The 217,340-nt window shown below is 39.6% G+C and overlaps 6 protein-coding genes and 1 non-coding gene across 15 annotated transcripts; 5 read left to right on the top strand and 2 right to left on the bottom strand.

Moving 5' to 3' along the window:
- Positions 1-10,426: 10,426 nt before the first annotated feature.
- B3GALNT2 (beta-1,3-N-acetylgalactosaminyltransferase 2) lies at positions 10,427-37,335 on the top strand. The gene is made up of 12 exons (XM_039568146.1): positions 10,427-10,600; positions 21,369-21,516; positions 22,787-22,887; positions 23,958-24,151; positions 25,163-25,258; positions 29,690-29,800; positions 30,549-30,627; positions 31,819-32,002; positions 33,701-33,826; positions 35,917-36,076; positions 36,491-36,547; positions 36,911-37,335. The coding sequence occupies exons 1-12, from the start codon at positions 10,507-10,509 to the stop codon at positions 37,043-37,045; spliced, it is 1,485 nt and encodes a 494-aa protein (XP_039424080.1). The 5' UTR covers positions 10,427-10,506; the 3' UTR covers positions 37,046-37,335.
- Positions 37,336-37,991: 656 nt separating this feature from the next.
- On the bottom strand, positions 37,992-89,804 carry TBCE (tubulin folding cofactor E). Of its 3 annotated transcripts, none has more exons than XM_039568145.1 (17): positions 89,754-89,804; positions 64,523-64,656; positions 61,667-61,751; positions 52,845-53,033; positions 51,704-51,792; positions 50,921-51,020; positions 49,057-49,159; positions 44,385-44,461; positions 44,042-44,137; positions 43,359-43,423; positions 43,210-43,274; positions 42,584-42,736; positions 41,693-41,846; positions 41,142-41,210; positions 40,043-40,102; positions 38,613-38,704; positions 37,992-38,365 (listed from the first exon to the last, which is right to left on the bottom strand). In XM_039568145.1, the coding sequence occupies exons 2-17, from the start codon at positions 64,620-64,622 to the stop codon at positions 38,273-38,275; spliced, it is 1,590 nt and encodes a 529-aa protein (XP_039424079.1). In that variant the 5' UTR covers positions 64,623-64,656; positions 89,754-89,804; the 3' UTR covers positions 37,992-38,272. The 3 variants fall into 3 exon arrangements, with proteins under 3 accessions (XP_039424079.1, XP_039424078.1, XP_010389827.1); XM_039568144.1 differs by lacking the exon at positions 89,754-89,804 and adding an exon at positions 64,886-64,921; XM_010391525.3 differs by lacking the exons at positions 61,667-61,751; positions 64,523-64,656; positions 89,754-89,804 and adding an exon at positions 57,753-57,849.
- On the bottom strand, positions 67,732-89,836 carry GGPS1 (geranylgeranyl diphosphate synthase 1). Of its 4 annotated transcripts, none has more exons than XM_039568147.1 (4): positions 89,754-89,836; positions 85,173-85,265; positions 77,748-77,818; positions 67,732-74,067 (listed from the first exon to the last, which is right to left on the bottom strand). In XM_039568147.1, exons 2-4 carry the CDS (start codon positions 85,237-85,239, stop codon positions 73,306-73,308), a joined length of 900 nt encoding a protein of 299 aa, XP_039424081.1. In that variant the 5' UTR covers positions 85,240-85,265; positions 89,754-89,836; the 3' UTR covers positions 67,732-73,305. The 4 variants fall into 4 exon arrangements, with proteins under 4 accessions (XP_039424081.1, XP_010389828.1, XP_019136813.1 ...); XM_010391526.4 differs by lacking the exon at positions 89,754-89,836 and adding an exon at positions 89,067-89,467; XM_019281268.3 differs by lacking the exon at positions 89,754-89,836 and adding an exon at positions 89,195-89,467.
- A 490-nt stretch (positions 89,837-90,326) lies between these two features.
- On the top strand, positions 90,327-179,659 carry ARID4B (AT-rich interaction domain 4B). 4 transcript variants are annotated; one of them, XM_039568143.1, is made up of 24 exons: positions 90,327-90,518; positions 91,653-91,714; positions 120,714-120,824; positions 125,541-125,606; positions 126,207-126,297; positions 130,399-130,478; positions 132,787-132,878; positions 135,346-135,484; positions 139,113-139,192; positions 140,492-140,565; positions 141,402-141,547; positions 145,928-146,000; positions 147,027-147,121; positions 148,227-148,324; positions 148,530-148,797; positions 149,802-149,974; positions 160,376-160,624; positions 166,983-167,067; positions 167,826-168,018; positions 169,401-170,606; positions 172,466-172,576; positions 174,870-175,085; positions 176,750-176,896; positions 177,877-179,659. In XM_039568143.1, exons 2-24 carry the CDS (start codon positions 91,709-91,711, stop codon positions 178,005-178,007), a joined length of 3,930 nt encoding a protein of 1,309 aa, XP_039424077.1. In that variant the 5' UTR covers positions 90,327-90,518; positions 91,653-91,708; the 3' UTR covers positions 178,008-179,659. The 4 variants fall into 4 exon arrangements, with proteins under 4 accessions (XP_039424077.1, XP_039424074.1, XP_039424076.1 ...); XM_039568140.1 differs by lacking the exon at positions 160,376-160,624; XM_039568142.1 differs by lacking the exons at positions 90,327-90,518; positions 160,376-160,624 and adding an exon at positions 91,071-91,098.
- Positions 179,660-180,153: 494 nt separating this feature from the next.
- RBM34 (RNA binding motif protein 34) lies at positions 180,154-188,427 on the top strand. Its single transcript, XM_039568582.1, has 11 exons — positions 180,154-180,159; positions 181,790-182,158; positions 182,364-182,509; positions 183,529-183,748; positions 184,329-184,388; positions 184,949-184,992; positions 185,458-185,541; positions 185,761-185,824; positions 185,957-185,999; positions 187,228-187,346; positions 188,061-188,427. Exons 1-11 carry the CDS (start codon positions 180,154-180,156, stop codon positions 188,367-188,369), a joined length of 1,464 nt encoding a protein of 487 aa, XP_039424516.1. The 3' UTR covers positions 188,370-188,427.
- Positions 188,428-189,287: 860 nt separating this feature from the next.
- Positions 189,288-197,681, top strand: TOMM20 (translocase of outer mitochondrial membrane 20). Its single transcript, XM_039568311.1, has 5 exons — positions 189,288-189,498; positions 194,728-194,774; positions 195,467-195,548; positions 195,832-195,974; positions 197,089-197,681. Exons 1-5 carry the CDS (start codon positions 189,375-189,377, stop codon positions 197,131-197,133), a joined length of 441 nt encoding a protein of 146 aa, XP_039424245.1. The 5' UTR covers positions 189,288-189,374; the 3' UTR covers positions 197,134-197,681.
- On the top strand, positions 190,407-190,541 carry LOC120411825. The gene has a single exon (XR_005604376.1). It is a non-coding gene; the product is annotated as a small nucleolar RNA SNORA14 (small nucleolar RNA).
- Positions 197,682-217,340: the final 19,659 nt, after the last annotated feature.

Here is a 217,340-nt window from a genome sequence, read left to right as displayed (position 1 = left end):
ATAAGACTGCCTTACTCAAGAAGTAAAATTAAGCTCATACAAGGCACCTGATGGGAGCAACTGTTACTTTACAGACTTTTATTATTATTATTCTCCTTAAAAAAAATAATGAATGCTGCTTTCCAATCTGGTGCATTAGGACAGTTCTCTCACTGCAGTACCTCATATATACAATGTATCAGTCAGCCCCATAAGGCAGGAGACAATTTTGTTGGAGAACTGCCCGAGTATTAGCTGAGACTCTGAACAGCCACCGATAATAGATCAAGCTTCCTCCCTTCCTGCGCACAAACTTGTATTCCATAAACATCTTAAATACCTGCAAGGCAAAGAACTAGCTGAGGAATTGAGGGCCTTGGGGTATACTTAAATTCTGAATTTAGATGCTAAAAAGGGCTGCTTGGTGAACAAAGCTATGTGCATTTTCCCCGAAGTGCATGTACCTTCTCCAGCTTATTTTTAGCAATTTCCATTGATGTCTGCTGTACTGTTTTGTGCAGTGGAAATACAAGATATCTGCATTGTACAGGTTTTGTTTTCTTTGCCATTCAACTTGGATAATGTGCTTCACTCGACGGCGTTCAGCTACCAGCCTGGTCACACGAGACAGGGGGCTTTGGACTGTGCTTCTGCTGCTGGCAGAACTCACCTCATGTCTCACATGCAGTATGATTGTAAAAAAACCCTACATAACAATATTCCTTTTAACCAATGGGCTTTTGGGAGGTCTTTCATTCAAAGATTCAGTTTTTTAACTGAGCAGCTGAAGACATCAGTATCTTAGTAGGCACAGAGCTGCTTGATACGCTGAAAAACATTCAAGTGTCTTGAACGTCTTATTTTTGTTAGGGACATTCTTGGTTCCTATTTTAAAGTTTTCAGCTTAAGAATCCCATTCCTAACTTTTAAGAAGAATATTTCTTAATGCATGGTGTGTTTTTATTTTTGGGGTAGAAAAATAGGGTTTAGCTAACTGAGTAACTATTTTATTGACAGTGAAATAAAAAAGGCTTTCTGAAAATATTTATTTTAAAAGAGCAACAAAATGCTTAATAAGGTTCTTTAGGGAATTCTTCCTACAGTGTGCATGATTTGGTAACTGCTCCGATCACCATGGCAACATTTTCATTTGTCCTTCCACATGTATGGTTTTAACTGGAACAGCATGGGAGGAGAATATAGGGCATACAGCCTTATTCTCTAAGGCTTTGCAATAACTTGCATTTGCAGCTCATCATTAACATTCCCATCTAAAATAACAAAATTGCCATAGCTTATTACAGTATTGCAAACAGCTTGCTTTCTGTTTCCAATTAGGGTTAGTGTCTGACATACTGAGATTGAAACATTTCACAGTGCTTTTGAACATCTCTGGTTACAAGAGCTGCATTTACAAAAATCCAGAATTATTTTTCACAAGAGGAGAATGTCATTCTTTTGATCTTCAGGTTTTTCTCCAAAATTTTTCTTCAAGGAGTCATGAGTGTGTTGGAGTTATGTTTTAAATAGCTGGTTCCCATGTTTGTGGTTTCTTTCATCAATTCACAACTTTCATTAGGTTAAAAAAAAAAGAAAATGTATCTATTAAGATGATTTCATGCTTCTAATTTAAAAAAAAAATACATGGAATAACATAAAGTGCATATTTATGTTAGCAGATGTCTATAATGTGTTTGAAGAGGTTAAACTCTAGAAGCATAATTCTTTACTGGAAAACAGAACAGCTTTCTCTAATATCCTTGGGCCTTATTTACCAGTTCGTTGAATGAAGATATACTGTTGGCAAATTACTAATTTGAAGGGGAAGACGTTGAGTTGCACTAGGAAGATCAGCACTTCAAATAAAATTGTAACAGCTTTGAATTGCATTCAAATATATTACTTAAGAACACCATCAAAAAACTGACTCTCTGAAAGAGAATGGCATCATCTGGTTTGCTTTTTTTTAATGCCAACTTGATCCACAAATCAACATTTAAAAGAATATCTTTTCCTCCAATCCCCACAAACCATAAAATGTCTTTGTCATTATTATATTCTGTGCTGCTTTGACCTTTGAGGCGGTTTGGATAATCTGCTATTGATACTTGAGTTTCATGCTTAAGCACCTTGCCTCAGCTCTACACAAAAGTATCTGAATGATCTTGTACATTTTTCTAAATAATGAATACATATGATATCATGAAGTATACAATGATATAAAAAAATAAAAAGGTCTCCAACATGTGGATTTATCTAACAGAAAGGTTTCCTGCAGGCTGAAGCAATGAGTTTATATTTTCATCAAACGGTCTGATTTGATTCCTGCTAACTTCAATAAAAATAAGACCAGGCCTGCTGCCATCCTAACATTATACTCCTCTCTTTCTCTCTGTGTTTCATTTCATATGCCATTAAGCTCATTTATTTGTAGTTCAGGCCCAGAAAGTAATGGGTGCTCTCTCTTAACTGTGTGAGTTGGGGCTGCCATCTCACAGAGTGAGAACTTCAGAACAGAATTGGATTCCAGGAGTTTTTGACATGTTATGAGTAAGCCTTTCTTCATATCCCAACTCTTGCTGCTCTGATGAAATGAGAGTTCCCAGTGGTGGATTGGTGGTAAATTGTAACATCTCAGCACATGTGGGGCTGCTGTTTCACCTCCTTGAGATTAATCTCCTTGGTTTACTTTGAATTTAAGATGCTACCATTTCAATACTAAAAAACTACTTTCCTCCTCTCTATTATATACTAAATTCCCCTTCTTTGCTTCCTATACCATGTATTAAATTAGTAGCAGGGTGCTTGGCTGGTGCTGACAGGTAAATTTTTTAAGCTAGCCTCTATGAAATTATGGTCAAAGGAGAAAAAAAATATGGAGAGAAGTTTAAGCTTCTGTTTAAACAAAAGCTTATGTTTAAACACCATAGCTTAAAATAAATACAGGCTTTGCTGTCAGTGACACTAAGGTAAACACCGACTCGTAAGGACATTGTAACCAGGCATTTTTGCAGTGACTTACAACAGGATCAGCTCTAGCAGAAGGAAAGACCACATTGGGAACAACAGTCTGTAAAGGTACATATTAAAGCCTAAACTTCAACAAGGCGGTCATTTACCCAGTTGGATTTCTGATATCAAAGGAGTAACAAATTACGTACTTTGGGAGGACCTGATTATGTAGTTTTTCCTATATCTTCATTATATAGGGATAAAAATCTCTATACATAGTTTTCCTAGAAAATGCCATAATTATGGCTGTCTGTTGGGTCTGCATCAGAATATGGATTTGTTTCTTCAAGGAGACTAAAGAAGACTTGGGGGAGGAGTGGTTCCTAGGAAATACAGGCTTCTTTTACTGAAAACTAATACTTAAAGTCGTTAAACTGACTTAAATAGTAATGTGTGAAAAATAGCGTGCAAATTTATCAGAATAGGTGTTACATAAAATTTTACCGGCACCTGCATATTGAATTTCTAGGTAAATATTGTCCATTTGCATCTAATTGAATTCAGTTTCACAGCACTATTAAATTAAGTACGGCCACAAATACCAGAACTGGTATGGGAACAACTTTTCTGTCTGTTAGAGGAAGATGTATGTCTGAGTTTGTCAAGTACGCTTACACCACTCACGCTTGTGAACAAACAAAATGAGCAGCTTTACCCTAAAATTGGGTCTTTTCTTTACCAAATTCCTATTACAAGTAGAAACTGCACAGGCTCGTCTATTACTGCCACCTATTGATAAAGTGATAAACAGGCGACTGAGACGAGAAAGTACCAACACCAACTAAGTAATGACCGAAAGAGGGATCCTAAATTAATACACAAACTGTCCAAAACAGAGAGCCAGCACTCCTGTTTTTGTGAGCTGCATTGTGTAAGGTTTCACCTGGCACTGTGGCACTGCTGCACTGCTGGGGTGCAGTTAAACTCCATGCTTCAGTTCCAGACTGCTCAAATTAAGAAGACACAAAAGACAAATACATCACTTGGTTAAATAGGTAAGTTGTCTAGCTAAAAACATCTTCAAAAGTTGTGGAAATCGTTGAGTGTATCAGTTGGAGCTCATTTTCCAGTTTAACTCAGATATCTGTTCCTCAGTGCTGCTGAGACTCCCCTTGTGCCCTTTGCTCCCTGGAGCAGGTGAGGTGGCTGCTAACAGCAGTAAGGCTCAGCTCTAGGCCAGAGTGAGCCCCCAGCCCAGAGAGCATCCAACAGCTCTCACTGACTGCTGCTCTGTTCCTTCACACTCAAACTTCACTCCTGCCTACTGGGTTTTTTATTTCGGGGGTGGGGGGTGTTCTCCAATTACTGGAGTCTGGGCCAAATACTTCCTCATATGCCACAGCATAGTAATACAGTCAGACAGAGCTTAGGCCACTGCTCATGCTTACAATGGCATTTTATGGGAAATACACTAGACATGCCATAAGGATGTGTTTCAAAAGACCACCCATTCCACAAAATGTATTTGTTGTGTAGCTTCTCACTGCACCTCTTGTGTCTTTGAGCTTTAAGTGACACCCTTGAGCCCTTCATTCTCTCTATGGCACACTCTAAAGACATGCACAAATTTTAAGCAAAAAGAAGGAGTAAGCCATACTTTATAGGAAAGAATCATTGTGACTTTTAAAAAAACCTTTCAAGTAGTGACTTTATTTACAGTATAACAACGTATCTCTGGCAAGTGTGGCTCACATGACTTTTTATCCTTTACTTTCTTGTTGCAAAAACTGTTCACTAGCATGAATTCTTGTCTGAGAGGCTTTCCCCTGGAAAGCACACCAGCTTTTATCCTACTCATCGGAATACAATACACATAAATAGATTTCCAATATATATATCTGCAGTGCTGATATGAACATGTCAGTCATATCCTTTAAAGATCAAGTGACAAAACTTCAGGTGCTAAGATTCTCAAGAAAAAATTCCTCTACAGAAACTTTGAGGAAAAAAAAAATGTTACAGATAGCAGCCTCTCTGGTGTCTTCTTTCTCAGACTTCACATGCTCTCTTTGTTCTGAGAGTTTGTTTCACACTTGGGAAAATTACTACAGAAAGCAACTATGAAACAGAAATTAGAAGGCCATAAAAGTGATTACATTTCTTTACAGTTCTGTCCATACCAGCTAAACAAATACTTGCAATGGGGGTGTGAATACATTTGAGGATACTTAAATAGAATCTGAATAAATGAAAAAAAATACATTAAAAGATCATCAAAGAGGTTAAGTTAAGCACTTGTTTAAGGAATGTCAGAGGTAAGTTTGTTTATGCATATTCCATTTGCTTCTCTCATTTGTATGTACTACTATCCCAGATGACCAATGCAGGAATTCCCACTAGGCACAGCATAGGCAGTGCTCAGTTAATGAGCAGTTAGTCAGTACTATTTTGGTGTTGTTATTCACTGTCTAGCCCCAGGCCTGATTTACTCACAAATTCTGCTTTCCATGTAGAACTGTTCCCTGATGAGCTTCTCTGTGGTGCTCATCACGGATTGCTTCACAAATCATCTCCACAGTATCCTGGAGGAATATGAGGGTGGAACTATTTGCATCTTACAGTGGGAAGCTGAGGCAGAGCCTGGACAGATTCTGAGTACCTGCTGCTCCAGAGTTAGCTCTTTCAACATCTCACACAATGTTCCCATTTGCTCAGCCTTCAGCTCTGAGTCCTCAGCTCTACAAACTGAAATGCCTTTTGCAAGTCAAACACACAGAAACTAAGGGAACAAAAGCAACGTGAAAGATTTAGCTTTGTGATTTTCCTGGTCTTGTCAGTTCTCCCAAGCAGCAAAGACCCTTAGCCTTGTAACCCCTATTTTGTGGTCTCACCTCATTGATCTTGCATCTGCAACAAATGAAGCAGCCACCTGGTGCTTCCTCCAGCAGAGCACATCCATCCTAGGGCAAGGTAAACAACATGTGGGGAAAATAGCACCAGGTCATGTAAATTATTTTAAATGAAATATAGCCTGAATATTATCTATCCAGTGATAGATAACAATGAAATGATAAAAAATACGAGGCCTATTCGCTTTGCAATTCCCCAACATCTTACCTCTTTACCAGGCATGTGATTAAAAAGCGTATTTGCTGTTGTAGGTCTCAGCAGAACTTTTACAAACCTTATTCTCTTCTGTACATGCATCTTGAAGTCTTTGTGCCACTTGTTAAAAATAACTGTATTCTAGCTGCACATGAAATAGCTAACCCCACCAGCTGGCTGCTGCCTGATTATTGGATATTTGATGTTCCACATCTCTGCAAGACATTCCCGTTTGCTCTCTGAGATGTGCTTGTCAAGGTTTAGCTGCTTGCCATACGGGCAGTTCTGAGTCCATTTCTATTTTTGATTGTCATGAAGATGTCAAGAACTCAACTAAGACTGTAAAATTTATTATTGCTATATTGGTAAGTTTGGACAACTGTGACCTAATTCAGCAAAACTTAAAGCTACTCCTCCAAACAGACAAGAAGATGCAAAAACTTAATTTAAAAAATGAAAGAGTCAGCAAAATAACAGACAACTTTAAACAAAGCTTCCTTAACTGGAAGTTAATTTGGAAAATGTTAAGTGGAAATATTAAGAAGATTATACTGTGTCCTACTGAAAGGCATTTAAAGAATAATGCAGTCATCAGACACAGTCAATATGGGTTCTCAAAAGGAAAGTTCTGTTTAACTAATTTGATATCCTTCTATGGTAGGGTCACTGCCTAGTGGATAAAGGGAAGAAAGCGGATACAGTTCTTCTGGATTTTAGCGAGGCTTTTGATACTGTCCCTCACAGCACCTTTGTGGACAAGTTGTCCAACCATGGGATGAGCAGGTTCATGATGCGTTGGCTGAAGAACTGGCTGAAGGGCAGGCAGAGCTCAAAGGGCTGTAGTGAGAGGGGTCACATCTGGCTAGTGACCAGGGAAGCTTGTCAGGGCTCAGGTCTAGAGCCAGTTCTGTTCAGTAGATTTATCAACAATCTGGATGCAGAAGCTGAGCACACCATTAACAGATCTGCTGGGAGGTGCTATTGACTCTGTAGGGGGCTTTACAGAGGGATCTAGATAGATTGGAACACTAGGTAGTGATTAAAGGGACAAAATTTAACAAGTGAAATGTCAGATCCTGCACTTAGGATGGGGTAACACTAGATACTCCAAAAGGAGTCTGGGAACTCCTCTGCATCTGCACTTCATTGGATCAGAAAGCCAAAAGAGGAAGCAGTAAGACATTTCTTCTGTTTGGGAAGATAAGCAAAATCTATTTATTGTAAAACCCTAAGAAAGGTAAGGAAAGGATTGATAAATTCTCAATAGGACAGTGAATTTGTTTAGATGGAAATGGAAATGGAAAGTAATGGAACACTGGAAAAAGAATAAAACAACATCATTGGGATGCAAATTTACAACCCTTTAAACTAATAAAGCCCTTCATACCCTGATCTGTAATCTCTTTAAATATTTTTTCTTTAAAAAACTAAGGCACAAAGGTTTTGTGAAATGTTATATATCAGTGTTACTGCTATGTGAGGAGAAAGTTAAGCCCCAAACCCCTAAAATGGAGTCTCTCCAGACCTTCCTCTGCTTTCACATGGAGCACGCAGAGATCAATAAAACACAACTCCCTGGGGATGAACTCCACCAAAATATACACAGCTCCACACTGATTCTTGCTCTTCTCATCTGCTGCTGCTGTCCTAAAAATATCCTGCTGCTCACTCGGGGCAATAATTAAGGCAAACAAACATTAAAAAACCTGAATACTATGGACCAGCTAGCTTTGGTAGATAACTACAGCTCTGGTATCCATCATGTCTTCTCTCTGTCAGACAGGAGATGCTTATCCAGGGGGACTATGAAAATTTAACAGAAACATCTTAAGTTTGCAAGCAGCCTGGGGAATAAAATTTCTGTCTCTTCTGTCTCCAGCTCTTGTGGCCAACATGTTGTACCTGGACTATAATTTGTGTGCCAGAGGTACCCTCTAAGTCTGTACTGTCAGAAGAGTAAATCTGCTCAGAAAGAGCATAATGAAAATGGTGTATTTTTTATAGAATTGTTCTAACCCGAATCAAAACATAACCTAACTAAAAATCTTTTGTTTTTCAGAAAAGTAATTTAACATTATCTAGAAGCTATATTCCAGATCCATTTTTCTTTTCATAGTATATATATTCATGATTCTTAAATCTTGGAAAAGATCTAATTTTTATATGGGCACTTTTTAAAAAGCATACTTAAAACTAGGTACCTTGAAACCATGTTTAGACACTCCAATATCAGCTTGCTTCCCCAAAATACCAGATCTCATAAAAGCCCTCAAGAACTGAAACTTCTTTACTTACGGGAACTTCTGGAAATTGGGTTAATGGTTGGGTCTGATCACCTTATGATTTACATAAAGGTACACACTGTCAGTATCATACAGATGGCGATGAAGTTGGGAGGCTTCGGTAAAATCTTCGGCTTTAAAAATCTCATAGGGCAACAGAAAAATGGGTTAGGAAAGGCCAATCCTCTACAACTACACTGTGTTTGCAATCATTTCCTACATGACTGACTAAAACGCATACGTATCATCCTTTTGACCTGGATGTCCTGTTTGTATAATGTGGAGAAACAGATTTCTCCTGGTTTGTAGGCAATACAGTTATTTATCCTTGAAAATGGTAGGTAATTCCATAGGAAAAATGAGATATGAAAGGATTGGGCGCTCTGTTTTGCCTGCAAAGAAATAATCACTCCCAGGTATTGTTTATAAGATCAATCCCCATTGGATCACCTGGCATGGGGGGAGAACCTAACATATTGGGTACAAGGAATGTAGGCAAATATAGATAAATATTAGTATTTGGACCAGTTTTTATTTCTGCAGCTGAACTTGCTGAAAAGCAAGGCAAATGTAAATAGTGATTAATAATAGCATTTTTTGTGTAAAAGCTCTCCCAAGTACTACTATTTGCTGACATATTTAATATGCAATTCATACTGCATATTAAATATGTTTTAAGTATGCAGCAAACTAAAACTGATGTATTTCCAACACATTTTCCTTCTGCTTTTAAACCTAGTATATAAAGGTTAAAATCACTGGTTTGCCTTCTAGTATCTCACTCCACTTGATGAAAAATTAATCTTAACTAAGCAGTTTGAAAGGACTGCAGGCATTTTCCAAACACTTTTCATGACTTGAGTATTTAAAAAAAACCTAAATTTAGTCTTCTTTTTGTAAAAAATAATTTCTTTCAATTCTACTTCATACAGGTCAGGTTCTGTTAGTAATTTAATGTGTTTCTAATAGACTAGCACCAGCAGTCATTCATTTAGGCCTTATGGCTATTACACATAATCTTATTGTTAACGAGAGGCAAAAGGCAGAAACTGATGTACAAAAAGTTCCACCTGAACTTGAGGAAGAAATTATTTACTGTGCAAGCACACTGGAACAGCTTTTCTGGAGAGGTTGTGGAGTCTCCCTCACTGAAGATGTTCAAGCACCATCTGGCCTCAGTCCTGTGCCATGCAGTCTAGGATGACCCTGCTTGAGCAGCGAGCTTGGACCAGATGACCCCTGTGATCCCTTCCAACCTGACCCATTCTGTGAATCTCTGGTTCTCAGAAGCCTTTGCTTATTTAGCAACACCACTTTTTCAGGTAGATTTATCCTGGGGCAGAGGAAACAAATTTCTCCTTGTTACCTGTGTGCAGGAGACTAGAGACAAGTAAATTCTCAAGGTGCTGATAATATTATGCTCTCCTTCATCTGATGGTATTTAAACCCGTCTAGCCAGGACAGAGCTCTGCAGACGGCGGGTCAGTCCGTAGCTACCCAGCTTCTCGCAGTGGTGGCTGAAGGTGAAGCAGGGCTCGGATTAGTGACATTTCATAACGAATTTAAAGATTCTTGGCCGTGATCCAGCCGCAGTTAAGGACAATTTGATTGCCTAGCACCCCCCGGAATTTCAGGCAAAGAACATGTTATTTGCTGGAATAAAATACTCCACAAACAGTTTGCGAGCGCCGTAGCAGGTCTTTGCCAAGGCGAAGCGCTCTCTCCTCTTTACTGGACTAGCAAAGGATTGTTCTGGAAAGCTATTTTGTTCCTAACGCAACGACTTTCGAGAGGGGCATTCAGCGGATTATCGAATAACGATTACCCAGGGAAGGTTTCCCCGCAGCCGGGGGCAGCCGAGCGCTCTCGGCGAGGCGCAGCCCGTGAGGCGGACGCGCCGCCGCCGCCGGTCCCTCTTCCGCGCCCCGCGCCGCGTGAGACGCGCGGAGCCGCCGCGCTCCCTCGGCGCCCCGCGGCATTGTGGGGGCTGTAGGCGGCCGCCGCCGCCGCCCGCGCCGCCGCCGCCCGCCCGGGCCGGGGCGGGACTGCAGCTCCCGGCGGCCGCGGGGCAACCGAGCCCGGCCCGGCCGAGCGGGGAGGAGCCGCGGGCGGCCGAGCCGGGCCGTCGCCCCGGCGCCGCTGGGAGAGGCCGGCGCGGAGGGGAAGGGGCCGGCGGCTGCGGCGGCCAATGCGAAACTGGCTGGTGCTGCTGTGCCCCTGTGTGGTCGGGGTCGCGCTGCACGTCTGGCTGCTGCTGAGCTGCCCCGGGAGCCACCCGGCAGGTAGGAGAGGGGCGGGCGCCGGGGGATGCGCGGGGTGTCCGGGCGGGCTGGGCTCCTCCACCCTCTTTCCCCAGGCGAGGAGAGGTCGGGGCTGGCGGGGCAGGGCGCTGGTGGGGCCGAGGTAAGGGCGGCGGGAGGCGAGGGGGGATGCTGTGCCCGGGCAGCGGGAGCAGCGGCCGGAGTGCCCGCGGGGTTCATGGGGAGGGAGCGAGCGTCTCGTACCGTGGAGCGGCGGAGAGCAGCGCAGGCTGCGCCGCCCGGACAGGAGGCACCGAGCGCGGTCGCGGTGCGGGGCTGCCGCGGGTGCAGAGCAGCAGCTCCCGCTTCCCAGCGCCTCCTGCGCCACGCGTGCCCTCCCGCTCCCACCGAGGCACGTGGGGAAGGAATTCCCGCCGATCTCGCTCGTGTCGCGTCATTCCCGGTCCTAGGAATAGCTCTTCGCGCTGCACTGTGTTTGCCTCAGCGGTCTTTAAAACCCCTGTGCTTCAAGAAGCTATTCATAGGACCGGGTATGATCCAACACTAGTGAAATCCGACCCCTGAGGGCTTACCTTGTGCTCCTTATAAAATGAGGTGTAGTTTTCAGGCCACAAATCTTCCTGCCTGGAGGAAACGGGCTTTTGTTGGAACAGAAATTTTTGTCAGCTGCCCACAGGTGCTGTTTGACAATATTAAAAAACACTGTACGTGAACACGTAATGGTGTTTTTTTTGACTTGGGATGTGCTTAGAAGTGTTTAGTTACCCAGTAGCCTGTTCACTAATGGAGCCGCACTCTGCAACTGGTGCCTGTTCCCTGTGCAGGGTGTGCACAACTGTGAGAAAACAGGAGTGCTGATTTCCTGTGGCAATTAATAATGCAAATATGCAAGAAGCAGGGTCAGTGCATTTGCATAGTCTGTAGGCTGCAGAGTTGTATGGGTGGCTCTGTGTATTCTGGCTCTTGCATATCAAATCAGCAGTGGTCACACTTGAATGATAAAAGTATGGGAATTCTAATTGTTGAACTTCTAGCCTGATGTTCGTTTGAATTGCCTGGTTGGTTTTGTTCATCTTTCATGGGGCTGCTTCAGAGCATTAATTTGGAGTTAGAAGTGGCAATGTGAAATCTCGTGATGACCTTTCACACATAAATGTGTTTTCCCCTAACAAACGTTTCTAAAGAAAATCCGGCAGTTTCTCAGTTGGTGTTGGTGTGAATGAGTGGTTTAGGTCACTTAAATAATCACTGTTAAAGATATTAGCAAAAGTAGGAGTAACACAAATTTGTAGAAGAGCAACTTAACAAACTTGGGTGTCAAGGTCTCCCTGTTGTTTACTACAAGGATGAAACATCCTAAGGAAACTCCAGTTAGAATTCATTTAGAATGATTTACACAGAGACCAAAGACTCAAAGGTGTAAGGGTTGACTCTGGTTGAGTCACAAGGTTCAGGGCAGATCCCCTTGCTTTCCAAGCTCCTAATGGAGCTTAGGTGTAGCTAAGTTCAGTCTTGATCTCCAACTTGATCAATGGTTTATATCTAAATGATTTAGCAGCAGTTAATCAATGACTAATTTAACATTTACAAAGTGTTTTTCCTTTCCTGTTAGTGAGTACAGTGGGTGAGAAATGATAGGAAATCCAGGTATGTGTTTCCTCCAGTACCTTAAAGTATCCATAAGCTGCTGTTAACTCCTTTTTAGAATGGGGCATTTGCAAATGTTCTATTTTTCTTAAGATTGATGGAGGAATCACCACAGTACCCCCTGTCCACCAAGTGCTCAAAAACTTTAATTCTCTACTTGGTCCCTGACGTTTTTCAGGTGCTATCTCAACTTCTGCTTTGTATAGTGCTTGCTGCGCTGCTGCCACCACTTGCCCCACCTTTTCAAGGGAATTTCCTCTAATTAGAATATCACCTATAGATCTGTACAGTTTCACATTCTGAGGGAGTGAGACTGTCTGTGAAAGTTCAGCAAACATGGGATGAGCAATTGTGGGTGAATGTTTATACCCCTGTGGATGTCTGTTATAGGTATATTGTGAACCTTCCCAAGTAAAAGGAAGTTTCTTTTTATCCTCCTCCAAGGGGACCGACCATAAAGGACACATCTGTCACACCTGGCACTGCTGCCCACAGTGTGTGGCTCCTTGTAGCTGTTGAAATTGCAATATCGTGTACTGCAGCTCTTAGTGGGGCCATGTTGGCATTTAAGAGCTGATAATCAATTGCTAGATGCCACCTCCCATCCAGTTTTCAGACTGACCAAGTGGGTGAATTGTACAGTGGGTTCTGGAAATAATGTGCTGTTTTTCTAACTCTGCTGTTACCCCAGAATTTCCATTTCATGCCACAGCAGGAATCGGGCATTGCTGTACATTGGTAATCTTTGGATCAGGAGTGCCAGGACTGCACGAAGTACATGCACTGTACCCCAGGTTTAGGGGCAAGATTTGAACCAAAGGACCACACACTGCTGACCATCAGGCACCAGGCTTGGGTATTCAAAATATCCAAACCCAAAGTAGTTCCGTCATGATCTTTCGCTGCAAAGCAAGTAGACAACATTCACTTCTCGCCCAGAGCCTTAAATTAACTTTTGTGGTCTGGCTAATAACATTTGCTCCATTCACTGCAGTGGTTTTAACTCTGTGCTGTCCAAGTTGTACACCCAGCTTCTCAGCATCCTGTTGCATTAATATTGAAATTTGTGCTCCTGTATCTGTGTGGAATTTTATCAGTTGTTGAGGGCCAACAGGAATGAGAATGTATTTTGCTTTAGTGATGGGTCTGGGCTCATATTCAGAGGAATCTGAGGGAAACAAAGAATCAGTTTTCCTCAGTTTGCTGTCATCAGGATCATCCCGTATGTTCCCATCCCATTCTTCAGGGGATACAATTAATCTCCTAATCTGTACAATGTCAGGAGGATGGAGAGCCCACATAAACATAAATCTGATGTTTTCCTCCAACTTTTTTTTCTTGTTTTCTTCCTTTAACTGATTTTGCAGCTGCTCTGTTTTCAAAGACAGTATTAATTCAGTTGCCTTTAGGAGTTTTACTTCTTCCCTTAGTTATTGTACCCTTTTATTGTTATTCTTGCCATCTTGATAAGCAGCTTCTAACCAGCTACCTAGCATTTTGCAAATAATTCCTTTTCCATCCTTTATCTGGCCCCAGCCACCTTTAGCTGTCCTTTCGCAGCTGTACAATCATGCCAGTTAACACAGCCCCATTCTTCTGAGAATTTGGAGCTTGGACTTATTCCATGCTTTCCTAAATAATCTGTGCTTCTATTTGCCATCCAGTCAAATATGCCAATTTGTCACATACGAGTGGTTTAGGTTGCTTAAAGATTCACCGTCAAAGGTAGTAGCAAAAACAGGTGTCACCTGGATTTAACCTGAGCTCACAACTAAGCACCGTGCAGCCAACTCACTTGGCTTCGTTATTTACCATATTATTTACCTTGGCTTCATTAAATCACTAACACAAGATTGGAATAGACATGCCCAGCCATCAATTCTGCTTACTATTTCTTTAAAACAACTCTTGATCTCTGTTGCAAAATGGCAGGTGGGCAGCCTACATTATTTAGTGAAGGTTTGAGGTGGCTTTGTGTCTGTTTGCTTGGATTTTCCTGGCAGTCATAGGAAGAGGCTGTTCCAGAAGCTTGTTGTCCTGATTAAAAATATGTTCTCATTTCTAGCCTAAGCTTACTTGCAACTAGTTTATGCCCTTTAATTCTTAAGCTTTTCAGTCAAAAGGGTCTTTCTCCTCCTTCAGGTACACCTTCAGCATGTAACCACAGACGTCAAAGGTGTCTGTTTTAAACCTTTGCTTTCTTAAGTTGAGCACTTCAGGTACTTCTAACTTCTAGAGGAAAATAGGCTTTCTATTTCTGGAAAACAGTTAGTTTTTGTTATCTATTGGTCAGATGGCTTTAAATGTAAACAGTGTTCCAGTCTTCACTTATTCCATCTGCTTTTCTTCCTGTATTGGAAGTACCTTCTGTAATAAGTCTTCCTTTTAACTACCCCTTGTGAAAGGCCTGTAGTGTGCCTGCATTCTTGGCCCTCAGTTGTGCAGTATTCAGACTTTCTCTATGTTCATGATCACATTTACCTCGGTGTCACAGAAGATAGAGTACACTTCTTGTAGGCAGTACTCAGTAATTGGAAAAAAATAAATATGCTCAATCCTGAGACCAGAGGCCTTTGTTTTACTGTCCTGACTTTGGTGGCTTCCTGCTTTGTTTTTGTTCATCAGTTAATGAGACTATAATTCACACTTCTGAACAAGATTTGTGCAAGAACATGCTTATAGGTTTAATTGAAATCCTTGTCTAACTGGTTACAAACAAGTGCTATCCAAAGGAAGTTTGTGAGTAGGAAGCTTTAGTTACTTTTTTGTAAAAGTCTTAGATAAATGCTAATTATAAAATGACCTCAGAAACTTGAGAAGGAACAGACAGACCTGCTTTTAGCACTCCAGGTGGATTCATTGCTAATTGTGTGTTTTAATTGATGGCACAAATCTTATTGAGTAGGAAGTTACTCACTGTAGGGCTTCATCTACAGTGCCTAATCAGAAAGCCCCACACATTCTGTGTAATCTTCTGCTGCTTGGCTGATGCTAATGCCCTTTAAGTCGTTATTCCTGTTACATTTCTGGGGGTGTGTGGCAGCTAAAAATTGGCCCTTTTGGTTTTGCTAGAGTCAATCTTCTACTAGTGAACAATTATGCAACAGATTAAAACCCACCATTTTCTAGAGTCGGCTTGTATGCCATCTGTTGTCCTGTGGCTCAGCATGTACTTCTTCAGGCGCTGGCCTAGTGGAACCAAAATATGGGAACAACCTACGAGGTGCTCTGTAATGAGAAGTTTTGCTAAAACATGGGACTTGCTTAAGAAAGGATGTTGTCTGAAATCTGGTAGTCCTATCTGTCAGGGAGTAGCACGCTTGGTCCCAAAGTTATTTCATCTTTTCTAGACATGCAAAGACTTACAGACTGGTGGCCTTGGGCATAGAAACTCAGCAGGTCAGGTTTGGCATTGGCAGTAGATGTGCAGTTCTGCCTAAAATGCTTTGTCTCCCACCCTTCATCTGTAAGATCTTATTATAACATTGTTTTTCATGCATGGGCCACCCCCAACATAAAACAATCCCCTAACCTTTGATGGCCACAAAATAGTTGACAAAGAATACACAAATAAGCTGATGGTACTTTCCAAAGGAATTGGGATTTTTTAGGGTTTTCAGTTATTCTGTGGACTGATGTCTGAGACATTGCAAACTACTAATGAGTGGCACTGGAATTGCATTTTTGTATTTTGGCACTGGAGCAGAGGGCAAAGAGGACCAGTTCTTCCAGAGTTGGCTGAATTAAGGTTTTCAACAGTTATCCTCTAAATTGCCTACTGGATAGAACAGCCAGAAGAGATCAAGTAGCCTTCCCTGGGGTCAGGCTTTTGTCCCATGGCAGCAGGGATTGGTAGCCAACTTTCAACAGATAAAGGTGCTATGCTCTGCTTCCCCTGCCCTGCCACATCCCCACCCCTTCCCTCCACAAAATAAAAAAAGAAAAGGAGGCATCAGTTTCAGTGTTGGGAAAAGGCTTTGCTTTTGTTTCTTCTGACTTTGCTTCTGATGCTTTGGCCATTGTTCCCAGTTTTGTCTAGAAATGTGCAAGTATTACATAATTAAGGTGTTTAGGGTAACATCACCCCACCACTACTACTACTGCCATTTGCCAATTCAGAAGGACCCTGCTGTTCTATTTCTTTTGGGGCATGCTGTTGATGTAAAACAAACAGAAACCTCTGCTTGCGGAGGTTTTGTTCTTTGAATTTGTAAACCTTTTCTAAAAGCTTGTCTGCCTCACAGAGTCCTGTTCTCCTGCAGAAACCAAGGGTGTGCATCTTCTAGCTCTGGTGTAAAGTAGGTGCTGCAGGGAGGTCATGTAGCTCTGCTTGCAGCAAAACATGTAATGCAGGTGAGCTGTAGCAGATTACTTTGGGTGAAGTAGATTAAAGGGGGAAAGAGCTGCTTTTGGTCTTTGGTTTGTTCTTTTTCTGTGTGTGTCAGCATTCTGGGAATACAAATCTTTATATTCAGTTAATTCCTTCCTTTGTGTTTGTTTGGATCTTTCACAAAGCGGCAGAGAAGAAAAAAGTATTAAACCCCAGGAAAATCACAGGAACAGGCAGAGATAAAAACCTAGAATGTGTGGGATTTTTTATTTTGGAGCAGTGTTGTTTCTTTTTAGTCTTATGAAGTGGACTAGTTGAGAATATTCTAAATAACTTCTGTTTGGCCTACTTAGTTCCATTCATTTATTTATTCAGAAAAAAAAAAAAAAGAGAGAAAAGCTGCATTGGTAGCAGACGATACAAAGCCCAGCCTTCTGTGGAGCTCACTTATTTTAGCAGTTTTCCCGTGGAGGTGCTCTGGTGCCTGATATTACAAGTAAGCATACACTGCTGTGTTTCTCAGTGCAGACACTAATGATGAGTCTTTTCTTTGTCCACTCCAGTTGCATGAAATCAGCTTTTAATCACTTTGTGGACTGCATATTATGCCAAATTTCACTGAAAATGGCTGGCAAATTTAGTAGTTGATTGGAGACTCATCAACAGAGATATGTGCAGCAAGACTGTGTTTGTTGACAGAATCAAGCTAAATGATCTCTCTTTTCATCTCCTTATGATGAAGCAAATATAATTAACTGCCTAATTTGACATTTTATTGAGAAGCAATCTCATGGGAAGAAGAGATGCATGTTCATCTTTGTAGTTTGGGATTTTGAAAAACTTCAAGACCTGTTGACTGCTGCTGAGGTGGTTAAAATCTGAGTAGGGTCAGCAGACTGCCTGTCAGCAGTGACCTCTTTCCATGGCCAGCTCAGCCGGAGGCACACCTCTGCATCTTTAGCCATCTGTTCCAAAGGCACAGCTTTGCACTCTACATATGCACTTGTTTATTTTTTCCTGTATCTCTCCCAAACTTTGATCTGTTGGTAGTTCTCAGTCAAGCTTGACAGACAGGTGGAGGCCCCAAAGACAAGCGCTTTCACCAAGTTTCATGAAAATTGGTGAACTGAGAATCCTGTGAAAGCTTCCTGAAGCTCATACTGAGGTGAAGACCTGTACCAGTAAAAGTAGATGTATGGTCAGATATCAGAGAATTGTGTGGAAGCCTGTCCTTACAAATACCACAGCCCAAGGAAGCTTCAGTAAGAGCTTATCTTAAACAATGTGGCACAAGGTTCTGGCAGACTGGACTTAGTAGACTTAGAGCTGGCAGAAGTACTCCTTACAGCTGCTCTATGGAATTAAATGGATCTCAGCAGCTGAGGGAGGGCTGCTTGCTTTCATGTTTTTGTAGTTTTTGCTGTGGATTAACAGGTAGGGTTTGTGTATTGTCTCAGGTTCTCCTGACAAGTCTTGGGCTAAGTAATGCAACCGAGGTGCAGCTTTGAGTCAGTAAGAATTCAAAAGCAAGGCAGGTAGTGGTAGTGTGACCTTTGGACTGGAAGCCTTCCTCTCCTTCTCCTTCCTCTCCTTCTCCAAAACCTTTAGTCCGTAACACTTTTCAGGTTTATCATGGAATGTGATATGTAGCTTTTTTCTTTTTTTTCACCCCCTTCACAAACGACAAGATTTACAGTTTTTTCTTGTCTTTGAAATCAGAAAATTTAAAGACTTAATTATCTTGCACAAGCAGTTCCAGGTAAGAGTGAGCGATATGATATGATATGATCTGATATAATATGATATTACATGGTGTATATTTTTCAAGCCTATTACCAACACTTAAAATTTTCACCTAAAAGTGCACAAAAATAGAATGTCAGATAAATAGCTTTGGTCCTCAGTGGCAAGTATCGATTGCTTGTCTAAATTGTCACTATTGGCTTTGAGGTCAGCAATGTTTTCTCTTAAATTAGGCTGCATCAGAGAGTATTTATGCACATATCAGAATTATGCACATAAGAATTATCTTTATAAATTAATAGTAGCCTTAGTATTTTTTCCCTGTACCTCTCACTTTATCTCCCTTTTTTTTTTAATAGTGCGAGTTCAGAGAGACACATATGAATCTATTTTCCTGAAATTTTAGCATTATTCCTACTTTTCCAATGGAAGTAGAATTCTTTACTAGCAAGCAAAAAAAAATGTTTTTGTCAAAGTCAGCTTTCTTTTTTTTTCATTTTCAGTGGTTTTAAAAGTAAAATGACATAACTCTTGGGACAGAGAAGACAATCTTCTGAATATAGAACACTGTCATGGTGTTCTAAAAGCAATAGGATATTAATTCTGAAGCATCTGTTACATTAACATTGTTCCCATGTGGATGGTTCATAAGGAAAAGCTTCACTCATTTTAAAATATAAACTAATTAAAAGTATGTATATTTGATTTGAGTATCTTATTTTTAGTTGGGTTTTTTTAAATTAATTCAAGCTAACTTATGCTATTCTGAGTCGAGTCGCCCCATAGATTTGTGCCCTTAATTTTATTTTTCTTTAATTTTGAGTGAATGAAATGGTTCTGCTTCTAATTAAAAGTGATATTTTAAAAAAGAAGTCTGTGTAAGCAGTACCTCATCTGCGGTCTACAAGCATATTAGACCTATGAAGTTTATACTGAAAGGCTTGGAGTTATGGCCGAAGAATAAACTAAAGATGGAAGAAGAACAAGGGAAAAAAAGGGAAGTGGAAGAAGGAATTATGTAACTACACAGGAATTTGCTATAGTGTTGTAGTCTTATAAACATATGTCTGTCTCATGTATCTCTGGTGTCTTGGAGAGCTGGTGATTCTTGGCTATGTAATGACCTATGAGGGCATATATATCTGGATAAATGGTGTTTACCAGCGTAAAGGAAAACGAAATTGGTATTTCGATTGAACAGTGTGTTTGACTTACAAGTTTCTTCACATGTTATATAGGGCACTGGGTTTGCTGCTCTGTAGCAAACAAATCATATTCCTAAACCTCACCACCAATTCAGTTGTGGTTGTTGTAAGAGTGCAACAGTTGATTTCAGTGGAAAAATGAGGAATGGAACTATTGGCTCATTGCTTGGGGTTTTAAGTCGTTGTGAGCCTAAACTGATAGAAACTTCTCTTAGTAGATTAATGTTCAGTTTAAGTCATTGATAATCTTGTAGCTGTTTTCAGTACAGATTTATTTAAATAATGGTGGAACGTAACCTTCTTATAGAAAATCAGTGTTTGCATGCTTAGAACTAAAATATTTAGTGGGAAATAGACTGGGAAAGGTTTTCTTGTGGGAACATCTCTCTGTAGTTTTTCTGCTCTTGCCTTGTTCTGAGAATCAATTCCAATTTTATTTGGCTTTGGGAGTCAGGGGTATTTTCAGTAGCCCTAAAGAACAGCAACAACAAAAAAGTTCTGAAATCTTGATGTTGATCAGCACGGAACAGAGGCAGGCCAAGGCCTCTCCCCTGCATGCTGAACACTGACAGTGGGATATAAGGCTGGATGGATGTCTGGTGGGATTTGGCACAGCAGTTTTTGTGGCAGATGCTGTGAGGTCCTAGGTTAGTGAGCAGTGTAAAAGAACCATCTATTCAGCTTCAAAGTGGAGAAAGGGGATGCTGGTATGGAAGGTAGAGTCTGGATAATAATTCAGCTTTTCTTGTGGGAGTTCACAATACAGACTTGGCAGTGTTTTTGGTCTCTTAATTAGATTCTAAAAAATCTTGTCTATGCTATATGCAGTAGTTTAAAGTGCACTCACACTTAATTTGTTTTCTTTATCTTCAGCCCAATGAAAAAACCAGTGAGATAAAAAGGAAGCAATCCTTTGCTAAAACTAAATGTAAATCTGTCTTAATTCTAGGATGTCTGATAGATTAAACTAAGCAAATTCACTTTAGCTACTTGCCTGACTGTTTACAGGCTCTAAATCAGAGCTTCTCAGGTCTCTTATCTGGTCATAATCCTGCTTGAAATCAAATCCAGGTTTCATGATCTCTAAATTAAAACAGCACAAGCTAAATCCTGGATTACAAGTATTGGCAATGGCATCCAGCTTTGAATAAAGCCGGAGCATTCCCCTGTGTAGAGATGTAACACCCTGTGTGAAGGCAGAGTAGTGTTCAAAACCACTTCAAAACTTTCTAACTTCAAAAGGTTAGAAACAATAGGCCTTCAGATCCCATGCTGGAATGGTGGGGCAGAAAGGTGGTCCAGCAGCTTTAGAAAGAAGGGGGAAAACGGGTATGTTAGTGAAGGTTTTGGCATATTGAAAATGTTTCTCTGATCCCAAACCAAGAATGCAAACGTAAGTCTGCTGCTTGCTTTTAGTGTTTTATTCTCTTGCTTTTGAGATGTCCTTTAATCACAGAATTCCAGAATGGTTTGGGTTGAAGGGACCTTAAAGATCACCTAATTCCAACTCTCCTGCCATGGGCAGGGACAACTCCCACCAGACCAGGTTTCTCAAAGCCCCATCCTATCTGACCTTGAACACTTCCTGGGTCGAGTCAGCCACAACTTCTCTGGGCAACCTTTGCCAGTGTTTCACCACCCTCTGAGTAAAGAATTTCTTCCCAACATCCAATCTCAATCTTCCCTATTTTAGTTTAAAACCTTTTCCCCTTGTCCTATCACTATCTGCATTGTAAAAAGTTGCTTCCCCTCCTTTTTGTAAGCCCCCTTTAAGTACTGGAAGGCTGGAATTTTAATTAATGCTGCAACTCAGGCTTGTGGTAATAAGTGCATAAAGTAAATATTTGTCACTTTCTACTTTTAGGTCCACTGTCCTTCTTTCCTCAGTGGAAGCTGAAACATTATGATGTTATTGTAGGAGTTTTGTCAGCTCGACACAATCATGAACTACGCAGTGTTATAAGGAACACTTGGTTCAAGCACCTGAAACAACATCCTGCCCTGAACCAACGGTAACCTCTGCTGCTCTGTAATTTGGGCCTGGGGGCAGGGGGTGAGGACTGTAATGCTGAAATATCTTGATTTAATAATTTTTCTTTTAAAGTATTTCCTAGTTTATTTTTTTCTTTGTTTTTGATCATCTTGTACTCTGATAGATTTTTTTAAGTCTGTTTAACAGTATATAAGAATACTTCTTGGGCTGTAACTACCTTTTATACACTGCTGTTTGCTTTTGCAATTACTTGCCACTGTTCATTAGTGACATATAAGCCTTTCTCTTTTTTGTGTTGCAATGTATGGTAAGCAACTTGAAATGCTCTCTAATCCAGGATACTTGAAAACAGGCAGGATTGCATTTGGTAAGAGAACCGTGAAAACTCTTGCAACAGCTTCAACTGTAAAGTTCAGGTTTATTTCCCGCTGAACCAGGTGCACCAAACTGCTGCAGTGTGGGTGGCCCTTCCTCATTGCTTGCATTGTCTGTGTACAGACAGGTCTGTTTTTGCTGAGAAGCTCTGCTGCAGTTCATCCCTGGAAACGCTGCCATCCTCACACCTTGGTACCTGCCTTGCACTGAAAGCATTTTGCTGTTCACAGATTTGGTGTCAGCATGCAGCCTAGAGTGCAGCATAGCCACTTCAGTCATCTACAGTTGTGACCTTTCATAGCTTATATGGAGTTCTGGGAGGACATTTAGCTGCTAGGTGAAAAGATAGGTTAAGGTGGATCCCTGCTCCTTGTAATACTGGATGTCTCCCAGCTATGGAATAACCATGATTGGAGCTGCAGAGGAACCTCTTGTTTTGCTACAACCCAAAGTTGAAATATTTAATTGTAACAGATAGCCTGGAGTCCTTGTTCCTCCTTTGATGCTATGTGTCTTTTTTTCTTACTATTTTGTCATTGACATTTGAATGCATAGTATTTAAACAATCTTGAATTAAGTAACAAACCCAGGCCAGGAAAGGCAGGTCTTTGGGATCCTTCAGTGTTGCCATAGGTCTTTTTTCTGTTTAGTATGCTGGCTGTCTTGTATCTCATTTCTAGCTGCCAATCTTCCTTCGACCTCATAATGAGATGGAAAATGTTAATGTGGCTTTGGAATTGAGCTCCTATGAGGGGATTCACATGGTTGCTCTGCATACAGACTGTCATTGCTTATTTTTAAGGGGTTCAAAATCTTAACCCTGTGAAAGACAGGCCATGATGATAAAATTAAGTTTATTGAAGAGGGAGGGAGGAGGGAAGAGAACTGGTGTTAATAAAACCAAATTATTTTAGTGTCCTTGTGAAGTTTATAATAGGTGCGCATGGTTGTGCTGTGCCAGTGAAGGACAGAGAAGACCCCTACTCCTGCAAACTTCTGAACATCAGTAACCCAGGTATAGAAGTCAACTTTTAAAAATTCTAGTCATCTTTTCTGAAAGTAGTTTGGGGAGTTTAATTGAGACAGCCAGTCTTGAAAACAAATGCCTCCTAGAACTTGTTGGATAACGTTCCTGTAAGTACCATGTGCAGGCAAGGAAGGGAGAGATATTTGGGCATGTGAAGAGGAGGCCATTGGCTTCTAATGGATTTGCATTTTCCTTGTGTCAGACAGTCTCTCCCATATAACATACATTTTTACTTGATCTGTGTGTTAAATGAAATTGGAGAGAGAGAATGACCTGGCATAGGTCATTGGCAAATGTGAAGAAAGTGGCAAGGTGACAGAGTCTTGTCAGGTGGACTTCTCTGGTGACAAAGTGAATTCTCTAAGCAAGTCTGGCTGATAGGTTTTTCAGATTCTGCTTTAGAGAGAAAACAATTAAGAAATGTTAAGTGGGTGAAAAAATTAAGTGCCATACAAAAATTCCTAACTAAAATGGTAAATTTTTCCTGTCACCTTTTGGTTTTTATTTCATTTTTGTTCTTTAATGCGAGTTAACTAAGGACTGCTGGGCACCTGAGCCATGATTCAACACAAAATGTAACTTCTGTTCCTTTCTTTCTGAATGGCAACATCCCCTGTTCCCAAGTATAAATGGTACCTCAGGGTTTAGGTAGGCGATAACTCCAAAATGCAGGCAGCTGAATTAAGTGGAGCTGTATGCCATTTTGGTACATGAATAATTATTTTATTATGCTAATATACAGGTATTCATGCAGTCAAATAGCATTTTTGTCTTCCTGCTGTGGATTTATTGTGTTTCTAGTCTTTTCCCTGTGGATATGTAGGCATTGAGTTGCAATTGCTATTAGCCTGCAGATTGCTGTATCATTGAAATTTTTCCTGCTGCAGTCTGCAGCCCATTGTATTTTCTTTTACTCCAGTGTTTGATTATCCTTGTGCTCTTGTGAGCCATCCTAATTAACCAGAATGCTTTGCATGTATGCAGTGTGTTTTGTGTGTATCCAGTTCAGGAACTATGAACTTTTCTCACCTTACCTCTGTCCTTTCCTTTTCATACAGTTTTGAATCAGGAAATTGAAGCATTCAGTCTCCCTGAGGACATACCTTCTGTGCTGTCTGAAGACAGAATCGTCAGTGTGAACTTCCGTGTACTTTACCCCATTGTCATTACCAGTCTTGGGGTATTTTATGAGGCCGATGGGGTGGGATTCCAGAGGAACATCACTGTAAAACTGTACCAGGCAGAACATGAGGTAGAGTATTGTAGTTATCTTTTGAAAGCATGTTGTCTCGTTTTTGTGGATTAAGTTCTTACAGAAAGTTACATGCTGTGTTGGTGAGTTAGAAGAGAAGTATTTAACTGACAAGCATAAGAATTACATTTTTCTTCTGTTGCATTTTAAATTGTCGTATATGTACACACACACACGCATCCTGGATGAGGAAAAGATGAAATTTACAAAGTGCTATGAGTTAATCTAGATGCTGTTACGAAAGAGCACTTACATCTAATTCCAATGCACAATTTTTTGTTCGTATTTGAGGTTCTGAATATTGATAGGAAGGAAAAATATAAGGAATAAAGAATAAACTGTCGAATATATTTAAAACGTGTACAGAAACATACATTTGGTGTCTTCAAGCAGAGATGCAGGACAGCTGTAATTTTTTCTTGTCTGTCTTCTGCCAAGACATTTTAAGGTTTCTAGAGACTGGTATTATTTACTGGTAATAATCAGACTTCACTGATAATTTCTCCAGTCCCAAGCTGTTATGGGTTTGATAGAATAGCTTTGTGCTTTGGAGGGAAAAAAAATTTTGAGCATGATTGTTGCATTTGATATATTGCATTTATCTCAACCAATAACTTGATAGGCCAATTTCAAAACTTCTGCCTATGCTATAGTTGAAAGAATTGTATATATGACTTTCATGATGAACTTCCAAAGAGTCTGGTTTACAATAGCCATAATAAAAATAAAGTTATACTGTAATCAAGTTTATGTTTTCTAAATGGTAGAATTCCTACATGTTCAATGTCTAATAATTTTATCTGCATTAACTTTTTACTTCCAGTGAAGGAGAAAAATTAGTATCATAAGAGAGCTTGGAAACTGTTTTCTAAAGATTGGAATTTGGCAATGCAGCATCTTTTTGTAATTTGTTATTATCTAAGAGCCCTTTGATGGCATATGTAGTACAGTAGCACCTCTAATGTGTGTTTTGGTTTTTTTAATTTTGATTTTTTTCTCTGTTGTTCTCAGGAAGCAATCTTCAGTGCTCGCTTTAGTCCACCAAGCTGTGGAGTGCAGGTGAACAGATTGTGGTACAAGCCAGTAGAGCAGTTTATTTTGCCAGAGGTATGTGCAGCGTCAGAACTGCCAGCAGTTCTTTTAAGTCATCTGGACAGACTGACTGATAAAACTGGCCTTTGCTTGAGGCAGAAAAGGGCAAGTGAAAACCTCTAGAATGTTAGTTCACAGAATGGGTAGGTAGTTGCAGGGCTGTGCTGAAATCCACTATTTATTTCAAAGCATCTTATTATCATGAGTAGTTATAAAGCAAAAGCCTGGAAAATACAAATTGATAAAAAATTACATTGTCAAATAGTAGCAACTGCAGAAAACCTTTCTGTTTCTGATTGAAAACTGTACCTGCTTCCTTTCTGTGGGAGAGTTTACCAGTAAATGGGATGCTTCTTTCTCCCTTTTCTGCTTTATCAGACATTATCAGCAAGATAGGGAGGGGAGGATGGCACAGGTTTCTAGGGAACAGCTGGAAAAGAGGTATCTACATCTGATGTCTTGGACATAACATCAAGATATCGTATATTACATTTGCAATGACAGTGTTATTTGGTTTTGATATAGGGATGTCAAACCTACTTGTGACTGCCTAGGAGGGAACGCAAAAAGATTAAACACAAAAAGAACAGAATATCATAGGAAAATACCCTGATGTTGTTACAGTGAAGGTTTAATGAATACAGTCTGACTCAGAAGGAGAATCCTAGTTAGCAGACCCTCCCAGGTACAAGGAATTGTTCTCAGTGGAGCAGTGATCTCTCACTAGATATATCAGCTACCATTTTAGACAGTTTCCCTTCATTTAAATATTTTCCTGGACTCTTGCTGCTATTTCTGTAAGTTGTCTTTAGGTCTGGGTTGTTTTATTATTCAAGAAATTGTGTTATGAAAGAATGAAGCAAGAGAAGACTGAAGAGGGAAGAGAGGACAATTTGGGCCAGTTTATTCCCTGATTTATTCCCCTGGCTCTATAATAATGAATGCATTTGGAAACCTGTTCATTTTAAGGGGAATCTGCAGCTGGCTGATTGGTTTATCATCTTAGACAGTGTTTACTGAATACTGTACAAGTTGGTATGCTGGCAGGAGACCTTCCAGGTGAGCAGACCACTTGCAGTATTTTGTGCATATGTTTTGACAATCTAATTTCATACTAAAATGATTAGGGGTTTATTTTACATTTTTTAAAAGAGTATTGGTTACCCAGTAATTTGGTCGTCTATCATGTGAGCCTTTTCCCTGTAAGACTTTGTTTCGAGATGCTAAAATTCTAGGCAGTTGTAATTTTGCTATAAATGGTTGCAGTTTTCCTGAGAGGCAGATGGGGAGTGTTTCCTTGAGAGAGAGGATATTAGTATTCATATATTTCTTTGTGTGGGCTTCCTTAATCTGATATGTGTCATGTGTCGAATGCTTACAGGGTAACACGATGTTTCTAATGTAGATTAATAGGGCTTATGCACAGCATGTAATTTCCTGTGATGCTCAGGATGCTGAAGCATACACGATGATTCAGAAGAGATGGCAATGCCCACGTGTTCCTGTCTACTTGTCTGAGAGCACTAAATTTAGTGAACTATTAAATTGTCATAGGATGGTTTCTGAGACAGCATCTATTCTCTGTCTTTCCACCTTGAAGAAGTAATGGATTGTACAGACTGCTGAAGAGCTTCATTCGTCTTCCAGCTGAAGTGCTGCTCTTTCTGCTTGTCTTGGGGAAAGGAAAGGAAATGCAGCGTTAGAATAAGCATCTGGCAGGCCAGATTGTGAGAGACAGAATCGATCATTCAGCTTTGGAACGACTGAAGGCTCTGAACAGCAGAAACGCTAGCAGATAACAAAAAAACACAAGGGGCCCTTACAGACAAGTCTTAGCAATGCACTTATTTTGTCAAAAAGCCATGGGCCCCTTGCATGGAGATGGGACTCTACTGCACGTACTCTGTATTACTAATGGGGAGTAGTTAGAGGAACAAAAAGCACAGCACTGTTGAACATTAGGGAAGGAGTTTGGCAGGGCTGCATTATGTCAGTACACCTGTTCGGTATTCACTGTAAATGCCACTGCACTCTGGCAGCAACAAGGCTGGAATTTAAATGGGGAAAAACAGATGATGTAGTCTCAGGTGTGCCACTAATGTTCTTGCTTTAAGCATTTTCAGACCTCAGCTTTCATTAAGTGACTTGGAGTAAGAATAGCTGAAGGCTAAAGTCATTAGAAAATTTGCTTACAAGTCTTTCAACCTGGAAAATAATGATAGTTTGCAGTTTTAGGACACCTTACACTGAGGTTCACTGGTAATAACTGATTAAGACTCTTGGTACGTTTAAAGTCAGTAATAGTGGTGAGAATTTTAATGTTTCTGCTTGCTGAGGCATGAAAGGACTTTCTTGCTCCTAAAGGACTCTTCTACTCACTAAACAACTTACCAAAGGTTGTGTCTGTAAACAGGGCACTGAAGTGTGATTAGAGCCCAGTCCCTACAGCAAAAACATTGGAATGGGAGATGACAGTCACTGTAAACAGAGAAATTGAGCCACTAAAAAAAGTCTTAATAATGGCCCATTTGTTTTGATAACTGAGAAATAATTAAACAAACAACAGAAAGCTGAGTATGAGTCAGCAGTGCCCTGGCAGCCAGGAGGGCCAGCCATGATGCTGCATCAGGCTCAGCATCGCCAGCCAGGCAAGGGAGGGGATTGTCCCGCTCTGCTCTGCACTGGGACGGCCTCACCTCGAGTGCTGGGGACAGTTTTGGGTGCCACAATAAAAGAAAGACATTAAACTGTTAGAAGGAATCCCAAGGAGGGCACTGAAGATGGTGAAGGCCCTTGAGGGGAAGCCGTATGAGGAGCAGCTGAGGTCACTTGTTCTGTTCAGCCTGGAGGAGACTGAGGGGAGGCCTCATTGCAGTTACAGCTTCCTCCTGAGGGGAAGGGCAGGCACTGATCTCTTCTCTCTGGTGACCAGTGACAGGACCCGAGGGAATGGCCTGAAGCTGTGTCAGGGGAGGTTTAGGTTGGATATCAGGAAAAGGTTCTTCACCCAAAGGGTGGTTGGGCACTGGAACAGGCTTCCCAGGGAAGTGGTCACAGCACCAAGCCAAGAGCTCAAGAAGAATTTGGACAATGCTCTCAGGCACATGGTGGGATTTGGGAATGGTGCTGTGCAGTGCCAGGGGTTGGACAGGATGATCCTAATGGGCCCCTTCTAATACAGCTTATTCTATGATTCTGTGAAACAAGGGGAAGGTATTGAGCATGGGAGTCAGGCTTGAATAAACACTGGCTAGCTCCATTATTAGATTATAAAGCTGGTGTTTTAAATAATAGATGAGAGACTTCTGAAATACACACACAGCTGTCATTAAATACTGAGACTGCTGCAGATGTTCAGAACTACTTCTAGAGGAAAGCAAAAATTAAGCTGAACTCTAATCTAGACTTTATAGTGTTTCAGTAACTGGAGAATTTTTGGAGAAGGTTTCTAGTGTACAAGGAAGCTAAAATGGGGAAGAGATGAGAGGTTGGTATAAGTGAACAGACTTCCTACAGCAACAGGGATGCATCTACAAACAAGTTGTTTTTCTGTTCCAACGCCCACGCTAACAACCAGTGTGTTTCCTATGAAACTGGGAGAGACAAAATGGAATGTGCTTATCTAGGAGTCAGGATTATAACAACCCTACTCTGTCATAAGGGAGAAACTGCTTTAAAAATTTTTAAAAATAAAATTCTACCAATATGCTTACCTGTACAACTGTTCCTTTGCATGTTCTCAGGGGTCTTCAGTTTAAAGTTGAGACGAAGTACTTTTAAATGCAGGAATTTACACACACACACACACACACACACACACATATATGTAAAACATGGAGTGGCATAGCCTAATTGAACAGTTAAACCAGAAAATTTTAAAATTATTCACTTGTCTTTTTCTTCCTTATCAGCCAAGATGTGAGGTCAGAATTCTGTGACTCCTACAGTAGCTTGTGACACCTTTACTGGGATAAAGGTGGCCATATTTTCCTTTGAGTTTTGCTGGTGTCAGGATTGACTCTCTGATCTCTCTTTGGCAGATAACTATAAAAGCTGAGCTTGTTTTCAAATCTGTTTTAACGTATTCTCTTTGTAGTGCAGGATTTTTTATTTGGTTTTTTAAAATTCACTTCAGGTCACCTTTAAATGATATTTTGATGATTTCAGAAAGCCAAAGCCTTTTATACTAGGCTTCTGTTAAAAGTTTAATATATTCATGATTAGTCTTAAAAGCGTCATTATGTGTTACTGAGTTTCACAGATGTGTTTCTTTTATGTGTAACTTATTTTTATTGAAGTGTAAGTAAAACATTTATGTTGTGCACTCAAGCTAAATCTTGTGTGAAGTTGACTATTTTAAAATAATTTTTAAAAGCCCAAACTGTTTGACTTTCATTATTTGAAGTCTTTGTATACCTGCATAACAGTGTTTTGCTCTCTTACCAGAGTTTTGAAGGTACCATTGTGTGGGAGAGCCAGGATCTTCAGGGCCTGGTTTCAAGAAACCTTCATAAAGTGATGGTGAATGATGGAGGAGGTGTTTTCAGAGTCATTACAGTGAGTCCCCTCACCTTCCTTTCCACCATGTTTCTGTTTTTCCTATAAATGTTGAGAATTTAGCATTTTACTTTCCTCTGTTTCTCTCTGTAAATCATGAATTCAGTTGGGCTTTTCCTTTTGTCTCAGAAGAGAAGTTTTGCTTTGCCTTCTAGCAAAAAAATTATGCTTGTAAGTGGTATTTTATTTTGAGGGGAGTAAAGCTCTCCTTGTTTTTGTCAGATGTGAAGCCAAATGAGGGTCAAAAATCCTGTGCTAAAATCCCAACTGATGGGATTAAGTCTGGTTATTTGCTTTTTTGGTAATGTGTCTCTTTTCATGTCAAATTGTTGCTTGCCTAAACATACTGTGTTGTCATAATTTAGCCAGAATAAGTTTACATTTTGCTGTCAACTTTGAAACTAGTTTTCTGAAAGTTTCAGTGGTACTGCTAGTTTTGGGTGAAACTTAAAAAAATACCACAAAGCGGTAGTTAAAAACCTTAGTTTTAGTGTTTCATGGCACATTGTGTGGTTCTTGGGGTGGTCCTGTGCAGGACCAGGAGTTGGACTTCAGTAATTGTGGTGGGTCCCTTCCAACTCAGGATGTTCTATGATGCTTTGATTATGCAGGTGCCTAAACCAGCAGAGCTTTAAATTAATTTCATTGTTAATTGCTAGAAAACTTCACACCTTAAAATCATAGGGAAAACACATCAGTAATGAGAGATGAATTAATCTGTTACTTCCTATTAATCTGTTCCTAACAGGCAGGGGAAGGGTCACTGCCACATGAACTCACAGAAGGTGTGGAGGGAATAGCAGGTGGTTTTATCTACACTATTCAAGGTAAGTCCACAAAACATAGCATGACATTTGATGTTATGGCAAAACAGGTAATTTAAATTATATTTCTGAGTATAATTTGTGCTGTCTCCATGAACTTACTCATCCTAGGTTTTCTTTTAGTAGAAGCAATTTCTTCCTGGCTTTTCTATGCCTAAAGTCAATGTCCTGATGTGGTTTCTTTTGCTTGCTGTTTGTGAGCCACTCCAGTTGACTTGCCTCCCTTAGTCTTTTTATCTAGACTCTCCTCTTGGTTTTTTTGTTACCCAAAATCAAGTTTTAAAGAGTCATACAATGAAATCTTTCCCTGATATTTTTCATTTTTTCCAGTTCTGCTGCAGTTAGAGGTACTATATCACCATGTTTATTATGGACAGTTTCCATCCCTCTTGTTGCTCTTTTACACCTATTTCAGCAGAATGTTGAGAGATTTTATAGGACCCCTTTCCAGTTTCTAAGATTTTGGTGCTGGAGTTGATGTGTTCTTACTGGTCCATTATAGCCAACATAAGCAGTGACTTTGAGTGTTATTCCTGTGTTTTTGTAGTTAGGCCTGGTAGATATAATTGGGCAGTCCTGTTGTCTTGTCATTTGTGTAGGAGCCTGAATTGAGGTGTGTGCTAAAGCCCTTCCATCTTGTTTGTCAAACTCTTCTTCAGTACCACAAACTACCTCCTTATCTGCAATATATTTTTTGCTTTTACCTGCAGTTATATGATGTGGCTCAGCAGGGACCATCTGTGCTACATCAAAGCAATGCCTATTTGATTATATTTAACATAGGATTGTTTGTTTGTTTCTGTGTTTACTTTTTTATGCTAGATGCATATGCTTAGAAGTAATTGACAGTAGGCTTTTTACTCTACAGATAAGAGTAATAGTGAAGTCCCAGACTGCTCTTTATATTAAGGAGCCTTAAAAAGTTGAATTCTTTTATTACTGAAAAGGAAGAGAATACTTTTTTACTTTAAACTTTTAGTGTCAGACCTTATACAAAAATATATTTCTTTGTTGTTCTGCAACTTTTACCATTTTGTAGAAATTCTAAAATTAATTGCAGGATTTTCATAACCCCATTAATTCAAATTAATTCTTCAGATTCATTTGGTCAATGTGCCCTGTATGATCCAAGAGAAATGTCAAATAATATGTAGATATGCATCTTTGTTTAATAATGGGTGCTGCTTCTTTCAGAAGGTGATGCTCTTTTAAAAAGCCTCCATACTCGCCCAGAAAGGTTTACAAGTCACATAAAAAACCTTGAAAAAGAAGATGCTTTATTGAAGGAAGAAAGCAGTACCTATGATGACATTGTTTTTGTAGATGTGATTGACACTTACAGAAATGTTCCCTCCAAACTGCTGAACTTCTACCGATGGTAAGGTGAAAGTATTTTCTTATTTTCTCACAGGAATGGTGCTGTTTGTAGTGCAAGATGATCCAGGAGATTATGTTATTTGATAGGTTCCACGAAATACTTGCCTTATGTGATTTACTTCATTTAGTTGTATTTCTCTCTCACAATTTTGGGTGCATGTAGTGAGTCAAATAGGAGTGCCTATAGTGTTTTGAATGTTGACCCTTGCTGCCTCAAATCAGCATGAGCTGGCAAGACAGGCTTCTGCTCTGAGTCTAGGTGTGAAAATTTTCATTCCTCCTTGTAATTTCATTTCATTTGTCTCTAACTGAAAACTAGCAGTTTTAGTATTTTAAAGGATGGCTTTTGGCCAGTTTGTATACTTACTCAGTGTTTCAGTTTGTGGCCATTGCCTCTTGTCCTGTCAGTGGACACCAGTGAAAAGAGCCTGGCTCCATCTCTTTACACTGTTCCCTTCAGGTGTCATTGATGAGCTCCCCCTGAGCCTTCTCATCTTCAGGCTGACCAGTCCCAGCTCTCTCACCTTTCCTCATTGGAGAGATGCTCCAGTCCCATAATCATCTTGATGGCCCTTTGCTGGACTCCCCACCCCGTATGGCCGTGTTCCTCTTGTACTGAGGAGTCTAAGACTGCACACTGTAGTCTAGATGGGGCCACACCAGTGCTGAGTGGAGGCGAAGGACGGGAAGCTTGTGTACAGGGGGGACAGAAGGTTGAAAGGAAGAATTTTCTTAGTGTAATGCACTGTCTGTGGTGAATCTAGTAAGTTACTACCCCTAATTTGCAATGATTTCCATTACTCTGAGACAACTGTTTCAGTTAATTGATGCTGCTGTGGAGTAAGAAATATAACTGACAGTTGTAATTTAACCAAAATTCAGTTTAGTTGCTTGCAAGATTATGCACTTACTTCACAAATTTCATGGCTATGAATGTAACTGAAAAACTGAACCATGCTTTCAGTTCGAAAAGGAGGTTTTCATGTCAAGACATAGATCTTTGTGATCATTTCTTACAGATTAGCAATTTTTCAAGATTTAGTAATAAAAGGCTTTAAAAAATGCCTTTCTTGTTATGAGAAGTTACCCTTAAAAACGTTCATAACCAACTCAGTGATGATCCCTAGAATCTTAAGCTTTTTTGGTTATTTTATGCATGTCACATTCAACTATTTCAGACAGGTAAAGATAACATTTTTCATATTTGAAGGCTGCATTTACAGAGAAAGAGTAAGTACAGAGTTGTTTCCACAAATGTTTTTTACCACCTACAACCTTCTCATTGCCCTTGAACTGACTGTCTCATCCTGAAAGTAGGCTACTGACGTGGAGCCAGTGGCTTTTAACAACTGTGCTGCCATCAGCATCAGGGATTCATATCCTTCTGAGGTGAATATTGCTTAAGATGGTTTCATTAGTAAATCCACAATCTGTCCTGGAGAACAAAACTTCAAATTTGTTTTCTTCCACTCATATACAAGTCCATGTTGTTAACATCATCATAGGATACTGCATCTCCTTTCTGAAAGACAAGCAGTCAGCCTTTGTTGATAGAGAAAACATTTAAAAGTCAAGGGTAGGAAAGACATTCCTTCCCTCTTGCTTCTCCCCCTGCATCCCAAAAACCCCTTGCAGAGCCTGCTGTCTATAGTTGGTGGTGTGCAGCTCAGCATCTCATCACTTTTCTTTCTGGCTACAGGACAGTTGAATCAACGAGTTTTGACTTGTTGCTGAAGACGGATGATGACTGCTACATTGATTTGGAAGCTGTTTTTAACAGGATAATGCAGAAAAAATTGGACAGGCCAAACATTTGGTGGGGAAAGTAAGTTGTTTTTTTAAGTTGTCTTTAAGAGATAGATACCATTTCTTTAGTGAATGGTTTAGTGATTTAAGTCTGTTTTCATGTGGGTTCCCCTCCCATGCCTAGGGAAGCCAGTTGTAAAAAGCAGGACTTCTGGATGACTTAGAACTTTGAATCTCAGAATACAGAAATCAGTCCTTTACAGTAACTTTCCAAAGTATGCCCTTACAACGAGTTAAACTTGCTGAATATCTTGTGTGGTTTTAAAATGTGTTATAGACATCTTTGTCGTGGTACTTAAGTAAATAAGAATTTTCCAGCAATCCAATGAAGTTTAAAGGAAAGTACATACTACAGAACTATAAATACTACTTTTTGTGATGTCACTATGATTTTTCTGGTGGGCTTGAGGAAGTGGGGTAAACAGGAGAAACAAAATTTCTGTTATGGTCTGCACTTTATTTTAACATCTGTGAATTTCAGGCTGCCCATTTCTGCTGCTGTTTGAAATGGTAGGTGTGATTAACGAATTTTCGAGTGAACTTTCCCAGCCTGTATTACACTTGTGAATAACCAGGGGGATCAAATAGCCCATATCTTCCCTTCCATCCATGGAATGCATCACAGCTCTGGTATGACATCCAATATAGCAGACACTCTATGCTACTATAGCATTCACTATAGCATAAGGGCACAATGTGCCTTCCTGTTGCCATCTGCTTATTGAAGAAAAACAGGCCTTTGCTGCTTTGCTTCACAAATCTGGTCCTGTCTGTTGCTTACTCATAACGTGATTTAATAAAGTGTGTGGTCAAGTGTGTGAAATAGTTGGTTATCTTGTGATTATCTCAAAGATCTGTAGGAGTGACATCTTTGATTGTAAATTCTCTAACAGTCACAGTCTTCAGGTCGGGCAAGTGTGACATGTAGGGAACAAAATGCTAAAATAACCATGGAAGTATAAAGTGATTATCAAAGCAGATGCTTCTCAGTCTGGAGGGGGTTGAACCCTTCATGCTGTGATTCAATGGAGTGGAAGATACCAAGTCTAAAGTGAATTCAGGTATCAGATGAGACTTTTATTTACTTGGTGCTTTAACATGTCAGCTTCAGCTGAGAATGTGCAGAATCTGATAACATATCTGCCACTCAGCTGTAATTCCTCCCTTTCAGGGCTGTTGTCTGAGGTGACAATTCTTAGTAGCTCACTGAAGCTTTCAGCTGCTTGTGCTCATGACTGAAAGCTGCAATGCTGAATCTCTTTGTAAATCGGGGAGACCCTGCTGCATTGGCACAGTTATGTCTCTTAGCTCTCTGTGAGTGCATGAAGTGTTTGTGAGGCCAGGGGGGTGCAAGAGCAGCTTGTTCCCAAACAGGAAAAGCAGGATGCTTCTCACTGCCTCACTCGGCAGGGTCCATAGTGCCGCATGGTGCAGCAGCGAGCTCGGCCACGCTGGGAGCGTGTGGAGAGACTGTGCGGACAGAGACTGCTTCCTGCAGCCCTCTAGTAGTGAATAAAGCCTCCCTTAGAGAACACTACTGCCAGGAAGGGCTTTTTGTAATTCAGTGATGGCAGCCTTTGAACATCTCCTTTGTTGAGCTTCATTCGGAAAACAGCTGAGAGAAGGTACATATTGCTTCCTGATTGTTAAGCAGCCACTACTTTTAACAGGAAAATGGGTTGCATGACATTGCTGTCTGCATCCCTGCTGGAGGCACTGACATTGTGTCATGTTGATTAACCAAAGGGGTTAATTAGCAGGATACAGATGTGCCTATTACAAAATAGGTAAGGATGCATGTGCTTACTTGGTTCAAAACCCAGCAGCAAGATGCACATGCTGAAGACCTGACTGTCAATGTTGCTTTTGTTTCTATTCTGAGAACTTTCTCTTATTATCCAACATTGAGGCCAAACAACAGTTACAATTTTAGCTTTGTGTTCAATTAGATGTGTGCCCTAGAGAAATAAGACTAGGAACTATAATTAGGATCACCTACTTGTTCCTCTCAATCTTATTTTGTTATCAACGTTGCTTCAGTTGTTAGCAGTGTTCATAGGTTCCACAGAGGACTCTCTATAAACATCTCATGTCTAACACGGTCTTCAGTTTCAGACTAAATTGGGCAGTTGATCGAACTGGGAAATGGCAAGAACTGGAGTATCCAAGTCCTGCATATCCAGCCTTTGCTTGTGGGTCTGGCTATGTCATCTCCAAAGACATTGTGCAGTGGCTAGCAAGCAACTCTGAAAGATTAAAAACGTACCAGGTAAGAAAGATTAGTTCAGTTTTTTTTTTTTTAAACTGGTCTGGGGAACAGCATGTACTGGCTGAGTCAGAAAGAACATTGCTCAGGTGTTAGTGTTGGGTTCTCCTGGCTAATGCAGGCTTTTGCCATGTTTTTGGTTGCTATGCTTAGTGTCTGTTCTAGGTTAAAGCACAGATGTTTCGGACTGAGAATCTCTGGAGCTGTAATCTTGTTTTTTGTCCTCTGTTTTTTAAGAACTGTGTATTATCATGGAAAAGCTGTGAGGATTATTTTAACACCTCTGCAGTAGTCTGGTGTAGGTTTTTGTAGTTACCGTTCTTTACTGCTGGTAGATGAGGCAACTTATTCCAGGTCATAGTCACGCTTTACGCTTTCTTGGTGCTAATATCTGCATTTTTTATTTTAATGTGTCAGGGTGAAGATGTGAGCATGGGCATCTGGATGGCAGCTGTAGGACCCAAGCGATATCAAGTAAGTCTGAAGGAATTATCTGATCTTACAGAAAGAGGAACATGCCTGCTGTTCCACATAGCATAAAATAGGAGAAATGTTCTTTTCTTTAAAAAGAAATTGAAATAACCATTGAATTAAAATCCAGAGGAAAAAATCTTTTAAAGATGTATTTAAAAGAAAAACCACAAATCTGCCACAAACCACCTGCAGACCCCATCCCTCCCCCCAAGTTCTCTGAATAGGTCTAGGAGATCAGTTGGGGACCTTTGTGTGCAATATTTATTGCTAGAAACAATAAACACCTGATTCTTGGAAGTGAAGATTGTTGGAGACTAAATTCTTTCTAAGAAAAGCTATTGAAATGGTTCTCTCTCTTAACAGGATGGTCTCTGGTTGTGTGAGAAGACATGTGAGAGTGGCATGCTATCTTCCCCCCAGTACTCTCCCCAGGAACTGGGAGAGCTCTGGAGATTAAAGGAACTATGTGGAGATCCATGTAGATGTGAGGAAAGATGATGGACTTGCCTTGGAAAACAGGGTAGTGTATAATGATCATGGAAAAGTGTACATTTGGATTAATTTCTGGAACAATAAGAAATATTAAGATACCTTTTAATGTTGGGTTTCAACTAAAGTATAACAATATTTGCACATCCCTTTTGATAATTACAAGTGGACTGATACTATTCATTTTCTATAGTATAGATGGTGATCTGACAAAAACCAAAATGTTCAAGATAAAAAAATCCTTTTTATATAAAGTCAAAGACCTACTTGTAATTAATAAATGCACATAAGAATGCCAACTAGCCTGTCTTTTGTAAATTAAAGCACTACTGCTTTGACTCAGTATAGGGCCATAGCAGGCTCCTGGGGAGAGTTGTGCTCAGCACCAGGCCAGCTGGTAAGTCTTGCTGCAGCAGGTTCTGTGCTGTCGCCCTCATCTGTGCAGGGACAGGGACAGCAATGGGGGTTAGGATTTGTGATTAGTTTGTTTACGCCACTGTCATTTTAGATAAAAACAAATTCAAAGTTTGCTTATACCAAATCTTCAAGTACTGCAAACTTGGCCTGAGTAGGAGGGATTTCTGAGAGCTCACTGTGTTACTAGATATGAATCTGAGGTTACACAAGTGAAAGTAAAATAAGATTGAGGAACAGCATGCTAAAGATTGTAAAATAAATGGCAATGCCTTGCAGTGTGCTGAGAATTTATTCATACTGTGGTATGTTAACACTGTAGGGTGGAAGAGAGGTCTGTCAGATTTTGACCTTCATCATCTAAGGCTGTGTAGATACTTGTAAAATTCCTGCTGGGTTTTGTTCACTTGAAAGTCATTGGATGTAGGTGAAAGCAAAGAGCAAGTGGCCTCTCAGCACAGCAGTAATCTTGTCTGGTAAGCAAAGAGATCACAACCCTGTACTCGGTTCAGTAAAACAAATGCTCACCGTTGCCGGGGAAGGCAGTATAAAATCTTGGCAAAAGGGTTGCCTTGAGCTTTATTTAATTGAAGCATTTAAGCACTATTTGGTATCTCTCCAGTAAGACAAACGAGCAGATGTTTTCATGGAGGCTGACGATCAAGTTCAGGAGCTGAAAGTACAATTGTACAGCCCTCTGGTGCCACATGTGAAACTCATATTCACCTGTATGTGTGTTCAGGCACAGGCTGTCCGTGTGTCTGTCTCTCTTCTGCAGTTCCTGTGTCAGCTTTTCCTTCAGTCCAGCAAGAGAGTCCCTTCTTACCACCGTACTAACACACAGTCTCCACTTTCTATTGAGTAAAACTGCAAAGGCTTTAAGTCATTGTCTAGTTCAACTTCTTTTCCTTCCAACTAGAATAAGAAAGAAAAAAAAAAAATCTAATTAGACTTAAACTGAAATCCCTTCATGTAAACCAAATATCAGGCAGTTGCAGTCAGGGAGAATCTGTCATATTACAGGAATGAAATAAGGTCCTGCATTACAGCATGAAGACAGCCTTCTTCAAGTGAAATGAATTTCTTTACAGTATTTTAGAACATGCTGTTGACCTTTAGCAGCATGAAATATTTTGTTGTTGACTACCCATTTTTAACTCACTTTAGAACTTTCATAGGACAGTTTCAGTTCTGAACCAGGAATTTTAAGTAGGCGATACAGGAGTCCTTTGACCTTCTGAATAGTCATAGACTCTGTAGAGGGAAGAGAGAGAAAAGTTATTAGAAAAATGCTGCTGCCACTGACCTGTAGCAAAGCACCAGTGTTTCACTTTACTTGATTACAGCAACAGTGAAATGCTGTATTGCTGCTTCAGTTCTAACACTGCAATAATGTCTTTGGTACCTGAAACCATATCTGCTACCATCAAATGGAAAATGGTTTAATCTGTGGTGGATAGGGCAGGATGTGCTACTACGGTTTAAGCGCTTTGATCCCATATACCAAATTAAAGTGTTACGGCTTCATAATTCACCTTTTTGGAGTTTGTATTTCTACATGCTAAACTAAGTGACCTTTGGGACACACACCAGCCAGGTTCTGACTGCTTGCATCTGGCAACTGTTCCTTGCAGTTTTCATTACCAGGAATTGGCTTTCCCGGCACAAGTAAGCAAATGGCACTGTGGAACTAGTGACATTCTTAGGAATGGTATTGAGTTATTAGTCCCAAACACATTGTCAGCAGAGCTGTTTATATTATTAAGTCAGTTACAGGAAGGGGTATTTTTTGTAATGGAGCTTGAATGAGTAGATGTAGTTTGTTCCAGAGGCGATACCTGTGTTTGCAATAGATAAATTCAGTATTTTGGTTGAACTTTCACTTCTTTTGAAGCTTTATCTAAAGGCACAGCAATAGTGAGTTATTCCTGTAACACCACACATTGTACGTAGACAAATATTTTTCTATCAGACATTTTTGTAAAAGCTGTATCTATCTGATTTTATGCAACTTGTGATAATAAATGTGATTTTTATTTTAGAATAAAGCTTGAGTATGTCTTTTCTCTCAGACTTAATTCTGACACATCTTTCCAAAACATCAGCTTAAGTTAGAATGGTCTTGTTCATTCTAGTCTCATTACAGGCACTAAAACTGCAAAAGACAAATTCGATAGAGGTCAGAATTAGATTTCTAACTTCATGTATTAGATACTAGACCTCAATATCTAGATTTACACACTATGCAGTTGCCTCTTAAGACTTCACATTCTGGTTACTTGGTTAACACATCCACTAGATTTCATCCCCATTAATTGGCCTTTAATTGCCTCAGCCCCATTAATCATGAAACCAGCAGCAGAGGTCATAAGACAAGCATCAGCTTTCAGTCCTCAAGCTGGACTGAAAGTAAGTATGAAGGCCAGAAAAATAATGACTTTTTCAAACAATTTCTGCCTTTGTCATTTCTTTATATGACAGAGGAAAAGCTTTCAGGAGCTGGCAAAGCCAGAGGCAGCTGCCATTCTTTAATATAGTTATTTGAAAAGGAGCTATGAAACAACTGCTTGAACATAAGCCAAGACTTCTTACCTGGTAGCTTTTTCTCCACTGGCTTCTGTTCGGGTTTCTCAGGACACTTAATTGTCAAAGCTTAAGGAAGAAGGGTGAGGCATTAGTGAAAGAACAATAAGCCCTGTTCTGGCAGAGGCACAGTGTTTCTAGTCTGCTTTTATTACAAGTTGTTTCCCTTAGCTCAGCCTGATCTCTCAAAAATTAGGATGTAGCCCACATCTGAGCAGTTAAGATAGCATTTAGTCATTACCAGAAAAATTAATTAATTTTTAAAAAATTAAAATAACCAAGTTTTTATTAATCTCTGGTAACTTACGGTAGAAGTTACTCCCTAATGCTTAAAGATAGTATTTTTTGATCAAAAGGAGTATTACCTCAAAATGCTTAATTTCTGTTTCATTTTTAAAAAACAACCTGCAGAAGAATGGATATTGCTTATTCAGTTTAAAACAGGCTCTTGGTCCTCTCAAAAGCACCATATAAAGACTTTTTGAGGACATTATTAGCCTAATTATTTTACAGAGATTAGAAGACTTATCTTTAAAATAAGGTCTGTATTATGTCTAGCCAACAAGATTCCTTGTTCTGTTTAGTCTTCCACCTAAATGCATTAGAATGTAATGCTTTAAAATACTATTTCGCCCATGGAGTAAAAAATTTCAGTTCTTCTATCAACTGGGAAACATGAATTTGCAAGTCCAGGATGTAACCTGGATTAAATATGTAGAAGGCCCCAAATATCAAAGCTACCCATATTTTTCTTGTCTGTCCTAAAGAAGTTATAAAAAAGATAATATCAGAAGACAGTTCAGCTGTTGAGATTAAAACCTGAGATGTCTTCTGTAAAAAAGCCATTCACACTGTCAGAATGGAGTATCAATTACCTTTGTTCTCCATTAAATCTCAATTGAGAAAATCATTTGGTTTGGGTTGAGGGGGGAAATGAGAGAGAGTACACAGAATCAGGGTTCCAGTCAAACTCACTGATACAGTTCAGAAAAGAATTACAAGCTGGAACTTTTGAATGTTTTGTTCTCCATATACACCCAGGAGACACTAAACTCATAAAATATTCTAAATGCAGAAGAAACAATTTTGACCATTTCTGTCCTCTTACTCAGGAGCTGATTTTTCAGAGTCAAAGGCTGCTGTCCCTTCAGTTCTCCTTCTTCAGGTGCTCCATATTCTGTTGGAAGAGAAGTTCAAAGACTAAAACTCAAGACCTAAGAGCACTGTGGTGTAGGACCAGGCAGGAGTTCCCTTGGCACAGACATGGTAGGTCCTGCACCACGCAGTGCCGCAGACACGAGCCTTGTTCAGCTGCTACAGCATTCAGGACATGGGGGTGCTGCTTAACATTCCCACTGCTGAGGGAGCTACTGCCTGCCCAGCAGTACTGGTAGGGCAGATGCTCACAGGTGCTGGGATCTCCGAGGCAGGGAGCCTGAGTTCCTGAGGCAGCAGTGCCCCAAAGGGTGCAGTACTGTGCAGCTACCCCACAGGAGCAAAAGCCCACTGGCACACAGGTCTACCAATGGATGGGCTTTCCTAAGGCTGTAGCAGCACATGGAAAAATGACCAAAGGGAAGAGAAATTGAAAACAGAACAAACCTGTGCTGCCACAATGCCAGAAGTGAGGAAATGCTATGGTAATGTGCTTGTACTTACTAAGACAAAGTGCTGGGTATCTGGGATGGGCAGCAAGAAATTCTTCACTTGGTTTGTTTTTCTCTGGGTTCCAATGCCCACCAGCTTCTAACCAGTCCTTTCCAAATATTTTGCGATAATCAAGCTCTGCTCCTCTTCTTTCAGCAGGAAGGATCTGTACTGACACAGGAACGGCACAGAATATAATTATGTAACTTCCCAGAGAACAAAATCTAATCAATGACACTGACTCCTTGGTCTTATTTGGTGTTCAGTATGTTTTAATGCTACCAAGAATCTTAAAAACCATGTCTCCAAATGCTGACTGATCCATATATTCAGTACATTTTAGAGCCATTAAGAGTCTTACAGCCCCTATATCTGTGTACTTGCTGAGCCATAAATGAATACCTAAGCGAAGATTTTGCTGTATATGATGATGCAAGGATGATTTTTGTAGCAATGGATCAGATGCTGCTTCTGCTCTTCTTTATGATAAACATTTGCTGAAAGTTTGATTTGGTTTGGGTAATGATATTTTCCTATTGCAGAAGGCAAATGCTGGTATTGCTGTCACTGAAACTGATCAGACCATGCTGCTTTTTCTATGTTTTCTTTTTTTTAAGAGTATGGTTTTTGTTAACAGTCCTGCAACTTAAACACACCTCAGGCAATGAGAAAAAACCACCATTGACCCATCTTGTCCAAGTCCCCACTGAGTTAGCAATGCTCACAAAGTCGGCTCAGTCTTGTAGCCCTACTGACTGCCCCACTGACAAAGGGATGGACTAGTTGGCACTTTACTTTTCCTGCATCCAAATAATCAGTAATCTTAAAAGAAACTGAAAACAATTCCTCAGGCAGTGATTTAATGCTTGCCAGACTCATGCAATTTGTTGAAATATCACATACCTCACAGTTGTTCAAAACCTCCAACTGACTTATCTTGGCAATAATGAGCTGTATCAGGGTCTCTGGGTTCTTCTCTGTGTCCGTGAAGGGGTTATTGTTACACTGCAGTGCCCGCAAACTTGGCAGTTTATCAAGCTCATTGATAGATGACCACTGAAATGGAAGGGAAGAGTCTTTTGAGGAAATATAAAACATAACTTCATTTCAGAACAATACCTGGTAACACTGACTTTTCCTGTACAACAAATATGACTGGAAAAATTCTTTTGATCATCAGAACCAAGTACTTGGATCCTGTTCATTTAGCTAAGAACTCCATTACATTTAATTAAAACCCAAACCAAAACAAGGAATTAGTCAGAATTTTAGACCATTAGAATTCTGTGAGAGGGATTATGAAGCAGCAGGGAATATGACTAGCTGCCATAACATAAATGTGTTTAACTGACACATTAAGAAATGTTTTTACATTTTTAAATTATGTCTCTGTGTTAATCAAAGTGTTCAATAGTTATCTCAGATCTTACACATACTATCAAAGAAAGTTTAAAAAAGCAAACTTCAAGTTACTCTTAAACAAAGATACATTTATTTACAAAATGTGAAACCATCACAATCTAACCTACCTGTGATATTTTATTGTCATTTATTGCAAGGCGTTTTAGCGAAGGAAACATTTTAGTCTTGCATCCTAGGAAAAGAGTAACAAGCAAACAGTGAAAACTTCAAATAAACAGAATTTTAAAACTATAAATAAATTACTTCTTTTACATACCAAATCCAGCATCAGGAAAGTGTATAGAAGATATCCCAGTGTTTCTAAGTATTAGCTGTTCTAATCTGAAATTTAATAGATACAATGATCACTGTATGTAGCACAGGAAGTTTTTTACAAAGAAATACAACCTAATTTTTTTTTCTTTTCTTAATAAAGATCTGCAACTTTTGATGTGGTGCAGCATCACTGACAAATGAAAAGCAGCCTCACAGACAGTACCCAGACTTCAGCAGTGCTCAGGGAATAAAATTTTCAGTGAGTAGGTGCAACAATTTCAAGCTTTCAGAATGACTCCTGGATTTAAAATGTGTGATTTTCCAAATGATTTTTTTAAAATAGCTTGTGGTTATTGAAAATCATGGCGGCTATTTTAGTGCACAGTGGAAGATGATAATTCTGCAAATTAGCAAAATGTGGTAAATCACATTAATTTCATAAGTGTATAATGAAAATCTAGTAACACACAGCTTAAGAATGTGTTATTGTACAACTGAAGTAAGACTATATTAAAATAGCTCAACTAAATAATGCAGTTACTCTCCTCAAGAGGGCAAAATGCCTCTGCTTCAAGATCTCATTAATCTTTCATGCAACATCAATACTATCATATTTCAGCCAACAAGGACTATGGAGATGAATATCAAGGACAAAGGATTTCCAGCAAATTTGTTTACAGCTACCTGGGGAGCTGTGCTATTAGATGCAGCTGATTTCCATCCAGTAACTGGTTGTCTGAAAGGTCTAACAACTTCAGGGTCTGCAGGACAGTATCAGGCCTGATACATTGGGAAAAAAACCAAACACGGAATATTTAAAGTTATTGGCCAATGAAAACACTATTTTCCTAAGTATATAATTGCATGCACACAATTGTGCACATTTATAAATGTTCTGAAGTACATCACATGAAGTTTGCATCAATTACTGTTGTGGTGATGTAAATGTCACAGGACTGTCACTTTATGCACTAAGTAATTTCATGGTACATCAGTGGCTAACAACTGACTGACTTACGTCACTCACCTTTCCAAAACTGTAATATTATTAGAAGAAAGGTACAACTCTTCAAGTACTGGCCATCCTTGAGCACAAAGAAGAACCTAAGAGCAAAACTTTATTTAATATAACAAAAGATGGGAAAAAATATTTCAGAAATTGTACTTCATGCAAATTTGCTCTGAACGTGTTCAGAACAAGCTGTAGCTCCCAAAACCAGAGGAACAATTATTAAAGATTTCCTAGTCTTCCCTTTCTTCCAGATGGCTCTCCTGTGCCTGGATCTACCAGCCCAGATGACATCAAAGGGGTTCTGCAGTCACAGGACTTACTGTCCCAGGCTTGAGGCCACCCTCGCAGCTGAGACTGTGTGACCTGGAAACTGAGTTAATTTATTCAATGAGTTGGAGGGACCAGGTTTTCCCTATGATGAGGTGAGGATATGGCTGTACAAACTCTATATATGTGCAGAAGTTCCAGAACCAGCTAACACACACATCTCATCAGGTCTGACAGATTATGTTTTAATATCTTAATTTATCAGAGCTTGAAGCCTTCTCTGTCATAGGACTGTGCCAGCCCATAAATCCACTAAAGGCCAAGAATTGCATTAATTCAACATATCCTGAAGTTTTCAAGTTCTCTGAAGAAAATAAATTAATTCAAATGGGGCTACAAATTGAACAAAGATACTTTTGTTTTAGATCTTATGCCCTGAAATTGCATAAATTATTTTACTTTACACAGGTTTTTTTCTTTGCCAGTATTTACAGGAGGTAACAAAACTTTAAAAAATAAACACTTATTACAAAACGATATAAAATACTGGCATAAAATAGTTCTGTATGCAATTGTGAAAGGGTCAAAAATTGTGCAGTTCTAGCACATGGAGTTTCATAAGCACTGGAACTGATTGCCTTTTCTACAAATTTGTGCCTGTGAGTGGCAAATTATTCTTTTCACTGAGTCTTTTTTCTGGTGTGTGTTCTCCAGAGTCAAGTGTGAGCTCATCCTGCTACGCCTTCTCTGGTTGGGAAACTTACAGGGGCTCTTTTATCCATCTACATTCCTGTTTTAAGGGAATTAGTAGATAATAAATTATTTTTGAGCCCCCAACTCTTTCCAAAATGTGATTGTAACTGACCAGGGGATTCAAAGTTTTTGAGATGCAAGAACACAGACAGACAGATACACAGCACAGTCACCTAAAGCTTGTTTTTACAGGAGGTTACAAAGGCCACAAGAAGTGGAGTTCAGAGATCTGGACAGTCCAATTCAATTGCTTTTGTGCATAGCTGACCCCTTCTCCTATAAACATCCCCTCACCTGGGCACCATTCTCCCCGTTACAGCTGCACGAATCCATCCAGCTGCACTCTACACAACTGACTCATAACAGACACCATGCCAAGGGTAAACACTGAGATCTCCTCAAGAGGCAGCCTATGAATTGGAGCTCAACTGCTTCACACCCAAAAATATGAAACATCAACCTGCTGCCAGATCTGTAACACACAAAGACTTACAAACTCAGATACAACAACTCTTCCTGTTCCAAACCCAGAGCAGGAGACACCAATATTTCATCTCTTTAATCTGATAGTATTTCCCCATGTCAACAAGACAGACCAAAATTAATTATCCACTGGTGATGAAGAAGCATGACAAGAAACCTGCAGAGTCAAGAGAAATGAGGTGCATGTTCAGTAACAGAGATTCCCCCACAATAGCCCTGCATTGGGATGGATGGATGGATGGATGGATGGATGGAATAGAAAAACTGCACAAAACTGAAGTATCTGAAGACTTTTCAATAGGCTGACCAAATGACAAAAAATTTGCCAAATGATAGGTCACAGCACAAATTCTAAGAAACTCAAATTGCTAAATTTTCGGCTACTGCTTAAAACAGCTTCCACAGAAACAAAAGTTCACAGATCTGACACTGAATCAGCTCTCAGGAAAGACTGGGGCCTCATTGTGGATAGCTGATGGGGAGGTAACAAATAGCCAGAGGAGTAGCCACTGATACACAAAAACAGAAGAATGGAAATGCAAGAGCTATTGCGAAGAAATAAAGATGAGAACAAGAAACAATTGTCACCATGTAAGTCCATTATGTTCCTATATTTTTAGTCTGTTTATCCCAGGAAGCAAAGAATATACTTGGGAAAGGCACAAAGAAGCTAAACAAGAATTAAAGCCATGAAACAGAGGGATAGCAGTTCTCAGTTACTTTCATATAAAACATTGGGACTTACAAAATGAAATTATCAGGCAGCAATATCAGAACCCAAAAAAGGTTAAATTGATGTTAAACAATATGTGTAGCAAAATTTTCAAATGGGTTCTTAATACAGTTAGATAAATCACGAAACAAAAAATCCAGAAATATTAATTAAATAGAGGTATATACTCATGAACTCACAAAGCCACACAATTCCAGATTACTTTCTAAGAAGCTCTTACCATGTGCTTACCCTTTGCCTAGAATTTTTCCCAACTACCTGCTGCTACTTGCTAGTGTCAGAAGCATGATCCTGAACTTCTGTTCTAACCCAGATTTTTCTTTTACCCTGTATAATAGTAGATTATATTATAAATATAAAATCTTAGTTTGAAAACAGAATGACAAATATAACATTATGATTTAAATGCTGAATAAGAAAAAAGTGTTTGGAGCCATAAATATGAATTCATTACACTCAAATGCATTAATTAAATTTCTAAGCCAATGGCTGCTGACTTTAAATTATTTTACAGGACATTTTTCCCCCTTGAAAGTTATATATTAGGTTTTGAACAATCAATCAACAATTATAGAGTAATAAGCTCTTTTACCTATATACTAATATTCTCAGAAGTATTTAGATATGTACAAATAATATACCAATGAAAGAATTCTTTTTGAAAACTGATGCTCAAGGCATGTGAATGTGGAGCTTTGTATTATCGCATAACAGTTAAGCATGTCCCTCTCCTGTGAAAAATACTTCAAAAAAGAGGAACAAATTTTTAAAAATCCAAGTATAACTATCCCAGTGCCATATATTCTTACAAATAACAGCAAGTAATTTTGAAATGCTGTTCACCATTAGATTGTTTTAATTTTAATTAAAACATTCCTAAGAATTTTGCTTATATTCCCATTGACAATCAGTGTATTTCTCACTTGCTTGGATTATATTCATTATTATTTTCTATTTAAAAGTTGACTTTTCAAGTAACTCCCCTCAGTGTTTTTCAAGTGGTTTGTTCCCAGAGTACTAACATCAGGTACATCCCTTTATTTTTCCCCTTTTGTTTGGCTGCCTCGGAACACCACTTTCCAGCACAGGCTTATGTCTCCCAACTTACAGGGAATGAATTGGAACAAATTTATAAAACAGATTTTGGGACCAAAGAGGTCTTTATGGCCAATGATGAATCATCAGCTAAAGGAGAGTTTCAAAAACAAATGCAAAAGCTGCATCATTTTAAATTGCTCTGACTAAGCTGGGGCTTTCTCACTGCAATTTAGTTACCCCTGGAGAACTCTAATCTGCCTGCAGCCATGGCTCCAAACAGCCTTTCTGTCACCCCTTGGAGGGATGGAGGACAGGTGCTGGCAGGTGCCAACATTTTAAACACCACAATGCACAGATTTACTCTGATGAGCACTAGATGACATTTAAAGTGTTTGTAGCCACTGAATTCTTCCATTCCCTTCACCATTCATATTGCTGCTACTATGGAAGGATTATCAACTGTCCTGCCATAAATCCCACAGGCAGTTTTAAGAGCACAGTGAATGGACACTGAACAAAAACACAGCAGTGACCTTCCTCTACCCCTCCTGTAAGACAAGAGATAAAGAAGATTCTTTCTACCCAAGCCCCAGTTTTGTTAAGTGCTCTTTTACTGGATGGCAGCTGGCAGCCAAAATCTGAAAAGTCATGCGATTTTACAATGCAGTACTATAAAATCTGACCCTTAGAAATCCAAATAATAGTCTGGAGTTTAGAAGCCATTATAAGTAACGTGACACTGCTGAGATGCACTTCCTAAACCCCATCTCTGAAACAAGGCCCACTGCTAAATATAGTTGCCAACAGGACTGCATTGCTAATAAGACGTCATAGCAGGGGAAAGTCATTTAAATGTGTGCATGTTTCAGTGCCTGAAACAAGTCAGAACTTTGCTTTTCCTCTGCTCTGTGCTGCCAGTAACCAGGCATCATGTAGTTCAAGAACCATCAATATGGTCAAAGATACTAATCCAGTCTCCTGCTGACGCAAAGTGATGCCAAAACAAGAATTTCTCATCGTAAGGAAGTATTTTCTTTCCATTTGCATTTGTTCTATTGCATACATAAAAGTACAGGTAAACCTTCAACAGCTACAAGGAACCAAAAAGTGTTCACTTAGACAAATTTGGGGACACAAAGCTATATTATACTCCAACTGCTTTATTTTGATTTAGCAATTTACAGATGTAGATGAAGTAAAATGTTTCTTATTAGACTCCCATGCCAATATTACTTCCTTTATTATGTAGGACGTACATTAGTTAATATGCTACTAATAGTTACCCCACAGCACCTTTTCAAAGGATGATTTGATTTCAGAAGAACAATATAGTGCACAAATGTTTATTGTGCTTTCCTTGCCTCAGAAACCTCATGATATTAAATTTTTTTGAAAATCAGGAAAGGTTATTACCTCTGTCCATGTTATTCCAGTTTGATTAAGTGCCAGAATCTTCAAGTTTGAAAATCCACTGGATATAAAAGTTGATGTAGATGGAAATCTCATTTTGTTTTCACTGTGTAAAAAGAATAATTATTCGCATGATGAATAATCACATTTATTTAAGTCATTAGTTTGGAATTACATATTAAAGAAAAAAAAATTACACTCCCCCAAAATTAAAATCACTGCCAAGATGTCACATATTTTAAAATATAATAAAAAATATATTCAAACATACTCTTTCCTAATTTACTTTCCTGCTTCAGGAATGTATATTTATTTGAGAATGCATATTTATTAACCTGTGGCTTCTTTCTCTTTCACTAAATTTTGAACATTAAAAGAATGATTTTCATTAATATTAAATGAAACAAAGCCACAGCTTGGGCTTAAACTCTTTAGTGCTGACTGAAAATGAAGAGCCTATATGACTATCCAGACCTCAGTAAAACAAAGGTATGTAAAATCCACTCTCAGTAGTTAAGTATCACTACAAAGAAAAAATGATAAAGATTCTCAAATCTGCAATCTTCAAATCAGTTTTCATTATTCACCCCAAAAGAGAAGTTTTTATTTCTTTCCTAAGGCATAATCTACCTGCATATTCTCATAAAAATCTGTCAATGTAGTTTATAGTTACATAATTATGGGTAAAATTTCCACATAGAGAGCTGGTGGATGGTTAACCACTTTTATTCTTCTTCCAACATTCCATGCACAAAAAGAAAATCAGTAACAGATTTACCTTATTTATTTTTTAAAGCAAACAGAAGGTCAAACCAACAAAAAACTGATTCAGACTATGTCAGTTTGTAGTTAGAAGCATCAGATTCCAGAATCAATCTCATTTTGTTTTCCATTTTTTTCACTAATAACTTCTGAAACCCCTTCAGTCTAGAGTGCACTTCTTAACAATGAAAAACTGAAAAAATTATTCTGGGTGAATTAAAATAAATCCTCTGTATTCTCATGCACGCTGATAACAATAAATCATTATATGCTCTAGGCAAAGATAGATTTACAAATAGCACCCAGGTTGCAAACAGCTGTTCAGTGCTAAATATTGAAGAAAATGGAACACCTTCAACTGTTTTAAAAATATATTTTTGTCACATTAACAATAAGAATAAATAAAAACCCTGGTGATTTAGGCTGCTACCTAATCCATTGTGATATTTCACACAGAAAATTACTGTGGCATGTGCCAGTTACAGTGGATAGGTGTCTCCTAGAAATGTTCTTTATTTTGAAACTATTTTGTGAATTTTCTTGTTTCGATAGAATTGCTGCTTTATTTAACAACATCCTCCTTCTTTTTCCAATGTCATCATTGTACAAGAGATTTTCCCAAGATCTATCACCATGATCTTATCAGTTTCTTACCAGCATCATTTTAGGACAGAAATAGACTAGGTTTTGGGATAATTATGGTTTGGTTAAAACATTATGGATAATTAAGTTTAGTGTCAAGACACAGTTGGTTAAACAAAAGGGGGCTCCTAAGTACAGACCTGCCTGAGCAGCCAGAATGTATCAACAAAAGTAAAACACAGAGTTTTAAAACTTGGAAGAAAATGTTCTCCAGAAGTTAGTTTTACACAGAAGCTGAACTCCTAGGGTTCTATTCTTTTCCTGAATACAGATGTCAGAAAAATATAGCCCACACAGGAATTTATGAAGAACAAGATTTAAAAACCAAAAGAAGTGTTTAAAAACTTAACTCCCATTAGAATGAGTCTTCTTGTATCCAGTTACATTTAGAAAGCCAAACCCTGATCCTCTTGGGTTTTGCCCCTACCCCAAAGGAAGAGAAACCCAATATGAATATTTATACCTGACATTAAGTGTTTCCAGATTTTGAACTCGAGAAGCAATAGCTACTACTGTCTCCCAAGATGATATCAGATTTTTTGATAGGTTTATATGCCTCATGTCTGAAATTTCTTGTTAAGAAGAAGAAACTTATCTCAAAATTGAATTTCTTTTTTTCAGAATTAGAATTAGGGTTTGATTTTGAATCAAAAAGAAATAGATTATACTAAGGGATGTTACTGCTCAGTTACAGCAAATTTTATTTTGATTTGTGATATGGAAATGGCTTATAGTTTTATAAAAGGGCTTAACTATACAAATCCTCAAATGGATTAATTTCTATACTGACAGGAACTCAGTCCTTGTAAGTCCTTATAAATTAACGAATAATAACTGCTTTGTAGTCTTGTAACACTGCCACTACATGCAGTGTACTAAACACATTATTTGTTACATATTGGAAACCTCTGGTGTCTACAGAATGTATCAGTTCTATTTCTACAGGGTTGTCTATTCTAGAGAATTTTTAAAAAACCCACTGCTGGAGTCTTCTGAAACTGCAGTCACAGTAGCAACCTATGACTATACTTCTATTTTTATCCACAATTTGTATTTCCTCTCAAAACCTGTGGGCGCCTGGCTTTTTAACTTCTTAACATTGCATTAAACTTCTAAATATAAACTTCACTTTTAATTTTTTTTTTTTTAATAAAAGGATACAAGTATCATTCATTGAAGTGAACACTTGGAATGCTAAAGTATGTACTTTATTTGTGGTATCATGTAATATGGCAAAAAAGGATACTGGCACACGTTCTGCTGATTTCCTCTTCCTGACCAGCATGGCTCACTGCACACTCACGCACCGAGATATCCACCAGTTTGTTCAGTTGTCTACACAAGAAAGAACATTTTGTTAAGTAATCTTCAAACAGAAATAAGAATGTTACATAAATGCCTGGTTGTTACAACTACATAACATCCTTTTCATGTGTATCTCTCCTTTGGAATTAGCAATGTGCAGATTACTACACTGCAGTGTTATTCGCACTCGAAAACAGACACATCTCTATTTTTTGCCTTTACATCACTAGTACAAAGTCTGGTTGAACTACAGTTCCTACACCCCCCAAAAAAACCCTCATCCAACTGAAATAAAGAGTGATAAAACAGATTAAATATAGCTTTATTGGAATTTAATTAGAGGTTCCAAGTTAAAAAGGTTTCTTGCAACACTTTTTGCAAGAGGTTCAGAGTTATTTGGGCATTCTTTGTATCACTTATCAAAAGTATTTTTGAGTGCTTAGTATGTTCTGGGAGATAAGGAGAATAGTTGTGGAATATCAGCTCAGAAGGAGACTGCCACCTACTGAACTAATACATCCCTACTGCCGGAGGCCATTAGAACTGCAATTTATTACACATCATTAAGTTAGTTCCTTTCTTACCCTTCCAGGTACATGAACATGACATGAACTGATTGAAAAACTTCTTCACTAGCAGTACAGTGGCTTTGTGCTTTTCTGCTCTTGGTTACAAAGTCATTAGTGATATGAGTAAAAAAAGATTAAAAAAACCTGTACGCTATTAAGAAAACATAAAAATACCCCTATTTAAAAAAGACCATGCATGTGTATGATGACTGCCAATACCATGATAATTTGTCTCTCATTTCTCACTGGATATCATCACCTGCTACTTTATGAAACCAGAATGAGGATTGTGAGCACTCAAACATGACATAATCCCAGTTCCTATTTGTAAAACATGTGAATTACAAAGCCACGATCGGAAGATTTCCTGTCTCTTCCACCATAGTGCAGTCTGGCTTGCTTTTAGACACGTAACAATTTTATATGCACAGCAGTCAAATCCTTACAGTTGAAATACTACCTGACTAATCAATCACTAATAATGTATCTTAGATTTTCATATATTACACTTGCCTTTGCTGTTCTGCAACAGAATCCATGCCAACAAATTCCACAGTCTTTGTTCCAAATACTACTGTATTCCCTGTCCCATACTGAACATCTTGCTTATCATTCAATCCATACCGATCCTTTACTGCAGTAAGAAAATCTACTCCAAAATTTGCCTTGTTTGGCCGGATGAATGATCCTCCTTTAGGATGCCTAGAACAGAGCAGCCAGGAAAAGTTGAAATATGAAACATTATCATAACAATGACTAATTAAGTACTACCTTAAAAAAAAATACTGAGAACCAAAGCAGTGAGGCAATTCTACAGGCTAATTGTAAACATCGCTGCTCCCAGCAAGCCAAGTAAGACTTTCAAAGTATCTTTGATAGTACTTGATACAAGTTCACATTGTGAGATACCATGACAACTGGAGCACTAGCTCTCCAAAATGTACTTACACATCAAAATTACAGTGTCAGTGCCATTATTAAAAATAACTGCTCTGTTACTTCCAAACTCATTACGAACTCAGGTTCTCCAGAAAAAGAAGGTTCTACCTACGGATAGACACAAAGTAACCTAAATCATACAATAAATGTGCCTGGAGTCTTACCAAAGCCTAAGGAATACTCAGAATAGTGATTGCTACATTGTATTTATCTTGCATAATTCACTTGCAATTCTAAGAGAAAGCAACCTTGTCCTTCAATTCACACAATTGGCACAACATACAAATTGTAGCACTCAGAACGCTTACACAAACTCAAACTTTCAAAAATCCTGATACCAACTTAGTAACAATTTTGAATATTCAACAGAAATATCCCACTAATAATGTATGTTCAACACAGTCCTATGAAGTTTCTTGTTTTTTCTTGAGCACTGAAAACACTTTGTTCCTTGACAGTTTCTTGCCATGCAATTGCTTTGACATTTTCTATCAAAGTTAGTGAGGAAACACAGTATCCAGGGTGAACTAGCAGAGAAAAGTTACAGGAATGGTATCACCAAGCAGATCAGGATCTGATAGGAGCATCAGCCAGAAAACAGCAGGAAGAAAGTTGGAAGCTATGATTACCTGTGTGCCATCAAGCTGAGAAGATGACAGGCTTTGGTAGGAAAGAACCCAAGAGGAAGATACCACTTACGTAAATAAAACTTCTCAAAACAGCATGTAAGCATCACGTAGCTAATTAGCAAACCATAATATAAACCACCAATGCTACAAAGTTCAAAATTCTCATAGAAAAAGCCAGTAACAAAGGCCCTGAATCCTATGGACCTATTACAAGTAGATGGAATAGCTTGGGCACCATACATTTGCATTTTTGCTAAAAAATCAGTGCTGGAAATTTCCTGTGCCAATTTCATTCATTAATGTTTCTACTCTCATATCCTAAAGAAGGACCTAAGTAGAAACTAGATACTATTTACTTTCAAAATATTTTCAGTCTAGTTTTGTAGTGACTAAGTTTAGAGTGCAATGATTGCAAAGAAGCAGAACAGTAAACTCTTAAAGAATGTCAACCTGGTATGTACTTTTCATGTTTGATAAGCATTTTCAATATATTTTTAATCCAGTCTTTTCTCCCATTCCTTTGAAATTCTTCATAGCTTGCACTTGATTGATTTAAATATTGAACTTCCTCAAACATAAAATTGATGTGATTCTTTCTTAATACCTCTTCTTAAAACAGTAGATTGCCTTTTTATGACCTGAACTAGAACATCTCTTGCCTGCAAATGTATCGCTTCTGCATTTAATTAAGTCAAACAGCTTCACATCTGGCAGATAGTACAGGATTCTACTTGGGGCTCTGGAAAAAAATCCTTGTTCTCCTGTCTATCTGTAATTCACACTAGGTCCCGCTGTAAGTTTATTCTAACAACTGTCCAATTTCCTATCACCTCGATTCTCCCCATTTTGTCATCACCATGCCCCTGCACTCAATAGTTCTGCTGTCCTCAACCCTCTGGCCAGAGCTAATCTAGAACCTCACATCTGCATCCCTCCTGTCATACCATTTAGAGCTGGCATAGCCAAGACCTTTGAGCCTCTCCATCACCATATCCATTCCTAAGCCCATTTCTGTCCTCTCAGGTCAGCACTTCTACTGGCATCTCCTTCCTCATTTTCTGTGCAGGAAACAGTTCTTTCCTTACGAAAAAAAAAAGCAGACGAACTACCTTGCCCCTTGTCATTTAAAGCTACAGGAAAATGTTAGTGTATTTATCTCTCAAGACCCTTCTCTTTTTGTCTTGATCACAAGATCATAGGTTTTCTCTCTCCTGTTGCTATCATTTCCCATTACTCTGCATGCTAATATGAGTTATCTAATGTATATTTAAATCAATTCCACAGCCTAAACTTCTTTTTCGGTTCCAGTCTATTTATTTGATCTACTTTTTCAGGAACTGCCACAAAGGACAGGAAAGGAAAGTGCAATAGGAACCTACTTTCAGGCAAAATTATTGTGTATTCAAGGAGAGAGGTCACTGTAACTCATTTTCCCTAAAACATGCTGCCTGTATTAAATTTCCTACTAGGGCATATGAACTGTACAAGCTGTATGTACATAGCAAACAAATCATGTACAGCACCTGGACTAATGCAAAAACACACCTATTAGCCACCAGTCTCCATAAATGGGAACGAAACAGATAAATCCTAATCCAAAGAGTCATCCAGCATGCATATCATGAGATGGAAGAACCTATGGATTACTAATCAACCTGACTTAAGCTGAACACCCAGAAGTCTGAGAATAAGGATTTTGTTCTCATGTATGGAAATTGTCTTGCAGCAGAACAAAACACTGTGTGGAAATAAAGTGGTAAAAGCAGAAAATGTGGAATATGTCCAAGTGGGGCTCTGGCAAGCGGCTGGCTCTAGTTAATACTGACATTTCCTACTGACTTTTAGAATAGAGAGGTTGACCCCAATCTCAAAAGTCACCTTGTAGGACACTTCCTATTCATGATTCAGTAGCCTGAAGCATACAACCCATCTGCTGGCATGCCCAGGGCACTTCAAGGACATTCATTAAAATTTAGATTAGCCGTCAGCTTCCACTGATTAAGGAGGAAATTTGGCATCATTCTTTGCTGATGTAAAACAAAGTCATGGCAGTGCTCATCATTACAGGTACACATATGCTAGGGAAATATCACACACACACTTCTCTGAAAGTACTGAAGAATAATGTAGGAGTACACAAATCACAACAGTTACACACTTGAGCTGTCTGACTGCAGAAGCTTCTGAGCCACAGAGAGAGAGGTCAGCTTTATCAGCCTTGGCAGCAAACATGGATCAAAGGGCTTCTTTGCCCAGTACCGTCTGTTTGCAATGATCACTCCAGGCAATTATCATCATGACTGGAGTAAATGCACTACAAGGCTCATAAGGTGTCATAAAATGGAGCTGTTTGAACCCATGCACGTCTTTTCTACAGAGGCCCTGAACAGATCTCTTCCTTCTAGGGGAAAGCGTTCAACAGACAAAACTTCCATTAGAAGAATCTACACACTGCAGTAAAGAAAATCCTTCAAGTTTTAGAACAGGCCATGGCACCAAATAATGCTTATAAATGACACCTAGCACTAACCTGCCATGGTGTATCAAATTCCTGACTGAACAGAAGAAGCTTTGCAAACACAAGCAAGTACATCAAGTTCTTGAAAGTTTACCTTAGCTAAACAGACATGAAACTTGACTCTGAGCTTCCACAAAACAAGGAAAGAAAGACATCTGAGGTTTTAGATGCTATCTTAAGGTACTGCTGGTGCACAGCACATGTTAGAGCAGTGGTTAGGGACAACCTTTTGTTTCAACACAGTTCTATTGGCAGCAAAGAGCATGAGTTTCTGATGGACAAAACTTCTTAACTGAAACCCTCTCAGGAATCTTAAGAATGCATTCTGCCTTTGCAAAATGGAAATCACTTTTTTTTCATGGACACTAAAATGATATTGACATTTCTCCTGTATTTGAAGAGTTTGTGCTGTAGGTAGATATTCCCAGAGGTAAATCTGTCATCCCTGAAGAAAAAATAGCCTAATCTAATATAAACAAATCTCTCATGGAGCAGATCATCTTGAATGTCATCATGCATCCCTGACAACCAAGGGATCAGGCCCAGCCAGCATGATTTTATGAAAGGCAGCTCCTGCTTGACCAACCTGACCTACTCCTGTGACCAGAGGGCCTGCTTAATGGATGAAGAAAGAGCTGTGGATGTTGTCTACCTAGATTTTAGTAAAGCTTAAACTCTGTTTCCCAGAGCACTCTCCTGAAAAAGTGGCTTCCTGTGATGTGTGTGGATGGGTGTACTCTTTGCTGAGTAGAGGACTGGCTGGATGGCTGTGCCCAGAGAGTGGTGGTGAATGGAGTCACATCCAGCTGGCGGCTCATAACCAGTGGAGTTCCCCAAGGCTCAGTGTTGGGACCAGTTCTGTTTAACATCTTCATCAATGACCTGGACAAGGGCATCCAGTGCACCCTCAGCAAGTTCATAGATGACACTGAGCAGGGTGGGAGTGTTGACCTGCTGGAAGGAAGGAAGGTTCTGCAGAGGGATCTGGACAGATCCCTGTCCAGCTGGATTGATGGGCCAAGACCAATTGAATGAAGTTCAACAAGGCAAAGTGCTGCATCCTGCACTGGGGTCACAACATCCCCATGCAGAACTAGGGCAGTGATTGTCCCCCTTGTGCTCAGCACAATGAGGCCACACTTTAAATGTTGTGTTCAGTTCTGGGCTCCTCATTACAGCAAGGACACTGATGTGCTGGAGCAAGTCCAGAGAAGAGCAGTGAAACAGGTGAAGGGTCTGGAGCACAAGTACTATGAGGAATGACTGAGGTAGCTGAGGATGTTTAGCTTGGAGAAAAGGAGGCTCAGGCAGGATTTTTTCACTTTCTACACCAACCTGAAAGAAGCTATATCCAGGTGGAGGTTGGTCTCTTCTCCCAGGTAACATGTGACAGGATGAGACGAAATGGCCTCAAGTTGCACCAGGGGAGGTTTAGAAAGATATTAGGAAAATTTTCTTCACAGAAGAGGTTGTAAAGCATTGGAACAGACTGCCCAGGAAAGTGGTGGAGTCATCATCCCTGGAAGTGTTCAAAAAACATGTGGTCATAGCACTTGAGGACATGGTTTAATGGTGAACATGGTGGTGGTGCTAAGTTGATGGACTTAATGATCTTAAAGGTCTTTCCCAAGCTAAACAGTTCTATGATTCTTTTGGGCAGGAAAATAAAATTCCGAAACAGTAACATACAATTGGTCACAACTGCTGTCTATACACAAATTATAAAACTCAATGAAGAGGAAAAAACTGGTGCCATGGATGATTCAGCATTTCAGGACTACACAAATACACGGAAGTCCAAGTTCCCATCAGAAGAAAACAACACAAAGGGGGAAAAAAACACCACAAAGATCTGGGCAGCAACTGCAATTCTGGCAGGCGGAAAACATCACAGAAACAAGCTTTACTATACTTTCTTCCATTTCTCTGGCCTGCTGTGAAACTCAAACTTGTGAAAAGGGATTAAATTTCAATATGGTCAATACTTCACAAGATCTATTGAAATATCAGGATTCCTCTGGAAAGTGATCTGGGAAGAACAAAATATTCTCTAGCAGAGAAAGAACTATAACTAAAAGTACCCTAAATGTGTGATTAAATGTGTGTAATTGCTGTGATAACAGCAGAATGTTATGCCTATCTTGTGATATAAGCAGGGAAGTATGCCCGCTTACTGCTGGAGGATCCACACATCTTTCCCAGCAAAACAGCAGGGATAAAACCAGCTGCTAAAATAGCAGTGCCTATGTAAATGCTCTGAGTGACTGGAATACCCAAAACTGACTGAACAGGAGGGCTAATGAGGAAGATGACCCTTCTGCCAGATTAATAGGGGCAGGGGGGGACACTCCACTTGACAGGAAGCATAAAAGAAGCCTGAACAGAACAGAACAGTTATAGAACATCTGTAACTGTGGGGAGAAAGAAGAGGTACACCAGAGCAGCAGTCAAAACCTGGCTTGATGCTGTCAAAAGTTACCCCAGCAGCAGCACATCTCTGCCTACACCACACAGAGCTGCCTCATGGTCAGATGCCGAGGTGAGCCTGGGCCCAGCAAGGACGACATCGTGAGGAGCAACACGTGCCCCACATCTCAGCGTGCTCGTGTGGCCTCGGAGGTGCTCTCTACCAGCAGGTGCATTAACAAATTGCAGGAAGCAGTGCAAGGATGCAGCAGCTGGAGCACCCATGCATCCTTCAGGAATTGTGTGGGGCTAAGGCACTGGCATTCCCAGGGGAGGAGGGGTGTGCTTGTAACCCGCATTTCCCAGGGGAGGACCTGCATACAATTGTGTGAATGGGCCTGTGGGACAAGAACCTATTGGAAAGCATATTCATGTTTCAAAAGGTGTATACAAATTTTAACACTGTTTTAAGGCTTGATTACTCCTCATTTCTCTTGAAGGACTGTAGAGTATAATTTAATTACATTACATACTAGTGACAGCAAAAATAGTAGCTTCCTCAGTTATTAAGAAACAAGATCCTATTACCACGGAAAAAAAGCCCCACAAAAATACCACTAGATTGTGCATTGCCATTTCTAGCTGATACAGGGTTGATGAACATGGCTCATGGTGTCAGCGTAATTTGAAGTATGGCTGTTTTGTTCCTTGGTATTCATATTCTTAAGAAGTTCAATTATCACCACACAATATATGACCCAGATAAACTTACTGCCATGAAACATAAAAGTTTAGGTCATGTTTTCAAAAAACTTACTATAGAGATCACACAGAGCTGTAAGCAGACCTACTGTTCCAAGTAAGGACTAGAAAGAAGATTCTCTGGTAATGAGAATCTCAAAATCAGCTTTATTTTGCTCTTACGATCTTATTTTCAAATGTCACTCTGAAGGATGCATTTTTTAAAGCAGTTAGTTTCCAAATTGCCTTAAAAATAATTCTAAAACGTTCTTTCATTGCATTTGTTTACAGTACAACCTACTTGATCAGCAGCTTCTGCTTATCAGAATTCAAGGAGGGAGCAAAGTAGGCAAAGGATACTCATAATAAGGCGTAAGGTGAAAAGTATATATATATTTTTTTAAAATGTGTATATACATCTACAAAGAAACATTACTCCCTCCTAATCAGTAGTAGTAAAGAGGTGATGTTTTAAGTTGTGGGAGGGTTTTGTTTTTTAGCATTCTTTTTTGCTAAAATAAGGTAACTATTTTTACTTAAGTTTGCCTACATCTTCACAGTCAGTACAAGAACTACAAATGGGCCTGAGCACAGGAATTTATGTCTGTGTGTCATGGTGGACTGCTAGAACTGTGTATTCTCTTAGACTCCAGAAGGACCTTTTCTGATTGGAAAAAAGCAGAGTACAAAGAACGGGTATTGTAAGAATGACATGTTTAAAGACCAAAACACTTACATTTGTTATGGGTATTGAGCTTCACTCAAAACATTGATTTTTATATCAATAATTGAGATTACTATCTGAGATCTCATCTTCTGGAAGCACACTAGTGGCTGCTAAAAACCCAAGAGTCTATACACATGTATGTAAATATCATATACGTACAAATGTAAAGCAGTCAAGTTTCTGAAAAACATTATGAAGTGTTCAGTTGCTTTTTCTGTCCAGAGAGATTTGGAATGGTCAGCCAATTACTTCTATCTTTTTCTCCTACAGCAGAACATAGCTAGCTTCAACTTGGAAACTGTTTCAATTACATTCAAAGCATTTAGGAAGCAACTTCCACTAATATATTAATTTAAGAGACATGGTTGCTCTAAAACCATCATTTCCAATTATTTAGCTGAAACGAAAAATCCAACAATGTTGAATTTTTTTTCTTGTATTAAGTGAGTTTAGCCTCCTCAAGCCTTGTTCTATTATTATTAGATACAAGGGAAAAAATATCCAGTCCCCACAGGGGAGCGTTTTCTTCTTTACTTATTTTTCTAAAGAATAGATTTTGTTCTCTCCTCCTTCACCACATCAATGCTCAGGAACTTACTGAGCTAGCAGTCTGCAGTAATTAAGAGTTGTTGATGACTTTCTTCTATTAATTCATCCAGTTACTATTTAACTTACAAACTTTTAGCTGTTGCATGTCTCCTGGCATAGAAATCAACAACTTGCTGCAGTTAATATCCACCCTGGAGTCCTGTATTCTGCAGTTTCAAACTTGTTAAGTGCTCAAATCTTTACACTTAGAAGTAATGCATGCATATACTTAAAAACCTCACACAGCTGCACCATGTTTTGCATGTACTAAATGCAGTGAACATATTCAACGATTCCTTAGTGATACAAATATAACCCAAATCATTAACAGGAAATTGGTATTTTCCCTTAACAAGATACATGCAAGCCATCTTAAATTCAAATCTAAACTGTATTTGAGACAGTTAAATACGGACCAATATTTCAGTTCAGAATTACCTAATGAAGATCAGTAGAAACTATTGATTTCCTAACTAAAGGGTCTAAAACCTACTAACCGTAATATTACTAACATCCAAAAGTCTCATTTTATAACATACCTCTGAAAACATGACTTGCATTTTCTAAGTATTTACTATATTCCAGTACCTGTAACTGGATTGATATCAATGCAAGAGCCTCTACAGATTAGCTAGTCAGAGTACTCAGAATTCTTTTTAAAATCAGAAATCTTTTTAATACTGGCCAACTGATAACAGAAGGGTTTGCCCTAAAAATCGCCAAAGGGCCTTTTCCCATGACCATTCCATCACCACGCATGACATGCCAATGCTGTGAATCAACTCACCTGCACTTAAAATACTGTGTTCCTTCATAGCTGCCATCATGCTTTCCCCTCTGAGGATCATCCCATTCCACGCCCAGCCAAATTCCTGGAAAAAAATGGTAGATACGTTTTCAAATTTAGGGCATTATATCCATAGAAATCACGGCTGGAAAGAACCTCTGCAGTTCACCTAGCCTAATCTTCTCTCTCAAAGCAGGAGATTATCACCAGCACTAAGACCAGTCAGTCAGGTAATCTGTTACCTAGCCAGACCTTGAAAATTTCCAAGGAGTGAAAGATTCCAAGACATCTGGCGAGCATATTCCAGTGCTGCATCACTTCTGTAATGGAAAAGATTTTCCTGCTGTGGCTGTTGTCCTTTATTACATAATCTAGTACTAGTAAGAAGAGCTAGGCTCTGCCATCATTGTAACCACCTGTCAAACAGCTGCAGGAAGCCATTGGATGTCACTTTTTTTTCTCTTCACCACATTAACCAAGCCCAGATCCCTCAATGTCTTCACAACACATGTATGGTCTGGGCCCTTAATCACTCTGGCAGTCCTCCAAGACTCCTCAAGAGAGGAGCAGATCTTTGAGATCCTCTCAAGTTCATCGGCATCCCTCTTGAACTGAAATGGTCCCATGCCAGATACATTACTCCAAGTGTAACCTTGTTAAGACCCCCTGCCCCCAGAGAGGGATAACAACTTCCTTTAACTTGCCGGCCATGTTCATCACTTCACTCTAAAGTAACCTAGTGCAACATGTATCTTTCCTTGTTACACAAGATCACTGCTGGCTCATATTCATAACAGTATCCAACTTAATTCCCAAGTCCTTTACAACAGACTCTGAGTTACTAGTACTTCCTGGCCTATACTAGATGTGGAAATTTATCCTTCTTGAATCTTTTGGATTCAAACCTAAAGTTCAGAAAGCTTGATCTGGATTGCAATTCTAACTTGTATCACAGCAGCCATTTGAGGGTGAACACTGTTCCTCACTCAAGTCACTGGCAAATATGTGAAACAATACAGACCCCAGCATTTACTTTTGTAGTACTCACTCGTTACCTGATATCAACTAATTACATTTCTACTTGACAACTTTCAACTCACTTAACAGTCCATTCACCTATCTTGTATTTCTTCAGCTTCCAAATAAGATTCTTTATGGAGACACTATTAAAAGACTTATTAAAGTCAAGGAATATTACATCCTTTTTTCTCCCTTTATCCACATTCACAGTCATATCATCATAAAAAGTAATTACACTTGTGAAGCACAATTTGTTCTTATTTACAAGTACCAAATACTCCCAACTACTATTGTCCTTCACAGGCTTGGAAATGGATTCCAAGGAAACATGCTACAGATCTTTCCAGAAACTGAAGTGAGGCTAATGAGTCTACAGTTCCTGGTTATCCTTCTTGCCTCTTCTAGAACTGTGTGCAGGGCTAGTCTTCTTCCAAGCACCAGCAAGCTTTCCATAAGTTTGAATATCTATAGTGGGTTGACCCTGGCTAGATATCAGGTGCCTACCCAAAGCCACTCTGTCACTCCCCTCCTCAACTGGAGAGGGGAGAAAAAATATAACAAAAGTTGAGGTTAGGACAGGTAGAGATGACTCACTAATTACTGTCATGGGCAAAACAGATTTGACATGGGGAAAGTAATTGAATTTATTACCAATCAAAACCAAAGCAGAATAAAAAGAAGTAAAACAAATCTTAAAAATACCCCCACCCAAGCTCTCACTCCTTCCTGGGCTCTACCTCCTCCCCACCAGTGGTGCAGGGAGATGGAGAATGGGGATTACAGTCAGTTCATCACACCTTACTTCTGCTGCTTCCTCCTCAAAGAGAGGAGTCCTTCCTGTGCTCCAGCGTGGGGTTTCTCCCATAGAAGACAGTCCTCCATAGACTTGTCCAACATAAATCCTCCCTATGGGCTACAGTATACTTCCTTTGGAACTGCTCCAGTGTGGAACCCTTTTTTCATGGGGTATAGTCCTTCAGGAAAAGGCTGCTCCAGCATGAGTTCCCCACAGGGTCACAAGACCTATCAGGGGCCTGCTCTGGTGTGGGCTTCCCCTAGAGTCACCACTTCCTTTCAGGCATCTACCTGTGTGACTCCTCCATGGGCTGCAGGTGGATCTCTGCACCCCTATTGATCCCCATGGGCTGCCAGGAAACAGCCTGTCTCAATAGGTCTGCAGGGGAATCTCCTCTCTGGAGTGTGGAGCTCTTTCCCCTCCTTCTTTATTGATGTTGGTGTCTGCAGGGCTGTTCCTCTCACATATTCTCACTCAGCTCTTCTCTGGCCACAGTTACTTCTGTATAATGAGTCTCTATTCCTTCCCCTTCTTAAAGATGGTTTCACTGAGGTGTAATTACCATTGCTGATGGGCTCAGCCTTGGCCAGCAGCAGGTCTGTCCTGGAGCCTGTTGGCATTGGCTCTGTTGGACACAGAGAAAGCTTCTGCCATCTTCTCACAGATGCCACCACTGTAGCCCTTGCTGCTATCAGAACCTTGTCACGCAAACCCAGTATAGTATGTTATCGAAGGAGTACTTGGTCTGGTGATCTGCTGCTGCTGCCTCTTACCTTCCCTGACTATGCCAGCAGAGAGATCAAGGAAAAGACTGTAAAGTACTTCTTACACTCCTTTTGACAACTCTGACTTCTTAAAAAAACCCCAAAACCCACATAGATTAGAAATTGACATATTAACACAAGAACAATGAGGAAAAATCAAATTGTAAATTGCCTCGCTCTATTTGGCAATATTTGGGTTATTTAATTAAGAAGAACATGAGTAGAACCTCGAGAACAACCATAAAATGTGAAGATTATTACTTTTGTGGCGCTTACCTGCTGTACGAGACACGCTGCCCACATAGCGCACAGTCCCATAGTCGGTGCCACAGGAGACCCGCCGACCCAGCGCATCGGGAGGCACCCCAGCAGCCATCCCGGGATAGCTGGAGTCCGTGCTGCTCCCAGACCTGCAGGGACAGGAGAAAGGCCCTTAACACACGCGCAAGCCGCTGCTCTCACAACGCCCCTACCTTGAGCTGCTCTTTTGCCGCCCGGCTACACGCCGGGCTCCCTCCCAGCACTACCCCCTGCCGCTGGCACACCCCGCCCCGCTGCCTGCTCCCGGAGCAGCCTCCTCTGGCGCTGCTCTCAGCCCCAGCCCCCACACGCGCGGGCCGCGGGGCGCAGCTCACGCACCGGCGGGGCCGCGCCGCCGCCCCACTTCCGCCCTGCCCCGCCCGGCACCCGCCGCCCGCCCCGCCGGCGCTCCCGGCGCCCTCCTATTGGCCGCGAGCCCCGGGGCCGCCCTGCCCTGGCTTGCTATTGGCCCACCCCCGCCTTCTACCGTACTCAGGTCACCGCCTTCGGGGGCAAACCGACCCGGGGCGTCGCCGCCGTAGAGCTTTCTGGGTAGTGCAGTTCGTCGAGGGTAGCCAGCCGCGTGGGCTTGCCGGCCCTGGACTACAGCTCCCAGAATGCCGCGGGGTGAGAGGCAGGCGCTCTAATAGGGCGAGCCGGGCCCGCGGGGCGGTGCCAGGAAGGGAGGCAGCGGCCCCTCGCCCGCATGCCGGGGTGTCCCGCCCGTCCCTGGGAATTGCGGCTTTCTCTGAGTAGGCGCAGACTTGCGGTGGGATGTGAGGACGGAGCAAAGATGCCCGGGGAAGCGCTGCCCTGCTGTAAAGCAGCGCGCGGTGGGCAAAGCCCTGCGGCACCGGTGAACCGACACGGAGCAAGAGATGGTTCCGAGTCCGTAACTCAAGGCTGGGGCGCTCTCTGGGAGCAGCGGCTGAGGAGAACGTGGGCGACTCGCTGAGCAGTAGAGCTCCCCGGAGCATCCCCAGGCCAGAGGAACTCCCACGCAGTTGTATTCCCCTGTACGCTGCTACACTTGTTGCTGCATTTATTTCGACATTCAGTATTTGGAAAAAATATCGTCAAGACCTGTAATGATTAGCGAACACATCTTAAAAAAAAAAAAAAAAAAGTTAAAATCGATGTGTCCACTGTGCGTAGATTAGCAGCAAAAACTGAAAGACCTGACTGTATTCTAGTACCAGTTGGTGAAGAACATAAATTTAGTAAGAGCTCTTCAGTTTGATAGAGATAGGCATGGCAAGATCTAATAGCTGCGGTTATAAGAATCAAAGTATCCTAATTGTTGTTTTTCACATATGTTAATATCTTGTGTTTCATAGTTCAATGGCCCATAACAGCTTAATGCAAATAATATCATCTGAAAATTGGCACCACAAAGACTGGAACAATCATCAAGTAAATAATTAAGCAGCTCTTGCAGTCCTATGCCTCCATTACATTAAATCTGTCTGTTCTTTTGGCAGGCAGGATATTAGTACTCTTTACTCTGAGTCTGTAATACTGACTACATAAATCAGGTGTGGGTATTTGGTAACACTAGCACATTCCAATCAAAATAATCTGGATAATGTGTATATTCTTTAGTATGCTGAGAGCTTGCATCTTCAAGTAACAGGCTTCAAGGGTATGCTGTACTGTCTTGCATAAAGCAGCTGCTCCCAAAGGGACAATCCAGCGAAGATCTCTGTGCCTTTATCACATAGTCCTCCTTTGCCATAGGGTTATGATCCAGTTTTAAGGTTCTTAGAAATGCCTCTGCCCGAATTAAGGTGCAAACAAGACCATATGCCAGTAACAATAGTAAAGGTTTTATTTGATGGTAAATATGAGAGAGAGAGAGAAAGAAAGGAAGAAAGAAGTAGAAGATAGGCGGGGGGGGGGGACATAAAGAGTGACAGGGACAGAATAAGGAAAATATCACCACTCCGTGGCTCCCAGCGATGTTCGTTGATCCTCTCCAGCTGGTCTCTCGGTGGTGAAGGTCCCCCCAGAAGGCACAGAGTCCCATGGGTGTACATGCTCAGGCTGGGTGGGCACGTCCGGGCGTGTCCCCTTGACTCTGGGTCTGTTGCACCACGTGCGGCCCTGTGGGGCCAAGCCTCTCACGTGAAAGTCCCTTGGATGTGCCCTGTGAGGTTGGGGGTTCCACAGCTGGGCCAGTTTGTGTAACTAGAGGATGGGTGTTTATTGCCTCTCACCAGAGGCTGCACCATGCACCCAAAACCTCTTCCTCCCCCTCGGTTGGGGGGAGTCTGTGTAAACCTGGCTTCTGTGAGCTGTGCTCTTCCCCCCACCCCAAACTCACCCGGGGATAGTTGCAGCTGGTGGCTTTGGCCTTTTGTGGATGCAAACCTTTCCCTCAGCGTGAGATGACTGACCAATGCATTTCCCTCTATCTAATCAACAGTTTGACTTTCAGTTCAAAGTCCCACTCTTCAGGGAGGCTTCTTCAGTTGCAGCTTCTTTATCAAGAGCAAAACTTCATATCAATGTTTGAGGCATGAACTATTTTCAGTCTCTGACACATAGGTAATGTTATTTCAGGCCAACTAATAGCATTGGGGGAAAAAATAGATACCCTAGTCCTTCTTCCACATCTTTGGTGGTGGTGCCGTCTCATCTGCGTTCCTAAGCCCACTCATCTCCCACAGAGGGCACTCTTGGAACGATCTGTTCCAGTTTCAAACCATGCTGAAGCTACATGGATAGTGGTACAAGTGACAGCAGTTAAGTCCTCTTGCTCTCCTTTTCTGACTCCTCCACTGTTCCCAAGGTCAAAGCTGAGAGCCTGCTCCACTTTGTGTACTGCCTGACAGGAAAAGTGCTGAAAACAAGAAAATACTTTCTGTGATCTTTCTGATCCCAGCTGCCCATCTTATCCCTAGTTTGATGTGTAATCCATCCATTCTCAAAACCTACACGCATGTTGTCAGATTTATGTGTTTAGTATTTCTAAAATAAGGAGAATAGCATAACTTACTGTTTATTCTTTCTATTTCTTTGCACTTCTTGTTTCAGTGTTGTAATCAGCAAATAGCCATAGCTCATGCTCTGTACTAGACAAGGAACAGGACAGTCCCAATGCCAATTTAACCAGACCAATTTAACATTTTCACCTCATTACCTCAAATTACCACTTCAGCATTTTATAAGCACTTATGTAAAAATGGATTTAGCTTCTGAATTTATTGAACATTCATGCTGGTTAGTGTACAAGATAAGAGATTAGGTTTATAGCACAGTTTTTACATTTCTGTGAATAGCAATGACAATTCCTCTGTCTAGCTTTTACTCTGACCTGTACATTCCATCCCACCCCCAAAAGAAAGCAGTTATCTACAGGTTCTTCAGCCAAAACCACAGAAAAACTGTTGCAGTTAGTTCCATGCTTCATATACTTACTCTGCAATTATAGGAAATTTTACTTTTAAAGAACTTTGTTTTGTTTTTTTTTCTTGCAAACCTTTTTTCCCCCCCTCCAATCTGTTCACACAGGCTTGGGTGTCAGCCTGGTTTTAAAAACTTCAGTCAGTGAAAGGTTATGCCTCCCTCAGCCAACAGAAGTTCTCTGCAGAGTAATACAAATTGCAAGAGGACAGTTTTTATGCATTTCAAAATACATAAACAAAATGTATGCTTTTGCCATTTTACATACTTCAGTAATTACTGAGTGATTAAGTAACTCACATTATATGCTCTAGAAATAGCAACTGCAACATTATGAAGAGAGTGAAAATGACCCACTGTGCTCAAGAGATGATGCAGCTGCTTAACTGTCAGCATGTAATTCATATACCAATGAGTAGAACATTTTCCTAGAGTTCAAAAGCAGAAAATTATCTATGATTTCCCTTCACCTCAGAGTTAGCCTTCTACACAAATTCATGTCAGGTTTTTTGCAGTGCTTTCCCTGGAAGTGTCACCTTAGGCCTTCTTGGTGTATCTCCCATGATTCTCTATGCTGTACTAAACAGAGATGATCAGTAAATACCTTTTCAGTAGGTTAATTGAGAACTTGCTTGTTCCATAGGGTATACAGGTGAGGAACACTATCAGGGTTAATGTGGTTTAACCTGCATCTTTATTAGAAGTTCTGCAGATTATATGCTTGAAGTGAGTTAATGAATCATGGATTATTCTTAGCCACAACTCACAAGGTGCCTCTGAAGTAATTTTAAAATAACTGCTGCAGAAGAGGTTGAACACAGATGCTCAGCTATGAAAAAGTTATTCAGGAAGGATATTAATGTGAGGTAGCAATCAACTCAAACAGGAACATGGCAGATTATGTTTCCCTGTCTTCAAGAACAGAAAAATTGTTAAGAGAAAGAAAAATACAGTGATGAAACAATGTACTCTGATTTTTCTGTACCTTTAATCAAAATCTTTAGATGATATATGCAAGTTACATAAATAATTATCAGAATAAAAATTTTTTAACTTAAGTATCTCTCACAGTCTATTTGGAAAGCAAGAAGGGAAGCTCAGAGAAACTAAACACACACTTAAGCCTTTCCTTACAAAGTCAAGTAAATTCTGTAAAACAAGGTGAAATTACATGAGGCAGCCTCAGAAAGCAAAAATGGGTTTTCTTATTCTCTCAAATCCTTTCCCTGGCCTTTGTCCACCAGCTAGCTCTGACATTCATCAGGCTCTTGCTGAGTGGGATAATTCATTAACCTGGACAAAAATTAACTTCTCTCCCTCAGGGCTAGTGAGTTAAGTTCATTCATAAAAAGACCTAGCAGGCATTACCACTAAAGCAAAATGGTCCTGAAAGCAAACAGGTAGGGTAAGGAAAGTAGCTCAAGCTACATGAGACAAAAGTAATTTATGGTAATATAAAATGCTACAGGCTTTAGCTTCCTGGAAAAGAACTTTCAGGCATTTTGAGATTGCAGAAAATCTTGGATTACTCTTGGATTACTTTAGTGAAGGCAGCCGATGAGCCAAGATTCAACATTTCAAAAGTAGACCAAGACTATTTTGTTTGTCCAGGATCAAAACCAACTTTGATGGTATTATGTGTGCTTGGTATTAACAGCAGAATAGAAATATAGCTGAAAGAAGAATTACAGTGGAAGTACTGAGCAAATAATACAAAGAACATAGTAAATACCAAACCTGAAATGTAAAATGATTAAGACAAGACAAAGAAGAGCAACAGATGGCCATATGGCTCTTGCACATGAATAAAAGCCTGGCCCAATTCAGTGACAAAGGTGTATTTAAGTTCAAACCAGTTTTACATGAGAAATGCAAACCCCCTCACAAACCCCATGTTTTTATACCTTGTTAGCATTTTAACAACAACCAAGGAAAATAGTCATTAATATAGGAAATTTCCATAGCACATGCAGCCAGATTAGCAAAATTAACAAAAAAGCAGAAGCATAAAGAAATGACAACAGTTTCTTTCCCATTAACATTTTTCGTTTGTTTCTATCAACAACTGGCTGATACATACAAAGTTGCTCTGAGTGGGTACCTGAACAGCCTGAGTTCAAAAGGAGAAACCTCTGTCCTAAGCAAGGTCTTGAAATGATGCAATTTTCTTCATAATTGATGGGGTAAACATCAGCCTTTGAAAAATCATAGACATATGTCCCATCCAATGGCTGGGTACTCTAAGACAGGTGACAACATTCATTTACATCCAAGCAAGCACACAATCAGAAAACAGACTGAGGTAGGGGGGAATGCTCCAGACTGATGAGTATTTGCATTTCTCTTAATGTGAACTGCAAGAACAAAACCCCCAAGAAATACATGAAAAACCTGATCAAAGCAGAACTTGTTTGGAACGGTAGGAAGATAACGGGAACAATTCTGGCTCAAAGGGACTGACATTGAAACCAGTACCCCCTTTGTTTCCCTGTGGGCATCTCTCCTTGCACCTCGGATTTCCATTTACAACAGTGCATATCTTAGGAAGAGCAGGAAAAATCCCCACTCCCTGTGTTGTGGGAGACATAGCAACAGAGAGGGGCACTTACACAGCTAACTAATTCTGTAGTCAAAAGAATTCCCATGCTGCTTTAAAGAAGCATTTTTCTAAACACAGCTTAACCTCAGGAGCCTGTACCAGTGATAACATTAGAGAATAATGATGAGACTGCACAGACTCATCTTATGGCACCAAACATAAAATCTGCCTTGACTAACAGACATTGTTACTACTGACATTTAGTACTCTGAGATGCTCTACCAGCTTAACAGATGAAGGGGAAATATCCCAGCCTCTTCCAACTCCTGAATACATCAAGAAAAGCTCTCACATTCCTGGTTATCTTAACCAAAGTGAAGAGCAACAATGCTCAAGTTCTGAGTCTTTTCAGATATACCTTCAGGGTATGCTTTGAATACTGCCATCAAACGCCTTGAAGGCAGAAGAGCAAGACAGAGCTGCATGGTCTCTTGTAACCTGGAAAAAGAAAGCTGGACCAACTTGTCCCTTCTTACCCATTTGTGGTTTAAATGGCCTGCAACTTGAAAACATCCATGTACCTACTCCTAACATGCTACAAGATATAGAATTAGCATAAATACTGGGGTGAATTGCCAGAACGAAGCAAAGGAGGGATGACATAGCAGAAATCTCAGATGGTAGAAAAGCTTTATAGAAAAAGTAAGGAAAGCTACCTCATTATGAAAGTTTGATTACACAAAATCGTTTACATCCAGCAACAGAACAGAACAGAAATGAAATGGCACTAAGTGCACTTTGCATTGTGTTGCAGTTACAATATCCTAACAGGCACAAGGATACATTTCACAGTAAGACTAGGAGATTCTCCTGACAACAATAATCTTTTCAGTGCTTTCCCCTATTCAACACTAACTGCAACAGTGCTTAGAAACTCCCAAGACATGGCACAAAATAAATGTAATTTGCTGCAGACAGTATTTTCACATAACACATTAAAATTTTACAGGCTTACTGAGCACTGCAAGTTATGCAAAAGGAATTACAATTCTCTTTCATTAACATTAAAGACACCTTTCACCAACTTTAAACTATTCAGTCCTGGCAACCAGGTCCATTCAGTGAAAAGCCTATTATTCTGTGCCTAATCAGACAAAAGTTTCTCCTCAGCATGCAAATAAAAGGGGTAGGCTACCATCCATAATTACATAATATTTCTGACCAAAAGCAGTCATCCTCAATTTTGTCATGTTTGATCACTTTCAGAAGGATATTAAAGCTGTCCAGGGAAGACATTATAGCAACCTTCTTCAGTTAGTTTTCTCAATGGGTTATCATAGCTCTCCCTGTTTTCCAGGTACAGTAAATGAACACCTGCATAAAACTATCCTTTTGCCATCAGAAGCCCAGTACCTCTGTCCATTTCAGAGTATGCTTGAGCTAACACCACAGCTAACGGCACCAGTCCTACTTTTGATCCAAACCATTACCTTGCTACCCCAAAGCAAAGCTTAATATACCTGTGAATACTAAGGGAACTGAACGTGAATAAAGCCAGCCCAGCCAAGAAAAAAACCAAGCATCTCTGCTTACATTGTATTAACCTTTTTCTTTCTATATATTTATTTATATATATTTATACTTATATATATGAGCAGAGAACTTTGTTACTTATCCCCACTCCTAAAACTTGCTCTCAGTCCCAGTTCTATTTTGGTATGTCTACAATTTTAAAGCTCTATTTAAGCAATTAACAAAAGTGAAGTGGTATTGTAGCTTGTAAAACAAGATACTGTACTTTGTTTTAACAGAAAAAAAGACAGCTCTTGTCTCTTTGGAGAGATCTAGAACATGCCTCCAGACAGCAATTCAGAACAGGAATGAAGTATGAATTATGAATAAAGTCTTGGAGAAGCCCCTCAATTATAAGCAGAGATAAAAGAGACCTGCACCAATCATGGTGTCCTAAAGTTACCTGGTATGAATCATTTTCCATTTCTAACAGCAGCTCATTATGGTGCTAGCTACAGTTACATATATGAGCTCTAATGCATAGATTTAAGTTTCTGGCTACAGAATGACAATTTCAAAATCTAAAACCAGGTTAGCAAAATTACTCACTGCAGAGCTGGAATCAGCAGCAAATCTACACTTTGCTGATGTGATGAAATCTTTTTTCTAAGGTACTTCAAAATCTTTATGAAGTCACAATTTCTTATTTGCATATGAAATAATATCTTTTATAACTCACTTTCCCCTGGAAATACCCACAGAAACTGAATAGGATATTCACCCTAGGACATAGTAAACTGATCCACCTGATCTTCTCAAGTTAAACTTAGAAATATCACACAACAATTTTACGTGCATTGTGGTTGCAAGTATCTTCTTTTGTTTTTTAACACACATTTTGGTTTACAAGAGCATCGTTTAAAATGCACAATAAACACATGTCAACCTGATTTAATTTAACACAGAATTTCAACCAGAATCCTATCATAGCCTGGTTAGGGGCCTGAGAGTTTTAGGTATGAAATAATCCCTGTGATTGTGTAAAGACTATTACATTTAGATTCAAAACTTGTTTTAGTTCTAGTACATCTGCTTTAACAAAACCAACTGTAAGCAGTTACAGTTAAGACTTCAGAGATAATAGGGTGTATATTTCAAAACTCAGTGACAAGTTATTTTTAACAGTAATTTTTGTAACATAGCTACAAGACAAAGTTTTACATGAGACTGATTATCACACCTCTCCATCTGGTTATTTTCCAATTTTAAAAACAGTTTTAATCCACACCCAGACGTTAATTTTTTAATTTGCAGTTTCTTTGAACATTTTGCTCAGCTGTTGAACTAGTGCTACAAGCTCAGGGTTTCCCCCAAGAGATTCAATTTGTTTATAGGCTTCAGATTCAAGCTCTTTCAATGTATTCCGAGTGTACTCAAAGGAACCAACATTTTCAAGGTAATGTACACAGTATTTTTTTATATCTATGTTCTCTGTCCTCTGACGTAAAATGTTTTGCACCTGAGTACTTTCAGGTCTTGACCAAATTGCATGAATGGTTGGGAATGAGAACTTGCCCTCAGTTAAGTCTTCACAAAAACTCTTGTTCTCACTATATTCTTTGGAGTGCAAGTTGGCATAGTCATCTCTTATTTGGAAGAAGAGACCAAGTGTGTTAAGCAGAGGCTTTAAGTCTTTTTTATAATTTGAGAACAGCTGCATGAGGCCTACAGCTAATCCAAAGAGACCACCTGTCTTTTGCAGTACCATAGCTTTATACTCAGCCTCCGTAGGACAGGTGTAAGTATCCCTCCAGTAAATATCCAAGCCTTGACCTTTATGGAGTTCCAGAAGTTGACGGGTAAAAACTTTAACAGCATCTGGATGATCAAGGGTTAAAACCTTCTCTAAGCCAAGAAAATAAACATAATTAGCACAGTTGATTACAGATGGAATTCCATAGATACTGTGTGCCACTGGAAAGCCCCGCCGTAGCTTTGAGTTATCTTCGATATCATCCACAAGCAGGCTTGCATTGTGCAACATCTCTGTCACTTCAATGATAACCTATCACAAGAAGAGAACATTGTTAAGTCTCTTACTGTAATTTAACCATCAGTTTTGCAAGACTATATTTTAAATGGATAATGTTTTAAAGAACTATATTCTCTATCACTGAGGTTCCTCTTTAGACAACTTGCTTTTCACTGCTAGTACAGATTTATGATTCTCTTCATCATCCAGTTTGCTGTAAGTCCTAGATCATAGAGTCTTTTGTGTAATGTTTTCAGATTCACAGTTAACTTACTTCCTGAAGTGCTTCCACTTGCATGATCCTCTTGACTGTTGCTACAGTTCTAAAACATGCCATTATCTAGGAGTCATGCAGTAACTGTTACTAGAAACATGACTAGGGGAAAATAAAATAAACACAGTGTTTTGAAATGTTCAGATTTACAAATCTGAAATCTCCCAAAGTCAGTTCTTGAGAGTGTCAGGTATTATCCATTATCACATTTCTCTTGTGAACCTGGTTTTGATAAGTGGAGAGAGAGTTCATCTTTCTTTTCCCACACTTTGTGCAGTTATATTCAGTACTGAGCTCTTAAAGGACAGACTATTCCCTCTGAAACATCATTTGGAAAATTCTTGGCAGAAACACAACAGCTAAAATTTCTTTTGGGAAGCTTTCTACACACTGCTTCTTACTAGGTAGACCAATATCACACACCACCTGAGGTGTGCAATAAACCCTTCACAATGCCAGGCTTGTAGCTGACTACATTTGAATAGAATGAAACTTTAATAACTCAACAAAGAATGAAGAGTCTTAACACCATACATTGCTTTTATTCCACAGCTGCCATGCAAGCAACAGGTATATTCAGCACCTGCTTAAATGGAAAGAAATTTAGGCACGTAAACTGCACGTTGTATAAACTCACTGTAAAACATATCTGATTAAGATATGATTTCAAAGCTAATGAACCAATTACATTTGTTAGCTACAAACATTGCGTTCAGTCAACATTCATCAAAACAACTATTAAAAAATACTAAGACCACCACAAAATGGCAGCAAATATCTAGTATGGTCCTATTTGGTGGGTGCTGTAGGACAAAACAAGGACTTTGCTGTAAGCATTTTCTTGAGCACCAAGCCACCTGGTGTTCACCGAATATTGTTCCAAAGATTAAAACTCAAACCCCAGCAATTTAATCCCTTTTCCAAGATACAAGTGCAAGAACAACCTACTTAAGCACTCATGAAATCAAAGGATAGAGTACTTACTGAAGACAACTTTACACACCTATTTGTTTGAATAATCTTTTGGTCCATTATCTCATTCTCAGTACTATCAGGAAAGTTTCCCTCTGTTGTGTGAATTCACTGGATAAGCGTATTCTAGTGTTTCTCTTGCTAACCTATTTCATATCACTGTCAGTTTCATGACCTCTTGCAACTTCCATATGTTTAAGATTTAAAGGAAACAGTGTTTCATGACTCTGTGTTTCTATCAAATTATCTGGTAAACTTAAGACAGTGTGAAAAATGCTTCAAAGGCGAAAGAGAGGAGTGAAACAGTTCAGATATCAGAAAAAGCTTATTTTAGAAGACATCAGGAAGTAGCCTGAGAAAATTAAAAGACTGGTCTCCATTATGAAAGCTGAAGACCCAGTAGAGAATGCTATGTTTTCTGACAACCTAAATCTATCTAATCAGTACCTGCTGGACTATCACTCCAACACACAGACTTCTTCTACCTCCTTATCTGCAATAGCTTTAAAATTTGCTTGACTCTCGCTAGGCCATTTCAGTGCCTTCTCAGAAGAAAGATCACCTGACAAACACAGTGTCCTCTAATTCACCAAGCTGAAGTGTCTCAGTGCAGCACCAAATGGGAACTAGAAATTCTGTAAGTGTTGAGGGGAAGAGATCACTTGGCTGGGGCAAAAGGTGCAACAGTGCCAGTTAATAGTAAAATAAACTATCAAGGAACAGTAGCCTCAATTGTATAATCTAAATAAACTACACAAATAATCTAAGGTAAGAAAAAAGTCCCAGAATGAGTGCCAGCATTCAGATTTTTAATAAAAAAAATACAAATAGCTGGAAATTAATCGGGCTGCTAGACACAGGGGTTATCTTAAGATTATGAGATGTCAAAAAGATGACCAGAGGTGGTCCTCCAGACTTCAACCATCTCTAGTTATTAAAATTAGTATAAGAATGAACAAAAGCTGTAATAATTGGGTCACGAAGACTAAAAGATGACAGGGTCTTGTTTTTCCTCCAATTACAAACAACTTGAGTAGTAAAGGAGACATTAAAGCATTGGTTTTCCTCATAAAGATAAAACAAGTGGTCCAAGTTTTCAATAGCAGTTACATCATCATCAGTTTAAAGTGACAGAACTGATAACTTCTGCTCAGACAGAGGCACTGCAGCTTTAGCTTACTATAGCACTAAGCAAAAATGGACCACATTGTCATGGGTGCTCAGCAAAAGGGCAGGAGGCAACAGTCAGATTGCAACATAAAAAAATCCTAGGTGAATAGAATGGAAGGGCTTGTTATAATGAAAGGGGTTCAGCATGAGAAGACAGGCCCTGGAAAGCTGCAGAAACCCCATCATCAGATTTTTAAAACTCAACAAAGCTCCCAGAAGCCTAAAGCAGCTACAGAGCAAGCCCTGCTTTAAGCACAGGGTTGTCCTAGATAACTTCCAGAGGCTTCTTCCAATCTGAATTCTGATCTGTGATATTAGACTAAACCCATACATAAAATACACAGATTGCTATATTATATGTTTTATTTGGATATTTGTCTGAGCACAAAGCATAAGGTGTCTAGCTGAAAGACAGAAAAAATTTTGCTAGAAAGTTACACAGACAGGCCGAAAAACAGAAGAGTTCCTAGATTATGAAATGCAGCCTCTTAAACCACTTTGCTACTTGAGAGCTATGAAGTGTCACTCTTAAGCCACCCTAAAAATGACTCCTTCACAAACTCTAAAGATACTTCTGTGAACAATTAATGAAGTCAGCAAAGGACCAGCTGGTTGTCAGAAGCCACAACCAATTGTATTAATTCCTTGCATTGTCTTGGACAGAAAATGTTTTGCACATTCTGTATGCAGTTTAGCAAAACTGCAGTCTAACCTAAAACAGAGGATAATTTTTCATTTGGCAAGCCACAGTGTTTAAATACACAGCCCTGCATCTTGCACACTTCGTCCAAGAGAAAAGGGAACGTGAACTCCTAGGTAATGCTTCTCATCAGAAAGGACTGTAGACTATATGATACACCTGTCTCAGTTTTACGTTTGTAAAGTTGATTTAATTGCCGTCCCTGATATTCTAGTATTAAAATCTTAAAGCTTTTATTTTCAAACACTGTATTTGTGAAGTCTACAAGTTAGTTAACTGTCTAGCTTCTTTTGTAATAACTCAGTGTTAATAACTGAGTTATGTTAAGTGGGTAACAATGATAGCTGCTTATCTACAACTTCAAAGGTTGAACACACTTGGAAAGGAATAACTATTCTAGTAAGACATAGAAGTAATTGCTTTAGTGTTGCATCACAGTAAAAGCTTTGCACTGAAGTTGTTCTCCTGAAAGTTTACTTTACATTCAGAAATTAGTGCATTTAAGATTTCTGATAATTTATGCTATGTAAGAGAATCATCTGTTACGAGTAGTCTTGGAAGAAAGATAACAACCTTTTAAAAAGAATTAGTCAGTACCTGTATTTTATCTTCCGGAACATTCAGCCAGTGATTAAAGGCCTGTGACAGTTTGGTTCTCACTTGCTTACCTACAATAAAAATATTATAGGCATTTATAAAAAAAATGAAGTTCATTATTAGGGACAACAGTTTGTCTTAACAACTATAGCTGATTTGAGAGCTGATTAAAAAAACTGATCAGTGTGATGACACAAAAGTGGAAAATGTATCAGTGCATGGCTTGTTCCATCATCGAATAAACATCAATTAGCAGCAGTTTCAGTTTTAAACACTTCACAGGAATATGCAAAGCACATATTTACAGGTTACTATATTTAGTTTTCACAATTTAATTAGTAAGGGATCCTGAGCATGTTGGTAGCCTGTACAGATCAGCTAGTTTGCAAGGCATGTTAACTTTAAGAATAAAAAGTTTCAATTATGATTCATTATTAGTTGAAAGTATGGGTATTTATTGAATATCTATTTCTCTCAATTTTTAGGTCTTTCTCCTGTAGTATTATTCTTCACTTGCTACTTTGTAAAACACGAAAGTGACACTTCATATACTTACTAAATAACATTTTACAAAAATCTAAACAGAACATTCTGAACAGCATAGAACCTTCCAAGAATTCAGATGTTTATCTTATACCTGAGAAATCTACCTACAAATAGAATTTGGTCTGCTTTGGTAAAAACTACTTTGTTGGAGCCAGGCAGTCACTCTGTTTCAAAGGAAAGAAAGACAACATCAAATGACCCAGTTTAGTGTTAAAACAAGTCGTTCTATTCAATCCAGATACTTTCTACATGACAGAGTGAATTTCAATACACGTTAACCTTATGCCTATACATTACTGATGCCTGCTTTCTTCAGTAATATGCTAGTTTTTATGTACAAATTATCTATTCAGCATCTAGTCATGTTCAACATGAAAGAAAGTCATCCCCTATCCACACTGAGACAATTCTGCTCTGAACTTTGAGAAGCTCAGTTATGTGTATCTTGGAATAACCACAAGACAGGTTTGCAAAAACAGCTCTGCATATACAGCTCACAAACAAGCATTTGGAAAAAGCTTTAAATAAACTTCAAAGCAGTGCAACATAGACACCCATGGAACCCATATTACTTGACTCAAGTAATTACTGAGACATAATTGAGATATTCTGCAATACTAGTTCTCATATTGATAATTCCATCTTGCCCATAGCACCAAAGAAATGTCAACATTTGAATCTCTCCCTAAGGCTTCTCTATGACTGTGCAACCAGCATATACAGAACAAAATAATAAAAATGGGTAAATTCACTTGCAGTGATAGACCCTGGAGGAACTGGACTGAGAATTTTTCCCCTTCTAGTTAAGTCACCACCGGGTAAGCAATAGCTTTGTGGGCTGGGCTCTCTAGCAAGGGTGATAACCTTCCTCCCTGGATCAGAGGTCTGCAATTTTTGTCTCAGTTCTCAATGATTTCCACTGCTTCCTGTCACCACCATCTTTTGGTTTTCACTAGACAAGATTAACAAAATGGTCCTCTTTTTCCCCCCAGCAGCTCTGTCCTCTGCTTCTGCCACATGTGAACAGGCATTCTTACCTGGACATACACTGTCATTGGCTTATTTTCTCCATTTTTGCTGTCTGTGTTGAGTTTTAAACACTAATAGTTTTCTGCAGAAGGGAAGGATTGTTCTGTCTCTCCTTGAGAATCACTGTTACAAACAACTGCCAAACTGTACGGCTTACCAGTTAAGGATTAACAAGTATTTCACTACATTCATAAATAAAACCAGTCAGAGATAATACCACATTAAGGAACTGTACCTTATCTGTAGCTGTTTATTCTCTTCTAAGTTACTTGGATACAGACAGCACCTACTTTCTGCCTTTATAATAGGCAGCTAATTCTGTTTTTCTGAATGTGTTTCCTAGAAAATACACTTAAAGAATGCTGGGTGTTCACGAAGAACCATTATTTCATCACGAGGAACTAGACTACTAGAACGCACTCTAAGTGGATTAGTAACATGCACAAAGGATTAAGCCACTTCAGTTCCTTAGTACAGACAGCATTTGAATTGTTAGACTTGTCTACCCTGACTAGCAAGGCTTCCTAGACACTGACTATTCATGGAAAAACACTACCTGTAGAGTGAAGCATTTATCTTTCCTTTTATAGGTGCAGATTTGCTCGTCTTCTAAAGGAACATTATTGCTACATAAATGCTATTTTATCTGATTCTGAAGTCAATCTTATCTGGTCTATGCGATAGTACAGCAATTTTCCGTATGCACAATTTATGCCTGCAGCATAAATGCTGTGATGGCAAAAGACCAAACCCTTCTAATACCGGTCTCTAAAGCCTAGATGCAGAAAGACTCCATTCCTTGCCACACCCCTCCTCTTCCCAAACTAGACAAGAAAACAATACAGGGACACCAGGACAAAATTAAAACGAGCACTGACAGAATTATCCAGTTTCTTCACTATCATATTTCACCGCTGTGTTAAGTATTCTAAGCAGGCTATTGTAAAATTAAAGAATAGAGGTCTAACATCCAAAATTAGAAGCTCTACCTACAGTATAGAGCTATAATAATAGACATTACTGCACCAAGCTTTTATCAAAGCTCTGTTAAATGCATTCTGTTTTATCTGCCTAAGATCCCAAATTCTTACCCAAATCAAACAGCAACTATGAAAAGCTTTTCTCCTTAGTAGTGCTAGGTGGAAAAGGTGAGAAAAATAGTCAGAAATTCCTTCTAGAGCTAAGAATGTTAAAGCTTTATCCTTAAAACAAATATCAAGTTAGATTAAAGATGTTGTACTGAGGACATTCCCTCCATTCCCTCCCTGCTTCTCACCTAAAGAAATAAAAAAGGAAAAAAATCAGCCAACTTACTCTTTATTTACATGCTTGTTCTTGTGACAGGGCACAGACCCAAAAACTATGGACCCCCATTCTGGACAGGCTCCTGGTTAGTATTGCTTCACTCTTGCTGCATTAAAATAACCACAAATTATGCCCTTAAGGCAGCACCCTGCTTACAGAGAGGGTACATGAAAGGGCTAGAACAGCATGGGAAAGAGCAGAGGGATTATTAACCTAGACCCCATTAGAGCTAACTCAACTCATTAGCCCAGCAGAGAACTCAACTTTTTGCTAGGTTAGCTTTCTGTCAGCTTTATGTACTGAGTCAGCTTATGCAGTGGATCTGCCACAATCAGTACAGGGCGAGCAGCAGATGCTGAGGACTAGGGGAAGGGGCACTGCTCTTTGGAGGAAGAAAGCTCCTGTATTACCTCAGCTGTATTGTACACTTGCACGTTTAGCTGCATCCTCTGATGGATTAAAACTAAATGGATAAAGTCCCCAAGCGGACCTCTCCAAGCAGCTACAAGAACACTACAAACAGCATAAGTGAACTGCAGGAAGACAAGCAGAGAGCAGGCACATACACTTTTAACCTGGCAGCCACTTGTGACTGATTAAGGTCACTGGTATAATTCTCCAGCATAACTCCTCTGTTCAAAATAGGGTTAAGTAGTTCAGGGTTGTGATCCTGATTTTTGCTTTGTTCCTTCTCACAATCCTGAATGCCACTATCACATGGTCACTGCAACTAAAGTTGCTTCCAGTCTTAATGTCCTAACCAACTCTTCCTTTTTTTAAGGTGGCAGTCCAGCATAATGCCTTCCTTCATCAGGTTCTTGATCACCTGTGTTAGCAAGAGGTCATCAATTCACTCCTGAAACCTCCTGGACTGCCTGTGTCCTGCTGTGATGCTTCTTCTACAACACTGTGAGGTAACTGAAGTTTCTCATAAGAATCAGGGCCTGTAAATATGAAGTATCTTGCAGTTGTCTGAAGGTCTCATCTGCTTCTTCCTGCTTAGGGGGGTCTGTAGCAAACACCCACTACAGTGTCACCTCTATTGATCTGCCCTGAAATCTTAGCCCATAAGCTCTCAACAGGCTCATCTGACTGAAGGTAGAACTCCATGCAATTCAGCTGCTCTTTCACATAAAATGCAACTCCTTCACCAGACCGATCAAGTTCAACAACCCAGCAGAAAAAGCTGAACAACAAAGCCAGTCTTGATTGTTTAGCTTGCTGAACAAGCCCAGGAAAGACTGCAGCCAAGACCAGAAGGACAAGAATGAGAAGATGCACAGTCACAAATGGGATCAGAATCTACCCCTTTCAATAGCAAGCTGTTAACCATATCAGTTCTATGACAACTGAAATTCCATGTACTCCTTAGTGCTGCAAAATCAGCTACTGCTGTTAACTCAGACTCTCAAAAATACAAGATTCACCATGCGTGTGAATCAGGCCATTTTTGAGACAAACCACAACAGAACCTATAAAAGTCAATCCTGCACTTTATGAGACTAAATAACAGAATACTAGATTAAGCAGAACATTGATAAATGTTCCACTACAATGAGACTTAACAAGAAAAGTTATTGTTTCAGAATCTGTGCTCTTCTCCCAAGCAATAATTTCTGCTCAAGAAGGAATAAATGTTAATTACCATACCAAACATTAATTACCATACTACCAGTTAAAATAGCATCACACTGAAAATACCTTAAGCCTACTAGCTTCCCAATCCCAGTGCTGTTGGAAGTTGAAGAAATACACAAGCTTACTTTAGGTATCACCCCAAAACCGTTACCATTAAAAGTCTTATTTCAGCAAAGGGAAGCAGAGTAATCAATTTCCTGTACTGAGCAATTAATCCTTAGCAGTTACAAAAATTTGTGTTCTTACGCTATTGACAACATTAGCAGGTACCTTCCCTCCCCTGCTACCAACCCTAATACTGTTACATATCAAAGTTTGCTTACATTAAAAGGGATTGTGTATCTAAATTCATTCAACCATAGGTTACTAAATTGCTTGGAGAGTTTAACTAGTCTTACAAGAATCGGAATTGGACTGCTGTAGGGCCATAGTGTACAGATTTGACACTCAGCCAAGCTTTCTGCAAAGCTCCTCAGAGCTCAAACTGATCCAACAGAGAAACAGCTCCATGTCCCGACCCTTGCGCCTGCTCACTTACAAGACAAGAGATTACCCAGGCAAGTTTTTAACAGGTTAGGTGATTGATACCACCTATAATTTGATCAGCAAGCTGAGAACTGGCACAAGTTAAGCAGCAGGAGAACAGTGTCAGAAGCATAGAGGATGGAATGAAACTGCCTCTTTCAGCAAGAGCCTGTTGGATCAGCTCAGACATCTCATTTGGGCTCCAATCTAGGTAGGAACATATCTGGCCATTTTTTCCACCCTTACCAAGCACTGACTGATTCATACTGACTCCAAGATTCACATATGTAACTGGCTCCTATTGATCTGTACTTGGCATAGGTGACCTTAGGCAAAGCCAGTGTTTCAAACACAGTAAACACGGTTTATTTATGATTGTGAACCCTCACTGCTTCACCTGTTACTCAGTACAAGCTTCCCACAAGTACACCACTTTCACCTGCCTAGTCTAAGAGAAGCTTTCCCTTTTGAATCATACCCTCACTGCTCTCTATGCAGTAGTGGTGGTATCTTATTTTTCACCTTCCCCAAAACATACACAAAATTAACAGTAAGTCAACATGGTAAAGTGGACTTCCAGAGTTATACTTTAGCAGGACAGGATATAAAACACCCATAGTGCCAGTGAGTGTAGGGTTATATAAGCCACCAGTATAGAGTTATTAGGGTTCAACTCACAAAGTAAAGGAATTTAGCCACAGGAATCAAGGTGGGAAGGTTAAATGTATATCCTAGATGTGTCATTTAAAGTGAAAGGTAACTAAAGAGCTATTGGTCAAGCACTTTTGCCTATAGAAGATTTTTTGGGCACTTTTTGCCTGTTGTATATTTTCTACTAGGAAGCTAAGCTTTTCTTCCTGGTACCTACAATAGCTTTAAAAATAATTAGCAGCTAAAGATGCAGAGGTGTTACAACATGCCCTGGTTAATGAGATAATCTAATCAAACAAAGAGTACACTTAAAGATGGTGTTCAAGGAATGTAAATTTCTTCAGGATCAGGGCTTAGAAAGCTCTCTAGTACCACAGACTCATTCTCAAGGTAGTTCTCTAGAAAGATCACCACCCACTTCAACATAGCAAAAGGAATACACATAAGGAAATGGGAAATAAGCCTTCTGGCATTAAAAAAGCTGATAACTGCCAAATTCTTTCCTTTTCTTAGTTTTCAACTCAGTGCTAATTGCCAAGTCAAATGAAATCACTAATGTTGGCAAGAAAATCCTGGATATTTGTAGAGGTTAATAATGAAATTCATTATACAAAGGTATAATGAATTAGGACTCAGAGGACCCACCCTGCTGATATACAGGATTTGTTGCAGATGTGCAAAAGCCACTTAGTACTCTGCCTGTGATTGATAATGCTACTTGTCTAGGCAGAAGGTCTTCTACCCTGGTCAGATATAATTTTGACCAGAAATATTTCCTTAATATTTACCCAAATTTTTTATCTTCCTAAACTCCTTCAGCGTGCCGCATAAGCTGGACAGAAGGCAACCAAGCCATTACACAATAGTCCCAATGACAAAGTTGTTCTGCCACTATTTTTACAAAGTTAGTCACTTTGACATCCTGTATGGTCTTTCTTACACTTTAGGTGTAAAAGCCACAGCAACCCGATTATTTAGTTAAAGAGGCTTCCAAGGGGCATATCCATACAGTAGTTTGCTTCCAAACTGCTTCTTGAATTCTACTGTACTATTCAAGACTGAAAACATCACGGGAACGTATTGCTGGTGACCTGATACTACACAGACTGGCTGAATCTCTGGCAAGTAAAGCAAGCTACGAATCATGGACATCTGAAATTGGCCATAAGAGCACCTATCTCTGTACATGCTGAGGAAGATAAATTCCAGGAGAAACAGGCTAATAAAAACTCAAAAAAAAAACCCCAAACAAAACCAAACAAATATACAACCCAACAAAAAAACCCCAAAGAGCACCTAAGCAAACAAGAAAACCTCAATCAACCCTCCCCCCTGCCCCCCAACAAAACCCACAACCCACTGAGTTCAGTACAGCAAGCAACTAAAGAACAAAACATTGTCAGCCCTGGGTTTAAAATCAGGATCAAGTCTTCAGTACTTGCCCTTATCAGTTTTTAAAAGCCACTAGTCAGCTACTCCAGAGAACAGAGTAACTGCAATATTACTTACACTACAGACACAAGAGCTATTGTACAAGATTGTACCAATTTCACCAAAAAAAGGTGGGTCTAATAAGAGGAAGAAAAGAACAAGTACTGAAAAGTGTTACTTTTTATTACTCTCATATCCACAAATCAAGAATGGAAAAATTTCTTGGCTTATACTTCCCAAGACAAAAGTTGCTATAAAACCAATTTTGATATTTAAAAAACACAGTACAAAGAAACTTGCCTGGTAGTTGAAGCAAATATTGGTATGGCTCTAGGATTCTTTTAGATGTTTCATCCATCCCATCCATTTCTTTATTTCCTAAGATGGAGTACACTGTTAAAGAAAGTGTTGTTAACACTATTTAGATTAAAAAATAGGGAAGTACACAATAGAGGCATACAACTTAAAAGGCAGCTGACTTACAGGTTAGGTGCAAATATTTCAATTTTGCACATGACACCTTCAGCATATAAAAGGTTTCCAGATGTCATTTACCAAGGAAACACATATAATACACACTAAATACAGTTTTCTTTTTATTCATGAAGTTTAAGCCAACTCCTAGACTTTGTTCACTTTTTTGCATGCGTTAGATTGCTTAGGTGATGAAGTATTTAAACTTTACCATTAACAACAATGAAGCTCCACTGCAAGTCTTTAAAGACACTCATACAGAACCCCACATACAAACTCATACAGATACACATACAAAACCTCACATGACTAATCTGATTAGATCTCCCTAAATGCTTTCCCCATACATTAGACATTCCAATGTCTAAGAAATGTCTAAGAGCAGAAAATACACCTCAGACCAAGGCAACCTAAAGAAGTAGAATACTAGCTCCAGTCTTTTGATATAATTCCTCAATCTTTTGTTATAAGTCAAAATATAAATATACCATTTTTCTACCACTGTTCAAGCATACAGACAGCTCTATACACTTTCCCCTACACCATAAATGTAACAGACTCTTAAAATTAATCTTTTAGGATCCAGGGCCTCCAGAGCTTGACAATTTTCTATTGATTAGCTTCACTTCACATACTTTTGGTCATCTCTATCTGCATTTTTTTTCCATACGGTTTTCTGTAATAGATTTTCTGTCCTTTCACCTCTAGCCTTCCTTGCTGCACTGCAGATGCAGCAACTTAAAACAATTCTTCTCATGTGGTTTTAAGACAGGACCTGCAGCAGTAGCATGAAGTCTCATGCTACTTCAGCATCGTTTCTCAGATACTTTGCTAGTATCCTGCAAAAGATTTCCTTTTTTCCTCCTGGAGCAAATGAATAGTTAGGTAAATTAATGTCCCGATTTTGGCTAGACTAGAGCTAATTTTCTTCCTTGTAGCTGGTACAGTGCTGTGTTTTGGACTCGGTGTGAGAACACTGTTGATAACACACTAATGTTTCGGCTTTTGCTAAGTGGTGCTCATCGTAAGTGAAGGACTTTTCAGTTTCCCATTCTCTGCCAGGGAGCAGGTGCACAAGAATCTAGGAGAGTATAGCTCGATCAGCTCCTGTCTGTTCCCCTTCCCACCCTCCACACCCATAAGCATTTGTAGCAGTCTGTACTTGGGGAGCTGATCTGTGTTAATAACTATTTTCCAAGCTTAGGTTTAGATAAATTCCTTGCTTCACGCTGTGTGCTCATCAAATGTATTGGCACTTTAGGGGCAAGAAAGGCTATTTAACCAAATATAGTTGTCAAAAAAATGCTCCTAAGACTGCATCTTTTGGGAAGGCTTTGCATAGTTTCTTGGCAGTGATGCTGCGATAAGCAGTACAGCCTTTCCATCGTATCCATGGTGTGCCAGCACAGCTAGCAGTCAGGCCACACACTAATCAAAATCAGATTTGACACCCTTGACTCCTTATTCTGTTGCCAGCTTGTTGTTGTAACTGAAGTGCTTTCAACCAGCACTGCCACTGAGAGTCAGCTGTCAAACTGTACCCTTACATATAAAGAGTAAGTCTCAAAGGACTTCAGCAAGGAGGCAAAATCAAAGATTTTCAGAGTCCACCCCCAGATGTTCTAAGCAGAAAGAACCTGGTAGAGATAGATATAAGGATATACTATCAACCTAACAACTCCCCTGTGACTATTTGTCAAAAAGCCACACAGATGGTGATAGAATTGAAAGTGCATAGCTATCCAGCTAGGCTGAGAAGAGATGCTAGGATTGGAAGTGCTTTCCTGTAAAAGTTCTTGCTTAGAAGTAAATGTTAAAGTTCTTCTTCTTCCCTCAGGGAATTAAGTGTCTTGCTCATCTGTAGGGCAGTAAGACCATATTCAGAATCCCCAACTAACTTGAAATTCATTAGTATTGTACAGCATCAATCTAAGTATTTGCCTCTTTCTGTACAAAACTAATAGGAGTTAACCTGAAATACTGCTTATCAGCAGAAAATTAGTCAGGTACTTCTGCCACAAGTACAGAGATTCTTACTTTTTTTTCTTTCAATAAAAGTGAGGCAAAAAAGCTCTCATGAATAAAGGTAACTCATCTTAAATCACTATAATTAAAATTTTCTATACTACTATTCTACCATTAAATGAAATTTTAGGTAAATCTCCACCAAGGAAAAAAAAAGTCTCTTTATTCATCAGACAGCTACATATTTAACATACCCAGTGGAACATAAACAGCGAGCAGAACATCCCCCAAACTTATACATAGAAAAGGACGCTTGATAAAGAAACATGTAAATGAAATTCATTACAAAAGCCTCTAAGCAAAAATACCATGATACCAGATGTGTAATATTACTGCTCTTTTCACAAAATTATCACATACGGGGCCTTGGGAAATGGTTGTTATTAAGAATTTCCTGCCGAGGTGACTGACCGATTTGTTACAGAAGTTACACTGTTGCACTGAGAAAGACTTCTCTGATTTAGACACAGTATCTCAACTCACCATCTCCTAATAAAAAGTAAAAGCCAGCAGTTAAACAATATATGAAAGGGAACACAAAGCCTGTTGTTAGTGAAAGTGCAAGAATTGATTACATCTACACTTATGCATAGGATTGAAGCACCTAAGGCCATTTTACCTTTTAAACCAGCACACAAACTTTTTGCATTTCAATTCATATGCGTGACAAAGTTAATTTTCCAGTTATTTCTCAGTATCTTCACATAAGCATAAAGAACAGCCACACACAACAGAAAGCCCACAGAGCTACCTTTTGGACTGCATCAAACCTTATCTCTAATGACCTCTTGGAAGACACACATTACACTAGGATAAGATGGTGATATGGGCTTCCATAATGTGCAACTACTCTAAAGCTATACTTGAAGCTGTGATCTGTGTCTACGACCTTTCTAGAGAGGATGAAAGCAATATTAATTCTAGGTCGAATGTCAAGAAAAAGTTTCCCTTTGGAACTTTGCAAAACAGTTTCTCACCCTATCCTGTTCCATCCCACTCTGCAGAACCTTCTTCCCCTCCTCCCAAATAGGGGAATGTAATAGTCTGAAAGAGTCCAGGCTAAATATACAGACAGTATTTTAAAAAGTATCATCATCTCAGGGGTCCAGTCATAGTGCAATTACAGAGAAAATAAAAGACAACTACCGTAGAAGCAGAGAGCTGTAGTATAAAATGAACCATTCAGAAAGTTCTCAAATCAGCTCCATCATAGAACTTAGTGCACTGAGACACCGGCTTCCTTGTAACCGGGGGCGGGAGAGGGAAGAAGCCCCAAATAGGGGGAGCAGGTAGGAGTGAGAAGGTCAGTTTCAAAAGGAATACACAGAAAACGCAGTGAATATGTATTGTTTCAAACAAAGACCACCAGAGGTCTTAATCCAAACATAACTGGGACACTAGTCCGCACTCCCTTTCTAATTAGGAGAGTCGCGTTTATAACCCCTCCTAGGCTGACACCGAACAACACCTCACATTCAACCTGTGGGCGGGCAGCTTTCCACAGGTGGAAGGACAGTCACAGTCCACACATTTCCCCCAAAGATACAGCTAAGTAAAAAATAGCTTTCCATAGCCGCCACTCCAACAGTAACGCCAGAACGCCACGAGCATACTGCTCCTGGGATCGTGGTTCCATTTTAATGGGATTTCCAGGTAAAATTGAGCACGAACGCTGCAGAAGCCAGAGAACAATACCTGGGCCGCCAAAGTCCCCGCCCGCAGACGGGGAGGGTCTCTGAGCTGCGGGCTGACCCGAAGACAGAAGATGAGTCGGCAAAATCCGCGACGGCAGCTGAGCGCTGCGTTACGCGGTCAAAACTCACATTTCACAGAGAGCACGAAATTGCTGCCGCTCTGTCTGCAGCTGCCGAATTCCCGCCGCAGCCAGACCAAGGGAAATAAGGTTCATTTTTTTCGGAGTTCAACACGACAGGCGCAGCCTCTTCAGCTGCCTCCAGAACTCCAGGACGAGCGGGCCCAGCTCTTCAGCGCCATTTTAGGAGATCGAGAGCCGAGGACGCATCGCTCCCCCCGCCCGCTGTCCACCCCCATTTTCTGATCGGCGCTGTCGGGCTCGGCCGCCAGGGAGGGCCGGGAAGCGCCGCCCGCCGCCAGCCCAGCGCAGCCCCGGCCCCGGAGCACTCCGTCAGTCACTCCGCCCGCCCCGGCGACCGCCGGCACCGCCCAGCACTACCGGCGGCCCCCTTTCACCCGGCCCCTTCCCGGGCAGCCTACAAGCCCCTCCTGGAGCGGGGCGGGGCGGCCCCAGGACCCGCTTCCCCACAGAACCGGCCCCTCCGAGCGCGGCGCCCCCTCTCTTCCCCACCTGGACGCCAGCGCCCCACACCAGCCACAGCCAGCTAACGGGGCAGGCGACCTCACCTCGTCCTCGTCGTCGTCGACCTCGTCGCCGCCGCCTCCTCCTCCGCCAGCAGCCGGAGCCGCGCCCCGAGCAGCCGCCGCTCCGAGACTGGCGGCGGCAGAGCCCAGAGCGGGAGCGCCGCCCCCCTCCTTCCTTCCGCCCCGCCGGGCGCCACCTTCCCCTCCTGAGGGGAAAATGCGCCACCGAGCGCCCCGCCGCGCACGCGTAAGCCCCGCCTCCTCGGCTCATTAGCATTCGCCTGAGGGCCCCGCCCCCCCTCGCGCGCGGTGCGCCCTGGGAGTTGTTGTCCGCTGAGCCGCGCTGCCCTGCCTGCCGGAAATGCTGCGAGCAGCGAGCAAGAACAGCGTTCCCCATGAGCACCCTCGGCGCCGAGCCTCAGTTTCCATAGAAGTCGAGAAGAATGATGTCAGTATTTCCGACGCGAAGGCCAATGGGACCGCGGGATGGGCGGGCCCTGCGGACCGCGGCCCAATGGGGGAGGTGGAGAAGGGGGCGTGGTTCTGCCCGTTCGCCCGTCAGTCAGTCATCGGTGCGGGAGGGGGAGGGGGACCGAGCCGAGCAGTCACCGCCGCCGCCGCCGGGGCCGCGCAGGACGGATCGGCCCCTCCGCGCGCCGTGCGGGGCCGCCGCCAGCGGAGCCGCTGCAGGAGCGTCGAGCGGGACCGGGGGTGCCCGGAGCTGAGAGGAGCCTTCGCCCAGTTCCCTTCCGTGCCCCCCGCCTCGGGCCGGGGGAGCAGCGGGCGGGCGGTCGCCGCGGAACAAAGGTGAGGGCGCAGAGCCGGAGAAGAAGCCCCCGTGCCCCGCCAGCGGCGGGCGGGGAGGCGGCGAGGGGCCCCGTGGGGGCGCGGGGCCGGGCGTGTGGCGGCGAGGGAGGGAGGGGGGCGCTTGTTTTTCTCCTGGTAGCGAGACTGCGGCGGGACTCGCCGATCCTCCTTCTTCCCCCCCCCACCCCAAACACCCAGTGGCGGGCCGGGGGGAGGGATTGGCGGCTTCTCCTCCAGCCCCTCTGCCGGGAGGGAAGGAGCCCCCTCCTCCACACTCACATAGACACACGCTCCGTGTCCCCGCCGAGCAGGTCGGGCCCCTTTCTCCCCGCCCCCCTCCCTTCCTCCCTCCCCGTCCCCGCTCCCTTCTTTTCTTCTTCTTCCTTTTCTTCCCCCCCTCCGCCGCCTCCTGCCTGCCCTCCCTTCCTCCCCCCTCCCGGACCCGCTGCGCCGAGCCGGGGAGTTGCGGCTGTTGCTGCCGAAACTCCTGCGGCGGAGTCAGCGCTTTCCTTTATTTAGGGGGGGAGACGGAGGGAGGAGGAGCCGCCGCGATCCGGAGCCGCAGCCCCTACAAAAGCGTGTGTGTGTGTGTGTCGGGGGTGGGGGGGACTGCTCCCGACACCCCGCTCCCCCGCTGCGCACACGGGCACTCTTTCTCGTACAATGGAGGAAGAGCCTCCCTCCCTCTCTCTCTCTTTCCTTCTCTCCGCTCTCCCTCTCCGCGCGGTAAAGCGAGAAGGGGGGTGTTCTCTGCGCTGGGACCCCCGCGGGTGCCCTCCCGCCGCTCGGTGCCCGGGGAGGGGGCGCAGCGCCCCGGGGAGGTGGCCGGGGCGCCTCCCCCCTCCCGCGGCAGCCGGGGGTGGGTTGTTGTTGTGGCAAGTTTCTCCTCCTCTGACAGAAATGGCGTCAATGGCAGCGAGTGTAGGGGAAGCCGCGGCGTGTGGGAGCCGGGGGGAGGAAACAGCGGCCGAGGAAAGAGGGAAGGGGGTTAGCCGCGGGAAAAGGGGGGATCCGGGAAAGGAAAGGGGGAGTGTCGGGAGGAGCCCAGCGCCCCCACCCGATCCTTGGCTCCCCTCCCCCCCCCCCGGTGCGAGCGGCTGGTGCGGTGCCTTAGCGCTTTGTTTTAAATTCCAGGTCCAGCCTCGGCCGCTCAGCCACGATCGAGGCTTTTACCGCAGCCTGAGCTCATCATGAAGGTAAAACACTCGCTCGTGTGCCTGGGAGGGGAAAGGAGGGAGGGTTGCATGGAGAAATGCTGTCCTATCTGTCAGTCCATCTGTCCCGACCCCGGTGCGAGGCTCGGTGCTGGTGCGGATCCAGACTGCGGGCTGCTTCGCCCCCATTGCCGTGTTTCGGTGCCTTGGCTCGTTTGCTGATCGTGGGGCGGGCTTTGCTCCACCGCGTTATGCTGGGGGAAGCTATAAGTTCCCCGAGCAGGGGTTGTTCTCCTTCAGAAACATTGTTTGTAGGAGAATAAGGACATGGCTGCCTGGGCTGAGCTTGCTTCATGGAGAAGCAGGGCACAGTCACCCTGCTCGAGAAAGTAACGTTGTGGGGAAAATGCTCTACAACATTGTTTACTTGAATAGAGGGCAGATTTACTTACTTTCTATTCTTTAATAGGAGTTTTGTTGAATGAATAATCTTGTTATGATCGGGGAGGGTGCACGTAAGGGATTCTCTGCAGTGAAATGATTGCTGTAAGGTGCGGAAAGATTCTCAAACAGGTTCTAATTTTCCTCTCGGTGCTGTGTAGTATTCATCTACCTCACTGTGATGCATTTTTCTTTTTCTAGACTATTTATGTTTGGTATATTATGCAAGCTTTATAGAAAAAGAGATCGTATTGGTGGAATAGAATGATTTCTTCTGTGTGTGGTAAAGAACTGTGTATCTAAAAGTAGTTTTTAACAACTGGGTTTGTTAGGGTTTTTTTTACCATTTTGCTGATATGTTTCGCGCAAACTGCCATTTATGTTACCATGACCCCCATGTAATTCAGCTCCCGGTCCTGCTGGGCAGCAGTAAATCTCATTTCAAAATGCTGTAAATCTTACAAAAAACAATTGTTACAAACCTGTGATACATCAGTTCTTTGGTATTTATTAATAAAAAAGAGCAGTTTGTATGTGGGTTCTTCCGCTATCATGGTTGTGCCTACTGTCTGTGAATGAGTGTTATATAAAATATGTACCCAGTAGTATATTCACTGCTGGAAATGGTAAATGAAATAGACTCTTTTAATTCCTAGATTGATCTGAATTTCTGAGCAGCAAAGTCTTTCTGTGTAGCTGTTAAAGATTGAGCATGTTTTTTTTTACTTTGGTGACTCTATGGCAGTATTTTTTTAAAAATCATGTTTTAATTGCCCTCCCTATGATTTTTCTTTAACAAGGGCTAAGATCTAAAATCCTGCACATGTCTGTCTTATTAAAAGTAAACGATTTATGAATTTACAACAACAGGCTGTTGAAGTATGATAGGGAGCTTTCCAAATGTGGCTCATTGCCTGGTGGGGATACAGGAGATGGAAGCAAGGTAAATAGGAGGCGGTATAGGAAGCTTTTTTCCCCAGAAGGAAAAAGCACTTATTTAAATGACAGTTAAATTTACATATGTTTCTAATAGTCTTTTTCCATGTAAACAAATCTTACAGTTACCATAGAGATTAGGTTCAGATACTGTGGTTTTAGAGCCATATTAATATGTAGATAGACAGTTGGGAGCATGAGGAGGTCAGATCACAAGTAGAACACAAAGTCTTCTGTGAAATAGTGATATAGATCCACTTCAGGCAGAATTGAATGTATAACAGATGATTAAATTTAGAGTAACAAACAGAAAACCCTGTTAATAGAGCCGTATTTTTTTTTAAAACCCTCACAGCTTACTTATTCTTTGATAAAGTTTGTGATACTATTGCATGCTTATTTTTAAAGTCGGGATAAAGTCTGTCAGAGTGTTCAGGTGTTAAATTCAAGTCTGTAATTTTTGCAATTTCTGTGTGTGTGTAGTGTTAAACTTACATATGCTTGAGATAACTCCCAGTACCTTTATTTACTGTGCCCGGTAGAGTTAAGGGAGGTTAATCTGTAAGTTATTACTTTGAAGCTTTAGTTTTTACAGGGGAACTTTTAACAGAATTGTGGTTCCAAAGAAATTTCTAAGATTCAACAACCTAACCGAGATTATAGGAGTAATACAGTGCATCAGTCCTTCTGGCTGGCTTAAATTTGTAATTTATTAGTTAAACTTACAGGGATACAAGCTTGTCCAGTAAGAAGCAGTAGGGGAGAATGCTTAAGAGAATTATTAGCTTTCTGTTTGTATCTCTTCAAGGTAACATTGACTACACTAGATCAAGATACTGTTTAAATATGACTGTATATTTTTGTGCATTTATTTTGTAAATTATCCAAAGAGTGTGCCTCAAGGACACTTCAGCATATAGAGGATTTAATGCTTTAAGACCTAGTCTTGCTTTGAGTCTGCTGACTGCAGACTTCCTTCTGACTGCATGATTGAGGCCTGTGTTTTGATTTATGCTTTGGTCATTCTTTCAAGTGCAGAGGGTTGTGGATTCTGGTGCACAGAGCCTTAGAACTGGATTCCATGTCAGTATCTTTGTCTCTTTCTATGAACTTGAACAACTCATTTATCTTAACTGACTCCCTCATCTGTGTAGTATGGATAAAATGTTGAGCTTTGTAAAATGCAGTGAGGTATATTTAGCAACAGCACCAACGATTGTATTGATACAAAACTGTAAGTCACTCATACTCTTTCATTTTGCAGCCCTTTGACACAAGAGAGGTATGCCGCCTGCTAGGAGATTACCAAAGCTGTTGGTATAATTGTTCTCCTTGTAATAACCCAGCTTAATCCAAGGAAATAAAGTCCCTCGTATAAACCAGTAACTTTAGCCTATTAAGTACTCCTCCTCTGGACTGCAAAGACCACTTAAAAACAGACTTGAAATATGTCTTACAAGAAGTGTTCAAGTCTTAACATAATTATACTTGTTATTGTGATGTTCTACTAAATCAGGTTTTTTCCTGCGTTGATTGACCTCTGATAGTTCATACAGTTGTGTAGATAATGGCTAGGATTGCTTGCATGTTGTGAAGTTTTTTTGTTTAGTTTAGTCTTTTGACCCTTTGTATAACGTCTTTTTGTATTAAGTATGCATCAGAAGAATGTAGAATCTGTTTGATGATTTACAAACTAATTGCATGCCATCAAATCCTTACTAAGTAAGTAGCAATATATATAAAAGTATTCTTATTGCGTGCTTTTTTTTTTTTGCTCCAAAATCAGGAAATAAACTCCATGAAAGCAAAGTGTCTGCTTTTAAAGAGAGAAATAAACACAGGCTTGGTTTCACCGATGATTGGTACTAAGAACTGCTGCAAATGCTTGTGAGATTTTTAATATGTATCATGGCATTTGCTTGATATATAAATATGTGAATGAAGGTAATATACCCACTCTAGTTAAAAAGTTCACTGCTAAGTGGAGATCAAAATAGTAGATGTCCCAGAAGCTAGAGAAATGCTCTATGAATTAAGAGATCTGAAATGCTTGTTCAAAAGTTTTGATACTATTTGCATGTTAATGTTTTTCATTCTGTAAAGTACAAAATATTTAATGGTTGTTGATAGTTCCGTTTGGTAATCCTAGATGTTCCTGAGTGCTTACTCAGAGTTGCCACACTAACAAGTTAAGAAAGCCATGCATACAGTTTATGGTAGATTTTTTTGGTTTGGTTTGGTTTTAATTCATCCTGAATTCACATTTTTGTTTCAGTAGTCTGTCCTAGTGACCTCTCCAACTACCCACAGAGATCACTGGTGCACACTGATGCTGTAGCTGCTTTCCCTTAATGTGTGCCAGACCATTGCTCATATTCTTTGCCAGTATGGCAGAGGACAAAAGGAAAATATCTAGTAAACTTCTCAGTCACTAATTTCCAACTTTGAGCACAAGTCAGTTGAAAGTCTCATTGGTCTTATGCAGGCTGGAAACCAGTCATGGAATGTAGTGACCTTTCACTTTCTGGTTAACTATTTGAATTACAGCAGAGATGGAGATTTCTAAAGGAAAGGTACCATTAGAATAGTTTTTGTGAAGGAGGCAGGAGAACAGGTAAGTCTTAAGAGGTGGTTTTCCCCTATAACTTGTTTTTGCATTGTGAAAAAAGATTTTCTTAAATGCTTTCCTGATGTTCCAGTTTGAACAAGTGATCAGAGGGAATTATTGACTTCCTCATGCTTGCATAATTATGTAGAAAGGAAAGCAAACACCACTTGCACCAAGCAATTACAAGTCATGTTGGAGTAATCTATGTTATTTTGAAATTGTTTATTTGTACTTTTTACATGCTAATCTTTGTATATTTTACAGTGGCTAAACAGCATGGAAGTCTTAAACTCAAATCTGCATGGGTAGTATGTGGCTGTTGAATAGTTGTATTGATAAGGACTCAAAGTTAGTTAGACCACATAGTGGAAAAAAAGGCTGTCTTAGACTGAAAAGACTGAAGTTGTAATAAACTATGAGCATTAGTACAGTTAAGTTGTCTGTATTATTATCTTCGAAGTTGGTGAAGGATTTTTGGATCAATGCTCTCACGGCAGCATAACTATTGTATCAGCATACTGTCTAAGAGAAATGTTAGTAGGCAGAATAATGAATGTGCATATCTTCACTGGAGCACTTTGAGATGGTTATTCAGTTCACTTTGTAATCCAAAACAAGTATTGTATACATGTAGAGCAGAAGCATGCTGTGTTACACATTGCATGCCTATTTTCAAAGAAATTCTGCATTGTAGTTGAAAAGCCCTTTGAAACAAAGTGCAATGGTTTTGAGATACTAAGCTTTACAATCACTATCACATACTTAATCGGAATGCTTTGCTGATTGTGTAAACTGAAAAAATAAGTGCTCACTTTGAAAAAGGTGGAAATGATACTGTTGTCACAAACTGGTTTCAAAGTTTTTGTTTAAATCCTACAGATATGCACATTTTCCTTAGAAACATATGCTTTTGTAATAGGCTGGGCAATAAAAGGGAGTTTGAGGTGTCCTCATTTGAAAAAGGTAACAAATTTTACAGAAAAACCTAGAGCTTAACTTTACTTGGCACCCTAATGTGATACATAGCCATCCAAATGCTCGATTATCTATCAGTTCATACTTATTTGAAAGCAGTTAAGCCACTTTCTGTTCACTACGTATTGTGAAATGCAACAGTTAGATTCTCTGCATTTCTACTTAATAGGCCCTTCAGTTGTTTTTACTGAAACGTACAAAGCTGAAAAACATGGATCTTGAACTGTTTCTGCCATAAATGTGATTCAGGTCACAGTTGAGAAATGTTGGGAAGTCAGGTATTGTGGTGCTTGCTTTTTAATTGATGTGCTTTGGTAAAAAATATTACTTTTTGCCTTTTCCACTTAGCACTTAGTGTTGTCCAGTTACTGTGCTTGCTATCACTCAGTGGGTATTTGCATGGAATGGATTTTTAAAGACTTCTAGAAGACTTCAAAAGGCCTCCAGGGAACTAAGGAAAATTGTTTAGCCCCATGCATAAACTAAATGTTAGTGATTTAATATGTGTTAGAATAATTATTTTAAAAGGTTTTGATGGAAAGTCATAAATCTGGGTAGTTGGGTTTTTTGTTCTTTTTTTCTGTTAACATGGGGTGACCAGATGAGGGGATATTTCAGGGAATTCAAGTAAGGAAAAGACAGCAAGCCGCTTTGATATTCAATACTTGACAAGACATCTATTTTCCTTCTGAAGATTAGTTTTAACCAGGGGAGAAATTCAATAAAAAGAGGACTATTGGGGTTTTTTTGTGTTTTTTTTTGTTTTGTTTTGTTTTTTGTTTGTTGGTTTTTTGTTTTTTTTTTTTTTTTTTTTTTGCTTGCCAGACTATAAAGCAGTCATGACCTGTTTAGCAAGAAGTGTTTGTAAGCAAGCTCTGGAAAGCCAGTTGTGAGAATGTCAGAGCAGGGTGGTGGAGGGTGTTGCTGAGTTACCTGAAGAAAACTAGGACTGCGATGAGCTGGCTGCTTTATGTGCGACCACTGTGTGACGGTGACTTCCTGAGTGAGTGTATATTTATTAATTGAATGTGGAGTACTATTTTGGGGGTTCCTGAACCTGTCTTCACTATGAAGAAGATTGTGCTGAACTATGAAAAGGCATTTTCCTTACTGTGAGCAAAAGCAGTAGTCCTTTCCAGTTAACATGGAGTTACTTGCTCCCGCTGCTGTTGTCTTTTAGCCTGTATTTGCTCTAGAGTGAAGATGGTGGTCAGTACACCAAAGAAAATATTTTTCAGCATCCAGAACTCCCAGATTAAGCAGTCTTTGATTGTGACTTACGAAGATCACCTTAAGGAGTAACTATTTAAAGACAGCATTCATCAGTTGTCATTTTAACTAAGTGTGAATGCAAACATCCATAGAGCTTTGTTGCAGAGCAGATCACCCAGGTTGGACTAGTGTGAATAACACTGTTCTTGGACAGACGAGTTTGCTGTTCTTACTGTTTAATCTGTTGGTTTGTCCCCCAACAACCTGTAGCAAAGGATTTTGTTTCATAAGTAGTTTGTCAAATTAGGCTTGTATGGTCATGGAAGAATGCAGCCTTGTCTCCTTCTTCCACTCCTGGCTGTTTATTCTTGTTGTCTTCTGTGCTAGCAGTCGATTTGTGTGGTGCCAGAGTACACGGAACTAAGCTGAAATTAAGAGCAATCAGATACATATACTCTTCACTTGCAGACTGTCCCTGTCCTGTCTGATCCCTGGCAGAGGAAGAAAGGACACAAAAGCAGAAGTGCAGCAAGACTGATTACGATTGGTTTAAGCTGCATGTGAACACACATTCTTCCCCATCTCTCTGCCAAATTAACAGTTTACAGTCATTAGGCTAAACATTTTGTAAACTCTCTACAGGTGAAATTGCCATAGAGGGTTTTTTGTGCTTGCTTGCTACCTAGAACACCAGACTTCTTTATAGGTTTGAAGTCCATGTTTTCTAGAAGATGTTGAGTGAAAAGATGTAATTGAATTGATGCTGTGTCTTGAAGGGAATGAATAAAGTTTCGTTTTAAATATGATAAACATTGTTTTAAGAAATGGAGAGGTCTTAAAGAAGAGATGGTATCAGATGAAAAACCCCATTTCTTAAGGAGGCCAATATAAGTTTTGCTTTCCCTTCTCCTTCAAGTTCTTATTCAGTATTTGGAAAGAATACCATTAATAACAATTACATCTCTACTTAAATTAGAGAAACAGTTAGTAGTATAATTTTCTGCAGAAAAATATTTCTAAATATTAGATTTCTATCCTATAACAATCTCTATATACCTAGATTATTTACATTAATAATACGTTCTGACAATCGGTATTTTTACCAATGGGGGGAAGATGTAAGCAATTGGGCTACCTTTATTCCAAACTAGAACAATAGGAAATTATAATTTTGGGAGAAATTACATCACTCTTTGATAAGGAAATTGAAGGGTATGTGTTAAGAAGACCCATATATTTATGGGTAGACAAGTGGAGACTTGGTGACAGTTGGGTGTTAATGCCAGTTGGAGATCGTAGAGTGAGGTGTGTGACATTTTCTGCTTATTACCACAAACTTAACACAGACATTTGGATGATACATTATCTTCCTTTCCAAGAACCAGAGTTCTCGCTGAGCTTTTATCTGTGATCCTTTCTCTTTTCCCTCTTAAGTGTCCTTCTAACTTAGTATTCCTCATCGTTTAGACAATCCTTCTAAATGGGATTTGGGAAATGGGATTTGACTTCAGCAAAATTCAGATCCAAGTGTATCTGATGCAAGGTTTCAGCTAGTAATAAATAATGTAGTAGGGAGTTATTTGTTTTTTCACATTCTCTTCTGATCTGAAAAAAAAATGTTTCAGTTTGTGGCAGGGCAACTTGACCCACTGTGATAATTTTTTTCCTTCCTATTTTCAGCTATCCTCTCAACAGCAGATTACAAGTGCTAAATCTCGTTTGTACATTTAAAATGGTCCACTTTGTGTTTTCTTAAAAATAAATGTGGAATACATTCTTCTAAGATTACAAAGAATACTTTAAATTAATTTAAAATGGCAGAAGAGACTTTCCAATATCCTGTATGGGTATTTAAGTGAAAGAGTGTTAACTTAATCTTTTTGTTAATGCCGTCACACTTAGGTTGGTGTAACTTCTTTTTCTGGGAAAAATAATAAGGGATTGAGAGTTTTTTTAAAATGAGTACATGTTATACCAATATTGCAGAATTCAGGAATTTGTAATGGAATATGTGTTTTTCACTTTTTAACTTACTTTACTGCTTATTGAAAGATAGATGTTGCTGTAATATTAAATGAATGTTACTTCAAATTAGATCACTAAACTTAGAAATAAAATATATATACTTCTTAATCTTTGTGCTCCCATAAATACAAATGCAGTTTTGAAAACCTAGCAATAATTTTATAAATTTCCACTTCAGTTTCTTTAGAAGGTTGTCCTGCTAGATGGGCATCAAGGGAGATAGTGAAATACTTAAGCATAAGTAAGACTGCAATACTGTTTGGAAATTAGAGTTTGATATGTACCAATACCTTGCTGACTGGAACAGAGACAAAAATGGAGACAATAATTCAACTTTGAGTAATTTCCATTTTGTAAATGCAGATTCATTCTGAGGTGCTCTTCCAGAACTTTACAATGACAATCCACATACCTTTACACATAGAACATGATTTGGGTAACCATGTGGTGTCTTTGTCTTTTTGCAGAATTTCATGCCTATTTTCCTGCAATGTTGGACAATTTAAAATACATTAAATCTTTGATTCATTCCTTTACTCACAGATTACTAGTGCAGTTTTTACATTTCTAAAAATCAAGTAGTACAAAAGATTGCGTTACCTGGTGACATACAGTATTGGCTACATGGGTTGAAACCTGCAAAGTCACTCTTCAAATATATTCTGATATTCTTGATCCATTTTAGAATTGGACTGCCAAGGCTCCTGCCAAGCGTGTTCCCTGGAATAATTTAATATGGAGTTCCAGAAAGTATGTATATTAGATGCCTACACTAGATGTCTACACTAATTCAGTTTTTCTTTGCTAGTAGTTCTTAGGCTGTTGAGCTAATATTCTGACATCATTTACTTTGCAAGCCAAAATGTCGGATTGATAAGGTAAAAACATTTCATTTTATTAAAAAAAAATCTTCTGTTTCATACATTGTACATAATACAAAGTATGTATTTATGTGTACACTTGCCAGTGTAGGTTGATTTAGGTTTTTAAATGCAAGTAAAATGAATGAGCTGCTTTTGTAACATTCTATATAGGAAGACATTCTCTTTAGGTGACAGCATAATAATAATAATAATAGTAATAATAATAACAATAATAGTAATATATATGAGAGAGATAGGTGTATGTCCTGCTATGACAAGACTTTTTCATTGGTGTTGTGTGTGGCATTGGTAGCATCTAGATAGCAACTCAAGTGGTAGTAGGTCAACTTTAAATTAGTGGAATGTTTTTATTTGTGTCTCCAGTAGCACTGGTTTCAGTTCAGTAAAATTATACTTACTCTTTTGCATTAAAATAGAGAACAGTCTTCCTTTTTGTCACTGGAGTAACTTGCTATGCAACAGCACTTATTTGAACATTTGAAATGGTTAACAAAATCCTAATTATGGTCTGACAATAAATATTAAACGGCATTTATTATGTGGAATAAAAATGATGATACTTAAGCTGGCCTCATCAGGTTTCTCTAATTATGTATATTGTATTTACTTAGTTGGAGTTTTGAGGAAACAAATCAGCTTTTAAGATCTTCACAGAAATATATATATATATATATATATATATATAAAAATATATATATATATAAATATATATATAAACAAACAAAAAAACCCCAAAAGGAAATGGTAAACTTCAGGTACTTGATTCCAGACAAATCAAGGTACAGTTCCAGAACTTTGCTATCTTACTGCTGTAGTTGGATATCCTTACTATGTTTGCTCAGAATTCAACTTGGGAGAAAACCCACTGCAATACTTGAATGCAATGTGCAGATGGGACTTGTGTTTACAAGAAAACTCCTTAGTCTTAAAGGAACTGCACCATCTTTCCTTTTTTTTCTGGCAGTTTCTCTTTTGTGTCCACTAAAACAACATTCCAGCCAAGTAGTATGTGGGCACACATCAGTTGCTTAGTAAGGCCAGTGTGAATGCTTTAACTGGCTATTCCTCTTCTAGCAGGGTGATGCACAGTATTTCTGTGAAAGTAATTATTGCATTGGGCTAATTAGTCATACAGTAGTACTGGAAGATTAGGTTTATCCTTTAAGCCATGTATTTCAGAATTTCTCTTCAATTATCTTCTTAGGCTTCGGGAAAAAACATTGATCATAAACGTACAATTAATTAGAATTTCATTGGCATATGAAGTTGATACTGTAACCTGGTGATTTGATGGAGACACTGATACTTTATTGATAGGCATTGTGAGAATCCTGCATTGTGTCTTGGGACCAAAGACCTCTTGAGGTGCCTCTTGTTCAACTCTTGAGAACAGAACAAGGTTTCATGTGTAAAGTCATAGCAGAGTTGTTGACATACAAAAAACTTAAGGTAGACTTTTTCACTTCAGTAATCCTAAATGTTACATTTTGAAAAGAGGCTAAAAAAAATGAAGGTTTTAGTATAAGAGGCTTAAATACTTTAAAGGAAAAACCTAGGCTTTACATAATAGCTTCAGCGCACTTGAAAGCGGTGAACAAACTCTTACACTACCTATGCAACTTCAAAAATTTTATTCTCTGTTCTTTAATATGTTGAAGAGTTTTGTGGAATCTGAGCAAGGATCTTTCTTTAAATAGTCTCTCCCTGGAAATGGCTGCCATTAGTCACAGGCTAAGCCAGCTGAAGATGTTTTGGAAACAGGTGCAGCAATGCGTAGCCAAAGAAACTGAAGTATTCTGGGTGGATAAATTGGATAAAAGGTATGAAACAAGTAGTTTAGGTTCTTTAATTCCTTAAATTCTGAAAGGTAACCTGGCTGATTACTAACTGTTTATATATTGTTCTTATTCCCTATATTGCTACAGTGGCACTTACACTTTCTGTGTAGCATGCATCTAAAATATGTCTTCATAATTATGCAGCACTTGACAAATCTCCTCCAAACTTGTCTTCAGCTGGGTATTTCTGTTTTCTTAATATCTGTTTTATTTTTAATGCTTGCGTGCTTGGTTTGCCCTGGGTATTTTCTGATGGAAAAGTAGAACTTATTTGAACAGGAAAATCTTGCATCACTGTTCTGAATAGTTGCCACATTGACTGCGTTTTGCCTGTTTCCCCCCCCAAACCTCCTTTCACAAACTTAGATACTGAGCTCTTACATATAGGTAGAGAACAGCTCTGCAAGATGAATGCTGTTGTGGAGAGGAATAAGAAAGAGAAATTATTAATTTTCTTTTAATACCCTTGCTACTGACCATGCAAGAGTATTTGGCCAGTAGTATTCTCAAAAAATGAATTGAGATGGGAGAGAAGTTTGCATGTGTGCTTATGTTTTTTAAATTTCTGTAAGTTAGGAATTGTGTTCCTACAAGTTAGGACACTTGTAAAACTAGCTCACAGAAGAATATTATTAAAGAAACACTGTACTTTTTATGATGGAAAAAGATTAAAAAATAAAAACTGTGGACTTTAAATTTTAGTCCTCCCTTTTTATTTAACCCATGTGCAATTGTACTGAGTTACATACTTAACTCCAGAAGAGGCATTTATTTCTATTATTCTGGGTAAAGCCGGATATACAAATAAGTTGTTGGGTTTTTCAGCTTGGAGAGTGAGGGAAGGATTTACAATTTACTTAATAGTTTGAGGAACTGTCCATTTGAAAGAAGAGTGTATTGTGAAAAATAATGTTTATATTTTTCTGGAAGAGGATTACATTAGTGAAAATCAAGTTTATTCAATAGTGGAAGTAGTCTGCTTGTGTGCATGATTATAATTTACTGCAATTTTCCTAGGTAAATTGTTTGTGGTACTAATTTCTTTGCTGCCCTACCTAGCTAACCAGTGTCCAGCTTAGTTAAGACATCTGTATTCTGCAAGGATGTGTGTATTTTACCTGACAGCAGTGGCCCAATAGGTGATGGTAAGAAACATGAGGTTTAACAGAAAATAATGTGGGTTTTCTTTTTCTTTCAGACCCAGATAATAGGTTATGTGATTATAATTGGTTATATAGCTAAAATCTTAACCAATCTACTGTCTGCTCTTCTTGACTGGAAACTATCTTACATTTTACATTACATTACATTACAGCTATCTTACATTTTACTGTAGTGGTAGACCAAACTTTATTTGAATTGGTTTTTGTGCTGCTTGGATGCTTTTACACAGTGCAAGTGTGTGTATAGTAATGCTAATACTTCACTTCTCTTTACCCTTATTTGTGTCTTGTCTCCAAAAGCTGCCTTCTCATTGTCTTTAATGTAGTGCTGTGGGTTCTGTAGCCTGTTTCTAAGGAGATTTGAAGATACAATTAAGCAATCTTGTTGTTAATAGGCCTGTTATTATTCAGGTACCTATAGCTCCTTTAGAATATGAGGGGGAAATCAGAACATTGGAAAACTTTGGCTAATGCAACTCTTCTTATGTAATTGTATTTATTTGCATGTATATAGTCACCTTTTTCTTTTCATATGCAGTAGTTGTGGTTACTTTAAATTTTTTTTTTTTTTGTGGTTACTTTTAAAATTTTTTCCCCTTTTCCTTTTTTTTTTTCTATTGGAAGAGGAAGCTGAAGAATTTTTTTTACTACTTTGAAAGGTATAATATCTTTCTGTAGAGATAGATCTCCATATTTCCATAAAAGATAGTATGGAGATAGATATTGGTATTGCAGTATGATTTACTGGCAGTTCAAAGATTGTAGGACTGTACTCCAGGTGTTAGAAAATACAGCCTCTGCATGGACTCTGGCTGAAGTATTATTGATACCTTGCATGCATATAGTTATTGCATGCTATTTGTATCTTAGCTAATGTAATGTAAAATAATTTCTTACTAGGAAGAAGAATGTTCTTCACAGGAAGCTTGGAGAGAAAAATGAATGTTTGATAAGTGTAAAAGAGGCAAAAAACCATAGGAAAGGATTATCATCAGGACACTGAAAAATATATCTAGAATGTATCATACCAAAGACATTGCAAAGAGACCAGGATAGACATACCTGTAAACGATAATACTTGTAATTTTTACTTCCAAAAATTTATGTGGCAAAGGTAATAGTGGTCAAGTTTACACTTAACTCATACACATACACATGACCATATGGGTATGTATTTTAATATCTAGAAATTACCTATAGTTCTTTAAAAGGTTCAATTTGTTGGCTAGCTTGTCTTTGAATTTCATTACAATTATATTGTTAGAAGTTTCAAATGCATAATTGTGGCATAGGGAATTCCAGGAAAGCCAAATATAAGCGCTTACTATTTTTGAGCCAAACCATTGCACTCCTGGTGTATTAGTTGTTTTATCCAATTGAGATGTGTTTTGTTAGCTCTTTGTGTAATGTTTCCCTTGGAGACTCAAGAATAGCATAGCAGGTTACTGGTGAGGAATAAATGGCTAGTTTAGACCAGGAATGAAGATCTTTCAAAATGTTCCAAAGAAGGATTCGCTTAACGCTAAAACCTAAGGAAAAGTGTAGGGATTAGTGTGTATCTAGTTGAAGTCAAATATTGTCAAAACCCAAAACAAGTGAGAAGTATTTTTAGTTCCGCCAGTTTGCAGAATGAGGGTCTTAAAAGTTATTGCTGGCACTGACCTAGAAAGGAAGACAGACTGTTGGTCTGTGCATGCTAAATCTCCTGAAGCCAGTGGAGAAATTTGAGGATAGTTTTTCAGAACAAGTCACTGGAAAGCAGAGCATAGCCTGGTTTGCCTGTTCTAAAGTGCATCCTCAGGTTCTGTTACTTGTGTTTATATCTTAGTGAATATGAGCCCTGCACTTTGTCTGAGATGAAAACAACCTGTTTGGAAAAGCCAGGAGAAAAGCAAAAGGCAAGTTGGTAGAGAGAACAGGAGTTTTTTCTGTAGGTAAGGTATCTTTGTGCTACATGCTAATAATTTAGTATAGTCTGAAATGGAGACTTTGATGACTGTATCTCCACCAAGTCTGAATTTATCAGAAGGAACTAGATGCCACAGGTATAATTGAATGAAATGATCTTTGCAGTGATACTGAACCTTCCTTCAGCTGATGTTTTTAATCGCAATGTCAGGCTCTGTGAAGGGGAAGAAAGTCTGCATATTCATATTAGTGCATCTGAATGCGTGTGCTGTGTCAAACAGTGCTAATGGGATCCCTGGGTTAAATCCATGCAAGACCATGAGACCATTGAAAGAATATTTTCTCATATTTTGATCTCTTTGCCTGTGTGGTGTAAGCCAAAACAGGTTTTCTGGATTCAAGTACGCTTTAGTGTCTGTTACTGCTGTTAAATTCAGTGGAGTTGCCCTGTGTGAAGCAGTGACTTGTGAGCAATCTCGCTTGTCCAGCTATATGGTTTGGGTTAATTTTCTTGTTCTACTGTAGAGCTCTGCTCCTTGACAGACTTTTAAAGACTGCCTCAGGACTGGATCATCTTCTTGGTACAAGTTATCTGTAGTCCAGTCACAATAAATATTGCATTTTTCAGGAAAGTCAAATCGAGCAGTGTTTTTTGACAAGACTGATCCAATTTATAAATTGAATTAAGTAAAGTGTCTATTTTGTGGTAAATTCTGAAAATTTTGAAATTAAACTTGAACTTAGTTCTCAGTTTACAATTGGACTTCTTATTTTACAAAACCAGATTAATTTATAAATGTTTTGTTCTGTGATCTAGTGATAATGGTACTTCGCTAGTTCTCTATAAAGATCAAAACTTAGTCTAGTCCTAGAGAATGCTCAGTTAAATCACTAATACCTGCTTTGTTTTCAAATAATGTGTGCTGGATATGAAACTTAACATTAACTGGTTTTTTGAGTGCTATCCAAGTAGATTAGACTTTGAATACTAACTTGTGTTTGACCTTGCATATACTCCAGTGCTGAAGTGCTTTCAGCCAGTTTAAAGCCACTTCAGGGTTTTAGTGGAGATGTTTGACTGAAAGCTGTTTGTTTGACATCCAGATCATTTGAAGAAGAGACAGTTAGCTTGACTCTCAAGTTTTTAAAGAAAAAAAGAAGTAGCATGGTAAATATCATCTTTCTCATCCAGCTAAGGGCCTCATACATTCAATTTTTAGAATTTGGGAAAAAAAGAAATTAAAGAGCTAGAGTGTGCAATGAAAAGGTAGATATAGAAAATGCTATCAAACACCCAGAGGAAATGGTGGGAAAAGAAGAGGATTATTTTCTAAGTCTTGAAATTTCTGTGTTTCTTTTGCAAGAACCTTACAAGTTCTAAATTATTGTGGAGTACTACTTCATCTTGTAGTTTGAGGCAGGCTGCCAGTTTGCCCATTGACTTATCCTCTTCTACTTTGTTAACTCTGCTGTGGGATCTTACAGTAAAATGATACAACGTACTAAAGTGAAAGAATAGTAATTTAGCAAAAGTAACAGAAACAAGTGAATTGGTGAGTTGAAGCACTTTAGCCCTTAATCAAAGGTGTATCAGAACAGATGCAAAAGGAAGGATGGACAAGGAGAGACATCATTCATGTGGATTTGAGTTTGGAGGGCCAAGGCTTTCCCCTTTTACACTTGGGTGTTGTTAAATTAACTCACAAAAGAAATATGAGAGAACACACCATCTGTTTTAACTGCTGGTGGTGAGCATCTAGCAGTACACACCTCCCCCCCACCTTCCCCAGTTTCAGGAATTAAGAACTACTGTAGGCAGTAGATAGTGTCTGTCACCAACTTTGATTGTTTAAGGTGGACAGAGATTTTAGAATATTTATCGTAGCATTCCTGGCTTTCTTAGAGGAGTAAATAGGTTTAACCCTTTTTACTAGACTGATTTTCTAACTTTGCATAATGATCAAAACTCCATCCTGCTATTATTCAAAGGAACCAGGAAAAAACTAAATAAATGAGTGTGACTTGCAATTAGAACAGTTTTATTTGATTAGATTTCTACCATAAAGAAGCTATATGCTCTTGCACTAGTTAGGTTTTAAAACACTTACATTTTTAGAAGTTTTCTGTCAGTTCTGTAGCATTCAGGCTGTTGTGATGTTTTGCTTCTTGCCACTTCTCAGCACACAGTTCTACACCAAATGGTCATACTTTGATTCTTATACAGGTAGTTGTGTGTTTTGTCTTCAAATACAGCAGAGGCTGTGTTAGTGATTTCTTACTTAAAATAAGATTTGTTTTTCTTTTAGTAGTTCCCATTTTTCTTCTTCCCCTCCTGAATTTAACTAAAGGGCCTATTCCATCTGTTCCTTTGCAGAGGTAAAGCATTATGACTATTGCTATTTCAGAAATCTAATAAGCAACTGTATTAAATACAAGCTATGTTACCAGATTTTTTGTAAGCACTAAGAAAAATGCATTATGAAATTCTAATCCATTATAATGGGATGTCTTCAAGGCTAAAAACCCCACAGCTATAATAGCCACAAGATTGCAGGATATCAAAGCAATGAATATAAGTACAAGGCAGCCAGCTTTGGCCTACATAATTTGTTGAGAGGAAGTGGGGACTGACTGCAACAGTTGAGCTTTTAAAACTAAAGAAGTGAACAGATTGTTGCTGAGTGGAGTTGTGTACAGAGTATTTTTAAAATTAGTATTATGGTAAGTAAATTGAGCTCTAACCAGAGATGAAACCATGTGCATACTTCCTGTCTGTCTGAGACATCGCACAAGTGCCTGGGGGTGGCAAAATGAGTTTTGACATACATCAGCACAAATCAGAAGTGGTAAAGCTGGTATTTCTTTGAATGAGTGATTTTTCTGATTACTTTGATAGGCTGTTTTGTGCATGGGGCAATTCACAGAATCTTGAAAAGCACAGGTAATTGTTTAGAAGACTTGATGTTCTATAGCTGCCTTTTATCAAAATATTTTGTTTTAACTGTGGGAGTTCCTTGTTGATTCAGCATTTGAGTGTGAATACCTATAGCCATATTAGGCTTAGTTTGAACTGCTACCTCAAAAGCTGCTTGATCATCCTTTTAATGTGTATTTAGTAAGACTGTTGATTTAAAGCCTCAAAGTGACGGAGTATTTTAATCGATCTTATGATCTCTTCAAGCAACTAGTTACACAGCATATTAACATCCTTTTTTAAAAACCTAAAAACTGTTCATCCTGAAGCTGTGGGATTTTTAATGCCCTAGACTATAAGATGAAAGGTCCCTGCAATATTGCTTTTTTCCTTTGCAATGAAAGAGCACTTGTGCCTGGCAATATAGGCCAAATCTAGTGAAGGACTGTAGGTAATCTGTGGGTGTTTGTGATACTTCTCAGTGTGAGTGATGGCACTGTGGAAGTCTCCTTTGTATTATAAATGTGCCCATGTGGCACTGGGTGCTCTGTCCTCTGGGCAGAAAGAATTTGGTAAGAGTGCTTTATAAAGCAGGGTAGATTCTGTTGGATGGTTAGCTCAGAACCTATCTGCAAGCACTTATGACTTGTTCAGGCATCTCATTTCCTTTAAGATGCTTTGTGTAATGGATTTGCAGTAGTCCAGATCCTCTGGAGGAGTGAGGCCGGTGCTTTATTCAATGAGCCAAGACTCCCAGCACATTGAGTCGAGAACTTTGCTGCCTTCTCATCTAAGGTTTTAGTGTCTGGGGCTGAAGGCAGCCAGCAGGCTGAGCTGGGGAGCCATCAGCAGTCAACACTTGCCAGAGTTTCATGGTGTGGTACGTGTCACATTAGTAGTTCGCTGCCTTTGAAAATGGAACATGCTGCATGCTATCCCCACCTCCTGAGGGGGCAGTTCTTGGAAAAATAGCCAAAAAATAAATGGAACATGAGGCAATGTCATACTTCTGCCAAAAAGGCAAATGCCGTACTGGAATGTTAAAGTATTACTTGAAAATTGTGTGAAATTATATTTGCTTCTCTTGCAATTAACTAGGCCATACCTGTGTCTGATTTTAGGCACCAACTAGAAGAAATATGTGAGGTAATTAAATCTCCAGAGGGACAGTTAAAAATACAGGGCCTATAGGTAAATATATATATCTATATAAAAAATTTTTACCTATAGATAAAATTTACACCATAAGTTGTTTTTTTTTTTCTTTTAGAGATGAGATTACTCTAAGGAGATGCATCTCTTGAAAGCTGCAAAGCAGAAGTACACTTGTCTCCATTTGCAGTATTGACAAAACAAGAAATAACAGTAGCAAGGAGTATTTAGATGAGATGTTATAGAAAAGCCTGTAAGCACTGCAGAGAGTGTGGGATATTCAGTCCTAAATGTAAGAATAGATATTACAGACACCTGTTATTAATAATACAGCTAAAATGATCCTGCTGAGAGGAACAACCTTGATAACCTTTTATATGTAATTGAGTTTTTGTTTGTTTTTCACAGGAATCTCATCCATTGTAATTTAATATTTGATAAAGTGGTTAGATTAAGTTATTTTGGTCTCTTTGTAGGTATTTTCTAAACTAATGTTCATAGTTCTTTCTCAGTATCTTGTCCCTGGCCAGCAGTTCTACACTGAATTACTATGCAGCAATAGAGGGAACATGGCAGATTTAAAATCCTCTCTCATCTAAAATTTTTTGTGTTCCTGTATGACATTAGACATTTTATAGTACCATGCTTTTGGTACAGTCTTGTGTACAGTTGGCTCTCTGCTACAAACTAATTTTGTCTCCAGAACCACAGTGTACTTGTTCTGAGTTCCTGAATGCTTGGATTTGTGCATAGTCTTCATGTGCAGATCGGTTGTGCTTAACTTAGGAAATAATGTGTCTTTAGGAAGGATTTATTCTCAATAAGAAAACTTCTGGTTTTTCACTTCATTTTGTATTTGCATTTTTTGTTTTGCATTGTTTGACAGTTGTATGTAGGTTTGACATTACTTTTGGTACTCCCCCATCATTCTCCTAGCTAGCAACCGTGGCAAAAACTAAATCCAGAGGCTACACAAGATTTTTTTACCAGACTAATGATGTGATTTAAAGTGTTATTCTGTTATGATTTTAATGTGGTATTCTAAAAAGTACTTTATAATAAATTACAGATTAGCTACAGTCATGATTTCATACAAATATACAAAATAACATCTTAAATGCTTAGACTTTTGGCATATAATTTTATCAGTATATATTTAAACACTGTCAGACTAATAAAATCATAGCTGTATTTAGTGAATTGACTTGGGTTAGTGTTTGAGAAATCTCATTCTGCTGGGGGATTTTGAATTGTATGTCATTCCTTCAGCTTTCCCGTTTTGTTCTAACCTAAGAACAAAAATAACTCCTCCCCTCTTTTCCTTCCTCATAGTCAGTTTAGAAAGTGTTGTACAAAGAATGGAAGTAAACCAAGGCAAGAAATTTTATTTTATATCTGCAGAAAAAGGGGAGTCATGGTTCATGGTTGGATTTTTTGGGTGTTGGTTTTGAGTATTGGTGGTCTTTTTTTGGTTTTTCAATTAAGCATTAATTTGCTTCTAAAGTTTTACACAATAGAAAATAGTATTCAAAATCGATGATAATGCAATCTTAATATGCCACAATTTCAGTGAAAAAAACCCCAACGTTCTTAGATAATTACCTGATTTTAATGTTTGCTGTTCCTGCTCTTGCTATCAGTTTTACTATCTAAAAATTATGTATTTCTGTCAACTACAGTACTAGTGGTACCAGCTAGAATACAGACAAGTCATTTCACATACAGAGATTTTCCTGTTCTGTATACTGTTATACTGAATTTATTGTGCAACTAACTTCTTGAAAAGAAAACAATCAGTAAGTTGCCCTTGACTAGAAATAGAAAAAATGCCAAAGAATTATCAAACTATTTCAAAAATAGGTTGTTTTTTTTTTTCTCTTGAGATTTCACTGACTGTTGATTTTTCAGATTTAATATAGTCTTAGTCTCTTCATCATTTTGCTCAGGAACAGCCTGGACTGGTTTCTTTGATTAAACTATCAAATGATCTTTGTTCCAATCAATTTGGAATGCAAGCGTATCATGATTATATCATTCTTTTCAGTGCTTTAAAATACCCCAAGTTTTTCATAGCAGCATCTCTAGACAGAACTGTGGCACATTTTTTAAAATGAGGCAAGTTTTCCAGACCTAATAATTTAAATACTGCATCTAAGCAATATCTGAAGCTTTTAGTTGGAAAAAGGGTGTTTGTCAATGTAAAAATTGAACTTAACTTAGTTAAAGTGCTAAACAGGTATCAAGAACATACTTTTTGCTTATTTTACCCTCTAATAACAAACACTTTACTGATTGCTTCCTTTTTTTTGACTTACAGTTCTTCAAACTAGAATGAATTTTGGTTCTTGCACAAAACACAGAAAATGTGAAAGAAGTCTTTAAAATATTTGTGATTACAAGTCTTCATTGAGAAGCTCCTTATTTCGAATTATTGTTAATATTTTATCTGTATCTATGTAGAAACAATGTTCAGACTTGAAATGTACAAAAAAGTCTGGCCAAAATTAATGAAGTTGGACCATTTTACAGTACTAGGCTATTAATGTTAAATAGTTTGAATATTTAGCTAAACCTTACAGGAAAAAAAAATGCAATCTGGTAGCTATGGCAATAATAGACTTCAAGAAAGATTTTATATTTAGGGGGATAAACAGCAGGAGTAGGCATTCAAAATATCTTCATGTAGTCTTTCAGCAATACAGAACAAGAGACCTACAGAAGGAATTGTAAAGAATTGTCATTATTCTTAGAGAGCTTGATCAGCAGTTCTGGAGTGTTTTTTTTTAAAATAAAACATTTTGTAGAGTGATATGCTATATTGATAGAAAGAATACAGATTTCCATTCTTAGGTCTGAAAGTACTATAGAGAAACATCAAATGCCTACTTGCCTTTGAGTAAGGTGTGCATTACCCCTATTCTGCAGACTTGAAAGTTGGTACAAGCCTGCTGGGCCACATCGTGGCGCAGCAAGTCTGTGACCAAATTAGGAACAGAATCAGAATTCAGTGGGTTTTATTTAGTATGGTAGGGGAAAAAATACCTTAATGCTGTTAGTTTTTAAAGCATAGTCACTTTTCTGGATTTGCTATTTTGAAGAGGAAATGAGGTAATTACAGTTTAGATGTTTAGAAATTACACTATGCAGTAAATTTCTGGATGGAGAATTGAGTTGCTCTTCGGCAGTGATTAGGAGAGACTAACTTTTAAAATCTTTGAATTATTATGTCTCATTTTCTTAGTGGAGTTAAAATATTTTTATAATTTTATTCATCAACTTACAGTTCCAAGAAAAAAAAAAAGGAATTAGTTTCATAAAAATTCAACTTTACTTGGATAAGTAAAAATAATGAAAATCCATTCTGCATTTAATACAGATATAATGAATAAAAGAAGTGTTACTTGTGATTACTGAATTGAATTTCTTGTTTTGGGTCTCTTGGTTCTTCATGATCTTAGAACCTGTAAATCCTTTTCACAGCTCACTTTTATTTGGAAAGGAAAATCAGCTTTTGAACCCTTTCAAGTCTTTAAGAACTTTAAATAAGCTTGGCACTGGAGTGATCTAATTTGAAATAAAGAAAATATCTGCTTTGCAACTGTAGAGAAGGCTAAAGCTGTCAGAAGTTGGTTTAACGCTTCCAGACATCAGTGCACTAAGCTCTGGTAACTTCCACCTTGGTCGAGGGGATAGACAACAATGACATTTTGCCACAGTTACGTGCTGTAGAATGTTTGGTTACAAGATTGGTGAGGTGTTACTTGAAACTTCCTGTAGATTTTAAATTGAAACTGGAAATAGGTTTCATTACAAGAAGCTCCCCTCCCCCCCTTTATAACTTGTAAATGTTTGGTTTGGTCAGGATGTTTCCTACCATAATTTTGATTTGTGGGCAAATACTGATAAAATTGAACCATTTTCCTTCATAAATTTCAAAATTAATAGTTCTGCCTTTCTATGAAATGTACAACAGTAACAAAACCAAAATATCAAGTCAAAATCTGATTTTTCAGCCAGAAGAAAATTTGCTCAAAGAACATCCTTATTCTTGGGCTTTCATGTAATAGCCTTTTCATGTGGAAGATATCACTGCCTTTTATTCTATTTTGTAGTTTGCAAGTTTCAGAAAAATTTCTCCTGTTTCCTGTTGTGGTGTTTTCATTTCTGGGAGGTGGATGATGGGCCAATGGATTTACTTTTAAAAAACAAATTTTTTATTTTCAGGGCTTCAGTCTTTGTTTCAGATGCTTCATTTGCCTTTGAGGAGTTGCGTGCCTTGGTGATATGGTTTGTAGAAAGGTTTTAGAAGTTTCTTAGCTTTGTCACTCTGAAAATACATGAGGAATGTATTTGAAATCAATGATAAAGATCTTATCTGCAAATTTGAGTATAATAAAGTGTTATAATAATAGTTTTTCCTGAAGATGTCTGTTCTTACTATGAAGTTGAACATCTTCTGAATTACAGCAGGTTGAGCTGTAAGCAAAATCTTGCACTCTTAATTACACTGTGATTTTGCCTATTAAAAGATTGATTCTGCAGTGTGTAGGCGGATCTCTGCTATTGGGTGGAACTTACTGCAGTTTGGAAGTATTTAAGGTAATAATCTATAAGTCAAATGCATTAGAATTTGGGGAGAAAATTTTTAAAGGGTTTGTGTCTTTTTCACCTGTGTTCATGAAAATGTTTTTTCAGAACTTGTCTAGGAGGTGTTGGATTTAAAAAAAAACCCAAAACCAACTGGTTTTGAAAATTAAAGTTTTTTTAAGACTTCATTGCCCCAAAAGTTTCTGAAAGCCTATTGAATGACTTTTGAGGCTGTTAACTCTGCAGGATGGAAATGGAATTTAAGATACCAGCTATGTGAAATTTTTGCCCTTCATTAGAAGACTTTAAGATTTGGCTTGGTTTTGGATTGAAGTAGTGGGGTATTATTGGTGTGTTTTCCCACTAAATTGTGGGACTGGGATGACTGTAGATGGAATAGTCAAGTATGGGTGTAATGGTTCCACTTGAAAACTGTGTTTCAGTCTTAAATTATGGATGATAGGCAAACAGTGAGAAAACACTTCCCTTGGAAAAATAACTTCAAAATACCATTGGCAGTAGGAAAAAAGTTTTGCCACTGCTCCTCGTGCTTACTTATGGATAAAAAAAGGAATCAGATTTTGAGCCTTATAATGATTCTTTTTGAAACTCAGTAATAATTTGGATGCCATGCGGGATCGGGGGAGAATCTTGAATCTTGAACAAGCTTTTCCTGAACCTTGGTTATTGAAATACAAATTTTAAAAATTTCAGAACTAGTCCCTTCTTTTCACTAGTTGTGGGAGAGTTTGAGTGGTTTTTGCTTGCTGAAAATATATCACTAGTTTCTTGACTCAGGAATATTGTAGAGTATATAAATGCTGAATTTTGAATGTTTAATGCAAACTGAAATCTTGGCTCTTCAAACTTCATATACATGAAAGACTGAGGGAAGATTTTTCTCTTTGTGTATTACTCCAAAAGCAGTCCTGCAGGCTTTTAGCAGACAGTAACCATGTCTGCTATGTTTCTAGATTGAATACTTAATCTTGTTTTCATGTGGTTTACTTGGAACATCCTGTGCATGGTGCAGAAGAATACAGATTAGGAGATAGAAAATAATACATTCACACATACCATATTAGATGTGATTATGGGTAAAGCACAATGTAAAGCAATTTTATCAGCTGCTGTATGGCATGACAGACTTTACAAAGGAATTTGAATATAGTAATGCAGCACAGTTGAAAGAAGAGATGTGAGGATGATTTCATCCCACGTAGATGGAAAAATATATGTGTGTAAAAAAAAAAAAAGCTGGAAAACCAACTTCTTTAACAGCTTTAAAATGCATGTAAAAGCGTGATGCTACCATTTTAGATTGCAATGTTAAAATGTGTATTCCACAGTACTCTGGAGAGGTCTCTGTGTGTTTCTCCTTCATACACGGAAGACCAAAACTATTAATACTGATGTAAATATCCAAATTCAGAAGACGTGCAGGTTGTTTTATGATGTGGGCATCTAGCCATTTATCAATCCCTCCAGGTATAATCAGCTCGAAGGCTGGAGCAGAACCCTTCCAGCAGCCTGCTTTTCCTGCCAAAGAAAATTCTGCCATTGAATTGGTGGAAATTGCTGACTGGTCACCTAGAGACTGCTTCTTATTTAAGTGGTAAACCAGCTTTTCAGCTGTGGCAGCCTGTGCTGCAACTCCTGTGCACGCACAGCAGTTGTGAATTGAGATAGCAGAGAAACTATTCATCCTACTCCCATTAATAAAACAAAATTAAGTGCTAGTAGTAGCATGGCGGTTGTCCATTAGTTTGGATTTCCAAATGGAAAGTGCAAAACTGCAGGAAGTGCTTTTCTTTTTATCCCTTCTTGCTCACCCAAGACAGCACCGGCACTTTTTTTTATAGTAATTTGGCCGATGATTATGGCTATTCAACGCCAGGCGCGTTCCAGCGGCGTTCCGGAGGAGCTGCACTGCAGGGGCGCGGGCGGCGCTCGCACGTTTTCCCGGCCGCATCCCGGGAGCTGGTGCTGCCGGTGCTCCGTGCCCGACTCCAGCAGCGGCAGGCTCCCGGGAAGCCTGCGTGCAGATTTGCCCGGCAATCGCCTTAAGGGGACAAATTTAGTTTACGGCAATCCGCGCTTAATCTGCCGAAGCCCTGGGCGCCTTCGGGGAGAGAGCGCGGGCGGGCGGCTGCGCTCGGGGCTGGCTCGGGCAGCCAGAAACTTCTGGCAGCTTCCCTGCTCCGGCCCCTCCCCTTAAAGCGGCAGGTCCCCGGAGAATCGCTGGGGCTCGGCTGGCCACCCCAGCGAGCGGAACGAGTCACCCAGGCGCCGTCTTCCTCCGGCGCCCTTGCCGAAGCCGGAGCGTGGGCCCGGCTGTCCGCAGCTCCTCGGGGCGCTGCTCGAACCGCTCTGGTAGCGCTCAGCACCCCCCTGCAGCGAATGCTGGGGAAGGGAAGAGCTCATCCCGAGCTCTTCCCAAAACAGCCCCTCCGTAGCCCCCGCCTGGCTGCGGCCGCAGGCTCCCGCGGGCTACAGCCGTCCCCTGGTATCCGTGTACGGACGGATGTCCGTCCCCCGGTGTCACCCAGCAGAGCCGGCCCCCCTTCGGTAGCCTGGCCTCGATCATCCATGCGGACAAAACAGTGATGCCCCTTGGAACCGCCCACTTGGTGAGGGGTTTCCATGAAGATCTTCAATGTCAGTGTTCTGGCAATAGTGAAAGAACCAAACGAACACGCCGACATATTACCATCAGCTTCACTTTTCTCCTTCCAGTGTGAGCTCAGAGATTTTCGAAAGACTACATATAGAGACATAGAAACATTGACAGGATATCCTGGGGTGTGTATTGAAGCTGCTCTGAATGAAAGAAGTTCATGATCTCATTATAAATGAATGATGGCATGTGCTAGGCATACTTTTCAGTGTTGCTGTTGACAAAAGTTTACTGATGGTTTTATGATATGCTACTGAAAAGATTATTCTTATCTTTAAATTATAAAGTGCAGGTGATGTTCACATATAAAATGTAAATGCCAATTCACGTTATCTTTTAAAATACAATGAAGGCTGAGACACCAACATATGAGGCTAGTACAGTTTTGTTTTAAGAGGCCTTCAATAGTTTTAAGAGGCCTTCAATAATTTTAGGAAGCCCAGAACTTTTTGTATTACAGGGTAGTCCCCCTTCCCTTTAAAGATCACTGCAATGATTCTTGTTAAGATATTTTCAGTATGCTTGCTTGCATTTTAGCATACTGTTTTTGGAGTTTTTTTCCTAGTAACCTGCTCTGAGAAGCCTAAAAAAAGAATAAAAACAAATCCTGATAAAACATGTCAAAATGAAATAGGCAAAGATACATGCAGTCTGAGTATAAGAACATCTAATAAATGACGTAAGCACGAAGCAGGGAAGGGATAACAGAAAGATAAAAATAGCTGTATACTAATTTTTAATCTCTCTAATGCTGGTGAAATTGAATAAAACCTGCTTGAGAACAGGTGACTCAGAGTTGGTAAAAATGACAAAGTCATGGTAAGAATTATGTGAAATTAATGCCAGACTTGGATCATTACTGTTTATTTTTCTAGTTTGCATTCTCTATGATGCATCACATTTTGCTTATTATTTTAACTTGCCACTTTCAGCTGTTACTCTGTCAGAATGAGGTAAGTATCTTGGAAATTTCAGTTAAGGGATTTGGTGGGGGAAAGCCCATGTAATTTGTCTTTCAATGGAATAATAAAATTGCAGGAAAAAAATCCAGTATATATCCAGAAGATTTCAGATACTGTTTTAAAGTATATAATGATTTAAAGTGGTAATTAAAGAAATTAATTTCATCATTTTTCTCTCAAAAGCCACTCCAATACTGTATTTCTAGTAGACGTACCTACATTGGTAATCAAATGGTCCATATGTTTGCTATTCTTTGAAATTCTTTGCAGTTGTAAATATTAACTAATTCCAGTGAAAGGAATAAGAGTAATTTCAAAGGATTTAGGCTAGAGATTGAAATTAACTTGTATGTTAGTAACAGAAGTTCTTACAGATGTAATTTTTGAATGAATATTCTTTCTGCAAGAGGTTGTTAAGAATAAGAGTAGTGATAAAGTAATCACAGTACTGGTAACTGTGATCTTTATAAGAATTTAAAGTCCTGCTTAAAGTTTGGTTGCTGACTTGCCTGTTCCTCTGCCAGAAATTTTCAACCAAATACAAGAGCTTCAGATTATCTTGGTTCTCAAAATTTTTATTTTTTTCTTTTTAGTTAGTGTCAGTAGCAGTGAAGAAAAATTGTTTAATGTTTTTCTGTGAATTCACCTTGATAATATGGATTGGTCTTTGTGATAATTCTTTTGGCTGTATAGGGAGCTATAGACTGACACTGACACAACTAGCTTCTTAAGTTTTGTTTACGGGAGAATTGTAGCTGTGTGCATCTGTGTGGACCCATCTGGGATCTGTCACTCTTGTTAAAGTAATCTCAGTATTCCACACTTGCTTTTACTTTAGAAGATGAACTGGCATGAAATGCTATCACCAATCTAGTGGTAAATGAGTTTCTTTATGTTCACTAAAGAGTGCAGTGGAGCCGGTGGGATGTTCCCCTTTTAGAGCTTACTGTCTTTGCAAGAGAATACATTGCTGCTTTCCTCTGCTCAGATTCATGTTGTGTGAAACAGCCACTTCTTGGTTCACTTCAGTGAGAGTACTGACCAAAACCAAATTTATCACCATCTGAGTCCCTCTCTCAGCGTCCATCCAAGTGCAGCAAGAGAAAAGCATTGCAGCCTGCCTCAGAGGCTAGTACTTGTTGGACAAGCTAGGAGAGAATGAATTTCAGAATCCCAACACTCTTAACAGATTCCTTGCTAATCTCAGCGGAGTTTTATTGCTGTTGAACCCGGATTAGGAAAGGATAGGTGTTCATGGATATACTACCACCAGTGTAGTATATCCTACTACTCTGCATGCAGTCACGTATCACACATGCAGGGAGAGAAGAGAGCAAGGGGCTCATTAGCACATTCATGCCTCTGATGATCTTAGAAAGTGCAGATTGATAATGATTTTATAGTACTCAGAAATATATTCTATAAGAGGGCGAGACTGGAACAGAGTAAATGTAAAAAACATCATTAATAAGGAGTTAACCCTGTAGCATCTTATGTTTCTCAATTTCAACTTTTGTAAAACTTAAATTTCTGAGAAATTGTGCATTGAAGCATTTAAGTATGCCTTTACTATACTTCCATGCCTTTACTTCTGATGTATTGGAGCTGGAAGCAGCTAGTGGGAATTAATCTGATGCTGAGTGCAAGCACCTCAGTCTCAAGTGGTATCAGTCTCTGATGCCTGTGAAGATTTAGCTCTATATTTTTCCCACTGAGAACCTGGATGTGCCAGAGATGCCTTTTGTAAGCTGTGTTTGACTCTGTAGGGGCACAGAAACATGATGTAGCTTCGACAAGGGCTTAAATCTCTTTGCTCTGCTCTTGTCTGGGTCTCCATGGAGGCTTGCAGCTCTTGAAAACAAACCTTGCTCCTCTTGCATGTCACCCTCTGCTTTCCTTCTTCTGACTCAGAGTCTATGAAGTGATACTGAGGTGGTTCAGTTATCTGGAATCTCCTTGCCCAGATTACGTTAGGAGAGGTTGTGTGAGAGAAAATGAACTTCCTTTGAAGGAACTGTGCCTTCATGAGCTCACTCAGTATACTGATTTGACCTATGTTCTCCTCCTGCTCCCAAACCCTCTTATTTCCCACCTCTTCTATTTCTTGTTTCCCTGTTTGGGTAAACACCTGTTCTGTGTTTCATGTCACAGAACCTCGTCTTTTGTCTGGACCCTTCACCTTCATTGTGTGTTTAGACTCTGTCAGTCTCCTACTGTACCTTGCCCGTGGGCTGCTCTCCCGATGAGTGTCACCTTTATCGTTTATTTTATTCAAAAGTGAAAAAGCAAAATCTCTTCAGAGTTGTTCTATTTACTAACAAAAAATGAACCTTAATTATTTGAGGGAAATAAACATCAGTGTCTTCATGCGACTTGTCAGGTCTTGACGCAATTAAAGGAGAGGGTAGAATGCTTGGTTGGTCTTTACCATTGCAACAGAATTGATCCCCTGCTGTGTCTTCAAATGGTGCAGAGGCTGGAAGCCTATGTGGTGCTTGTTGTAGATAACTGTGGTATCAGTTTATTATGTTTATGATCTTATATCACGAGATACATGTATATTATGAGATTGTAATTATGTTCATTGTATTAGCTTAGTGTTGTGTTCTGTGTTTCTACTGCTGTGATACACATATGCTGTCAATTTCAGTTTCATTGGGCTGTTTGTAATGCTTTGTCCACAAAAACTGCTGGGACTATGGTAGCTGTGTTGCCAGTGGTCAGTAATTAAAAAGCAATTGTTTTCCTTTCTGTTCTAGGCAATTGATGAGCCTCCCTATCTCACAGTGGGCACTGATGTCAGTGCGAAGTATAGAGGAGCCTTCTGCGAAGCCAAGATCAAGACAGCAAAAAGGCTTGTCAAAGTCAAGGTATGTGGTTTTCCTGCAAACACTTCTTTTGAGGGGGGGTAAAAAAGTGATTAATGTTCACAATGGCACAATGTGAAACTTCTTAGTCTCAGGACAGCTAAGAGGCTGTCCTGTCTTTGGAGGCTGGCAGTACAGTCTTTGAAATAACAGTAAGCTTATTATTGTTGGGATGGGAGGGATTCCCCCACTCCCACACAAAGAAATATGTTCTGTTTCTGTCATTACTTTGTCATCTGTGTGTTTTTGACCTTCGATGCCATAGGCTGACCTTAAAGTAATTGATTAAAATGTGACAAATGTAGGCTTACATATGGGAGAATATTACCAGAAAATAGCTAAGACTACTCAAAGTAGGCTTAATATGGTTGCTTTTACTTGAGGAGCACAGGTCACTGCCATTTAGCAGTGGCAACTAGATAATGCTTCAGGAATAAGCTGAAGCCCTTCTGCCTTCTGAAAAACACTCGGCATATTGAGGCCTACAGAATAGCAAGCAGGGGATCTCACCTAAGCTTTATGATAACTGGTTAATGACTGAATCAATATAAGCCACATGCAGTACAAATAAAAATTCTGAAAAGGGATTGCAAGAGATAGATTTTAACATTCCTTGAAAATTTAAAGAATCATTTCTAGAAATAAAGAGAGCAATACACTGCAAAATGGCCATATATTTCTCTGGGGATAATGTGTCCCTAAACACTTCTGATTTGGAAGGAGATACTATTTTTCTGCTTTGCCTCTTAACCTCGTACAGAAATATTACAGAGCAAGGATCAAAACCACCTAGAAAATACAAATTAGATTGTTGCTCTGCAAGAGTTATGGTGGCAGAATATTTTTCTTATATCTACTGTAAATTTAAGTGAAAAATGTGTGAAATGTGAGTGGTGATAACCTGTTACAGAAGACTTTTGTATGCTGTAAACTATTTTGCTTTATTTGACTCTGCCCTCATGCTGTGGTTTATTTTTGCCTATAGTGTGTCTGAGGGAGAGAGCAAACACTCTCCATAAACCCTGATGGGAAGGACTATTGTCACTTATTTGATAATAATGTTAAATACAACAAGAAGATTTTAGTCTGAAATCTGATGGAAGGGCAAATTAGTGGTCTTTTCATTTCATTAGTCAAAACTCTTAATAGCATCAGCTGGTCTATGCTTTACAATACCATTGGGTTTAATGGTTAACTATTGCTACTTAAGCTGTTAAGCATCAGTATTTAACTACAGGGATTGTGTTGTGCCTAGATCACTGAAATCTTAACATATTTCAGTTTTTTGGGGGACTTCCAGTCCACCTCCTTAGATGGCCACTTGCTATTTATTGTTCAGTGCTAAGTATTTTCTTACGGGTTTATAAGTTGAAGTTTGGTCACTGCAAGGTTTGCAGAAAGATCTTGACATGAAATGGAGTTTTTCTGTAAATTGTTTATGGATATTTTGTACAAAGTCCTCTGGATTCAGGTGTGTGTGGGGGATGTGTGTTCACTGTTACTGTCTCACTTAAGGCAGTTCAGGCACAGTTCTGTTGTTGCTTTGTAGAGTAATGTGATTTGTGGTTGAGATTTTTGTAAGTGCTGTAACAATATCTGTTTACATTGTTTTTTCTCCACTAGGAATGTGTATTCTTTAAACAACAGTGGCCCTCTGATTTTCTGTGAAAATCTGTTTAGCTCTTTCTGGCACATGCATACTTCCCCCAGTATTAGCTCTAACAAAGATTCTCATTATCAGGTGTGCTTTGTCTGGAATTTTGGTCATTTATCTTCTGCATTTTTTTTTTCACTTGCTGAATGGGTTTCTTTTGGCCCCAGTATATATTTTATGCCTTAGTCTTCTAGAACTAGTAGAGGAGAAGGAAAGTAACTTAACTTCATACTGTCAATTTTAGCGTAAAGCATTCATTTAAGTTTTATAGCTAGATGTTCTGCTGAGAAAGTAGGATGCTAACAAAATTCTTTCAATATGGAGTATTGTAATCTTCTGACAAGTAAAATACATTTAATTGTGTCTCCTTTTACCTACTTGCTTCTTCTTTTGAATTCTGCTTCCTAGAATATTTTGAGGAGATACCTTCCCGATAACTTTCTCATCACCAGCATAATTTAATAACTTAATTCAATTTAATGGAGATGCTGTGTACTTATAATTGCAGTGTCAGTAGGTACTGTATTTCATGATTCAGTTTTTGGCAAATTCTGTACATGGTATGGAATTCTACAGTAACAAATAACAGCATTGCACACTTGGTCGTGGAAAGCATTAAAACTTCAGATTTGCCTGGAATTTTCAAAAGTGTTGAAGGCAGTACAGATTTGACTCAAGGGCAAGACTTTGGGTGTTACAAGAGTGTTAGTCTGCTTTATCAGATCTGTTACAGCTTTTTTAAGAGAGTTATTTAAGCCAGTTTATTTTGGCAGTGTCTCCTAAAACAATTAGCAGCGTCATCTACCACCACTTGCATTTGGGCACTCTGCATGGAGGTTTCAGAAGAAACTGTTTTCTGTGTAGGTCTTTATTAAACAGAAATAAGAAAAGCTTCTGCTGTAAAAGGACTTACTAGGACTGTCTTTTCAGGATGGTGAAGAAAAAAGAAATTCCAGCTGAGACTAACCAAGTTGATGGTGTGCTGCATGTCTTAATCTTTTGCCTGAGACAGGAAGGTTCCACACTGTTAAATACTTTGGGAATTAAAACCCACAACTAGTAAATACTGACATCACTTTTCTCAGCTTCAAGAAAGGCCAGCAGTGTCACACTGAGTTTGGAGTTTGAATATTTCTGTTAATAACCAGTATTTTTTGAGCACATATGAGTATCTCAAGAAGCAAAAACTGTTGGTATCAAAACTCTCCCCCCGCAAAGAGTCAAAGCCCCAAGATCTGTTTAAAAAGACAAACCATTCTGGAATACACAGTAGCAATTTGCTTTGTTTACCTTTCATCAGAGTACATTGTGGCTGCCTCATGGTTCTGGATAGAGTTCCTTTTTGCTGCAAAATACATTTAAGATAACTACAGAAAGTAAATAAAACAGATGTCTCTAAATCAGAATTGATATACTGAGTATTTGATACGAGCCACTAGTGACCCTAGGTTTCAGATTATTTTGCACCTTAACTGAACTTTGGCTTTCTAGATAAATTCCCCCAAAGAGAGAATTAAATACCTGTATCTGTCAGGATGAAGTTCAGAAGAGTAGTCTTTGCTCGGCTAGTTCCTAGCCTGAATCCTTTGTCTGCCTCTTGGTTACACAGTATGCTTTTGTCTGTGTGGTGGACAGAAAGTACTTGCCCTCGGTAGGTGCAGGTCTAAAAAAGAACTTACTCTCACAACTGTATGTGTTGCTGTAGTTCTCACAGAAGGTAAACAAGATGACTGTTTCATTACGTAGCACCTGGAAGGCAGTGTAGCATTTTAGTACATTTGTTTTCTAATCAGTCAAGATAGATTGTCCTTAGTCCTGGTTGTTGGTGCTGTTCTTGGCAAAACTCCTTAAAATCTCCTCTCTGAGAAGGCTATTGTAGGAGAGTTGGTGTTAGAGAACACTGTGGTTCTGAAGGAAGTTTTGCTGTTGCTGTGTGCTACAGTGAAGCTCTCAACAGCAGTGAGAACGTGTTCTTGGGCACACTTGTAAAACAAGTCCTGAGATTTGATGTGGGATTGCTGTAGTTGAGAGTTACTGTTACACAGCTGGATCTCATGTTACATTCTTACTTATGTCAAATACTCAGTAAAACATTATATACTTACATAAAAAGAGTGTGTTTTGGTGAACATCAGAACATCATTTGTGTGTGTTAATAAATGTACATAGGTACATAAAATGTAATGACAGGATTTTCTCAGTTTCCTATAATTTAAAAACCAGAGTGAAAATAAAACTTCAGATGTAATTGATAGGAGGATCCTATGACTTTCAGTGTAACCAAGTTAATTGTGAATGAAATGAAAGGTGAACATCTATAGCATCTGGTACAGATAGCTTAATCATACATTTGAATTTCCAGACCAATTTTTTTTCTGAGGACACAGTGTGTAGATTAAAGACAACAGCCTTTGTATCTTTATGGGAATGACAGAGGGAAATACCTTGGAAATATTTACAGGATTTACTTACTCCAGTTTTGAAGGATTGAAGTTAGCTGTTTTTACATTTCCTTCCAATTAACTCTGTGTGTAGGCTAGACTGACATTAACTGAAAGCCTGTTTGAGTTGCTCATTTTGTTTAGTCGACAGCAGTGTCCTGTATTTGTGTGAGTCTTTCAACCATGAGGGGAAAAATGCACTTTTATCAGCAAAAGATAAAGGTGCTAAAACCGTTTGATTTCAAAGCATTGAAATATCAGTGTTTCTTTAAAGTTGTACTCAGACATCTTGAAACTTTCTCCTTTCTTGCTGTGGTGTTAGAGAAGTTCAAATCATTTAAGAGAACTGCAGAGATAATTTTGAGCCATTAGACAATTTTGTTATAGTCATCCGTCATTTCCTTTAGAGATAATGATTCTATTGTGATGGATGAAAAATATTTTAGAAGTTTTGATAACTAGCCCCTCATGTTTCCAAAATATATGAATAAAACAGCTTTCAGCAAGTGGAATGGTTATGGTGACTAATTGTAAAATGAGAGTAAGAGAAGGGCTATTGATGTTTGCATGTGCTTATGCTGCTCAATTGTATCAAGTGATTGTCAGTTGAATTATATTTTTTAGGTAACCTTTAGGCATGATTCTTCAACAGTGGAAGTCCAAGATGACCACATAAAGGGTCCCTTAAAGGTAATAAATCTGGTTTATATCTTGCTAATGCTTTGAAAAACTTTTTTTTTTTTGCAATATTTGACATAAATGTGCATATATGGTATGGGATGAGAGTAGAAGGTTCAACTTATTACACAGGCTTGATGTGATCACAAAGCATAAAAGGTAATGCTGCAAAGTTAGAGAGAGCATACTCTTCATGTTAGCTTTTTTTCTTTGTGGTTAAAGGGGATGCAGCACAGGCTGGTGCAAGCTTCTTTGTTCTTTATGCCTTAAAGCTAAGAATTATGGCTGGTGCTGATTTTTAGTCACTGTTCCTTTGGAGAACTCAGCTGGAGGATTTGATGGGAAAACTCTTATACAAGAGAATGACATCACTCAAATTGGTTCTTGTTCCCCACCTGCTGGCAGGAAATAATCTGCTCAGTTAGTTGGCTTATTTTAAAGGAATGAAAAAAGAAGTTTGAGCGATACAAGTATATTCAAGTGAAACTGGAAAAAACGTGTTATATTTAGCACAGAATAGGTTAGAAATTATCTCTGTTTGCTAATACAAAGGTGTTGATTTCATTGCCTGTTTTAGAAACTCTCCAGTGCTAAGTGAGTTCTGTATTTTAGGTAGGAACTGTTGTGGAAGTGAAGAATCCAGATGGAACATATCAGGAAGCAGTTATCAACAAATTAACAGATGCAAGTTGGTATACTGTAGGTAAGAAAAATATTTATGTATTTGAATAAAACTCTTGACTTAAAAATATGCCTGTGACCTGGCCATGTTCTAAGCATGGTGAGAGAGATTTTTTGGAGGGAGATGCTTAGGTATTCAGAGTTTTTATGAAAAACCCTTAAAAATAAACTTCTTATATTAGGGTTTTATAAGAAGCTGTCCACCTTACAATGTGAAATTGGGACACCAAATAAAGACCTAGTGAATTTCTCTATAATTGGTGACTGCTCCTTAGGTATTTAATATACTCTTGTTAAATATTCTGAGGCAAAGTATGCTGTCACACATCCTTAAAAAAAAAGCAAGGAAGTGCTTTTAAAACGCAAGCTGCAACACCTGCTTTTCCCTACTCCCAGACTTAGCCCTTACAACAGCTGCTGTTAAAATACACATAGCTTGTTATAATGTGATATTTCAGATGTTAGATAATATATCCACATGCTCTATAGCAAATATAGGGTGGGGATTTTAAAGATTAATATGCAGGAAGTGTATTGATTCTTGAGAAACTACATAACCCTCTCCTGGGTGGATATGGGAAGATGAAGACTAAGTCTTGAAAGGACTTTAGCAAGACTTAGTTCTTTTGAGATATGGTTTGTTGTTAATCAAGTGATGTTGAACAACTAGGGAAAAACTTTATTTTCCCTAGTTATAGTCCTTTCAGAAGGGAATAGAGCTCTAAATTTAGATAAGACCTTACAGATAAGTGTTGAAGAAAATATGTCTGTTTTCCTGTTGGAGAGGTAGAGTCTATTAGTAAAGGAGAGAGTGTGTTAGGATGGGGTGAAACATAAGGTACGAAGACAAGAATTAACATTACAGATAGTGTTTTGATAATAAATACAGAAGTGGATCAGATATGGGAGCTTTTAAGAAGCAAATTGTATAGCTGGTGTTAGAACTGTGGTGTATGTCTGTGTTTATGTTTCTGAGAAAGTGTGATGTTAGCAGATCAGCAAGAAGAATAAGATAGGAATCCATGCAGATTAAATTTTGAAGGTAGATGTCATGGAGTTGCAGTCAAAGTAGATATCTGTAAAAAATCAGGAACTTAGGAAATAGGAAGAAGTATGGGTTTCACTCTATGCTCTTGTATTTTGTAGATAAAAGCAGACAAAAGCATGTTGACCTTGCAGAATTGGTAAAAGCAGCACAGCTGCTGGCAGTGTAGCAGACTTTGATAGAGAATTGACTCTAGCTGTGGATGATTAGAATAATCTTTGTCAGGAGGGTGAGTGGAATGAGAGGGAAATTTTCTTCACTGACAGTGATTGCTTTGCGGATCTGAGTGAAAGCCTTACTGTAAGATATAGTTGCTGTTTACCAGATTCCAGAATTGGCACACATCTTAACAAGCAGCTACTTAATGTTGTCCTAGCACTTGCTGAGAAACATCTAATTATTTGCACTTTTAATGATTTTGTGAATAAAATTGCTATGATTTGGTTAAAAACTTCGTGAAGGCATAGATCGATCTAAAGTAGTACCTTTCCAGAAGTTACTTAAGACCAGATATGCCATTGCAGCAGTGTCTGGAGAGGGATAACTCTTTGAGGGCTGCTTTAGACCTCTTTTAACACTGAAGTATGGGCAAAGTTGCTTTGAGCATCCCTGTGTGTCTTGTGTTCATAAGGTGTTGTCTGAATTGAAATTGTACATCAATTTGCTTACATGTTTGGGTTTTTTTTGGTGCTACTGCTTTCCTATCAAAGAACAACAAGAACTAAATTAAATTTTTATAAAAATCCAACTGTTATAGTCTTTTAAAACTAGTATAGCACTGTGTGTATATATATATGCATAAAACTTGTAAATATAATAGGCATACATACATAGATATATATATATATACACACATACGCATACATACATATATACATAAGTGTTTAGTTTTGCCTGCCCTGTAAAAATTCCTCAGAGAGCTCAAGGTGCTTCAGTCCTGGTAACTAGATACTGTTTTGTCATTCATATAAATGTCTCTTAAAGTCTGTGTTTACTATGAAGGGGGGAAGAAAATTGCAGGATTATTTGCTTTACTAAAAATGCAGAATTATGCATGTTCAAAAGTAGTCTTACCCTCTTCTGCACTTTTTTGTCATTACATTGCTTTTTCATAGTATTCAAAGTGGTTTTAGTTGCATTAAGTTGTCTCTTTTCTTCCCCATGTTCCAGCTTTTTTCTTGCTGTTTCAGAATGTGTGGTTTTAAATACATTACACTACTGTATGCCTGCTCAGTAGATTGTTTTCAGGATGTTCCAGTAGATCAGAATGTCATACTCATTAAGCCATATGTGCTCTGCTGGCCGCATAAGTCTTTCAGGGAGGTCAAGCTTTTCTTCTGAAAGTATTCATGTTACGGAACAAGATTAAGATTCCCTCTGGCAGGGAAGAGGCCGCAAGCAGATTACCACATAGGACATATTATGTGGCTACCTACCTAGCTCTGAATAGGTTTACCACTGCTGTAGCCAGCTTATCTCCTGAAGTGGATAGATTTTTTAATCTCTCTTTATGTAAGGAGACTGTTATGTTAATTAATAAAACTGGATTAGGAGCCTGCTGACTTCACTTAACCAAAGGGGGGCTTAATTATGTGTTGACCATCTGAGATGCAGTTCCAAATCTACGTGGTTTGTGTGCAGTTCTTGCCATTGATACTTTCCAACAAATTTTGAAGTGACAGATGTGCATCTCTAAGTGATACTTTACCACAGTTGAACAGTGTTCAACAATTACTGTAGTCTGTAATACAAGATGGGGAATTGTAGTTAGAGGGGGAAATTTCTTCACCAACAGTACTCAATTTTATGTATTGATGAAAAATTCTCAGAGCTAGATAAAAGGTTCTTTAATATCAAGTAAATACTGGTCAAGAATTTTGATGTACCTTGTTGCTTTTCGTATATTTTTATTTAAATTAGTAAATATTGAAGAGTAGAACACCCTCCAACATCTCAAAGAAGGAAATGGCTAAAATTGATCTCTCTGATCTTGCTGGTCAACAGCCATTCTCCTAGCACTGTTGTTTTGATCTGTTGATGGACAGAGGAGGATGTTTAAATGAAGGTGAAAGAGACATGTTAAGTTCCTGAAACTTCTATTTTTTTAATGTAATATTTTAATGTTATCTTGGGGTTACTTCTGCACCCACAAAAGTCTTCAAGATCACCGCTGTGTTGGGAGCAAGAATATAATTATTATCACTGCTCAAGAGGGGAGAAGAGATCAATTCTTGTCTCACTGAACAGCGCAAGCAAAGCCTAAGAGTCAAAATTTGTCATCAGGTTTTCATCTGCTAAGTACCTGCAGAAGACTTGACAAAAGGTTACTTTTTGTAGGACCAGTTTATCAGGTTCTGAAGACCCCACCTTAAACGTATGCAGTGCATTTCAGGATTCTAAGGGACAGTGTATGTAGCTGAATGGACTGTATTATGAACTTGTTTCCAGTTGACCTAGTGATAGCAGAGATAGCAAAAAGTCTAGAAACTGGGAGCTCCACAGTTCTGTAATGTACAGCTGGTTTTGGTGATTGTCAGCATTTTGGCTATTGTCATCTTCCTTAGGCTGATATCACTGTTGTTTTGTAGCGTAGTTGCATGAAATCAGTAGAGAAGGACATTGAACTTCCATACAACATTAAATTGCAACTTTTTTCTATAAATACCCATTTATATTTCTCCATGGTAAGCAGAGCTTCCACTTGAATATCATAGGAGTTCTGGTTGTGTAATTAAGTTCTTTAAAAATTGTAAATGTTAGAAGAGTAGTTTTTGAATTCTAGTGTGTTGAATTTAATTTTGTGTCCCAATCCATGAGTTGTCTGCTTGACTACTGATTACTCAAGATTCCTTTTAAGGTATGCAAGTGTGAAGTAGCTATGGTGAGAGAGCAGCTTATGTATTTGGTCAATCTGTGAAGTGCTTTACTGGATCTGCAGTGTTACTTGGGCAAAGGTTTGTCCTAGGAGTTGACTACAGAAATATATATCCCATTGTTTCTGACATATGAATGAATTGCTTATTAATATCCTGAGTTAAAAAGAAATGTTTTCTTTCCTCACTTCTTATCTGGTGACAGTATTTGATGATGGTGATGAGAAGACTCTGAGACGCTCTTCCTTGTGTTTAAAAGGAGAAAGACATTTTGCTGAAAGTGAGGTAATTGAAGAGTTTTTATATTACAACTTTTTATTTAGAAAAATTTAAAAGTGATACTTTTATTACCTCCGTTTTTAGTACATTATGTGTATCCATGCTACTAAAAATTTGGGTTATGCAAAGTATGGTCCACAGGGTCTGCTTATTCTTTTTTAAAATCAAGAAATACAATTAGATTTCACCAAACTGTAAGTTAAGAAACAAAATCAGGATTTAATCTTTTTCATTTTTATATTATTGATAATTCATAGATTGTAGATCACACATAAAACCTGCGATCACACACCTACTTCACATTGTATAAAAAATTATTTGTATGTATTAGTCAGGAAAAAAACCACAACATAACTATAACATAAAAAACTAATGTACATGTTCCCACATAATTAAATTCTGCTGCATTTTGATGGTCAAATCTGATTTGTAATAGTTGATGAAAGATAAATGCTTTTCTTTTAAAAGACCAGTAGTAAGTTGCTGTTACTTGTTTATTTGACAACAGCTACCAGTATTTTGAAGCTGGCTCATGTCTTAGAGGTGACTTGCACATTAAAGTATGCAAACATTTGTAGCACATTTCAAATTGGAATTTCAGAATGAGGGTTGGTTATTCCTTCATATTATGTAAGACAGTCTGGACAGACGGGCAGATTTATGTAAACATGTTTGTTTTTTGGACAGCTACTGAGGATGGGTTTTTTTGCTCTACATAAGTATGTTGTTATTGTTGTAGTCAGCTGAGTCTGTTGTTTGCGTACTGCATTCTTGTGAAGATTTGGATATCTTCTAGAATCCTAAATCAGGATTAAACACATGTAAAGGTGGGAGCCTAATTAGATGCCTAAATCTAGATTCAGATAGAAATGATATTATTTTAAAGATTGTGGTGTTCCTTCAGTTAGTTCTTTGTACTAATGGTCAGCACAACTGAAGGTTATATTTCTTCTGTTCCATAAATACTATTTTAATATGGTTTCAGCAGTATTACCTTAGACTACATGGGTTGAAAATTTTGGTCTACATCTATTGCTTTGTGACCTGTTTGGCTGAGTGGGAATAATTTGGATTATTTTGTCAGATTCAAGGAAACCGTACATTCAGATGACTGCTACTTCTTATTTTATCATCTTTTTTATCATTTAAGCTTTTGATGTTTTGCCAGAAGTCACTGATTTGCAATTCACTGTCACCAGCTCTGAATGAAACATGTTGTACTTTTCTAATAATTACCTTGTGATTGCACACCTACTCAGCAGGGAAAATTGAGTCTCAAATTTCATTTGTAATTAGGCCAGTGCCCCACAGTTGTCTTGTTCTGATACTGCTTCCCAAGTGTGTGATGTAGAATCTTTTAGGATGTCCACACTTGGAAGTAGTCGTACATTTATTTTTAGATTCTAAAAAACCAGTTTTATTGTCCCTAAGTCAGTTCTCTCTGAGACAGAATACTTTTGAGATTCTTGTCAGTGTTACACGTTGAAAAATTCATACATGGCAAAGAAGTTCAAATCAGAGGACTATATTTAATTTGGAAGGCTTTTTGCCTTCTTTCAAAGAAAAATAATAAGTGGCTGTACAAAAAATTCTTGTGTACCAGGAGCCATTGAATCTGGAATGGTTATCATTTAAACAGTTAACAGCAGGCTTAAGGAAAGAAGATTCTTCATGTCCATGAATTCCTTCTGTTGGAGCATTCTCCCTGAAGAGGGAAAGTTCTTTCTCTCCCTCTCTTTTTGTTTTGATGCTGATAAAGCATCAGTTAGCACCCTCCCAATTATCAGTATAGCAGCCTCTTTAAAATTGTTTTAGAATCTCTCTCACATACCAAAGTATGAATTACTAACAAAAAATACAATTGTCATGTTTGCTGCTATTGAGTGATCTTGCAATTTCATTTCAAAGGGCACCTTTGTTCATTTTTAAGTAGATGGTTCAGTATTTAGTCTAATGATAGGATAGGCAGAAAATTAATCTGGTAGAGATGGAAGATCCCAGGTGAGCAGAATAGCTGATACTTATTTCTCTGTGTTTTAATGGTCCAAAGGCAGGACTTCTGGGAAGAATTGTCTGTGTATGTTGGACAAAAGCTAATTATTCAGAGCTGCAGAGAAAGTGTTGAAAAAAACTGCAAAACAAAACGTATTTCTTTTTAAAAATCTAAGCATGACATGTATGATGTACTTCTGTATTTCTTTTGTAATGAGAAAGTCTCTATTGACAAAAATTACTTCAGTGAAGCAGGTGGTTTGGAGTAACTTATGCCAGGTTTTTCTTATGTATACGTGTATGTATTTTTTCATTTCAACAGACATTAGATCAGCTTCCACTCACCAATCCTGAACACTTTGGGACTCCTGTTATTGGAAAGAAAACAAACAGGGGAAGGAGATCCAATCATATGTAAGCTAAATATTTTGATATCTGTGCTGTGTGTATGCAATTCTGAAGCTTTCAGTGTGTGTCAAGTTTTATTATTTGTATGTTCGGCTTCTCTTATTAAAAGAAATGGAGGCTGGATGGAAAGTATTGTTTAGCACTCAGTTTGAAAGTCAGATTCATGTGTATTATTGTGTGCAAGCATTTCAAGTTTTCATGTAATCAATATTTAAAATAGTACCAGGTATAGGCAAGAGCTTTTTCTTGGTTTCATTAAGTAAAAAAAAAAGGGGTCATCCCAAATGGAAACGTGATGTTAAATTATATTGAGGAACATCTCTGTAGTGTTGCAAATGTATTGGACTTGAGCTAAAATCATTGCAATGCAGTTTCTTTGTCCAGCTGATATGAAGTCTTTGTGGAAGGTCCCAGAATCTTCCTACAGACCTTTGGTTTCTCAGTACAGGGTCTCTGAAGGGCTTTTAGAAATAGGTGTACAGTATAACAGAATTACAGAATGCATCAGGTTGGGAAGGACCATGGGGGACATCTGGTCCAAGCTCCCTGCTCGAGCAGGGTCATCCCAGAGCACATGGCACAGGATTGTATCCAGGTGGTTCTTGAATATCTCCAGTGAGGGAGACTCCACAACCTCTTTGGACAATCTGTTCCAGTGCTTGGTCACCTGCACAGTGAAGAAGTTCTTCCTCATATCCAGGTGGAACTTCCTGTGCAACAGTTTCTTCCCACTGCTTCCAGTATAGTTTGCAACAAACTTACTGATACAAAAACAAAGTTCAGGATTTCCTAGGTGCCAAAATTCTTGGTAGCTGTGGCCTTGATAAACGAGTGTTAAGTTATCCAGTGCCTATTCTTTGTTGTTTGTGGGTGGGTTGTGAGGTTTTTGTGTGTTTGTGGGGGGGTTTATGTGCGGTTCTTTGCTTGTTTGCTTAAAATTTTTAGGTGTAGTGGTTTTCATGCTTGGGTTATCTTTTTGTGCTTTTTGGTAGCTTGAAATAAATGTTGCCCTGTATATGCAGAGGTGCTATAAATTTACTCAGAAAATTGTTGAGTTACTGATTTGTGAGGAAGTGAAAGAAAAAGCTGAAAAAAGCTGGCATTACGACAAAGAATGTGATTGTAGCATCTTTGGTGTCTCTGACTGGGTTGTACAGGACATTATTATGTCAGAAGCAACACACTTAACTTTATCTTATGATTAATACTGAGTTAACTGAGTTAAAAGGCAGTTATGCCAGTATCTGTGCAATTTGAGTTAGGAAGTAGTATCTCCAAAATAAATTTTGGCTTTCTCTTTAGTCTTTGACTTTTTTCTTTTCCTGCAAGAGATTCTTGAGCCCCAGAAAGCAGTCTGAAAGACTTTCATATATTTTAAAAGAACCATTACTTTAAAAAAAAAGAATATTGAAGGAAAAAGAAATAAACCAAAACAATGCTAAACCAAAACAATTATCATCACTGGAAATAACATAAAATTAAGGTGGGGAGAAGAAAATTCTCCTTAGACTGTACATCAGTTGCCTTCTGTTACACAAATGGTAACTGAGATTTTTGTTAATACTGAATTTTGTACTCAAAAGCAGTTATGTGACAAATGGAAGATAGCTTTTAAAATAATGGTGGTTGTGCTCATTAAAGGTGCTGTGTATTTTCCGAGAATTAACCTTCGAAGTGAATATTAAAAAAAGATGCATAGAGAGCATCGGAAGTGATTTTTTTGTTTGTTTGTTAATCAGTTGCAAGTAATTGTAATTGGAGTAGTGTTGTACATTTAGACTTCTCAAATGGCTAAAACCAGGTGCAACTTTGTATTTGAACAGTAAAGACAATGGACAGAAGCTTTTTAAACAAAAACGTATTTACACCTTGGCCCCATCTGCTTACATTCCAACACTTCATTCAATGTGAAATTGAAACAGCCATAGAAATGCTTCACTGCACATCTTCAAAGAACTGTTTAAGGATAAATAGACTTACTCTTTGTTATTCATCTTTGTATCTGATGTTTCTTCTTCAAAGATTTGTCCTTTCTCAAAAAAGCTTTCCATTCTGTGTGGTTGTTAAAGTAAAAGCTTAGAGAGATTAAGAGGAAAAACCAAAACAGTTTAGCTTAACATTGGTCCAAAACTACAACTGCAACAGTATTTTTGAACAGCGTTTCTGTAGGGCAGAATGGTTTCACTTTGAATGCACCCTGACAGTACATTTCTCTTCTTCCATATGGATGCATGGTAGTGTTTTGTATGGGTTTTGCATGTACTACTAGTAAATGTGCATTTCTGAGTTTGTAATGTTTGAATTGTTACTATAATATAATTATAAGTACTTTATTCATTTTCAGGCCAAAACACCCAACAGGCAATTCAAGTCACTGTTATTTATGCCTCTTTGACAATTAGCTTTGGATCTCCTGTAATTATAATAAGCAAGTTTTGAATAGTTGAGTTTTAAGTCTCTTTCTGTTGTTTAGTCCCGAAGAAGAATCTTCATCCTCTTCCAGCGATGAGGATGAAGATGATAGGAAACAAAGTGATGAGTTATTAGGAAAAGTTGTGTGCGTGGACTGCTTCAGTGTGGATAAGAAGAAAGCTCTGTGGTTTCCAGCCTTGGTAAGAGTTTCATCTTTATTATAATTGAGCACAGTTTCATCTTTATTAAAATTTTGTCATTTTCCAGGCACCAAAGAAGGGTGTGGGTTTCATTTTGTCATTTTTTATTAGAACTTAGTATGTTTTTTCGAATTGGACTTCACCATAATAGTCAAAGGAATATCTAGATGTGTTTGTTTAAAGAAGGGAATTGCTAACATGGCCTTAGTTTTTCCAAACAGCCAGAGCTTGTTGACCTAATTCTAGCTCAGCAGTGCGTTCAGTACTTTTGGACTAAAATTTCAGGGCTTTTTTTTTCTAGGCTATTGCATGTCAATTTTCCAAAGTACTGAGTTTTATCAAGGAAGGAAATATAAAGTAAAAAGAGAGGGAAAATTTAGTGATTACATAGACATGATTTTTCAACATTCAATATAAACACATTTGATAATGAAATCAAATATTTTTTTCTTGATCACTACAGTACGTAGTGGAAAATGGCCAATAAATTTACTTTAAAATTACATTGTAGCCTTTCAGTACCAGTATTTTTTTTCTTCCTTTATTCTGGCTTAAAGACACTTTTTAAGAAATAAACTTCTAAAAAAATATCACAGCTAGTCAGTCTAGTGATTGCATGTAGACTCACTGATTGATGTTTTTGGAAATTAATATACCAGTACCATGCTTTTTAATTTTTATTTTATTTTTAATTGTAAATATTTGATTGATTCCTACCTGACAATGAAAGCTTAACATGTTTATCCAATTTCAGGGAGACTTGTGCTCCGCTTTTGAAAAGATACCATACAGTAACATTTAACGCTTCTTAGTGTGTGCAGTAGCTCTCAATTGCAGCTTTCTGCTTGTAACCTGCTGTGTCTTGTAGTGTAGCCCAGCAGCTTTCCAGCAGGAATTCTTTTGGAGCAGTTGGTGGAAGAGAAGAAGTCACTGAAATCTTTTTTACAAGGGAGAGGGCAGAATGTACAGCAAGGAGATACCATGTTTACAGCAGATAGCTTTAAGTGAAGTTTTCAATGATAAACCAGAAAAATGGAGATGTTTCTTTGCTGAAAGGTGTCATCAAGATGATGCAATATCACCTGCCTCACTGTTCCCTCAGAGAAGTGGTCAGTGAAACTGGCTTGAGAGGTTTTGTGTCTCACTGTTGGGTTTGCCTTTCTGGTCATGCCCATGACAGGTACCAGTTTCCATGGCATACTCTCTGAGAATTGTTGCTTCTGCTCCAAAGATGTACTAAAGATACACAATTATTTCTCTGGCTTTCTTTGGAAGACTGGAAGCTTGTTCTTCATGGAAAGCTTCCTGCAATAAATGAAAAGCAGGGGGATAAAGTTTGAGGGTGAAGCTTAACTCTGAAGTAGCTTATCCTAGCTTAACTCTTACTTTAGTAATCAGGTTTATAGCTCTGCAAATAAACATCATATTGCATTTAACCAGAAAAGATGTGCCAAAGAATGAATGTATGCCCCAAATAGCTGCCTTGTTTGGTTTGGTTTGGTTTTCTTTGTTATAATTCCCTCCCCAGTAACAATGCCTCTTGGCTTTTTTACCTTGTAAGCAGGTTACCTCTACTGTATCAACGAAGTAATCTTATCTTATTACTGATAAATTTTGCATGAACTTTGTATTATGGTAATTGTAATTACATGAATAATGAAATGAAAATTCGGGTTTAATGTGCTGAAGAATGTGTATCTCAGCATTATTTCTTATTAATGATACTTGTACAGATACTTTGTGTATAAGCACAGAGGACATTGCACAAGTTTATTATGTGAAAACAAGTTCAGGGATTAGTGTAAACCTTTACAGCAAGTAACAATTAAGATTAGTAGTGGAAACTGAGTACTTTAGATATCAGGCCTCTAACCAGATAGATTATCACTTACAAATTTGAAACTGTAGAGGTCTAAATTTGGTAAAAATTATTCTGAGGACTCAGTGATTGACTACATTGTTTTAATCCGGCATACCTGTTTGGGTTGGTGGGGTTTTGTTTGTTTGTTCACTTGTTTTTATTAGTTCTGTGGGGAGGGGGTGAGTACAGTGACTAATTGGAATTGTAAAAGGACCTGACAGTTGCTGCTTATGTCAAAGAGTGTGATTTAGTAAGCCTTATAGCATTGCTTAGTTTTAATGTGTAGTTAAAGGCTTTTGAAAGGTGCAGTGACGACATCTGCCTGCAGCATTTTCAGAAAATTGAGTTTACGCAGGATCATCTCTTTCATCCTTCTATGACTCCAATGAAGTTTGTTTTGCAAGGAAATTGAGAAAACTTGATTCAGGCAAAATTGAGGTGATGTTGCTTGATGTAAAGGCACTAGATGAGGTTGTGGTAAGATGTTTTCCAAGCTCTGAATGGATTTTTGACTACTAAGATCTTGATGCTTCTAGAAAACCAGCAGCTAAAGCCTGTAGGGCCTTTCTCCATCTTTAAAGAGCTAGGAGTTTGCACTTGTCAGTTTAAAATAGAGGATGATAATCATTGTCTTTTGCCTTGACATTGCAAAATATATCTCAAGTTGAATTTCAGTTTAAAAGTTGTAGTTTTCTGAAGTAATTTCATTGTAGACTGTAGAATGCACTGCATTTCGAACTTGGTCTGTTAAATTTTGTTTCTTTTGAGTAACACATTTAGCCTGTGTTTTGTGATACGTAACTCTATTTCCAAATCTCTTGGAGCTTTTGACTTTAGCTCCTAAAATGCTGCATGACTGGTGACCTATGCAAGGAGGAAAAAACCCAACTTTTGCCACACAGTATGTTTGTATTTGGTGGAAAATTAGGACTTAAGGCAACAGTTGGTGTGAGAGAGAAGAGATATTTACCTGTGCTAACTTACAGCTACAGTCATCTGCTGCTCTTTGAGGTTTTATAGCAGCCGGAACTTAACTAACTTTCAGGGAACTATACTCATTATGAGACAAGACATGAGTGATAGAGAGGGGTTCCTTTTCTGTTTTATATCTCTGCCAATTATATATATAAAAATAAAATTTTAAAAATTAAATTCTTGAAGCTTTTTGATTTGTGACTTGTATACTGGTTTAACAAAACTTAAATAGCTTTTAAAATTGCAACAAATAATTGTTATGTTGTCTCAGGGCTCGACTTGATTAGTCTATTTCTTGACTATCATAACACTTGTACTTGAGGTGCTCTTCTCTCCAAGGGAGATTACTTGTAAGTCTTCCCTTATAAAATTTCATAAATCCTGTTAGCTTTTGGTTTTGACACTGTGTGTGATTACATCCTTGCCATTTCCAGAAGTTTTTGAGAAGTAGTCTCTAACTCAGGTGGCAGCACTTGCTGGAATTTCTGTCCTTTTGGGATGAGGAGTGGAATAAGCTGTAGAGGCATGACGGATACTTATTTTTTGTCAGAATGCTATTCTTACGTTTCTGGCAGCAGCCGTCAGTTTCCCTCTAGGAGTGAGCATGATCTCATGCATTCAGTAATTTCAGGAGGTCATCATTCCTGTGTTTTGAGGGATCTCACTTGCTCTCATCTCAGTGTTGCCAACAAGAAATGAGCACAAAAGCTTTTAGAGAGGCACTGGTATTTACTATTACTCTCTTGTTTTAGCTTTTTCTCTCTAAACTTTGCAATTGTAATATCTTTGCAGGTGGTTTGTCCAGATTGTAGTGATGATATTGCGGTGAAAAAAGACAATATTCTTGTTCGCTCATTCAAGGATGGCAAATTGTGAGTAGGAATGTAGAGGTTGATAATTGAATGAAATTTATGAAAGTGAAAGGTAGTATGAGATGTGTTGGGTAAAGTATTAATAACATCAGTAAGTTCCTGCCAAGATTTTTCTAATGTTTAAAAAACTGTTAACAGCCTCATTGTGATGAAATTAGTCTTGAACTTTGTCATTATTAATAATGGCATGCATAAATCTCTGTCTTGGTTTTAATTTCACTGTTAAAATTGTGGCAAACACAGCAGTATTACGTGACTTCAAGAATGGCCAGAAGCTCTTTCCTGCTGTGGCTGGAATAGAGCACTACTTTTCAGGGATGTGGCTGTAAGCTTGTCCAGCTTCAGAAGGGTCGGTGGGGATGTGTGCAAGCCTGCACATAACACCACATGCACACAGAGAAATCCTCTTTCTCGTTTGAAGGTAGTGAGGCATATGTTTATCTCAGTCTAGACTGCAACTGCATCTTACTGTGCTCCTTGCAAAGAGCTGTGATGCTACTCAAAGTAGGAAAAAGCATAGAGAAACAGAGAAAACCAGACTGTCTGGTATTTGCAACAAAACTTTGTGTTCTTAAACTCACAACAATAGAGTTCTTTTTCTAGGTTTTAGTTTCTATTTTAAAAGTTGCAGATATTGTGCTTGGTTCAGTTTAACAGAATGTTTTGCAGAAAGGATGTGGGAATATTTAACAGTTTTGTTGTGGTTTAATTACTCACTAAGTCTAGGCTATTGCTTTACCATTTGATAGTCTTTCAGGCATCAGTGCACATCACTGAAGGAACACACATAAGATGTGTGCGCACAAGCACATACCCACCCCCAATCCTCCAGAGCTGCAGTTCAGATTTGCTTCCTTGATTATAGACACAGTAGAAATCAGAAAGTGCTTTGTTCTTTCAATTTGGAAGTCTTTAATTTCATATTGACGCTAATTTACACTAATACTCATTTATGTTTTAAGTGAGGTAGGGTTCTAAAGTAATGTTAAATTAATGTGAGGGCTTAAAGTATTACATATATGGGAGATTCCAGAAACTACCTGCTTGTGGAAGTAGCATGCTGTCTTTAGTATGCAGTGAATGCATATAGTCTAACCAATGTAATGTAAAAATTTTGTTTTTAATCCATTGACTAATACTGTACCAGACTTAACACTATAGAGTTCTCAAGATACATTTCATATGCTTCTTATGTGTGTCTAGTAAGTGTGTTATAATCTTAGTGGTAGCTTTGTATTGTACTGTTAGTTTACCTTTAATATATTTTAATTTTTTTTTAACACTTTCTAAATTATTTAGTGTTTCTGTGCCACGAAAAGATGTCCGGGAAATCAGTGAAACTTCACCAAAGCCTGACGCTTTGTTAAAACAAGGTAAAAATAACTTCCTGTGAGAAACGCTTGTATGTATTTGCTTAGTTACATGGATTGGACTAAATCTGTGGCACATTGGTTCATGTCTTAAAGATGCTAAAACGTAAGATCTTTTCTTACAGAATTATAAATTGAAGGAGAACGCTTAAGAAAAGTTAGAGGAACTTTTTTTTAAACAAATAAAACCTAACTAAATGAAACCCCCCGAAACAACACCCCACCTGCTCTGCACTGACTTTAAGAGTAGACATGCCAAACAAAAGATGTACACATTGGTTCTGTACATTATTTTAGTATTTTTCCTTTTGCTTTAGAACTTTTAAGAATTATTCTTACCATAGTGCCCTAGTAGTTGTAAGGAAGTTGCCTTTATGAACTTTGAAAATCTGAAATTGTGGGTGCATTTGAAAGTTTAAGCTTGTGTGATGAAACTCTTAGAACTAGCTTGTGATTATTTCTTCCCCCTTGCTCTCCTTTTTTGATATATGTAAACTGCAGTGTAAACCTGTTGGATAGGGGTTTTCTCAATTAAATTTTGATATATGCCCTATGCACAAGATCCTTGTTTGTGTTTGTAGACACTAACATGGTAAAAATAGTAGTAATAGCTCTGGGTGGCTTGCTGTGCAGAGAACACCAGGCCAGTTTCACTGGATAAGACAAATAAGGATGGACAACATGGAGTGGTTGTTGAGGTTCTTTGAATTTGGGGTGGAACTGTTCATTAGCAATCTTTCCTTCTCTTCCCCATCACCCCTGATTACTGTTTTTTTAATTGAAATATCTGTGCAAACTGATACTTCCTGCAGTGCTAACAAAGGCTGGTTCTTTTACAGCTTTTGACCAAGCACTTGAATTCCGTAAAAACAGAACTGTTCCTAGTAACTGGAAAACAGAATTGAAAGAAGACAGCTCCAGCAGTGAAGCCGAAGAAGAGGAAGAGGATGAAAAAGAAAAAGAGGATAACAGCAGTGAGGAAGAGGCAAGTGAAGTTTAGTAAAGGGCACAGATACACAGCTGATAAAATTTAGGAGGGCCGTGTATATTTAAGTGGGCCTTTTTAACATTAGGGAACATTTAACATGTTAACATAGGCAACACTGTTAACATAGGCATTATTGAGTAACTCTCTCTTTTCCTGGTCTGCTGAAGAATTGCTTCACCACAAGCTGTCTCTCTAGCTACCCTGCTGTAAAGAAGCAAAAGAACTTTCAATCAAGGTGTTAGTCCATGCACTCCACTTCCACTTTTCTTCTCTTTTTTGTTCTGCAAATATGGAGTCCCCGCCTCATGCTTGGTTTTCTAATTATCCATTCTTTCCTCCCAGCCTCCTGTCTAGAAAAAAAATGAAGACGAGAAAAGAAGACAATTATTGGAAAGATTTCATTTCACAGCTGGCTAAGAGGCTGAAAGAGAGGCTTTTGAATCTTTTACTTCTCTGTACCTTCCTGTGGTACTCTAAATCTGTATCTGCCCATAATCACTTTTTCTCTCACCAGAGTTTGAGAGCTGTTCTCTTAATTTGCTACGCAAGTGCCAGTAATGCAGCAGACTTTAATTTCCTATTAGTTAGGGGTATTGTAAAGAAGAGACTGAACTGATTTGGGTCTTCAATGGTTGTTAGGGTCCTTCTCTCAATGCATCCTCCCTGGATACTGTGTCTCTGGCATACCAGAAGATAGTGTTTGATCTTTCAGTTATTCATTCCTTTAAAATGTGTTGGGAAACTGTAAAAGTGTGAAGTTATGACTTTGCCACCTCTCCATGATCATCATTTCTTTCTGCCTCCTCTTTAAGCTCTCAGAAGATTACCCAGCTCTGATCAAAAGTTTGCAAGGGGCTGTGCTCTGCTTAGTATTTTGAGAAGCAAGGAATAGTTCCTTGGGCTCAATACCATTTCTGAACTTTCACAGCAGGTTCATGTCCAGCTATGAACATGATGCACGTAGATAGGCTTTTATCTATGCAGAATGACACATGATGTTTGTATAGTGATCATTCCCGCACTACTTTTGGGTGAAAAATACAGAGCCTTCAGCTACAGCATTTGTAAACATTTGGCCTTGTACCTTTTGAACACCTTCTCTTGAGCTCCTCTTAGTTACATGTGATTGTTTGAGCTAGTCTTTCCATGTGCTAGACATAAAGATTTTATCTCAGACAAATATTGTAAAATTTACTGTATCATCTCTTACGATAATATCTTTTCCAGTAAACAGTGATTTCAGTCACTTGTTGAACTAGGAAGTTTCTAAAACAGAGGAAAAATACGTCTTCTTTTTTTTTCCCCCCCCTTTTCCTTTCTCTTCTTCTCTGCCCTTGGTGGTCAGTGGCATGTGTGTCTTCTCTCTACCTATATTTGAGCAGTTTCTGCAGCTTCTTCTCTTTGTTTTTGTTATTTTGTGCCTATAACCTCCTGGTTATCAAGCAGCATCTCTTCTCAAACAGGACTTGCGGGCCTCCTCTTGGGGCTTTGTCATCCACCTGCAGGTTGTTCTACTGCTTCCCAGGACATGAAAAGTTTTCACTGGTGGCACTCAGGCCATCCATGTGGTCCTACTACCCATAAACCAGAACGAAAACCAGAAAAGCCAAGCTCTTACAAATGTCACCACGGGCTTCAAAAATAGATATGTTTATCCTATATATTTGTTCACACCCAAGTTCCCGATTTTGTAGATACATAGATGCTCTTCTATATCTCATATCTATATACATGCTTCCATCCTATATGGATAGATGACATACAAATCCTCTGTACTTACCTTCTAAGAAGAGTAGTTGCCTTTTTTTTTTTCCTAATGGAAGAGACTGGAAAAAGAGACTGGCCTTCCTTTACTTTACAAAATCCGATGGTAGGTAAAAGAGTTGTCAAAGACCCTCTCTTCCAGTGCTGTGCTATAATACTGTGTGAATTTTGTGTTGCAAGAAGCATGTTGTTGTTTTCCTGGATGTCATTATCCTATGTAGAAGCCACTTTATTTTACCTTGTAGCATAGATAGATACATTAGAGACACCAGAGTGACCAGCTAGCACTCTGGTTGTCTAACTTGAAAGTAAGCAAATATGACAGTGTGACATGCCTGCTTCATACCATTATCTAGGAAACCTTGTTGTCTAACTTGATTAAGATCTATTCTGTATATGTTTGAAGATTATTATTAGTAGTAGTATAGTATAATATATATGGACTCTGTAGAGATTCTGAGAAAGTGTAAATGCTTTTCAGAGGCATGCAGGGTCTTAAGCTTTTCCCGTTAGCACACTTTCTTAGAAAGTTCCTATGTTCTGTATTGGAAAAATTAATAAGGAGTATTCACTCACTTGCCATTCTGGCACCTCTGTGTATTATCACATTAGAGACAAAGGAGTACTCTTCAGGCATTGGACTGTATAGTGGGAAAGGAATGTTTTATTCAGCCTCTTCATCACCTTTACCTTGTTTCCCCCAGTATTTAAAAGGAATACATTCCTTCTTCAAAACTTTATTGAGTTTCCTGAAGGTTTTGTTCAGTGCCACCCCTCACCCCTCCCCTAAATGCTCTGTGGAACTAATGTCTTATGGCAAGTTTTTTCTTGTTGGTGAGGAACATGAGGAACCCAAGTAGCTGCTCATGATCTCTTTTCCAAGATCCAGAAGATGCTGGTAAAAGTCCTTTCCAAGTACCTGCTATGGGAGATTAAAATTTTTTAAAAAATTACACAGTTTTGAAGTTTTATTCCATTCAAGTAATTTGTTCTCCATGGCCCGTGAAATATGAATGTTCTTAACTAGGCTTTTATCTGTACTACATGCAGGGCTGCAGCATCAGTTTGTACCTGTCAGTGAAGAATTGGGCTAGATGTGCCTGATTTCTGATGCCCCTGCCCTGTAAGAAGGATCTCTAGTATATTGGTTGCAGTTCTCTACCCAGCCCATCGAAGCAGCCTGCTCTGAGCTCTGCTGGTACACTGGGTGTCAAATGCCCATTATGTAATGCCCCTCACAGAGACTTTCCTCTTGCATTGGCTTTGCAAGACTGGAACATTTTCATTGCATTTCTGTTGATAATTAAACGTGAAGGACAACTGTTTCAGCATATTGTGAATGCTGGTTCTTAATTTTTTTGCCTGTTTGATCTAATGTCATCCAATTGCATTTAATGGGTAAGAGGAAGTATAGAACGACAAAAAAACCCTACTCCCTGATAGTAGTTACAGCCTTTTCTGACCTTATTTTCAGCTGTCCATCTCTCTATTAAACAGATTCAGTAGATGTTGGAGGGTTTGGGGTTTGGTTTTGTTTGTGTGTGTTTGTTTTTCCCAGTTCTGTTTAGTAATGATATTCTGTTTCTGTTGTTTTCTCAACTGTCTTGGTACAACTTTAAAGACTGTATGTTTTGTCCCCTTTCTTCAGGGTAGGTGAAACTTTAGTATTTAGTACAAAGAGACTGTTGAAGAATGGAAATGATAAACGTGGAATGAAAATACACTAAAGAAAAATAGTTTAGATTACTGAATAACTAGTTATTTTTGGAAACTTTACAAGTAGTATTAAAAATTAATCAACTCATATTTGGCATAGTGTTTTGCCGTAGCTCAGTCATCAGAATTTCTTCAGAATTTGATATATTAATATCGTATTGCTACTAGTTGCGGCAAGCCCCATTTCCAAAAGAAATTATGAGCTGTTATAAAGTAAGCCATAGTGCTTTGTTATGAAACTCCACTGTTTATTAGTCTAAGTCAATCTAATACAAAGGTTTATTAGTGCAATGAACTGAACTTCCAAAATATCCGTTGTTATTTCAGTTCTGGGATTGATCCTGCTCAGCACACGTTCAGCTGGTACCCCATGGCAGTTCACATGCAGTGCCATTGGCTGCGGTTTGCCAGTGCAGTGGATTAGAACTCCTAAGAAAGTGCAAGCACCATTTTCTCTTTGACTTCATCTCTGAAAGTGACGTAGTCTATCCAAGAACCAAGGAGTCACTTAACTGCAGTAGAAATAGAGCTGAGATTTCTGATATAATCTCTTGATCATTAATAGTGCTGTCTCCCAGACTTTCTGCATAAATGGATGAAATTGAGAACACATCTTGATTTATGGTATCACGATACTTCAGTGATCAATCAAAAATCCAGTTTCAATGTATGTTTACAGTCAATGTTTTATACATTTTGAAACACTGTAGTTTATAAAACTTGGTTTTGTGTGGCATAGCACTGAGAGCATGTATCTCTCAGTACAGTATCCTGTTGCTGACTACAGTAAAACAAACTTAAAACATTTAAGCGTAGATTATCACTGCCTTATGCTTCTTAATGAAGGACTGTAACTCAAAATGGTGACAATTTTCTTGCATGCATTGCTTTAAACAGGAGGAAATAGAGCCATTTCCTGAAGAACGAGAGAACTTTCTTCAGCAATTGTACAAGTTCATGGAAGACAGAGGTAGGCATTTTAACTAGCAGTACTTTGAAAAATTGAGTCTGTAAACTAGTAGTGGTTTGCAGTACTGTTTTGGAAACGGGGAAACTGTACTCATCCCTTCTGACTTCCCTACTATTTAGAAGATGAGTCTGTCACTTGACTCATCTAAAATGCAGTCCCATATTTCTGCTTTCAGAAGTAAATGGATAGATCTAAATATATATGCTATTATGTTTTGCGCATATCGTACTATATTTTCTATTGTGTACTTATGTATAATCAAACACTTAATATTCTCAATCGTATTAATTTATATTCTCAGTTTAATAACTTTAAAATACCAACACACACACTTTTTAGGTCATAGAAAAATAAATTTACTTTGTTCTAATTTTCTTGTGTGAATCCCAATTGCTGACGTTGAGATGTTTTTAAAAGCCAGTACCATTCAATATGTTAAATCTTTACCAGGTTTTTATACACTGCAAGAAAAGGGCAGTGTCTGTAGAGGCAGGAGTGAGGGTATTTGTATTTAAGTTACTCTTATAACTAGTTAAATTAGTATCTTTATTAATGCCATATGAAATGAGTTAAACTGTTTACATGAGATGACAGTGTGATAGCTACTGCTAGTACAGTCGCATAGGAAGTCTCGGCTCTTCAAGCATTGTGGGATTGCTCCTGGTGAGGGTTGGGTTGGGTTGTTTTTTTTTTATTGCAATGAAAGGACTATTGTATTTTTAGATCTAATTGTTTCAGTGGGTGAAATAAAATTATGTATAATAAAGTTAGCAAGAAAATTTGCATCATTTCTGCATGTTCAGAAATATATGGAAGAATGTATATATATGCATTAAATAACACAATCCATTTTCCCTCTAGTTCAGTAAGTAACACTCTTGAGTTTTAGTTTCATGAAAAGAAAGTACCAGGTGCAGGAGGTGAGGTTTACAATACTGTATTTAAGAATAGTGCATATGATGTGAATTTCATGCTATTCTGAAAAAAATACTTCAAAACACCCTAACAACTATCTTTGTTACCCAGGGACTCCTATTAACAAACGACCTGTATTAGGATATAGAAATTTGAATCTCTTCAAATTATTCAGACTTGTACACAAGCTTGGAGGATTTGATAACGTGAGTATTAGTATGATGAGTACTCCAGAGCCATAAAACCTGAGGATACTGCTTGTTATTGTGAAATAATTTATTACTCTGTGAAGTAGTGATAAAGAACACAGGACCTTTAGATGTATAAAAGTTTTCTACTATGGCTGCATAAGGCACCTTGTAGCTCTAAAAGCCATGCTTTAACATGAACCAGAAACTAGTTAGGTGCTACATCTACTCAGCATTTTTAATTACTGCTGCATAAAATCAGCCAGCATCTCTGTTTTTGTAATATTTCAAGAAACGTTTGTCTGATAAAGTTATTAGCTCCAAGTGAAACAAGGCACTGCTCAGTAAAATCTCAAAGACAAGCAATTTTGTTTAAGGTCTGATGTGAGACCCTTAATTTCTATTTATTCTGGGTGATATAAAGAAGAATTTGGTGACTGGGATTAGTGACACTGATCTTGGGAGGAGTAATTGAAATATACAGCATGCATGGTCAAGCAGATTCTGTTTGTGCTTTGAACTACTTCCCATGAATGTAGCCTGTCAGCTGAGGAGGTATGTTTGTGCAGTGACACCTTTCTGATATACAAGACAGGATGTGGTACTTGGGTATTGCAGTATATCTGCTTTACCTTCACGGATGGTTAGAAATGAGCACGGAATTTTGTCACCAAAGGGCACTTTAAGGATGTAATGAACGACTGGTAGGCACTATGTCTGGTGCAGTACTACCAGGGCTGGGTGTTGTTAATGCTTTGAATTATTTTTTTATTTCCAATTTAATTAAAATTCTAGCTCTGATAGTTAAGAATTACTTTAAATATAAAATAAAAATGATGTACTGATTTTTCTGATAGTTATATTTTCTTTCCTCTCTTTTATTGCAACCTGGAGAGGAAAGCCTGCTGGGGCTTGTTGCATTGCAGAAATGCTAAATTGCTTAAAGTAATTACATTAGACTACAGTTTGCATTACAGTGAAATACTGTGTGTGTGATAAATAATAATTTTATAGATCAGAGGAAATGACTTACATTTATTTTCTGAAGCTGTAAAGTTTGTCAATTTAGTTTTTTTTTGTCAGTGAGTTAATTCAAAAACAATGACTTCATTGTCTTTAACAGATTGAAAGTGGAGCGGTGTGGAAGCAAGTTTATCAAGATCTTGGAATCCCTGTACTAAATTCAGCTGCAGGATATAATGTTAAATGTGCATACAGAAAGTAAGTAATAAAGCTATGAAGTTTGTGCTAAAACTACAATGAACTGAAGTGATGCAGTGCTAGGGGTAATACACATAAAATCCATAACTCTTTGGTTATAATACAGTTTTTGGGCTTTAAACTTACTGTCTATGTCTAGCTTCTCTGGGTAGTATTTTCCTTCTCGAGTCAAACTTGCTTATCACAAACAATTTTTTTTTTTTAGGTATCTCTATGGTTTTGAAGAGTATTGTACATCAGCTAACATTGAATTTCAAATGGCATTGCCAGAGAAAGTGACAAACAAGCCTTGTAAAGACTGTGAAAAAGAAAAAGAATTGAAGATGCGTGAAGAACCAGAGCAGGATGCAAAAGAGATAAAAGTGGACAAGGATGAGCGCAAACAGGAGGAAGTAGCAGTAGTACAACAAGAAGAAAAAAAGTTAGCTGAGAATGATAATGAAAGTAAAGAAAATGATAAGCCCTCTGTTCTGGTAATATATTTTAAAGTTCGTCTTAGATCTTGCTTACGAAGTCAGTTGGTGTGTTAATAACCATGAATTAATATAAAGATTGAAATCTCTATGATAAATCTAAAATAAGACAAAAACTCACTGTAAACCTAATTCAGAACAAGACATTTGAGCTATATTTACCCTAGGTGCCTGTTTTAGGGGGTCGTGATGTCAAAATGTCTGACTTCTTAGAAAGCAGCTTCAACATTCCACTTGTTTGGGGACCTCCTGGGTGAAATGGAGACTAATTAGTGTCCAGCTTTATCCTTATCTGGGTAGTGCATGCTCACAGCTAACTACATTGCTGATATTTTCATTATGCATTTAGTTATGCATGTAAGCCCTCATAAACACTGCTGTTACTTCTGTGTTCCAGTGAAACCAGTGAAGCTCTACAAAGACCTGAGCCATGTGATGTACACATGGTCTAATGTAGTTTAGTGGTCCAGAGAGACAAATGGTTATAGCTTTTCAAAATCCAATGTTGATTCAGTGGCTTTAGCAAAGGAAGTTCAGAGCAATAAACTGATGTGCTGCACTGTACAGGCCTCGCATTTTGCTGTGGAAGCAGTCTGGCTCCTCAAGTCAGTGTGCAACACAACTGTAAATGCTTCTGCATATAAGTGGCAGCCAGCCCTGGTCTGTCTGCTGGTATTCTCTGGGAGGAATGCCAGATGGGCCAGTACTGGTATTTCTGCATCCCAGTGAAAGGTTCACCTTGGGGATTGCTTTGCAGTCCAGGTCTAAGAGCTGCATGCCTATTTCATTGTGATAAAACGGGCTAGGATACTGGCTGCAGCTTTAAACTCTGTTAGGTTTAGCCTAAGATTTTCAAAAGGAAAAACAGCAGAGGTGCTGTAATTTTAGGACAAGCCCCACACTGTAGCATTGTTTTGCTCTTATAACTTCAGTGTGTTTTGTCTGCCTTTTCTTAAATCCTTTGTTTTCACCTTGTGAGTTAACTAAAGGTTTTGTTATCCTAGGGAAACAAAAAAAACCTGCCAGATTCTGTGTTTACTCAGCCTGATCAAGAAAAGGACTTAAATGTAATCAAAACTGAGGATGAAACCAAACTGGAAGATAAAGAGGAGGAGAAGATTAAAGAAATGGAAAATCCTACAGTAAATGTGGATGCTGAAGAAAAAGAAAAATCAGGGTAAGTTATGCTGTTTCTAATCAGATCTAAGTCATATGATACATGTTTTTTAAATTTTACTCTTGTAATTTGAACTTCAAATCAGACATGCGGTTGTTAACTAGTTTCGTATCTTCCAGAGACTGATGTGTTTATAGCTGTGTCTTGGTTAGATCATTGAAGTTCATCGATCTATTATTAAAAGAAAAGGCAGCTTAAGTTTTACAGGTTCCAGGCCTAAATATAAGCTGAGTGAGAACAGAATATACAAAGCATAGGTGACTATTTGATTTTAGTACAAAAATATTGCAGTCATTGCCAGCAGTATTTTTCTACTTGATTTTGGTACAAGTATATGGCAAACTTGTGGTTTCCAGCTTTTGCTTTTGGACAGTGGTGTGTAATGTGGGAAAAGATGGAAGCACTTTGCACTGCAAGGTTAACAGCCTTGCCGTTGAATAGGCCTGGTACTGGCAGGAGTCTCTTGTGCAGACCTTCAGACAGGTGTTTTGAAAGTAGGAGATTGAAGTAATAGGGATGCTTGGGCCTGTCTAATCGATGAATGTGTGGGAATCATTTGGTTTACGGAATGGGCAGGTTTCCCTGTTTAAGTGCAGAAAAATCTCACAAGTGTTTTTCAGCAGCCACACAAAAAAAAATACAACCAGAATATAGTCCTCTTTAATCCCCAGTGTTTTAACAATTTGTATTCTTACAATTAAAACCGTCATACAGTATGATTTCAAGTGTTAAGAACCCAAAAATTGCCCTTAAGAGGTCAGATAGAAGATCTCTTTTAATACAGTATTTGTCTTTAATAAAAGCAGTAGCAGATGCTTAATGGAGAAGCTGTTACAAGAGGAAAAGCAGATGACAGACACCTCCTTAGACTTTCACAGCAATCTGTATATCAGGGATGTGTTGGGTTCTGCAGGGGTTTTTTGTAGTTAATACCATCTGTTGCCTGACCAGTAATTCCCTTGTTCATTGCGGCAATGTTTTTGTTTAGTAGATCAGCTGTCTTGATCTTCTATCTAAATATCATTACCTCTTAATGCTTTTTCTGGCCCATTAAAAGGTGTGGCCAGAATGTCATAGTTTAGCATATTGGTTTCTGATTCATTGGTAGTAGTATTTTTTTTTAAATTTTATTAAGGATTTTGATATTTTTAGTGGATTCTGGAATGATCCTTCTGTAAAGTGTTTTTGTCCTCTGGAATATTTTCAAGGAGATTTCGTTGGCAATTTCTGTAACTCAGAAATGCAGAATACAGAAAAATCAAATTTACCTAGACTCAGTTAAAGAGCCTTTTCTCTATGGATGTGATTTCATTTGTATCCTATGTAAACTTTTATGTTTTAAAAGTCTAATTGCTGGACTTCTTTACATTTGCTATTTTTAAAGTGAACTAGGTGATTTGTACTGTAACAGGTTTGCAAGATTTTCGAAATTATTAATGACTGATTTTTACAATGCTGCTTTCAAAATATAGAACTAAATAGATGGAAAACTTTGCAATGCTTAGAAAATAGCAGTTTTTAAAGTTCCCTAAATTGTGTATTTGCATGTTTGTGATGTTACTTTATATTTATTTATATACCTGAAAAGTATGGTGGCTTAATGCTTACCATGCTGCTGTAGTAAGTGGTACATGAAAAGTTAGAAGCTGCGTTTGCTTTTCAGTAATCCTTTATTTTTTTACGTTTGGGTGTTTTTAATCCTGATTCATGTCAATTTGCGTTATTTATGACATTAGGAAATGTTATGAGTGTTCCTAGTTTTTTATTTATGAAAGCAACAAAAATCTATAGAAAATACTTATTTCCTTTTAAGTTTTTCCAATTCACCTGATAGTAATTGGGTGAATTATTTTCCCTCTGCTCCTCCTTACTCATCCCAGTGGGAAACTCTTCTAAGTAGTATTTTGCTATTATGACTCATGGAAGATTGTAATGAGTTGCTTAGAATAGGAAGCATAACTCTAAAAAGAGGTGTAGGTGGTGATGTGGTCATTGCTGGGAGGTATGCTATGTTTCAAGGAATAATTTAAGTTACAAAAATGGAACACATAGCAGTTAATTGTAAGTATTCATAAGCAATGTTACTGTAGTAACACTGTTAGCATGATTACTTTTCCCTTCTACCCTCTGATTGATAGGGAGTACAAAATGCACTTGTATCTGCTTTAAAGAGCTTTTAAAAATGTCACTGTCATACTAAAGGCTAAACAATGTTTTAAGCATTTATACCTTAAAGGCTTAAAGGAATTTTGTGGGGCATTGTATTAGATGTTGTACTTCCCTATACCCGACTTCATTGATTAGAAGTAGCAGAATTTATACGAAGGTGGAAATGCTGTGGTTGGAGTTCTTTGTTGAACTGAAATGCAAAATGAGAATAGGCATTTTTGTAGGTAGGAAACTAATCAGACACGCCAATACCTGAAATGTAATCAAAATACATCAGTGTGAAATTCAGACCGAAATTTTGTTATTTGGTGTATTTAAAATGTCTTCCTGGAACTTTTTTAAAGTTATGGATCATCTGTCCTTCACAGTCCTAACAAAATAGCTAAACAAGTTAAATCTAATGTTACATAAGGCAGACTTGTAGGGTTTTCTGTTTGCATATATGTCTGTAGGACTTTGGATATCTTCATGTAGCTTATTTGTCTGTAGACACAAGGAACCATGAGGACAGAAAAACTTCTGTGTTTCTTCTTGCTGACTTTCTTTTGGGAGGACTGGATGTAACTCCCAGCTTGCAGATCTCAGGAAATACTACTGGAAGCCAGGGTTGTTTATTTTCTACCCATTTTGTTTCTCTGTGCAATGCCACATGTCTCAAACCTTTGAGATTGCTACCACTTGAATTGTATGGTCCCATCTACACAGACTTTAACAATCTGATGAAGAGGAAGAAAGACTCAGCTTTTTCTTCCTTTCTTCCCCTGAGTGCCGGTTTCTTGCCTGCTTGTGTATCTGTGAATACTGAGAGTAGAGATTCAAAGGCACCTTGCCCTTTATTCTATACATGCTTTTCTTATTTGCTTTTTGCTTTGTTGTTATTTTTTTCCTCTGTAGCTAGTGGAAGATGCCTGAGCTAGATACAGGTCATGCAACTTGTGGTCATTAAAACAAGTTTTAAAAAAAGCCAGTAATGTGTTACTTTCCATGTGTCTGTCCCAGAGGGTCCTTTACAAAACTGACTTTGTAAATTGTCCTTCTCCATAACATTGGAAAAAGTACTTCTACTTGGCTACTGAATAAACAAGAAAGTTTAAAATCCATCTTCTTCACAAGTTTCTGCAACCTTCATGTTGTGGGAGTAATGATCTTCAAATGTAGCATTGCATAGTTGGTGTGCTGTTTCCTTTGTAGCATCTAATACTAACTATTCTAACTTGTTGAACACTTGAGTCAATGTCCACAAATTGAGAACCGAGATGTTTTTCTACACAATGAACAATGCAGACCATTGAATATGTTCCAAAGAGATTGAGGCCAGGAGCCTAGTGGAGTTTTTAGAAGGTGTGGGTTTTTTAGTAGAAGCTAATAAAATGAAAGGTAAGTCTTAAAAAATTTCATAGTAGGTGCAGTTTGGAAACTGAAGTGTAGGTTAATTGCTTACTAACCAATATTACTAAGATATATATTTTTTTAAACCAGATAGTTAATTCAACTCCGTGTTTCTATGCTGGTTTTGGAGTTTTTATTGAGAAAATTTTTTTTGTTGGTTTTGTATTTTATTTTGGTTTTAACACTTTGCTCTAAAGCAGCTGGGACGGACCACTGTCAAGAACTTTATACTGAAATGAAAGGTTAAATGCTGAGAATCTGGGTAATTTTTACTTCTCAACAAAAATTGGCATCAGACTTGTGTATGGGTAGTATTTGAATTTTTGAGGTGCCCAGGTAAAATTCTTTTAAGAATCCCAGTTACAGTATATAGACATTGCAAGATGTTTTGTTTTTGTATTTTCCTTCTTGTGGCTAAGGTGCTGCCTTAACACCAGGAAGGGCTGCCATCTCTGGGTGTTACCTTGTTCTTGCTCATCAGACTTTCAAGTCCTTCTTTGGCTTATGAATCTTCTTGAATTTATTTGTTTCTTGTTCTTGAAAACTGTCTAATTTTTTTATTTCCTTCTGGGAGTGCATAAACAAATGTCCTTAATGCTTTAGAAACCTGAACACCTCTGGTTGTCTGATACTGATGGTTTAGGTCTTTATGATGTGGTTTTCTGGCAGTTGGTAGTCATGTTTTGACAATATCACAAGGCAAGAATGCTAAACATTTACTCTTTGGTTTAATTCTGTTCAAGACTATCAGCCATTCATTCACGCTGTACTAGTTTGAAAGCAAACCAGTGAGAGACTCAAAATCAGAACTACAATTTAGTAGGAAAATTAAAAATAAATGCAGTAGTACAGAAACACTGCCAGAGTCAGGGTGCCACCTGACACCTTGTCTGGCAGGGTGGTGGTAGCAGTCCGATTAAATGGTGACTGCAGTCCTCCTGAGGTGATAGATGTGTTGATGCGGTAGTCCTGTAGAAGGGTCTGCTCTTCCTAGGAAGGTCCAGTGGTGGCTATGTAGCTCTTGTCCTCTGGGAACCCAGTATGTAAGGGCTGACTGTGGTGTTCCAAACCTCAGGTTATATCCAGGATGGAATGCTTGGTTCCTCCCCCTGGGCAGAGCATCTCACAATGGGATGATGTAGTTTTATGAGTCGTGCAGTGAGGCTGGATGGCCCATTAACAGAAGATATTTCCGGAGGGAGTTATCAGGGATGTGTCATGGAAGAGATAAAGATCACTGCCCGACATGGTTTTAACAGCTGGTGATAGAATACATACTTTTGGTTACATCTTACATTGTAACCTAAGACACACGTGCAAGGAAAAATCTTAATCCTAGAGCTGTTACATGCATGATTCATGCAGTAATAGCATTTCCCCTCCTGTAAGCAGTAGGAGGGAACTAGGAATAATAAAAGCAGTAATGGAGAACTAAGGGAAGATGGGCAGTGTTTCATGTGAAGGATTTTACTAAGGTTTATTGCCCTTGTGGAAGAGGACTCCCTGCTGTGGCTGTGCTGCTGCTGGAACTTTCTGTACGAGAGTTAAATTTTCTGGTAACACCTATTAGGGATTTTCTGAAAGCAGTTTACAATGGGATTATATAATAGTCAGAAGCTCCATTTCATATATGGGAGAAAGACATTGTTAAACGCAATGGTTTCTTCAGTTCCTTATCTGTTAAAATGACACATCAGAGCTTTGTGGTGGTGAATGTAAAATGGTAGTGAGAAGGTTAGAATTTTTGGAATGTAGAATATTTTATATAAAAGGCATCTCTCTTAGTTTCTGAAGAGTTAAGAACTATATATTGAGATAACTTTCTCCAGTTTGATTCAGGTTTATGTGGAATTGATTAGCTTGGGAAAAGGGAGAACAATGTGTTGTGTTCAGTGCATGTGTAGTATAAACATATGGTCAGAATCTTAGATGGTTGGTGTGTATGCAAAAAAAATGCTTCTAAGAACCATACTTAGTAGTTTTATTTATAGGAATATATTTCTGTGTTCTCAGTTGTGATGCGTGTTCTATTTATGTATTTCAGCTGTCTTTGTGTTAGGAAAGAAGTTTTTGCATAGTCATGTTTTCAAGAAAGTCTAATTGATTTTTTTTTTTCTTAATATAGAATACAGACTGATACATACTTGTAATGATTGCTTCTGATACAGCAATAAGCTGCAAATGACACAACAATAAATTGTAGAGTGGCAGTGTAAATGTACTGGCTCTGTGTATTGAATGGAAGGGAGACATCTTTGGTTTGGAAAAAGTGGTTGTGCCATCACATGTTACATAGCAAATGGTCAGTGTGCAGGTTTTTAACCACGGTAGCTGTCACCAAGACTTGGGGAGTCCTTACACATTCATCAAACACTGGATGCTTCTGAGCTGAATGTGAACCAGTGCTGTAGAACTAGGAAGGACTGTACTCTTCAGTCAGACTTTGGAACCACCCACTGTCCTCTTGAGGAATGTTTCAAAACATGTGGCTGAATGACGAGAAGCAATAACATGGGGTCCTCTCACCTGTCTGTGGCAGCAGAGGAACATGCTGGTTACAGACTATGTGCTTGCATGATTGACGTGTACTGCGCTACACTCAGGTGTGATTCAGGTCAAGGTAGTGCCTTCCCCTTCCCTTGGGACAAGGGACCGTAACTGCATTTATTCCAATTTTCTGTGTGCAGACAGAAGTCCCTGGGGCTTTTGTTTTCAGATTTTCTTTGTAGCTTCAGAGGTGTTGTGGTTTAACCCAGCTGGCAACTGTGTACCATGCAACCACTGGCTCCCTTTCTCCCCACCCTGGTGCATCCAAAACAGAGTACTGTGCTACCAAGGAGAAATAAACTCTATCCCAGCCAAAACCAGGACAAGAGGGAAGACAAATACTGGTGATTTTTTGGGGAGGTTTGTTATTTTGTGTAATTAAAGATGAGATTCCATTCTCATGGCGTAAGTAAAGGTCTTAATGGCCTCTCTGCCTTAAAACTTAAGGTCACTTTAATACATCTGTGATTGAGAATATGAAGAGAGACTGAACATCTTTCAGCTCTATATTATGAGAAGTAGAGGTTAAATTATGCTCTAGGATGAGAAAAAGGAAAAAAATAAGCAGGAAACAAAAATAGAAGCTAATTCCTAAACTTCAAGTGTCAATTATACTGACGTTTATTTCTGTTAGTGGTTCAATTAACTGTAATTACTTAATTGAGCCAATAATTGAAATAATCCTGCTTCCTCAAATTTTAGAATAACCCCAGAAATGGCATATGCCATCTCACCTGCTGTGTAGACCAGTTTGGTGTGTCAGGGGAAGTGTATTTTTGAGTAGGGTTAGGTTTGCTGCAAAACAGGGGTCCTAGGAGGCAGATATAATGTTCCAAATCACACTTTGTCTCTTAGGTTTCACCTGGGCTTTGTTACAGCTCGTGTTTACTGGCAGAGAATGGGGGTTGAAAGAGGTTTGCATGATCCTGCGTTTCCTTGAGTGGTGTAAGAGCAGCAGTGTTTCATCTATTAACTACATCTGGTTGTTAATACACTTAATTATGGGCCTGTTGGTGTTAAATCTTTATATTGACTGACAATGACCTGTGTGTGTGGTTTTAGCCTTTTGAAGATTTTGCACTGTCCTTTGGAACTAATGATAAGCAATATTTGTATGACCTAAACATTTTAATGGTTTTACTTTATTAACAAATAGTTTTGCATTTTAATTCATTCATTTCTTGCTTCTGAAGGTTTATATATTTGTGAGATGGGGTGGGGGTATTCTTTCCACTCGGTGCTTGTAATTTGAAATGCTTTTGAGTCCTGATAAGCTTTCTGGTAATACTTTGTATTCTAGAACAGTTACACTTGTATTGTTGTGTCTCCTGTACACTGTGTATGCACGACTGCAGCCGCCTTGTTTCATCAGCTGCTGCTTGGATTGTTCAGATTGTTGCAGCTTTGTGGTAGATATTGCTTGGTACTGGTTTTAAGTTGACAATTACTGTCTGCTGCCAAGAGGTTTGTTTCTTTGTTTCTTTTTTTTTTTTTTTCCTTTGCCCCATGCCCTCCCTGAAAATGGGATTTTGACTAAACAGCATTGAAGAAAATCCAATGGTCTCATGCATACATACGTGGACTAATGAAGTTATGACTGTGCATACTGGATGCCTACAATCACAATTTCCTCTTAGAAGCCTCTGTTTTGTGGCAGTCATGGCTTCTCCTTTGTCTGCACTGCCAGGTTTGAGCTATTTATGGCATTACAAGACAATATCTTCCTTGCAACCATTGGTATATGTTCTTGGGTTTTGTGTTGGGGGGGGATTTTGTTGCTTTTTTTGGGTTTGGTTGTTTTTTTGTTCCAGGAGCTATATGAGTGTGTTGGTTTCTTTCTGCTCCAAAATGAACTATCTTTGCTTCTGTTTGGTTTCCTGAAATCTTGAGCTTATGATCTCTAACCAAGTCACTCCTTAGAACACTTTTTAATTACAGTCATCTCTGCTTCCATTTTGCTTTTGCTTCCTGACATGCCCTCCGCCTATGTACAACCTGCTGTTCACATCTCCTTGACCATCCAAGTTACTCAACTTCACAATGATGGTTTCACGCATCTCTTCCAGAGGGTACCAATTTCTGGTATTGTCATGGAGTCTTTGTAGGATATCTGTTGGGACACCAAGAAAGCCATAGGGTGATTAAGATGAGAGAGACTCCAAATCTGTTCAGCTTTCGAAGAGCCACTGGCACCATAATTGCCAGTGTCTGGAAAATCCTGAATCTCTGGCATAGGCGTACTTTACTTTGCAGACAGCATTCAAGAATTGTGCCCCTACATCTTGGAGAGGAAACAAAAAAAAGGCAAAATTTGGCTCATTGCAGTTTTGAAGTGGACTTAGTAATGGAAAATCACAAGCTCATCTTGTTCTCAGAGCCGTGGTGGCTCTGCTTCTGATCCCAATTTTTTTTTTCGTTTTTGTATGATAATACCTCTTGAACTGAAATTAGGATTTTTTGTTTAGTGCAGCAGAGAGTATAACTTAAAATCCTTTGAATTACTGGTTGGTGCTTTTTGTTGTTAGCTGTGGAATTCTAGTCGGGATTTTTTCATCTTAGTCTTTGGGTACCTTTTCTCCTGATTTCTTTGGGAAGTAAATTTTTCCGTAAGTGAGCTTTCAAAGCTGGTTTATTCATGTTGCATTTTTAACTCTGGTGGTTTTAACTTCACTAGCAAAGTAGTTCACTGAACATACATGGTTTTATCTATGTGTCTGTCTATCTATCTGTCTCCTGGAAGGCCAAGAGTTCATGTATGTATGTATGTATGTATATATATATATATATATATATATATATAAAACTAAAATCTTGGCCTTCCAGAATTAAACTATGGTCCATGCCATGTATACCTGAATAGATATCTCATCTGTGACTTCGTGTACTTAATAGACAAAGAGGGATTTTTTTAGCCTTTGCCTCATTGTGTATGCACTTGTGTGTATATACATATATCTATTTTTACATTTAGTGTGCCTGTGCATATATGTATATGTGACAACATTAATTTCTGAAGTAATTTCATTAAATCAGTGTGGCTATACTACAGTTGAATTTAGCTTATTGTTCTGAACTACTTCTGAACTTTTGCTAGCTAATTGGATAGTAATACTGCAGTTTTACTTCTGCAAAGGAGCATCCTTTTGCAGAGAGAAAGTAGCTTGGTTGATCTGAGTATTTTCTACTGAAAATATTATGGAAAGGTTTAGATTATTAATACAGACTTTTGTGTTTGTGAGGCTAACTTAAATATTAGTGTGAATCAGACTTGGAGCAGTACTTACATTCTCTTATCCAGACATCCAAACTCACCTCTTCCACGTGTCAGGTTTTTGGATTATTGGCGGTCTGCAGTTGTTGTGAATTTAGTCAGCAACTAAATCTGTTGTGTGTTGCACAGGGTGTGGGATTAGAATGATATGTGGGCCAATAATACTGCTTTATAAGTCTAAATAAGATTAAAAGATATTTTCCCCCATTAACTTTTGTAATGTAGTCTGCCTCTTCAGGCTGATTGCAGGTAATTTTTAGATACCTGAGCAGCCCATAGCTACCATTGACTGAAACGAGCAAGATTTGTGGGTTCTTACTGCTTCTGAAAATTGGTCCAAAATATCTAAAGATGTGTTCAAAATTAGCTCACTTCTGAAAGCAATGAACACCTGCTTGTGTATTTATATAGTAATTAAATGCACATTTGACATATTTAGAATACTTTTGGTGTAATTGGCAAGGAGTGACAAGGTCATAAATTAGCACAGGTTGTTTAATTTGCTAATATAGTCACATAAGGTGTTGGGGATTTTTTTGGTCCAAAATCTGGTTGTGGTTGCAGTAACAAGCTGTTGAGATAGAGTTTATTTATTCTAATAAAGCAAGGATTTTTTTGCGAAGAAAGTTTCAAGAAGCATTTGTAAAACTTGTAGGTTGAAAAATGGAATTTAGAAAATTTTCTCCATATTGAAAAGAATTAAGTGAGAAAATTATATTTAAACAAAGAGACTGCATGCAAGAATCATATAAAGATGAGTTTGAACAACTTCTGCTCATACAGATTTTGATGGATTTTTTTTTTTTCTTTTAGTCACTTTTGCACCTTACAATCACTGGATTTTGTGTGTGTTGCTATATCCTATTTTGCTGATATTACTCAGCTGTAGTACAGTTTCACGTATTTGGAGCCTCCTGTTTCCCAGTCTCTAATGCATCCACAATATTTATCAATATATGTGGTTTGGAACTGAAAAGCTTATGAAGTATCTCATATTAACTCTACAATTTTTTAAACCTTTCAAGAGATGACACGAATAAGGAAGAAGATGAAGATGAAGAAGAAGCAGAGGAGGAGGAAGAGGAGGAGGAGGAGGAAGAAGACAACAATAACAATGAGGAAGAAGAGTTTGAATGCTATCCACCAGGCATGAAAGTCCAAGTGCGGTATGGAAGAGGGAAAAATCAAAAAATGTATGAAGCTAGTATTAAAGATTCTGACATCGAAGGTGGAGAAGTCCTTTACTTGGTGCACTACTGTGGATGGAACGTGAGGTAACTTGAGTTTTAGTTAGTGATTACTTCTTGAATTACTTCTCAAATACACTGATGAATTTTAAAAACTAAATTAACAGACATCTGGAGTCCTAAACTTTCAGTATTGGTGTTCTGTGAAGGTCATTGTACTGTATGAAACTTAGATTTTTAACACTATATAAATGCAGGGCTTTAGTTACTTTGAAAATCATCTTTAAATGACTTGTTCAAAGAAGGCTTCATTTGTTCCTCATCTTACTTTTAGATCTTCCCATACAAGTGACACCTCACTCTTTTCAGATTCCTCCTCTGGCTCTTAAGCCGATTTTCTCTCGTTCAGTATTTGAGTAGTGCATTTAGCTAAAGCTGTGAACTCACTCTTGTCAGTGAAGCACAGAGTACATCAGCAGTATGGTATTTAACTGGAAAACAACAAGATTTAGTGGGAAATAAGTGCACAGCAAATAACTGCATTTCATCTGATCTGATATCTATCCTCCCTACCCCACCTCCTGCTGAGGCTGCCCTAATCTTCCAAGCAAGACTCTTCTTAGCCTAGTGGCTTCTTATGCTTTCTTTGATATAAGGAGGAGCATATGCTTTTTATTGACTTTAGTCTAGCATTAATAGAAATAAGTTGAAGTATTTCTGTTGCTATTTCAGACCTCTTTTTTGCCATTTAAAACTTGAAGCAACTTTGAAAACAGTAGAGAAAACTAAAATTTTTGAGCAGCTTATAAGCATGTCTGCTTCTTTCCTCAGTTTCAATGTAAGTGCTCACTGTCCTTAACTATTAGCTTTTCAACTCTATTACTGCCTCTAAAATAACTCCAACCCCCCCTCCCTCCCCCAAGTCTGAGACAAGTCTGATGTACTTTTTTCTTTACTTATTTTTCCTTTTCTGGGAAAGCTGAGTTTTCAGCTGAAAGCTGAAGGTAGACTTCCTCTGTCATCTGGGCATCCTGCCTCTGACCAAGAGGGCAGGACAAATGTCATTTGTTCAGTTCCAGCAAGGTCTGCTAGGAAAGGTAACAGAGAAGTGTGATGCTTCTCTTGCTGCTTGAATTCACCTCTTTGCATCAAGGCCTGGTGATTTCCAGGTGCACCTGAGCTACTGCTGAGGAGGAGTCTCGCTCTTGCCGGTTTCGATACCGATCTTCTGTAGAATTTTGATCTACATTGATCTACAGGAATAGGATGTGACATAAACTGTCTTCAGGCAACATCTGTAAGCATAGTGGGCTGTGAAGTCAAGATACAAGGGGAGATGCAGCCTGCTCAAGGTGGGAGCTGGGGTGTGACTTGCGTTTTGGTCTGGTCCTTTTTGAGGACTCCACCCTTGGAGTGCAAGTTGGTGAAATTTTCATCCTACTCACTGAAGATTACTGTGTGTACCATTCCAAGAGGTTTCTTGCTTTTAAACTCTTTGTTTTGGAATTCACGTGTAAGCATAGAAGTTATTTTTCTTTTTGAGCAAATACTCATGCTATTATCCATGCTTTGAGGTGAGATGATCAGATTTTTATTTGAGCAGTTCCACTTCAAATCTGAAGAAATGAGAAGTCAAAAATGAGTCTTCTTCACCTTGGAGATTCCAGCACCCCAGTTCTTAAAGGAGAAATCAAGATTCTCAGTTTTTAACTTTGCATTTTAAACAAATCTGCAGATTCATATCAGAGGCATTATTTCTGTGACAAGGATATGTTTGATAATAAAAGCATTTTTAGTAACTTGCACTCACTTGAAAAGTAAGGAGTGTTGGTTGTTTGGTCTTTCTGGCAGCAGGACTTGGGTTTATATTTTTACCTCGTGTTTTAAAAGAGCCCCCTGAAAAGGTAGGGGGAGGGAGTGGGATTCTTCACTAAAAAATACATCAGTGATTGAGATTTAGCTGTGGGACTGTGCATGGACTCTGCTAAATGTGGCTAATTTTTTTCTTTTGTGTTTACTTAATTTAATTACTTAAATTTTTAGATTTGACAGAAGACTGTGTAAGCTTCACCTTTAGCCAGCATCTAAACACTTTGATAGTTTAGTATTGTGAAGATTAGTTTTGTATGCTCTAATAGCTTGATTTGGCTTTTAGTCAGTGACAACCTGCAAAAGCCATCTGCCTTAGTTGGGTAGGAAGCAATGCCCTCCTCTCCTTAGTCATTGTAGCTTACTTAGCTGGCACAAGTGCAGTACAGGGGATGAACTGAACTAGGATTTTCTAGTCATCCAGGGTTTTTTTAATTCTGTCATCATTCTTCTACTCCTTAAAGTTGACTTTCCTGTTTCCCCTTTTGGTCAAGTATGCCATTTAATGGCCTGTTCTTTAAACTTGTACGTTTGAGCAGAAATACTAAATAACTACTAATGTTTCTTATCACAAGTTAATTTCAATATCAGTCTGGAATTCAGAATAAGTGTGTGTGTGTGGGGGTGTGCTCACATGCTTTAGGGTACTTAGAATGAAGTTTGGTAAGCTTGATACTCATCTTCATTAGTTGGGCTTTTTCTTAAATGCTTTGGAACCAGTGACACTGAGAACTGTTGAACTTTTTTTTTTTTTTTTTAAGAGTAAGTAGAAAGTGCAGAAGCTGTACAGCGTTATGGTCTTGTTGTTAGCTCCTGAGATTCAGGTGATGTGTGTCTCTGATAAAGCTCTCTGAATGGTAGTGTTCAGTGGAGCCTGACTTGTAGTGAAAGGGAATGGTAGAAATCTACCCTGTTAGAGGGACCTGCTTACCACGTGTTAACCAGAAAAAGCAGAGAAATACAGAGAAACTGTGCTTCTTCTCACAGACCAGTAATGTTCTGAATTATGTATGCTTTATATGTAACTAAAACTTCTTTGGGGCTTACGGTGCCAGTTCCTTCTGCTGTAATTTTAATCTTCAGATGCCAGTGCAAAGAAAAGTGCATTGTGTAAGTGTTTGAGGTGACTTTCCTCTGCAGTGTGTTCCCAGTAATTAGAGGGTGCATATTTAAAAAGCATTTAGATTGTTGAACCTGTGTGTCATTATTGTACAACATCAAATATATGTTACTCTTGAATGTTTCAGATGTTTAAAGCTAAAGACTTACTATTTTCAACACTTCTTTCCTTCTGTATGTGAAAGTGGTAATTTCTGTCTAAGTTTGTTGAAACATTACTTCATATATAAATTTTATACTTAATGGTTAACCACTGAAAATAAATGTTTAGCAAACTTTTGGGCCCTGGAGAGTAATGTATGTCATGGGGGGCCAGGGGAGGGATTATTTAAAAAAACAAAAAAGAAATTAAACAAACCAGAATCTCCATCTAACATTCCAGTATTTGGGTATCAGGCTAGTTTTCTCCTTTCTTTGATCACAGTCAAAAAAAAAAAAAAATTGATTCTCCCTTTTTAGCAGCTACAGATAATATATTGGAACTTTTCAGTGAATTTGCTAAGGCTTGCTAGCTCCTTGAGGTCACTTGTCCTCCTGAGAAAGTGGTACCTTTGCTAGTATAAATCTAGTCTGGAAAAGTATGCTTTCTTCCTTGTTTCTCCTCTACTACTTCTGTGGAAGATTGACTGTGCAATCTCTTGACAGTGTGTTATGGTGCATTTTAGCTTGCAAGTAGTACCTATGGGTGTAATAGAATCAGTGCATACTCTGATGCAAGGTGTTCTTCTTTGTCTTCATTTTGGCAAAGTAGGGAGATTTTGTTTATGAAAGCATTCCAGGTTTTCATATGAAACCTGATTTAAAAAAATAAGTAAATAATAATTTCTTATTAAATCCCCCCTCTTGATTTTCAAAGAAATCTGTGTAAACTCTTCTAGGAGCAGCTTCCCATATTATCTCCTTCCTCTCCATACTCATCTGCTCACATTAGGGTGCTGAAGCAAGTACATGTGAAAGACAGCACTGCAGTAAAACAACTCAGGTCCTCTGAAAGTACATGCTTGTAGTGAGAGCTGAAGAACTTTTTTGATAATATTTTTGGGTTTATTTTGTTTTGTGAATAGACCTCTAAAGCAAGATTAGTGTTGAAGTGAGTTTTCATGTTAGCAGGTGCAGTTCTAGAAAGAGGCTCTAGTCTGAGTCACACACCCCATTTTAGATGCAGCTTTCGGGGTGCTTCTCTATCTTGCAGTAGAGGAAAATGTAACTTAGGGTCAGGTTGTCAACTGTGGCTTGGAATGTGTCTTTTTTGCACGATCTGTTTCTGCCTGGGGTCCAGTTGTCCCAGATTTAGGCAAACCATGTATGCATTCAGTATGTGAGTAGTGAAAGGAGCTGTGTGATGCAAAGGTGTGAAGTGTGGGCAGCTGATTCCCTGGAAAAGGTGTGAGATTTCTGTGGCTTCGTCGAAGGGTCTGTCTGCTGTTTTGGGTGCAGTCAGGAGTAAAGCAGGATATGCTCTGGCCAGGAACTGTGACTGTCACACATTAGTGTTTCAATTTGTGGTCCTTGGCATGAGGGCTTGCGTGACCACTGCTTCTCATGCGTAGTGTTTAAGACTCTGTGGTATGTACAGGTATTCCCTTCAGGTTCTGCATTTCTCTCCTTCGGTTCAGTGTGCCCCCATGTCTATCAGCTCTTGCCCCAACAGGCACTGCAGTTGCTGTGGATCTCAGACAGTGTGGGCTGTGCACAGACTTTGCATAGGAGGAAGATCATTTTCTTATTGGAGATGCATAAGAACGAGTGAATACGAATTTGGTATTCTAGCAATGTATTTGAGGCAGAAAGGACACTGTCAGAATCATCGCTTTTCACCATGTGTTTGTCAGGTCCTATGCTGTTTTCCTGCATGTATTTAGATCTAATAGAATACTCCTACATTTCTCTGGGTCACAAAGTCCATTTGGCAGACACTTCATGGTATTCCTTATGCAAAACTTGTCTTTTTCTTGAAGAAGGATTGCTTCAGATAGGGTTTCCCATAGTCTCACAGAATATGGGATTTTTCTATACTGAGCAAGTACTCTGCAGAGTTATATTTCAGTTTTGAACCTGTTTACTGACATTTCACCTGGTAATGGGAGTGTTAATAGTACAATGACAGTGGTATCTGCAGCAGTATAGGCAGTCTTGGTATATCGTAGTCTGCATGGTCTGCTGTGAGATTTTGTGATTTTTATTGTCACATGGAGGGGAAAAAACCAGAACAAATTGTTTTGGAAAGCTATTTTTCAGACTGCTGCCATAAATGTAAGTTACTAGGATACAGTATTTATCTTCTGAAATCCCTTGTATAGATCATAACTTATAATACATAGGAAAGCAAGTTGGAAACTTGCATGTTTTTCCCTAAATATTTTTAAATTATGTCAATATTATGGATATAATTGGCAGTGGTTGCAAAGAAGCTGAATTAGGATGGTATCAGTAGTCATTGCATGTATGAAAGTAAAATCAAGTAAGCCCAGCTGGAAACCAGCATGGTGATTATGCTCAGCTCCAACTTGTACCAGGTTTTTTTGGAGAGTGTGGTTTGGGGTTTGTGGTGTTTTAAAGTTGATTTTTTTCCCCTCTATTTTCACGTTTACATAGGAGGATCAGAATTTGTTTGTATGTACATTCAGGCCAAAGTTAATACAAACTAATTTTTAACTGAACTGTTTCTTATGCAGGTGGTTCTTGAATTTACAGTTTAAGTAGTAAAGAGCTTATTTTTATTGGGAGGGAAAAAATTGATTTAAATGATTCCTGAATTTTTTCAGAAATACACAAAGAATCTGGCAAGCACAGTACCATAGGTGCAATATATTCTTAGTAAGAATGTACTTCTTTGGTCTTGGATTTGTACTTAACAGGTCCAGTCTTGAATACAAGATGCCTGTTGTTAATATCTTGGTGCTATTTAGTATGTTTTTGTCTTGTATCAGTCTGATACAAAATGGAAACCTTTAACAGAAAAGGAACTGAAAAATGTCACTGTGAAGTCAGTGACTCAAAGTTGGTGACTCTGAAGGGTTACTCACACCAGATACGTCTTTGCAGTCACTTGGGATGGAAAGAGTTTATTTTTATTAACTGGCTACATTTTATGTAGTTGAAAGAATTAATTTTATTGTTAAGGTTTTACAGTGTATAAATAGGAAGTATACCTATTAGAGGTCCGTACAGATTTTTCATTCAGGTAGTTTGTTTTACCTGCATTACATGGATTTCTGTTGTTCTGTGCAGACTGGAAAATAGAGGATTTTGGTTTTAGCCTTCAGTGTAAAAGGACTTTAATCCTCTGAACATTAGCTGAAACTTCACAGACTTGAGAATTACAGAAATTACTTGATTCAAATTCCAATTCTGTTTTTATATGGCTACTAATTCTCTTTTTCCTCAGTTAAATTTCTGTTGTGGTGTGCTTATCTGCTTAAAATCATAAATGTGTACAATTTCTTTTTCTGTTTAGGTATGATGAATGGATAAAGGCAGACAAGATAGTGAGACCAGCTGATAAAAATGTACCAAAAATTAAGCATCGAAAGAAAATAAAGGTAGTTTTCCTCCCTTTCTCTCTTGTTGCCCCCAGCATTGGTTTGATACATGGTTATGTAATCCCTGCCTCCCTTCCTGACCTTTTGATTGGTCTATAAATGCTTGTCAGGAAAAGCAACTTTGTAGCGTTTTAAACATGGATACTCTTTTCATCATGGTTTTGGGTATTCTCTTTGAGGTGACGAAGGGAAGCTTCTCTTTCCTTCTTTCCCGAATTTTTAACTTAGATGTATATAGTCATTTACAGAAAATAAATGAGAAGGATACAGGTTATTGTCAGTGTTGGGAGCCAACATGGGGGGTTGAAATTTGAGAGCTCCCTGATTCTGGAGAGCAAACCTATGGACTAGTCCATGTGCATGGAACTTTGTAATTTTATTGCCAAGCATTTCTTTCAAAATTGATTCTTTCACAACTGATATTTGGGCTTAGATGATGACATATTTCTTGGACAGTAGGCTACAAGGAAGCTTTTCCTTTTGCCACTGCTGAGCCTGGCATATCCTGCAGTGCCACTACTCCTAGAGCACTGCTTGTGTTTGTTTTCCCATTTGTTTTAGTGTTGACAAAGTCCCTGTCTCCAGTAGAAAGGTCTTGGCATGGAGTGTAGAAAGGTATTTGTAGTCCTTTAAACAAAGAGGAGAGCTTTCCTCTACAGGTTGAATGTTTAAGATAACTGTAAGCATTATGTCATTGTAATCCATGATAAGATGTGTGTTCAAATGGGAAGAGTTTTTGTATCTTTTTTCTCACCTAGAATAAAACTGACAGAGAGAAGGAAGAGAAGTATTCTCCTAAACCCTGCAAATTGCGACGTTTGTCAAAACCCCCCTTTCACACCAGCACATCACCAGAGACTGGGTCCAAACTTGACAGCACTGAAGCCAAAAATACTGAACAAGCTCCAGTTAAATCAATAGAAATTACTTCTATCATTAATGGGCTACAAGGTATTGTACTTAAAAGCTTTTTCTAATTCTGTAAACAGCCTTTAAACAGGAGTAAATGAAAATGTAGAGCAACTGCTGCAATTAAATGCTTGAGTCTCTCTGGCTAATTATAACATCATCTTCAGAAATAACGCTTGGACAAAAGTAGTGTTGGCAGTTTCTGTGGATTCAGTGTGTCAACAGTCAGTTACATTTTGTGTTGCCATCCTTTTTTTTTTGTTTGATATAGAGCAAAGCGTTTTTGCCTCCTATCTAATTTCTAAATTTTTAATTTTTTATTTACCTAAGCTGTAGGACCTATTATTCATATATGCTTGTCTGTTGTTGCTAGAACTGTGTTCCCACAGTAGCATTATAATACCTAGTTGCTTCTCTTCATTCTTAGTTTAGATCATGCCTCCAGAGAAAGAAACCGTGTATGGTATAGGTAGTTTGGGTAACCACAAACTTTTGTGGAAGCTATGTGAATTTAATAATCATTCCAACTTGTTTGAACTTGGATGACACTGGCCACTGGGTTCCAAAACTGTAGGTAGAATAACAATCGACATAATCTAAGAAGCTTAATTTCCTTTGGAAATGAGAAACAAAAAAAAAAGCAATTAACGATGACACTATTATTAGTGCAATAATTAATCTGTAATTAACTTTAGAAATCAAGGAGTTACATATATATATGTATATTTGTATTTGAGCCAATTGCTGTGTTTCTCCTTGAATCCATATCTTTTCCCACTGAATGAGATTGCTGTTGATTCCTTCTGGATTATATATCTTTGTTCTTCTCTCAGTTTCCTTATTGCTGATCCTGAATTTTCTTGCAGTTGTCCTACATTCTTCTTGTCCATTTGTTTCCCTAAGTGCCTTTCTTTATTGCTTTCACTTCCTTTTTCCAGGCTGATCATCAGGTTGGTTTGTTAGAGGGTATCCAATGTGTGTGTTGTTGTTCTGTCCTTGAGACACCGGATTTTCCAGGGAAAATGATGTCTATGTTATGGGCATTGGAAAAAAGGCAGATAATGGTAGCATTTGTAACCCGTAAGAAATACGTAAGGACATCTTTCCTTTTCTGGTTTGGGTAATTACGCAGAAATTTGTATTTTATGGATTAATGCTTTCTCAACCTCTTCAGAAATTCCTGGAGATGTACTGTATAACAGAGAATCTTCCTAGTTTCTAATGTAGCCATTATACCATGAGTTTTTGAACTCTTCAGGAGGTACCATTTAAGAGAGACTGCTAGAGATCCCTGTAGCATGTCTTCATATCGGTACGATTTTCTTTAGTTGGGTTTGGGTTTTTTTAAATAATTTTTTGTAACCAGAATCAAGACAAACTTTTCTTGTTTTGTTTTTGTTTTGTTTGGATTTATTTTTAATTAGCTTCTGAAAGTTCTGATGATAGTGAGCAAGAAGATGACCAAAGTGCCCTGAATGTACATGCTGATGGCAAAGAGGAATCTCAGCCCGAAGCTGTAAGCCAAGATAAAAATGAACTCCGTCTAAAAGAACAGAGTGGTTCATCCCTTCCAGAAGAAACTAAAGCTCTTACAGATGCAGTAGTGCCCAAGTCTGTATCCAAGTCTCCTGAAAGATTGCGGAAAGAGATGGAAGAGTTATCTGAAGATAGTGACTCTGATGGAGAAGACGAAGCCACAAAGAAGAGAAAGGACGGAAAAAAGGAGATAGTGGATAAAACAGCAAAACCACAAGTGAAACGTGGTAAACGACGACACTGTGTGGCAGAGGAGTCCTTAAAGACCGTGTCACCTAACAGAAAGGATGAGAAGTCCAAAAACAAAGACTCCCTTAGTTTAGAAAACAGCAGTAACAGCTCCTCGGATGAAGATGAGGAAGACAAATCTAAACTGAAAATCACAACGAAAAAGTACAATGGACTAGAGGAGAAAAGGAAATCTTTACGGACAAGTACTTTCTACTCTGGATTTTCTGAAGTGGGAGAGAAAAGAATAAAGCTTCTAAATAACTCTGATGAAAGACTTCAGAACACCAGAGCGAAGGATCGAAAAGATGTGTGGTCAAGTATCCAAGGACAGTGGCCGAAGAAAACACTGAAGGAGCTGTTCTCAGACTCTGATACTGAGGCTGCTGCCTCTCCTCCACACGCTGCTCCTGAGGATGCTGCAGCAGAGGAGCAGCTTCAGACTCTTACAGAAGAAGGTATTTCTTTGCCTAACTGTGAGCTTGAAAAATCTTTGCCAGCAAGTGTGGATGTTAAACCTGTTGAGGAGAAACCGACTGAAGTGGGTGAGAAGAAAGTTGAATTTCCAAGCAGCGGCAGCAATTCAGTGCTAAATACTCCTCCTACAACTCCTGAGTCACCTTCCTCTGTAACTGTGACAGAGTCCAGCAGACATCAGTCCAGTGTCACTGTCTCTGAGACACTGCCACCAAATCAAGAAGAGATACGAAGCATCAAAAGCGAAACAGATAGCACAATAGAGGTGGACAGTGTGGCAGGGGAGCTGCAAGACCTCCAGTCTGAGGGAAATATTTCTCCAACAGGTTTTGATGCCAGCGTCAGCTCCAGTAGTAGTAATCAACCAGAGCCAGAGCATGCTGAAAAAGGTAAAGGAAAGGGTAAACAGAGCTGTCTCCAACCTAACCAGCTCTTATTTCTAACATTGTTGGTGTGTTTTCGTTCTGTTATGGTTATGGTGGAGGGAAGCTAGTTGTTGCACATAGTAGTAGTCTGCTGTCCTTTTCAGATGTGTGGAAATGGCATAATCATCTTGTGAGTAAAATATAATCTGCCAGCAAGTTTATTGGCCTTTTATTAGAAATTGTGGTGGTTTCAATGAGGGATAAAGGGTAAAAGGATGAAGCTTATACTGGATATGGCAAAAAAAGCCCAAAGCAAACTGTAATAGCTTGTGTAAGGAATATTTATTGTAGCAAGATGGAAGCATTTTAAGCATCCTCCTTAGAAGCAGAAGTTGCTTTTCTTGCATAAAATTTGATTCTCTATAAGTTGTTTGTTTGGGGGGAGAAAGCTCTCCTGCTGCTAGGGTGGTTAGACAGTCATTTCTAATTTGTATTTTTCTAGAACATTAACTTCATAAGATTCAAGTCAAGCTGATAAAAACACTGACCTTTTTAGCTATATTTCACTTTTATATGTGATTTTTCAGATTGAAGTTCCTTTCCTGAAACCACCAGAGAGCAGGTGATAATAAACACTTGTGCACATGATGTCGCTGTACTGCTGCCTGCTTTTTAACTGCTGGCCAGGCTAGATTCAAAAGCTTTTTTCTGAAAGTGACTGGCTGTTTTGCAGATCATCAAAAGTACAGCTACTTTTACTGTGTTGTAGTGGCTAAAAATTAGGAACACAAAGGAAGAAAATTTGTTTTGGCTTTAATCCTAAGAAAGAAGTGGGTTTTTTTTATCTCAGTAGATTCTGGCTAATAATTAGCTGATTTTTTTCAAAATGCCCTTAAAGGTATGTTACCTCCAGCATTCTATTGGAAATATTCTTCTGAAAGTATGCAACAAAATGTGTTTCCTTAAAGGAGAGAGTTTGGAAGAGGTGAATGTGTACCCCTCGATAAATACACCTGCTTTGCTAATTAGAGCTGTGTAGGTTTGTTAGGGTTTTTTTATATGAAAGTAGTTTATTGCCACTTGAAAGAAGTTTTATACTGTTTTAAAGGAGTACTTTTACATGCATTAGACTTTAACTTCCTCTCTGATTTTGTCAGCATGTTACCTGTTTCAGAAAATAGAGTTCCTTAATTAAAATTGTTTTATTCCAGGAGTCATTTTTAATCTTTAAGTCACATGGTTATGAAACAACGTTTGAAGAACTTCTAAAACACTCTCTTTTAGCAGATGTACTAGAATTTTTCCATCTTCCTTTTCTACTTTTTCCCTTTGTAGTCCCAAATATCAGTAGAATTTTTCCCTGTTTTTTGTTTGCCTTTCTTTTCTTGTTCTTTTTTAACATTATGTAAGATTTATTTTTTTAATACCTTCAATTAATGTAATTACTGATCACAAGTTATGGCTTTGGTTCTTTTCTCACAGCTTCCAAGTACAGCAAAATTTTAAAAACATTTTTTAGTCCCAGTAGGTCTTGATAACTTTTTAAATAAATGTATTCTTATTTAATTAACAGTATTAAAAAGATAGTAAATCCATGTGGTTCAAGAGAAATTCTGGTGATGTGTATGGGAAAGTCATTCGTAGTCATGGTACATGTGCACTCTGTACAAAGAAACTTTGCCTGCTTTCCATTGTCTTTCACCTCCTCTTGTCACTAGAAGTAGAAAACTGAGCTGCCTTAAGGATAAGCAGGAACAGTTGCACTGTTGTCTACAAACTTAAGCTTTGAAATGTTTTGTGGGTTTTTTTGAGGCTGAGAAAAAGTGTGCCAAGCATTTATTTAATTTCAGGTTTTGGGTTTTTTTTTTTTCCCCCAATTATAGTCTGTACGGGCCAAAAAAGACTTAAAGATGCTCAGGGAGGAGGCAGCTCTTCAAAAAAACAGAAAAGAAGCCACAAAACGTCTGTGAACAGCAAAAAGAAGAGTAAACCTAGTAAGTACAGCAGCTTGGTGTGAAATAAGAGGTGTGAAAGTACCGTGTCATTTGTTTGACTGATTGTAGGAGATGAAGTCTGTTAATAAAAAATGTATTAGGACAAAATGTTCTCATCAGGGAATTCTTAACCCTGTTTAAATGAAGAAACTGCTCTACCTAAACGCCAAAGTGTTTTTAAATGTCTTGTATTATTTCTGGGCCTATTTCTATGAGGTCCTTAATATTCTGTAATTCAGGAAGGCCAAGAAGAGTGAGTATTTCACACATGGCAGAACTGGGACAGGTATCTCTGTATCATGATAGCTGCCTGTTTTAGATGGGAGACTGGGACCTGAAGGAAATTATACTCTGTATTTTCTGCAAGATGAGTTTTTAGAGGTTAGTATCTCTACCCTGTAGCAAATATGAGGATAATTCCAAAAGAATTCAGATTCTTGTTTTCTTCCTGTGCTGTCTGTTACATATATAGTAAATGATGCAGCTTTTGCAGTTGTTTGTAGTTGTAGAAGCTCATTGGGATAGAAACCATAGTACTGGATAAGAGAGCTTAATAAAAGCAGAGGTGTGTTAGGGAGACAAGGCTAGCACACGTGTTTGGGAGATAACAAGATCAATTACTGCTCCATTTCACTGTTAATAAAAAAATACCAGGAAGCAGCTAGAGACTGAAGCCTGGAGGATAACTGTAAAAAATGGAGTTAAAGCAAGGATAAAAAGCATATGCCATGCCTTTTTTCCTCTCCCAGCTTCTCTCCCCCTTTCTAGTAAGAGCTTTTACTAAAAGTCTGTACTTGCTGGTCTGGTATTTGCTTTCACCCCACCTGTCCTTCATGTTCATTGATCTCCTTTTATATTTTCTCATCCTTTTTAATTCCATTTCACTGGTCTCCTCATTTCATAATCTTTATTCTTACCCTTGCATCAGAAATTAACGTAACAATACAAACTGAATTTGCAGAACAAATACACCATTTTTAGCCTTGCCATTATTCCCCTGGATTTGGTGAATTTACCCCTTTTTCTCAACCTGTGTCTTCATCAGGATGTGAAACTTAAAAGCTACTACCACATAATCCTTAGTGTGTGCTTTTTGTTAGGTTTCGGGCACTACTGGATGTAATAAGGAAAATAAATAGATAAAATGTGAGTCAGCTGTAAGTAAAAAAATCCCAAAAAACTTCTTGCAAAATTCAGATATATCTGTTAAACTGTCTTTGTGGCAGCTTCAGCTCTTGCCTTTGCATTAAACCAGCCAATGCCAACAAGCAGCTGGGCAAGCTCTTTCACACTTCATATCTTGGGTATTCAGTTTCTCCTGTGTAGATCACCAGATCATAAAGGCCAGAAGGTTCAGGGCTCATTTTGTCGACACCTGGGGCAGGTGCAACTGAGGCATACATTTTTCTTAATAAATATAAATTCAACGTGTTTTTAAAAATAACTCTAACAGTGGAGTTTGTGCAGATTCCCTAGGCATTTTATTCCACTGCTTTGCTAGACTTGTGTTGCATTACAGTCTCTTGCACCTGCTTTCACCCCAGTTTTATTTTAATAATGCTAAAAAAAACTTCATCCTTTCAATCATTACTCATAAATCTTGTGTCTTTTAGATAGATTATTTTGTTACTCTCCTTTGAGTGGTTTGAATCAAAACCTGTGTTCAGTTCAGCCTGTTGCTTTATAGTTAGAAAGAGGTAAAGAGGTGAAGTTCTTCTGTTTTGGGTCAGCTAAAGATCTTTTTCCAAAATTAAAAGATTTTATCATCATGTCTGAGGAGATTGTAGAGTATGTCACACATATCCAGATTATTGATAGTGATTTTAGTAGAGGAAAATTAAAATAAAGGTGACATAAGGCTAAGAAAAGGCTGTGTTTGCTCTGATTTCTGCGATACATGTCCTAAAAATGCAGTCAAAGATTTGTCTGTAACTGTTAGCACTAAAATGGGATAGAGGTTTATATATATTGTATACTGCAATAGAAATTGATGTTAAAAAAAGGTGAACAGGAGATGGAACATAACAATGAGTCTTGTGAACTCTTAGAAAAAGTACAGCCCCATGCGCAGGCAGATGTGAATCATTTTGGCCCCATTTACGTACCTGGTTTGTGCTTCAGTGATGCAGAGAGCATCAAGCCAAGCTGCTACACCAGGATGGATTCTCTTGTTTTAAAGTAAAGGATTTGTGCCAAATCCTCATTGTATGAAAATCAGCACAGGGGTTCTGTCAGCTTCTGACAGCCTTTAGTTTGGGCTTTGTTTTGTAACAATGTCTTCTTGTTTCTTCAGCAAACAGCAGCGACAGTGATGAACTGTCTGCTGGTGAAAGTGTGTCCAAGTCTCAGTCAGCAAAATCGGTTTCTACTGGCATGAAATCTCACCAAACCAAATCACTCACAAGAACACAATCTCCAGGAAAATGTGGTAAAAATGGAGAGAAGGAGTCTGATCTCAAAGAACAGAATAATCGTTTGCCCAAAGTTTACAAATGGAGTTTTCAAATGTGTAAGTATTTTCTTGAAAACACACCTAGTGTCATCTTGTGGCACAGTGTAAAAAGGCTTTTTGAATGTTCTGTATTTTGGCTTTCTCATTTCCATTCTGAATTTGCTTAAGTTTGTGATAAATCCTCATTTAAAAAAAAAAAAAGTGTGGTGGTTTGGTTTTTTTTTTTCTTTTTTTGCAATTGCAGCACAGGGAACTGCCTATGTCACACTCTTCCAGGACTGTTTTTAGATATGGCTCCTGAGCTGACTTGCTGTTCTCGTTGTCCTGTGCATACCTGTCATTCTGGCATGAACATTATCTGCTCTGTGTGCTTCTTCTGTTGCTATTTCCTTGCTGTTTTATTCCTCATTCCCTAGTTCTTGGTCAGACACGTAGGTGATTGATTTGTAACTTTTTCGCCTTCCATTTTGCATTAGTGAACATGTTTACTATTTCTGATATTAAGAATTTGAACTGTGTTTGTTTCAGTCAAGCTACTGGTCTGGCTACGGGTGAGCAGAGCAAACTGCATTTGCCTATCTGAAAAACAAACAGATCAGTGGTTTATTAATTCTGACATATTAGTACAACTTACCAGTTGAATCTGGCTTTGCTGGGTTGTTTTTTTTATTTCCTCCCCAACCCTGAATCTCAGCATTACTCTACTTTTAAAAGTACTTTTCCCCAGTAGTTCTTCACAAGTTACATTCTGGTGCTCTTCAGGAGTACATAATGTAAAAGGTCTTTATTGTCACTTACTGCCCTGTTGAGATTCATTGAACACTTTCCTGTTGCAACACATTTAAAGGGCTTTTGCTCCTTCCTTTCTTTCTACCTTGGCTACAACTCCACATGCTAAAGTTGCTTTGCTGAAGTTCGTCTCTGGAGTGCTGTTTGACACATTTCCTGCTGCTGCAGAGTCAGACACTCGTAATGTCTCTGAGCTTTCCTCATTTTCCCACAGCCTAATACAGTTGTGGCTTCTGGTCCTTTGGTGCTGCCCTCATTACAGGTTGATACAGTGCGTTTTGCACCCCACAGTAGTTTAAATGATTCTTAAATGCTTTTGAATGGAGTGTTAACAGTGTGGCTTCCCTCTGGCTTCCCTGGACTGAACTGAGAGTTTCTCCTGCCTGTGCCACCCACTGCTGTGTGCTGTGCTGTGGAGAGCTCCCAGCTGGAAGCAGCCAGAGGGGCGGCTCCTGTACTGGCCATGTCTGGCAGGGAGGTCCTGTGTGGTTATTCCTTATGGCACATATGCCAGGGAGTCCACCAGAACCACCCCACAGCTGTGCAGATTCCTACTGTAACCTGCTTATTTTGTAACAAGGCTGACCTTCCTGGTGTCAAGAGCCAAACTGAGCTCCAGCAAGGACTGAAAGCCACAGGCTCAAAGCTAGTTTTGGCCCTTAGGTTTTCATCAGTTGTCTTAATTTTTTTTTCCTTTTCCTCCTTATGGGGAAGGGAATGCATTTTTTTTTCCTCTCCCAGTTCCTTAAAAAGTCCCCAAAGAGTGTATGGTGGTATCTTGTAAAGAATAAAAAAAAATGAACAAATTTGTCTTTGTTGTCTGCTATCTTGAAGCACATCACTAAGATTTGAGTATTTCCCACTTCACTGACACTCAGAAGTGTTTGGCAATGCTTCAATACAATAATTAACAGAGATTGTTTAACTTGCAGCTGACTTGGAAAACCTGACTAGTGCCGAACGCATAACAGTTCTCCAAGAAAAATTGCAAGAGATCAGGAAACATTACCTGTCCTTGAAATCTGAGGTGGCTTCCATTGACCGAAGAAGAAAGCGCTTAAAGAAAAAAGAGCGGGAAAGTGAGCACTGGAAACTAAATTCTACTTTTAGAGGGCTTAATTGCATGTTATATTAAGGTCCTGATAAGAATTGGATAATTTGTAGGGAGATGTGTGTCATTAGGAATGTGGTTTTGTTTGGGTTTTGGGAAATGCTATGTGCAGTTATTTTATGACCATTAGAAGGCGGGGATCAGATACCCAGGGGGGTAGAGCGTTACCAAGGTTTGCAATCTGTTTCATGCTCTTGAGGCACAACTACTTCATACAGGAAAAAATATACAGAAAATAAACACATCTAAGCAGAGAACAAAGGGTGTTAATAACTTCTAACTTTTCTTCAAGTTACGGATAAATTTACTGTAGTATTGCTTGTGGGCCTAGTTAGTGCTTTCCCCTTAGGATAAGGGGTTTATTCCATGACTTTAAGGGAGACCAGTTAAATTTCTCATCTTTCAGAAGCTGCCGCACCTGTTGCTGTAAGGAATGTTCTAGTGTGCCTGCTTCTAGGAATGCTAAAAGGATCCTTTTCTATGAGAAATGCCACATGTAGTAGGATTTTATGGCCCCAGCCATGACATGGGTCATGGTCATGGGTTATGGGTGGGAATTGCAGTTGCTGCTTGGTTGCCAGAGCAGGGCGAATGTGCAGATTCAGTGCTGGGACAAGGCCCTGTGCTGGTTCCCATGGGAAAGAAAGGGAACAGTTGACTGTGCTGGTGGGTCAGGGGCGAGCTCTGGCCTCCTTTGGCTGGGCCCTTATCTGGGTGGTCGATGACCCAGGGCTACAAGGGGTAATGGTGCTGCACTGCCTCGCACACGGCTGCATACTTCTGTCAGTGTTTCCTACGCAAACCAGGCAGTGGAGGCTTGCTTCTTTTCCATTGCTAGGCAGTAGTTACTGGAGTCAGTATGTGCCAGTGCTTGCTGCTGAACAGGAAAACATTTTTATTGCTTGATTTATGAATCTCTATAACCTGTATTTTCCTTTTCCTCTGCAGGTGCTGCTACTACATCATCTTCCTCCTCATCACCTTCCTCTAGTTCCATTACCGCTGCAGTTATGTTAACATTAGCAGAACCATCTATGTCAAGTTCATCACAGAATGGAATGTCAGTTGAGTGCAGGTGACAGCAGGACTTGCCAAAGCACTTTGCACTTAATGGCTGCTGAGGGCCACTCTTTTTTTTTTTCCTTTTTTTTTTTTTTTTTATACTGCACAGTGGCACAAAATTCAGACAAGCACTATTTTGTATTTAAAGTTGTTTCTTGACAAGCTAACTTTGCACTTAAGTGCACTTTTATGAAGAAAAAGTACAACAAACTGCTTTTCCTCAAGCAATAATTGTTTCCAACTTGTCTGGGAATTGTAAGTCTAGTGACTCGAAGGCCTTCCACTGTGGCAAATGGAGGCTGTTCACTGCCTGTAGAGACAGGACAATAAGTATATAGTCGTTGGGGTGATCTAAATCAATGTGGTAAGGCTTACTGTATTCCCTGGTATTTTGTTAAAGCTGGAACATTTGATATTTTTCCATTTATTTATGACAAATATTGAAAATATTTTCATTTGTACAAGCTAATTGTTTTTTAACTGCTAAGTCACCTTATAGTGGCTTTAATTGTATACGTCAAGCACATCTATTCAAAACCTGCAGTTAGTAGGATGTCTGACATCAGTCCTGATAACCAAATATGAGGATTCCTTTAAAAAAAAAAAAAAAAAGACTGACTAATGTTTACAGGTTTGAATTAGGCTTAAATAGGTTACTCTGGGTTTTAAGAACCCGTTAATTGGAATGAAACTACTGTACTTTGCCATTTTTCTATAAAACAGTATTTTTTTTTAATTTTGATAAAATACATTATGAAAAAGAAAGAAAATGGCTAACAAACTGTATTAAATCTTAATGTATAAAGATTGTATTCAGCCAGTTTAAAGTGTATATTTATTCATAATGGATTATAACAGGTATATTTTTGTGTTTTCTTGTAAATGTTTCTTTTCCCCTTAAAGCAACAAATATTTCATTTGTAATGCTTATTTTATTACGAGCTTCAAGGAGAGGACTTCAAGAGGGAGTAAGGTGTGAGGTTATAATTTCTGGTTGCTGATACCAACACTGCCACAAAAGGGTAGTTGTTTTTAAAATAACTAGCTAGCCGAGTGGTAGATGTTTAATTTTTTAAATGCCTTGTACAAATTCCAAAACCAACTTCAAAATGTTTTCACTTGTATTGATTTTATGTTGAATGGATCCCAAGCTCTCTCCTGTTAATTCTATACCTTTGTAAGACATTTGTATATTGCGGAAGTGTTCATTCAAGCTATTTAATACCTGGCACTGTTAATACACAGTACTTTATTGTACAGATTGTTTTACTGTTTTAATTGTAGTTCTGTGTACTTCTTTTGCCTGGGGAAGTAGGGGCTGGCATGTTTTTCTTTGTTTTCTGGCAATACAACATGTAAGAATTTGAAGCATTTTGTTTGTAGATGCTAGAGTGTCAGAATCCTTTTCATTTGACTTTTCTAAGAAAAGCATTTTCAGTCTTCGTAGTGTGCGCTTAAGGTTATAACTGATTTTATTGAAAATGGTTTCAAAGTATTCAGAATTGTACAGGACTGTAAAAATTTGTTGACAGACATTGAAGGAAAAGCTTATAGAAAAAAGCTATAAAATATATATTAGGTTCTGCAGAAAATGGAGAGTTATGTAATATATTGTACAAATGTAAGCAAAGGCCTCTGAAATAAAATGCCATAGTTTGTGAATCCCTGATTTTGTTTCTAACAGTTTAATTAAGCAACTGTAGTGTGTTCATGAAAATTATGTCAAGCTACAGAATCAGTTTAGCAAATGATCTTTGATGTGCTGTAATGGCCATATAAAGGTAAGCTTGAGTAGGTGCATTTGCCTAATTTTTCTCTTAAGTGATTATTTCAAATCCATCCTCTTTTTCAGCCGAAGGCGAAAGCGTGGCCCATCATTACGGCAGAGCCAGTTGAAACAAACTACTGGCTGTAGTTCAGTTGACCAAAATACTGCTACACCTGCAAAGTGACAGATTACTGATGAGACTGACAGTAACAGACCATGATAAATAAGCTTTGGAAACATTGACTGTGTTAAGAATTATGGTGATCTGAGACTGACAGGTGATTTTAATATTTTCAGTGAAGCTACTCAGAGGATATTTTCATCTGTTTAAGTTTAGTGGAATCAGAGTCATAGTAGTTCAGTTCTGCTTTTAAGTCTCAGTAGGCATAAGGGGTATGGACGTAACTGGGAACTACATCTGGGCAAGCAAGATTCAAATTCAGCTCTTCACTCACTGCTAGGTTCTTGATCAGCTCTCAGTTTTAGTGCCAGCCTTGTTCGCTTTGATGTGACAATTACTGACTCTGTGATCTGGGGAGGGGGGATTTGTTTACCTGTTTAAAACAGGGATCTTTAGTCACCTCTCTGCTCCCAAGTCAAGTTTTTACATAAATAGGATTTTTGCTTTTCCTTAATACAGAGATTATTTAATTTTCATCATATTTCTGATGCAGTTTAGTGGCTACGCAAACATTTGTCTGAATGTGTTACATTGCACCTCTTCTGTGAAGTGTGTCTGTAAATGGTGCGCTCCAGATTCATGGAACCACTTGTCTCCCAGTAACAAGTAGGAAGATATATTTGGCAAGCTGTTAGCCAGGCAGTTTTATCCCATGTTTCAGTGGGTCAAATCTGAGCTGCTTTCCAGGGTATGTACTGTACAGAGCTTTACACATGGGTGAGTTCCCTGCCTGGCACGTGCACTCTGCTTGCAGCTGAGGAAGTTCACCACTAGCAGTGCCTGCTGGGCTGTGCCCATACTCCTGAACACCTGCTTGGGCCATGATCCGAAAGATGAAGCAAGGCAAACAACCCCTGCTGTGTTGTCTGCACCTTGGATGAGTGACAGACTCGGGTTTGCCTGCCTCACAATTGATCGTGTTGGGAATAGCTGAGATGGGCATATGCCGGGGGAAAACGCACCTTACTTGAAGGGTCTGCAGTGCTCCCACCTCCGTTTATTTGCAGTCTCCAGTGATACCTGTATATACTTATGACTGGGTAGTTGCCATCACGCTGTGGAATTTTCCTGTTGACACAGGGATTGAACTTGCTCTCAGGCAGAGTTCCTGGAGGCTGTACGCCTCTTGCAGAGTTTCAATGGCCATGGGTCTCTGAAATGGGCTGGATGATGGTTGAGCCTGTTCTGCCCCTCCTGTGTCACTAGAGCTGCTCTTCTGTGTGAAAGCAGATTGGAAAAGCCACTACAAGTCATGCAGCAGCCACCTGCCCCTTTTAAAGGATTTGTGTATTCTCTTGGGCTGACCCCATCCATGAGGGTCGCTGCCTTTCCTGGCATGCAGCAGGCAAGGCAGGGGGGATACCTGGTGCATGTGTCAAGACCAAGACTTTTCCTTTATTCAGTAGCTGGGTTACTTGTTTTGCCTTCAGTTGGATGCTGGTGCCAGCCCAGCTGCTTACCGTGGCAGCTCAAAAAGTGTATGAAATGTGTAACAAGACAGCCACAGCACTGCCAGGTTTGCTTCAGCTCCCCTTGGATCTGAGGGTCGTGGGAAATCAGTGAGACAGCACCATCACACGCTCATCACAGAATCAATTGTTGGAGAAGACCTCTGAGATCTAGTCCAATCTATGGCCAAACACCACCATGTCAACTAGACCATGGCACTAAGGGCCACGTCCAGTCTTTCCTTAAACCCCTCCAGGCATGGTAACTCCATCACCTCCCTGGAAGTCCATTCCAATATCTAATCATCCTTTCTGTGAAGAAATTCCTCCTCATGCCCAACCTGAACCTCCCGTGGCACAGATTAAGAGTGTCCATCCCGTCCGGATGTCGGACGTTTCCAGGGTCCCACTCCGCGCACGCGCAGCACGGTCCCGCGGTGGCCGGGAGCGGCTCCCAGCTGTGGCCGGGCGCGGGGCAGGGCTGCGGGGGGCGGTGAGGAGGGAGCGGGGCGGTCCCGGGAGCAGCGCCCGGCCCCGCGCGTCGGAAGTGACGCGGGAGGAGCCTGTTCCCGCCGCGCTCCGTGCCACCATGCGGGCCCGCCGGGGCGGCGCGGGGGCGCGGAACCCCCCGGCCAAGGAGGAGAAGGAGCAGGAGGAGCAGTACGTGGTGGGGCAGGTGTCGGGCAGCCTCGGGGCGGCCGCGGCTCCCGCTGCGCCCTCGCTCGCCTCTTCCGCGCCGCCGCCCCGCCGGTGCTGGTGGCCGTGCCGGGGGTGAGTGAGCGGGTGCCGGGGCAGCTCTCCCGGCTGGCGGGGCGGGCGGGGGCTAGGGGTGTGTGAGCCCGGCAGGGCGCCAGCACCGCTTCCCGCAGCGGTGGGCTTCGGGCAGTGGCGCTCCAAATAAGTTGCAGTATGTGAAGTAACTGCGGGGCGTTCCTGGAATTTTGTCCTTCAAGTCTGTTTCTCTTACCGTTTTTAGAAGGGAAATAAGAAAAGGAAGCGTGCAGAAGAAGGGGAGAAAGTGTCAGAAGACCAGAGCTCATCCGTCATACAAGAACCTCCAGTAAAAGCGAAGAAGACCAGAAAAAAAGAACGTTCAGAAGCAGAGAAAAAACTGTCAGAGAGGTGAGTAGGTGACACCGTTTTATGGTAAAATTAAGCCCCCCAGCATCTACGTTACTTGTAATATGAGTTTAGTGAAACAATTAAGTTCTCGTCTACTACTCATCTTCAACTTGGTGTTTAAGATTATTTTTAAGATTGTGCAAACTTCTGTAGTTTTCCCTTGAAGGAGAAAGTAGTGTAGCTTCTTGAAACACTAGGTCCGTGAAGTGCAAATGCCCTGCTAGAGAGCCATCAGGTCCAGCAGTTGGAGATGAAAACACATGTATCTAGTTCTCTGGCACAGGGAGATGCTTTCTAGCTGTCCTTGGCTTTATCCAGCAGAGGGGGTTTCGGCAGGGTGCCAGGCACAGTGAGCAGTGTGTATCTGGGCCTCTGCAGTGACACAGAACCTCTCTGTGACCTCTTAAATACTTGAAGCAAGGTGCTTCAGAGCAGATTGGAAGCTGATCATGCTACAATGCAGTTTGGATAATAAAGTGAACTTGGTTGTAGCACAAGGCTAACACCTCATCCTGGCACTGGGCCCATGGGACCTGCTTGCTGGGTTTATGTCTGTAGCCTTCCAGAGACTCCTTCAGATCTGCTCGTTATTCATGCTGTTATGGCAGGTTTGGATAGTGAGAGATTTGTTAGTGCATGGCAGTATTCCAGAGGTTTGTTCTTGTCAGTCTCCTGCATACTGACAAGGATTTAGCCTGTTCTTAGGTCCAACATGCAAAGATGATTTTTTTTTTCCTTTAGTTTTAAAGGCTATCAAATTATTTGATTTTGATGAATTTCTGTGCGATTCCTTGTAAATAGTGAATGCAGTGTCCTGGGAACAGCAAATAGTTTTTCATGTTACTGAATGGTCAGATACGTTTGTTTAATGCAGAATAAACAAAATAATGTTTGAAATTTTAAGTTGAACATAATAATTTCAAATGTAAGTTAAAATATCTTGGAGGCTTCAGTTCTTTGACCCCAAAACACCTGTTTTTTTCCCATCAATTGTAAACTGCCTGTTTGTTTCTGGTCAGAGAGAATGCTTTGGAGCAGGCAGATGAGGAGGAGAATCAAAAATTGTTTCCAAACAAAGTGAAGCAAAAGAAAAAGGCTTCTCAAACCATCACCAAAAGTGTTGTTAATTCAGCTACGGGTGCTACTGCAAAGCAGCGGAAGAGAAAAAGGGTGGCTGATGAAACAGCGGACAGAAGAACGGTGTTTGTTGGAAACTTGCCTGTCACTTGTACTATTCAGGTACGCAGGTGGGTTCTGTCCACTGAAGGAATGAAAGGAGTTACAGCATTCCTCAGTTTGAGGGGCTGTTTCCAGCTGGGAAGCCATACACACTTGTGATTGGAACTGCTTTTGGGAAAGTAGGAAATAGTGCTTGTTCTCAGAAACCATTAGAGACAATCTCTGGTTTCTTGGAGTTGGGCTTCCTACAGCAGTAGATGCAGTGGCTCTTTCTTGAGTAGAACTGGTCAGTTTCTTGTCAATGAAAAAATGACTGAATAAATGAGAACTGCATTTACAAAGTTACTCTGCTACTAATTTTGTATGGAAACAGTGCTTCAGGTTGTTACATAAAACATGTTAAATTTAAACTTTCTTCCACAGTAGGAGGCACGACTTCAGTTTTGGCAATCTGTAGAAGAAGAAGCTGCCACAAAAACCACAGAAATAGTTATGAATTACTTGCATTTTTTTAGTAGCCCATTAAGAGACCTCCTATAAGTAAAACCATGTAAGAACAGTATTTCTTATAAATACTGAAAAATAATTCTCATTACCAGGTTGAAAAGTGTACTGAATATTTGTAATATCATCTGTTTAGGTACTGAAATCTCTTTTTAAGAAGTATGGACAAATCCAATCCATTCGCTTCCGGTCTCTGGTATGTTATTTCCTTTAATGTTACATACCAAAATTATTTGTTGATGTTAAGGGGCAGTAGTATTTGTAAGGCTTGTATCTTCACTAGTTCGGAAGTGGTTTGGGGTATGTGGGTTTTTCTATTAGAAGAAGCCTTGGAGATGTTACCCCAGGAGCACCACAGATGCCTTTTTCCTGTAGCAAGAGCTGATCCAGGATCAGAGCTATAAGTTCTCTGACAGAGGAATGCCTTTGTTATTGCTGTTTTGGCTGAGGCATTGCTCACCTATTTTTAAATCATAGTAGCAAAGACACGTTGATTGTAAATCATGGTACTCACTAAAGTAGTTGACAATAACCCTCTTGGGACTCGAGAAACAAGTCAGACAAAGTCAAGGCAAGCTCTTTAACTCTGAGGGTTTTTTAGACCATCTCTAGGTTCAGCCGCTTCCATCATTTGCTCACTGTACTGGCGATGTTGCTTTGGGTGGCACCTGCTTGAATTCTTCCTTGTCTTACAGAAAAACTTTTTGTTGTAAATTGACTCTAGGCCCACCTAACTCAAGCTTTTTTATCTTTAAGATTCCAGCAGAAGATACTGTATCCAAAAAGGTAGCAGCAATCAAGTAGGTTCCCCTTGTGAATTTTGTGTATTTTTCAAGGCCTGAACAATGTTTTACTGTTGGTTGTTATAAGTTTGTCTGTATTAAGTCTTTTTTATGTATTTTGTGTTTGTCTTTTGTCATTGCCTTTGTATTAAGGTATTAAGTTTTCTCGACAAGTAATAAAGAATTATGTGCCGTGTGTACTAGTAATTTGTTACCTGAGGTTGCATTTCTTATATTTTAGGAAGGAGGAAGATGCTAAAAGTATTTAATTTCTTTGGATATGTCTATGAGTTGAGGACGCTTTCTCAGGGAGCATATATGGGCTGTACCTTGCATGTACAGGGGTAGCTTGACCTGCAAGTGAATTGAAGTTGTTAGTGAGCACAGAACAAGCAGAGGCATAAATGTGTTCAGCAAGAAGTGCTTGTGCACTGCACAGCATCAGCAGGATTTAAGCAGTAACGTGTCCCTTTTGTGTTCCAGGCATAAGGTGCACCCAAATGCAAAGTTTGTCAATGCTTATGTTGTCTTTAAGGAAGAATGTGATGCCCAGAAGGCTCTGAAGGAGTAAGTCTCAGTTTTGTTTCTCATCCCCTGTTGAAGACGTAGATCAGGTAGATTTATAGCTAAATTTAAACAACCTCCCCTCTGTTGCTTGAATCAGAATAAAATGTTGGTTCAAACTTAAAAGTAACTTTGCTTTTGGAATACTGCTATGCGGTGACACTGTTGATTAAATAATGCTTTTTTTTCACTTTTTAAACTTTTTGCTTTTGACCACGAAAGGAACGGAACAGAAATTGCTAGTGGATTTCACATCAGAGTTGACACTGCATCTAAAACCAGTTCGGTAAGTAAGATGTGTGGCCAGAAATCCCCTTTTCTGCTTTGGTTGTGGGGGATTTTGTTGTTTTTGTTTGGTTGTTTTGGTTTTTTTTCTGTAACAAATAACTTACTGTCCTGTTTCTCTTGTTTCCTTTAGCATGACAATAAACGATCTGTATTCTTGGGAAATCTTTCATATGGTAAGTCTAAAATGGATTGTTATGCATCATTAATTTGCATTTATGAGATAGTTGACATTAGGCTTTTTTTTACCTCATTTATTGGTATTTAGGTATTTAGGGTCACATGTTTAGGCAGATAAATACCTTTTGCTGGAGGTAATTTTTATTTGTTAATTGAAACACCTAAAGGGGCTGTAAGTTTCTGTCAAGTTCTGCACATTGATTGTAGGTAGCATTGCAAGCACTTTGAATTCTTGTTGTTACTTCATGTTTTTTAAATAAATATGGCTAAGTTGCATAGGCCATGGCTTTCTAAACTGCTCAAGGGTTACCAATACCTGTTTGTGAACCAATTCCAAGTGACGGACAGTGATGGCTTCTCCTTTTGGTGCATTCTGTGAGCCACAGGCTGAGTGACTCCGTCCAGGCAGGGCTAAAAGTTGGACTTGATAATCCTTGTGGGGCTGTTCCAACTCAGAATATTCTATGATTTGCTGTGCTCTGAAATTACTTCAGCAGGTTGGACCTTTCTCAGCACATCTAGGTCCCATTGCTGTAGTTAAACCCATACTGTTGAGTTCAGCCCCTCCCCTCAGCAGAGAGGTATTTTATCTACAGCAGGGGATTGTGTGAAGTATACCTATACAAAAAAGGAAAGTAACTTGTGTTTTTGTGATGGCACATCACACTTGTCTGCCTAGGCGTGAGATGGAGAAAGGCTCACAAATCCGGCCATTATCACAATAATTGCATAGCAGCTGTGGTTGGAAACTGTAAATCCCTTCTCCCCCATTCAGCTAAAATTCATGGCTCAGTCAACCAGCAGTTGAAGAACAGCCAGCTCAAGCTCATTATCATCAGCATTAATTCTTAGAAAGAAATTCTGGCATAAGGAGGAGCTTATGTATAGCAGGAATCTTAATTTCTACTCCGTTAACAACCATAAATGAAATGATTTCAAGAATTTATTTCAGTCTTTGCCTTTGTTCTTTGTGATTTATGTTGTACTCTTCAGAGCTGGAGAATTGGTAACTGTCAAAGTAAATAAAGTCCGCATTGTCAGCTTGCTGGGATTTTTCTGAACTGCTGATATTTGTCTACCTATCCGTATTCATGTGATAATATATACTTAAATATATTTGTCTGTGTCCCTGAATTGGTAAATGTGAAATAACTGGATTTGTGCCAGGCTTTTAAAGCCATGTGTCTCCCTGAAGAGGCATCTGTTCCGTTGTGTTGCCTGCAGACATCCGCGATGATGCCGTGCGGGAACACTTCCATGTCTGTGGAGATGTCGTGGGAGTGCGAGTTGTGAGAGACAGGAGGACGGGCTTGGGAAAAGGCTTTGGCTACGTCCTCTTTGAGGTATGTGTGAACAGCCTGCTCCAGCACACCGGGAGTTCTTCAAAACCTGAATTGGGGCTACCTTTAGAGCATTTTTATTTTCTTTTCAGTAGTTTTTTGGGGTGTGTACATGTGTATGTATGATGTTACATGGTAGCATTGTTGTGTATGGTGAAAGCAGCTTGGAAGACCAGTTCTGTGGAAGCAGATACAAAACAAACTATTTCAGGTTTTGTACACGCTTGGGTGAAGGAAGTGAGTTTGAGGTAAAGACTTAAAGGAGGGACAGATGAGTTTGTTTGGTGTAATTCAATGTTCTTCCATTTCTTATGTGTCAAAATGTGAGTGGAATCCTCTCCTGCAGCTGGTTTGCTTACTGGTTCTCCACTTTTGATCCAGTACAACTTCTTTTCTCTCTCCCGGCCTCATTTTCCTTAGTTCATTTCCTGCAGCCCAGTGCCTTTTTTCCCAGTTTTTCCTTGTCTCTCTGCCTCAGACTTTGGTGTCTCATGAAAGCTGTTTCATAGTCTGTTTGCACATGTCTGTGCCTCAGTGTGTGCGCTGTGCAGGGGTGCTGGTGTTCCTGAGCAGGGATGTTGTGTCATTCCCTAAATAGAGTGGTTTGAGTGCTCTTCATTGTAAAATCCTGCTTACCAATTTTAAATACAGGTAACTGTTCATTTGAAAGCAATCTGTTGGAGGTAATGCTTTTAAACTGGTTGTCTGGTTTTGTAGAATACAGATGCTGTACATCTTGCTCTGAAACTCAACAACTCAGTTCTGATGGGAAGAAAGATACGAGTGCAGCGTGTAGTGGACAAGAGGAAAGCACAGAAAAGTCCAGACCAATCTCATGCTCCCAAGGACAGAGCTGATAAGAAGAAAAAAGAAAAGAGCTGTTCTAATGATTCTTTTGTTGGTGAAAAAGCAACCCCATTAAAGAAGAGCACGAAACCGAAAAGACTAAAAACTATTCCTAGGAGTAAAGCTGGGAAAAATAAACAGTCCTTTGATAAAAATCAATCGGATAAAAATGCTAATTAGTGTTATGAAGATGGATATATATGAGAGTGTTGTGTCATAAATTTTGTTTGCTAATATAGCTGTTGTCATTCTTGGTGTTTGCTCTGGGGCATTTGGCTTTTCCCAGAAGGCAGCAGGAGGTGCTCCATGATTTTATTCCTATGTTCCAGGAATCCGTCTCTAGCCGAGGTCTTGCTGTAAAGATTGTCTGTGAATTCTTTGTTTTGGAGTTGTGTAGGATTACCCACAATGATTATAGGAAAAAGTGACTCACCTGCAGAATGATGAAGTAGAAATCGTTACCTTGATTTGGGTGGGTTTTTTTGTTGTGCAGAGAAGGGCAGTGGAGCTGGTAAAGGGTCTGGAGCCCAAGTCTTATGGGGAGCGGCTGTGGGAGCTGGGGACTTTCAGCCTGGAGAAAAGGAAGCTCAGGGATGGCCTTATCGCTCTCTCCAGCTCCCTGACAGGACGGTGTAGCCAGGTGGGGGTCGGTCGCTTCTCCCAGGCAACAAGTGACAGGATGACAGGACATAGCCTCAGGCTGTGCCAGGGGAGGTTTACGTTGGACAGCAGGAGAAATTCATTCACAGAAAGGGTGATTAGACATCGCAACGGGCTGCCCAGGAGGCGGTGGAGTCACCGTCCCTGGAGGTGTTTAAGGAAAGACAGGACGTGGCACTGAGTGCTATGGTCTAGTTGCCATGGTGGTGTTCGGTCAGAGGCTGGACGCGACGATCCCAGAGCTCTTTCCCTGGGATCCCTGGGTTTCCCGTTCCCCCGGCCCCTCACGGCGCTCCGCGGCCAAACGCCGCAGCGCACGCGACACCCGCTCGGCCGCGCGCCTCCGCCCGCGCATGCGCCCCGCCCTCCGCGCAGGCACCGCGGGAGGCGCCCGCTGCCGCCGCCGGCTGATGACGTGAGCGGAAGCGAGGAGGGGTCCTTTCCCTGTGCCCGCTCGCCCCAAGGTGCCTGCGGAGCTCGGCGCGGGCCGCGCGGCGGGAGCGGCGCGGGGGCGGCGGCAGCGCCATGATGGTGGGCAGGACCAGCGCCATCGCCGCGGGGCTCTGCGGGGCGCTCTTCATCGGATACTGTATCTACTTCGACCGCAAGAGGCGGAGCGACCCCAATTTCAAGAACCGGCTGCGGGAGCGTGAGTGTCCCGGGACGCCCCCTCCCCTTTCCTCCCGTCCCTTCCCGCCGCCACGCGCTTCCCTCAGCGATCCCCCCGTTTCTCTCTCCCTCCCTCACCCGCCCGGCCGGGGCGCGGGAAGGCGGCACGTGGTGTCGCCGCAGAGCCGGGCCCGGCCAGGACCCCCCCCGCGCCCTCTGCCCCGGGCCCCGGCGGTCCCTGCGGCTTTGTGGCCTCTCGCCGTCCCTTCGCCGAAACCAGGGGCCGGGTCACGGAGTCACAAAACCGTCAAAATTGGAAGATACCTTCGAGTCCCGCCCAGTCATCCGCCCAGCACTACCACTGCAACCCCTGCAGCACTAACCAGCATCGTCCAGCGCCAGAAACGCCTCTTGAACACCCCCAGGGATGGTGACTCCTCCACCTCCCTGGGCAGCCTATTCCAATGCCTGACCACCCTAACAGTGAAAAAGATTTTTTTCTAATGTCTAATCTGAATCTCCCTTGTCTCAGCTTAAGGCCATTTTTTCTCTGGTCCTCTTCACTGCAGGCACGGTAGAAGAGACCGATCCCCACCTCACTACAACCTCCTTTCAGGTAGTTCTAGACAGGGTCATCCCATCGGAAAGCGTTTGCTGTAGGTGTTGGGTAACCTGTGGTTTTCGTCAGTGCTTGGCTCAAATTTGCCTCCCCCCTGCCTTTTTGTTTTTTTTTCAATCTTGCTGTCCTACAGGCTGAGCAGTGCTATTATAGCCACTACATTTACGTGGTGACACTTTTTTTTTTTTTTTTTTTTTTTTTTTTTTTTTTTTTCTTTTAGAAGACGAGCAGGTAAAGCAGTGTGATTTCTTAGAGTGCAGTTGTTGCACTGCAGAGTGCAGCAGAGGAGGGAGGCTGGGGTCGGTGGGAGCTCTCAGATATTTCATCGGCTGCATTCTAAACCCTCCTGGCAGCCCTGCCATTGGCTTCCAGGATAAGAATGAATGCCAGAGAAAACTGTTGATTAATCCAAGATGTAGAGCTCTTCCCCCATGGCTCTTCATTATTTCACGTCTTCAACATTTATTTAAACGTTTTAATAATCAGGGACGGTTTTTAATGCAATTGTAGGCATGAATACTGAAGGAACACAAATGAATCGTGAGAAATAAGGTGATACTTTCTATACTGAGTTATTTCTGTCAGGGTAATATGTATATTATTCCTTTGGTAACTAATCTGAAGATAAGAAGTTATCATTAAGGTAAATTTTCCTGGCAAGTAAACATGATGTGATCAGCAGTTTCATGGATGGAAAATCAATAACTAGATGGGTTGAAAATGAGTATTTACCTGATAACATTAAAATGTAGTGTAAAAGCTTTGGTTCTGCCTTCATGGGTTGAATTTGAGTGGCCAGTGCTGTGGCTTAGCAGCACGTTAATTCCGCTTTCCAAAAGCTCCTCCACAGCAAGTTACATCTGTCAAATATTTCGCCTTCAGGCCCTCGCTCCTGTGTGTAGGATTTCGGGCACATATGTCTTGTGCATCTTCCAAGTCTTTTTTTTTACCTGCAGTGCAAGTCATAATTTGGGAAATTTTAGCACAGTTAACTGGTATGTGCTTGTCTTGCACAAGCAAACTTGATTTTGGCAACATAATCAGCCATAGGTTTTGTTTTAATGATGCCAGATATGTAGTAGGAGAAACACCGAATTACATAAGGTTTTTGCAGAAGCACCAAAAATTATTTTTGCATTCCAGGTTTCCGTAATCTGAGCCTCTATCCAGTCATGTTCTGAATAAACCTTAGAGTTGCTCTGATTAAGATTTGACATCATCTTTGAAGTGGAAAACGAATCCATTTAGATTTGATAGGAGGGGGCAGGTGTCATTTGAGGGACTTCACTGTAGGACTTACAGTTCTTGCATGTGATGTGCTGGTCTGCATTTAAGGCTTCAGTTCATTTGGTTGGTTGTTTTTTTTTTTTTTTTTTTTTTTTTGGTAGTGTAACAGATTATTTTGTATGGACACTTCAGCAGTGGTGCCAGGGATCTGGGTATTACAGCATTTTTACTGTTGGGTAGACAGGAAGGCATGGGTTGTAAAATACTTGACCAGGAAAGGTTCAGTGCAGCAGCCAGCTGCAGTTCTTTGTGTAAAGATGCTCCACGTGTTGTGCAATAGTGGGGGTACAGGATGGAAAGCTTGTGGAAACCACCATCACAGCACATCTTTTCCATTAACCTTCTTAGGATAAGATCCTTTTTCAGCCTCTGTGCTGCAGTGTCACCAGAATATGGGAAGGACAGGAGATCTAACACGTCAGTGGATTGCCTGTTGAATTTGGTCAAGCATGTGCTGACAAAATGAAGAACCAGTTGGTGTTTTTGCCCTTCCAGTTCCACTGCAAGTTTCTGTGTGCTGTGTTAGGGCCAAAGTTTACATTGCAAAGGCCTGTCATAAAAATGAGGTGGCCAGATTTAGGTTTCTGGGAAAAAAATCTGATTTCCTGGAAATTTCTGGAAGGCTTATAGAACTACTGGGCTTTGATTTTCCAGATGTTTTAATCTTATTTAGCAGGTTTTGTGGGTGAATTTTTAGCTGCTGAGCTTCCCCAGCTGTATTTTATGATTAAAATACTTCAGGTATGTTTGCTATTTGCCTTCTTGAATGAATAAAATAGAAGTGTTCTGCTTTAAAGTTTAGACACAGATGTCTTTGTTCAGAGACAGCCAGAATTTCTGACCATGCTGAATTTTGCTCAAGAGCATCTTCTGCCTGGACCAGCTGAGTGAGAGGAGGGCAGTAGGCAGACTTCACTGATGGGAACTGAAAATGCAAATGGCTTTTTGGTCCTTCTGCTCTTTCGTGGGACTGGGTGGGAAGCTGCTGGGGCTATTCAGGGGCTTTTGTAACCCATGCCAGCAGGACAGGTCATCCATTGGTTCTCTTTTGAAACTTGTACCCTTGTACAGGAGCTGTGCCTGGAGGACCTGCAGTGTGAGAGCTGCAGTTTAGCTTTGTGTTTTGGATGCATGCACTGCATTTCTGTGGTAATAAAGACTCATTCTATGAAAGATTGCCTTTCTCTTTTCAAAATGTGATTATTTCTTTAGAAAAGAGGGAAGTGTTTCCCTTTTGTGGAGGTCCCTGAGGGAAAACAAACTTGGGGTTTTTTTTAGGTGTGGGGTGGGTTTGTTTGTTTGTTTGTTTTTTGAGTTTTTTTTACCCTTCAAAGCCATTGCTTTTTGCTTGTCATGTTACAAATGTAACTTCTGGCTGTTACTGCAAAGATACTTTGAAACTAGTATTTCTTCCCAAGAAGAAGAATTCATAAATATCCTTTAGAGTTGGGTTTTGTAATTGTTTTCGCTAGTGAACTTTTAAAGAGTCCGTAAAAAAGTATTAAGAAGAGAAAGAAAAGTTCTATAGTAGTCAGACTTGAAAGATTTGGTAGATAATTTTTCAGTTTTAAAATCTTGGTGGTTCTTCATATTCCTTCACAATTTTCAGCTTAAAGTACATGATTTCAAATCTGTGTGATCAGTGGTCAAAAGCTTTCACTAGTTCCAGTTACCAGCATATCTTTTGTTTTGTTCTTTATTTCAGAATGCTTAACCTGGTGAGTGATACCTTTTATTATATTTTAGAAGGTGTCATAGTCATGCCAAGAAAACTCAATTTTCTCCTGAAAATGACGTACAAATGTTAAGCTGTTATTCTTTGTATTTCTCTTTTGTGTTTTTGCTGAATGCACTACAGTTGCAATGTGGCTTGTTTTAATAGTAAAACATTTCAAATACTAAATGAAAAAAACTTTAATCTTTAGGATTTTATCTATTATCAAAACTTGTTTGCATAGTAGTGCAGTTTAAAGTTTTGTGCAAATCAATGCTTCTGAAAAGTTGGAGTGAGCTAACTGAAGGACTGACTTTGAAGAGAAATCCTTTAATACTGAACCCACGAAAATGATAAAATTATAGAATACTACAGTTCTATCCAGCACGTTTTTCCATATATAGTGTAAAATAACATACACAGGTCAATGAGTTGTGGAAATCTAGCTGCTAAGTGTTATTAAAGTTTTGTATTAAGGTAAAAGGGTGTTCCATCTCTTTAGAATGGGAAGCCCCTTGGTATAAAGAACACAGTCTTGTCCGGAAATGCCACATGTTAGGTTATCAGTATACTAGGGAACAGTATTCCTGAATGTCTTCATCATGTGGACAACTGAAAGTTTTTAATTACCATGTAAAAGTGCTAGTCACATTTGGAAGTATTTCCAGCTTGTAAAATTGTATCAAAAGAAAAATCAGGGCTGGGTGACAGTTTTTCTTTGTCAATATAAGAGTTTTCTGAGCAGGCACTGAGGACAGAGAGTGAAAGGACAGTTTAACCATAGGCTGTATTCAAAGGTTTTATTGATGTAACTATTTCATTTGATGAATTGAAGACTTGCTAAAATGATTATTCTAAGGAAATTGCCAGTGTTAGTATAATTATTCTTTCTTGTATGAAGAGCTGCTACTATAAAAATATCTTTATCCCTGCCTACCTGCATTGAAAGCAACTTTAATTTTAATTACACTAGTTTTGCTGGAGTGGTACAGCTTCATGTAGCAGACCAACTTTTTGCCTTTAGGTTAGGTAGTTAAATCTGTAAATGTTTGTTCCATCTGTAAATGTTTGCTTTCCTCAGGTTTCAGAAATGTATGCTTTAGTACTGCTCTTGCTGGGGGATGATGAGATACTGCCACTTATTAACTAGTTCCCATGTCTTTGCTATAAAGCAGCTGAGAAAGTGCACTGTGTGGGTATCTGCTCTGGCCTGCCAAAGTTCCCCTTCCTTGATGGTGCACCATACAGTTCAAAACTAGATAGCCTTGACTTGTAGACAATTCTTCTGTGGCTTATTGTTAGAAATCATGTAGATAATTCCTCTGTTACTCTAATTCTCTTTGTGTGCCTGCAGTGCACGATGTGTGCTGTGCTGCTGGTGTGCTGCCCTGCACAGCTGGTGTTTGCTGTAGCCATCAGGAGAAGAATTGCCATTTTGAGTTGGTGCTACTGCCAGCCCTCATTAGACCCTTAAATGATGCTCTGTTGCACTGAGTGGGTTTCAGTCTTGTGCTCAATTTTCAATGTTTGCAATACATTATCAGTTTCTTCTTTTGAAAGGAACTTTGATTTTTTTCATGGTTTTAGACTATAATCTGAAGGGCTTTTTAATTGCAAATTGAAAATAAAAGATGTTTTTATTCTTACAGGAAGGAAGAAACAGAAGCTTGCCAAAGAGAGAGCAGGGCTTTCCAAGGTAATACTGTGTTCAGTAATGTAGTGCCATTTTGAAAGATGTTTCATTTGTATTACTTGTAAGATTTACTTAAGGATTTGTTTTGATTCCAGGATTACAAATATGCAGTCTTTAGGTTTTTTTAATGCTCACAGATAACTGTATGGTTGTTCCTTTTTTGTGTCAGATAGAGGAGTTATATTAGTACAGCATTCACTGTGTGATTCGATGGTGTTTGCCTTTTTGTAATATGAACAAGGACTTCTCAGACTTAAAATCATTGATAGGACACACTTATAAGTGAACTTAATATGTTGTTTTGCCATAAGTATTTGATTTCCCTTTCATTATCATCAATGAATCCAGAAAGAAAAGATGAGATTTCTCTTCAAAAAATTGCAATAAATACAGTTGTTATAAACATAATACACCTTAGACTTTATATTTGCTCCTAAATCATGTACTTAATAAACTGAGTAGAGGTATTTCAGGCTCTGTCTCTACAGATTTGTGATGCAGTGTTATGAGACCTGAGTCTGATTTTCAAAAACATTCTGTGTACGTTTAACTTAGTGGTGACACTTGTTTTTTTGCCAGTGTCAGTGTAACAATAGGGTTGTGTGCATGTTTAATTTCAGTTGAGAATGTTTTCTGCCAACTTTTTATTAGCTGGTGTTTAAGGGCTGGTTTAACTTTTACTGTGTGTGTTATAGTTGCCTGATCTAAAAGATGCTGAAGCAGTTCAGAAGTTTTTCCTTGAGGAGATTCAACTTGGAGAGGAATTACTAGCTCAAGGTAATGGCATTTTTTTTCCCAAAGAGTAAGTTGTAAAATAAGTTTTCTCTGCCTTTGCTAGAAGATTATTTGTATACATTAAAAAATTTTGGGGACTCAAATTCACCAAAGAAAATCTGCATATTTCTTTTTAACCTTGTGTGTTCAGGAGGTCCATCAAGGGAGGAGAAGAGCTAAGTAGATTGATTCACCATCATTTAATCCAGTCTTGGTGGATGTCTTATGTAAATGTGTTACAGTGTGGAAGATGGTTGATTTCAAAGCATTATAATTTGTCATACAGGTGAATATGAAAAAGGTGTTGATCACTTGACCAATGCCATTGCTGTGTGTGGGCAGCCACAGCAGCTACTACAAGTTCTACAGCAGACTCTTCCACCACCAGTGTTTCAAATGCTTCTAACTAAGCTCCCTACAATAAGCCAGGTATGTGAAACATTCCCTGATGGTTTGGAAATAACTCAGATACTTTAACCACTACATCAGTCTTGAGTATTGGGTTTTGTAAGCTGTTGGTTTTTTAATATGTTCAGTTAGATTAAAAGTAGCTCTTTTTTCACCTGAGATGTTAAAAAGTGAGTATGAAAATCATCATGTAGCATTAATAGCAACCAGGATAAATCAGAAATACAAAACTTCTCTTGTGTGTAGGGTATGCTAAGCTCTTGAAGTAGAGGCATCTGACCACAGCTGATACTAGAAGTGGATCCACTGTTTCCCAAATACAAGTTGGGGGGATTGGAAAAGCAGTAACTTTATTGCACTGGGTCTTGAGGTTTTTTTTTTTAATTTACATGTCTATGAGTGTGTGTAAGCGCTATGAAAGTTCATCAAAAGGAATCTGTTGCTTTTGCTACCCCGTTGCTTCTGGGGACAGCTATAGACACAAGATGTTAACTAGCACCAGAACCCATGACAATTTTGGAAGCTTGGGAGTTTCCCTGATGATAAAAGTGTTAGTAGCTCTATGTATAAAATGCTCTCCTGTTTTAGTCTGAGTACTGAGCAGGTAATGTTGTTAATATGCTGGCAGGTGAGTCTGTTGTAAAATAAATAATATGTTCTATGTTCTTGGAAGTACAAGGGAACTCCCTAACAGTGTTAGCTGACATAAAGCAGAGAGTCAGTGCTGGGTATCAGCTGGCTCTTCTTACAGCTCAGGCCTGGTTACATTTCAGGTTAAGTCCATATAGTCAGTGGTAACACTGGAAAGTGTCAGGTACACGAGATGGAAGAGTCAGGGAAATGACTGAACAAAAATGTTTCCTAAGAGAACAGTGCCAAAAACCACACAGAGGTCATCACCTGAGGTTGACAGGATATTGTTTATCTGATGTTGGCTTTGTTAGGTATGCACTGTATGTAATTTCTGTGGAACTGACTTCAAAAACCTAAGGCAAATAGATTGCCATTTTTAACTTTAATCAGTTTGTTCAGTAATTACGCTGCCTAATGTTCAGTGTAAAATTACATTGCTTGATAATCAGTTGCCTACTGTCAATTTTATGTAATTGTGAATGAGTTTTTCTCCTTCTTACAGAGAATTGTAAGTGCACAATGCTTGGCTGAAGATGATGTTGAATGAGGTCACACCACAACGGGGGGAAAAAAAGTTTTCTTACCCCAGAAGATGAGCATCAGTAGGGGGATAAAGGGGCAAACAGTAGTTAATGGACTGTGTACCACATCGGGTTCTACCAGAGTTAAAATTAACTTTGTGTAGGTGGGATTCGCAGGATTTTATTTATTATCCCAGTGAAAAGTGTATTTTGATAAGAATTCATTTTATAAATACACTGTGTTGAGTTATCAAAGTATCACTAACTTCATTATTATTAAAATACGCAGTTGTAATGTTGTACATATACAGACATAAAACTACGACCTATTGAAAACCCAGTGCTCATTTTTGAAAAAACGAAGTTATGGCAATAAAGATTTATCTGCACTTGTGTGTCCCTATAGTACTACTTTAAAATCCAGAATATTTGGGTGTCAGAGCAAATGATCTAAAAATGACAACATTAAAATTTATTTTTAATGTTATGGCTGGTCTTCCAATGCTTTTAATTGTTTAAAACCTTGTGTAATTTCCTGAGAAAATAAATATATGATCATTTAAACAGTAACAGATCACCTTAGAAAGAGATGCAAATCGCAATGGTGATAGATAGCTGGCTGCAGAAAGAATGACAAATCCATTTCTGTCAGGAACAAAAACATGTTAAGTGATCAAGTCAAAATTACTGGCAAACTTGAAAGCTCTATACAGGTGTCTGAAACAAAGCTGTTTGGAATAAAACCTGGGCAGATTTTAAGAGCACAAAGGTTGGGGTTTTTTTGAAAGCTTGGAACTTATTTTGCAAGATAGACAGTTGACATTTCAGTCTGTAGTCTTCAAGACCATAGGAAATGGTTATTAACAGTCTTTTTAAGGCATTTGCCTTAGGAAAAAAATTGCACTGGTAAGACAATTATATTCCTGGGCTAAATAGCAAAAGCTAATGGAATTAGATGTTGTAAAATTTCAGTATGGTGTGGTAAATTTTCCTTTGCCAATGAAAAGGAAACAAATAATATACAGCAGGCTCAGGTGAGTAGGAGAAGTGTACTTGCGAAAGCAAGTTTTTCAAAGGATCTTCTAAATGTCAAAACAGATTGGCTTCTGTTATTCTCTGGGTGTGTACTATCAGCACTCAGGTGGCAGAAGAAACAATTAAAAATGTAGCTTTATCTTTTTGGCACAGCGACTGATTTTTAACTTGAGAATGCTTCGAGGTGTGTTTTTCAGACCAGCTGACAGTTCGTACTAATGATGCTGCTAGATTAATAGTGAGGTACTAGGTGGCATAATCTAGTAGAAGTGAGGTACTTTGAGAGCACTCTAGCCAACTCTGTCTCATTTCAGCCTTGTGTAAGTTTCTTCAAAGGCAGATTCTCCTCAGTGGTTCAGGAATTGCCTTACGCAGGATTTTTGAGAGGTTAAGTGGATAGTCGATGGTGACCTAGCAGTCAATACCTGAGTTTGGGAGTAGAAGGGGCTGTTACTGAGTCAGTCTGCTGAGATGGTTTGTAATGGAAGAGGTACCTTCCCCTTAAGCCCTTGAAAACATTATTTCCAAAGATCTGAGGTGCTGTTGAAACTTTCTGTAATGTAATAAATACTGAAGTTAGTGGCTGGTCTCAACAAACATATCTTAAACAGCTGGTTGTAGTTTAATCTTTGTGCTTAAATTGTTCAGGTAGCATAAGGTAAAAAGTAAAATGTAGTAGCCATATTCTTCAGGGGACAATGGCCAGGGTGCTCTTTTAATTTATTTTACAGGAACAAAGTTATTTTGCACTTAATAAAAATACTGTGAAATTACAGAAGGTTCTGGTTTTAATGAGGCTTTTTGAAGGAGTTTTTCTTTTCCCTTCTAACGCTTGAAAATAAAAAGTAGGAATTCTTAGGTTATGTTGACAGAACTGTTACCATATTTACCTTCTGTCTTGCTGGTAACTTCAGTGTATCTTTTTAGTTCAGCTTTTAACATTGTCTTAAGGTGAATCAAACTTCCATCCTGCCTTGAGAAACAAACCCAAACAGCCTAAGACAAAAGCAGCACCCTTACGTCAAACCTAAGCAATTTTCTACACTCTTTGGTAGAATGATGACAATTTGAATTCACATTTTAGCTTACAGCAAAGCTTTCCTGAACTGTGTTTCAGCAAAGCTGGGTGTCAATTCTGATTTTGATGCAAGGCTTGGTGACAGTCTGATTGTATCTATAAATGGTATTTGCTGTAATAAGCATCACAGACACACACATATTGCTCTAACCTTTTTTGTTTTCTTGAGCCTGCAAAGTTAGATGCAAACAAAATTTAAGACAACATAGGTTTAAATGAAGCCTTAAATGCAAATTTATTCTCATATCTGATAACCCAGAAGTACCTGGTTAGTATGCTAGAGGAAGCTCTGATACGTGTTTTGAGTGCCTTGGGCTAATAAGTTGGAATGCTGAATCCTTTTAACGAGACTTGAATTTTTTTCTTTTCCCCAAATCTCCCAGTGAAGCTAATACTGTACAATTGTGAAGACTTGGAAGATACTGTCTAGAATGCAAATTTGCTGTTGCTCCAAGAGTGGCAGGCTGACAGCTGTAGCTAAGCATGCACGGTCCACAGATGTTTCAGACATGAGCAAAGACACTGCTTTCAGACACGAGCAAAGTGTAGGTCATCAGAAACGTGGTGGTAATGATGGATGTTTCTGCATCAGCAGTAGTAATGCCATTGCATTAGCTGTGCATAGTGCTGTACATTTCTTTTCACCTGTGCAAATGAAAAAAGTGTGGAAGTAAGCCATTCCAGCTGTGAATTTGCTGCTGTGGAGCTCACAGCTGCTGGAGAGTAAGATCTGTAATCTTACTTTACTGCAGGTTAAACTGCTAATCTTTCTCCCAGAAAGCACCATCTTCCTTTCTGTGCTTCTCCAAGAACAAGGCACTTGTTTTCAGCACTAAAAGGATTTCTTATAAAGAAAATGAGAGGTCTGTTAGTTTTATGTTGGAAAGTCTTCTATTATCGGTTACGAGCTTCTCAGGCAGCTTTTATAGAAAAAAACCCACCCAGCTAGTTTCATTATCATCCAGGACTACCTTTGATGTCTCACCATTAAGTTTTCTAGATAATGGAATCAAATCCAAAACCAGAGTGATCAGGCACACACTGAATCATCTGGCACTAATTTCCTTCCCCTGGGGGCTGACACAATATTATTGTTGCCCTTAACTTGAAAAATGGAGAAGTCCCAGCCCTGCTGTGTAGGAGGCCAGCCAGCCATCATCAAAGTAAAGCTCCAGCTATTTATGCACTGAGAAGAATCTTTCTAAAGTTTCATTTGTCCATCTGTTGATGATGTGTCCCTTAGGCTGAACAGTGGCCCTACATGACTCTTGTGTTACAGTTAACGTGAGTTAAACATCAAGGGAATCTTTGAAGTGGTCACCAAGTGCTTTTAGCAATTGTTTCAAAGGCATGTTGTGCTGCACATCCATGCTTCTGTGTTTTTAAACATCTGGATATGAAAAGGGCTGATGTGAAAAAAAATAATAAATTCTGCAAGGCTTCTGTTGTACCCAAGCTTTGGTTTTGTTTTCAGTCTGTGTGTTTACACAGACCAGCACAGCTTACAGTATTTAAGCACTGACCGAAAGCCTGTTGCAAAGAGCTGAAACCTGTGCTTTATTCATGAGGACTGGGCTAGGCTTCATCAGAGGCGCTCCAGAAGCTGAACTGGTGTGGGTCACAGTACTTGTTTTCTGCATTTGTACCAAACTCCAACTTCCCAAAAAGATGTGGATGTCTAATGCTGTTCTCACAGGGCAGAATTTGCCACATCCTGTGTATGAACGTGTGAGTGAAACTGTAGAAAACAGCTGGCCCTTCTGTGATACCTCTTGTACCAAGCTGTCCAGCATACTGGAACTAGACAATGGTCAGCTTTTTCGAACTACAGTGAACATGTGTTCTTGAAAAGAAAATCCAGGTTCTTTCTTCTTTCCCTGCAGCAGGAGCTAGCTTTAAAGAATATTTACTGGACATCTTCTGATGAGCTCACTACCCTGTTTTCCAATCATTCCTGTAACTTAATAGTCCTTAACTATTAAAGGCCTCTGAGCTTAAACTTTTGACTCCAGGCATACAGTTCCTGTTCCTGTTTTGTAAACGTCAGGTCTGTCTTTAACAGGCTGACAGTGCTCACTCACAATTACATGATTTCCCTTGCACCATGAGATGTTCTCGACTCATCTTTGGCATGAGAGGGTGTCTGCTGGTGCTCACCCATAGTGAATGAATGTTGCTGAATGGAGTGAGTGTTGCAGCTGGCAAAGTGTTGCTGCAACCTACAGATCTCTTGGGATGGTCTGTGCTGCAAGGCAGTTGTGAGTGGCTTTTGTGTATGAAATTTCTGGTGTGCATGGAGGCAGAAAATAGATGAAGTCAGATAGTTCTGCCTCTTTGCATGTTGGAACCTTACAGCTAAAAACTGATTTGGTCACACAATCATTTACTTGAGCAGGTCTTAATCTGAACAGCAGGGGGCAGTTTTGCACACACATTTTGTGCAAGCTCACCCTGCAAAATCCTAGTTTTTAGAATCTTCCTGTCTGGTGAGGTGATGCAATGCAGCATTTTGTCCAGACAGATTTGGTACGGTGTATAAGACAGGCTCAGTGGAGCAGCAGTAGAATGTGTTTCTATTGATAGTATCTAATTTTGGCTTTTTAAAATCCTGTGTGTTTAAATTGTTCCGATGACATGATTAGGAGGATTTCCCTTTTTCTCTCCATCCCTCATCACAAACTAGGTATATAGATAAGCCAGCTGCATTGTACAGCTTAAACTCTGCAACAAAATGAATCCGCATCTGATTCCCAGGCATGCAAGAGAAGTTTTCCCCTGCCCTGTGATTATTCTGGGTGAGCTTTGCTAGCTGGAGTGAAAGGAATGCACCTGTTAACTGCAGTAGGGGTGGAAGTGAAATCTGCATCTTGAGATTTTGCCTGGAGTTGGACTCTGCCTGTGACGGCCCAAGTGAGGAGAGCCAACCAAAAAAATAAAGAGGCAAGATATTATAGGTGGGTGACAGGATGCATTTTCAATGCTGGTTGAATTTCAGCTTAAGTTGACAAAATCTACTCACCCTGTCGTGATCCTGCAGCTGACATGAAGTGAGCTGATCTCATACCTTGTCTCTCTCATGCCTTGGAGGCAGCTATTCGCGTTGTAGTGGCTCTCTGGCTTGAAACTGAATCTTAACTGCTCCTATATCTCAAAAGTGTTTTTTCTCTGCTTCCTGGTCTGTGTTTGTGGGGGTAAAGTGTATGTATGCTATACAAGTAAATGGAAATTTTCCACCCTTGTAGCTGCCAATCAGCATTTTTCAAAACATTCAACTTGTTAGTAAGAAATTCTTCAAAGTCTGCTTAAAACATGGCAATATCTAGAGAAAGCTGTTTAATAAAAGATTCTGTCTGAAAACCATGCTTCTTCTTCCTTAGGTCACTCTGGCCATGTTACACCCTGTAACATAGCCTGGAAGATACAGAAATTTGCTGTAAAAAACCAATATTTGCCTGTTTTGGCATGTATGTGAAAGAGCACTTCCTGGAGCTCTGAAACAACCTGGTTAGCATCTCTTGTTGTATTTAATATTATTTAATGAGAAAGAATGTACATTCAGCTTTGATTATTAAAATGACAATGATTATTGCATGAATTTGTGAATTACAATGCAATGACTAATTAAATGGAGAAATGAAGAAAAGGGATTCTTGAGCAAGCATGTTCTTTGAGAAACTCTCCCTTGTTGTTTTAAATTGATAGTACACACCTAATCAATTCATAGCAGTATTTCATTACTGGTGGGAACAGTCTGGTTTTGATGAAGATTTACTTTCACCACACATTGACCTGGTATAATTGCCTGGTCCTGTAAGTTACTGTGAGGAAGACTGCCAGCTCCCAGCACTAACGAGGTGGAAGTTTTTGCTTATATAAAGAAAGGAAGCCCCATCTGACCCCAGGTTACAGCGTCCATATTTATTGAGTTCTTCTAGTTGGAGTGTTTGCTATAATGACACTCACCTGAATTTGCATAACCATGAAGGGTTGCTATTTCGTTTATGTTTCGTTTGTTTTTATCTCTCCGTCTAAAGTTTTGAGCTTTAACATCAGGTTCCTTGGCTTATGTTAGAAGTTGTCTGACACAACTAAAGGCCCTTTTTTACTTCTTTGTAGGGATGTTATTTACTGGCCACTGGCACTGGCAGAATTCTTAGCATGAAATTATTATTATTATTATTACTTCTGTATCAGCAGAGATGTGTGTGGCACTCTGAAGAATCTGTCAAGATGAAGTCTCTGCTTCTGCAAACTCACAGCCTGCGGTCCTGATCCCGTAATTTACCCTGCATGGTCCTTTCCTCATGGAAACCTAAGCAGTCAAGAGCAGGACATTGGGACAGTGACACAGGAAGTGAAAAGGTAAGGTTTAGATAGTATGATTGTTTTGGTAGTAATTGGGGTGTTTTATCTGAATTTTGTTTGCAGCTCTGAAGCTTGCTTCTTTTCTACGTCACATTAATTTTAGACTAGTTGCCTAATCAGTGCTAGTTACTAGTGTAATCAGGAAAAATGAGACTTCAACCAACCATAGGTCCGCTTATAAATCATGAAACCTACAAAAGAAAAAGTATTAAAGGCACTCTCTATAACTGAATAGATTTGAGACACAACTTCCCCCTCCACAACTGAAATCAATAACCTGAGCTGTCAAGCACTGGGTTAATTGCTCTGCTGGCGGTCCTGCAGTTCATAAGTTCCTTCTGCATTGAAACTGTAAGAAGCAATCTTTCAGATATCTAGCTTGCTGTTGGATAGCAGCTCTAGAAGGAACTCTGTTCTGTCAAAACTTTGTAATCAGCCCAAACCATAGTGCCTGAAATTCAGTGACACCATCATGCAAATAGGAAAGCTGGGCATAGGTATTAAAGCAGGCATAAATAAGGGAAACAGCCTAGAAGGCAATGCAGCGAGTCAGTGTCCATCCTAGATGTTGGATTGCAAACTGTGAATGCTTGACAACCTGATAAAACAGTTGAAAATTGGAGAGTTACTTTACAGAGAGAGTTGTAGCCCTGTTTTGGACAGCTGCCCCATCCTTAAAAACAATGCAGCCTTCTAAAGCATGCCTTTTGACCCTCGAAGTCCTGGTGGTTATAGCAGATCTGTTGTCCAGAATGGCTCTATCCTCCTTTTTCTAATTTTGAGCTGGTTTCCAGAAAGGAGAGGAGGCCAGACAGGAGCTGGTTATGTGGTAACCATATATTCAGGAAGTCAGATGATCAGACTGGTGTGTCCTGCCACCCTCAAGAACCAATGGACTGTCTTAATGGAAGCTTGAGCACTAAGCTTGAGCACCACTTGGGCACCTTGGCTTCTCTGGGGAACTGTGAAAGTACATGCTCATAAGTTATGTTGATTTTCTAGAGGGAACACAGCTCCTGGGATGGAATGTATTGATACTTGGGCAGTGCTCTTCCCATGCTTTTGGTCATAAAATGTGAAGCAGGGAAAAAAATTGACTCCTGTGTAGAATCCCTCTCTTTATTTTGGTTATTTCCAGGATGGTGTTAGGACCTTGTCCTAACGGACAAGGTCAGGAGCAGTGTTTCTCTCCTGCATTGCCCTTGAAGATCTTCAGCAGGCCTGACAATATTTGTCATTAGACTTTAGATCTTTTCACAGATGGATGTCTCCTACCTTGGGCAGCACATTTTCAAGAAAAACAGTGATCTCACCCTGATTTTAAAGAAAAAAAGAAACAGATTGCAGTCTGACAGAACCAGCAATGGCTCAGACTCAGGAGTATTCATGGCCTTTCCTTTTTTATATATCTAACTGCTCAAACTCTGCCTCCTCAACTCCTGGTTATGTTGTAGGTGATGTAGGCTTGGTCTCAGGGGGTGACAACACAAACTTTATTATTAATTGATGCAGGAGTGGTTTTGTAAATTCAAAGTATTTGTAGGTCCTCATAGTATATACAGTCACCAAAGAATTTGTAGAGGCCATCACTGGGTTTTTGAAGACATGCTGCTGTAAGAGTAGTTCACTGGAACAGCACAGATTATCTTCCTTTGGGGGAACTTAACTGCATTTTCCCTTTTTCTTGGAAGACCACACTATTTTTTGCTAATATCAAAGAGTATCACCCTTTTTGACATGCCTGCAGATGCAGTATTGCAGTGCTCTTGTGAAGCTTCACAGGGCTCAGGGACCAAAGACACAAACCTAATGGTTAGCTAGACACACCATCCTTTGTCCCAGAGCCAATACAGTCTGCTGCTAATCATCTTTCAATGCCTATAAGGTGTGAGACTGGTCATTTATTTCAGTGGGAAGGTCATGTGCCATGAAGCAGAGCTTTGTGGACAGTCTTGGATGCCTGATGCAAGGCTTCTTCCATTGCTTCCCAAAATGATGGTGTCTTCTGGCAGAGTTTAGGCACTGGGAGTGTTTTTGTTTTCTGGGTAAATGTAGCCAGGATCTGTCAATTTAACAGCTTTCAGTGAATGTCAGAATTCTCATACACTAAAGCTCTCTTTTCTTTTTAACTTGCTGTGTGAAGATCATACAGAAGAATTTGTTCACTGCCCTTTGCTGGGCATCTTCTGAAGACCAAGTGCCTGCCTTTTGCTCTCTAAGGGGCTTAGCACTTTGGCTTTTCTTTTTTAAAATGTTGAAAGGTTAACATTTGTGTTCTTTTCAGAACACAAATGCAGAGGTACATCACAGAGGCACATAGTGGAGTCAAATTTTCAGGGTTGGCACTGCAGATAGCATCAGGGCACACAGGTGTTTGGTCCAGCATGACTGGGAACAGGGCATCAGGTCTAGATTCAGGCCTGTCTCCGTGGGACAAGGTAGCGCTCACTGTTCCTGCCAGCCCATCATTTTGCCACAGACATCCATGTGATAACTGCAGAAGATGATGAAGCTGCGGTAGCTTTGTGTGCAGCAGCAGTAGCAGCAGCAATAGAAGATGAGATTCTGTGGGCCTCAGTGTAAACACCATCTTTTCCTAGCAAAGCCAAGCTTGTCTGAAACTTCTTTATGGTGGAACTTTTCCCTTTTCCCCTTGCCTTCCTACACCTGTCTTTTATAGACCAAGTAGTTTTGCAGTTTCCAAGCTTGGCTGTAAATCACGGGAAGGAAAGGGGGTCCCATGTCCAGGTAGCTGCAGGCTGGCCACTGGGGCCGGCGGAGCCCCGCTGCTTCGGCTTCCAGAGCCCGTGTCGCTAGATGGCAATGTGGCACTCCTGCAGCTGTGGCTCCTGAAAAATGGCTCGCTTTTCCTGTATTTATCTCTGCCAAACTGATGATTGCACCCACCACCTCGGCAAGAGAACAGAACAAAATCATTTCATAGAACATTACAGCTGTTGTGCCTTTTTCTTTTCTTTCTTTTTTCCTTCCCCCCCCCCCCCCGCCAGTTCTTTGTCCCACAGCAGGGTGCAGAGGTTTAAAAACCTTCTTTCTTAATCACTCTCCTTCTAAAAACAGAGAAAACACAGCCTCTTGGGAGCAATTAGCTGTGAGAAAAGCATTTCTCAAACAATTGCCAGGAAATATTGTCTTGACCGATATTCCTGATGTAACACTGTCGTTCTCAGTACTGTTATTCTAACATACTCAACTGAAAAAACAGCAGGATACAGATCTGTAACGAATGATCTGCAGCTTACCACCTAGCTTACCTTTTTATATTCATTTGCTTTCAGTTTGTGTCCTCCCCCCACCCCCTGGAGCCATTCTGTTTAGGAGAGTGAAGAATTATTTGTGACTCTCCTCTTGTGAGTAGTGTATCAGGCCAAGACTGTGACAAGGCACGGCTGAAAATTAAGGTTATGCCTCTGCTGCCTGGGTTCCTGATTGAAATTCAGTGTTGTGTGCTGTGGAGGGGATCAGGCTGCACGCTTACAGCGATCCTTCCTAGCCTTAAAGCCTGGCAGCCTGAGAGTACGTGAGGTTGGTGAAGCCTGAATTTCAGTGGGAGCAGCTGGAAAGCAGGTATACATGAAGCAGGCAGCAGAAAGGCACTGAGACCAGGGTCTTGACCCTGAAAGCCCTCTCCCCATTTTTGTATTCATGGAAGATGGACCAGGCTGTAGGGTGGGGACAGGTTGGAGGAATGGTGGTAAACTTGAAGTGCTAAAAGCCAGTGTTAGCAGTGGCTAGGAACTGCTACTAGCTATCCAGATAGCTGTGTGTACACATGTGCGTGCCCATTCGCATGCACAGCCATAGCTGTTTGTATTGTGTGGTTCAAATTTTGTCCCTCCTTACATAAATTTGTGGAGATTTGAGAAGCGAGCCTTGCTCTGTGGGACAGGGTGTGAACTGAAGCACCTTCTGGAAGACAGACAGCAGTGTAATCCTTTCATTCAACCATGTCTGCAGCTGCTTTTTATAAACTTGGCATAAATACATACTCAGTGAAGCCAGGCCTGTGTAGCTGGAAAATATTTTCCACCATCCAAAAAAACCAGAAGATTGGAAAAAGAGCCCAGAAATTGTGCATAACATGGAATGGCCTCACTTGTGGTTTTTTTCCATGACTTCCTCAGCTCATTTTTCTGCTGCCAATTTTAGAAGCCCATAAGTCATACTTGTTAAACTTTCTCAGTTAAAATGTAACTCTAAGAACAAAGTCATATGATACGTTGCAGCCAAATAATCCTCCCAGAGCCTCTGACTGGAGAAAAGCTACCCCGATCTGGCCAGCTTGCAAACCCGCATGGGCTCCTGTCCCAGGAGAGGCAGGGCTGAGGGGCAGGTTCACTGCCTGGGGCTCAGCTGTGCTGCCTGCATGGGTGATGGCTTCCCAGTGGACTTCAGCAATGTCTCCCTGCTTTTGCCAGGGTGGTCAGGCAAAAATTTCAGCTCCTCCTCTAGATGGACTTTAGGCAAGAGGCTGAGCAGAGGAGGGAGCGAGGGGAGGCAGCACAGAGGGTTTGGCAGTGGAGGAAGGTGCTGCTGTGCTCAGGGGGAAGGAGCTGAGGGGTGAGAAAACAGCAGGTTGCCAAAAGCGAAAGTGAATTTGCTGGAGGGTTTGAAGAAAGGACATCCTCATTCTCATTCAGTGCCTTTTTAAGTGTTGAATCAATATGGAAGTACATTCATGCCAGGAGCAATACTTTTGTTTGCCAGTTTTCCCCTATTTTATAGGGTGATTTTGCTTACACCACGCCTCAAATGACTATTTTGAAGTGCCATCCCTTGTCCAGGGTCTGCTCTGAGCCCTTGCAAAGACCAGATTCCCAGTCACTGCTGGGAGGATGTCACTCTAAATTTACGCTTGGCAGTAGCCAAGAGTGGGATCTGGCTGTTGGCCATGCTGGCAGTGGTGCTCCAGCCCACCTGCACTGGCAGTGCTGGCCTGGGCTCCTGTGACCTGCTGCTGGCTTGGGAAGGTAGGGAGTCCTGGTATCCCATGGGCTACCTTGGGCGGCCTCTGTACCCAGAGCGTGCAAGGCCAGCAGGGTGTGAGGGACTGGAGCCGGCAGAGGAGAGGCAGGGGAGAGGCAGAGGAGAGGAGGGAGTGGAAGTGTGAGGGGCTTCATCTGCCCAAAGTTCCAGCCCTGCCTCCCCCTTGTGCTTGAGGGCGGAGCAGCATGAAAAAGCTCCCTCTGGAAAAAAAAAGAAATAAAATACTTATGTTTTCCCTCTAAATATCAGCTTTTGAGTTTGGTTCTGGCCCTTGATGGAAACTGGGAGAGTGTCTGGAGGAAGTCCGGGGAACCACGCTGCGGCGCAGCGGCTGCCGGGAGCGGTGGGCCCCAGAGACCGCCTTTCTGCGGCAGGGCGTAACGCCCTCGCGAAGCCTGTGTGGTCTTCACGGGAAGGGAGGAACTGAGCAAACCCACTGGAAACCAGCAAGGGTGTTGTAATGTTTTTTGGACGGCCTGCTTCAAAAAACAGTGACTGCCTCTCTCGCTCTCTCTCGCTCTCTCTCACTCTCTCGCTCTCCCCCTCTCCCTCCCCTGGCAGCTGCTTCCCGTGCCATGACTTTGAGGGAGGTGGTGGTGACTGATGTAACCGCGGCCAGGGAGAGTCACTTGCCCAATGTGCAGAGGCTGGACGGTGGCCAGAGAAATTTGCTAAGGCTGGGTTTTCTCACAACGAGCTCCCTGTGCCTCCGCACATACCTGTAACTGGGCCAGGTGCTTGGCACGGCCGCCTCCCCAGCCGAGTACACGAGGTGGCAGAACTACTCAAGCCAGGAGGAGGAGAAGAAGGAGAAAAGGAGGAAAATGTTGTTCTTTTCCCACATGAATGCAGACCCAATAACATACCTAGGCACACATTGTTTGTGTCACCATGTTGTAATTAATAACACTGTCTGTTCACTGAGGCCAGCTGTTCTTTGTGCTCATGGCTGGAGTGTGGGGGAGATAGTGAGGAGAGGCCTAGCAGGTTTTTTGCTGGATCACCACCTTTAAGTTATTGTGACAGACCTTTAAAAGGATGTCTTTGTATAAACTGGAATATAATGCTCAGCTGGGCTCTTAAATTCTGGCTCTGTTGAGAAAAGAGATCCTTTCATATCGATTGTCATTTTGTATGCAGTTCAGGCACCAACTTGTAGAAAATCTGGGCCAAGAGAGATATCATTAGGTATTTATGGGGGTTTGGTTGGCTCAGCAGTCAATTTTTCCATTGTCATGCCGTGACAGTAGTGCATTACATACACCCTCAGGAGACATCCTTCTGCTACCACAACAATAAAGGACTTTTTTTTCTTTTTCTGACTCATCTTCAGCTTGAAAAAAAAATGCCAACCACCACCAGTAAATATAATTAGCAACAGGCAGATACACTTTAGGTAGCTTTCAGAACCCATTGGGATAGTTCCTGTTAAAATATATTCTTATGGTTGCTCACCCATGCTTGGACCTTCCAGCTGCATTCCTGATTATACTTAGATGTTTTAACATAGCCTGGTGATATTGTAGGCTGAGGAGCCATTTCTAATTTGGACAAAGAGGAGGAATATATTTCATGCTGGGATCGTCTTTCATGCACACGCAGGAGTTTTGGCCAGACTCACAAGGCAGGGGAGTACAAATGGCTGTGCTGTGCCGGATGCGAGGTCTGCTTAGCTCTTTATCCTGCCTCTGACAGGGGCCAGCAGCGGATGCTGCGGGAAGGAGGACAAGGAGCAGAGCAAGTCTAGACTTATTCTGCCCCAATGTGCCCTCTTGGCTCCCTGCAAGCTATTCTCATTCACCAAAGGGCAAGGGAAGAGGGAACTTCTTCCTTAGGCCTGTTCCCCAGCCTCTTCAGGTCCCTGCTGTGCAGTGGCCCTTGTTTGTTTTGCTTCCCAGATGTGGCTTTGGGTGAGGTGGAGCACAGACCGAGGTCTGCTCAGCTTTGCTTTGCATCCACTTGGTCACGTGAGGATGTCTGGGTTAAATGTGTCCTGGCCCCCTCAGTATTTCCCTTATGTAAGCGTGGTGGAGCTGGAAGCAGGTGGCATACAGCTGGGCTCTGCTCTCTGCCAGGTGGGTGTTCCCTTACACTGCAGGCCGAAGTCTGTGCCATCCCAGTTAGGGGCTACTGCCTGTCCTGTTTGTCCCACTGGAGCACTGTGAAGCCAGGACACAATCTTTGGGTCCAAATTTCACCTTGGGGTGAGGGCTGACATCAGTCACATGACTGTGAGCAAGCCAACTGGGAGATTGTATGGCTTTGTTATTTATTTATTTATTTTAGCCTGTGACTAAGATGGGGGAGTATTTGGATGGAGCCACTCCTCCCAGAAATTGCTGTTTATATTTCAGTCTCCTGAGCAGAGTCTGTCATATCTGAAGTGCTCATGGCCCAGCAGTGGTATGTGGGCTCTGCTGGCATGTCCTCACATAACCTGGCATTCACACTGCTGGACAGAGTGTGGGCTGGTTGTTTGCTCACCCCGAATGCAAATGAGCAGAAGTTTCCCTCTGTATTCCTGATTGCTGAGCTCAGAGGGGTGGAGGAGAAGGAAGATCTTGCAAGCTTCCCTCTGAAAAGTGGCCAAGGATTGAGTAGGGCCAAACCTGGGGTTACACTGAGAAAAATGAGACAGTATGGGTGGGATGGTGGCCCTACAGCCAGGGACAATATTGCAGGGCTCACTGGTGTAGCATGTGTTCAGCACAGTCACTTGTAGCACTGCTGTGTGTGTAAGCAAGTGAGTACCTGCTGCCATGTGATCAAAAGGAGAGATGTTTTTAGAAACATGCGAGGGTGGTGTGATAAAACAAGTCAGCTGAAGCATCCCTAGCTTGTAGGACACCTGTAGGCTAGTAGGCACAAATGAAACTGCACAGAAACTCCTCAAATATCAAGCTGGTGTTTACTTCATTATCTCTACCTAATTCCACCTGTGTAAGCTACTTATTTCTTTGGGATCTCATCAATTCAAGATACTGGTTGTAGACACACCTAATCTCTGGAGGAAGGACAGAGCCAGCTCAGACAACTTTACGGGAAAATGGTTTCCCAAAGCAAGGGTCTTTGCCCCTGTGGCAGGGCAGAGGTCAATACAAAGAACTAGCCATGAAGAATGTAAAGCCTAGGGCTTTAAACAGCATTTGACTAGGTGGCTAGCAAAGTAATGGTATATGGGGAAATAGCATTTTGTATTCTTGAGCCAAGGAAAGTTTGGGGAATCCTGTCCCCATATGTCATCAGCTGCTAAAACAAGTCTTCTGGAAATGCAAAACTCTGTCTCTCCCTCTCCTTGCCCTATAGCAATGTAAGTAGCACAACTTCATCTGAGTTTTGTGATAAATGAGTAATCCTGCCTCCAAGGCTGTCTGGGACTTCTGCACCACATCCTTGCTCCAGCTTTTAACTCAGCACAGTATTTTATAATGTCTGGGATAGAGATAATTTCTTCTGTGTAGTGTGCTGTGGTATGTTCATTTGGCACAATGCTGTCTATGAGGTGAGAAGTGGGGCAAGACTCCTCTTGGCCATCGGTATTGGGCATTTTCTGGCTTAGCACTTCCTAATTCTTCAGTAAGTCCCCTGATCAGCTAATGACTGAGGTCAGGCCTGTTAGCTGTTGGTCAGCAAACTAAAACCTGGGTTTTTTTCCCTGAGCCAAGTTTGTAAAGCAGGCATAGACCAAAACTTTAAAGCTGACATGGCAAAGGCTAGAAAATGGGAAGAAACCAATGCCAGCTCAAGTGAAGTGGTGCTCTCATTTCCAGCAGGGAGGACTTTGACATTCTAAACCAGCAGCTCAGCCATGGCACTGCAGCAGAAACCTTCCAGAGAAAGAGGACTGTGGAAACTTGCCTTGTGTTGGTGGTACTTCCTGGTCAGGGCCCAGCAGCTGTGGGACTGCGGGGAAGGTTTGTGTGGTGCTTGCTCATGTGTTTGGTGAAGGATCTGCAGGCTCCAAGCTGCCCTCCTGTTTGTGAGCTCCTTAATCTATGTTTTCAATGGTAACTGGGGGAGAGGAAAAGCAGCTTTCTAGCCATGTTGAGGTTGATCTTTTTACAGTGAAGAAAGACCTACATATTAGTGGTTCTCAGAGATGCTGAGTGAGAGGTTTGGTCTTGGGAACACCTATGCAAAGATGGGGTATTTCCAAGGAGGTAACTGTGTGAAACTGGTGTAAATGAGGCCAGGATCATGGGGTTCTGTTCTCCAAATATGAATTTTATATTGAGGTCAGTGGGAGGCAGAGGTGTATCAATCTTTGGGTGCATGGGGGTTTTTGCCACTGCTTGAGCACAATGGAGAACCTTGGGGAACTATTTATGAGTGAGTTGACTACCTGCACCTTGCCTGATTTATGTCCTTCTGGCTTGTGCTGATGCACAGCCAGACATTGGCAGCTTTCTTTGTGTCTAGATCACTGCTTCCATGTGGTTAAACATGCAAAGTGTCTTTTAGAGAGAAGGAATGGGGTTAGGAAGAGGAAGGTGCTGTGTGAGACTTAGTTTGCATTATTGAATCACGCTGGGCTTGGTTTGGTAATTCCCTCTCTCTGGCCCAGAGTTTCAGTGGTTTCATGTTTCAGCCCAGCACAGGATCAGTAAGTCCATTCTTCCAGGAAGGTCAGACTTACTTTTGATCCATCCCTCCCCCTTCTCCCTGGGATACTAAGGGTGTTTAACAGCAACAAGGGTTCAGGGTGCAGTGTGAGCAGTAGGAAGCACTTTTGCTTCCTGTCAGTTTCTTGTCCTTCTGCGAGCAGGCAGGGACATCTGTCTCCTTTCCCCATGTAACCACTGAAGTGTCCAGCTGCCCCTATGGGGGTTTGGCTGCCTGTGCCTCAAATGGAAGTCAAGGCCAGTTGTGAGTACTCATGACCTCCCAGGACTGGCCCTTGGCATAGTTTTCTCTCTGGCCTCACTAGCTCAGGAGGAGCCCCATCCAGTCATGACAAATTTGGAGGATGTGCTTTTACTGACAGTGCCTAAGGAAAATTTGTGGTGGCAGATGACAGTGCACTTGTGTCTTAAGCTTGCTCTGTGGTACTGAAGGACAATTACTGAAATGAATAAATAAATGTAGCAAAAAAAAAAAAAAAATTAAGGAAAGAAAACAGCTCAAGGGGAAAGTTACGGACTTAGCCATCAGCCGGGTTTCATTCATTTTGGGCTGGGTGACAGCCACAAGTTCAGAATTCAGTGACATTCAAACCTTTCTCTACAGGTGAAGGGACACAAAATGGGATCTAATTTGTTCTTCATGGGACATCACTTTTTGCTGTTCTCCTTTGTTTTTTATTTGGCAAGGAACTACAGGTAATTTATGTCAATGTCATCAAAGAGTCATTCTTGTTACTCACGAATGTGACCTTGTATCCAGCTAAAAGGGTTATAGCGGGTAACCAGTGAGATGCTCAACTTACATCCACAGGGCAGATTTTCCAAGCAGCAGCTATACTGGCAGGGCTACCTGCCATGCTGTCCAGCCACATCGGTGCCAAGTGAATCTGGGAAAATGCGGGCAGTGATGCCATAGACCAGTAATGACAGAGGAGAATTCCTGGAAGAAGCCTTCTGAGAGCAGCAGCCCCTGGTGCTGCATACTGTGGGATGCACTACTGTAGGGACAACCGAAATGTGGGAGAAGGGGTCAGACTGTCACACTGGCATGCAGCAGTGTCCTATCCGCACAGCAGGCAGTGACCTTACTGAACCGGTCATGGAAAATGGGCTGCTCGGCCAGGAGGAAACAGCTTAGACATCACAGCTTTCATTCAGAATTAGCTGTGAGCTGGCCAGGAGCTGGCCAGGCATAAATTGTGTTTAGGGTTTGTCCTGCCAGCTGCGTTACCAACAAGGCAAAAACTGTCTGAGGAACAAGGCTCGGGTTCACACACTTAAACCATACCTGTCGTAAGGTTGCTAAACTTTTCCCTAGGGCTGGTACTACACTATTTACTGTATTGGCATGCTGTCCTGTCCGTTCAGCTGCTGCATGATCGTACTATAGCACGTGCTGTTGACAAGGACTAAAGCTCAGATCGAGCTGTGTAAAGAGGTAACCGTGGCCTTGATCTCTCCATGATGAAACCAGAGTAAATTACTGGATGCCAAATGAGTTAGTCCCTGTTTATTTCAGTTTAAGCAAGCTTAGAATCTGATCTTCAGATCACATTATTTTTCTAATTCAACTGGTCATATTTATAAATTCATGTAATGGTCAAAATGATCCAGTAAATGCCAGCACACAATACTAGCACTTGCAGAACACTGAATGTATATATTGGCACTTTTCTTATTTGCTGACTGCAGGACAAATAGGTTTCATATTGGGACATCCAAGTTTGTTTCAGCAGCTGGATGCATGACAAAGCCGTGTTATAATCTGGGTACCGATTACGGCTTTGAAACATGTTGGCTCAGCATGTGGTGAATTTGGATGTGTAGATAGATCAACTTTTTAGTGACCTATGGCTTGATTTCAGCATGGAGAAGATTGTCAGCATATTTGTGCTAATTAAGGAAACGGCATGGGAAACTCCTTTCCACTGCAGATACAGCCAGAGCTCAGGAAGTGTCATTGCTCCTCAATGTTTTTGTAACAGCCAGTTTTTCTTGAAGTCGAGAAACAGCTTTGTATCTTACCTGTACTTCTAAGCTGCACTGAAGCTTGTTTGGTTCTTGCCCAAGTCTTCTGTTTTAACCTGCTTCTGGAGGATGGATTGAACGGTTAGGTCACAAACACATTAGGAGAGGGTTTCACCTGTATTTGGGGCCAGTAGTGCAGGCTTAGATTCTCTGCCTTGATTTGGTTTATTTGTAATGTTGACAGTAACTGAACACCAAGAAATAAACACAAGTTTGGGCTCACGCTTTGCTGGAATAACTTTCTTGCTGCTGAAAATAATACTATTGCCCAACACTAACTCTTTTCTTTCATTCAGGCAGTGTTTTGGATATGTTATGCTACTCTTAACACATTCCCATGTTCAAGTTCCCGAGAAGGCAGGCTGAGATGTTGCCAACTCTATTAAGATCTTTCTGTTACACTGAGTCAGCTGCTGTGATTTTACCTTTGCTCTCGGTCAAAGTATTACACTCAATTACCTTTTCGTTCTTTTTTTTAAACGTAAGAAATTGCATTACAAGTGTTTGTTCTGTGTGCTTGTATTTCCTCCTACTTCAATAACAAAAACAGCACATTACTTTTGTTATTAATAAAACAGGTACACATAGAAGCCCTTGATGTTTGGGCTGTGGATTCCCAAGGGATTCACAGCTCAAACACAAAGGGTGAACAAAGATGGGAGAAATAAGTGCCTTTATTTGCATTTATGAACAGGGAACTGAAGTAACCACAATTAAAAGGGCACTCAATTCCTTCTTAGTGAAAGGCCAAAAGAAGAAGTCTTCAGTGAGGCTATAAGTAGACCCAGGACCAGCAGATCTCTGTTCTGTGGACTCAGTTCTGCTTGCAGGCCCCAACAATGCTCGGTCCAGCAACAGCCATATGTCCACGTGCCTGCCCGCCTGAGCTCTGGCCAGCAGCCCAGCCCTTCACTAGGTCAGCACGGTACTCCTGTTCCTGGTGCAAGGTGCTCCCAGAGCTTCTGGCCTTCTGCCCCCTCTGCTTTAGTAACAGTTCTTGCTGAATTGAGGCCTGCAGCGAGAGGTTGTGGTGGCTGCTTGTACTGAGCATTGAAGGCCTTCCGAATGGCAGCTTCCATAAGTAGGGGGTCGTGGCAGACCTTCCCCATATGCCAGTTCATGGGAAGAGTTTTGCAGCTCTTACAAGTTGAAGGTGGAGTCAGCTGTAACCTGACTTAGCTTCCTTGGCATTTTGAAGTCTGGTGAAACATGATGCATAATGACACTTATTCTGCCTTTGCAAGTAGGAGACTGCCTTTAAGCCAAAGTGTCTCATCGGCAAACCTCACCTCAATGCAGAGTGCTTATTCAGATGTAACCACGAAAATGGGGGCTGGCTAAATAATGCCTGTGACTGAAAGGATCCAGTGAAGCTCATTATAATGATCTTAATGACTTCCAATTCAGCTGTGTCTGTGATATCAGAGTGCAAAGGTAATTATGGAGGTGCTAAATACTATTATTACTTGATATTAGTGACAGGGTGGAGGTGAGACCTGGTGAGTCCTTCTCCCATCTGGTATAGAGAGGAATGAGGGTTGCCCCTTCCCTCCACCCCTTTCAAGGCATGTAAAGGAAGGATTGTGCAGGCAGGGTGGAGCCAGGACTCTGCTCCCTCTTCCAGCTGCAGCAACCTTGGCTCTTACTTTGCCTTCATGGTGTCAGGAGGTGGCTTCTTTCCATGTGCAGCAAACAGAGAAAGGAGAAATGTCTCCACACCACCCTTCTTGCCTCCATCTTGTCAGCAAAGGAAGCAAAAATGTCTTCTCTCTCTCTCCCACACTGGTTTTGCAGGTCTTTCCCTCAGTTTACTCTGTCTTTCCAGTGGCCCTCTGCTACTACCTGATGTTGCTGGATTTTCCCATCATTTTTATTTCTTAACTGTGTGGTCTGGGTGGGGCTTCACAAGCACAAGTGCTCTTTGGCTTGCATGGGATTTGTGCTTCCTCTGTGCCAGCTCAGACTCTGAGGACTAGGAGCAGGGTGTTCAAGCCTGGCCTTGTAGGGGTCTCAGACCAGATGACCTCCTGAGGTCCCTGTCAGCCTCAATTATTCTGTGTTTTGGAGGCCTTGTCTTGCTATTGACATAGCTCTAGCCCGT

Source organism: Corvus cornix, chromosome 3, assembly GCF_000738735.6.
Source record: "Corvus cornix cornix isolate S_Up_H32 chromosome 3, ASM73873v5, whole genome shotgun sequence".
Classification (NCBI taxonomy): Eukaryota; Metazoa; Chordata; class Aves; order Passeriformes; family Corvidae; genus Corvus; species Corvus cornix.
Note: the sequence above shows the minus strand (reverse complement) of the source record. Positions and strands in the feature narration are given on the sequence as shown.

Bases quoted from the DNA above. Each gene is read 5' to 3' on its own strand.
- B3GALNT2 (XM_039568146.1), top strand. From the start codon at position 10,507: ATGCGAAACTGGCTGGTGCTGCTGTGCCCCTGTGTGGTCGGGGTCGCG. The intron at 33,827-35,916 runs GTAAGTTGTTTT...CACGGTCTTCAG, and splicing joins CCAAACATTTGGTGGGGAAA to TTTCAGACTAAATTGGGCAG. The intron at 36,077-36,490 runs GTAAGAAAGATT...TTAATGTGTCAG, and splicing joins AAAGATTAAAAACGTACCAG to GGTGAAGATGTGAGCATGGG.
- TBCE (XM_039568145.1), bottom strand. From the start codon at position 64,622: ATGGCTGCTGGGGTGCCTCCCGATGCGCTGGGTCGGCGGGTCTCCTGT. The intron at 51,021-51,703 runs GTATCCTTTTTT...AAGAAATTTCAG, and splicing joins AATCAGCAGAACGTGTGCCA to ACATGAGGCATATAAACCTA. The intron at 44,138-44,384 runs GTGAGTGACGTA...CCAATGTATCAG, and splicing joins AATATTACAGTTTTGGAAAG to GCCTGATACTGTCCTGCAGA.
- GGPS1 (XM_039568147.1), bottom strand. From the start codon at position 85,239: ATGGATGGGATGGATGAAACATCTAAAAGAATCCTAGAGCCATACCAA. The intron at 77,819-85,172 runs GCAAGTTTCTTT...TTTTTATTGTAG, and splicing joins ATATTTGCTTCAACTACCAG to GTAAGCAAGTGAGAACCAAA. The intron at 74,068-77,747 runs GTACTGACTAAT...TTCTTGTGATAG, and splicing joins TTCCGGAAGATAAAATACAG to GTTATCATTGAAGTGACAGA.
- ARID4B (XM_039568143.1), top strand. The intron at 146,001-147,026 runs GTAGGCATTTTA...TTTGTTACCCAG, and splicing joins CAAGTTCATGGAAGACAGAG to GGACTCCTATTAACAAACGA. The intron at 148,325-148,529 runs GTAAGTAATAAA...TTTTTTTTTTAG, and splicing joins GTTAAATGTGCATACAGAAA to GTATCTCTATGGTTTTGAAG.
- RBM34 (XM_039568582.1), top strand. The intron at 184,389-184,948 runs GTATGTTATTTC...TTTATCTTTAAG, and splicing joins CCATTCGCTTCCGGTCTCTG to ATTCCAGCAGAAGATACTGT. The intron at 186,000-187,227 runs GTAAGTCTAAAA...TGTTGCCTGCAG, and splicing joins CTTGGGAAATCTTTCATATG to ACATCCGCGATGATGCCGTG.
- TOMM20 (XM_039568311.1), top strand. From the start codon at position 189,375: ATGATGGTGGGCAGGACCAGCGCCATCGCCGCGGGGCTCTGCGGGGCG. The intron at 194,775-195,466 runs GTAATACTGTGT...TGTGTGTTATAG, and splicing joins AGAGAGCAGGGCTTTCCAAG to TTGCCTGATCTAAAAGATGC. The intron at 195,975-197,088 runs GTATGTGAAACA...TCCTTCTTACAG, and splicing joins AGCTCCCTACAATAAGCCAG to AGAATTGTAAGTGCACAATG.